This window comes from Lagopus muta, chromosome 20 (assembly GCF_023343835.1).
Source record: "Lagopus muta isolate bLagMut1 chromosome 20, bLagMut1 primary, whole genome shotgun sequence".
NCBI classification, from domain to species: Eukaryota; Metazoa; Chordata; class Aves; order Galliformes; family Phasianidae; genus Lagopus; species Lagopus muta.
In genome coordinates, this window is record NC_064452.1 from 4,239,724 (window position 1) to 4,511,144 (window position 271,421).

At 52.5% G+C, this 271,421-nt stretch overlaps 19 protein-coding genes and 2 non-coding genes across 32 annotated transcripts in view; 11 read left to right on the plus strand and 10 right to left on the minus strand.

The window, feature by feature from the left end:
• Positions 1–10,221: 10,221 nt before the first annotated feature.
• Positions 10,222–22,160, minus strand: SLC13A2 (solute carrier family 13 member 2). Its single transcript, XM_048967194.1, has 12 exons — positions 20,721–22,160; positions 18,183–18,311; positions 17,734–17,870; positions 16,860–17,086; positions 16,135–16,315; positions 15,802–15,924; positions 14,710–14,931; positions 14,269–14,354; positions 13,510–13,631; positions 12,869–13,030; positions 11,803–11,940; positions 10,222–11,045 (listed from the first exon to the last, which is right to left on the minus strand). Exons 1-12 carry the CDS (start codon positions 20,820–20,822, stop codon positions 10,920–10,922), a joined length of 1,755 nt encoding a protein of 584 aa, XP_048823151.1. The 5' UTR covers positions 20,823–22,160; the 3' UTR covers positions 10,222–10,919.
• Positions 22,161–22,402: 242 nt separating this feature from the next.
• On the plus strand, positions 22,403–27,274 carry SLC46A1 (solute carrier family 46 member 1). Its single transcript, XM_048967195.1, has 5 exons — positions 22,403–22,896; positions 22,979–23,831; positions 24,112–24,195; positions 25,038–25,194; positions 25,848–27,274. Exons 1-5 carry the CDS (start codon positions 22,645–22,647, stop codon positions 25,921–25,923), a joined length of 1,422 nt encoding a protein of 473 aa, XP_048823152.1. The 5' UTR covers positions 22,403–22,644; the 3' UTR covers positions 25,924–27,274.
• A 157-nt stretch (positions 27,275–27,431) lies between these two features.
• Positions 27,432–35,299, minus strand: SARM1 (sterile alpha and TIR motif containing 1). Of its 2 annotated transcripts, XM_048967192.1 has the most exons (9): positions 34,534–35,296; positions 31,927–32,545; positions 31,534–31,746; positions 31,355–31,446; positions 30,840–31,075; positions 30,662–30,755; positions 30,238–30,427; positions 30,023–30,144; positions 27,432–29,773 (listed from the first exon to the last, which is right to left on the minus strand). In XM_048967192.1, exons 1-9 carry the CDS (start codon positions 34,989–34,991, stop codon positions 29,644–29,646), a joined length of 2,154 nt encoding a protein of 717 aa, XP_048823149.1. In that variant the 5' UTR covers positions 34,992–35,296; the 3' UTR covers positions 27,432–29,643. The 2 variants fall into 2 exon arrangements, with proteins under 2 accessions (XP_048823149.1, XP_048823148.1); XM_048967191.1 differs by having other exon boundaries at positions 30,662–31,075; positions 34,534–35,299.
• Positions 35,300–35,484: 185 nt separating this feature from the next.
• On the plus strand, positions 35,485–39,780 carry VTN (vitronectin). Its single transcript, XM_048967197.1, has 9 exons — positions 35,485–35,646; positions 36,750–36,890; positions 37,089–37,208; positions 37,640–37,978; positions 38,073–38,212; positions 38,424–38,580; positions 38,691–38,840; positions 39,211–39,483; positions 39,581–39,780. Exons 2-9 carry the CDS (start codon positions 36,830–36,832, stop codon positions 39,697–39,699), a joined length of 1,359 nt encoding a protein of 452 aa, XP_048823154.1. The 5' UTR covers positions 35,485–35,646; positions 36,750–36,829; the 3' UTR covers positions 39,700–39,780.
• Positions 39,781–39,817: 37 nt separating this feature from the next.
• Positions 39,818–44,845, minus strand: KIF12 (kinesin family member 12). The gene is made up of 18 exons (XM_048967193.1): positions 44,740–44,845; positions 43,249–43,620; positions 42,964–43,017; positions 42,795–42,873; positions 42,600–42,721; positions 42,397–42,472; positions 42,206–42,322; positions 42,004–42,139; positions 41,839–41,930; positions 41,513–41,642; positions 41,315–41,433; positions 41,128–41,232; positions 40,796–41,049; positions 40,509–40,662; positions 40,378–40,434; positions 40,214–40,287; positions 40,008–40,135; positions 39,818–39,930 (listed from the first exon to the last, which is right to left on the minus strand). The coding sequence occupies exons 2-18, from the start codon at positions 43,326–43,328 to the stop codon at positions 39,866–39,868; spliced, it is 1,842 nt and encodes a 613-aa protein (XP_048823150.1). The 5' UTR covers positions 43,329–43,620; positions 44,740–44,845; the 3' UTR covers positions 39,818–39,865.
• Positions 43,632–44,854, plus strand: SEBOX (SEBOX homeobox). The gene is made up of 2 exons (XM_048967200.1): positions 43,632–44,212; positions 44,339–44,854. Exons 1-2 carry the CDS (start codon positions 43,775–43,777, stop codon positions 44,570–44,572), a joined length of 672 nt encoding a protein of 223 aa, XP_048823157.1. The 5' UTR covers positions 43,632–43,774; the 3' UTR covers positions 44,573–44,854.
• Positions 44,634–47,668, minus strand: TMEM199 (transmembrane protein 199). Its single transcript, XM_048967201.1, has 6 exons — positions 47,408–47,668; positions 47,255–47,328; positions 47,088–47,177; positions 46,224–46,263; positions 45,799–45,911; positions 44,634–45,662 (listed from the first exon to the last, which is right to left on the minus strand). Exons 1-6 carry the CDS (start codon positions 47,577–47,579, stop codon positions 45,567–45,569), a joined length of 585 nt encoding a protein of 194 aa, XP_048823158.1. The 5' UTR covers positions 47,580–47,668; the 3' UTR covers positions 44,634–45,566.
• A 13-nt stretch (positions 47,669–47,681) lies between these two features.
• POLDIP2 (DNA polymerase delta interacting protein 2) lies at positions 47,682–54,973 on the plus strand. Its single transcript, XM_048967198.1, has 11 exons — positions 47,682–47,911; positions 48,563–48,644; positions 49,255–49,352; positions 49,760–49,856; positions 50,267–50,342; positions 50,884–50,991; positions 51,162–51,298; positions 52,271–52,297; positions 52,485–52,610; positions 53,019–53,098; positions 54,497–54,973. The coding sequence occupies exons 1-11, from the start codon at positions 47,736–47,738 to the stop codon at positions 54,609–54,611; spliced, it is 1,122 nt and encodes a 373-aa protein (XP_048823155.1). The 5' UTR covers positions 47,682–47,735; the 3' UTR covers positions 54,612–54,973.
• A 1,987-nt stretch (positions 54,974–56,960) lies between these two features.
• Positions 56,961–63,549, plus strand: TSR1 (TSR1 ribosome maturation factor). Its single transcript, XM_048967190.1, has 15 exons — positions 56,961–57,114; positions 57,193–57,296; positions 57,504–57,720; positions 57,792–57,926; positions 58,446–58,873; positions 59,192–59,351; positions 59,697–59,863; positions 60,138–60,340; positions 60,645–60,807; positions 60,922–61,032; positions 61,365–61,497; positions 61,918–62,034; positions 62,326–62,466; positions 62,578–62,652; positions 62,748–63,549. The coding sequence occupies exons 1-15, from the start codon at positions 57,015–57,017 to the stop codon at positions 62,924–62,926; spliced, it is 2,433 nt and encodes an 810-aa protein (XP_048823147.1). The 5' UTR covers positions 56,961–57,014; the 3' UTR covers positions 62,927–63,549.
• On the plus strand, positions 60,410–60,502 carry LOC125703203 (small nucleolar RNA SNORD91 family). Its single transcript, XR_007380793.1, has one exon. It is a non-coding gene; the product is annotated as a small nucleolar RNA SNORD91 family (small nucleolar RNA).
• LOC125703202 (small nucleolar RNA SNORD91 family) lies at positions 61,561–61,653 on the plus strand. Its single transcript, XR_007380792.1, has one exon. It is a non-coding gene; the product is annotated as a small nucleolar RNA SNORD91 family (small nucleolar RNA).
• Positions 63,550–63,569: 20 nt separating the features above from the next.
• Positions 63,570–65,490, minus strand: SRR (serine racemase). Its single transcript, XM_048967199.1, has 7 exons — positions 65,308–65,490; positions 65,085–65,220; positions 64,777–64,880; positions 64,578–64,697; positions 64,437–64,511; positions 64,054–64,263; positions 63,570–63,774 (listed from the first exon to the last, which is right to left on the minus strand). Exons 1-7 carry the CDS (start codon positions 65,464–65,466, stop codon positions 63,577–63,579), a joined length of 1,002 nt encoding a protein of 333 aa, XP_048823156.1. The 5' UTR covers positions 65,467–65,490; the 3' UTR covers positions 63,570–63,576.
• Positions 65,491–65,538: 48 nt separating this feature from the next.
• SMG6 (SMG6 nonsense mediated mRNA decay factor) lies at positions 65,539–156,174 on the plus strand. 6 transcript variants are annotated; one of them, XM_048967185.1, is made up of 19 exons: positions 65,539–65,671; positions 66,618–68,382; positions 69,876–70,068; positions 70,764–70,874; positions 71,638–71,744; positions 72,832–72,910; positions 74,138–74,248; positions 74,910–75,122; positions 88,976–89,037; positions 92,002–92,147; positions 110,696–110,812; positions 111,285–111,453; positions 118,622–118,823; positions 140,508–140,684; positions 142,585–142,734; positions 149,011–149,164; positions 152,029–152,240; positions 152,465–152,546; positions 154,267–156,174. In XM_048967185.1, the coding sequence occupies exons 1-19, from the start codon at positions 65,578–65,580 to the stop codon at positions 154,395–154,397; spliced, it is 4,275 nt and encodes a 1,424-aa protein (XP_048823142.1). In that variant the 5' UTR covers positions 65,539–65,577; the 3' UTR covers positions 154,398–156,174. The 6 variants fall into 6 exon arrangements, 5 of the variants coding, with proteins under 5 accessions (XP_048823142.1, XP_048823143.1, XP_048823145.1 ...); XM_048967186.1 differs by having other exon boundaries at positions 142,588–142,734; XR_007380778.1 differs by lacking the exons at positions 140,508–140,684; positions 142,585–142,734; positions 149,011–149,164; ... (1 more) ...; positions 152,465–152,546; positions 154,267–156,174 and adding exons at positions 121,221–121,405; positions 121,935–122,450; positions 122,929–124,400.
• A 1,547-nt stretch (positions 156,175–157,721) lies between these two features.
• HIC1 (HIC ZBTB transcriptional repressor 1) lies at positions 157,722–161,190 on the minus strand. Of its 4 annotated transcripts, none has more exons than XM_048966776.1 (2): positions 161,146–161,190; positions 157,722–159,775 (listed from the first exon to the last, which is right to left on the minus strand). In XM_048966776.1, the coding sequence occupies exon 2, from the start codon at positions 159,753–159,755 to the stop codon at positions 157,830–157,832; it is 1,926 nt and encodes a 641-aa protein (XP_048822733.1). In that variant the 5' UTR covers positions 159,756–159,775; positions 161,146–161,190; the 3' UTR covers positions 157,722–157,829. The 4 variants fall into 4 exon arrangements, with proteins under 4 accessions (XP_048822733.1, XP_048822730.1, XP_048822732.1 ...); XM_048966773.1 differs by lacking the exon at positions 161,146–161,190 and adding an exon at positions 160,513–160,626; XM_048966775.1 differs by lacking the exon at positions 161,146–161,190 and adding an exon at positions 160,257–160,353.
• An 8,651-nt stretch (positions 161,191–169,841) lies between these two features.
• OVCA2 (OVCA2 serine hydrolase domain containing) lies at positions 169,842–172,770 on the minus strand. Its single transcript, XM_048966780.1, has one exon. It carries the CDS (start codon positions 172,768–172,770, stop codon positions 172,090–172,092), a length of 681 nt encoding a protein of 226 aa, XP_048822737.1. The 3' UTR covers positions 169,842–172,089.
• Positions 169,980–171,125, plus strand: LOC125702916 (uncharacterized). The gene is made up of 3 exons (XM_048966779.1): positions 169,980–170,057; positions 170,143–170,711; positions 170,828–171,125. Exons 1-3 carry the CDS (start codon positions 170,019–170,021, stop codon positions 171,123–171,125), a joined length of 906 nt encoding a protein of 301 aa, XP_048822736.1. The 5' UTR covers positions 169,980–170,018.
• On the minus strand, positions 172,467–186,417 carry DPH1 (diphthamide biosynthesis 1). Of its 3 annotated transcripts, XR_007380723.1 has the most exons (14): positions 186,305–186,417; positions 185,243–185,392; positions 184,325–184,388; positions 182,288–182,359; positions 179,344–179,465; positions 178,045–178,199; positions 177,471–177,592; positions 175,541–175,609; positions 174,811–174,967; positions 173,964–174,064; positions 173,635–173,713; positions 173,444–173,554; positions 173,124–173,272; positions 172,467–172,570 (listed from the first exon to the last, which is right to left on the minus strand). XR_007380723.1 is itself a non-coding variant. In XM_048966777.1 (12 exons), exons 1-12 carry the CDS (start codon positions 186,360–186,362, stop codon positions 173,186–173,188), a joined length of 1,275 nt encoding a protein of 424 aa, XP_048822734.1. In that variant the 5' UTR covers positions 186,363–186,417; the 3' UTR covers positions 173,161–173,185. The 3 variants fall into 3 exon arrangements, 2 of the variants coding, with proteins under 2 accessions (XP_048822734.1, XP_048822735.1); XM_048966777.1 differs by lacking the exons at positions 172,467–172,570; positions 182,288–182,359 and having other exon boundaries at positions 173,161–173,272; XM_048966778.1 differs by lacking the exons at positions 172,467–172,570; positions 184,325–184,388; positions 185,243–185,392; positions 186,305–186,417 and having other exon boundaries at positions 173,161–173,272; positions 179,344–181,478; positions 182,288–182,951.
• Positions 186,418–187,728: 1,311 nt separating this feature from the next.
• On the plus strand, positions 187,729–216,473 carry RTN4RL1 (reticulon 4 receptor like 1). The gene is made up of 2 exons (XM_048966762.1): positions 187,729–187,861; positions 212,839–216,473. The coding sequence occupies exons 1-2, from the start codon at positions 187,849–187,851 to the stop codon at positions 214,173–214,175; spliced, it is 1,350 nt and encodes a 449-aa protein (XP_048822719.1). The 5' UTR covers positions 187,729–187,848; the 3' UTR covers positions 214,176–216,473.
• A 23,231-nt stretch (positions 216,474–239,704) lies between these two features.
• RPA1 (replication protein A1) lies at positions 239,705–261,108 on the minus strand. The gene is made up of 17 exons (XM_048966702.1): positions 260,986–261,108; positions 260,719–260,766; positions 260,553–260,631; positions 259,482–259,590; positions 258,638–258,726; positions 254,724–254,810; positions 253,580–253,712; positions 252,645–252,747; positions 251,481–251,549; positions 251,144–251,336; positions 249,827–249,966; positions 248,050–248,198; positions 246,688–246,820; positions 245,473–245,649; positions 244,145–244,252; positions 241,031–241,117; positions 239,705–240,712 (listed from the first exon to the last, which is right to left on the minus strand). Exons 1-17 carry the CDS (start codon positions 261,016–261,018, stop codon positions 240,605–240,607), a joined length of 1,845 nt encoding a protein of 614 aa, XP_048822659.1. The 5' UTR covers positions 261,019–261,108; the 3' UTR covers positions 239,705–240,604.
• Positions 261,109–261,164: 56 nt separating this feature from the next.
• Positions 261,165–268,217, plus strand: SMYD4 (SET and MYND domain containing 4). Its single transcript, XM_048966700.1, has 10 exons — positions 261,165–261,376; positions 261,444–261,585; positions 261,737–261,826; positions 262,884–264,042; positions 264,305–264,487; positions 264,781–264,944; positions 265,641–265,773; positions 266,207–266,323; positions 266,685–266,808; positions 267,495–268,217. Exons 1-10 carry the CDS (start codon positions 261,246–261,248, stop codon positions 267,643–267,645), a joined length of 2,394 nt encoding a protein of 797 aa, XP_048822657.1. The 5' UTR covers positions 261,165–261,245; the 3' UTR covers positions 267,646–268,217.
• Positions 268,218–268,296: 79 nt separating this feature from the next.
• SERPINF1 (serpin family F member 1) overlaps positions 268,297–271,421 on the minus strand; it is a 6,859-nt gene continuing 3,734 nt past the window's right edge. Inside the window, exons 5-8 of the mRNA XM_048966703.1 lie at positions 270,599–270,802; positions 269,660–269,802; positions 269,066–269,276; positions 268,297–268,709 (exon numbers count right to left, since the gene is read on the minus strand). Coding sequence (XP_048822660.1) covers positions 268,450–268,709; positions 269,066–269,276; positions 269,660–269,802; positions 270,599–270,802 — 818 coding nt within the window. The 3' untranslated portion in view covers positions 268,297–268,449. The remainder of the gene's footprint in view (positions 268,710–269,065; positions 269,277–269,659; positions 269,803–270,598; positions 270,803–271,421) is intronic.

A 271,421-nucleotide genomic window follows, 5' to 3' on the forward strand; every position in this document is an offset into this window, starting at 1 on the left:
CGATTTTAGAGTTCAGTGTATTTAAGGGTGTATCATTCTCTTTCCCTTCTTGAGACCCCTGACAAAACGCATCTGTCTTTTGCCCCTGTCATTACTACACCGTAGGGGAACAGCAAGCAGAAATATTCAGTTGGAAGACTGAAGGATAAAATTCACTGAGGAGGTAGATCTGAATTACAGCCTCCAAATCCGGCGCTCCCGCACGACGGCCTTCTGTTGGCATCCGCAGAACTTTCTGTTAATTGTTTAATCTTAAATTAAAATACAAAGAAGTATTATTATACGTGAAACACCACTTCCGGATGGGTGATTGAGTGCTGCCTATATACATAGCATGAGTAGCAATGCGGCAGCACTACAAACTATCATTGTTTTGTTGTTCTAGAAATGAAGATGAGCTGAAGACGTGGTGTTAGACTTGACTCGGTGCCTTTCTGCTCCAGGTGAAATTCAGGTAGGTGATCCAGACGTGTGTTACAGTCATTGTGCCATCTGGCAATACGGCTTGTTTCGCTTTTTGGACAAGGATGCTGCAAGTATGCATCAGGAGAGAGATAATAGATTGACACAGATATATTGGGCTAATGTAGTGATAGTCCCTGATTCTCCTCCTTGTGCTTAGCTCTTTCCTCTTTGTAAACATCCTGTGCCATATGCCACACTCAGGGCATAGCTCCAGCTCCTTTCTCCTGTCCTCAGGGTGGAATGTTTGTTCCTCCTTGAGATGATCACTGTGAATGTGCAAAGTCTGAAGCCTCCAAATCAGTGTCCCAAGAGGTATTGTAAACCTCTCCTCTCCTCTCCTCTCCTCTCCTCTCCTCTCCTCTCCTCTCCTCTCCTCTCCTCTCCTCTCCTCTCCTCTCCTCTCCTCTCCTCTCCTCTCCTCTCCTCTCCTCTCCTCTCCTCTCCTCTCCTCTCCTCTCCTCTCTTTTGCAAAGAGTTGGCAGCATTCTGTCAACTTCCCCCTTTTTTTTGTTGTTGTTACACTTCAGAAAGCATCTTTTGTGATTTTCTTCCTGTTTTTGGTAAAAGATCAAGAGAAAGAGAGGAAGTTCTCTTGGCTGAGTGGTGGGTTGGCAGGCTGTTGTTGTTTAGTTGGTCTCATGGCTCTGTGTCTGGCTGTTTCTAACATGGCAGAGGCTAGTGGGAGAGTTTTGGTGACAATAACAAGGGGAAGGTCCACCTTACATCATTTTCTAGAGAACAGTAATTTAATGGATGGATTCTCAGTCAAAATCCAGAACGTAGAATCATGGAATTATTCAGATTGGAAAAGACCTGGTGCTGATATTGGAGAGGAAAGCACAGTGGGTCGGTCCATTTAGGCACCTCCAGCTCCTCTATCCAGGCCGAACTCCCAAAGCTCAGACTACATGAGACTCAAAGGAGCACGCTGTTGCATTCTGGTTTTAAGGCCCTGAGGGACTGTGGCAGCTCCAAGAACACACGGAGCTCCAAGTGAGGCCTTTGAACTGCATGAGTCTTCAACCCCAATCCTGTCACATTCATGATTCTGAATACGTTGTGCAGGTTTGGCCACTTAGTGCTGAGGCATAAGCAACGAAACGATCGCTCACACATTACTTCATATTATCTCTCCTAAGGCTTGCTGCCTGCTCTTTTCATTCTCCGTTTATTCTGAGCTGCAAGATGCTGAATAACCCACAGCTATCCCAAACAGAGCAAATCTTTTAGTTCTCGGGCTATTTTCCTGCCTGCTCTTTGTGCTGACATCCTACCTCGTGCATGCAGCATCCCTCCTGGAGCTGTGACAGAGCTCAGAAATGGCATTTGTTTGTGCAGGACACGGGATGCTGCCTCGTGGCACAGATGCTGCACGTTAGCAGTGCGCGGTGCTGACGTATTCTGCAACCCAAGATGAAACACGGTGTGTCCTTGCACTTCCACTGCTGCAGAGAATCTGTTTTGAGCTGTCTGAGGATCTCTCACGTTGCACTCAGAACACGCTGTACTTCTCAGCTTGCAGAGCTCCTGTCCAAAAACTAATGAATTTGCTCAAAATTGATATTGCTTTTGTCTTTGCCTTGCTCAAAGTACTTTCTATAGAAGTCCAGCAATATTGCAGTTAAAGACAAAGCAGCACACCTTTTCTCTACCACAACCTTTAACCAAGTTTCCAGCCAGTTAGCGACATGATTGGTGCTAAACAAGATGATTAATATTTAGCTACTGAGAAGACAGCTAACAGTGCTTTACTCCTGCCAGAGGCTTAGCCTAGCACATGATTATCTCCTTATAACTGGCTTGGCAGAAGTGCTTTTATTATTATTTTTTTTTTTCCATTTTTTATTTTTTTAAGCCCCTTAACCATGTCTAATAACCAGTACGACTGGTTTGTCTTCTTCCTTTCTCGGAGTGTGCTTGGAGGTTCCATACACAGTGCTCCATATGTGGTTGTGCCAACACATGCACGCCCTTGTAGCGCTTCCCCAGACTTTGGGACACCGGTCCCAACTTCCCCAGAATGAGCTTGAGAATGATGGAAGGTTTTTGGCCTTAAGTTCTCCCAGGAAAGGGTAAAGTTGGGTGTTAGGAAGTATTTCTTCTCCAAAGAGCAGTGCTGCAGTGGCACAGCCGCACAGGGAGGTGATGGAGCCCCCATCCCTGGAGGTGTTCCAGAGCTGTGGGGATGTGGCACTGAGGGCTGTGGTCAGGGATGGGTTGAGGGTCTGAGAAATCTTTTCCAACCTGAAATCATGATTCTGTATTGAGTTCTTGGAAACACTGTAGGGCATTGCTTGTGTTTGGGAAGAAAGAGGTTTCCACAGCCCCATCCGATACCTTTTCACATCTTTCTTGGGTAATCCCTCCTTCATCTTTATCTTCAAACACAATAATGAAAAACACAAAGCCCCGTGCTTCCGCAAACAGCCACTGGAATCATCCCAGAGGTATTATCTTAGAAACGAGAAAATGATTCAATGAGAGATGGGATGAATCATATAAATGCTCAAAGTGTTGTACCTCAGCGACGTCCCTCCCTTCTCAGTACAAAGCAGAGAACAAAAGCAGGCTGCTGCCTGGCATGGGCCCCTCCTAGATGACTTATGGGGCTGTGAAATCATCCGAAGCCTCAGAAAGAAGTGCTTATGCAGCATTTACGACTCGCTTTTCTTCTCTTCCTTACTCCGTGAGCATGGAACCAGCATCCTCCTTCTGCATGTTCTCCAGGAGGTGGATGGGGAAGGACCTGGGTTGAAGCAATGATCACAGGTTCCTAGTTGTCCTTTGTACTGGAAGGACCTGGGTTGAAGCAATGACCACAGGTTCCTAGTTGTTCTTTGTACTGGAAGGACCTGGGTTGAAGCAATGATCACAGGTTCCGAGTTGTTTTTTGTGCCGTGGGAGTTAAAGGTGTGTTTTCAGATGTGAGGCTCCCTGAGTGGAAGCAAGGGCAAAATTACAACAAGGTCATGAAAATAGGAAAGCCCATTTTCAGTGCTGGAGGTGGCTTTAAATTTTCTTTTAGAGAATGAGCGATGTGAATTTGGAGGTTGAGTTGAAATGGCAAATGGCAATGGAGGTAAAAATCCTAAGCAGGACAGTAATGCTGAGATTTCTTTACTAGTATAAGGAAATAGGTTGATTTCAGGTTGTCGGCCTCTAGATTAGATTTGGAAGTGAGATGTGTGGGGAGCAAGAGTTGGTAGCCCAGGATAAAGGCTGTTCTGTGCACAGTATGTTTTGGAATATTGCTGTACAAAAGATGGAAGGAATTAAAGTGCAGTGAGGAAGGAATCACAAGTGAAGTTTTCATTCAAAATTCAGTAAAATATCCCATTTTTGACGGTTTACTCCATAAAATGGGAACTCACTGCTGGTATTCATAATTACCTGAATATCACTTTAAGTATTTTTTTCCCTTTTTCCTCTCTTTTCTTTTTTTTCCTTTTTCTCCTTTTTTCCTCCTTTTTTCCTTTTTTTCCTCCTTTTTTTCCTCTTTTTTTCCTCCCTTTTTTCCCTCTCCCTTTATTTTTTCTCCCTTCCCTTCCCTTCCCCCCCCTTTTCCCCCTTTTCCCCCTTTTCCCTTTTTCCCCTTTTCCCCTCTTTTCCCCCCTTTCTCCCTTTTTCACCCTTTTTTCCCCTTTTTTCCCCCATGTGCTTTTCCTTCCATCTCTTGTGACATCAGTAGCCCATGTCTGTGAGGAATTGCCTTGGGCCAGTGTGACTTTCAAAGGATAAGACAATTTGTTCCTTTGCCAGTGAACAGTTTATTACATTTCTAATTACTGTTATTAACCTGGCAGGTGGTGCCATACATGATATTTTTACAACTGCAGATATTTCTTTCATGACAAAAAATAACCTGAGCAAGACTCAAAGCAAGCCAGGCGTTCTGCTGCAGCACATTGTTTTACTCTTTGCATGGTGCACGTGGCACTGGGCCACTGAGGAGTTTTAAGCTGAAAAGCAGTGGCTCTTCAGACCAATTGCAATTAGCATGTTAGTGCCCATACTTAGATACGGAGGGATGTCTCCCTTTATAACTTTACTGCTCAATTTGTTGTGTAAATTGACATCCTGTTTATAAACTGTCACTCAGAGTTCACCAGGTAGGAATCGGAGGATTGTCCAGGTTGGAACAGAGCTCTCAGATCCCCAAATCCAATCCCACCACACCATTCCCATTGACCACAGCCCTCAGTGCCACATCTCCATGGCTCCAAGACACCTCCAGGGATGGGGACTCCATCACTTCCCTGTGCAGCCGTGCCACTGCAGCACTGCTCTTTTGGAGAAGGAATTGTTCTCAGTATCCAACCTGAACCTCCCCTGGTGCAGCTTAAGGCTCTCATCCTATCGCTGTTCCCCAAAGGAGCTGTGCTGGGAGGGTTTCAGGACTTGGCTGCCTTCACCACGCACCCAGGGCTCCAGGCAGGAGCTGGTGCTGGAGCAGAGCATGGCCGTGTGCTGGAGCCGTGCCCTGCAGGGGCTGTCCCACAGGTACCAACAGTGGCACTGTTTCAAAACAGCAAGGAGAAATGTATTGCATACCTGAGTGCACCTGGTGCCGAGCAAATGATAGATGTCACTCCCCTCCCCTTTCCCATCCGTTGTCTCATATTTCTGAGATACAGCTGTTGTGGTCACAGCGTGAACAGAGCATAGATTTTTCTTCTAGGCTAATAAGTGAGATGTTTTCTTCCTACAGAATCCTTCCCAAAGCACAGAGGCGTATGGTGTGAACTCCACATGCTTCACATTCACTGAGGATAAAGGCTTTTGCTCCTACAGCTGGGATGGCATGTGGAACCCACCCCTCTGGCCACCCTTCATGGTCCTTTGCATTGAGTTTGTGGAATATATGCTGAATATATTGAACTTGAATGTAGGTCAGATATGAATTTTTCTGTTGTCTGTCCACCATGCTTTCCATTAATGTCAGTACATCTTAAATCAAGAGATAATGCTTGAGCACAAAATCAGAGGATTTTTTTCTGGGCTATCCAGTCATCTCTCCCTTGTGACTGCTATGTCACAAGGTGCCACTGGTGTCCCTTGTGTCATTGGTTTTCATCACTAATTATTAGAGAAAAAATCATTCTGCCTTCCTCCCTGTGCTTGGAAATTGGATGGAGCGGTTGGGTCCTAAAAGTCACCCAGGCAAAGGTTGATGTGTTACTATTTCCTATGCATAAAGATGTGACACTAAAGGAATAACAAGGCTTATTTTGGATTGAATGGGAGGTATCTTCCTCTGCTTCTTTAGTGCCAGCTTTGACTCTCCGTTCCACAACACTGTTTGCCTTGGTGTACGTAGAAAAGGAAAAGCACAGGTGTGAGGAAGCTTGCATTGTACAGCAGTGTTATCTACAATGCAGACAAGTGATTTATGATTGCATGTTTCATGTAGCAGGAATGATATTGCCAGAGGTAAGAATAAGGAGGAAAACTCAAGCTTGCTTCAGGTGACATCGTGCAAATAAAGAGGATCCTTTTGAGTTTTCTGGCAAGTCTCATCAGGATAGTCCTACAGCAAACAGGGAAATGCAGCTTTCCCTTTGCAGTTGCTTGAAACTGCTCCAGAGCAACCACTGAGTGCTCCCTGAGATCTTGATAGGCAGCCAGGCAAACTGGTGCCATAGAGCTAACGGTGCTGTGTTCCCTTCTGCACACAGCCTGCCCTACCAACGCCGTGCGATCCCACAGAGCCACAGAAACATTCAGGTTGGAAAAGACCTCCCGGATCCCAAATCCGACCCCAGTCTGCCCCCAGCAGACCACGTCCCTCAGTGCCACATCTCCATGTTGTGTTCATATGGACAGCTCTGACCGCTCTTCCTTTTGCTTCGTAGAAAGAAACGAGGAGTTCCATAATCAGTAGAATGAATGATGTTTGGAGTCCTTGGGCTCTCTGCTCCCTTCCAAGGACCAGGAGGTCTCACTCTGGAGGCAGCTGTTGTGGGTGAGAGCTGGTAGAAGGTAGTGGGGGTGTTTTGGAACACTGCTTCTCATCCTGAGCAGAGATCAAGAAGGAGGAAATCCCTGTAACGTTGCTGGGTTGGCAAGAGAACTTCGATATGAAGTTGGCTGACTGGTATAAAGTTGCAGCAGAACAAAGTTTTGACGTTGACCTTAATTAATGTTGGTACTCAACGTGCAGTCCCATCTAGAAGCAGTCACTAGCAATGCTTTATGAAGATAAATACCTTATGCAGCCATACAGTGTCTGAGCCTTGGAGCAGGGGCATCTGGTCTGATCCAAATCACACATGCATGGTTGGTTGTACTGGGTGATTTTGGTGGTCTTTTCCAACCTGAATGATTCTATGCTTCCATACATGTGTTCAGCACCCGACTTAACTTTCTCCTCTCTCTATTTCCAGGGTTTCTTTCTGATTAACGCACCTCTAATCTCACAGCCGTGCTGTGATGCAGTGCCTTTGCAAACTGTTCTACTTCTTCCATCACTTTCCCTTTAGCTGCTGCCTAAGGACGCTTTCTGATCGAGAACAACCCAAGGTTGGCCTCATTCCGGACCTCTGGGCATGCAGCCACTAGATGGCACATTGCAAAAGCCAATATCCTGAACAACACCTCGATGGTTTTGGTCTGTTAGTATGATCAAAGGATAAATAGTATTCAGTGTGCCCTTAATAGGGGAAAACACACAGCATCATCAGTAGTGATTAAGTTCCATAAAGCTGCTGTTATTTTGGACGTGGTGCCATTAGCACATCCAAACCACTTCATTTCCAGGCTTTGGCACCTCGCTCATTGCTAACTTAAATCACACAGCTCAGTGAATCACGTTGTGAACAGTTTTATTGGCTCCATATTGAAAACAAACCAACTTTGAGCTTTGTGACATTCCTTGATGGCTTCCATGTACGTATGTACCAAATCAGCCTGGTTAAGCTTTCTGTTCCTCGTTTGGTCTTACTCACATGCCAACATGCCATGGTTATCTGTGGGAGGAATTACCCCCAGGGGCGAGTGCTGAACAGCTCTCCCAGCTCTGGAGGAAGGTCCGTGTGTCCATCATGCTGCTGCCAATAGGATTAAACATTAAACCAGTCGGAGTCCCTTCATTTTTCAGTCTGCAGTGGTATTAGACTTTCAGTTTCCACCTCTTCCTTTGTTGCTTTTAATTCCCAATTCCACCCTCGTTGTAGCTCTCCATTACGTCTTTAGATGTTGACAAAGTCGCTGAGAATTTTGGTTTATATTTTAATAGAATTGTAGAGCATTGTAGAGCATATCATTTAGGTCTGCCTTCCTTGTATCCTCCAGCGAATTCTGTGCTCTTACACTGTTTTCTAGTCCTGTTGGCTTGTATGTTGTTTTTGAATATGTAATTTTTCACCTTCTTGAGGTCATTTAATGTTCATTATACAAGAAGTGATGCATTGGCAGAGGCTGCCCAGGGAGGTGGTGGGCTCACCATCCTGGAGGTCTTCCAGAGCCACGGGGATGTGGGGCTGAGGGATGTGGTCAGGGGGAACGGTGGGGTGGGGTTGGCCTGGGAGATCTGAGAGGTCTTTCCCAACCATACGATTCTATTATTTTATGACTGTCTACATACACATCAAGATTTCAGGTCCTCTGAGGTCCTTTTAATGTCTTTTAAGTGACTGGAAACATTTTTTTGGCCTCTCCAAGCCAACTTCTGGATAAAAAAGCATGCTGGCTTTAAAACTGTTGTCTCTGAAGTCTTTTTATGATTTCAGCACTTGATAAAGTGACCCTTGCATCACTTGCATCCCATTTTACAAATTTGTTGGTGATGAAGTGCCTCTCTCACCTGTAAGCTGTTTTCCTTGCTGTGTGAACCTGCCTAAAATTCACCTGTTGTAGAAGTTTATATGTTTACCGGGATAAGTCCTTCATATTCCCTCCCGTGTGCATTTGTGTGTCTGGGCAAGGCAAGGCAAGACAGCTCCATAACTGCAGGGAAAATGGAGGAGGTGACTGCGAGTCACTCACTTACTCACTGGCATTTGCTGTGGGAAACCTGTATTTTGTGGTTTCGTAGTGTGCTCGCTTTTTGGACAAGGCAGGCAAGAAGGCAGACGTCCCCTTCTCATCACAACTTTATCACTTACGACTCTTATGTAAAGCAAACGTGGTGTCGGCTCTGAAGCGAAGAGCTCCATTGGGATCTCATCTAAGTGCAGGTGCTGAGCTGGCAGTTTCACAGCAGATTGTGAAATTTGATCACACAATGGGAAATCGAGCCACTCCTTGAGGGCAGTATCTGGAAACATAATGGGGATCCACCCTTCAAAGGCGATCTGGGTAATAATGGGGCTTAGCAACACTTTCTACCTGCTTTGCTTAGAAAATTATGAACATTTTTAATAGTGTTACTGCTTTTTGCACAAGCACACTATATTTAGATGCACCTCGACTGGTCCTGAGCTCAGACACACCCATAGCAACAAACTGCCCAGCATGAAGATGGTGCTACCATCACTCCTAAGTGGATGCTATCAGTGACATTTTCCGTTCTCCCCATGTCCTGGTGTCATTGTTTGCTTCTCTCCTCTGTCCACAGGTTGCATCCCTTGGGATGTTTGTTGAATAACATTTGCTGCAGCTGCTTTCTGGTAAGTCCTGAGCCTTTATACACACACACTAATGAACACAGAACACCCACATGATGCCCTGGCCCCGTGACACCAGGTGCTACTTGATGTCTTGAGATTGCCATAAAGATTGCACCTGTGCTCCTGCATGTCGTTATGCACACCACAGCCTCTGAATAATGTAGACTCTTAGAAAAGACTTCAAAGAACCATAACACAGTTTTAAAGGGCTGGAAGGAGAGGCTGATGGGAGATGTTGTATGAATTCAGTGCTTCCTGCTTAGCTAAGCAGTAATTTAGGAGGACATGTAAGCCATGTGCAAGTATTTCAAAGAAAGCAAAAAGCCACTGAGAGCTGTGCAGACTACCCTGATGCTGTAGACAAAGAGTGAGGAAGGGAGAGTTTGGTGTTTTATTGGGCCCTCACACATCGTGATCAGCAGAATGAAAGTATTTACACAGGTTGGGTATTATTTGATAGTGATAAATGTGAAGGGGGAAAGAAAGTGAATGCATTAAGTGGGCTGAGAAAGTCTGTATGTGAATGAGATCAATTAGCCAGGAGCTCTTCAGTCAAAAAGAATAACACCCTTCCTTCCTGTGCTATGGACACTGATGCATTGATGGATATGGATGGTATGGAATGGATATTACGATGGGTTGGTGGTTGGACCAGATGATCTTAGAGGTCTATTTCAACCTGAATGATTCTGTGATTCTATGTTAGAACCCTATCGCGTAACGAAATCAAAACATTGATTCTATCTCTCAAAGTCTCTGAAGAGTTAACAGCAGATTATCCTTTCTGGGATCTTCCACAGCAATTGTTCCAAGAAAGCTATCAACAGAGAGGGAACCAGTGCCCAGCAGGTACCAGAACTGTCTTAACATCTGGAACTGGAAATACTGCAGGTTGGTGCATTGTAGGCATCAAAAAAATCCATTGTCTTTGTCAGTTTGGTCACTGGGAACCTGTGTGCTACTACTGAAAGTTGGTGTAGGAGAACAGGGATTGAACACTGAGTTATACTGGGGGTTTGGAAAGGAAGATCTTGGTGTCAGTAGTGCAAGAAAATTAACCTGTTAGTAGTAATTATGTCTTTAATGATAACAAATTCAACTGTGCTAACTTAGCGTAAGGAAGCTCAGACAAGCCATTGACACATGGAAGACAAGTATATTTACAGTGATATTTGTACATGAGCATAAAAAACAGCAGCCTTTAATTAATCATATACACTTTAGGACACAAGGTCCTTCTCAGGGGAATATTTCTATTCCTGCCATGACATTGCAGACTGTAATGCTGCTTAAATAACAACGGGATGGATGTTTCAGGATAAAAGCAGTCCTCTACGTTCAGAACAGAGTAGGCTGTAAATATATACATTTCAAAGTCATAGGATAGGCTGACAGCAAGTGATTTATCTCTTGCCCACAGAGTATACAACATTATGTACATATGGAACATATACACTGGTGCCTGTAGGTGAATATTCACATCAGTGCTGATACACAAACACAGGCATGAAGTCAGTGCACAGAGTCTCTCTCCACTCTTTTATATACACAGTTCTTTCTCATTCACTGCAGGTTTAAGACTTTACATGCAGAGCCTGAAAAACAGTGTAGTACTTGGAGAAAATGCTCCCCTGCAGAGGCAGAAAGTCTGAAGACACCTGGAACAGCTGAAAGGCAGGAGGTTGAAAGGCCTCACCTTATCAATGGGTTGATCTTCCCCATAGATAGCAAGTCCTTCTGCACAGAATAGAGCTGTCTCTTAGCCACTGCCTCAGCAAAGCTTGGGTCAGTGATGGGTTTGCTCATGTTATGGTCCTAATAGGTGCAGTTCTTGGTTCCCTTGTGTCACTAACAATACGTTGAGTTTGCCCAAGATGGGTAGGTATTCAGCTTGAACAAGGATGAAGCCCAGGTGTTGATGGCCAGATTTATTGTCAGAACACCCAAGATGTTGAGTACAAATCCAGCTTTGGCCTGGAATTACAAAGCAAAAATGTTATTAATTGAACTGAATGCTCTTCTTCCTTCCACGCTGATTAGGCTTGTCTTATGTTTAGTTTTTCTGGCTTCCCTCTTTGGCTCCTTCAGACCTCCATCTAATTACATTTAAACTGGTTTCATTCACAAGATACAGCCTGTAGAATGGAAATTGGGTTTCCATTGGATAGAGCTGTTAAGCTAGAAGTCCTGAAATCCTTTCCATCTGCCTGCGTAGAACCTTCTCCTCTGACCTGGTATTGGTATCTGGTGTTATATATTGGAGAAGTTACCCAGAGACAAGACATCCTAGTCCATCTTTCTTTGTCATACTGAGATCGGGCATCAGGGCAGCCTTGTGAGAGGTGCAGGCTTTGCCTTGGTCACTGCAGAAGGATCATACAGAGTGCACACCTCGACATCCCTGATCGTATCTACACGTGGGCTTTTGGAACAGATACACATTGCCACTTCTGGCTGCCACTGGAACATCTTCAAGAGGACTTGAATGTTTTCTTAAAGCTCAATAACTTCTTGATAAGGCTGTAAATGTACGCTTTATAAGTATATAAAGCTGGATCCCATATATATAGAGGGACCATTAATTAATTCAGACATTTATATTTGTCTTTCCATTTGACGTCAGAAGGGTGAGTTTTCTAACACTCTTTCAAGAACAACCAATATTGGGGTGGGAGGGGGAAAGAGGTCAAAACTAGTGATGAAAATGATGACAAGAATATGTTTTTCTCACCATGTCTATAACCTTGAGATGTCCATATGAGAAGACAATGGCGTTGGGGGGGGTGGCCACTGGGAGCATGAATGCCAACGATGCTGAAAGTGTACAGGGCAGCATGACGTAGAGTGGATTGAGGCAGATAGATTGAGCCTAGGCAAGAAGGGAAGCACGGGTGATGGTTTTGATACACAGAAATGCACAGAAACCTTTTGGCAGAATATTAATTGCGTTTGTCCATGCCAGAAATCATTTCTTTCACAAATGTTGTAACCACTCATACGTTGGGTCTGCTTTAGCAACTTCTACTCAACATCTTTGTGCAGCAGCAGCAGCAAGAATTGGTTCTGGGGTCAATGCTTTGTGTTCCTGATTGTGGATTTTGAATCACTGCTAAGGTATAAATTAATAATAACGACTGCATTAGACTCAAAAACCAGGAAAGAGTATAAAGGGCCTTCAAACAGATTGTGAGCAAAACTAAATTATTGGCGGAAACTCTGAAGGTGAATGGGTCATCTTAAGGATTATTGGAGTCTGTGTCCTATGCAAAAAAGGTTTTGGTGGTTCTTACTCCAATGTCAGTCTGGAGCCACCATTTCACACTGCAGAATGGCATCTATCATTGCAACAGGAGTTTCCTGGGGAAATTCTGAATTAGGTCACAGAGCTTGACTAATGCTATCGTCTTTGGACTTGTGGAAGGCCAGTGGTTGGAGTGAAATACGGTAATGGAATGTTACAGGGAAACAAATGCTGCTGCTGCTCTCTGTGCAGAACAAATAGGAAAAAACGAGTACAGCTGGCAGTGACCTCATGGGGTTATTTAGGCCAGAAGGCAAAGTCTACTATGCCCATGAGTTTAATCCTTTTACTTTTCCCATCAATGATTTTAGGAAGGTCGAACTGAGCGCACAGTATGTGTGAATTTATAAGCATTCACATACATATGTATTTATTTAAAGTCTTGCCTCCTGATCAGATTACATGAGCCAGTGCTTGGCGGTGTCAGCCAGCCACCTCTCACCACTGAGCATTTCCCTGCCTGAAAGCTGCCCTTACGAGGGCATTTTGAACTCACCATTGAAGCCAGGATAGGGAGAAAGAGGGTGGTGGTGGCCACGTTGCTGGCACACTCAGTGAAAGTAGCAATAAGGAGACACAACACAAACACAATGGCTGGATGAGGGATTTGCTCCAGAGGAGTCAGTTTGGTACCCAACCATCCGGACAGACCGGATTCCTGTAACAGAGGAAAAATGCCTGTCAGGATAGCAGGCTGAAGAAGAAGTACCCATATCACAGTCCAACCATGTTTCCCTCATCAGTTCTACCCTATGGAATTTCTCATACAAACTTCTTTCTGCAGAAATGTGTGTGGAGGCTGTAAGGACTGCGCGGGAGACACATCCTGGAAGTGCTATCTTGTGCTTGCCACACTGATTTAATTGCATTTAATAGAGTCCTTGGTGTAATGGGGTATTTCCTTAATCACCGGTCTTCTAGAAACACAGTTAATTGTGCTGCTGTGCTGCACCGTGTTGTTGGCATGGGCTACAAAACACATCTCTTCTCATCATAGGACTGCTCCTAAGGATGAAATCTGTCCGACCGCCACGTGTGTTTGGTGCTCCCAGCGTGCCCTCTTGTGTTCTGGGAGAGCATATGTGAAAAGCAGAGGAGAAAACACCCACAGAGAGCAGGTAAGCAGAGGGGTGTTACCTCACTGCCTTTGGCCAAGGCAAAGCCACCTCCCAGCAGGAGCACGATGTTCCATGGCATTTTCTCGTGAACTACTTTCCAGTTCAGGAGAGCTGGAGGTGCTCGGATCTTTGTCTTGCTGCCTACAATCCCAACAAGAATTGGTTGTATATTATGTTCTCCCAAGAAAGAGGTACTTGTCAGTGTGAAGTAGGCTTAGTTGGAATACGAGGGCATTTCTGTCAGCAAGATCAATGTGGCTTTGGGATAGTCACTGAAAGTGAGTGAGGAGATTTTAAAGCTTGATGTGCAAAGGTATTAATGAATAACCTGCAATTGCTTCAGAAAGCAAAGTAGAGTAGATGAAAAGTAAGAGTGGGTTAGAGGAATGGCAACGTATCCAGAGAACGGCCTCTTCTCCCAAGCAATTAGTGATAGGATGAGAGGTAATGGCCTCAGGTTGCACTGGGGATGGTTCAGGTTGGATATGAGGAAACGTTTCTCCAAAAGAGTGGTGCTGCAGTGGCACAGCTGCACTGGGAGATTGAAAGTCCCCATCCCTGGAGGTGTCAGAACCGTGGGGATGTGGCACTGAGGAACGTGGTCAGTGGGCATGGCGGGGTTGGACTTGGAGATCTGAGAGGGCTTTTCATGGAATGTATGCCTAAAGCATAAAACTATAGCTATACTGGAAGAGCAATTTGAAATTTCGTTAGTGAATCTAAAATATAAGGTTTCCAGCATAGTTATTCTGGCAGTTGATGCCTTCAGTAAGCTTACCTGTCTGCTTCTGGATAGAGAATTCGGAAGGGATGATGAACAGCAGCAGTGAAATGAAGATGGCAACTGTCGCATCAGTGACAAAGCTGCAATGGATCAGTCAGAAAATTGGTGGTGTTTTAGGTGCATAAGGAACTGAAGAAACTGAATAATGCAATAACAAGTGCAAATTTTACTTCTAAACTTGGTATGATCATGGAAGATCCCGAATGGGAAGGGACCCTTAAGGATCATCAAGTCCAAATCCTGATGCCACACAGGACTACCCAAAATAACACTACTGATAGATGTTACTGTGTTCATTCACAGCCTAGGCCAGGATACATAAGCAGGGAATCCTCATTAAAGATCATTTGGGAAGAGAAAAGCTAGGCTATGCTTTATAATTCAGTTGTTTCCTGATAGAATTTTGCTCAGAGCAAGGAGGAGAGGTGATGGTACCTCGTATCATTTTTGTTGAAGAGAACTGTTGCCCAGCCAGGTATGAAACCAGGGTCTCTTGTAAACCAGAGCAGTACCAGCAGGATGAAGAGGACCAGGACTGCAATCTCTGCAAATTTCATGGGCCCCAATTTCTTGTTCTCGTCCTTGATAATTTGATAGGCCTGTTTCTCCTTGGTCTTTGCAGAGGGATCTCTCACACAACCAAAATTCTTCTGAAAACTAGAAGAAAAAATGGGCAAGAAATATCAAAGAAATTTGCCAGATGTCTTAAGAGTTGAGAATCTGGACTTTGTAACTCAGACACGTTGTGTTATGTATATATATGTGTGTGTGTTAATATAAATTATATATATAATGTTGTGACATCAGCAGCCACAGATGTAGATGATAACTGCGTTGTATTCTGTGCTGCCAAGATTAAAAAAAAAACCCAAAACTTTCCTGCCCCTAAAACCTCATTGTCAGAGTGTGATACACAGAGGGTAATAATGACAAGAACAGTGTGACTGGCACTGGGTGTCACCAGGAAGCAGGTTTTTAAAATTACAGAAAAGGAGGACTTACAAATAGGACCTTGAGGAATGAGACAGCATTTCAGGTATTGAGAAAGCTCTTTCCAGTTGAAAGAGGTTAATGCCAAAGTGGTGGTCCAAGTGTCACATTGGCAATGAAAGCTGTTTGCATGGGGTGTTGACACAATGCTAATCCTGCAGCTCTGCACCACTTTCGTCAGGAGGGAATTTACCAGCTCTATGCAGAAATCAATTTCCTGGTTTGAAGCACAGCAATCTTCTAGGACATGAAAGCAATGCAGCAGAACAGGTTGTGTGCAGATGGAGCTCCTTGTTTCCAGCTATGGAGTGTACTTTGCTGGGATTTCATCAGGTTATTGGAAAAAAAAAATGCAGTATTTCAACAGATACTCAGTGTGCAGTGCTGCTGGTCTCTGTTGTATCTGAATGCTTCTCTACTTGGTGTGTAAACATCAAGCATAGGCTTATCAGTGGAAGAATCACTCGTGGTACGGTATGTAATGAGTACTTAATAACAGACCTGTGCTCTGTGCTCTAGTATGAGAAGGGTACTTACTTGAAGCCCAAGTACAGAATTTGCAGCCAAATCCAGGCCAAAACCAGCAACAGAACCATGGTGGGAAAAGCAAAAGAGAACCAAGAGGCAAAGTTGATGACGTTGTCATTGTTGGGAAAGATCCTGCAAAATGTAGAGGGCTGTCAGCATCCCAAACTCTGCAGTCTCTTCTGTATTCAAAAACAGGAGGTGTTTTGAGGCTCCCCAAGGAAGAGAAGCCAACTTCCCTGCAGTTAGCAAACTGATATTTTCCTTCTGTGTATGAACTAGAAGTCAGCTGGAGCAGAAAGATGCATCTTAATGGATGTGTATTCCAAATCCAACCAGACTTACTCATCAACTTGTCCCTTCAGCACCAGATTTGGTGTTGTCCCAGTCAGAGTTGCAATCCCTCCAATACTGGCTGCGTAACAAATTGAGAGAGACATTCCCTTGCAGAGTTTCTTGTGCTTCTCGTCTATAGGGTGTTCACTTTTCTCTTTGCCTTCCTCAACTGCCAGGACGTGGTTATTGCCTAGGTGCCAAGATAGGAATGAGGGGGGTTAGAGAAGCTACACTGGGTAGGAAAAGATCTTCTGTCTGTAAAATTCTGTAATTGAAGGCTAAAACACAACGGACTCAGAGCTGAAGTTGATGTGATGAAGTCTGAAGAGATATTGTTGTGTGATTATGTATCTTTGGATTAGAAAGATCATTTTAATCTCTAACCTTCAGGCAGGAAATAGGCCAGAATCTGTCCCTCAGATGGACTGCTGTCTGACGAGTTGCACAGCAGATTACAGTGGAGCTAACATAATATGTGAGGAAATATCAAACCTAATGTGAGGTCTTCAGCTAAAGCAGTGCTTATACGTGTTGTTTTATTGAGCTATTGACCTTCATCCAAGTCAGTAGAACTTACTGTGCCTTTGATTCATGGAAGAGCCTCACGACTGCTGCAAGAACAGTCAGGATGCTTTAGGTAAATTCCTTTTCAGAATTTAGGAGCAACGACTGTGCCAGTGAAAAGGCATCAGGACATCCCATCCCAAAGAGAAAAATGCCCAGAGCCCATTCACCTTTTTCCTCCGTTTCTTTGAAGCTGTTTGATTTTGTTGGCTCTTCCTGCAGTTCAAAGGCCTTGTTGTCCTTCTCAAGCACTTGGTTGGGTGCCTCAGATCCCATTCCTGACTGGTGCAACTGATCCAGAACCGCCTGTGCTATGGGCACCATCATGGCAGTGGTGGCTGTGTTGCTGATCCACATGGACAGGAATGCAGTCACGAGCATGAAGCCCATCAGAAGGCTGAAACAAACAGGTTTGAAGAAGCTGGGTCAGAACTCAGGGCTTCCATGCCCTTTTCTGTTACAAAGCTCTGTTTACAAATGCAAGGTTTGGAAAATGCCCAGCAATCAGTTTAAACAATAAGGAAAATGATCTTTTCTTATTTGTAGATTTATCCTACCTCTATCATTTAAGAGTCTCTTCTTACTCATATAAAATTCTAATCCTTGTTGCAGTATTACTCTGTTATTTGTCTCAAAATTATTCTTTAGATGAGATGTAGATTATACATCAGATGAAATGGGTTTTATCTTATATGCGTTTTCATTCTGTTGCTTTGTAATTTCCTTCTGTATTACCTCTTCTTATGATCTGGGACAAATTAAATAGGGTAACATGGCCTCTGCGTGGCTTAAAGCTCCAGTCTGGCAAACAGTTATTCTTTCCAAAACAAGCACCCCCCCATTTTCTCTTCTCCTTGCAATCAATATAGCATTTATAGAGTCGATATCTTCTATATTTCAGCCAAAGACTCCTGACTGTCAAAAGCTGTGCTCCTGCCCAAACCCAGTAGCACCCCTGACTTCAGAATTGATTTCAGGCAGCGCTGACAGGAGGTAATGCCACGAAATCTTCTATCCCACATCGTTTTTGTGGCTGTTACTCACAGGGCTGGTCTGACACCAGTGATGAGCAAGACCCACAGAGCAACGCGCTTGTGTAGGTTCCAGTTCTCAATAGCAATGGCCATCAGCAGTCCCCCAATAAAAAGCATATTGCTGTCCTTCAGATACTCCCTGCAGACCTACAACATGGAGCAAGGGGGAGAGAACAGTGATAAGAAACCATTAGATAGAAAGAAGGTGTTTTCTCGGGGGGGACCTTGTCCCAAAGTCATTAGTATGCTAACTATAGGTTGCATCTGATTAATGAATCTGCTTCAATTTCAGATTAGCTGCTCCGCTGTGGGCACGAGCAGGCTCTATCCCATAAACAGAGTACATTTTCTGCATAACATTGGTGCAGTGCTTTCCTCTTTGATCTGCACTCTGGAAATCCCACCCAAATAAGAGATGGCCATTAGAAACCAACATCAGACGAGACCCCAGTCTCTTACTGTTGTTGAATCCATGATGTTCATCATTGGGAAGAGCAGGACGGGAAGGAGTGCTGTGACAGCCAACGGCAAAGCTTCCGTGCACCACAGCAGTGCCATCAGGATGATAACATACCCACATTGAGCCTCCTGAAAGAAGGGAGTGCAGGCAGTCAGAATGGGCTCTACACCTCACTTACGCTCTGAGAAGGCAACAGCCCGTTGTTATACGCATTGCCTGATAAAGGGATTTGGGAAAAGGTTGTTTTCTGCCTTTTCCTCCCATCTGTCCCCTAACTGCAGATCTTAACCCAGTGACAAAGTACTCATCGACCTTGTCACAACTAGAGGGAGAGACTGGGGCCTTTGATGGGAGAAGACAAGAAATAGATGACTTTGAACCTTTTATGATAAGATAAGGGATTGGCAGTCCCTGCATAGATGTCTTGGTTTTGCTGATGCTGGTATTTTCTCTCTCTTTTTTGTTGTTTTTTATTTTATTTTATTTTATTTTATTTGTCTTTTGATTCACAGAAGTAATCTTCAATGTAGTCAAGGTTTCCCCACTTTTTCCTCTGCATAATTCAGGATGTGGCCCTGGTGAACCTCTGGTAGGTTCAGCAGCCTGTGTTCTTTGTACTGGAAATACTGTTATCTATTTTTTAAAATCAGATTTTTAGCTCAGTACAGACTTTGAAATGCTGACAAACTGGTCATGGGTCAGTTTCATCTTCCATTGACTCTGAGTTATTTCTTTGAAGAAAGTACAATCTCATGTTTCACATTATCTTTTTGGTTTTTTTTCCCCCGAGGAAACAGACATGGTTTTGCTGCAGACAACTACTCTAAATTTTATATAAGGCTATTTAACTCAGCCTTGGGCACCAGAAGGATTCAAAATGCCATATCACAACATGGTATACTGATAGGCTGCTGGAAAAAAAACCATGGGAAAGTGACAGTGCAGGATACAGGATCTTCCTTAATTTGGAGCTGGCAAAATAATAGGTGCCAGCAGCAGTCAGAGCAAAGGATTTGGGAGAAAAAAGTTGTTGCGTGGTCTTGGATTGAGAATGTCCATTCAAAATACACAGAATGGAGAGAATGAATGAAACCGTACCAATGTTTATTGACTAAAGAATTAGGAAAAGGAGATTGCAAAGGTGATGGCTTGAGTACAGAGGTTTAAACCAAGGAAGGTTGAATGGATGGAGGGAAGCATCTTGGTGGCATATTACCAGGGATGGAAGAGTAATACTGCCAGAGAATCCTGAAGAGATTTAAGGCCTTTTAAGCCTTATCTTGAATGAGAGTGGCAGTAACCTTAACTATTGGTTCTGTCAAGCTCTGAAGACAGTTTCCCACTTTGATGGTCCCTTTTCTCCCTTATTTTGTTGTTATGAAGGTGCACCCATGGATGGCACCAATTGGAAACACAAAACCAAGGGCTTATGGTCTGGTAACAGCAACCCCAGGAAGAGATGAAAAACAAGGCTCCCACTTCTGGATACTTCAGAAAGTTTATGATCCAAATCTCTTTTAACTTATTGTAACTTTGGCCTACAGAAAGTTAATTAGCAAAAAAAAAATATTTGTCTGTTATTTTCTGTTTGTCGTTTTAGTAAGCTTTTAAGTGACAGTTTAAGCTGTTTTATTTGCATAGCAAGGGAAGGGGAGGACATGCCTGATCAGTTACTGCATTTCTCCTCCCACCAGAGCCACTCCATTGTTCGTGCTTGCAAACCTCTGGCCCAAGCTTCAGAAACTCTCTGACTCATTGGTCTGATGAAAAAGAATGAGTTCAAAAGGGAAAAAAAATAAGAGCAGTGAGGAAGAAGGGGCTGCAAAAAAAAAGACAGAGTGAAGAATGGAGAAGAACAGGGAAGGAGACCAGAAGCTGAGGATCAGCGGGGATCAAAGGGAGGAGGTAGGACTTGGCATTCGAAGAGCAGCAGTGATGGGAGAAGGGATTAGGAGTGGAATGAGAGACCTGAAGAGCAGAGGTTAGCTCTGTCTGCATGAGGAGAGCAGGAGAAATGAGAGTGAAGATTAATCCAACTGCTGGCACTCTGCCTGCGCTCAGTGATCAATGGCTCAGAAATACCTGCCCTACTGCTACAGGCTTTCACAGCTTACTTCTTCAGAAGGAACGTTCAGCATTCTGTCATTTGAAACGTGACATTTTAAAATTTTAAATCTTTTTTTCTGTTTTTTTTTTGGAAGTTTATTATGGAAATAATGATAGGAAGAGTGAAACACGTTGCATTTTTTTCCCCGATGTAACAGAGTTCCTTATCTGAGTGTGAGAGGTGACTCTTTTACCTGGCAGCAATGATGAGAAAAAAAATACCCAACTCTGAAAGGGGACGTGAATGGGATAATGTTAGATCAGAAAGCAGTTTGCAATCGATCCTTAGAAGGTAAATTAGATTCATGGGTCCCTTCCAGCTCTGGATATGCTGTGATTTTATGAAGAGCCTGTAAGAATTTGCATGTTCTCTTCCAAGGATCGTCTCTAAGGACAGATTTGCTCTTAAATACAGCGTAAAAGGTCCTTACCTTGCTAGGAACAGCCAGAGGCAGTGGTAAGAAGAGAAGGGGCACCAGGATGATGACCAGGTATTTTCTGAAGGCAAGAAGCAGCCGCCAGCAGGGAGCCATGGTGGAGCTGCCCAGTGCTGAAAGGCCCAGCGCTGCTCCCGGGGACTATATAAACACAGAGCAGCATTAAACATTGACCTCTGGCAGCTGGGTGTTGTTTTTGGATGTAATCAGAGAAAGAAGGAAGAGAACAAAGAAGGGAGGGGACAGCAGAAGAGTGTCAGATCAAGAACTTTCTTACAACAGCCTTTCTGATAACCAGTAAATCCGGGAGAAGATTAACTCCTTGCGCCCAAGGCGTTCTTCAAAAGCATCCCGAGAGGTTCTTTGCTTTGTGCAAGTGTTGATCTTTCCTCATGCCTCCTCTCAGTAGGTATCTCCCATAAAAAAACCAAAAAGAGCAGAAACCTCACAACGATTTTCTTCTACTCTGTTTAAAGGGTGATGGTTCTGGCCACCCAGAACAGATCGGTATGTTATACGAAATGCCCTGGGTTAAAGAGGGAAAGTAATAACTCCTTCTGACTTGGCCTGTTGTGTGTGAAGGCACTGGGCAAGGCTTGGCTACAGTGCCAAAAACTGCAAGCATCAGGCGATGGGTTTTTCACCTTTCCTATCTATCAGGTTTTTTAGGCACAGCTGTGGTAGCTCATAGGGCAATTAATACTATTATTATTTAAAGTGAATTTGGAAAACCTGGGAAATCAGTGGCAATTTTGGTCTCAATTGCAAAAAAAACTTCCAACAGTGAATTATTTGATTCTGTAAGTAGACAGGAACTGAGTGGAAGCTGTTAGTTCCAAAGGGAGCATCCTGCTAATGACACCTGGGTGTCTTTATTGGGTAGGCCATGCCTGTGTAGCTTTCAGATAATGGTGATGTTTCCATTTCTTTGGTTTAAATGGCACAGCTCTGTTTATGGCTTGGTCAAGCAGAGAGAGAAGAGAAGCAAAGACCACGGGTCACCTGATGGTAGCTCCACCAAAAGCTTCTGGTGGGTATTAGGAAAAACTTCTTTTCCAAAGAGTGGTGATGCTTTGGCGCAGCTGCCTGGAGAGTGCTGGGATCCCCATCCCTGGAGGTGTTTGAGAGCTGTGGCACTGAGGGAGGTGGGCATGGTGGAGGTGGGCTGGGGTTGGACTTGGAGATCTGAGAGGTCTTTCCAACCTGAATGGTTCTGTGATGCTGTGGTTAACACTCCCTCAGTGGTGTTGGAGTGATGTCAGTTTACATTAATTTGGGATTACCCCAGTTTATGTAAACGGGTTAATCTCATATTCTGAATTGTGTTTTTAAAGTGTTGATTTAAAGCACTTGTTCTTTGTTGACAGATCTGGTCTTCGAGGCACCAAACCCTGATTCAGATTGGATAAAAGGAAAAGGTTGTTTAGGATAAGGGCGGTGAGGCATTGGCACATATTGCCCAGCGAGGTGGTGGTGCCCATCCTTGCAGTATCCGGGGTCAGGCAGAAAGGCTCTGAGCACTGATGGAGCTGTGGGTGTCCCTGTGCATTGCAGGCAGTGGGACCAGACGGCCTTTGGGGGTCCCTTCCAACTCCAACCACTGTGATCCTATAGAACTAATCAAGCTGACACGTTGCTAACTACCCAATTTCCCACGTTCTAACGTATTTTCCCAGGTTCTTCTGCATCTAAATGGCAGACTACAGCTCGAAGATCAGCACATCAAGCTGGGACTCGAAATATCTTTAATCACTGCTCAGAAACCCCAAAGCAGGGATCCCCAGCAACGCAAAAACACACACGAAAGACGAAAGCCGGCAAAAGCAGCGCTTCCCTCGGATCCTCCCCACTCCCATCTGTGGGGCGGAGCCGGAGGTGGGGCCGCTCTGTCGATCTCTCCGCCCGTTCCTCCGCAGCCATGGCCGCCCCGTCGGAGCCCCCCACCGCCGCTACCCCTCCCGCCCCGCCGCCCCCCGCCCGCCGCTGCCTCCCCGCTCTCTCCGTGGAGCCTCTGCTCTTCCTCGCCACGCTGGCTCTCGGTTTGCAGGGCCCGCTGGCCACCCAGTACCTATGGGATCGGCTGGGGGCCGAACGCGGCTACGTGGGCCCCAATGGCAGCAGCCCCGACGGCTGCGGGAACGGCAGCGGAGCCGTCGAGCCGCTGCGGGAGGTGGGGAGCGCTGGGGGAGGGCGGCGGGGAGCTGTTGGGATGGCCGTGCCCGCCCCCCTACCACCGTGCGTTTTTCTTTCAGGAGGTGGAAGCGGCGGTCGCCCATTGGAACCTCTACATCAATCTGGGGGGTTTCTTCGTCGGGCTGTTCTCGGTGACTCTCTTCGGGCCGTGGAGCGACAGCGCGGGCCGGCGGCCGGTGCTGGTACTGCCGGCGGTGGGCATGGCGATGCAAGCGGCCGTATACCTCCTCGTCATGTACCTACGGCTGCACGTCGCCTACCTGCTCCTAGGGCGCGTGGTCAGCGGTCTCCTGGGGGATTACAACCTGATCCTGGCCGGCTGCTTTGCCTCCGTAGCCGATAGCAGCGACCAACGCGCCCGCACCTTCCGCGTGGCCATCCTCGAGGCTTGCCTTGGCGTGGCGGGCATGGTGGCCAGCCTTGGTGGTGGCCAGTGGCGTAAAGCTGAGGGTTACATCAACCCCTTCTGGCTGGTGCTCGCCGCCAGCCTCGCTGCTGCCCTCTATGCCGCTCTGTGTCTGCAGGAAACAGTGAAGCAGCGGAGAGCGGCCAAGCTGTTGACTCTCCAACACTACAAGGCTGTCTACAAGCTGTACACGGCCCCAGAAAACCTGAGCTCCAGGAGGAATCTTGCCTTCTACTCCTTGGCTTTCTTTCTTCTTGTCACTGTCCATTTTGGAACCAAAGACCTCTATGTTTTGTATGAACTTGGCTCCCCGCTCTGCTGGGCCTCAGATCTCATTGGGTTCGGCTCAGCTGCCAGCTACCTGGCGTACCTGAGCAGCCTGGGGGGGCTGCGGCTGCTGCAGCTCTGCCTGGAGGACACCTGGGTGGCAGAGATAGGACTCATCTCCAATATTGCTGGGCTGGTGGTGATTTCTCTTGCTACTACAACACCACTGATGTTTACAGGTGACGCAGAGCTCTTAAGTCCTCGCATCTTGGGGGCATAGCTTGGAAATGCCAATTGATCATAGAATCACGGAGTCATGGGTTATCCCAAGCTGGAAGGGATCCGTATGGATCATTGAGTCCAACTGACCAACACAGCTTAGCATGCATGATAGGGATGGGTTGATGATTCAACTCTGTGGTCTTGGAGATCTTTTCCAACTTTAATCTATGATTCTATGATTTTAATTCAACACGTCTTCGGCTGAGCTTTCCCTAATGTACCATATCTTGCTTACAGGTTATGGGATTATGTTCCTGTCCATGGCAGCTACTCCAGTTATCAGAGCCAAGCTCTCCAAGCTGGTCAGTGAGACGGAGCAGGGTAAGGAGTTGGCCTTAAGTGCACTTAAGCCGTGTCCCAAAGCACTTGTCTTGGTGGGACATTGAAACCAAACTGCTTTGGTAGGTTGGTACTTCCCTAACTTCTTTGGACTCCTGTGCCCATGCATTCACCCTCAAAGCTAGGGTGATGCTCGAAGTTGTCAATATTTATCCATTTAGGCTCGCTGCATTTTCAAGATGAGGACAAAAAGTAGAAAGCAAGATGGAAAACATTGTGTTCACGCTCGGGAACAGGTCATCCACTCATCAGTTTGTTTCAGAGGGTCTGAGAAGCAAGAGTTAAACGGATTATATAACAAGCGGATATTAGTGATTTCCCTGGCTGTGACTTTTCTCTGTAGATCAGTAACAGTGGGAAGAAACTTAGCGTTGTTAGAGGGTTGTATCATTGACCATGGTGAAAGATCATGGATAATCCTGAGGAAGATGTGTTTGCCTTTCGTCCAGGAATTCATGAGAAAAGCTTACACTCGGTGTTACACACTGCATGGAAGTGCTTCTGCAGGCAGGGGGGGGGGAAGTGAGGTGGGATTGACCTGAGGGTGACTTGGCAAAATTGGATTTCTTGCATTATTGAAGGTGGTATACACATGATATTTATGATGCTAAGCCTATAAAATGCAGCCCTCTGCTGCACTTAATGTTTAACAAGCGATAAGATATGCCTGGCAGTAAACAGATTTATATAACCCTTTCTGAAGCATTGGTAATCCAGCTGATAGATAACATCCCTGGTCAGCTCCAGTGGTACCATGCCTGGAAATCTCAGTGTTGGTGTTGCTACATGGCTCTCTCACCATTCACATCTTGTCTCTTTTGCAGGTGCACTCTTTGCCTCTGTTGCCTGCGTGGAAGGGCTTTGCTCACTTGTGGCTACAGGGGTGTTCAACTCCCTCTACCCTTCCACCTTGCACTTCATGAGGGGATTCCCCTTTCTTTTTGGAGCCATCGTTCTCCTTATTCCAGCAGCTATCATGGGGTAACTTACCTCGGATTTCTAAACTGCCATAGAAATCGTGGAGTGTAATATAAGAATGATTATTTAGTCTTAGGATAAGGGCTCAGCAAGGCTTGTTTTGTGTTATGCTTATGGGAAAGGGTTCAGGGCCCCCATCAGCAGAGATGCAGGTTCATTTCACAGAATAATAGACCATATTGAGGTTGGGAAAGACCTCTAAGATCACCAGGTCCAGTCACCAATCCATCACCACCATGCCCACTAACCATGTCTCTAATTTCCACCCCCTTTTCTTCTGTCATAAGTCCTTGCGATAAACCTACAGCATGAGAACTGTGGTGGTCCATGCTCACAGACCTTCCAAGTCTCATTCCACTCTTAGAACAGAATCCAAAATGTGCAGTTGAGTTTGCACATCTTCCTTTATGGAGGAGATGGAGTTCTCATAGGAGTCTCTGTTCAATTGTTTCTCTGCTAATTAAAGTGAAAGTTTTGTCATGATAAGAATTGAATGCCCTGGAAGAGAAAACACATTGAGGTTTGTGGTAGAAGAGCAACAGCTCCTGGCAGGATCATTTTGTTCTGTTCCTTTGAAACTTTAAAGCTGACTTCATTCAGCAAAGTCTCAGTGTGCCTTCATAGCGCTGACTGTTCTTTATTTCTTTCTTTCTTAGGTGGATAGAAATCCAGGACTCCAACCTTCAGTACAGCCACTTCTCAGATGCTTCCTTGTCTCCTGCAGATGGCTGAGTAGCAGCTTAGCAATGAGGAATTGGCCATTCTGGCAGTGTCTGTCCATAGACTGCTGTTTGTTCTTCACTTGCAGAGCAGATCAGTGTCTGAGGGACACCTTGGTTGTCCTCACTGATTTTTAAATGCCCAAAAGTTGGAAGTCATGGCTCTGAGAGCCAGGGAAAAGTTGACGTGCAGATGTGAATGTCTGCTTGCTCATTACAGAGAACCCAAGGGACTACTCAAAAGCCAATCGAGAGTAAAAGCAGTGCAAGACCAGTAGTGGTTGGGTTGGGTTTGTCTGGGTTGAGTTTGGTTGGGTTGGCTGGGTTTGGTTGGTTGGGTTGGATTGGGTTGAGTTGGGTTTGTTTGGGTTGAAATTGGTTGGGTTTAATTGGTCTGCGTTGGGTTGGGTTGAGTTGAATTGGGTTGAGTTTGGTTTGTAAAGTGAGGGTGGGGATGGATAATGAGAGAGAGTTGAATTCTGGCTTAATTGGTATTCTGAGTAGCACAGTGTGCAGCAGCTGAGCTGTTGGTGTGGATGAGGCCCAGACCAGAGCTTGCAGGGTGAGACAGCCTGACCGTGTTCTGCTTTAAGAACATCTGTGCTCCAAATCAATGTGTTGTGATTAAAAGTCATAGGAATGTTGCAGGCCAGTAGTTTTCCATGGGAGTGCTATTGCTGTCCTTGTTCACTGAGACAGCTTTAGCTTCACAATGGAGGTCTAAGGAGAAAATGTGCTAGAAGTGCTTGTTGCTATGAGTGCCAACGGTCTGTCTGCAGCTCACAGCAGCTCAGGTTGGATATTAGGAAATATTTATTCTCTGCAAGAGTGGTGATGCAGTGGCACAGCTGCCCAGGGAGGTGGTTTGGGTGCCGTGGAGATGTGGCACTGAGGAATGGGTCAATGTGGAAGGATGGGTTGGGGATCTGAGAGCACTTTTCCAACCTGAATGGTCCTGTGATTCTGTGATTGTGAAATCAAATGGCAGAGCCAGAAGCAGTCCTTCCTCATCAGTCCGTGGTGTGTTGGGTTGAGCTGCTAAGGGAACAGTATAAATGCCTTTGGAAGTAAAAATTCTTTTGTGTAAGGGGCACCCATGATTTTTTGCCAGTGACTTCATGTCTGCTCTTCTCAGGACACGTTGATGGCAACAAGCAAACCTCCGCATTCGTGGTATTTGTAATTGTTCTTTTCAAAACATTAACTATATTGCTTCAATCCTATTTTCTTTACGCTGCCATAAACCATCGGTTCTGTGTACACTGCATTGAACACAGAGTTCTGATGTCTGCAATAATGTGCAATTGCTTAGTGGTCAGATTACTTTCAGAGTGAATAAAACCCCCATTTTCTTTTATGGCTCTTCAAAAGATTGCTCTCCTCTTGCAGCTGTTGATGAGATTCGCCCTTCCTTACTCCATCTTTAGCCGTGTGTGCGAAATGCTTATGCATCACTTTGTTCCCTGTTCATTAAGAGTGGGTGGTAAAGGTAGAATCAAGGAGTGAGGAAGGGGAGAAGTAGGGAACTTTGTGTTACACTGCTCGGTCCGTGTGGCTGTGCCAGTGGATGTAGGTTGGAGTGATGTGGCTTGATTCGTGGGCCAAGCCTTGGATTTAGCTGCCTGCAGGAGCAGGGCATGCTGTCAGGGTTGCACGTGGCTGAACCTGTGGAGTCCATGAGCCTGTAGGTCTACCGACAGATTCCACGGCATCCAACAGTAACAGCTAAATGTTGTGCAGTGAAGTGAAACTGGTGTGCTGGCTCAGCTCTGCTTTTGTGTCAGCGTGCCTGCAGCAGAGAAATTCAATAGGAACTGTTATGGTCTATTTAGAAAATTGAAGTTCTTCTAGGCTCCCCTCCAAGAACTGCAAGCAAAGACATGATCTACCTGCAACCAGCAGGTAGAGTCCCTGTGATGCAGTGAGCTCCATCAGCCCATGCAAAGACAGACCAAAATGTGTGTCCCTGCAGAGAATTGTGCTTGGAGAGCGTGCATCACACCCCAGCAGAGGATGAGAGACTGAGACAGTAAGAGAGGAAATGTTTTCTCTGCAGGGGGAAAAGCATGTGGCACAGAGGTTGAGATTTAGAATGTAAACCATATTTATTTGTAGAACAACTTTTTGATATGGCAAGGGAGAGGGATAACGAACAGAATGCGTTTATCTCCTTGGAGTGCCTGCCAAGACTGGGAGTGACTGAGGACAGGATGTTCTGTCAAAAGCAGAGTGAGTTCATGAGGGTGAAGATAATCACAGCAGGGAAATGGGAAGAGGTCGGGTGGGATCTCATGTGGCTGAGACACCCGTGTCCAGGGGGCAGGTAAAACTTGTGTGCACTGAGTGGTGCATGGGGAGGAGGAGTGCTAGAGAGCTCCTGGGAAACGATACAAAATCATGTTGTGTGTTATTATAGGAAGGAGAATGCAGTGTTTGAGGTCCTTTAATGGCTGTGGAGGCCTTGACCTTCAGTAAGTTAGTCAGGATTTTTCCCTGAAGCAGTTCACATGTTGCTTGTATGCTTTGGCAGATTCACCTTTGGGCTCACGCGTTGGTTTCCTCAGCACTGTGTCTGATGTGTGCTGGGCAGATACAGCTATTAACCTTTCACTGGGGAGCAAAGATGCCATTAACTGTGAGCTGATAAGAGCAATGTATAAAGCTCTGATTAAGCATCAGAATTTACTTTTCATGAAACCTTCATGGATCTAAGCCAGGAGGTAATGTGGGTTCCTGCTAGTTAGGGCATGTAGTGAGGCTTCAGGGAAAGCAGGGGGGAGGAGTGATGATGGAGTGACACAGCTGCACAGGGAGGTGGGGGAGTCCTCATCCCTGGAGGTGTTCCAGAACCATGGGGATGTGGCACTGAGGGAGGTGGTCAGTGGGTGAGGTGGGTTGGGTTTGGACTTGAGGATCTGAGAGCTCTTTTCCAACCTGAATGTTCTAGACATGTGCCACGGAGCACCAACCACAGAATAAAATACAGCCGGTGCATCGTATCTCCACGGTACAGCATTTAGCATCTTCCATATCTGCATGGATTTACTTCCAGAGTCCCAGTTCAGCCTCCCGTGCTGTGTGTATAAATGCACCTGATAGGGTGGTAATGCTGAGGTTTCAGACGGAGGGGAGGGTATGGTTTTAAAAGCACTTTTTGCAAAAGCCCTTTGGAAACTTCTCGTGATCTAAAGCCAAACTTCAGCCGGCAGAGCTAAGAGCACAAAGTGGTTTTGCAGCATCAGGAGGGAAAGGCCTCAAAGAGGGGAAGAGCTCTTGTAATAAAGGGATATCCCCAGGGAAGGGAAAGTTCCTGCCCAGTGGTTTAGAAGCCTTGCATGTGTTATCTTCCCCAAACACAGGGACTTGATGAGGGCTTAACTTTATTTGCCCATTCCTGCCTTTACCTTAGGAGCACAATGATGAGCTGTTTTCTCTGCACTGGTCTCTCCCTCCTGTGTCCTCTTGCATTGTACCCCACCAGTCCCCCTGCTTTGCATCCTCAGGAGGTGCCGCCACTCTGGATGAGGATTTGGGTGGCAGCCTGTCCTCCCCAGGGCTGCTACACCCCAGTTCTGCCCCCGGCCTCATCTCAAGCCAGGAGGTGGGTCAGGTCCTGCGGGAGGGAGGGCAAGGAGCGCTACTGGGATGGGGAAAACCTACGGGAGAAATTGGGCCCCATATCAAAAGGGGTCACCTGCGTGTCTCTGGAGGGGATGTGGCCTCTGTCCTGGCTCTAGGTCGGCATGATGGGAGGGGAACAGTCCAAGCCATTGTCTGACCCTGCTGAGGAGTCCCGGGAGGAGCGGCCCTGCAGGAAGCGGATGATTTTGTCGATGGTGGCTTCCTGGTACTCGTGGGACCACCTGTGTTGGGGAGAAAAACAGGAGCCGAGTTTTCCATTGAGATGCCACGAGGCGGCTCGGTGCAGCGCCTCTTTTCTCCATAGGAGATGCATGAGACTTTGGTCCCTCATGCTCTGAAATTCCTGGAGTGACTCAGTTCCCCTTTGGCCTCCGCTACCTCCCTCGTTGCTTTTCCCAGCTGTCTCATGCTCTTTATCACTGTTTATGCAAGTTAAGGAGCTAACAGCGTGGCAGATTCCCCTTACTTACTTGATGCCGTTAAATTTCAGGACAGCCCTCATGTCCTTGGGAAGTGTTTCTGGATCAGGCCACTCAAAATGATCTGTGACGGGGACAATGTTCTTTCCAGAATTCAGGGCTGTCACAATCTCCTGCAGGAACACCCAGGTGCTCAGGGCACGGCCACGTCAACCCATCACCTCCTGCTCCAGCACACACTGTGCTCCCTGTGTCGCATCCCTCACCTTGTGCACCCAGTCCTTGCACTCAGGGTCTGCCATGCACTTATCCAGCGCGTGGGGCGAGAGGACCAGCACGAAGTTGCGGGCGCTCAGGACGCTCTGGGTCAACTTGTCCTCAAACTTCCCTGCCTCTAACTTCTCCACGTCGATGAACACACTGAAGCCATGCAGCTGCAGGTGGACCTTCAGCAGGCTGAGGGTGAGAGGAGAGGACAGCAAGTGGCACAGTGCTGGAGATGCCTGCTGTCAGCCCAGGCTGCCCAGGCTTTGGGCTCCCTGCTATGACCTCCACCAGGACCACATGAAAAAAGGTAAATCAGTGCTAGAAAGGGGAAGATGGAGGCGATGGGACAGGGAATGAGCTCCTTCACCATGCACTGAGCTCAATTCCAGCACCACAGTGTTGTCCGTTGCACGCGGGACTCACCTGGCCAACTGCGACCCTGAGCTCCTGCGGTAGCTGATGAATACATCGGTCCCATCGGATGCCGTTTGCAACGTTACAGGAGAATGAAGCGTTTCTAAGCAGAGCCAACAGCAATGGAAACAATTAAAAAAGTGCCCAACCAACCGCTTGCCCCAACCAACCCTCGATGCTCCCGCACCCCTTGCAGCAGAGAGGATGCGGACGCGGTGGAAGCCGGTGCTGATGTGGCAGTCCTCCTGCAGCTGCTGCTCCGTCACGCGGTGCAGGAGGTTGCGGTTGACGCCGCAGGTCAGCAGGTTGTAGGTGTACTGGCGGAACGGGGGGTCAATGCTACCCAACCAGTCGGCCAAGTTGCTGCGGTCGCAGGTGGAGTAGTTGGCGAAAGTTTTCAGTTCTGTCAGCTCCCTGAAAAACCTGGCAGGGCAGTGAATGGAAGCATGGAGTGGGGATGGGGTGCTGCTGGTCCAGGCAGGGCCTGGAGGTGTTTGATTCCGTGTCTTTAGGAGAGAGCATACCGACACGTCATGGTGTAGAAGGAAAAATGTAAATGGAGGCAAACAGCCGTGTGGCTGCAGATCCTCAGGATGCAGAGGAGCTCAGCTAAGGGAGGAGGGCTCAGGTAAGTCTGTGTCCTTCTGGGTAACCTGCAGGACCCCTCTGTGGTTTCTATGCCATAAGTGGGAGCACTCCTACCTCTTTCGGGTGATGCTGGAGCCCATCCCCAGGTCCTCCTGCAGCTCCTCCTCTGTCAGCCTCAGGAGAATGTCCCCATCCACCTGGTGCTCCTGCCAAGTGAAATCCAGGCTGGAAAGATCCTACCAAGGAAATACAGCTCCTGCCCACAGGTGTCCCTGCCCGGCACACAGCCTTACCAAGAAGTTTGGACAGAACTTGGTGAATCCAATCTGCTGCAACCACGTCTGCACCTCGCAGGGCTTCCAGTTGGGAACAGTGGGCAGGATGCGTCGGGGCACCTCCTCCCCTATCAGACGCAGCACCTTTTTGGCCAGGGAGGAGGTGGTGCTGCTGGTGGAGTAACAAACCACTCTCTTGAGGCTCTGCGTGGCCCCAATCTCACTGAAAACCTGTGGGCACAGTGGGAAGAGGCATCACTTGGCTTCCCCTCCTCCTGCCCACAACCTGGGGCTGGGGCACTTAGTGAGCTCAAGGGGCACAGAGAACACGGTTGTGGCATCGCTGCCCTTTTGCACGTCCTTCCCTCCAGCCAACCTACCTTTTACCTCTCCTTCCAACCTACCCTTTACCTTTGTTTTCTTCTGTCTGGCCTTGATGGCAGCCTCGGTGCACAGGTAGAAGGCGGCGATGCACTGCGCCTCCAGCCGTGAGCTGTCTAGCAAGGGGACCAAGCGCTGCAGGTCCTCAGCTGTCCTGCCCTGGCTGTTGTCACTGCTCCCCAGCATATCACAGGCAAACTGCTCTGGATCCAGCGAGGCAATAAATGGCTCCACCAGAGCCAACGTCCCCGAGCGCTCCACCTCCTTCTCGATTTCCTTGTTGGTGGCCAGCACGGCGATGGCCAGGCAGGCGTGCAGGCGGATGAATTCATCATCTCTTGAGAACACCAATGGGAAAAGCCACTCGGCCGCCTTCTTCTTGATCATCAGGCGCTGGTTGCCCTGCCCACCATACATGGCACAGTTGGCCAAGGCCATGGCACAGTGCCGCAGCACCACGGGGTCTGTCCAGCGACACCAGTAGAGGATGGCATCCAGGCCCCCGTCAGAGATGAGCTGGGAGCAGGTCTCCTCAGTGTGCTTGAACATGTGCTCCAGGATGCCAGAGACGCTCTGAGCCAGCTGGGGAACGTCTCGCTCCTTGGCTAGGTTTAGGATCACACCGAGACCGATCCGGGCAATCCGGTCCCTGCAGGGAGAAGACCCCATAAGGACCCCTTGTACCACGGTGGTGTTTGTGCCATGACAGCCAAATGTTGATCCGTGGACCACAGCTGCCAGATGTGCTGCCAGCTGCAGAAATGAAAGAGTTCCAGGTGCAGGGTGAGGGGTGCACAGCCTCGTGTGCTGCGCTCATCTCCTGCTCCAGGTGAGACACACATAACAATCAGCAGCACAGGGTAGGCTAATGGCAGGTTAGGAATATCACAGAATCACAGAATGGCCCAGGTTGGAAGGGACCTCAAGGATCACAAATCTCCAACCCCCCCCCCCCCCCGCCACATGCAAGGCCACCATCATCCCCACTTAATATCAGACCAGGCTGCCCAGGGCCCCATCCAATCTGGCCCTGAACACCTCCAGGGATAGACAGGGCATCCACAGCCTCTCTGGGCAGCTGTTACAGCACCTCACCACTCTCATGGTAAAGAACTTCCTCCTGACATCCAACCTAAATCTTCCCTCCCTCAATTTAAAACCATTTCCCCTTGTCCTGATGCTATCTACCTTTTCAAAGAGTTGACTCCCCTCCTGTTTATAGGCTCCCTTCATCATGCTCCAGGTGAAAACTCATTTGCCTCTAAGCCAGAGCTGGCTGCTCCCTGTGTTGCTACCAAGCTGAGGACCTGGCTGAGCAACTGCTGCCAATGACAGCATGCAGCAATGGGAGCTCTGGCCCTGTGCCACCAGCAGCAGCAACTTTGCAGATCAGCACAGGCAGCAGATCCCATCCTAGCCCTGTCCACATTCAGCACAGTCCCCCACACACTGAGACACGGCCACTCTGCAGCCCTGTGCTCTCTTGGAAGGGGACAGCTGGATGGGGCCATGCCCAAAGGGTGAGGAAGGGGGCAATGTTGGGCACACTGCTGCTGGGTCATGGGCATGAGGTCTAAGCACGAGAAGTTCCAGGCTGGGGGCACAAGCACTTCTGGGAAGGCTGCAGCCATGTGACTGGTGCTGACCTTGGGTTGGATTTGGCAGCCGACGCCATGGAGAGCTCTGGAAACAAAGCCTGCGCCCTGGGCTGGCTGCCAGCCTGGCTGTGGGTGGGTTGGTGACATGGGCCCCACTTATCAATGGGGCCGGGGGCCTCCAACTGTTCCTGGAGCAGCTCTGGCACTCCCCTAGCAGGCAGCTGAGTGCTGCATTCTGACCGTGCCACGGAGGCTCCTGGGATTAATTCACTCTAATGGGCTTTCCCTATTTAGCTCTGCTTCTTTGTGCAGCACACAGCAAAGGCTGGGCTGCGAGTCCTCAATCTGGGAGTGAGATACACTGCACACAGAGCTGGAGAGAGACCCTCAGTTCTGGCTAGGATTTCTCAGCATGTTCCCTAAGCAACGGTTTGGGGCACCAACCCCAACAAGCAGAGCTGCAAGAGTCTGGCAGGGTTTTAGCTAAAGGGTTGAACAGTGATCACAGAATGGGGATCACCCTTTGGTGATGTGAGCGGTGCACTGGGTGGTGCTGGGTGCCACGTGTGCATGCTGATACACGTGCTGGTGCACACCCTCATGCTTCCACCCCATTGGTGATGCTGCTCCAGCACGACCTGACACCTCTCACCTGTCCCGTGGCTCAGCACATTCACCTCCAGCTTCCACAGAGCCATGAGTTGGGTGCTCCCATGGCCACCAACCTACGGCCTGCACTGGTCAGCAGCAGGAAGTCTCTGGGAAATAGCTTCATTCTCCTCCTCCTCCTGCTATGGCTATGGTCAGGGGGCAGCTGTGTCATTCCTCCTTGGAGTGAGATGCCCTGATGCAGACAAACCACCCAGATCTCCCAACGGGCTTCTTAGGGACACCTGGCTGGGATGGCTCATGGAACTTCCCAACTCCATGCCAGCATCCCCTGTGCTGGGCCAACAAGCTGTGAATCCTGCATGCAAGCAAGGGGGAGGAACTGGGAGCACTCAGAAAAAGGGGTATGAGGGGCTCCTGATGGACTCACCTGTTCTCTGCCACCAGGATCTGCTCCAGCAGCTGCCCTGCCTGGCACTTGGTCTCCAGCTCGGCCGTGTAGAGCAGGTTGAGCAGCAGGTCCAGACCTCCCTCCAGGCGGATGGCATCACACAATGCTTTGGCCACATCCCTGCCCAGCGTCGGCATCCCCCAGGCTTCCTCCACCAGCTGGAATATCTCAGCGATGGCTTTCCCCATCTCAGCAGGGCCCGCAGCCTGCTTGGCACAGGCGATGGAGCGCTGCAGGGCGGGCAGGATCCGCTCCAGAGCCGCCCGTATGTCTGAATTCACCCCGGGGGAAACCTCGCGGCGTTCCCTGGAGCCGCCCGCAGCCCAGCATCCCGCCTGGCTCACGCACTCGGGTACCGCCAACCTCTCCGCACCAGACATGGCGAAGAGCCGGCACAGCCGATGGACGGAGACGAGCAGGGTGAGCACCATCGACATCCCTTAGCGCAGCATCCTCAGGGCCCGCCTGCTGGCACCACCCAGGCAGGACTCTTTTTTGGGGACGCAGGGTGGGGACCCGATGGCAGCGCCACGCTCAGCATCCCGGCTCGCCCGCAGCTGATGTCACCCAATCCAAGCGCCGCCTCTGCGAGGAGGGGCTCACACCGCTGCAGCCCCCCCTTATGCCCAGGGCCCTCCTCTTGAACGCAGCCCCTGCCCAGCCCCGCTGTCTCCATGTCCCCCCTCCCCATACGCCCCGGAGGCTTCTATGGTCGTCCCTGCGGAAGGGAGCGCCGTGGTGGCCGTGGCACCGCATTTTGGACGCGGTGCGCATCGTGCGCGGCGCTGAGTAACCGCTGCATGGGAAATTCAGAGCAGCTCTTGGGTGGGCTCGGGATTTGCATGATAAAAGAAGGAGCAAGGCACCCTGGGCCCCTTTTATTTCCTTTTTCCAGGCCAGACATGCTCAGGGCAGAAATGCTTTGGGAGGAGCGGCTTAAATCCTCTGCTCCAAAAACAGCTCAGCCCCAGACTTAAATCCAAGCTGATGTTGTGATGCCACAGAGCCACTTCTAATCTTCCTAGGACCCAGAAGAGACACAGGGACGCAGACATCAGACAGCAGAGGAGGCAACAAGGAGGCACAGAACCAGTAAGCAGTTCCTTGATAAGTCGTTATCAGGGGTCGCGGTGCTGTGATGCAGGGTTTTTTGCTGTGGAGGGGGCAGAGTTCAAGGCCTTCCCTTTGCCTTGTCCTAGAGAGCTTTGTTTTGTTCTGCTTTGCTTCTTGGGAGGGTATCAAGAGATTGGTGGGAGCTGAGAGTGGGGAGGTGGCTGGGAGCCTGGAAGCAATGAGCAGCTCGGTCTGAGCCTATGGGTAATGGGGTTTTGGTGCTGCCCAGCCTCTGCTGCTGCTCTGGGGGTCCCCAGCCCCTCTGTCTACCCCCACTCTTGGCCATGTGGGTATGGGATGAAGGCAGTGCATCACTCGCTTGCACCCAGCGATGGTGCCAACCCCAAGTGGGGGCAGGAGTGGGGTGAGGGGGCTGCAGGAGAAGCCCTGCCCCATATCCTGTTGCTCAACCAGAGCTGGGAATACCTCACTGGGCACCAGACCAGAGGTCTTCCGAGCAAGGGAGGGAGCAGCCAATCCAGGAACTGGCTGTGCCCAGCCTGGCTTGGGGAAAGCCCACAGGGCTGTCTTCTCTCCCCAAATTTTGTCACTCGGAGTGGCACTGTGGCCACCCCAGGATGGGCATTCCCCAGTGGAGCTCTGCCCCAGCAGCACCCCAGCAGTATGAAACATCCAGAGTGGAAGCACCGTCACCTCGTGCACATTTGCTCCTTGCCCCCGATTAAATAACCATCCTGCAGTTATCAGGAGCCGCCAAAAGAGCTGAGTTGACATTAATTAGTAACCGAAAAGCTTGGTCAGAAAGGAAACGAGAGGAGCAAAATACACGGGCTTTTGTTTGCCTAGTGTAGCGAAAGTGCACAACGCTTCACTCTGCCTATGGCTGCTCACCCCAACCCCCTTGGGCAGCGGCCCCATATTCTGCCTGCATCCTTCAGGTCTCCCTTCTTGCTGCCAGGCTTCCTGCAAGGCAGCAATCCCCCAAGCCCTCCGATATGTAAGCACATGCACAGAGCTTTTCCCCAGACACAACGTGGACTAAGAAGGGAGGAGAGCAGGAGGGAGAGCGCTGCCCATCATCCCATGCACTGACCTTGCCCTGTTTGTTTTCTCTGGGGCAGGCTGAGCAAACAGTGGATGCTGGGGCCCCAGCTCCGCGTCCTGCTCAGTCACAGTAGGGCTGCGCTCCCGGCTGCCCACCATGAGGCTGCTGCTGCCTGTCCTGGTGCTGGCCCTGCTTGCCTCAACTCGTGCTGCTGAAGGTAAGCCCCAATCCTGCCCTGCTGACTGCCATGGGGATGGGGTGATGGTATGGATATCTTGGGTAAATCCTTGCTTCTGGGTCACGCAGCTTGTTGCATGGCACAGTGGGGAGAAGTGCCACCCGGGTGCCCACGGAGAGGTTGAGGATGTCATCATGTTTGCCTTCACCCTACTGTGCTCCCTCTGTGCTCTTGCAGACTCCTGTGAAGGTCGCTGTGATGAGGGTTTCAATGCCTTGAAGAAGTGCCAGTGTGACACCCTCTGCAACTACTACCAGAGCTGCTGCACTGACTACTCCACTGTCTGCAAAGCCAAAGGTACCAGCCCTGCTGCCATCCATGTCCCCGGCCACCGGCCTCGGTGGTTCAGGGTTCCCAGCAGTGTCCTGTGTCCATGGGGCAATGGCAGGACTGGGGTTTGGCACTAGAGTGCTGCAGAGCTCAGTACCTTGGGAAGATTCATGTCCAATGTGGGGACGCCTGGGGATCTGTGACCAAGCTGTCCCCTCTGCAGTGATCCAGGGAGATGTCTTTGCCATTACTTCAAAGCCCATAGACTCATTAAGGTTGGAAAGGACCTCTAGGATGGACAGGGCCAACCACCAACACTTCCCCACTATGCCTGCTCATAGACTAATGAAGGTTGGGCAAAATCCCGTGACACATCCCATCACACTCAGTGCCCTGGGAGGACCCATAGCTGGCATGGGGACACCTGGGGCTCTGCGACCAACCTGTCCCCTCCACAGTGACACGAGGAGATGTCTTCGCCTTGCCGGAAGATGAGTATCTCGACTACGACCTCCCCGTTGACACTGGCACAGTAGGGCCCACAGGGACACTAGCACCCACAGAACACCCCACAGAACCACACACGTCCCCATTACCGACACGGGAGATCAACACGGCCACTGAGGAGACACCGGTAGAGACAGAGGTGCCCACGCTCCACCCCACGACCACCACCACCACTACATCTTATGGGACCAGGAACCCGAGCTTGGAGGATGAGCCTGAGGAGCTGTGCAGCAGGAAACCTTTCAATGCCTTCACCGACCTGAAGAATGGCTCCCTTTATGCTTTCCGAGGTACCCACAGCCCTTTTTCTGGCAGCTCAATGTTTCCCTTGCCACCTGGTGCTGGTCACTCAGCTCCCACCCCCCTCTTCTTCTCTCTTCCCAGGGAAATACTTCTATGAGTTGGACAAGTCCAGCGTGCGGCCCGGCTACCCCAAACTCATCAGTGATGTCTGGGGCATTGAGGGCCCCATTGACGCAGCCTTCACACGCATCAACTGCCAGGGCAAGACGTATCTCTTCAAGGTGGGCAGAGCTCTCCTGGTCACAGCATCCACCTCCCCTTTCCCCACCCTGGGACTTTCCACATACACATGGTGGCTTCTGGGTGTCCCTACGTATGGTCATCCCCAGCACAGGTGTATCCACATACCTCTGGATGTCCCCATATCCCCATGGCCATGCCCAGCACACTCACACCCAGTGTCACCTTGCCAACTTGCCTGCTCCTCCCCAGGGCAGCCGGTACTGGCGCTTTGATGACGGAGCCCTGGACCCCGGATACCCACGCGACATCTCCGAGGGCTTTGAGGGTATCCCCAATGACATCGACGCTGCCTTTGCCCTCCCAGCACACAGCTTCCACGGCAATGAGCGAGTCTACTTCTTCAAGGGTAACACAGCCAGCCCTTCTGATCCCCACGGAGGCCATGGGCAGGATGCTGCTCCCCCAGCTGCTGCTCAGCCCCGAGTACCACAGTGATACCCCATATCCTTCCTCTAGGTGAGTACTATTGGTCCTACGACTTCGCCCATCAGCCCACGCAGGCCGAGTGCGACGAGTCCTCTCCCTCCACCGTGTTCAACCACTACGCCTTCATGAACCGTGACAGCTGGGAGGACATTTTCTTTTCCCTCTTTGGTAGTAGGATGGGTAAGTGCTGGGACATCGAGTCCAACCGCCCGTCCCTCCCGACTGTACCCATTCACAGAATCATAGGTAGAATCTTTAATTTCGGAATGGACCTCCAGGGCCATCGAGTCCAATGGTCAACCCCTCCCCGCCGTGCCCCCTCATACAACCATTAAGGTTGGAAAAGACCTCTAAGATCACTGGGTGCAAACACCAACCCATCCCCACCACATCCACTCATAGAGACATTACATTTGGGCAAGATCCCAATGCAGATCCCATCGCACCAGGGACCCTTTGGAGCATCCCTGTGCCTTGGGGCAGGCACTGCGGGATGTCTGTGGGCCAGGTGCCCACATGTTGCTGCTCTCTAACTCATGCTTTCTGGCAGTTGGGGCGAGCAGCCCACGGCTCATCAGCAGGGACTGGCGGGGGGTTCCCAATGGACTGGATGCTGCCATGGCCGGCAGGATCTACGTGTCATCCCGGCAGCCCCGCAGGAGGAATTCCCGTCGCCACCGCAAGAGGTACAGGAACCATCGCACTCTGAATTTGGGTTTCTGGGGCTGGCTGAACAACGATTCCGAATCTACCGACACCGAAAGAGACTGGCTGTCGGGATCGCAGTGTGAGACCCTACAGAGCGTCTACTTCTTTGTAGGCGGTGAGTCTGGAGGAGAGTTGCCCCCTGGCGCTGGGGATGCTTTGGGACAGCGCGGGGCTGGCAGTGAGGTCTGACAGCTCCTTCTGTCCCCCCCCAGACAAGTATTACCGTGTCAACCTGCGCACCAAGCGCGTGGATCTGGTGCAGCCCCGCTACCCGCGCTCCATCGCGCAGTACTGGCTGGACTGCCCGCAGCCCGATGAGGAGAGCACCTGAACAGGCCCCACCACGGCCACCAGCAGCACGGCACCTAGCTAGACCCAAATAAACCACCAGCGCCGTGTCCGTCTGTCTGTCCATCAGGGCGAGGTCTGTGTGTTGTGCAGTCGCTGTAGCACGCCATTGTCCCCCAAGTGTCCCTATCACGGTGTGAGTGCAGCGCTCAGATTAGCTCCTCCAGCCACTCCAAGGCCTCTTCCCACTGCAGCACAGGGATGGCTCCGGCAGCTGCAAGGCAGAATCACTGGGGTGAGGCCTGCAGTGTGCTGGGGTCGGGCTTGTAGCCCCACAGAGCCTGACCCCACCTCTGGGCTCTGGTGGTCCTGGCCACGGTGGGGCTGAAGGGACGACCCTTCCCTCAGTGCCCGCTGCCTCCTGGCTATCCCGTGGCACTGCGTGCTGCCGCAGTGAGCTCCAGCTCCTGCCCTGGCTCCTGTTGTGAGGATGCATGAGTGAAATCCCAACCTCCCCACAAGTCTGGGACTTTTTTTTCCTCGCTCTCAGCTCTCACCGCTTTCCCTTCTGCGGCCAACAGCTGGGCATGGTGCCATCATCCTGGGCAGGCAGCGGGAGGCTGGCGCTTCCCTTGTTGGGGACAGGCAGTATGTGGGAGCCAAGCAGAGCCATTGGGTTGCCCCCGCACCCTGCCACCCTCTGTAGTGGGATTGATCCTACCTGGGACACAGTGGCATTGGTGCAGCACTGGGGGCAGCTGGAGGCAGGAGGCAGCTTCTGCAAGAGGCAGAGGGCAGTGGGTGTTGGCACAGTGTCACCATGCGTCATGCATGGGGTCATCAGGGACTCACCGGCAGCCGATGTGCAGAGGTGGGCATCATGTTGGGGTGCCGGGGCCATGAGGGGTGGCTGAGTGGGATGTGGATGCTCTGGTGTGGGGCCTGGCTGTGGGATGGGATTGTTGGCATGTCACCACTGCTGGGGCCTGGGAGCAGCTGGGGCTGCCTGGGGAACAAAGGGAAGAGAGCAGGGCAGCAGAAGCCTCTCTGAACCCTGCAGCCCTGGGAGAGGCACTGACACACCGGCTGCTGGAGACCCTCTGCTCATGGGTCCTGTGTGTCCTGAAGGACCCCCATACCTGAGCTGCTCATTTTCCACCACAAAGTCCCGCAGCAGGCCATAGAGGCTGGGCCAGGCTGGAGCTCCCTCCGTTGGGAGCTGCCCTTCAAGGGGGGGGCAGTGCAGCTCCCCAAGGCTGTACCTGCCCACCCAACCAGGCCCTGGCACCTCCCTGCTCCTGGGCAGGCTGAGCTGCTGCCGCAGGGAGAGGTTCTCCAGCTGCAGTGCCCGAATCTCCTCCTCTAAGGTTTGCAGCAGCTTCTCCCGAGGCATCTGGGAGCACCAGGGGATGGATCAGGGTGGGGGTTCCACGGTGGGGGCTGAGCATCCCCCCCCTTCCCACATCCGTACCCTGTTGGCCGTGGGTCTGGTGGTGACCCTGCGGGCTCTGCTGGCGTAGTGCAGCGTGCTCAGCGTCTCTGAGAGGCAGCGCGAGGATGGGGAGATGCAGGCGACCTGCCAACGAGTTGAGCCACCCTGTCCCCATTCAGCCTTCCCCTCTGTGGGCCTCCCTGGCTCCATGTACCTCCTCTCATACCATCAGTGTGACCCCTGAGCCGCCCAGTGAGCGGGCCAGCAGCCGGGTGAGCTTGCTGTCCCGGTAGGGGATGTGCATCCGCTTTCCTCGGGGCTTGGCCAGCAGGGAGATGCAGTGTCCTACAGGAAGAATGAACTGCAGAGCATGCAGTGGGGTGGCAGTTGGGTTCTGCAGCCCACAGGGTCCCTCAGCTCTTACCCAGGGCCAGGAGGCTGCGGTTGATGTTGTTGGCCTCCACGGAGAGCTCCCCGCTGGAGCCGGTGTCCTTCACTCTCTCACTGCCGGCCAGATCCACAAAGCACAGCGTGCCCTGCTTGCTGGTGCCAGGCTGGGGAAGCACACTGTGGATGATGCTGCTGTCCTGCATTCCACCCATCCCTCCCTGGTTGTGTAAACCCCTGAGTTTGGGATGTGGTCTGTGCCGCTCTGCCCAGCACCATCAAAGCATCCTTGGGGCTGGAGGACCCCCCCAGGCCCCAATCCCCCATCCCTCCCCGTGTCCCCACAGCAGGGGAAGGGCTCACTGCTCGGCTGTGGATGTGGATGGTCAGGATGGCGTGGCTGCGGCTCGAGTGCCCATTGAGGGCGTGCGCAGAGGTCCGTCGCCTTTGGGAACCTGCTGGAACAGAAAGCTGCAGGGGGACCTGGCGAGTACCCCCCATGCATACCCCAGCCCCACAGCCCAGCACCTTGCAGGAGCAGCTCGATGACAGCCTCCAGGCTCTCAAACTCCACGCTGAGCTGGTTTTCTACGTAGAAACCACGAGTTTTGCTCCAGCGCAGGGGTAGGGAGCGTGGCGGCCCTGCACTCAGCAGATCCCTGACCTTGGGAGCGGCAGAGGAGTAAGGTGATGTCAGTGGGGCTGGCAGTGGGGCTGGGTGAGTGCTCACCTGCTCATTGTAGATCTCCAGGTAGGAGGCACTGAGCGCCAGGCCGGTGCCACGGCTCTGCTCCAGGAGGCAGGAGAAGGACCGCTGCATCAGCCCCAGCAGCCCTGGGGCATCACTCTGAGGAGATGCCACGAGGTCAACGGATCACACCACATCAGCACCTGTCCTATTACTGGGTGCCAGTGTGGTACCTGTCCCAGAGGGCCCATCAGGGTGTAGGTCTTCCCCGAGCCTGTCTGTCCGTAGGCGAAAACAGTGCAGGAGAAGCTGGGGGAGATGCTGAACCTCAGGCACGGCCCCAGGTCGTGGCAGAGGGATGCCACCTCTCGGCACTGTCCGGGCAATGCAGACATCCTGGTGCCGTCTTTAGGGTGGGGGTCATATGGGGGCTCACCCTTCCACTGCCAGCTCCACCAGCTGCTGCATGCCGCTGCCCTCAAAGACGGCCTCCTGTGAGGCACCCGCATCAAAAACGGCACTGAAGGTGAAGGTGGCATCGTGCCTGGCTGCACTCACCTGGGCACGGGGACGGCGGTGGCTCAGGAGGGGGTCACAACCCCTGGCCCCACCGCGGGAAGGTGGCACTTACATGGACGGTGCCGTTGCCCAGGCTGTGCACCGCGTGCCGGTCACCCCGACGCATCTCTGTGCAGGTTAGTGGTCGGACCCTGATTGGGGGGGACACACAGAGGTGGCACTACGTGGGGATCCTCGGGGGTCCCACTGTGATACTGGCCTGGGAAACAGGTGACACTGACCTCAGCACCACTCTCAGGCGTGTTTCTCTGCCCTCCTGATCCTCACCGGGGCTCCTGGGGGGAACAAGGGGCAGTGGGGTGGAGGAGGCACCCCTGGAAGAGGGACCTGAACATGCACGTTCCTCCTGCCCCACTGTGCCCCAGCAGATGGTAGGGAGTGATGTCCCACCATGTCCCCGTGCAGGGACCCCCCTGTCCTTTCTTCCCTGGCCTTTTTGCAGTGGCTTTATCAGTGGTGGCTGCTCAGGCCCCGGGCTCAGCCCCTTCCATTTCCCCCAGACTTACAGTTGCAGTTGGCTCCGTGGGAGCATTTTGGGCCGTGTTCCTGCTTGGGGCCCCCAGCCCCGCTCCTCCTCTGCCTCCATTCTCCCTCAGCACCCCTCGCTCAGGGCGGCAGCAGTGCCTGCTTGGCCCCGGTGGGATCCACCAGCAGCCAGCTCTGTCTGCCCCACACAACCGGTACCACGGCTCCTGTTAAACATTGACTGGTGCCAGCCCTGCAGGAGGGTGGCATGGGGGGGGGTGAGGCTGGGGGGCAGGCGACGGGTGCTGCATGGGGTCACTTCACCTCAGGAGGGATGTAGAAGGTCTCAGCATCAACTGCATTTCCCAGCTTAGTGACACTGGATCCCTGGGCCTCCTCCATGGCTGGGGTCCCTATGGATCCGATGGGGGAAAGGCTTTGGGAACCGTCGGGTTGCCCAGTACCTGGGTAAATTGGGGTTACTGGTGCTGGGAAAGCAGCTCCTGGAGCTGTCGGGTTGTCGGTACAGGGAACTGCTGGGATTATGTGACACTGAGGGCACTGACGATGCCCCCGGGATGCTGCCGTCGGAGGGCACCAACCGGGACCGGCCCCAGGGAACCGCCGGGGGGGAAAGGCAGGGAGGGGGGAATCGATGAGCACCGCCCGCTCGGGGCGGTCCCAGCCCACCGGGAGAGGATAAAAGCCAGGCTGGGAGCGGGGCCGGGGGAGCCGGGCAAGATGAGCGCTGCCCCAGGCACCTCCCGCGCCCCACAGCCGCTGCTCCGCTTCCCCGACGGGGCGGGCGGTCCTGCGGCGGGGACGGAGAACCGAGCTCCAGGGCCCTTCCCCTGCCCGGGGGGACCAAGGAAGAGGCGGCGGACCACGTTCAGCCGGGGGCAGCTGTCAGAACTGGAGAGGGCTTTCGCCGCTGTGCCCTACCCGGACATCGCCACCCGAGAACGCCTTGCTGAGCTCACGCAGCTGCCTGAGGCCAAGATCCAGGTGAGCAGAGCTGGGACCCCCAAGACCCCCCAACCTCCCTCCATCTTTCCCGAGGTCCCCATCCTGTATTCCCGCCCCGTTGAATTGTTCCCATAGTCTCATGGTTCCCCCCATTCCCTGACCCAGGTTTGGTTCCAGAACCGCCGTGCTCGCAGGATCCGCAGCGCCAAACCGGAGCCACCACTGTCACCACCACCAGGGGAACAGGATCCGCCCGTGGTCACCCCCGAAAGCACCATCCCGGTCCCCACGCTGCCACCATCGAGAGCCCACAGCCCTGCATGGGGCCTCCCCACCTCGCTGGGCTCTATCTCTGACCTTATCTACAGTGCAGCCATCACCAATCTGGGCGAGCCGTAAGCGGGGTGCGCTGGGGCTTAATGCCCTGAGTTCATTAGGGTGTGGAATTACTGCTGGGCCCAGCGGTCCCTACGATGCCATCCAATATCCTAAATGCTGGTGCAGCCGTGACGGGGCCAGCTCCCAATCAGCCCCCCTAATACCAACTAATCTTTTGGAAAAAATACCTTAATCTGAGGCAGGATCCGCGGATGATTGTGGCGTGGCCGCCCCTAATCCTCAGGCACGTTTGCAGGTGCCGGCAGATTTCCCCGTATCAGATATTAAAGCGTGTTCACTGAAGGGCTTAGCTGCCATCAGAGCATTAATCACCGTGTCCAGCTGTGGCACAGTGCCCACCCAGCAGGTGTCTGGATCCCCGAGGCCCAGCAGAGCCCCCTCCCCTCTGCACGGCCATGGGGGCACTCAGCGAGTTCCGCTCTCTGCTCCACGGCACCCCAGGCTCCTTTTGGAGCTGCCTTCCTTCCTCAGCCAGAGAAAATGGGTTTGGTATGAGCTGTGCTGGGAGTCAGGTGCCAACTCCAACGTGGTCACACCAGGCGTTGTCATGCTGGACAGATCTGTGTGGAAGGCAACCATCATCACGTACTGTCAAGGTGACAATGAGTGAGTACTGCTCTCCCTAAAACGGGCAGGGGACCAGGTGGGAGCAGGAAGGACAGGCTAAGAAAGAGCCCTGGTTTGCACAGGAGACAGCAGGATGTGATGCAGAGGGAGAGGGAAGATTTATGGCTGGCTGTGATGTCTTTTAGAGGCCAGGTTAGCGTGCTGCATGGCAGGATGGAGGTTGAAAACATACACTGTTACTTAATTCTATAATAAAATGACAGAAACTTTACAGAGTAACTGAGACAGCAACAGCTTGTAACCTCCTGTGTGCTGGGGTGGTAACATCCACTAGAGGACAGTCCAGAGATAAGATGCCCCAAACAAATGACTCATGTAGTGGGCAAAAGCCTCCAGCAGGAGCCTCAATTGCAGGGGATGTGTGTGGCTATAGTTTCCCAAGGTCTCCTTCAATCGTGCGCACCATCACATACAGTTCAGCCAAGCCAACCACCGAGGCCACAATCACTGCTGACAGGACACGCTGTGGGTACAAAAAGAAAGAAAAGTGACTGTGTGTGTGTGTGTGTGTGTGTGGTTGAGCTGCTGCCTGGTGCTGGGCAGCATCTGCTGCTCCTGCCAACAGGTTCTGAGCTGGTTCTGAGGCCATGGCCACTCACCGCCGCTGTCTCCACAAAGAGATACTGGCTGCCCAGGTATGTGCAGGCAAACGCAGCCACCACGGTGACAAAGAAGTTGAATATGGTGACGACTACAGCTTTAACAGAGCGAACTGGAGAGAAACAGGAGAGAGGAGGGATTGGTGAGGGGCAAGCTGTAATCCTGCTGGCTGAATCTGCCTGCGACTGCCTCAGCTGGGCTACAGGAATGCTTGAAAATTCACGTTTTACACCTCTAGAAATACTTTTCAGAACTACAGACTGGCCGCTCCTTTACTGGAGGAATACTTTGAGCATTTCAGGGAGGTGCTGTTGCTCAGAGAGGGAAGGGCTGGCTGAGGCCAACCACTAGTGATGTGATGGCTCCTGTGCCCAACTGCTCTGCTATGTACCATCAGGTGTCAGCAGGACAAACAGCCACTCACCTTGCCTCCCGAATTCAGCTAATGTCCCATGGTTCATATCCTAAAAGAAGGGATTAAAACAACTTGTGTTCCACTGTATTTTAACATTATTTGCAGAATAAAAGCAATAGCAAAACCCTGTCCAGTTTCTAAGACCTGCTGAGAGCTCTGGACAGCTTCTGCTGGGCCTTGGCAGCTGTTGGATGGGCTGCAGGGGAGCAGCAATTCCACAGGGCCCGCATTTTTCTGGATTTGTGCTTGCGGTCTGATTCATTGACAGTGAGAAGGGAAATTTCTAATCAAAGCACTTCTTGGGGTTTGAGCATGTTCTCAGATGGAGATTTGTATTTAACAGACCTTAGAGAGTCTTGCCTTGAATTGTGATGTGATAGCAGGGAATGCCCACATACACATGGGAGCATCCTGAACTTAGAAAGCCAGACTCAAACAAGAGATTGAGAGCATCAGCTTCTGCTCTTCATGTGAGCATCAGCTTGAAGATGAACTGATGTGTAACACCAACCCGGCAGCCTGGCTACTTTATTATTTTGCCCCTAAGATAGAGATGGATTTTCTTCCAACTTCCCCCCAGTTTTGCCTCAGGAGCACTGAAGGTACAGTGTTCACAGAATCACAGAACATCCTGAGTTGGGAAGGGATCCATAATGATCATCAAATCCAGCAGAGAAAGCTGTCCAGCTGCTTCTTGAATTCCAGCAGCTCAGTTCCATGTCTGCTGCCCTAGGGAACTTGTTCCAGCGCCCCAACACTCTTTGGTAAAGAACGTTTTCCTGATATTCATTCTGAACCTCCTCTGCAATTGGACATGCTAGCGGGGGTTGGATTCCCATCCCTAGGTGGGAATTCTCCCTCCAGGCCCCTCACCTGCCTGGTGACGTTGCGGGTCATCCGCCGGTACTCCTCATTGGCCAGCTTGGCTTTTATCTGCTCCAGCCTGGCCACCAGCTCGGGGTTCTGGGGGAAGGCCGCAATCACAGTGAGGGCCTCGGGAGGTGGCGGCAGCTCCCAGCCCTTCCCCGGCCCTCACCTACCCGCGGCTGCACCGGCACTTCGGGCAGGGCGATGTCGCTGTCTCTCAGGAGCTCGTAGAGGAACAGCGGGGATCCTGCGGAGGGCAGAAAGAGGCGGTTAACGGCGACGCGCGGTGCGGCGAGGTGCGGCCCAATAGGCCTCGCGCGGCCTACCTGCCTCCCGCAGCCCGCTGTGCAGCCTCCGCAGCAAGCTGAAGGACACCACGGAGCCTTTGGAAGCCACGGCCTCCCGCAGCTCGTCCCGCAGCGCGGCGGGAAGCCCGGACAGCTCCTCGCTTTCCACCGCCCGCCTGAGCCGCGCTCCGGCCCGAATCGCCGACGCCATCTTGCCCGGCTGGTCGCCTAGGCAACGCGAAACACCATAGAGCTCCGACTGTGCCGGCGGACTAGAGCGCCGCCGGGGGAGGAAGTGGGAGGGAGACACTTCCGGGAAGCGGAGGACCGGAAGTGGGCCCGCACTGTAGTGTGGGCCGGCGGCGGGATGTCGGGCGGCGCGGCACGGCGGTACTTGGCGGCGGCGCTGGGTCGGTGCCGTGCCCGCGGGCTGCCGCTGTGGGAACCGCTTTGGGAGCCGCTCCCGACCCGCGTGCCGCGGGCTCTGAGCGGGGGCAGCGTCGCGGCCGTCTCGCTGCTGCCGCGGAGGCACCTGTCGTCGCGGTGAGGCCTGTGAGGGGCGGGCCTGACGGCGGGGTTCGGGTGGGTCGGAGGTTATTGGGGCGGGTGAGGTGCTTTTGGTGTGCGTGGGGGGGGTCTGGGAGTGTTCAGGTGGGTCTGGGGGTGTTCGAGTGGTTGAGGAGTTGTTGGGGCGGGTGCAGGGGTGTCATTGTGGTTGAATCTTGGGGATTTTTGTGGTTGGATTTGTGAGGGGGTGTTGGTGGGTCAGGTTTTTTTGGTGCGTTTGAGGAGTGTCGGGGGTGAATGAGGGGGTATTGGGCTGGGTGATGGGGTATTGGAAGGGGTTTTGGGTTGCATCAGATGTTTTTGGGATGCGTGGGGTTGTTTGGGTTGTGCTTGGGTTTGAGGGAGGGGCATTCAGGTGAGTCAGGGACCACAGGGGCAGGTGGAGGATGTTGGAGTGCTTGGAGAGGGATTATTGGGAGACTGGGGGTGACTGGGTGTGACTGGAAAAGGGAGGGAGGTCTGAGGAGGGGGGGCACTGGGGCTGAGAGCAGTAGGTGCTCATGGGAATGTGTGAGGTACAGGGAGGGGGCTCTGGTGCTATGCATAGTGCTCCCAGCTCTGGGCACGTTGCCCAGCATGGCCCGTGTGCTGCCCTGCACAGCCAGCAAAACCTCTGTCTGCTCCTAGGAACCGTCTGGAGGGCAAAGTGCTGGAGACAGTGGGAGTGTTTGAGGCACCAAAGCAGCATGGCAAATACGAGACGGGTCAGGTGAGCTGTCCTGGGGAGCAGAGCATGGGAAAGAGCTTCTGCTCATCAGAAGGCTGTGGCATAGCAGTGGAAGGCCAGAAGTGTCACAGTTTGGTGTTTCTTGTGTCTGCTGTGTTGGCAGTTTGTCAGTCATCTGACAGTAGCAAGTTGATAAGAATCTGCAACATGCCACGTCTGTTCATACAGTGGTATTTGCTCTCCAGTTTTAATTTGTTTTCTCCCTTTAGCAGCAAAAGAGAGAATTGCTAAATCTGAGGAACAGCTAACCTCATTTCTGCATATACGACTCTCACATGTTTCTGTGTTTCTGAGCAGTCTTCCATCCCTCTCTCCTTTCTGCACTTCTTTTGATCCACTACTTTATTACTGGTTCAACCATTTGTTTTATGGGATAGAGGCAAGGCAAACTTGTACTCGTTTCACATTATGTTCCCTCTGTGTTTCTGCTGTAGTGATTGTCCTGTATTCTCATGTAACAAATTCTACTTTAGTTAACAGATATTTTTTTCTTCTGATACTTTCCAAAAGAGGCCTGGTGGGTTTGTGCTTTCTGTTGTATCTAAGAGTGAAGCTTGCTGTGTATTCAAATGCAACTGTTTGTTCCTTTCAGCTATTTCTTCACAGTGTGTTTGGCTATCGAGGAATAGTTCTGTTTCCCTGGCAAGCTAGGCTCTATGATCGGGATGTTGCTTCTCCTGTCACAGAAAAGTAAGGATTCTTTCTAGTTTATGCAGTTATATTGACACTTATTAGCAAGTTTCGTGCTTGAAGCAATGAAGTTTTTTAAGGAGAACATTAGTATGGTTCTGTTTTATGTGAGGGTAAACTGGAATAGATGTGCTCAAACAAGATACTGCAGTAATTTTCTGTTAATTAGAGGCAGGATGATGGAAGGACAAAGGAAGAGAGCGTGTGTGTGTGAGAGAGTGAGAAATTGGAAATGGAATTGAATGACTGTGAAATGTATTTTAAGAAGTTATTGTTATGAATGTGCTTGGTCCTGGTGACAGCAGTTTGCTGCCATCCTGAAGTGAGCTCCTTCCCCTTGTGAGCAGCAGATGAAGCAGGGGTTGGTGAGCACACACTGGAGCTCAGCGTTCTGCTTTTCTGTTTAGGAGCGAGAATGTAGCAGGCCATGGTTCCAAAGAGGTCAAGGGCAAAACTCATACTTACTATCAGGTGCTAATAGATGCTCGGGACTGTCCACACATTGTAAGTAACCAATATCATCCTGGTATTGAAATTAAGGTATCTTCTCCAGTGTGAATGCTTTTCTTCCAGTGGCTATAAATCTATGTAGTTACTGTTCATCGAGTCATAACTGCCCTGAAGAAAGTATCCTGGAATGTCGTGTGCCTGTTTTCTGGATTGTTTTTCCCCTTTCTAACCTTATTTCCTCATCCTTTTGGTGTTTCTATTTTGTTATGTGTAGGCAATTGTGAGATGCAGCACTGAGAATGTTTTTGAATTGAGGGAAGAATTAGTCTAGAAATATTAGGAGGTGAATCAGTCAAATAAAACAATTGTAAAGCACTTTAGAAAGAGCAACAGTAAACCGAAATGTCACTGGAAACTGGCCCCCAAAAATCTGCACTGAAAGACACAAACCTTCCTTTTCTCAGTCCCAGAGGTCGCAGACAGAAGCGGTGACGTTCCTGGCAAATCACGATGACAGCAGAGCCCTCTATGCCATACCAGGTTAGTGAAATGCACTTCTGACTGCTGTGGAGATGTGATTACTCATGGAGTGAGCTCAAAAAAAGCCACACAGAGCCAGCTGCTACCAGTGCAGCAGCACTGCATGTAGGACATTGCTGTAGTAGAGCTGCTTGTGGTGTGGGGCCCTGTTTGAAGTTTGTCAGACTGTGATAAAGGCATGGCTGCTCGGAGCTGCTGAGACATAGATGCCATATGCATGCTCTGTTGCATACAGGCCATTCTGCTTTGCTCCCAGGACCACTAGCTCTCTTTTTGTCCTATGTGTTTCCTGTCCAAACGCCTTTTGTGGCTGTACAGTCACTTTGCAGCCCCTATCTGGAATTCACCCTGTGGAGAAATCTCACAGCCAAGGTTATTGGTAGCCAATTTCCTCCCATCGTGCTTGCAATCATAGTTCTGGCATTGGTTTCTGCTGCCAAAATCCTTTTCTTCTTGCAAGTGAAATCTGTTTCACTGTCAGGGGACTTCTGAGCAGCTCTTTGCTGGAGAAGTTCCATGGCTTTGGGGGTTTCTTTTTCAGGTTTAGACTATGTAAGCCATGAAGATATCCTTCCCTACAGCTCCACTGATCAAGTGCCCATCCAGCATGAGCTCTTTGAGAGATTTCTCATGTATGACCAAACAAAAGGTAATCTTTGGCCTCATGGTGCTGTACCATATCTAAAATCCATCCATCATCTTGGACACAGTATAAAACTTAGAGTCTGCTGTGGATTTTTGTTACACTAAAGCTTCTTTTAAGTTATTTTTGTGACTGTGTTGTTACATTATACTTAAGTACTCCTTCCCTGCTTGCAGTTCCACCTTTTGTAGCACGGGATACACTTTGTGCATGGCAGGAAAAGAACCACCCCTGGTTAGAGCTCTCTGATGTGCACCGGGAAACCACAGAGAACATTCGAGTCACAGTCATCCCTTTCTATATGGGCATGAGGGTAGGTCTGTGTTACATCTTGCTGTTCTGTGATCTGTTTAACTTGTATGTTTGGGGTTTTTTTTTTGTTCTAAGGCCTGTTTACTGACTGAAAGTATTTTTTGCTTACTGGAGAAATCACTTTTTGGCCCCATTTGCAATTTCATTGTCCAGCTTATGTATGAGCACGAAACTGCTTTGTCATAACTCCTTGGGGAATAAGTCCTGTGCTTGGATTTCTCTTGTTATTTGTTGGGTAGGAAATACCCTGGACTTTCCTGCTAAACACTGACAGGAAGATATTTAGGAATGCTTATAAATTTGTCCTTTACTGTACCAGATATGTGTGTAATATTACTCCAGCAGACATCTTTGGGGCCACGAGCCTGTTATCCTGCCCAGCAGTGAGGTGCTGTAGGTGTTGACCTCTGTATCCTATCTCGAATGGAGGTTAGAACCCTCTGGATTTAATACACAACCATTCACTCTTCATAGTGTAGCATCTTGACATGGACCATTCGAGACAATAAGGCTGTAATGGGCTTCTAAGCCAGGAATTACAGCAGCAGTTTGGTTTCTGAGTCTGGAGGAGTACAGCTGTGCTGTGATGGGTGAATGTTCTGGTTTGAAATTGCAGCTTCCGTGGGCTCCAGCTGATTTTTGCCCTGAGCTGTCAGAAAAACAGGTGCCTGAAGGCAAGGAAATGGGTGTTTGTGGATCTGTGAAGTGTGTGTAATTAACAAGGAGATCCACTCTCCTCTGTAGTCATGAGATCTGCAAATCTCCCACCTCATGACTGTGTTTAGAGCAGAGCCAGTGCCAGGCAGCAACTGCTGGACTGCTTTGGAGAGCAGCTGTCTGTGCTCACGTGAGTTGTCTGCATCACGCTGGCATGGAGAGAGAGCTCCTGTGCTTGTGCTGTGCTGACAGCTGAAGAGGTTTTGGCACTGAGCATTGAAGGGCAGCTGCTAAAGTCTTTTGTTTCTCTTGACAGGAAGCCCAGAATTCCCATGTCTACTGGGTAAGTGCCTTTTGTTTTGCGGAGCAGCTAAAGGGAAGGAGTTTATTTGCTGTGGCATCATTGCTGTGTGATAAACTCTGAGGGAGAGAGTAGCCCTTGCCTGGCAGCTGTTTCCCAGTACTGGCTATGGGTTATCAATTATTTGCAGCTGATTCTGGTTCTTGATGACAGTTTTTCTTCTGTCCAGTGGCGTTACTGTATTCGCTTGGAGAACCTTGACAGTGAAGTGGTGCAGCTCCGAGAAAGGCACTGGAGGATATTCAGCTTATCTGGCACCCTGGAAACAGTCCGAGGCCGTGGTGTTGTTGGAAGGGTAGGTATTGTGCAGCTGGATTGATTTGCCAGTGAATTGCTTAGTGGGCAATAGAAGTAGAATAGAAAACAGGAATGGAAGGAAAAAAAAAACCCCAAAACAGAAGCTTTTTATGTGATGCTTGTATACATGAACTTCACACAGAATGTTTCTAAATTACTGACATTGGGAAAACTGGACTAATACATCAGACTGGTGTTACTCTCTGGGTGTTTTGTTTTCCATGGAGTTGGGAGAGATGCCGAGGCGTTAAGAAACAGAAAAGAGGAACTGGTGCCAAATAACATTTCTGAAGGTTGTGTATGCATCTCTGGTTTTCTTCTTTGTGTGTAAATTTCCTGTTGACACCTGGCTGTGGAGGAATCATAAGATCCTTTGCTGATGTAGAGTGGTCTCTTGTTTTCTCAGGAGCCGGTGTTATCCAAAGAACAGCCAGCATTTCAGTACAGCAGTCACGTCTCCCTGCAGGCATCCAGTGGTCACATGTGGTAAGAAACACTTATTACTGCAGTAGTGGTTTAGATACAGGATCCCACAGCGCTCGACTGGGACACAGTTTGCAGTCTGAAGTGGTGGCTTGAAGTGAACTGGATGGGATTTGGTAGTTAAAGTGGGTCTTTGTAAGCTTCTTCATATTAGTAATCCCAGTTAGGGGTAAGAAGATCTGCTGATTTCCTGCACTAAGAAGGCTCTAGGCTAATTATCCTCCTTCTCTGATCTTTGCTGAACTGGATTTGAAAAGACATGAAGCAGTACTGCTTTACTCAGTTTCCCTTTCAGTCCTTGGCATGAGGCTCCGTGCTGGCGTTCTCTGGGCAGCAGAGGTGCTGTGTGGTGGTGCTCCCTCTTTGGGGGGGCTGCTCTTTCACTGGGCTTGGATTCTGCTCCTGCAGTGCACTTTTGTGTTCACAAACAATTGGCACGTGGGGTTACTCCCAGTTTAGGCCAGCTAAGACCTTCAATTTAACTGGCATCCAGGTTCTCTCTTCTGTAAGGGCAGGTGGGGAAGCGCTCAGCCCGAGTTATTCTGCTCTATTGCATGGTTAAAGCAGTTTCCTTTTGTTTTGCATTTCAACTAGGTTAGCACATCTAGTGTTGTCTCTGGACAATAAATGTGCAGCCACCTCTTGCCTGCTGTGTGACAGGTCTCTGGCTTGTGCTTTTTGAGTAAATCTGTTTCAGATGTTAAGCTGTTTTGAAACTGCCTTTGTCTGAGTTGGGAAAAGCTCAAGAGCAGCTCTTTACCTATAGGCTATACCCTAGTTTGACATTATGCAATTTAATTGCCTGAATGTATGCCCTGAGGAATAAAAATAGTCGTAGTGTTGTTTATTTTCCCCTCTTTCATGCATCCTGAAAAGAAGGCAAAGGCTCTGAAGTTCAGGGCAGTGAGAATAACAGGGCCGTGGCAAATTCTTTTTGTGTTCAAGAACAGGTAGATTCAGTTCCTCCACACCCTTTCTGAAGGGCAAAGTAGACAAAATTGGCAATTGCTTCTGTAATGGGATTTCATATTAACACAGACAACTACTGGAGCTTCTGCCAAGAAATGCAAATCAGAGTTTACTTGCAATCATTTTGTAAAAATAGTTCGGATGGTTCCATCTCCTCTGGGGTGGGTGTGAGATAAACACTGCTGCAGATGCTTGGAGTGCATTTACCTCCAGGAGGCTCCAATCATGACATCTTTATTCAGGAAATGTGTATTAGAGATGTGATGTAAACTGCCCAGGAGTCTTCCAATAAGTGAGTCATCCTGGCAAACAGATGCTGAACCAGCCCCAGTCCCTCAGCAGGATATGGAAGAGATGTTTCTTAGCGCCTAGTGATGATTCCTAGCTGTGTCTCTCCCTGGCCTCAGCGAGATCTCTACCATTATTTTGCAGGGGTACTTTTCGATTTGAGAGGCCTGATGGCTCCCACTTTGATGTCCGAATCCCACCCTTTTCTCTGGAAAGCAACAAAGATGAGAAGACCCCCCCCTCCGGCCTGCACTGGTAGAGCAGATTGAGTGCTGAGACCCACAGAGAACTGTGTGTGTTGTAGATCTTTACCTTCCCTCCTCATGCTGCAGCCAGGAGAATGGAGCTTTTAAACATTTTAAACATTTCACTTTTAACCATTGTCTAACGAGGAGGCTCTTTTTTCAACTTTAGTACTGGCTCTCTCAGGCTGCTTGTAAACATAAGCTGTGCTACAATTAACCCTTCCCTTTGTGGCACCTGCTGGGGTTGGACCTGGGCAATGTAGATCTGTGTGGCTGCAGAAGACTGGCCCCCTCAGCAGGCCTGGCCCCTTTCCAATGTGTTGTGAATTCTCTGCAATGTGAGGTTTCTCTAATAAACTGGCCCTTCCAGTTGCAACCAGTCTTCCTTTATAAACTAAGGCCTAGAAGTTGCCTCCAGCTTGCCCTGGCTTCTTGCTCCTCTTCACCCTTGTGCAAAGCAGAGTCAGCCCAAACTTCTTGCTGCTTCAGAAGGCAGCGAGGAGGATGTCTTAGGGAGAAGAAATGAACTGCTGTACTTCTTGACAAGGCGCAGCCTTCTTGCAATGCTGCTGCTTTCGGGGCTTTAGCCAGTGTGTGGCAGAGCAGCCTTGTAAGCTATGCTCCTTGCTTTGCAGCTTGCCTGAGCTATGCGCTGGGGAGGTGATGCAAAGCCTGTTTTGTTGGAGAAGAGAGCATAGAGAGGGAAAGGTGTGTTGGCAGGTAGTGCTGAGCAGGCAGACACGGTGCCTTTTGAGCGTGCAGCACTGGGCTGCATGATGCAATAGTCCAGGGGAGCTGAAGGGCACATGAACAGCAGCCCCCCGTGTCCCGAGGGCTTACCTACCTCTAGCAATACATGATGTAGCTCTGTGTTTTCTTGGCAGTTTTTGCTCTGAGAGGAATACTTTTACCCAGAAAGCAGTCACCCACAATGAGGTAGTGCTTGGCTTTTGCTCCTGCTTGCTCATTTCAGTACGGTGTGATTGTTATTATTATTATTATTTTTATTTTTTTTTTTGGTAGTCTGCACAGGGGGCCTTGCCAAAGTGCAGGCACGGGTTGGTGAAATATTTGTAAGCTTACAGTGTGAGGGTTTGTGGGAATTTTGCTTTTACCTGTGAAGGGCCTGGTCTCAGTGCACATCAGGTGTTAATATTCTTCACCAGCCTGAACTGCTCTCACCAGCTCCAAGGATTGCAGAGATCAGACATCGGCCTCTTCTGCTGCCCCTGGATGTCCTAGGCCCGGCCCTGGGTGACTTGTAGGGGCAGAGGTTGCCTTGTGATGGGAAACCTAGGTGGAAAAAGTTTCAAACCATGTTCCTTCCCCTGGTTTTGCATAAATGGCAAGGGATAAATAACTTATGGCCTGTTTTTCCTGCTCCAGAAGTATCCCAGTTACCTCATGTCCTCTTCCCTCCACGTTTGGCTCTATATGGCAGTGCCACGTGGTCAGACAGTAGGAGAGACCGTGTGCTGCCCAGCAGCTAATGAACACCCATATAGGGAGAATTAATTACTAATGCTTAAACAGTGTTTATTTGTCACTGGTCTCTTAATTTTGTGACTTCTTTCCTGTCAGGTAGGACGTGATCTACATTGCTTTTAGTTAGAAGGTTTGGACCGCTTGTTTTAGGAGTAGGTAAGGATTGGTAAAGAGCTGCTCTCAGTTGACCCTCCGTCATGCACCACTGTTATGCTGTTTGCTTTGCAGGAGAAAAGAAGGGAATAACACAGTGCTGGGGGGAGGGGGGGATTCCTAGCTCTTATTTCTTTTTTCCTCCTTTGCCATCGTTCAGTGGAGAACAGAGAAGCAGCCGCCCTGCTTCTCTTGAGTTACTGACTTCATCTTTCCTGGCAATTGCAACACTATTGTAAATATTTAACCTTACCAGCTCACCTGCTTGCGTTCTGAGGGTGGTGTGGGCCTAATGCTTCCAATAGCAAGGGCAGTTGTGCTTCTGACAGATGGTGTGGGCCTGGGGGTACGACAGAACCTTGCTGTGCCAATCAGCGTGCAGTGCTGCCACAGCACACGGGGCTGGCATGGGGAGCACGGAACGCTGCTGCCCGATCTGTGTGTGGAGCAGGACAGGACCAGCCCCAGGCCTGGCTTTGGGGCTCTTCCTCAGTCCCCCTTCCCACACCCAGCGGCTCTCCTGAAAGGGGCTTTTCTCTCCTCTGTAAATACGTGTATAAAGAACTCCTCAATAAAGCGCTGAAGGAACGGCTGGGCGTCCTGCCTGTCATTTCCCCCGCGTGCAGCCCCATAAATGCTCCGCCATGCTGCACGGCCATCATCCCCGCCGCCGCCATCTTGAATGCGATCTGCACTTTGCCGCCTACTCCGCTCCCTCACGTCGCCGGAAGTGACGCAAAACGCATGACCGGAAGCGGCCGTGGCGGCGTGAAGGCAGCATGGTGGCGAGCGGCGCTCACCGGGCCGGGCCCCTGAAGCAGCAGAATAAGGCGCATAAGGGCGGGAAGCACCGCGGGACGGCACAGCGCCGAGCTGGGGGTGAGGCGGGGCGATCCGTGGGGCTCCCCACCGCGTTCCCGTTAGCCTTATCGCCGCCTGACCGCTCTCTCTCCGCAGGCCGAGTCTCCGTCAAGGCGCTGCCGCACCGTCGGCGCCGAGATCTGAACAGGGTAGATCGACGGCACCAGGCGCTGCAGCTCCGCAGACAGCGCAAGGAGGCGGTGAGGGCTCGGGGGTTTTGGGCCTGGCGTGGGGAACGGCTGGTAGGATGGGGTGTGGGGGTAGCTTTGTTGGACCGGGCTGCTTTGGGTCTAGGAGCTGGCTAAGCAAGCGTTATAGGACCGAGCTGTGGAGCTGCAGTATCGATCAGGGGTGTGAGATAGGAGCTGGATCTGGGATGGTTTTCACGCCATGATCTTTGCCCATAGGTGCTAGCAGAAAAGCGGAGCTTGGGCAGCAGGGATGGGCCCCCACATCTCGTGGTCGTGGTGCCGCTGCACGCCAGGGCTGCAGCACACGATGCCCTCCGCCTGCTGCAGAGCCAAGATTCGGTTGTTGTCCACTTGGATGAGGGAAAAGCCGGCAGCTTTGCCATCCTTTGTCCCCGGCTCAAGCAGCGCTGGCGGTTTGTGACAGCGCAGGCAGGTGAGGAAGTTCGTGTGGGTCTCAGTTCTGTACCCCCAGCAGCCCCAGTAATTGAGGTGTCTTGTATGCAGGGGATCTGCATGCCGTCATGGACCTAGCAAAAGTTGCCGACTCCCTGCTTTTTGTCTTGGATCCTGTGGATGGCTGGGACAGCACAGGGGAGCACTGCCTCTCTTGCCTTTTTGCCCAGGGGCTGCCCAGTTACGGTGAGATGAAAATTCAGAGCTTCTACTGGGGTACAGGGTGAGTGGGGTGACTGAGGGGGGGCTTACTGTTGCAATAAGTAGAAGCTCTGTATGTTAGTAAGTAATCACAGGCCTTCTGGCTGTTCTGTTTCTGAGGGCTGGTCAGGTAAATGCTGTCTTATTGTCTTACTCTCCTGGTAGGGCAATGCTGGAGCTCTAGGTTTAAGTCTCAGAAGTATGGTGGTTATTAGTATTGCAATGGCTGTCCAGTTGTGCAGAGCAAAAGGAGTGAGTTGGTTTCTTGCTGAGTTAAATTCCCAGACCCTTATTTCCATAGTCAATTTAGTCTTAAAATCTTTTATCTGAAGACAGAAAATCTGTCTTTTTTTTTAATGGGTGAAACCGCCTTTGTACCTTGTGTTGTCAGACTTTTTTTTGGTTATTTGAGCTGCAGGCATCAAAGTTAGCATTAATGCTTTGTGAAAGGGGTATAAGGAGGTTTGTGCTCTGATGGGGAACTCTGTTCTACGTCCTTTGTAGTTCTTGCTGTCCCAGGGGGCACCGATGTGCCACCAAAGAAGCGGATAGATGCCAAGAAGAAACTCACCAAAGCTATTGAGAAGTGGTTTCCAGAGGTCAAGCTCTTTCCCCTAAACACAGAGCAGGAGTCCTCAGTGCTGCTGAGGCACCTCGCTACCCAGAAGCAGCGGCATCTCGCTTTTCGGGACAGGCGGGCTCACCTGCTTGCCTATGCTGCTGAGTTTGTGCCCAGTCAGGAGTGTGACCAGATTGGGACCTTGAAGGTGTCTGGTTTTGTCCGAGGACGGACCCTCAATGTGAACAGCTTGGTGCATATTGTGGGGCATGGAGACTTCCAGATGAGCCAGGTGGATGCCCCCCCTGACCCTCTCTCTTTGAATCCCAGAGCGGTTAAAGGACAGAAGAAGAGTCAGGACATGGATATGCAGGTTTGTGGGACATCATGGCTTTGCTGTGCCCATTAAAACAGTGTTTCTAAGCTTTCATTCAGAAAGTATGTTTGGTTATGGGTGGTAAAGGGTGGGGGAAAAAGGGAGTTTTATCAGAAGAGGCAATAGGTTCATTTTCTGCCAGTGAGCTGTGGCTCCCTTACAGCATAACTGACGTTGACACTGGAGGGAGTTTGTGCTGTTTCTTGGATATTTTCTGGTAGCAAGGGCTGTGGGAGGAGTTGTCCTTGGCTTTAAACTTGTTATTAGTTTCAGATGGATAGCTTTACAGCTGGGGACTCTGCTTTTGCTCTTCAGGAAGACTCTGCAAATGGTCCTGATGAGATGGAAGAAGATGTTAAAATCCTGATGAAGGCAGATACAAGCAAACAGGAATCTTTACAGTCAGAAGTGGTTCCTGATCCTATGGAAGGGGAGCAGACCTGGCCAACTGAAGAAGAACTGCAAGATGCAGAGGGTGAATAGCAGCAGTATTTCTGTACCTTTTCCTTGTCCCTGTTAGAAAGGCTGTCAGAAGCCACCTGCTGGTGGGATAGCTGAAGGTGGCTGTGGAGAAACAAGCTACTGGGAACCAAGGGATTTCTTGTGACTTCTGTTCCTGGTTACCCTCACCTGATAGCAGGGCTGGCTGGTTTGCCTGACAACAGGGTTACATTTTAGCTGCCTTTTCTAGGCTTTGACAAATTCTGTTCTGGGAAACAGTGACTCTGGGCTCTAGAGGTTGGCTTGGTTCTTCTGGTGTAAATGCTGCTGAGCAAAAGGAGATTTGTACCTGTATTAACCATTGGTGGAATTCCCACAGCATCTCAGAAGGAGAACAAAAGGGTGGTGAAGGTCCCCAAAGGTACATCCAAGTACCAGGCTGCGTGGATTGTTGATGAGGGAGAAGAAGGCAGTGAGGAGGAAGAAGAAGATGATGATGAAGATGATGATTTTGGTGATGATATGATGGAAGAGGCAGTTTCCCAGGTAATTCCTAAGAGCTGATACTGCAATTGATCTTCTGGATACTGTTGTATAGCCTAGCTTGGTCCTGTCCTTGTAGCTTTCCCTATGCAGGAACACAACACTGAGATAAGACTTGTTTGGATTTCCATGTTAAGCCTCTCACATCTATCCTGCTACTTCTGCTCTGCTAGATACCAAAATGGGGGACTGTGTTGTAGCTATGAATCACACTGTGCAAATAGATACGGGATTTGCTGCAGAGACATAACTGAGTGCCTGTACTCCTGTGTGTCAGGAGGGAGAAAGCAGTGGGGAGGAAGAAGAGCTTGCAGAGGAGGAATGTGAGACCGTGACCATGTCTGAGTGCATGCGGGATGACCAGTATGATGAGAAGGCAGAGGAAGATGAACAGATGCTGGAGAAATACAAACAGGAGAGGATGGATGAGATGTTTCCAGATGAGGTGGACACACCACGTGATGTGCCTGCCAGAGTCCGGTAAGAAACTACATGCGGTGATGGGAGAGGAGCTGGAAGGGGTTCTCCTCTCTGGTTTGCTGAGGTAGGGCAGGAAGCCTGTGATGTCCTAGCCGTGATGTCTGAACCTGGCTGAAGGACTCTTCTGAAGATGAACCCTTAGGCTCTGAGGCTTCCAGGGGAGATGCTAGCTGAGGCATTGTGCCACTCCGTGGGGCAGAAAGAACATGTCCTGAGCTAGGAGAGAGAGGAGCGAGGCGGAGTCCTAGCGTTAGTCCTTGTGCATTTGTGAATCAGTTTGTCTTTCCTGTTGTCTGTCCTTAAGGTTCCAGAAGTACCGAGGGCTCAAGAGCTTCAGGACTTCTCCATGGGACCCTAAAGAGAATCTCCCAAGGGACTATGCAAGGATTTACCAGTTCCAGGACTTCTCCCGAACCAGAAAGCACCTCTTCCGGCAAATAGAGAAAGAGGAGACTGAAGGAGCTTCGGTAACTCCACTGGATGCTGTTCTTGGTTCCCTGTCTTAATCCTGGCCTTGTATCTGTCCTGACACTTTTTTTTCCTACTGCAAGAAGTATTCACAACTGATGCTCTGTTGGCAGGTTGGCTGGTATGTTACACTGCATGTCTGCAATGTCCCCGTGTCAGTAATGGAGAGCTTCAAAGAAGGGAAGCCACTAGTCCTGTTCTCACTGCTTCCCCATGAACAGAAGGTGACTAAGTTGGGCTCTGTTGATTCCTTGTGTGTGTGCAGCTCTTCATGTGATTCCCCTGATGGGTTGGAGAGGTTTTGGCTGCAGAAGGTTTGGGCTAAGATTTCCATGCACTGCTTGCACTTTGAAACCAGATCTTCCTGTGGTCAGAGCAGCCTGAAGCTTCCAGAGGTTTTCAGACTGGAGCATCTGGCTGGTTTGCACTGATGACCAGCAGTCATTTGGGAAACCACAGTGAAGGGAATTTGTCCCTGTTGCAATGTTTGCTTTCTGCTCTTGATGTTATTTGCCAGCCCTGCTGTCAGCTTCTCACAGCAGTGTCCATCCTGCAGATGTCTGTGTTGAATTTCCTGGTGCGGCGGCATCCAAGCAACAGTGATCCAGTGAGGGCAAAGGAGGAGCTGATCTTCCACTGCGGGTTCAGGCGCTTCCGAGCTTCCCCTTTGTTCTCCCAGCACACATCAGGTTTGTGAGGGGACTGGTGGGGAGAGAACAGGTACGGCAGGATGTGGGGCCAGGGTTTGTAGGGCAGGAAGCCTGTGATGTCTTAGCCACAATGTCTGAACCTGGCTGAAGGATTCTTCTGAAGACACGCACCAAGGCGCTGAGGCTTCCAGGAGAGGCACTAAACAGTGGGGAGCAGGAGGGCTGGGCAGCATGGTTTTCTGGTTCTGGCAAGGCAATGGCAAGTTCCATGCAGCAAGCTGGCAGCTCAGAGGATCACATTCATTCCTAGACACCCTATGCCAGCAGGGAAGTGCTGCGTGTAGCCTGCTATCTTTCAACACAGAGCCCCTTTGCTAGGAAAGAAGGAGTTCAGTGGGGTTTCTCAGAGCTCTGAGGACTTTTGTTGGACTGAACTTGGTCACTGCTGTTCTATCCTAGCTGATAAGCACAAGCTGGAGCGTTTCCTGCGCCCGGATTCTGCCCTGGTGGTGACTGTTTACGCTCCCATCACTTTCCCACCTGTCTCAGTGCTTGTTTTTAAGCAGAGAAGTAACGGTAAGTCGGATTAGTGCTGAGAGTGTGTTAAGAAATATATGTTAGCAGGCTTTTCTTATACTTTTACCAAGAGTGCATCTATTTGTAAAGTGTGACTTGAAAAAAAGAAAAATACATGCTGTCTGAGAAAATTAACTGCTTTCCTTCTCTGTTACCACTGGCACCTTTCTTCCTGCTGGGGGGCTGCTCTGGGCCTTGACCCATGTGGTGAAGGGGGTTGTGGTGAGGGAGGTGGTAATGGAGTTGCATTTGGTAACGCTACCCTGGTGTGGTAATTAATCTGTCTTGCAGGAATGCACGACCTCATTGCCACGGGTTCTCTGCTGGCTGTGGACCCGGACAGAATCATCATCAAGCGGCTCGTGCTCAGTGGTCATCCTTTCAAGATCTTCACCAAGGCGGCTGTGGTGCGGTACATGTTCTTTAACAGAGGTATGGCCTGTGTATGCAGTGGGAAGAGGGGATGTGGAAGCAGAAGAACTGTGCCTTGTGTTTCTGTGGCAAAGCCTGTTGCTTATGTGCCATTTGTGTTTTGCTCTCTAGAGGACGTGATGTGGTTTAAGCCAGTGGAGCTAAGAACAAAATGGGGTCGTAGAGGGCATATAAAAGAGCCATTAGGTAGGTTTGGTTCTGTGTTTGTCTCTTATGATGAACAGGACGTGGTTTTCCTGGGCAGGAGTGACAGCTAATGGCCTCTTCTGCTCTTTCCCTAGGGACACATGGTCACATGAAGTGCCACTTTGATGGACAGCTGAAGTCCCAGGACACCGTGCTGCTGAACCTCTACAAGCGTGTTTATCCTAAATGGACTTATGATCCCTATGTCCCAGAGCCTGTGCCGTGGGTGAGGAGTGAGAGTGCACTGCCAGGGCAAGAGGTGGAAATGGAATAAGCCTCCAGGCACAGTGCTAGTGCAGTTTGTGCCTCTCCGGCTGCTTTCTCAGCCTAAGCACACTGTGCACACTGATGTCCTGGACATATCAGTGCCCAGGGTTTGTACTGGGGCAGCTGTCTCAACAGTTGGTGCTTAGGATAGATTAGAGTTATTTATTTTAATGGAAATGTTTTTCAAAAAATATTTACGTCTCTAAGTCTTGGTGGTGGCGGCCAGCTGTAGAGGCCAAATGGGAATCTGTCAGCACCCTGCTGTTCTGTGAGCCCTATGGCTTGCTGGGACTTTTGTCTTCTTGCTCTGCCACAGCAGTGGGTGAGAGGATTTTGCAGTATCAGACAGGAGTTTGTTGGAGGTTGCTGATGACAGAGAAAGGTGAAACAGCAGCTGGGCAGTGGCTGGGTGCAGTCTGCTTCAAGGTCTATTCCAGAGCAGGATGGCTGGGAAGGGGAGAAGCAGCAGTGCTTTGCTTTCAGGCTCCCTGTAGTCACCCTTTGCTTTGGAACCAAGTGATTCTGGGCTGTAGAGACCAGCTCCATCTTTCCTTACCCCTTCACAGAAGCTTTCAAACCTCTGGCTTTGTTCATCTGGTTTTTAGTATCGTACAAATTCAAAGCCAGGTTCCTGCCACTGGATATGCTGCTCTGTTCTCAGTCTCCGTCCCCAGGGAGGTCTGTGAGCCAGGTCAGGGAGCTCAGGTCCACGTTTCCTCCACACAGCACGATGCAAACATTCTCCACCTCCCGGGGGACTGCCTGGAACTGCTCTGAGAGCACGGCTGCAACTCCCACACCCGCTGTTGGCTCAATCAGCAGCTTCATCTTTTCCCACACCAGCCGTGTGGCTCGCTGTTGGGACAGAAGAGCAGCTGTCATCCCAGCAGCAAGTACGTGCTCCTCTAGGGCTATGGGGGGCACTGCAAGTGCATCTGGCTCTGCAGCACTTTGGGGAGGGAGAGCAGTTTCCACCAACTCTTTCCAGCTGGAAAGAGTGTTGGTGTTTGCACAGCTGCTGTGGTGCGTAGGGTTTGCCCTGAGAGAGTGCAGGGATGAGAACAGAGGAGCAGAGCTTGGATGGAGCCAGCTGCCTGCTGGCAGCTGCTGGGAGGGGAGGCAGAGAGTGCTTACCTTGATTTCTTCCTCTGAGACGGTCAGAACATCGTCGACCAAATCCCTAATGATGGGCCACGTGTTTTCTCCAATACTGCTTTTAACTGCATCAGCAATGGTGACTGGGTTGTGGCGGTTGGGGGTCAGTTCCCCTCTCAGCTTGGACTGGTAGCAGTCATCTGCATTGTGGGGTTCAGCAGCAAACACTTTCACATCTGGTCTCAACGCCTGCAGAAAGCAGGAGAGTCACTGTGTTGCTCTGAGTACCTGTGCTGTGTTGCTGTGCTGGCAGGGGGCTGTGGTGCACACCCCCAGGCAACCCTGATTTCTGTTCTTAGAGACAAGCTACCCTGACAAAGGTGGAGATACAACCATCATCTCTAAGCTGTGCTGTTACTTACCTTGATGGCCACTGCTATTCCTGCAATCATTCCTCCGCCCCCAACAGGAACCACCAGTGCATTCACCTCTGGTGCCTGCATAGAAAAGAAACGTGAGCATTTCTATAGCAGCTCTTGTACCCTTGTGCTACATCCCCTCACCTGCTCCAGCACCTCCAGGGCAATAGTTCCCTGCCCTGCGATCACGGCTGGCTCCTGGTTGGGGTGCACCATGACTCCTCCTGTCTCTTGGACCACGCGTGCAGCTGTCTCTGCTCTGGACTAAAGGCAAAGCACAGCAGTTGGCACAGTAGGACGGGAAACCGTGTCCTCAGTTGCTTCCCCCTAACTCCTTCCTTACCTCATCACTGGGCTCGCACGGCACGAGCGTGGCCCCGTAGGCACGGATGGCAGCTTGCTTACAGCGTGGGGCTGTGCGGGGCACCACGATGTAGGCAGGAATGCCTGTTGGAACAGTTGCGGGAGGGAATTTGCATGCTGCAAAAGGGGAATGGAGCTGGGCCGTGTCCGGAGAAGGGAGAGCCCTCCTGCTGCTCCGCAGGGCTGGGGCTGTTAGTGGAGCGGAGCTGAGGTGTGCTGCTGTCTGCCGCACAGGGATACGCCTTATATCTCACGCTCTGCGCGCTGACCTTTTCCCCCACGCGTTACCTTCATCCCGGGCCGCACGGGCGAGCGCCTGCCCGTGGTTCCCGCTGCTGTGTGTCACTACGGCGCGGGGCCGCTCCCGCCCTGCCTTCTCCGCGTCCTCCACGAGGATCCTGACCGCGTTCAGCGCCCCGCGGATCTGCAACGAGACGCGCCGCTGGGATCCGCTCCCCTCCCCCGGCGCCCCGGCACGGCACCGTCCTGTCACACCACCGTCCCGTCACACCTTAAAGGAGCCGGTGCGCTGGAAGAGCTCGCACTTGAAGAGCAGCTTGCGGCCGGCCAGCCGCTGCAGGGACCCGCAAGTCAGCACGGGCGTGCGCCGCACGCGGTCCCGCAGCCGCTCCATCGCCGACTCCACGTCGGCCGCCCGTACCGAGCCCATGGCCGCGCCGCTCCCGACCGCGCCGTGCGCATGCGCGCGGTCAGTAGCCGGGCTCCGCGCGAGGAAGTTTGGCCCCGCGCGGCCGCCGTCCCCTCCCCGGCACGAAACAAGATGGCGGAGGGGCTGGAGCGCGTCCGCGTCTCGGCCGCAGAGCTGCGGGACATGGTAGCCGCGCAGGCCCGCGCCGGGGCGGCAGGAGGAGCAGGTGAGGCGGGCAGAGGGAGGAGGAAGCGTCGGGGAGCCGCCGTTCGGCCTTTTTGTCTCGCCTCGCCTCGGCCGTGCCTGCTCTGTGGGTGTGTGCTGGGCCCGGGGCCGCCGTTGTTGCTGCGGTGAGGGAAGGCGGGGGTTCAACAACGGCGGCGCGGGGGGAGCGGGCACGGAGTGGGCCCTGAGGGCGAAACGTATTGTGCCCGGGCTGTGCTGTGTCGGGGCTGTGCGCTGCGTTCTGTGTGGCGTTTTGTGACGATGTGGTTATGGGGAGAGGGAGGAAGATGCTGTGGGTTGTAAGCACGGAGGGGGGAATGCCGCCCTGAGAGCAGAGCGGTGGGGCTGTGCCTGGGGTTGGGGGGTCCTGCTGTGCTGAGCTTCTCCAGGAGCCCCTGGCTGTGCTCCGCTTTGTGGCACAGAGCAGATCGGGGCCCGGGCGCTGTGCTTTGTCCGTCTGTTAACTCGGTGGTTCTTCGGGGCAAAACCTGCTGTGGGATGTTTTGTAAGTGAGTCGGGTTCAGGATTTGGTCAGCTTTGTCAGGCTGCTTCATTTCCTGCTCTCGCTCATTGATTTCCTGTGAGCCTCAACGGAGCGTTTCACGTGCGTTCTCTTGAAGCAGCTTTCAGGGTGTTTTTAATACTTTGCCTTCAGATAATGTTTTTCCTTGAATATTTGTTGTGAGCTTTTCTCATCCTCGTGTGCTTTGTGATGGGAATAACTCTTTCACTTTGGATATGGGGAACAATTTCTTCTTAGAAAGAGCAGTGATGTATTGACACAGGTGGTGAAGTCACCACCCTGGAGGTGTTCCAGAGCCGTGGAGTTGTGGCTCTTGGGGATGTGGTTTCTTCAGTGGGTGTGGTGGGCCGATGGTTGGATTTGATGATGTCAGAGATCTTCTCCAGCCTTAACATTCCTATGTTTTTCTCTATTTTTTTCCTAGAAAACATGAAAGAGGTGAAGGAGCCACGGCATCGCAAGGACAACAGGCGCCCAGATCTGGAGATTTACAAGCCTGGCCTCTCCCGATTGAGGAGCAAACTTGTGCCACCAAAGCACGAGGCCTCTGAGGAGAGGAGCGGAGCTGAGGAAGGCAAGGGGGAGAATGGCCCTTCAGGAGGAGGGTCCTTCAGGAGAAGGGCCTCCAGTCATGGAGAACTTCAGCATGGTGACAGCCACAACCAGAATGGTCCTTCACTGGGAAACGACGAGGCAGAGGTTAAAGGTGATCTTCAGAGCCAGGAGAACACGTGCACGCCGCGTGCTGTGGATGAGTGTTGTGCCAAGACCACGAGGAGAATCAAGAAACCGGACCAGCAGATCTATCAGCCAGGGAAGCGCCTGCAATTAGTTGCTAAAGAAGTCGCCCTACGGTTGGCTACTGAGGAAATGACCTCTAAAGTGGAACAGCTGAGAGTTGAAGGTGGTGAAGAGGCCGAGAAAGGTTCTGCAGAAGATAACAACAAGAAAACCAAGTCAAACAAAGAGGACAGAGAGGGAAACCAGGCAGGGGACGGAGTGAAATCCTCTAGGACGGATAAAGGAAGACGACTAGAGCGAAGTGACAGGGTGAGGAGGGCACACGATGAAGTGATGCAGGGGAAGGTGGGCGCTACCAAGCGGTATTCCCGCTCTGACAAGCGGCGGAGCCGATACCGCACGTGCAGCACGAGCTCAGCTGGAAGCAACAACAGTGTAGATGGAGCCCCGCTGGTGGATGGGATGGAGAGACGGCAGGAGCGTGCTAGAATACGTCCTAGGAAGCAGCTCTCTGCATCCTCCACTGACTCCTTGGATGATGACAGAATCGATGAGGCAGAAGCGTATGTCTCTAACAGGATTTCAGACAGGAAAAAGCGTTCAGAGCAGAGTCGAGCTTCTAGGAGTGAGAGTGAGTGGAGCAGCAACGGCAGGGAAGTCAAGGGACACTTCCGAGTCACTTTTGACAGCAAGACTATGAACAGGGATGTCGTTCTAGCAGACACAGATAAAAAAAAGCCCCTGAAGGCTTTTTCTGGTTGCAATGACTCGGAGACTCTGGAGGCGAGGAGCCAGAGCAGAGAGCCCCAGGGGAGGGGCCGTGGGATTCTGTTCCTGCCTGCCAACACAGACCTGTCTGCCTGCTCTGTGGGCTCCCCTGAACCCAGTCACCCTGGGCCTCGGCTGCTGCTGGGCGGTGCTGGCAGTAAGGGCTCCCGAAGCCGGGGCCGAGGTGGCACCGCTCGCAGGTTGTGGGACCCCAACAACCCGGACCAAAAACCCGCCCTGAAAAGCCAAACCCCACAGCTTCACTTCCTAGACACGGATGATGAAGTGAGTCCCACCTCCTGGGGGGAAGCCCGCCAGGCCCAGACGTCCTATTATAAGTTCCAAAACTCTGACAACCCCTACTATTACCCTCGGGCTGCCGGCCAAGCTCCTCAGTATCCTTACGGCGGGTACTCCCTGCAGTATCCAATGGGTCCAAGCAATGGTGTGTACCCAGGAGCCTTTTACCCCGGGTACCCTGGCCAGACAGGGCAGTACATGTGCGGCCCGCTCACCCCAGCACCTCTGAGTCCTGAGATGGAGCAGCAGATGCGGAACATGCAGCAGCAGGAGCTCAGCAAACTCCTCCGTGAGGCTGGGAACCAGGAGCAGCAGCTCAGCAATCTGCTTTCCAGAGATCGCATCAGCCCAGAGGGGCTGGAGAAGATGGCCCAGCTGAGGTTTGTGGCTGAGTCATTTCAAGAGTAAATTCCTACCAGAGCTGTTGTCCATGATGTTTTCTCACTGGGGATCTGGGGGATGGGGGGCATTGATATCTGAGGGATTGGGGCTATAGTTCACTATCTTATGATGTGCTGGGGGGTGTTAATCATGTGCCAGGGGTGTCTGGATATCAGAAAGAAACTGTGAGCAATTATCTCTTTAGCTTAGGCTGAGGGTTAAATTGTGGCTCCTCATGGTTGTGCCTGTGCTGAAGGCACATAGGGGAACAGGACAAGCACCTGCTGCAGTTCTTGGGTTCTTCTTGCTGGAGCTGGGCTCCCTTGGCTCCAGGGCTCTCGTGTGCTTTTGGTATTTGCTGGTGTACTTTTGCTTTATTACCAGCCTTTGATTTCTGATTTGCATTGATGGCTTCAGCACAGCAGCTCTCAGCTTGTGCTTGCAAAGTGTTATGTGGATTCCTGGTGCTGTGTGGCAGTGACAGCACTTTCTAAGTGCCACTAGTTTTGTTGTTGACACTGTTCAGCCCTATGACATATGGCAGTCCACTGGGGATGGCCTGGTGAGGGCAGCCTAGCAAGAGGAAAGTGACTCTGGCACTCTGGAGGGCAGTTAACATGACTGGAGCAAGTTTCTACTTGGCATCTACCACATTTACGTGTGGTCTTTGGGGCTTCTCTGGAGGCTTATTTCAGAGCTGACTGGCAGTAAATCTGGCAGCTGAGCTCTTTTCAGGGCTTGTTCTGCATTTGAGGGACTCGCAGCACAGACCACAGAGAGGGGATATGTGTGCACTGGTAACAGCATTGGAGGTTTCAGGTTAGGATGAGAGAGGCTGTGCTGCCATGGCTGGTGAGGGCTGCCCTTCCCCAGAGCACAGGTTCAGTTGGTCCCTGCCCTGCAGCAGCGTGTATCCATTCCATCAAATTATGTGTGGGAGTTCTGTTCCAGTGTCTGGGCTGAGCTCTTGTTAGTTGGTGAGGGGAACGTGGTTTGTTATTCCAGCATGCATTTTGGCTGCACAAAGTGATACGCAGGTCACTGTAATGGCAAGATCTCTTGCTCTTGGGTGCTTTGTGTGCTTGTTCCTGGCCCTTAGTAGCTAGGCTTTGTGGTTGGAAGCAGAAGAAGCCTGGCTGTGTATGCTGTTTTCTGTATTACTTTCAGGAGATAATTAGGTCTTGCTCTTCCCAGAGGCAGAGCTTTAGCAGAGCCTCTTTGCTGTTTGGTGAGTCCTAATCCTTTTTTACGCGTGCAGAAAGAGAGATGGTCCTTTCAATTTGCTCTGCTGGAGCAGAAGGGGTGTTTGGTTACAAGAACTTCCATCTCTTTCTAGGGCATGTTTGGAAGCATCCATTTGCCATAGCGTGTGAGCCAAGCCAACTGCTGACATCTCATGCCTGCAGGATGAGAGGCAGCAGGTGGTTCAGCACGTGCTCCCTGCCTGCTCTGCCAGGCTGCTGTGTCGACCACTGATCGTGTCTCACTCTAGGGTGGAGATGCTGCAGCTGTACGAGCGGTGCATTTTGATGGATATCGAGTTCTCTGATACCCAGAATGTGGACCAGCTGCTGTGGAAGAACGCCTTCTACCAAGTGATTGAGAAATTCCGGCAGCTCCTCAAGGATCCTCTGGGGGAAAATGCCCAAGAAATTCGGAACAAACTTCTCCAACTTCTAGATGAGGTAGGAGGAGAGAAACACCCCCAGGCTTTGCTAAACTTTTGACTGGTTGGTGTTTAGAACAGGTTGGTATAGCTGGACAGCGAGCTAGCCTTTGTGGTCCTGCTTATTGCTACGTGTGCCTAAGGCCATGCTTAAGCAAAAAGAATGCACAGGCAGATTACAATTTAGTGCAGCAAGTGTTGGTCCAGGTGGATATTTGTTATAATTTAAACCAGGCTTGCTTTGGCGTGTTCTGTTTTGATGAGAGATTGATTTAAGCTAAAATGAGCTAAGCATCCTTAAATGGAAAGAAACAAGAACATTCACAGAGGTGTTTGTGCTATCTTTATCAAATTTGCTGAAAAGTCATGCTGTTAGGCACTCGGCTCAGTTTACTCATGGTAGAAGGGAGGCTGACAAATCCAGGAGATGTGTTTTACAGAACTGTGTTGGCAGGAAGGAACTACTGGAAGGCTTCTGTCCAACCTCTTGTTGGAGCAGGACTGTGGCTAACACAAAATCAGGTCAGCCTTGACTTTGGCTAGCTCAGCCCTAAAACAAACTGAAGCTGGAGATCCTCTTGCCTTATTGCTTTCTGAAGAGAACAGCACAAACCAGAGGGAGAAGGACCTTTCCTGCAGTAACTAAAGGAGAGCGTTAAGATTTTCTGCTTGTCTTTGGAAAAATGAGAACGACCAAATACATGTGTTCTGCAGGGCACTTCCTTTTTTGATGGCTTACTCCAGAAGCTGCAGGTGTCATACCAGTTCAAGCTGGAGGACTACATGGATGGGATGGCCATCCGCTGCAAGCCTCTGCGGAAAATGGTAGGTTGGCTTTCTCCTGGAGTCTTCTCCTCCTGTTAGTGGTGTGCTGTGTGCTGGACTCAGCACTCGGCGTGCTGCCCTTGCCAAGAGGTGGGCAGCTGTAGTCTGAACAGACAGCAGAGTGTTTGCAGGGAATCTCAGCTGTTAGAGAACATGTTGAGCTAACTCCAGTGTATTAACATTGCTCAGCTTCCTTTGCAAAGAAAGAACTTGTCTTTTTGTATCGTCTCTTTGACTAGGGCTAATCAGGAGGAGGAAGTGTCAGAGGTACCCCGGCTTGGCCTTAGATACTGAACAACTCATCCTTCTGTATATGGAATTCAGAATAATGAATGAGGAAGGCTAGCAGTTGGGCTCTCTCTGACGCATGACAGTGATTGCCCTGAGCTGTGAGTGCAGGTGTGAGAACAGTTGGAAGAGGATATTTTAGTCAAGCTCCATTCCCAGAGAGATGTGTTTGTTTTAACCAGTTTATCTTCCTCGCATTTCTCTTGGACTGAATGAACCACAGATTCTGAAACCTACTTCCTCTGAGCGAGAGCTAGGATGTTGTGTAAGGGAGTAGGTATCTGGGGGGTTGGGTTGCCTTTACTAATGCTGAACCAGTGCCACTGAGCCTTGTTTAACTCTGCAGCCTTTGTTTTTGACCTTCAGTTTGCCAGCGACCTCCTCTTAGCTCCTCACCATCCCCATGAACTCGCAGGGTGTTTAGGTGAGTTGGGATGTGCAGCTCCCAGCTGAACAACTGAATGCTTTCTTTCAGGTGAAGTATGCTCTGATCAGTGCCCAGAGGTGTATGATTTGTCAAGGGGACATTTGCAGATACAGAGAACAAGCAAACGATACGGCAAACTATGGAAAGGCACGCAGGTATTGTGTTCTTCACCCCAGGGCTGAGCAAAGCTCCTCTTCTATCTAGTTACAAGGGATGCATCTCATTTCATGCTTAAGCTTGCCTCTAACCAAAGGAGTCTTTTCATGCCTCCTTCTTGTACTGCAGTCCTGTGTAACTTAAAGGTATAATGTGAACTGCTTTTCTATCCAAAATCAACCCAGCAGATCCATCTTCCTCCAGCTGTGTGTTGTGGAAGTCGTCCTGTGCTGATCCTGCAGCAGGGAGTGTTCATGCCTCTGAGGCTGGCAAACTGATATATTTTCTGCTAGCTTCCCAGCTAGGAGAGATTCCCATATGTGCCCATATGTTCTGACTGCATCAGAAGTTATTGGCACCTGTTGCTTCCTATCACTCTTGTTTTGCCTGGCATACAGTCCTTCTTCCTGATCTTTTTTATTTTCCTGGAGCAAAGAGTGGTAGTGAGCAATTGAGCCCAGCATGGGGCCCTGAATCCCATGGAAGGTTGAAACAGGGTGGGGAAAGCTGCCTGTTTGTGAAGTGCACTGATATCTTACAGGGCTGGAAGGAGCACAGCGTGTTCATTCTGCATTTGAACAGTGTTGACAGATTTGTGTGGCATGAAATAAGCTGGATAATACAACTGAGGGGATATAGGAGGAAGGAATGGGCTGCATCTTAATGGATGCCACTTCTTCTGAGATAATTAAATAATGAGCTAAGCAGCCAGGAAGATTTGATCCCAGCTGCTAAAAAGGGGGAGGAGAAAAAAGTGTCTGCAAATAGCCTGTTTTCTGCCTGAGGCTGCACTGGAGACAACTCTTAGTGGAGCTGGCTAAATGCTCATCTTCAGGCTGAGCCAAGAACATTTCTTTCTCCAGCTGTGTCTGCCTCTCCCTCTTGTCCTGTGCCCTGGCTCTGCCTCTCTGTGCTGGGTACAGACTTACTAGCTGTGCACACTCATGCAGGCAGAGGGCACTTGAGCAAAGGGCCTGTTCAGTGCTGGGCTGCCAGTGCTGCAGAGGGAACTTTGTGCCCTCCACAGTGAGGAAGACAACCTGATGTCCTTTCAGTAACTTTTCCCCTGGTTCTTTCATTCTTCAGCTGGTACCTGAAGGCTCAACAAATTGCTCCCAAAAACGGCCGCCCATACAACCAGCTGGCACTGCTGGCCATCTACACGGTAAGACGTTCATCATACAGAGATGTAGCAAGCACAGGAAGAGCCTCTGGGAAGGCTGTGGGATTCCATCTGGTGGAGGAAGACATTGTTTAAGGCAGCACTTCCAGATGTTTTTTGTTGGTTTTTTTTTTTTAATTAAAAAAAAAAACAGAGTTGATGGCAGGGTGTGTTCGGTGGATTCCAGCTGTTGGTTCCTGGCTGCTTTGCTAGACACACATTACTGCCCCAGGCTATCTGCATTTTTGGGACTGCTCTGTGGGCTGATGAGAGAGCACTTGCATTGCAAGTGGGCTGCGTTTAAGGTTTTGCATGACATTTTTATACTTGACTGCTCGAAGTGACATCAACATGCAGCTTTAGTTTTGCTGGCTCCTCTAGCCATGCAGGAAAGCTTGTTTCAAAGACGATTTGCAGCAGATAATGGGGGCATCAGCCTGGGGCATGGGGGCTGGGAAGGATCTCATTTACAATACTGAAAAGACTTTTTTGGAATACTAGTTCAGAACTGCATGGGTTAGAAATGCAGTTTCCTTGTGGCTGGGAATGACTTTTCTGACTCCGCAAGTGGGACTGAAGGCTGCCAAGTATCCTGCCCTGCTGTGGCGTTCTGTAAGGCCCTAAATGGCTGTGGGTCTCCATGGTATAAAGACTCAAGGAGTGATGTCTTACAGTGTTCCCTGTGGCAGGGCTGTGGGAGAACAGATGCTGAGAGGTGGCTCGAGTGGCAGACTGAGATAAGGAGGGCATCTTTCACCACAGGCAGGAGTCTGGCAAAACTTCCTGTATTCCTGGACCTCTGTGGAGTAATTTCCATATTCATGACAACGTTGAAAGGAGGTGTTTGTTTTTTTTTTCCCAAACTGTCAGGAATTCAGAATTTATGCTGATGCCCTTTATTGCTGTGTCTGCTGAGAGATTTTTGTGTGAGCTTCTGGTTTGCTGGCTTCTGTAGGGTTAGAGGAAGCAGGTCTGCAAGCTGTCATGTCAGCTGCCCTCCCTAACCCAGGTGAAACACTTGTGCTGGATGTTGTAGATAGTCGTGAATGTGGATGGAGAAGGGTCCAGCTTGTTTGTAGGACTGCTCTTACTCTGCGAATATCTGTCTCCCAGGCACTGTTGAGGGAGAAGGAAAGTGTATTGAACGACATGGGAAGTGAATGGCGTGGGGGCTTTGCCCTGAGTTTCCCAGAATGAATGCCAGCTCTGAGTCTGGTTGTGTTTTTGCAGAGGAGAAAGCTGGATGCTGTCTACTACTACATGCGCAGTCTGGCAGCTAGTAACCCCATCCTCACAGCCAAGGAGAGCCTCATGAGTCTGTTTGAAGAGACAAAACGCAAGGTGAGTCTTGGAGCTGGGCTGTGGGATGCTGCAGCTCCCTGAGCTGACCCACAGCTGGAGAGCTGCAACCTGGGGAGAAGGGTGATGGTGGCTTTTGGTCTTGGAGTTTTACGAGTCTTACTTGTAAGCAATTCCATGTTGGAAGATAAGGAAAGCCTTCCAAATGATGGTATCTTTCTGCCTCTCCACAGTCTGATTTTGGGGTTGCTTAGGCAGCTGAATCTCTTAATTCTGTGTCACAAGCTAAAACAGCTGAGCTCAGTAAGGGCTGGAGGTCGCTGTGGTTTGCAGCGTGGCCTCAGCATGCAATTTGATCATTGCCTTATTCCATAGGTGTCCCACAGAGGTGGGAAGGAGAAGCTGCAATTTGTGCCTCAAATCAAAAATGCAGCGTGTTGACTGTTAAACACTGCTAGGAACTGGATGGAGCTTTACTTACCCCATTGAGCAATCAGTTTAAAAAAAAAAAAATATATATATATATATATAATAATAATCTCTCATCTGCCCTCTCCTGTAGTGTCAGAAACCAAATTCTGGACTGTCAGTGAGTTACTGTGGTTTTTAAGCTGGGACAAGAGCCAGTTTCTCCGTGTAAATAAAATGATATATTTCTTGAACTTTTATCCCTGGGTGATCTAACTGTGTCCTATCTGCACAGGCAGAGCAGATGGAGCAGAAGAAGCACCAGGTGCTGGAGCTGAGCCCCAGCCATCGAGGGAAGGGCAAGAAGTCCACGTTGCGACAAGTTGGAGACGATGGCACGCGGCTGGAGATCTGGATCCATCCTTCCCACCCCCGCTCCTCTCAGGGCCACGAATCCGGCAGAGATTCTGAGCAGGACAATGGTCTTGGGAACCTCAGCCCCAGCGACGTGAGTAGTGCAGGAGGCGGCTGCTGGCTTTGGTGTCATGTGTTTGGAATGCAGTGGAATGACACTGGATCTGTTTTGCTTTCCTGTTGCTAAATTTTCCAGTGTTTTGGCTTCCCCTATGGGAGCTGTGCCTGGGTCAGGCTGAGGAGTTGGTGACCTCGTGCCTCTCATGTTTAAAGCATGTTGTTACCATCCATTTCTTGGCAGCGTGCGCTGGTGTGGCTGATATGGAATAGGAGAGGCACAAACAGAAGAAGCAGAAAATGCCTCTTGTGGAGGCTCTAACTTGGGTGAGGTTGCCGGTGGGAAATGAGGTCAGATGCTGGAGACCAGGGTTAATGGTGACCAAGTAGCTCTACTGCATGTTATGGAAGCGGGTCATTTGTCCCATTGCCAGGCAGTTGGAAGTTTGCATTGGGGATGTGAAAACTGCGGTTTGAATTTCCAGGGTATGTGTTGTATTTGCATTGCTTGTTCTGCTGAGAGGCCAGACTCTCTCGTTCCTTCTGTGAGGATTAAAAATGTGACTGACAGCATCCCTCATCAATCTGTTTGAGCTGTGTACCTTGTAAAAGGAGCCCGAGTGAACTCTGTTTGTCAGGCACTGGAATGTAGGCAAAGACAATGATGGTTGGAAGCTCATTCTCTAGGAATCCTCACGCTGCTTTGGCACATGCGGCCTGCAAGAAGACTTGCCAGGGAGCTCTGGACTGCCTGTCCTAAAATGGCTGTTAAGGATGTGAGTTTAGCAGAACTGGGAAGGCCTTCTCTGCATACTGTGAGGCCCAGAGCTTCTCAAATATGATTGCACTTTTATAACGAGTTTGTGACTTCAGCTGGGTGGAACTGGGGCGAAGTCTCAGGGCTTTGGAAGATAAGCTCTGGCACAGTGCAGCAGCATTTTTTGGATGTTACTGCCCTCGGTTGTTTTCCCTCTCCTCAGCTTCTCTTCTGGAGACCTTTGCTGCCTCAGCATCATTGAAAGGAATGTGCCAAGCTTTAGGGTTTCCATAAATCACTGATGCAGAGCTTTTATATAAAATGCTGTGAGTGTTTTTGAGGCACTGGGAGTTTCTCTTCTGCAGTACTGCCATGTGGGGTAGTGTAGCCTCTAGCAAAGTGGGGGGCAGTGATGTTTGGTCGTTTACAGTGTGATGATGTTTGCTCGAGCTTGCTCTTGGTCTGTTCTGTGAGGGCTGTGCTGGCAATGCATGTTCAGATCTCGCAGCTGATTACTACCCTTACTCTTCATCTCTTCATCAGTTTGAAGTATTGGCTCATGGAAGGGTTCTCTGACTGGCTCTGAGAGGCTGCAAACCAGAAACACAAAGGCAAAAGGGCAGGGGGAGCAGAGGGTGCAGGTTTGGGCGCTGTGTTCTTTGCAGCCAAGATTTTTCTACTCGGGCTGCAGTGCACCGTTCCACTCATGTTGGTGGTGCAACTGTTTGTGGAGCTGAACTGTGAGTGTGTCACCAAACTGACCTGGATTAAAAATAACCAGGTGAGGAAGAAATCTTACATCTGCATCGCTCCCGAAGTTCACAGAATCACAGAATTGTAGGGGTTGGAAGGGACCTCCAGAGATCATCGAGTCCAACCGCCCTGCCAAAGCAGGTTCCCTACACCAGGTCGCTGAAGTTCCCGTGTGCTGAAGCTGGGAGCCGGATAAAAAGCTGCAGCAATTTAGGAGTCTTTTCTGTGCTTTCAGGGGGCTGGAGAGAAGCTGAGGAACCTGCTTGTTGCCACTGTGTGGCACTGTTTGGCCTCGGAAGGCCCTGCGTGGGCCAGAGGAGGCAGCAGCCTCAGACCTGGCAGCGCCTCTGCCTCCAGCAGATGTGTTCCCCATGCGGGCTGGGGCAGAAGGGAACTGCTCTTCTCCCAGGGGAAGTGTGCCAGTGCTTGCATGTCATCATAGGGAAATGAGTCTAAACTGTGTCCTTGCCTCCTGGTACCTTCCTTGGTGGTTTTAGCCCTTGAAAAGGCTGAAGCTGTGTTCTTTCATCTATTCTGACATTTGAGACCTGCAGGTGGCTCCTCAGGCATCAGCTGTTGCTGAGCCAAAGAATGGAATTGTATAGGATAAAGTGGGTAAGTGTTCAGCTTTCAGGACCAGGTACAACGTAATCATAGAACCCAACAGATCTGACTGCATTCAGGCAGAGGTGTGGGAAGAGGCTGGGCAGGGAGATGCTGAATGCATCCCTCCTGGAACCTGCACATCTGCACACTGTACCTGTCAGAGTCTGCTCCGTGTATACCTGTATGGTGCTGTGGTGCTTTTCTTTTTTGTTTTCCTCTGTAGCCCTGTGTAAAAACAGAAGCATCACAGCTTTATTTCAGGGTTAGAAGTGAACTGAAAGGAGTAAATAAGGTGTGACCGCAAGGCTGCAGAAGGGCGGTTCGTGCTGCAGCTATCACTGTGACGAAGGCTGGCGGTGTGCAGGGCTGGCAATTTGCCTTGGCACTCTCTGTTCAGGTAGAGGATTGGCGTAGCTGCTGCTTCCACTGTTTGCTATGTCGTGTAATTGTAGGTAGATGGAGAACTGGAAGCATGTGCTGCCTATCTACACCAAGGGCTGTGCATCTTCCCAGTAACCATTTGGCAGTGCTGGCATGGAGGACATGGGACAAAGCAAGCAGAAGTGTTTGGGTTGCAGCCTCCCTTTCTGTGGTTGGGGTTTGTCCGTTATGTCAGCAGCCTTTTGGAGTTTCATTCTGTTTTTCTTTTGGCTGTTTTCTGTGGTCTTTCATACGTTGTGTGCTTCTAGGTGTGCAGTGATTTGAGAGTTCAGACTGAACCGTTGCCCTGCTTACCTGACTTTGTGTAGGAATTCACTAAGAAGAGCAAAAAAAGGAGACTGAATCAGTGGGCAACTATATTGGGCAGCCATATAGCTGTAGAGCTGGAGACTGGAGAGCTGAGTCCTACTTGTTCTGTGCCACTAGTTTCGTTTGCCTTGGGCCTATATTGATCTTAAACGTGATAGTAGTGTCTGCAGCTTACTGCACGGGCTGTGAGTTGGTAAAGTAAACAGGGCATATGTGCTGTCAGTCTCTTGAGAAAGTGTTAATATTACACTAAGTTTGAGATTTTAATCACCCCTGTCAGGAAACGCTGAGTTACAGTTCCCACAGTTGCAGTTGCCTGCTGCCCGTGCTCTGCAGTAGATACTTCCTAATGTTATCACGTAGCATGAGTGCACTCATAAAGATTACTGCATAGTTGCAGCAGGGATTATGGAAGAGAGGTTTTCCCTTGGCATAACAGTAATTGAATAATAGTTCTCTCCAGATGTCTGAATGCTTTGGAATCACTAAAGAATGAAGCCTTCCGGGCTCTGTATGAGAGGTCAATCTTGCAAAGCCATCAGAAGGTTGGTAGAGCCACCAAAAATGCTCCTAGGGAAGTTAAGGCCAGAGTTGAGATCTGTTGTCCCAGCTCTGTGCACTGGTGCAGGAACCTTCCTGTTTCTGCTCAGCCTGCTGGTTAGGAACAGAGGTGTTGCTTGTGCCTGGTGCTGGGTGCTCTTGGAGCAACAACCCTTTTTCATAGGATCAAAGAATATCTCAAGCTGCAAGGGAGCCATAGCAATCATCATGTCCAACTCCACACAGGACCACCCAAAAATGTGTTGAGGCTGTAAGCAGCGTGTATCTTTGAGTGTTTGTGTTTTCTTTCAGGTGAATGGTGCTGTTTTTCTCGGCTGCTTCCATCTACTAAGTCCTATAATACGAGATGAGTGTTAAGCATGCAGGGAGATGGTCCACTACCTGAAACCTTCTGGGAGAAGGATGAGGTCACTGTCTTCATAAAGCAGGGGAGATTGTGAGACTTGTCCTTTTTTTTCCTCTAGGTCTGGATTTAGACAACTGAGAACTTATATGACAGTGCCTGCTTGGAGTTATCTTTATGATAGCTTTGGCTGTGGTTCTTTTCTTTCATCCTGAGATAAGACGTTTGCAAGGATTCTCACTTTCTTTCTTAGTTCTTCTCCTCTGCTTAGCTTTACGTGCCACCATTTGTCTGTACACCATGAATGCTACGTTCACTTACACCTCTGCAGCCTATTCATGGTCCAAGGCAGGAGAAAGGCAGTTAGGGAACAACTGTGCTCCTGGGGGCTGTCTAGGGCACTGTCTTGGTGGAAGGCACGTGTCATTAGCTGGGAAAAGAGCTGTCCCAGTCAGCTCCTGCACTTTTCACATCCGTTTTTCCGTGGCCGTGTTTGTTGTTTGTCCTCTGTGTCCTTGTTCCTCTTGGGCAGCAGTTGCTCTGCGCTGGCTCCTTCTCACAGCTGGTTTCAGGCAGTGCAGCTTTTCCTCTGGGGTTTTACATCTGGAGAGGAGTGCTGCTAGGGCAGCAGTGGGATCAGACCTTCTGTTTATCCGTTACAAGTTTTGGTGGGTGGATTCTGGCCATTGTGTTCCATCAGCGTGTCCTCTGCTGGGGCCAGTCACACTGAGAAACAGTAGTGACCTGTGCTCAGTGCTGGGGTGGCCCTACTGTCACTGCCTGCAGTCCCTAGGAGTGTCTGGTTTGTTAAGAGGCTGCTCTGATGTGAACTGAGCATCTGCGAGCATGGCCCAGCTTACCTTGTGCAGATACCCCACAGAAGCATCCCTGTTTGAGAGCAGCTCCTTTTGCTCTCAGCTTTTTCATTATACACAACTAGAAGTTAATGACAGACTGACGTGGAAATGATGTATTGCTGTCATGATGGCTGCTCTTCCATACAGGTGGACAAGAAGCCATTTGGGAGACTTGTTAATCTGAGGCATCTGCCCCCCATTCTGCTGCCTTGCTGATGGGTCCAGCATGGCTGGGCAGCACTTCTGGCAGTGTGAAAGCACAGGCATGCAATGCAGCAGGCTCTGCATTCACTGCTTGCCTTCCACTCACTGCTGGGATGCAAAGGGTAACCCTGCAGGCTTGCATGGCTCTCTTAAAGCTCACAGGCTAACTTCTGTATGTGTTATTTACACCCAGCATTGCACACATGTGCGGAGAGTGGAGGGAATAGAAACCACGGGACCAGCAGTGCTCTCTGCTGAAGCCTTTTCTCACGCCTGTTACATGTTGGAGCCGCACCAGGGCGGTGACATAGGTGTGTCCCCAAAGGGAGGGGACACAGGAGGTGGGTTTCTCTCACTGCAGGGTATACCCAAGGTCTCACATTGGGGTGGTGGGTCAGGCTGCCATCAGCACCTTTTTTTGCAGGAAGGCAGCTGCTCTTTGCTCAGGAAGTTCGTCTACGCTTAGCGATGCTGTCTATGGTCTGGTGCAGAATGGTCCTTGCTGTCAGGGGAGGGCAGTGCTTCCCCTCCAGCCTGCTGCTTGCTGCTCTGTTGCCTTGTATTTGACTAGAAGCTTGGCTGTGCTGCAGTGCTCCTCTGAGCCTCCCCTATGGCACAGAGAGAACCTGCGGGGTGGGAACGTTGAATGCTAGCAGTCAACAGAGAGCTGCCCCTCCTTATTCCTGTCCTTTACCCACCACCCACATGAAAAGGCAGCGGGAGATGCCGAATCCCTAATTTTTATGCCCAAAGCAGTACTTGAGAGGGAGAAACCTGGAGTTCCATCTGCCCTGCCCAGCAGCCTCCTTCTCTCACCCCCACAAGCTGGCAGGAAGCAGTTGGGTTTGGTTACTCATTCGTGGAGGTCAGGACTAGGTCTGGGTTTTTTTTTTTCCCCTTTGTGTTTAGGAAACGGTTTACAAACTGTTTTGAGCACGGGGGAGCTGGTAGCGTGCGAAAGAGACTTCTCAGCCTCTGTACTGCTGGACTCTTGTTAATTCTCTGCCTTGCCTCCTTTCCTGCAATCTCTTTCTTGGTTGGCAGCACGAGTATTTCTGAGTGCTTTCCCCAGCCTGCAACCCCTCCACCTCCTAATACGACCTCAGGTCACCAAACCACCTCGGGGCTTTATTTTTACTCGAGCCGTTTGGTGTCATGCGGTGAGATTGGTTTCTTCCCCCAGCAGTGAGGAGCCTTCAGTGCAGAGGAAGTAAAAGAGTGCCAGGCTGCAGTTGAAACTGGTTAAACACTAAAACCACACTCGTAGCCTCTCTGGGCTTGAGACGTGACATTCAGCCATGCAGCTAGCACTGACATTTTTGCCGACCAGTTGTGCACCCCTCTCTGCTTGCATTTATAGCTTCTTTAGAACTCTGATCTTTTTTAACTTCTAAAACCTCCTCAGCTGTGGTTTATGCGTTAGCAATCCAACCAAAAAAGCACGAGACAGAACAAGACCCTACAGATCTCCCATTGATGCTCGGCACCGCTCTGCTAGAGCTCCCAGAGCTCAGGACTGCTCATAGAGCCTGGTTACCCATAGAACATGTGTGTGCATGTCATGTAGAACCCATGTGTTGCTTTCCAGCACAACCTGACCTTTTGCCACTAAACAGATAGTGAAGGCTAAGCTATGGTAAGAGTTTCCAGAAGTTGGTGTTGATTCTTATTATATATATATATTTTTTACTTATTTTTAGACCACATTGGTGGTTTTATCTGACTGTGAAGAACAAGGCAGGGTCTGATGTTACTTGAAGGGGAGCAACATCGACGTGTTCTCCTTCCTATAACAAGCATCTGGTGCTAATGTGGAAGGAGGGCGGTGGATCAGAGGTGGGAGCCCTACGAAAAGACATCAGTGACTTACCCCTGGGTGAGGGGCTCTGCTGTATCCCAGTGCTCAGAGAGGCTGTGCGGAGCAGGGGGGCAAAGCTTCAAGTTCCAACAGGCTTCTCATACCCTAAAACCAAGCACAATCAGCCAGAAACCGCCGTTCCCTGTCAGTCACTCTTTCCTCATTTCCTCTCCTGCTGGTGCTGATCAGCCAGGGATTTGTGTGTAACCAAACCCCCTCCTGCTGCTGCACATGAGCCCTTTCTCGTACGGCGGGTTGGATGATCCAGGCACTGCAGAGCGGTGCTGGGAAGGGAGGGTTTGCACTTCAGACAAGAATGCTGCAGGAATTGGCAGCACTGGTAAAGGAAGTAAAATGTCTAATAGCAGGACTGGGAAATTTCCCAGAGCAGGGTGAGGGCTGTTAGGCAGTGATTGCTCTTGAGCCTTTCTTGTTAGTCTAACCTTGATCTCTGTCTGATGTTGGCCCAGTTCGACTTTTTCTGCTGTATACTGGCTGGGTTGGCATCTCATATTCCACAGCCAAACCCTTATTTCTGCCATGGGGAATATTTATTTCTTTCCAGTGTCGAATGAGGCACTTCCAGCCAGATTCCGTATCCACTGTGGAGGTGGATATTCGGAAAGAAACTTCCTTCCGGAGGATCAGGGAGTGGAACCTGCTGGAATCTGTGTCATTTCCTCTGTCCTTGGCTCTACTCTTCCTCCCCAGCAGATTTCATTGCTGTGCGATTCAGAGTGAAGAGGGAGATGCCTGAGTGCCCTGCACTGCACTGTCCAGGTAGGAGCAAAGGCTCCGGATGTATCCGAATGCAGCAGGACAGCTGCGTGATGCTCACATGTGGATCCAGCTCAGTCCTGTGGGAGCTGTGCTGAGCTCAGCCTGGCTGCCACCGCCCTGTCCCTCATTGCTGAGCACAGCTGGGAGAGCAGGAGTATGGCGAGCTGCTGATGATAACGCTGTCATCCTTCTGGAAGGCCGTGCCTCTGCTCAGCCCCTTGTCCGAATGTCTGCTCTGTTGGCCTAACTCCCGTTAGTCGTGTCTTTTCTGTCCTCACCATTCTTAATCTCTCTCATTGTCTTCCCACTTTGTGCTTGAACCCCACAAATAATCTGCTCTGGAGGTAGCGAAGAAGGTTGACAACATCCTCAGCTACGTGAACAGGAGATTTCTTATGGCCTGAACTCATCGCACGTTTCTCAGTGTCAGTTTTCTATCGCAGGAAGAGGATGCTGTTCACTCCTGGCACACAGTATGTATTTGAGTATGAGCTGCTTTTGCTGCTTGGAGCCGCTTCAGCGCACAGCATGCAGCCTGCCTTACCTGCTGGACAGAGAGCAGTGCTGCCTGGGTCATCTCTCAGTGCTTAACCAGATGCAGTCTGGAAGAGCTGAGCTTGTATCCTAAATGACCTGCAGCACCAGAGCCAACTCGTGAAAAGTTCTGTGCTGAAAGTTAACTTGATATCTCAGCTGAGGACCCTCTCTGGCATGTTTGCATAGATTCATGGAGTTTATGGCCAGCAGGGACCATTAGATCATCTGGTGTGATCTCCTGTATATCACGGGTCCTTAAATTTCACCCGGCTACTCCTGTGTGAAGCCAAGTAACTTGTATTTGGCTAAAGCAAAACTTCCAGAAAGACATCCAGCCTTGAGAGTCCACCCTCTTCCTGGGGAGTTTGTTCCAGTGATAACTGCACCGGTTCTGAAACATTTGTGCCTTATTTCCAGAGTGAACGTTTCTCATTTGTTCTCATGCTTTGCAGTTCTGCTAGTGTAAAGGGCCCTTAAATGCCACGGAGGTACTTTGCACGCTGCAACCAAATCACCTCCCAGGCTTTCCTGATACACTAAACAGATTGAGCTGTTTAAGTTTTTTCACTGCAAGACATTATTTCTAGTGTTTGAATTGCTTTTATGGCTATTGGACCTTTTCCAGTTTTTCAGCATCTCTTTGAAAACAAGGGCACCAGAACTGGATGTGGTATTTCAGTGTCAGTCTCATCAGTGCCGTATAAAGATGTAAACATGCTGTCCAGTGCCTGCCCTGTGTGAGGGACGCATTAACCCTTCTGCTGGATGTTGCTCTGGGAATCCCTGAAGCCTTTCTGCAGGAGCTGCCCTGACCGCAGCCTCCAGGAGGCTGATTTTCCACCAGCTGACATGTATGATGTGGCACTTAGTGTTGGAAAAACCTGGATTATGAAACAGTTATAATAACCTGATGTGAATGCACTGTAACCATCGGTGCTTATTGTTCCCTTTGTACCACAGGTAGGGGCAACTGGATTTACTTTCAGGTCATTGATAGCAACACCGGTAGAAAGCCTCTGCTGACCTATTCCCATCCACTTTAGTGAGGGTTACCTGAAGGCTGCTACTTTTGAAGATGTTCATTCAATCAGGTTTTAACTTATTTAATCACCATGAACTGTTTTCAGTCTGTGTTTTTATTTGAGAGTGTTGCACGTTGCTGATTTGAACGCTCTACGAGCAGCTTAGGTACAGGTCTGGTTGAAAATGAAATCACGTGCATACAAACACTCTAGCTGTTTTCTGTAAATGGAATGTGCTACTCATGTGCTACTGCTTCGTGATTAAATCGTATCAAACGTCCTTATAGACCAGGTATTTGTTTCAGAGACAGCAAAGTGGCCGCTGCTCAATTCTGCGTTGCTAACACGCTCCATTTTCTTGCTTATGTTTCTCATCTCACCTGCTTCCTGCAGTGATGAAGAGGAATAAATCAAAAGTTCATCGGCTGTGCTGAAGGGCTTCCTTGCTGCCTCTGTTTCTCTTGCTGGGATGCTGCCTTGTAACTCGTAAAGCCAAGAGATGCGTCTTGGAGCCACAGCTGCTGCAGCCCAAAAGATCAGGAAGCTGCAGGAGTGTATCAGATCTTCTTAACCTGCAAATGAGTTTTCTGTGCCTCAAGGCCACGATACATCAGGGTTCCCTCTTTTTTCCATGTCGTAGCAAATTGGATTTTCATTCATGCGGTCTCTCGTGTTTAAGTATTGGGACTCTCATTGGAGTTGCTTCTGTTGCTACAAAAATGAATCCAATTCAGGGCAGGACATTGTGCTGCTGAACAGATACCTGCACTTGAACGTGTGGCCAGGAGAAGCAAAGTGAGGCTCTGTATCCACATCCACTCGCAGGTGGTATATGAAGAGGAATTATGCAGCAGCCTTGGTTTCAAGAAGCAATCTGTGCTCAGTGCTGCTGCACTGAGATTCTGCCATGGGGAGCAGCATCCAGGGCTGGACCTTGCAGGGTAGGGACAGCGTGGGCTGAGAGCCGAGTTGGCATTTAGCTGAAGGATATGTAAGGGAGCAATAATAGTCAATGTGGGATATCCAGCCCTGGAGTTGGGAGGGAGGTACAGCATGCTTGAGGTGCCTGGATTCCCAGCAAAGCAGCTGTGCCTGGAAAATCCTGGCTGCCCAAGAAACCCTGCAAATATTTGGGATGAGTGTGGTACGTGTTTTGGAGCTGAACTGCGTGGCTCTGTGGTCTGTGTCCCAACCCCTCCTCACTGAGGATACCCCAGACTTCGGGGAGCATCCCGCAGTGCTGCAGCCCCTTCCACTCTGGTGGAGGCAGCGTGTTCGTTGCAGGCAGTTTTGCATCTGGTCTCTTGATTAATGGACTTGTCTCTTGCAGCCTATTTTGACTCTGACACTGCTTTCTGCTCCACAGATGCTTTGCTGATGTTGAAGAAAGTTTGCTTCGCTTGATAAAGACCAGATCCTGAAATTTACTTCCAAACCTGAAGTAACAATTTTTAACTTGAAACGCTTTTTTCCCCAGGAGTCGCTGCTCCAGAATCCTTCCCTTATTTGGTGCCTCCTTCACAGCTGGGGCTGATGCTCAGGTGCCAAACTCTGTGCACTCCCTGCAGCTAGCCAAATGGGTCCGTGGCTCTGCTTCTTGGCCCGCCTCGTGGCACTCCTTTTCCTGTGCACCCTGGTGGCATTTCCTGTGTTTCTGCACGAGGGTGGGAGGCATTTCCAACCCTTGATAATCATGGCACGGTCTCTTGAGGTTGGGTCTTGCTTTCTTCGTTTCTGGCTCAAACCATGCCAGACCTTCCTTTCAGCTGTCTGACCGCCTCTGTTCTGCGTGCTGTCAGGACATCCTTGTCATGGCTGCTGTGATTTGAGCTGGCTGTTCAGGGCCGTTGCTGTCTCTGCACTGAGGTGCTTGGAGTGGAGTTGTTAGTCACTGTTGATGTCTTCCATGGCAACAAATCCACTTTGGTTGGAGGTGCGGTGTGTGAATGCTCCCCGAGCAGCAGTGGATTGCTTCCTCTGGTGAGGTTGCTTCTTCCCAGGTGGATTTAGTCTGTCTGCACATGCTGACTCATGACAGCCGAAACAGCTGTTTTCAGCTTCAGGCACTACTGTGTGCAGGGACCCCTTCTTCTCCTTGACAGCTGGTTTGTTTTTATAACTAATGCCTTCACTATATGCTCGTAACTTCCATATCGGAGATGCCCGCTGTTCAGCTGGAAGGGACAAAGTCTCTTTTTTTTTTATGTAACTTTACTGATGCATCAACATTACTTGGTGGGCTCTTCCCGTGCGACCGACTGGGACCTGCTCTGAGGAGCAGAGCAGTGATGTGTGCAGGGAGCCCTGCATCCCAGCATGGGCACCAGGACCATTCTGAGGGATCCCTTGGAGGGGACCCGCTCTTGAATTGCACAGCGAGTCGGATGAAACCAATGGAATTGTTGCAGGTCTCCTGCTAACAGCTTCGGGGCAGCGAGTGGGGCTTTGGGGAAGTGTTCCTCGCCGCCGTGCAAATGCAGAACAGCGGGTGATGGGACTTCCTCCTCCTCCTGCCTGCTGCGGGCTGCTCGGTGGAAGTTGCTGTTTCCCTCCAGCCGTGAGAAGCAGCATTTGACAGGAGGAGCAGAGAGGGCTCCTGCAGACTGAGGGGCAGGTGAGTCACCAGGGAAAGAGTCATTCGGAGAAAAGCCCAGTCAAAGCAGCCCGTGGCCCTGGCGTGAACTCGGAGATGAAAGGTCCAAAGTTAAGTGATGAGCTCATCAAAACCTTGAGGCTGTGAGAGAAAAAGTGATGAAACAAGCACGAGAGGTGCATGCATGAGGTGCCACAGCACTGGGGCACACAGGTCTCAGCCTGGGCTTGCTGCTGCTTGCTGAAGTTGGCAAGAGGGATAAAATGCGCTTCTTTCCTAGAGGCGTGCATCCTACTTCCTTTAGAAAAAACTTGTATTTATGTATGCACATATGCGTGTCCCAATCCACCCCTGATTCCTGCGTTGTCCTTGGGATTGGTGATGAAAAGACTGAGCTGGAAGCGTCCAATGGATTCAGCACAGGTCCTCTGGTCCTGCTGCAGCTCTGTCCCTGGGTGAACGCTCTGTGCTGGGTGCAGGGCACTTCTCATTCAAGGTGGGGAGTTTGGATTCTCCTCCGCTGATGGTAAAGCACTGCAGACATTGCAGAGCAACTGTTCCCAAGGCTGTGGGCTGTATTGGGGCCTAGGGGAAGAACTGGTGTCCTTATTTCTTATTTTCCATACGTGTACCGCCTTTGAAGCTCCGAGCTGCCTTGGTGTCTTAAAGAGGATGGTAGAAATACAGCCCTCCTAACATTGCTGGCAAAGTGAATAAGGGCTTAGCTCAGCTGTCCCAGTATTCCCCACTCTTTGGGTTTCATCTGCAGAGTTAATAAAATGGTGGCAAATAAAGTCAGGTTCCAGTGGAAAAGGGCTCTTTAGGGCAGCAGTAAAATAGTGAGTAAGCAAGAACCCCTTGCTGCAGGGGCCAGTTTAATTGGTCTGGCTTGTTTTATGAGACAGGTTTTATGTTGAAACTTGCACATGGCCCAGGAGCGACTCTGCAGCAGGGCATCATTCTCCTGCATGGGTCCTCTGGGAGTGCAGCCTGGGTTAATTACACCTCACCGAGCCGTCGCACCTCGCCGAGCTGCTTGCATACAGAACGATGGGAGCTGGGGAGTTGAGCAGATGCAGGCAGAAGGCAGCTGCCTTGTGTTCTACCCGGTGCCACTTGGTTGGGCATTGCCCTGCCTGCCAGCTCTCTCTGTCTCTCTGACCCCCTTGGAAATGGAAAGGATGCTGCTGAGCTTTGCAGAGGGATTCAGGGGGTAAAATTGATGTGTGAATGGGAGCGGAGCGGCGGTGCTGGACCGGCGTCTCCCCATGCTGTGCTCAGGGTCTGGCTTTTCTCATCGTGGTGAGGCTGTGCAGGCGCTGGGATGAAAGCTGCCTGTTGGGGAGAAGGTATGAGAGAGGCCGGGCTGCTCCTGGGTGACACAGCCACCTCCAAGGTCACACAGAGTGACTCTCTGCCACCCACAGCCTTCTTCAGAGCTATTCAGATAAGGATGGGGAAAGCCCAGCTTGCTGCTGAGCTAGCAAAGGTGGCCTGGAGCAGCAGTAAGGAATGAATGGAGTTGGAGTTTGGAGTTGTTGGACCTCAGTGGGGCAGGAAGCTGCCATCATGCAGAGCTACAGACAGCTTGCTGTGCATCCACTCTGCTGCATGTTGTGCTAGGAGCTGCAAAGAAATGCCAAGCCCTGCCTAGCATCTCTGCTGCAGCCTCGCAGGGGCTTTCCTGAGAAACCCTCTTTGCAGTTGCTTAAGGCTGGGTTTAAATGAAAGGGTAACTCATCACCCCAAAACCCTTATGCTTATGAAAGCGGCACCAGCACGGCACAAGCGAGCTCCAAACTTTGCAGCTGAGCTCGTTGCAGCAAAGCGTTAAGGAGGATTTCCCTCCCCGCCTTGACCGAAGGCTGCTTCCAGCCTCTGCGGCAACCGCTGAGCGCTGAACCAAATCGCTTCTGTTTTTCCTTTTTCTTTTTCCCATCAGTGGGAAGCGCTGCGTTCCGCTGGGTCCCGCTCGGGGAGCTGAGCGGTGCCCGGGGCTGCAGCGATCAGCCCGACCCCAGCAGAGGGTGCTGTGCCTCCACCGCCCTCTCCCCGCTCGCATCCAGCTGTTTGGCACTTGCCCTCGTCTGTGTGCATGATGTTTGTAAGAGTTTGGGCATGTCCATTTGGTTCCCATCTCCAGTGCCACCCCCAGCATCCAGGCCAGGTTCTTCTGTCACTGGGGACATTCTTAATTCACAGGAAATCGGGGAGAGTTTAATTGTTTTCTCCTCTCTCTCTCTTTTTTTTTTTTTTTTTTCCCATGCAGCTGAACAAAAGGTTCATCCTCAGTTTTCTCCATGCCCATGGGAAGCTGTTTACCAGGATTGGGTAAGTGTGCAGGATGTTTATTTTATTTTCCTACATTACAAGTCTTTTTGGAATTTAATATTGTTAGCAACTAAGCTGTGTTTGGAGCTGAGGGCACAGGGTGTGAATTCTTGCAGGCCTAGCCTCCTGGTTCCTATTCTCCCTACCCACCCTGCAGTCCATGATGATTAGTGTTGGGGTTTTCTTCCTCCATCTCAAGGCCTCGTGCACCGGGACCCTCTGGCACAGGCTGGGCTCAGCCAGCTGATGTGCACCCAGGAGGGAGCAGAGGCTCTTTTCTCCCTTTCTTGCCTTCAAACCGTGCTCCCTCCACTTCAATTTCTGGTGTTGTCCCCTCCTCTCCCACCTCCCCAACTCCCAGCCAACACAGTGGTGGCTCTGGGAGCACTCAGTGGGGCACAAAGCCCAGGAGCAGCACAGCACGGTGGCAGGGAGCTGCTGTCAGGAAGCCTGTCACCTTCCCTTCCTTGGAAGCAAACGAATGCAGCACAGCAGCACTGATGCCGTGCTGCAGCCAGAAGCCACGGCTCTTGCTCCGTGCAGTGCGCTCTCTGGGGTGGCACGTGCTTGACCTTGCACCATTCATAAAGCAGTGGGAAGCAGAAGCAGAGTCCCCACGTGAGGTTTGGTGATGGCATCGTGTCTGTGCTGCAGGGCAGAATGTCCAGGGAGCTCTGGGCTGAGCACATGCCAGCAGGGGGATTAATGGGGATGTTGCACTGATTGCTTGCACATTTGGTTCCCGACGCTTTTGTGAAATTAAGATGTAGTGTTAGAGGCGGTTGCTTCCCAGGACAGTCATTTAGAAAACCCAAGTATGTTTAATGGCAGAAGATCCCCTGAAGTACTTAGAAGGGAACTAGAAAGTAATAACATGACACAGGAAGAGAAATGCGTCCAGCCCTGCTAAACAGCTTCCGTGCTTAAAATAGGTAAAAGGTGAGGAATGGCTGAGTTCTCTCTGGGCAGAATCTATAGTAATGTATCTGTGAAAAGTAAGGAAAAGATGGTGTAAAGCCAATTTTGAGCCATCTTGCTCCTAAAACCACAGGTAAGTATATTGTTAAAAATTTCTGCTCAGTTCTTGACTTGCTGGTTCTGAACTCCGTGGGGTTACTGCATGCCATTCCAGATGTGCTGCGGTATCCAGGCACAGCTGGCGGGGCTGAGGAAGCCCTCACTCTTCCTTGTTGTTATTCCATGGCAATAATCCCCATCTCCTCGCTAATGACCCATCCCACGAAGGGCTCCTCCATCCCCAGCGGCCCGTCTGCCCTAGGAGGATGTTGCTGGATATGTTGGATGTGGTCTGAGATTTCTCAAAATTAGGAAGTCTTTAGAAGCAATCATTTTGCTCTCAGTCCCTGGCTGTGCCCCAGCTCCAGGAAAGTTGCTTCTTTGAGAGGGAGCAATGCTTTTGTGCCTGCGGAGCTGCTCCGTTCTGCAGGGCTACCGAGTACAAGGGGCCTTGTTTGTTACAGCCCACATCTGTGGGAAGGTAACGGAGGCTTTGCATCGCTCCAGCAAACGGTGCCAAGGCAGAGGGTAGCCCTGCTGCTAGGTAGAACCAGTTGTTGAAAGGCATCTGTGAAATATGGTTAGGCAGAAAGCAATTCTGTCTTTAAAAATAGACCCTACTGCTGTCCTGAAAGTCTGTTGGGGAAGCCCAGCAGAATTGCCCATGTGGGTTACCAGAAGCGGCTTGCTAATCCAGTCTGTAGCATGCTGATATCACAAGATCTGAATCTCTCAGGGGGAAGATAGAGGAAATTGCTCTGGAGGCCCTTGAGGTTGCCTGCCCTGGCTCCCGGCGCTGTACCCACTGCACATTCTGGCTCCCTCCTGGCCATTGTGGGCACAAGAGTTACACTGTCACTGATACGGAGCTGGCACTTGCTGCAGATCATGGCTCATTCTTGCTGGGTCCGGCTGTGACTTTTTCTAGTGCAGGACCAAGAAGGGAACAGAGCAAACTCAGCAGAGGAGGCAGTGGGATAGGAGAACTATTTTTCATTTTCCCCACCGGTTTGCAAATTTTTTGGCAGCGTCTTGATATAAAGATGCCTTCAGGGGATACCAGGTGAGGGCTCCTGGGAGGGCTGCTGTGGGGAGCCACGTCACCGCTGTTTCTGTGAACTGACTGCGCTCTTTGCAATCAGTTCCATTGCTGACCATACTTCAGCTGGGGGATTGCTGAGGATCCATCAGCTCTATAAGTAACCTCGGCTAATTCCCCTAGTGACACCGGATGAAGAGCAGGATAAACGTGTCAGCTTTCCACGGGTGCTTGTGAGCGGTGTTGAAAGCACACCTCGTCCCCAGCGTGGCACTGCAGCTGTGTCTGATGAGCAATAGCAGCTAGCGGGACCAGAGGACTGCAGGTTCCTGTCCCCTGGGCGAGGCAGGGCTCCAAATAGTGAGAGCTGACAGCTTTCTCACTGTGCTGGGAGTGGGCAGCACCAACACAGGAGCTTGGGACAGAGACTGTTCTCTGGAGGCAGCGTGTTCTTGGCCAGTGTTCAACGCACTTGGAATTGCCACATCCGCAATGTGGCACCAGTGTGTGCCGTTTGCTGCAGCCCGTGTTTCTTGGGAGTCCCATGGGCTGCTCCTGGTCCAAGCGAGCTGCTGGCCTCTTGGCACCCCTCCCAGCTTGGTAGAAGTCAGTAGAAAAAAATGGTTGGTCAGAAATGACTCATAAAGGCCGTGTTTTCCTGCCAAAGGAATGCTGCCTGTTGGTTACAGAGCAATCCCTCGCTGAGGAAGGCTTCGGCTGTCTCCCTCGCACCGCCTGCACCTTCACTCCAGAGGCAGCGATTCCCTGTGGCTCTGGGATGGGCAGCAGCCCCTCAGCACCTTGTGGGGGGTCCCTGTTCCCTGGGCAAGGTGACACGGAGGGAGCTGTGCCACCCTTCCCAGGGCACAGTCTGCGTTCTGCTCTACAGCATCTCTCTCTGTCTGCAGGATGGAGACGTTCCCTGCGGTGGCCGAGGAGGTCCTGAGGGAGTTCCAGGTCCTGCTGCAGCACAGCCCCCCTCCCATCGGAAGCACCCGCATGCTCCAGCTCGTGGCAATCAACATGTTTGCAGTGTACAACTCCCAGCCCAAAGGTACCATGTGCTGCTTTAAGGGAAATGGGCTGGGGATCGCTCGTCTTTCTTTGAGCTGTGGATGGAGAAGGGTGGAGGGCACGTACCCAGCTGAAGTCCAGCGGGGTTGGATGCCTGGAGGTGTCGGTGTGTGTAAGGATGGCAGAAGTGCCGTGGCTTGTTCTGGAAGGCCTCAGCAAGGTGTTTTAATGATGTGGAGTGAGGAGGCATCACGTCCCCCTGGAGCCTGAGTCATCAGGCACGGACAGAAGGCTGTGTTCTACAGCTCTGCCCTCCCGGCGCTTCACTCGGGTCCTGCTCAGCGCCCACATTGGCACTGTGAGGGCTGGGAGGATCTGAGAGGGCCTGGCTGAGGGCAGAACGTTGTTGTCTGTGTCTGTGTGGGTGGCTGAGCTTTGCTATGGGAGATGCTGCTGGAGGCTACACCCTGTGCTAAGGGACCTGGAGGATCTCATGTCACTCATCCTTCTCCATCTGCCCAAGATGAGGGCACTGTCATTGTTGGGTTACTTAGCAGGGATGCTACCAAAGCAAAATCCTTGCCTCTGGGTTTGAAATTGTGCTTCCAAGGAGCCCCAGTGGGCACAGCAGCTGGGTCAGCCTGGGCTACGTTTTTGGGACCGGGAAAGGGGCCACACTCCCTACTTGGGGGAAGCAGCACGTGGCACACCAATGACTTGAAATTTAGCTTCCAAAAACAGATGGACCTCAATCAAAGTCACCATGTGAGCAGGAGGGCCAAGGCCCATTGTGCTGCTGCTGGGTGATTTCTCCCTTGTGAGTCAGTTGCGGTGCTTGGTGGCCAAGTGGGCTGGGCCACGTGGCTCCCCGTGCTGTGTGCTGCACAGGCACCATCCCTCCCCTTGGGGAAGCCCTGCGAGCCGTCAGCCCTGCTAGCGAGGACGTGCCCTCCTTCCTGCTAGGTGCCAACCAGCACCAGTGTGTTTACGTCTGAGCTGCAAAGTACTTTCTGATGATGAGCAATGCCTGTGTGCGGCCCCCCAGTAGGTATATTAATAGCTGTGTCTGTGCTCTCAGACAGGAGCGGGTGGTAAAGAGGAAGAAATTTGTCTGGGCTGTGTAGAAGCCCCCGTGGCAAGGCTGGAAGCAATCCCAGCTCTCAGACCACTGGACTGTGCTCCTCCATCGGCAGCCGAGCTGTGGATGTGAGTGAGTGAGTGACAGAAAGGGAGCACTTCTTATCTCCTGTGCAAAATATGTCTTCTTGGAGTTTCCTGTCTCCCATGCGAGTAGTTGCCAGCTGCTCCCAGCTCTCTTATCTCTGGAGAAAGCAAACCTGCTCCTGCTGGGGACCTGTGGACCGTACAGGGAGCAGGTGGCAGTGTTGGAGAAGTGCTGTGGGTTGAATGGCACTGTGGCTGCCATCTGATGCTTTGTGCCCCCGAGGGCTCCTTGCTCTGGTGACCCTAAAACGTTTGCAAAGAATATTGTTGGCAAAGCAAATTCTGTTGTCAGCACAAATGCTCCGGTGGTCTCTGAGCGCTCGTGTGCTGAGTGCTGGCAGAGCCCGTGTTGGGCTCAGTGCCGACGCGGTGATACTGAGAAGTGCTGGGAGTTGGGTGCAGAAGGGGAAGGGGGGAAAAAAAAGCAAGCAAAGAACCTGGAGCTTAAAAGGCAAGCAAGAAAGCTGGCTGAGTTATTACCAATTGCCCAGCATGGAGCAGTGAGGGTGTTGGCTCCTTCCCCGCTGTGTGGGATGCTGTGGGCAGAGGGCAGACTGGAGCATGTGGCAAAGGGCTGTTGGGAAGGTGCGGGTTTCCATTTCCCAGCACATGAGTCACCTCGCCGGGCTGCAGCTGCATAGGCAGCAGTTGGGTGCAGAGGGGATGCAGGGAGCAGTTCTGCCTTGCGTGCATCCCGACTGCCAGGAAGCCCTGCTGGGAGCAGCGCTTGCGGGAGGCAGGGCTTGGCAGGGTGAGCTGCATGGAGCTGCACCTAACCCTGCTGTTGGACGAGTGACCTCTAGAGTTCCCCTCCTATTGCAGTCCTCCTGCAAATCCGGGATCGGAGCTGCTGTGTCCTTGCCGTGGCACGGCTCTGTCCGACTGTCAGCAGGAGATGTGTGTGTCTGGGAGCAGTGAGGGAGGTCTGTCTGAGAGCCTCCTCTCCTCACTGTTCGGGGGCAGATACCCCTCGGGGCAGGTGCTCCCTCCCTCCCTCCCATGTATTTCCATTCTGTGGGGCCGCAGCTGCTCCTAAGAAACTTGAGGGCTTACTTGCTTGCCCCCGTTGCCTATGCTTGCCCCTGGTGCTAGGATTGGGGGGGGTTCTACTAGCAGTTGTGGGGTGGTGTTGCAGGCAGTCTTGACGTGGAGAATTTTGCATACTTTAATTCATTGCCAGTTAACACAAATTTCTAATCTCTGACTTGGGTATTGAGAAAATACGGAAGTATTACTAATCAACCTCACTTCAGTAAATACCTCTTCTCTTTCTTCCTCAGACTGATGCCAGACACTCACCCTGCCATTTCCTTACTCTTTCTTCCTCCAGTTTCACTGCAGGGTTGTGCTCAGTTTGTCCCAAGTCCTTCAACAGCATGGCAGGCTGGTGGCTCGTGCAGAGTGGTTTCTATCTGCTGCTCTTTGCTTTCCACTCATTTTCCTTTGCCCCTGCATTGCAGTGTTTGCAATAATGTTTCCTCCTGCAAATACTGCTTTCTGAAATCTGTCTTTGCAAAGATGGCCCTGTGCCCATCTGACCATTTTGGGGAGGTAGAGCTGAGTACAGCCCTATGCCTGGAGCAGGAGCCGGTTGCAGCTGCCCTTGCAACGCTGGGAAGACCCCAGGAAATGGATTGGGGCTGTTGTTTTCTCTGCCAGAGGAAGCCAAAGAATTCCCACATGAAGCATTCCCCTGCTATTCAGCATCAGACAGCATACTGCTCCCTGGGAGCCCAACCTCCCTGTTGGTGATGGGGATGTGCTGCTGCTGGTCCTCTGACCCCCTGGCTGCCTTATGGCAGGGCAAAGGTGGAACGAAGGTGCTGGTAGCCTGATGGAGATGCTGTGTAGCCATGGGGCGGAAGCAGAGAGATGGTGCTCTGTGTGGCTGGGATGTGCCATTGCTGGAGCAGCCCCACACTGTCACCAGTGCATCACAGGGTGTTGGTGGTTACCAAGGGTTTGGGCTCTCCTGGGCTCCAGCCTCTTCACGGGGTGGCCCTTTTAACAGTTTGGTAGCCATCTGCACCATCAGCTAACAGAGAAGTTTGGATCCCTTTATCCCAACCACAAACACTCCAAGCATTTTAATTTTTTTTTAATTCTGTAATTTGGGGAAATAAAACTCTGGTTTCTGCAAAGACTAATTGAAGCCGTGCTTGCGGCAGGGGCATCTCGGTGAGGGGAGAGAGAGAAACCCCCTCCCAGCCCATCTGTGCCCAATTTACTCCGATCTGGCCTCTCTGAGGCTTTTTTCTTTCTCTCTCTCTTTAATAATTTGTTTTATAATTCCTGGAATCAAACCCATCTCAGACACACTGTTTTATTTTACTGTATTATTGGATTATACTTCCTATAAATCACTGGATGTTATTCATAGGCCACCACCAGAATAACTTCCCCTCTCCCCCCGACAGGCCCGCATTCCAAACAAGCGCACACCAAAGTGGGGGTGCAGCACGGGGCACCCTAGAGACACTTCCCGGAAATCCCAGCAAATTTGCCTGGCTGTGGGTGTGAAGCATCAGGCTGCAGCACCTGGATGCCTTCTGGCACTCCCAGGCCTGTCGCATTGTGCTGTGTGGAGTTTGTTAGGAGGTCGGGCTTAGGTGGAAGGAGGGGGGGCTGCCATATGTGCATCCTCAGCACATGCCGTTGGGGGGGGAAGTTGCATCCCCTGGGGCTGAAGGAGCAGAGGCATGCAGGGAGGCTGTGGCTGAGCACTGTTGCCAGAGGGGGCTTTGGGCAGAGCAGGGTGGCCGTGCTGGTGAGCGGGGAGGGAAACCTGTCGCTTGGACAGCAGGTCACAGGGGGCATTTGTGAAAGCAGCTGGGGTCAGGCTTCCCTCTGGGAGCAGAGCGAGGTCTGGCTTTCGGTGCTAGAGAATGAGTTGAATGCTGGTGAAGCAAGGCAGGAGGATTCACAACCTGCTCCTGCTGCGAGGTCAGAGCAGCGTGTGTCCCTGTGCACTGCCGTGCTGCGAGATCGGTCAGTGCTGCACAGCCCATTGCTGCAGAAGCGCTCAGGTTCGTGCAGAACTATTCTTCTGCGCCTGAGTGCTCACTAATTATAGTTCTTGCAAAGGTTTTCAGATGTTGCACGGTCCTGCTTGATGCTTGAAGACCTACACCAGCTTCTTGCCCAAATCTCCCTGGTAGGGGGGATCCGCGCGTTGGTGGAGATCAGCTGCAGCTCCTTGCAGGCGCAGAACTGTCCTGCCTCCTCCTGCTGTGGATGCTCAGCCCCAGCCTGGCTGCAGAGAGGCACTGGACCCCCAGGATTCAGACCATGAGCAGCTGCTCTGCTGCCGTCCTGCCGTCGCACGGCCCTACTCTGCCTGCAGCGCGTTTCGCTTTGCTGACCGCAGCTGCTCAGCCTTATAAGCTAAAGCATGAACCCTTAAAATATCCCCGGAGATGCTGCAGAGGGTGGTGGTGGCAGAACTGGGCTCTGTCTCTCACCATCTCCGCAGCGCTGGTTTGGTTTCCGATGGTTGGACCCCAGCTTTGCTCAGAGCGGAGTGCAGCATCAGAACAAGTCTTGGAGGGAGCATGCAGCACTGTGCTGCTGCACTCACATCTCAATGGCTTCTCCTGAGATTCTGACCACCTCTCACGTGTTGGAGCGGACTGGGTTCTGATTGCAAGGCAGTCCAGTGCGTGTGAATAAGTTTAAAAATAAAGCAGTGCTGTGGATGGCTGCTTCGGTTTGGTGGTGTTTTAAAATTAGGCACAAAGCAAAGTTTAATAAACCTCAGGCTGTAGATAGCAGAAGCAGCAACTTGATCTTCCCCTGTCTGGGGAGCAGAGCAGAGTCATTTTCTCATCGTTTCCCTACTTGCATGGTTAAATATGTGTTTCCCCAGTGTCTGGGCAGCTCTGCCATCTGTGCCAGCTTATGACGTGGCAAATGGGAGATGAAGGCTTTCCTAGGGCTTCTCCCATTGCATGAGCTCTTGTCCCATTGGCAGCAGCGGCCCTGGAGCTTGAGGTCCCTCCACTTCCCCCTGGGACCTTGTATTTGTAATGCAAACCCTCTCTGCAGGGAGGATGGAGCTGAGTGGCAGTGGGACTTGGCTTGTCACACAGCAAGTGTGCACTGCACTGTCTGCACTGGGGGTCACCAGCATGCAGCTGGCAGTGACAGCATGCCATTGCTGCAGAGCTGCAGCGTTAGCGAGGTGTTGGCAGGCCTTAATGCTTCCCAAGGACTTCAATGGAAGGAAGCCATCCTTAAATTCATCCTTCTCCTCCTTTCACGTTGCTGCTCTTCTTTGCTTCAGGTTTGAGTTTGAAGCAGGAGACGATCCATCTCCCTCTGCATTGCGGTGCTCCTGTGGAGGCTCTCCAAAGCTGCTGGGTACATTAAGGTCGCCGGCTGCTGGTGGCCACGTCCAGGTTTGCAGGACAAGGCTGACATGGCACAGGCGTGCGTGACACCTACACTGCTCTTGTCAGCCTGCTGCTTCCTGTGCTCACACAGCACCGTGGGGACCATGCACGTGTCCGGAGGTGGCAGCTGCCCCTCCTGGGCTTCTCTAAGTGCTTGGAGAGGCTGGCACGGGAACTGCAGGCGCCTTTCCTTCGGGGGAAGGAAGCTGTCTCGGAGTTGAGACTTTGCATCAGCAAAGTTCAGGTAGCATGCATTTGGCTCAGACGTGTCTCAGAACCTCGCTCCTGGGCTCTTGAGGCTGGTGGCAGCAATGTTTAGACCAAAGTCTTCCTTTGCTTATTCCCCTCTGTTTCCTGTTTAAAAGGCAGATTGTCACATATTTGGGGATTTATTTACCGTAATTGGAGTTATTTTCCTGGCTGCTGGCTTCTGCCCTCTGATGCAAGACTCCTCAGTGAGATTTGTGTCCAGAAAGCCATGTGACTTTTTTTTCCCGTTGCCCCATGTGCCAGCAGGAGATGCAATAAGCACCGCGCTGCAGGGAATTTCCACTTGCAGTTCAGGTTTCTGAAATGTAGCTGTCAGCTTCAGTGGCAGGAGATGGAGCAGGGCTTTGTGGCAGGGAAGGGGAAGGTTTTCAGTGAGACAGAGCACTCACTGCTCTGTGTGTGTGTGTGTGTGTGTGTGTGTGTGTGTGTCAAACTCTCCAGCCCGAGTGCAGCAAAAGTCCCTGTTGAGCAGTGCTGGATGAGCTCAGCGGGGCTCCTGCCCGCTCTGCCTGTCACATGAGCACATCCTTACTGCTGCCCTTGAAGCCGTTCCACCAAACGATACCGAGATCTCATTTCAGGGTAACAACGAGAGGGAAATGATTTGTAATCCCCAAGCTCGAGTCTGCTTTGCAGCCAAGCTTCTGCCGCCCGAGCAGCAAGTCGGAGCAGGGCCGGGGACGCGCCAAGCTGTGTGCACGTGGCTGTGCCACCAGGCCATGGGCTGGAACACATGTGCTGCTGCTCACTGCGACGAGCAGCTCTGCTGAGTGCAAAGGGAGGGCAGGAAGCAGAGCGTTGGCACATGGTGTCCCCAGCTCTCCTGCTGCGTGGTGAGGAAGGAGGTGCCCGCTGCGGCCGTGCCTCGGCACAGAGGGGTGCTGGGGAGTGGGGTCTTGCCAGGTGCAGCGGTTGGGTGAGGCTTCAGATGTTTGTACTGTGACAGGAAATCCTCTCACTTTTAAAGAGATGTTTCTGACTCTTTAATGTGAGTTGCGCCTTTGATTTCCTCGCGCTTCTAAGCAACACCGAGTCAATTACTGCCTTTCTATTTAATTCTCCGAGAGAACATTGTATAATTAGGCTAATTATGGTGCTTTGTGAAGTTGTAAAACTCTTGATTGAGCTTGCGGGGTTGTTTTAAAGCGTGCCAGGTGCAGCAAGGCGGGCTGCCCGCCCCGTGCCCGCTCCCCGTGTGGGCTCAGCTGCACTGTGCCAACCTGCTGAGCTTTGGCTCCTGCCCCAGGGCTGCCCACTGCTGAGCTCCCTTCTTTCAGGGCCAGGGCTGGCCCTGCTTCCCTCTGCTCGTGGCACAATGCAAGTGTCCAGCACTGGACAAGCTTCTGCAGGGAGTGAGCAGCCCTTGGGGGCGTGAGGGAACTCGTCCTTTCCCAATGCTCAATCAATAACAGCAGCATGACTGGGGGTGTGTTTTTACTTATATGTGTGTCTGAGGGTAGGAGGTGTCCCCCGTGCAGGTTTATCTATGGAGACCTTTGGTTTTCCATGGTTAGTGTGTGCCCTTGGCTGTATGGACCCGCACATTAGGCTCTGCCCCTGTTATCCGATGGGCTTTGCAGTGGAAAAATGAGACCTGGTTCCATTTGACTTTCAGCACTCACCTTTCTGTGGAAGTGCCTGGTATTGCAGCCAGGACACAGTAGGGCCGTTGAACCCCAGCATGGAAGATTTGCGTTCCAGTGAGCTGAAGGCACTGGTTGCTGTGCCTTGCAGTGGCTGTGCTCAGCGTGATCATGGGCAGCATGCAGGGGGCACAGTGACCATCCCACAGATGGAACAGATTTGACACGCATCATTGCATCCCACGTGGGCAGCAGTCACAAGCCAGCCCACGTGCCCCATAGACCCATTTGGCAACGCCATTATCCCCTACCATACCAGGTACCTGAAGGGGCAGCCCTGCCCGCGGGTTCCCTTCTCCCATTCCCCTCCGCATCTCCAACCCCTGAGCTCCCGATGCTCAGAGAAGGGCAGCTTGCGCAAGCATCGCCTGCTCTCCAGATAGCATCCCAGAGAGGAGAGGCTCCAGCTGCCAAGCTCACTTTGGGAACAGCACAAACCCATCCTGACAGAGCCCGGGGAGCCAAGCTCTGACCCGGCCCTGCACAGTACAGCCAGCGGGGCCCCCAGCCCGCCTTGGGGAGCGGCTCGGCCACATGTGCTGTGCCTCGCGAGGCCAGCAGGCAGGCAGGCAGGCAGAAGAGGAGGAAGTGATGCTCTCAGGCCCATCTGCGCGGGGCTGAGACGCGCTGCAGCTGGTGCGAGGCCCTGGCAGCGCTTGGAGCTGCCGTCTGCTGGGGTTTGCTGCTGTCTACGTTGAAACGCGGCGTTGGGGAGGGGGGTCGGTGGCACAGTGCCAGGCCCCGTTGCTTGGCCTTCTCTCCTCCTCCTCCTCCTCCTCCCTCCATGCTTTAAAGTCACATTTCCAGGCCAGACATAGAATTAATCTCTGGGCACTTCACATTGCTGGCAGAGCGAAGCAGGATGTGGGATCTTTTTTTCTTTCTTTTTTTTTTTTCTCTTTCTTTTTGCTCGCTCTCTCTCTCTCTCTCTCTGCGTCTTGGCTGACTTTTTTACCTCTCGAAGAATTTGGAAGGGCCGTGAGATTCCCCCCGCCCCCCCGCCTCGGTGCCGTGCAGTTTTTCAGCACGCTGATCACCCTGCTGTGGCTTCACCCTAATAGATTTCATATGCTGACACAGTTGACATCAGTACCAAACTATTTTACATGTGATCTGGTGTATTTCCTGAGGAAATCTGCAAGATATTTATTAAGAACTAATAAAATAAACCTCTCCATGAGCTTTTAGGTAGTTTTCAATTTTTCATGTCTCTCTCGTTTCCTCTTATCAATGAGTTTCTATTTTCTCCCTCCTCTCTGACCATCGCGAAAGGAAACAAAAATAAATGTTTTAAACCGTTCCTGAATGGACACTGGGAATATTTCTGTAGTGATGTATTAGCAAAGTCGTATTTTTAGTGCCGTATTGTCAAGACTAAAAATATCCCGCCGCAGTGCATCCTTTTTATAGGTCTTTGTGTGTGTGTGCGCGTTGAGTTTGCACCAGCGTGGAAGGGTCCGTCTTTGTACCGCTGCAGCGTTCCCTCCCTGTCGCAGCTGGACTCCATTAGGCCTTGAAAATTAAAGTAATCCTGCTTAAGAAAGAGAAATTAATCACTGCGGCAGAGCCGCGTTCCCCCAGCTGAGCCGGGATACCTGCGTGGCAGCGCTGCTTTGAGGCTCTCCATCAGCCCGGCGCTGCGCAGACGGTCCAGCGTGATGTGCGAGGGCTGCAGGCACCTGTGGGGCTCCTGTTTGTGCTGTAGCACCAGGATGGAAGCGCTCAGGGCTGGGAGCTGGGATATTTTCGCAGGAATTTATACATTTTGGCTTGTGCACCCGTCTCTTTCAATTAAGTGTATGGGTGACGGAGAGGTGAGGTGGGAGCGGGGCTTGGGGGGCTGCCTTCCTTCTGTCCCCTGGGTGGGAGGACCCTGCTGTGAAGGCAAGCAACCGCACGGGGCTTTCAGATATCGTTTCTAAAGTGGAATGTATTCGCCGCTCTGATAGTGGTGGCCTTAGGGTTGGCTCGGCACTGCAGGCAGCAGGCATCCTGCTTTGGGGATACGTGTCAGTGAGCCTGGGGACACCTGGCACTGGGAACCTCTCGTGCCATCTGCTGGCACACAGGGCTGAGCATTCCCTCACCGCCCCGCACGTCTGCAGCGCGCCGCTTCCCGTCGAGCAGTTGAGCGAAAGCAGTAATTAGGGCCCGTAAAATTTTATTTTATTAGCGAGAAGTGTTGGTGGGTAATTGGCCATAATTTGAACCCAGCCAGATTGGAGATTAATAAAAAAATAGGAGCAATCTCTTTACCAGAAGCAGCAGGGCTGTTAGCCCCGATCCCTGCCAGGGCGGGTGGGACGGATGGCGGCTGCGCCTGTGCCGTACCCGTCCTGGAGGGTGTTTGACACTGGCATTGGAAGAAAGGAAACCTTATTTTCCAAGAACTCTGCTCTTTCTCAGCTTGATAAGTATTTAAAATAAAAGCTGCACAATTGGAATTGGCAGAGCATCCTCATTCTTTTGTCTGTCTGTTTATTTTTTTCCCCTCATCCCTCGACATGTGTGCTACAGCCCACGGTTGCTACACCCCGAAGAACCGCAGCCCCGCGGCTCGGCAGGCGCTGCCCACCCCGGCCTGGCTCTTTGAAGCCCAGCAGAGCAGCGGGGCCCTGGACCCTTCCCAAAGTCAGGGGGCACGGAGGTAACGCTACAAAAAGTGCTTTTCCAGCCCCTTCACTCGCAGGGCAGCAGAAGCAGGAGTCGAGCTGTGGCTGTGCTGCATGGCCCCGAGCATCTCGCTGTTTGCAGGCTTTGTTAGAGCGGTCGGAATGCAGCCAGCAGAGGAGCACCCGTGCGTCCACTGCAGCAGCAATGTGAGCGATCGGTGCCTTCTCCACTCAGTGCATGTGGCTGAGCTGAGCCCTGCACACACGGCTGTCACGCCGGGTTAACGCCGTGTGAATCACACCCGGGAGCTGCTTCAGGTTACTAGTCCTGGGTGTTGCTTCAGGTTAGTAGTGCTTGTTTGCGCTTGGCAGCCTGGGCTGGAACCCGGTGGAACCGTTTCCCAAAGAATATTTTTGGTTTGAAAACTGAAGGTCAGCAGTTCGCAGGCGCCGCGCTCGCAGCCAGCTCTGTGGTTCTCCTCGTGCCACCGGGCCAGCAGCACTTGAAATCCCGATCAATCGATCTGCAACAATATGAAACCACGAGCGGGGCTGCCAGATAAAACTCCCCGTCTCGCCCCTTTTTCCCCACCCAAAGTGTCTTGCTGCCCGTATCCCCTTTCTTGCTGCCTGTCTCCTTCCCTCCCTCTCGGCTGTGTATTGGACTTTTTGTCTATCTTTTTCCATCTCTCTGTCTCTTTTCATAACAGTTTTTAATAATGTTTTAGTTAGTTCCAGCCTTTTCCCTCAATGGATCCCATTGGAAAATGCATTTGAAAGGAAACAGTTATACACTTCCCTTCCTTTGAAACTCTGTTGGCACCTTTTCCAGTGCAGTAAACCATACAACATGGATTTTCAAAGTTTCCAAACACAGACATGCTGGCGTTAAATTTATGAAAAAATATTTTATTCGACTGTATAGTAACTGTGAGTCTCTGAGCTGCTGGTCACAGTGAAACCAAAGCCCGCTTTGGAACTGCAGCAGGTTTTTGAATCTGTGCAGGGAACGTCGCAGTGCTGGAGCTGGGATGCTGAAGGGCTGTCGTGAGCTGAGCACGGCGGGTCGGGGCTCTTCTCCCTGCACATGGGAGTGGTGTAACCACGGCATCCATGAGTCGTGCCAACCCTGGCTCAGATCGCAGGAGAAAAGAGGATTCTGGCCCGGAGGCAGTGCGTGCCTCGTGCTTGTTGGTGGTGAGGAGGTTAATGGTGGTGGTTAATCCAGGTGTTCGGGGGGCTGTGGTGTTTGGGACCCGAGGTCCGGCTCCGTGTGAGCCGTTGGAGCACTGAGATCATATTTTCTAATATCGGGGCTCGGATGTTAGACTTCCTGGAATCGGTTCCCTGTGTGCTGTGGGTTTGTGCCTGCGGTTTCAGCCCTGCCAGCAGGGAATTGCTCACCCGACACCTGAGAACCTTCCTATGCGTGGCACTGAGCTTGTTCCAAATTTCCACAGGAGGAGCACACAGCCCCCATTCACCGCCGCTGCTTGGATGGGTGAAGCTGGCCGTGTCCGTGTGCGTAGCACTGCAAACCTCAGAGTGCTCTGCAGCTCCTCACTCACCAGAGGTGTGCTGTGATGCAGACAGGGGCTCTCTGGCAGAGCAGATGATGACGTGGCCAGAAGACCCTGGGCTCTGTTTTGCTGTTGTGCCATCACTTGTGTAAAACTCCTCTCCCTTCCCGTGGCATTTCTGCAGAGAACTCGTTGGTTGCTTTCACCGTCCTCAGGTCCAAGCAACGGGATGGCAAAAACTTGCTTCTGTTTTGGTTCATGCCTTCTGCATGGTATCTCTAGTGTAGAGATGTATATATCGATAACGAATAATGAGTTTTCTAGATTTGGAGTGCTCACCTTGAAATACAGGAGATGGAGGTGTCCTGAATGCGTTGTCTTCCACAGGTTTCATTCGCCTTCAGTGCAGGGCTCTCATTAGCCGTGGTTGTAGCTGCAGTTGCCCAACATCTGCAAATCTGATCCCCTCTGTGTCACTTCTGAGCTGTTAGGGATGTGCAAATACTGATGTGATGTGACGGGAGTGTGGGCCAATGACTTCTGGGGGCACTGAGGAGTGTGTGACCAAGGCAGAGACAGAACCGTGTTCTCCTGTATAGCACTGAGCCATCTCCATCCCCCAAACACAGTGCTTTTCTGCAGTCCTCAGCCTCACCGTGTTCATGTTTCAGCACCTGAGAAGGGTTCTTCAGGAGGGTCTCTGGCAACCATTCATTTCTGTGTCGACTGGAAAAGCCAGCGCGAGGGTGGATAAGGTGATATGCCAGTAGGGCAACCATGCAGTGTCCAAGTGTGATGAGCTTGGCTTGAACTTGCATGTCTGCTCTAAGTCTGGTATTGCTGACCTCTGAATGCTCAACGTTGTGTCCGCTGGACATTAGTAGGGATGGGTTGGGGTGGCAGAAGCTCTCCCAGACCCCTCGGCCAGCCCCTGCCAAGCTGGTGGGTCCTGCTCCAAAGTGTGAAGGTGCTGGGGATTTCACTGCAATGGTCGAAGAATTTTGAACTTGAGAAGAACAATATATTTTCCCTAACCTCATTCTGGCAAATGGCTGAAGTTTTTTCGATGAAATTTTCCCAATAAATTTAGCTCGAAGAAAGCTTTTGGCATGAGGGATCGCAGCCTAAATGGTTAAAGTTTGGCAAAGTTGTTAGGAACTAAAACCAGGGGCTTATAATGGAAAGTGTTAGGTAAGCCTCAGTGTAGGCACTGTGTCTGGGCTGTGCCCTTGTCACAGGAGTGTCTGAGTGCTGGGAGGGTACAGCATGGGGCTGGCACCACCCAGAGGGATGCTGCAGGGGGCGAGGAGGCATTTTGGGTCTGGGCTTTGCTGTCTGGTAGAGGAAAGCAGGGGCCACAGACTTGGCTTTGCGTTCTGGCGTTTGCTTTGCAAACTGACCCAGCGGAGCTTGGGTCCCTCAGGAAGCTGTAAAAAGAAGAGCAGCAGCAAATGAGTGAATGTGTTGAAACGGAAGCTCCTCACTTTGCTGTTCCTGCCCCATCAAAGGCAGCTCTCTCCCAGTGCTCCTGTCTGCAGGCTCTTTCTCTCATTAACTTTCCCTCCAGGCACAGAACGCTGCACCAGCAGAGGCACGTTGCAGGCTGCCTGCTCCAGCACAGCGATTGTCCTGCTACAACTTCACTCCGGCCTGGAGTAAACCTCTCGGGAAGCCCTGTTCACACCTCCTCCCACTGTAAATAACATCTGACACAGTGACAGCCGGGCTGGGATGCGTGCAGTGCTTTGTGGTGCTGCCTGGCTGCCTGCTCTCTGAGCACGAAGATGCACGCTGCCCTTGCTGCCCATGCGGGTGAGGCTGTGGCTCTATCTGTGTTTGGTCAGGAAGGATGAAAGATTGTGCAGACTAAGGGGTTTTGCCTATCAGGCTGCATCGTCCTGTTGTATGTGTCTGTATCCTGCCTCACTGCAGTGCGCCTCGTTCCTTTTTATGCTTCTGATGTCCATGTTTGTTCTCCTTTTGGTGTAACCCTCATAGTGTGCCCTCATTCGTTCAGATGTACTCTGTGCACAGCCCTGCTCGTGTCTTGCACCCTGTTGCCCTTCGAACCACTTCAGCCCCATTGTGCTCATGCATCCTGCAGCACGATATGTGGCTGGTGCCAGGCTGGTCTGGAGCCGTACTGCCGTGCCAACCTGGATTAACACACTTTCTTGGGAGCTGTTTAGGAGCCGTGCACATTTGGGCTGTTTCTGACCCTGCACAGGATGGTGCATATCCAGAAGTGACTCTGCAGCCTCACCGGGCTGCAGGGTGCAACCCAAGGTCCTGGCCCCGCCGCTCGGGTCAGCACCCCAAGCACATTGAGCTCTGAAGTGCTGCTCAGTGCAAGTGGAAATGGCTTCAATCTGTGTTTTGACTGATGGGTCTTTTCAGGAAATTTCTGAGAATAACATTTCTAAAAATGGCTGCTTCTTTCCACTGATATTTCCTGGAAAAGGCTGCAGTTAATTTTAAACCACTATCCTTTTCCCTTTTCAAGTGGAAATGGCTCTGAGCTTGTCCCCGAGGCTAGTGTCATTCTTTGTGCCCTAGCCTGAGTCGTGCAGCTGTGGAACAATGTGCTGCTCCTTGGGCTCCTCTTGCAGGACAGGTCGGTTTGTAGGGCTGCAGAACTGGGGGACCTGGGGGGCACACTCAATGCATTCCTCAGCCATCCCTATAGATCGGAGCGGGCTGGCAGCAAGCAGCAGCCCCGGGGTGCTGGGAGAGCGTGGCTTCCTCTGTGGCTCTCGGGCAGGCTTGTTGCTTGGGGTGGGAATATGTCATTAATTTTTATACCTTCCCCTGTAAACCATCGACCCTTTTTATGATGTCATGAGGGATTCCTTAATTTTGCAGCTGCTTCCTGGTTACGTCAGAGAAGAGCCTCCCGTCCTCGAGCCCAGCGCTGCAGTCCAGAATGGCTGGAAACAAATGAAGTGTTGAATATCTAATGGCTTCCACAGGGAGAGCTGCTCCATCCTCCCCAGGCCCCCAGCATTCCTCACCTCCCTCCCTCGGACAAGATGGGGTTTCAGTGCAGAGCAGAAGGAGCTGTGGGCTCCTGGGCAGCTCTGGGAGTGTGTGCAGCAGGTCTGGGTCCTGTGGCTGAGACCCTTGTGTGGCTTTTTGCCTCTCCGTAGGACAGCTTGCTGCAGGGAGATGGGCTGATGTGAAGTGGTTCTGGGAGGGCTTCAGCCCTCTGCATGCAGGTGGTGGTGTCTGCTTGGCTGCGGGGCTGCGTGTCCTCACTGCCGCCTGTAAATGTGGGGTCAGGGAGCATCCTTCCAGGAAAGCTGCCCGGTGCTCTTTGCAGGGCATCAGCCATGGGTGTGTGAGTGGGTTCCCAGGCTCCTTTGAGGGCAGATGAGTGCGTGTGTGACTCGCTGTTCCCAGCCAGATCTGGGAGTGCCCATGACTCACTGCTCCTCTTTGAGGGGGTGGCAGGGAAATGCCCCGCAGCCCTGAGCATCCCCGCTCTGCTGCGTTGTGTCCCATTCCCGGCAGTGCTGCTGTCCTTGCCCACTTCCTGCAGCCGGCCCCATCCCGGTGGGCTGCCAGCAGTGTGTCTGGCAGAGTGACTCACGGGGAAAACACTCACACTCGTGGGGCCTGGGGCCGAGTGATAAGAGAGCAACCAGATCGCCTTCAGGTGGTGTCAGCACGGTGGTCACCAGGCTCTCTCCTTCCCCGCAGGGCAGCAGCTGGCTGGTGAGTCAGCTGTCTGTGCTGAGCTGCTGACACATCCACCAGCGAGCCTTAGGCAGGGCTCACCCACAGCCTGTATCATCTTCAGGGCTGTGCCTGGAGAGCTGTTTGCTCAATTGCCTTTGCTTACGGTCCTTTAGAGCATCACCATGGAAGATGGGTTCAGCTATTGCTCCCACGGAGCAAAGCCCCGTCCCTGTGCCGGCACCACTCCAGGCTTCCCAGCTCAGAGCAAAGCTCAGGGTAATAAGGATGGGGAGGCCAACATGGAAAGCATCTTGCTAGAGCCCTTCTGACCCTTGGCTGGAGCAGTCCAGTTCCTTGAATCAAAGTGACCTGCTCTCCTTTGAGCCTCTGCTAACGCCTGGTGGCAGCGTGTGTTTTAGCCATGCAGGGTTCACTACTCCTCATGCTGTGTGCTAGCTGGGATGGAGGCAGGAGCACAGACACGCTGTGTGCTGCCTGGGAGCTGCTGCAGCTCCTTGCCCCTCGCTTCCAGCAGCTGAGGCCACGTGGCTCTTGCAGGATTTCCTCCTGCACATGGCACTGGAGCGGCTGTGAGCAGCTTCCTCCAGCAGCTCCCCTTCCCCAGCCACGGCCATCCCCTACACGGCCGCTCTTTTCCCATTCCCATTTCCTGTGCCTGGTCTTGTTGCCCTAATAGAGCTTTGGCATTGCTGTTTTGCACACCCTAGTGGGAGAGGGGATGTGTTTATCACTTTTCCTGGAGATTATCTGTTTAAGCACTCTCTGACAGTTACAATAACAAGGGCAGCGCGTTGTGTTTCCCAGCAAAAGGACACTCGCTGCTGAAAGATGTATAGCACTAATTAGAAATACATAACATCCGGCCACATGGCAGCCTTCTCCCGGCCGCTCCATTTCCTGAGCTCAGACGACTTTGACGACAGTTGGTTTATGTTTTCCATGAATATAATGTTCTCAGAGAAACACAGATTTCTCCCCTTTACAAAAGTCCCCGCGCTCTCCGTCTCTCTCCTTGCTCTCCCCGCACCCTTCCCCTGCAGAGCAGGTAGATTTATGACTGCAGAAAGCCTGAGTCGGATCCTGAGTCAGAACAAAGCTGGCAGCTCATGCACGGGTTGCATCCGGGAGCCAGGTAGGTGCTTGCAGATGGAGCTGCAAAGGAAACTGCCCCTGCTCTTCGTGCTGGAGAAAGAAACCTCTGTCCTACATGCGGAGGAACAGGAGGGCTCTTCTGCAGCTCTGCGGCTCAGAGCGCTTTTGTGATCTTCAGAACCACCAGCCCGGCTGTGGTTCCTTGTTGCAGTCTGTGTTTGCAGTCTGATGCTCATCAGCTCCTATTTCTTCCCATCCCATCCTACCCCATCCCATCTCCCTCCTTGTGCTCTCGGGCTCTCAGCAGGGTCCGCCCTCACAACCAGCAGCAGTGGGCAGGACAAGGACGTGGCTTTGGAGGTCCCCATGCATTGGATCGAAACAGTTTGGTCTGCTGAGCATAATGCAGGTTAGGTGTCAGGGTGGAAGATGGAGCATGCTCAGGGAGCTGAAATCTTAGAAGGTTTTAGCTGCTGAAATGAATTCCTATTGAATATGGAAAAACTGCTGTATTTGAGATGTTTATAGCTTGGCCACGCATGGACAGATTTCTAGTAGGTCAGGAAAACTCTCTGCTAAAAAGGTTATTCTGCAGCAAAACCTCAGATCCCCTTTCCAGGATTTGCAGTTGCTAGATTAGCTCTAGGAAAAGGTTGTAAGGGTTTTTTTTTTTTCTAAAAAGGGTAAGCCACTGCCTTATTTCCTAGCCTCATTCTCACAAGTAGCCCAGCAGTTTTGGCTAAAATATTCCAGAAGAATTTGGGCTGAGAGAGGTATGGAAACTGCAGATCCAGTGGTTCAAGTCAAGTGGAAAATGGGGTCTGAGGGCTGCTGGTGCCCACAGTGCAGTGGTGAGGCTAGCAGCTTTAGGGGAGGATGCGGGGTGACACCTGCAGCTGATCAGGTGTCATCAGCAGCACCTGAAGGCACTTTGGCACTGGTCAGTATGGGCTGCAGGGTTTTGTTTTATTTGATAATGGGATGAGCTGGAGCCATAGGGAAAGCAGTTTGGGGTGCCTGCACAGTCCTGGGGTGCTACCAGTCAGCATACTGTGCCCTGGGGACACAGCAACGCTCAGGTGGCAGTGGGGTGGCCTCAGTCTGTGCCTGTGTAGGATGGGAAGCAAGGAGTCCAGCATTGAAACAGAGTGACGGGAGGAGGGAGCGTGGTGAAGACGACTGTAATTTCTTGAACTGGACTGTGGCCAGAGCTCTGGGACTAACACTCTTAATTGTGGGAAAGGCTTCATGAAAGAGATTTACTGTCCCGGAGTGGTCACATCTTTAGTTTTATGTTTCCTCCCAAAGCTGACAACCCTGCAGGCAGGCGCTTCCTACCATCGCTCGGCGGCACCAGCACGAGGAGCAGAGCACCCTCGTTGGGCAACCGGAGGCCAATGGAGGGGAACAGGGGCAGAGGGGATTTGGGGCCAGGGGCTGCCTGTGAGGCTCAGCATCTTCTTTTGCCCCAGCATGGGCAGCCCGCCATGCCCGTGGTGCCATGCCCACGGTGCCGCAGGCTGTGCTAAATGCAACCCACGCCCGGCTCCAGGCAGCTCCCTGCAGCCAGCGTCCCGCTGCTCACTGCAGCCTCAGAAGTGGTTTCTGGCTGGGTGTAGATGTGCCGAGGGGATTTGCTGTCACTCGGAGCCGGCTCTGTTTGGAAGAGCTGTGGTCGTGTGGCATCTACTTGAGTAACAGCTTCAATTAAGCTCTCTTGACAAGCTGTTGTGTGACGGCTGAACTAAATGGGAGGAGCCCCCTCCTCAGCTGCTGAGGTTAAAACTCCAGCAGGGACAGAGATCAAACATGCAGCTAATTACCCTTTTAGCACTTAAACATGCCCTCCTCCTTCAGGGGAAGGCATCAGCTCCAAGCAGCAGCTTCCGTGCTGAAAGCCCTGAGCACTGGCTCAGCACGAGGGGTATTTTTGGGTGTGATGAGGACAGCATGGCTGCAGCCTCACCCTGCTCCCATAGCCACCTGCTTCTCCCCATATGTGCAGCAAGTGGACACAAGGCAGGTGTGAGGAATCGCCCATTCCCTGCTACGTGGGATGCACAGAAGGAGGCTGTGTAGGTGAAGTAAAGAGGGATCATCTGGCTGCTCCCCACTAAAATCTCTTTCTTTCTCACAGAGTGCATCTCTGAGGACTGCCGCTCTGTCATCCAGGAACAGGCCACGGCCCTGGGGCTGTCCATGTTTGCACTCCTGGTGAGGAGATGCACCAATCTGCTGAGAGAATGCATGCAAGGTAAGGGCTCACCAGCAGGACTCCGTGCTCCCACCCCTGGGGCAGCATGGAGGGGGAGGCTGAGACCTCATTCTTTGCTTTTTTGTGCACCCCTTCCTCTCTGCTGGGGTCCTGGGTTTCTTCTCCAGCATCCCAGGCTCTGCATCACTTGGCATGAGGTGTACTATAAAACTGCTAAAAATATTTGGAAGAAATGGATGCAGAGCATGATTTCTGCCAGATATTGGGAAATCCCAAATCCCAGGGACCTCAGGACCCTGCCTCTGTGATGCTGGCAGTTGCTGTCCTCATAGATGGATCGGACCCATCCTGGCTTACTCCGTGAGCCACTCCATGTAGGAAAAAGAGCTCTGCCTTTGCTCTTGCACCTTCAAAGCTGGGATGTTGGGGTCTATGTTGTGCATTCCTTGTCCCTGCCTGAGACGGAGGGGCTGCATGAGCCTGGATCAATGAGCTCCTCTTGTCTTTGTAGTTCAGCCACAAGAGGAGGAGCAGGAGGATGAGGAGGATGACATCAAGGTCTCTGCCTTGCCCCAGGACCTGAAGGAGCTGCTCCCCAGTGTGAAGGTCTGGTCAGACTGGATGCTTGGCCACCCAGACACCTGGAATCCGCCACCAACTTCTCTCGAGCTCCCCAAACAGTACGTGCATCCTCTGCTCTGTCTTGTAGTTCCTCCTCCCTACTCGGGCTCCTCGTGCCACCTTTCCCCCTCACTCACACTTGTTCCTGGATGTGGCACTCTGCATGCAGGGGACACTCGGTGGGGACTCATCACCTTCAGTGTCACAGTGACAGGTGTCCAGCTTTGGACACTGGGGGTGTGAAGGGGCTCTGAAGGTTCTGGCATGTGCCTCTTTGCTTCTGGCTGTTAGGAGATGAGCCGTGAGCTGGATTTTTACCTTGTGCTTAGGGTTTGTGTCTGCTTTATTGGGATACATCTCCTTCAAGCCCAACCAGCTCAAAGACAGAGCCTTCTTCTCTGGAAGGAGGTAAGTCCATTTGCAGCATGAGCATTTTGCTGCCTGTTTTTATCTGAAACAGGCAAACCTTGGTCAGGCTGGGCTGGCCTGGAGCCGCTTGCCTGTTCCCGGAGCTCCAGAAGTCGCCTCCCTTCAGCTTCAAACACAGCTTGCCTCTACCCCCGCATCACAAAAAAGGGTTAATTTTCTAAACTGGCCGATTCCAGCCCATTAGTCCATAATGCGGACTAGGCAATTTGCATATTTTTGGACAGAAAATCAAGTAAAAGGGCCAAGTATGGAGTATGCGAAGCAGTGTCTGAGCATGCTCCGTAGCTGCTTTCCCGCAGGATTTTCCATCTGCCTCCGGTACTCCGGATCCAGAGCCTGAAATCACGTCTTATTGTTAATCCAAAGGAGCCAGAACCCAGGGTGATGGGAAGGCGCATTAAGAGTAATCCAGCAAAGTGGCTTAACCATTAATGGGTCCCCGCTCCGTGCGTCAGGTCCAGTCCTGCTCTCCTAGTTTATTGCCTCTACTCCAGTTCTTTTTCATTTGGCTGAGGAAATGGAAATCTCACACAGGAAGTTCTGGGCCTCATTTTGTGGAGATGGAGTCTGTTTTCTGTTTGTCGGCTGCTCGGTGTGGGACCGTTGCCTGCTCATGTGAACCGCTGCCCATCTTTGGGCAGGAACTCAAACTGGGATCTGTCACGTGCGCCTGTTTGCACCAATCCCCCCTTCCACTGCGCAGAGAGCCGCCGAGCCCTTGGCGACGGGCAGCCTCGAGATGGAATTTCTGATCGGGCTCGCGCAGCCGGCGCTTGGCGCCTTCCAGGGATGAGCTGCCTCCCCTGCTGTGGGTGAGGGCTGTGGTGTGGGCGCAGGTCTGCTGCGTCCCCCTGGGGTACTGGAGCAGGTGCAGGCTCCCGGTTGCCCAGCAAGGCGATGGGCTCTGCTCTGTCAGGTCTTGGGTTGCCCAACGGAGAGGGGGTCTTTGTCGTGCTGCTTGCCCATCTGGCATGGAGGTGGCTGAGCTACCCTCCTCGTCCCGTCTCTGAGTCTCCATTAGGGTATGGGCAGCCTTCCTGAGGGCTCCCTCCTCCTCTTTGGTCCCCCAGCCCTGCCCGTGGCAAGGGGATTAGCTGCTTTCTCAGCCCAGAGCTTTGCGTACCCAAGTGTTGGTGGTCCGGGAGAAGCTGAGCACCCCCGGAGCTGCAGGGAACCAGCTCTGCTCTTGGGCATGACCTGGGACTTGCAACGTTTTCCCCAGAGGTAGGAAAGGAAGAGGGAAGCACTCGTTTAGAGTTTCAGCTCTCTATTGACAGAAGCATGCTGCCTCGCCTGGGGCTGCTCAGTAACCAGGTAGAGTCACCAAGTCTGGGGGTTTGGATAGGAACAGCTTCAAAGGAGCTCAGAAGTAAAACATGGGTCAGAGCAGCAGGCGCGCTGGAGGAAGCCAAGGTTTGTGGGCAGGGTGAGCTCAGAAGCAGGGAGAGCATGAAAGGAGCACGCACAGATGCCAAGTTGCAGAACTCTGAACAGGGGCCTGCTGGGCTGTTGCATGTGTGCTCTGTGCCTTCCGGCAGAGGGACGTGCCACCAGGTCCCCTTAGCAGGCTCTGTCCTTCAGCAGTGCCAATGGAGAAGCTTTGGGGACGTACTGAGACCGCCTCCCAGCACCCTGATGCTATGACTCAGGAAGGGGACAACAAAAAACCCCCTAAAGCACAGCAGCACCCTGCAAGGATGCCACGAATGTGCAAACGTTTCTGGAAAAAAACAGGCCCCATACCCACCTGGCAGCCCACCAGGAGCAAAAGGCCTGGCTCAGAACTTGCATCAAAGTGCAGCTCATCCGGGGCCAGCACTGCTGCCAGAATGATGGCCTGGGCTCAGGGCCAGCAGGGCAGCTTGTCAAGCCTCCACCAGAGCCGAGGGCCCGGGCTGCTGGGGCTCTACATCCCAAGGCCTCCACTCGTGCTGTGTTCGCCATGTTCGTGATTGCTGGGTCTTAGTAAGTGAGAGAGCTGGGGGACTTTGAGAACGTCTAAACTCAGCCCAGCTGTGGCAGTTGGTTTATTGCTTTCAGCTGGTACTTGAACCCAGGTCCTGGTCTTGGAGTCTTTCCCAGGTTTAATCCCCGGAGCTTTCTCTGCAGCTGTATGACACTGCGCTGACCCCGAATGAGGATAGGAAAATAGAAACGGTGCCAAGCCAGAGTCTCTTTTTCATTTGGAGTCTGGCTGTCTGCCCATGACCAGGGTTACATAATGGGAAACATAGCTGGGGCTCTGGAGAGCCCGCGTTTCACCACGCTGCCCAGACCTTCGCATTCTGATGCTATATATCTTCCTAATTGTAGCTCGGATGCATTTATCACACTGCTGGATTTGAGTCCATACAATAAAAAAAAACACGAAATTCCTTTGCTCTCTGCTTTCCCTGTTGGACGGACGAAGGGAAAGGTGCGAGGGGTGAGCACTGCATGCAGCGCAGAGCCACGTGGGCTTCGCAGGGCAGGAAGGGAATTTTGGAAGGCTCCATCTGTGGGTCTGTGTCCTGGCAGGGATGTGGGGATGGAGCTGGCTCTTGGCAGGCATCTCCTCCCAAGCTGGGCACCGGCAGCCAAGAGGGAAAATCTTTCCCCAAAAGCTCTCCTTGCTCTGTCACGTGAACCCAAGTGATCACACCCAGGTGTGACTCAAAGGATGTGTTGAGAGTTGTTTTTAAAAGACCAAAATTGAGATCTTGAGTTTATTTGAGAGGCAGGGCTGTTCTTTCCCTCTACCTCTCTGGGAGACGAGGGACTCAGCAAGTTTTGCATGGCTCTTCTTTCCTTTGGGTTTTCCAGGATGGGAGCTGAACCCAACTGTGAACATCTCTGTCTCAGGGATTGTTGCTCCGGACCAGACTACATGACTGGAGATGTTTCCAAGTCTTCTAGATGCTCACAGCTCTCACTTCAGTGTCTTAAAACACATGTGACTCATGGCAAACATTGCGCTGAGGTTGGAACAGGAGGTGTTGGGGCAGTGTGTGCCATAGCCCTCGGCTGGTAGCATCTCTCAGACAGGCTGTCCTCAGGAGAGCCTTACAGAGATGGGGTGATGGCAAAGCCTAGGGGAGCAAGACATTTCCTAAGGCAGACGTGAGTGGAAGGTGAGCCTCCAGGGAGCTGCTGCTGTTGGGGTGAACGTGTCTCCTTTTGGGGTGTATGGCTGAAGAGCTGAGTTAGGCAAAGAAAACTTCTCTGCGCACTGTTTTATTGCTGCAGTGAATCCATTGCTTAAAGCAATGCAAGAATTGATAGGGAAGCCAATGGCTGCACAGACTTGTTTGCCACTGGGCTGACCCTGGAGAATCTGCTCTCCTTCCATGCTGCAGTGAAGGGCCTCTCAGTTTGCAGAGGCTGTCTGCAAGCATTTAAAAATGGTTAATTTAAACCAAGTATTAAATTGAATCCAAAAGCTCTGAGCACATTCTGGAGCTTACCTTCCCAGAGAGATCTGCCAGATCTCTCTCATCACGTTGGTCTTGCAGAGAAGCGTCACTGAGATGGCAGCCCCCACTGGGAGGGATGGACACTGTCTTGGGCAGGGGTGTCAAGAGTTTACTGGAGACTAAACGGAAAATCCCTTTTGCAGATTTCAGCCTTGATAGTAATGCTGTCCACCAGAATTTCCCTATCAAGACATCAAAGCGAGGATTCGGAGGAGTCTCGTTAGCGTAAAGCTGGCTGAGAGTGAAGGTAGAGCTGGGTGGAGCAGAAGCCAAAGAGATAGGCTGTGTGTCAGTGCAGGGGCTGGGAGCAGCCACGCACCTCAGGGAGGAGTATGGTGGCACTTGGGTGACCAGAGGGACCACGTGTAGGGCAGAGCAGGGAAAAAACAGTGATGCCAAGGGCAGAGCGATTGAAAGAGTGTCCCGCTCTGACCCCAGGGTTGTCTCCGCTGAGCAGGGCGAGCTTGGGGCAGAGCTCCCATCTCACCTCCCTTTTTGTTCCTTGCCTTGAGCCCGGCGAGGCAGGGTGGGAAGGAGGGAAGCTGGGAGCAGGACGTGGGCTGTGTGTGGTGCTGGGAGGCTCCTGGCAGCGGGCGCACGGCCCCTCATCCCCCAGCCCACACCGTTTGCCATCTGCACGGCAGCGCGGGCCTCGGGAACACAATGCAGGGCTTCTTTTGCTCCTCTCTTTCCGGGTTTGTTCTGCAGCTGTGGAGTTTGACTGTTAGTGTTTAAACAAGCTGGTATTACACAGGAAATGGCCACCTCCACAGGCCCCCGCAGGCTTGTAACATGGGGTCATTGTACTTGATATTAATCACCAGGCAACCCGCTCCCCCGGCCAAGATGGTGGTGGGTGTGAGGGCCCCACTTTGGGCTCTGGGCCTCGGTGTGCATCTCCACGTGCCCCCCACGGCCCTACGGGCATCATCCTAAGTGGGGGCTGTCCTCATTGGAGCCCTGGCCACGCATCTCAGCCTGCACTTGTGCATGGCCGGGCTGCGTCCCGTCGGCGTGCAGCTGGGCTGCGCTCGCACTGACAGCTACATTAAACCTGGAATCCTGAGGCAATAAAAAAGAAATTAACTCTTTTCTTTTTCTTTTTCTTTTTTTTTTTCCTTTTTCCTTTTTTTTCCCCCCCCTCATCCTGGTGGAATAAGCAAATGGAAACGCGTCTGTGGGGAAGTGAATGAACCCCCCGTTCTGAAGGAAGACCTCGCGCTCAACCCCTCCTCGCTTCCTCGCTTAAAAGCTTTGGGATCTGCAGGGCTGGGCTTGGAGTCAGAAAGCATTCAGCCGTGGCCTCAGCGTGTTGGGAAGGGGCAGCAGGAAAAGGGCTTTGGCCAACGAGAGCAGGGGAACTGCTGGGACCCCTCCTCAGGGGGTGGTGCTGCCCTGCGGAGGGGGAAGCGAACCAAAGGGAGAGGCAGCAAACGGTCAGAGGTGCAGAAATGTGGTGTGTGCTGGCTGCTGCAGGGCTGCTCGGGGTTGTGTTGTAGTGGGAGCTCACTGCCCGCCACAGCAGAACTGTGGTTGCATTGAAGGAAATCCAGGGTGGAAACCTAACACGTCCAGCACAAATGACAGATGTGGCCAGGCCCCGTGAAGCCGTAGGGAGCTGAAGATGAAGGGGATAAAGTGACGGGGAATGCTTGTATAGGGTCCAGGGGCTGGGGGACTGCAGGATGCTGACAGCGTCAGCTCACAGGACAAGCAGTGAACCTTGAGGAGGGAGATGGCCTCCGTGCGATGCATTCCTTTCTTCTCCATCCTTGCCCCACACACCTGGGAGCAGCCTGTGCATCGCTGCAGCCCCTGCTCTGTGCCCCAGCCCTGCGATGTGACTGGGTGCATGCAGCCCAGCCTGGCTGCCAGCAGGGCACTGGGGGAGGGCTGAGCCTCCCAAGCCCTGCGCATCTCCCATGGGCAGAGCTTGCCTTGGAGGTGGCCCAGAGCAGCCCTATCACATCCGGTGCTTGTCTCTGCAGCCCGGGCCGGAGGATAAACTATCAGGGCTGTGGGGCAGTGGATCATTCCTCTTATTATTTTCTTCTTTTGCAGATAGGGGTCGTGGAAAGTTCAGTTCCTTTTAACCCTCGCAGCTCTGTTTATTTTCCAGCTGGTAGCACAAACGCAACGTTTCCCATTACATCACAAAGGGCCTCGGACAGATCCCTCCGAAAAAACGTGTTGCAACTGTTTATTTTTTTCCATATTTAAACATTTCTGACAGCCAGACCTGGCCGAGCCAAGCGATGGAGCTTTGTGAATGAACCCAGCTCCTGGTGTCTGTGTGCAGAGGGCTTTGAAGGACCTCTTCTCCTCTGCAGCGTGCTGGCTGGGGCTGGCTCGGGGACGTGGGCGACTCTGCGTTACATGTGTGCTGATTACGTGCCGGGCTTTGATTAATGGCTGCTCATTCTGCCTGGCTCCCAGGACGCTCTTGAAAACAAGATGTTTCATTTCAGTGCGCTTTCCTGGTACATTGATTCCCGTAAATAACCGAGTGCAGACTCTGTCCACCTGGAGCAGTTCAAAGAGCAGGGGGGGGGGCCTCCCTCCAGCCCTTGGTCACTGCTGCACCCTGGGTGATGCTGGCTGCTCTGTGCTTCTCGGTGCTGCCCCACCTTCCTCTGTTCTTCCCAGCTCATAGGCTGAAAGAACCCTCCAGAAGCGCTTCTAGAACGCAGTGCTGTATGGCAGTGCAGTTGGCATGGCCCAAGCCGTGGGGGTGTGTGATGGGGATGCACTCCCATGGGCTGCCCATGGCCTCAGTGCTACCGAGGAAGGTGAGACAGCGCAGGGACGGCTCTGCAGGTCGCTCTCAGGCGTTGAAACCATGGCCAAAAGCAGAGCACGAGTTAACGCCACGAGGCTGAGGTTGAGCTGCAAACTTTCTCAGCTTTTAGAGCGTGGCTGCAGCGCGTGCTGGCAGCAAATACCAGCCCCCAGTGCTGCCTTTGCCCCCGCAGCAAGATGAGTTTGTCTTCCCAGCAGGCTTGGAAATAGAGCAGCGAGAGGCATTTCTCCCAGCTGGAACGGGCTGGGCTCCCTGGGGCTGCTGGGGAACCGCTTCCCGCGTGCAGCGTGGGGCAGAGCAGCGGGAAGGGCCGAGCCGTTCCCATGCAGGAGGCAGGAAGGGTCGGTTGGAGGGCTGAGAGCCCTCGTGGGGTCGGTGCCAGTGCAGCTGTGTGCAGAGCCCTCCCCGTGGGCACGGCTGCAGCAGCGCGGTGCGGGGCGGCGTGCGTTGCCTCGTCTCACCTCTCTGGTATTCGCCGCAGCGTCGCAAGGCAACTCCCAATGCATTCCAGCCCCGAATTGCTCACGTCTCTCCTCGTTCTCCCAGGGTCTCAGTAGATGTGTGGGCGACGCTGGCTGACTTCTGTAACATACTGACCGCAGTGAATCAGTCGGAGGTGCCCTTGTACAAGGACCCAGATGACGACCTTGCCCTGCTTAGCCTGGAAGAGGATCGGCTGCTCTCGGGCTTCGTTCCCCTGCTGGTCGCCCCCCAGGAGCCCTGCTACGTGGAGAGGACCTCGGACAAGGTCAGCAGTAGGCCAAACATCCCCCCTCGATTCCTCCAGACTTTTATTCTTGGGAAGTTTTCTGTGCAAACGGAACACGATTAAGTCATTGAGAAGGGTGTTAAGGGAAAATATCGACCTTTCAGCCGCTGACATCCAGCTCTGTGTCATGAAAACCCCTCTCGACTTCCTCTGGTGTGTGTGTGCTCGCTGGCATGTTGTATATACGATCATTTCCTCACTTGTTTAAATAGTGCAGCTTGTGTTGGCAGTGCTCTCAGTGCACTCCAAATGGTTTGCATCATGCTTAAAGCACCCTCCCCCTCCCCCCAGCCACAAAACTCTGCCTTAGGAAAGCAGCCAGGACTTTTTTCCTTCTCTAAAGAGGAGAGTGATAAATAGGTGACTAGAGAGAAGCAGACACCATGTGTTAACGTACAAAAGGCTTTTAGGGATATGAAGCATTCCCCACTGCCCGCTCTCTATTTTCCTTTCTTTGCTCTAGGAGCCCATTCTAGCCTGAACTTTCCTTCGGCTGTTTGTTTTTAGAATAATGAAATCAGTTCCCTTGTTGATGTGGGGTTTGGGGTCTGCTCTCTGCCACCACCTGGCCAGGAGGGACCTGGGGGCTGATACCGTGCCTGAACCTGGGAGGTGGGGGGACGAAGGAGGCACAATGGCATTTGTTTTGCACGCCCTCGGAGGCACGGCAGGATGAGAGTGGCTCTCAACAGTTTCCTGCTCGCAGGCAGAACTGCAGCAGTGTTGCTGTGCTGCTTCGCTGGGCAGTCGGTGCTGTAGGAGGAGAAGTGGGGTGCAGGGCTGGTGGGAGCCTGCTGGTAACAGTGGCAGTGCGTGCTCCCATGTGCCACGTCTTGACATCTTCCTGAAGTGACCGTGAGAAATTGAGGACCTTTGTCACAGTGGGGACCCAGGAGGTGCAAATTTCTCTTTCACTTCTCTGTCTGCCCTGCCCGTGCTCACAGCGCTGCCCGCAGCCCCACTAAAACTGAAAGCCTTCCAGTTTTGGGGAAGCATTTTAGTTTAGGAAGTCGCTGGCAAAAAGGATTTTCAAGTTTTGTGTTCGGGGAGGTCAAATAGCGAGCACATCTCTGCTCTAAGGTAGCACAGCTGCACTGTGTGTGGCGTTGTCCTGCTGGGGACAGTCCCATTACCCATCTCCTCATGGGCTCCTTCCTCCAGGCACTGGATCTGGGCTGTGCCCCATGACATGTGGGAGGGAGCTGTTATTCCCCAGGGTCTCAGTGCTGTAAGCACGCAGCAGTTCATTCAGAGTGCCATCTACCTGCCCTGCCAAGCACTTGCGCTCAGCGTGCGTGAAAAAGGAGAAGCATCTCTGTGCTCCTGCTGCACCTGAGCTGCAGAGCTGACATTTGTCACCGTCTTGAGTCCCTTTAACACCCCATCAAGAAACTGTGCAACCAGTGGAGCTGGTGTCCATCCCAGCACAGCAGCAGGCACCCAGCCATGCAGCGTGTGATGGGACTGAATCAGTTACCTGGGAAGATTGCACATCCTGGAGAGAAGGAGCCAGGCTTGGATGTCCTGGCCTGTCTACCACATTAGGGTTTTTTTTGGGGGGGGGGGGTTCTTTTTTTGCCTCCTCAGTGGGTTTGGTTCAGTTTGAAAGTAACTGATGTCAGAACAGTGATCCCACCCAGCAAGATGGGGTGTTGGCTGGAATTGGTGCAAGTCTCAGAGCCCCTGTGGAGTGCTCCTTGTGTTGTGCTGCCTGCTGGTCCCTCTGCCTAGCACCAGGCACATCACACCCAGGTGGGTTCCTTCCACCCAGCAGTGCTAACGCTGCCCACGCTGAGCAAAAGCATCAGGTGCTGCAGGGGCTCTTCTTGATCCAATGTGAAGCAGCAGGTGTGTGTATTCCCTTTGAATATGGGTGGGGGGACAGGTGAGGCGGAGCACAGAACCCATCAGCCTGACTTCCAGGAAGGAGCTGAAAGAACTGGGGCGTTTTAGTCTAGAGAAAATTGAGGGAAAATGCGGCTTTCAGCTGGAGAAAAGGCTGCTGTGGGAAGGAGGAGAACAGGCTGTCCTCCAGCTCCGTGCTGAACAGCGCAGGAAGGAATGGGCATAAATTGCAGCAAAATAGATGAAGATGAGGTTTGAGGAAAGGCTTCATTCCTTAGGGTTGTTAAGCACTTGAAAGTAGGCTCCTGTGCGATGGTGTAGAATCTTTTCAGCATTAAGAGACTTGTAAAAGCAGGGTGGGTGGCTCTTCTCGTACAGCTTGGGTGGAGGTGAGCTGCCTTGGAAGCAAAGTAACCTCTTTGAACCTTCCTACCCCATTGCACGTGGTTTGGTAATGCTGCAGAAAGGCACTGGAGTGGCGGCAGTTGTGTAATGGCAGCGCTGTGACGGCCGTGTTGCACTTTCCTGCAGTTCAGGACCCTGGTTCAACTTAACAAGAGGATCCATGAGTGCAGTCCTCAGTCTCCTGCTCTGCTCCCTGCCCTCTCAGTGTGCACAACCCAGGCAAATCTCGCTCTGCAGCAGTCCAGTCGTGTTGCAGGAAGTTTCCTGTTTGTGTGCTTTTGTCTGTTCCTGATTGACCAAGCTGCAAGCAGGTGAGAAATGGTATTTCTGTGCAGCAAGAACTCTCTTTTCAGTGCTGATTTTACACTGCTGGTTAGCAAGAGTTATTTTTCTGCACCTGGTTGCTTTCGTGTTCTCAGGCTTGGCCCAGTTTCCAAGCTATGTTCACAACAGGTCTTTGCCAGAGAAGCAGACAATGTTCTGCTCTTTGTGTTGCACCCTGTCAATGTGCTGGAAGCTGGGAGGAGGATTCTGGTGTACCAGAGAGGCTCTGGGAAGCTGATGTGCTACCTCTCCTATTGCCTGCATGGCTAGGAAGAGTCTGTTCCCTCTTTGCACCAGTCTCACCTTGCTTACTGATACTGACTTGCACTGCAGTTTCTCAATGAATTTGGGAAAACTCAGGGGAAGGGAATCTGTTCAAAAGCAAGAGTGGAGAGTATTGGGCTTAAAATGGTGTGAGGTTATTGGCTCCACCAAGAGGATGGCTGTTTTGTAAGCTGTAAAGGACAAAACACTGTGCTTCCCACTTCTTTTTGTTTTCCGTGACCCATTTAGCAGATGGAGTTCACGATTCAGCCAGAGTTTCTCAGCAAGTTTTTGAGCATTTGGCCTGGCTCTTATTTTGAGTGAAAATGTTCTGACTCCGTTCGTTGCCATGAAGCTGTGCGTTAGGATTCCTGCTGGAGCCAGCGTGATACTTAGAGCTTCCCGTCGTCTCCTGCACTGTCATTGAGGCTGTAACCAACAAAAGCTGTCTCCGGGGTGAACATAACTTGGTGATGTTTTCCTGGGCGTATGTTGGGCAGATATCCACTGCAGCTTGTGTGATGGAACACCACCGAATGTACCAGTCAACAGCAAACTATGCAGCCTGGTGCCTGGGCTGTCAGACTGCGTCTGCAGCGTTCGCAGCCGAAAGAAACGCTGCCAGTAATGGGAGCCCATGGTGAAGGGCCTCAAACTCACCCAGCGTCGTGGCCTGCAGGAGCATGGAGCAGCAGCGTGGCTGAGCTGGGCTGCAGCAAGAGAGGAAGTGATGGCTGTGGCTTTGCCAGGCAGTGGTGTGTGTGAGCTGTGAGTGGGTCTGCTCTGGGTACATTCCTGGGGATGTGGGGCACATCCTGGATTCCTCAGCTGTCATCCTGGTGTCTGGGGAGCATCCTGCTGTGCAGTGTCCCTGTAGTGCTGGTGGCAGGGCTGCAGGAAGGCTGTGCAGTAGGGAGGTCCTCGGTGGAATCGTTCATCGTTTGCATCCCTGCAAGTTCCTCCTGTGCTCAGCATCCCCCTCTGAAAGCTGCCCTGCCCAGAGGCAGCTCTGCCCCATTTCCCAAGCAGGGAGACATGGAGGAGAAAGCGTTAATGTCCCTTCCCACAATAAACCTCCCTGCATGGGGGGTCCTGAAATCCGAGCCTCTCCCTCCTCCCCCAGCCCTGACACACGTTAATAAAAGGTTTTTAAACGCCAATAAAAAGGCAGCAGCCCCAGCTCACCAGGTCCGGGGCCCAGGGTCCTTGGGAAGGCACTTCACAAATGTGTTTTTTGCATTTTCAGGCTTTTGGCTGGTGAATAAGATTGAGGAGAAATACTCCTTCCCCTGATAACAATACAGTGAGACGCAGGATCAGCAGTGTGTGGATTAAAACCAGACGGTGCATGATTAATACGTATGCTTATAGGGCTAGTCACTGTGGTTCCCTCCTCTGAAACAGCGAGGCACTTTTTTTTCCCCCTCATGTGCATGCTCATGTGTGCAGTGGACTGTCTCAGATACTCACCACTCAGCTCGTCTGAGCCCTGCCTCATCTCTCCAGGCAATCTAAAGCCCTGAACTGGGAGGCTCTGAGAAATTATGAGCAGCATTCCGTATTGTGCTGTGCCAGCCCTGGAAATCAGGTCCTGCACGGCTCCTCTGAGCTTTGCACGCTCGGTGTGGTTCTTGTTTCACAAGTTCTTGCTTCCTGCTGTTTGCACCACTCACCTGTCCGTGCAGAGCGCCTCTTCACAGCACACAAATCTCTTTGCTCTGCACTCTCCACCTAACGGATGGTTCACATTCTACCTTCTCTCTAGTTTCCCCATCAGGCTCTAGGTTTGGTGACCTGCTGTGTTGTGGGTGAGCTATTTTGGATCCTTTAATTGTAGGCTTGGGCTAAAATCAGTCCTTTCTTGTTACTCAACGTATTTACAGTATTTCGTCTTCTTAAGGCTTTTAAGATATCTCTTGTCAGTGTGTAGTAGTGTGTGTGATGCTTCTTGGATAGGGAGCCCCCAGTTTAAAGGTCCAGAAGGAACAGCAATCAGAGTGGCTGGGCTTTGCCATGCCAACATTCTGTCCTTTCCAAGGCTGGATGCCACATCAGAGTGGTGGCCTTACAGTGATTTGGGAAGGACTTCTTGCAAGGCAAGAGGAAAGCGAGTGAGACCAGGAGTCAGAGAGCACAGACTCTTCATAAGCACAGAGAAAACCCCGGTGAGGGAATGTAACTGTTTTCTCAGCATCCTTTCCATATTCCCATTCCATAACCTTCGAGCTTCTCCCCTCCAGCTGGCAGGAGAATGCTCTCAGCCCATGAGAGTGAGAGCTTCCAGCTCAGAGCTTGGTCCAGGGAGGAAAAGGGAAACTGTGAGCAGAGACCGGAGCCCCAAGCGGGAGAGTCCAAGGAGGAGTCATCCTTGAAAAACTCCTTCCATCCCTGTTTGCCTTTCCAAACAAGCATCCCTGCCACCAACAGTGGGCACTGGGCAGGAGCTGCTGGGGTTGGAGATGGGCTCCATCCCAACCTCCATCTTCCCTGCTGCCTGCTGTCCCAGGGACTGCTGCTGCTCTCCTGGGGCTGTGCAGGGCACACTGTGGTCACTCAGCCTACAGGCTTGGCTGGCAGTCACTATTAAGGCAGATAAAGGTTTGAGCATGTCTTTAAAACTGTTTTCTCCAGCTGAAGGTAAAGGGAACTCATTGCAAACAAGCACTCGTACAGCGCGAGGACACTGAATACAGCCCTGGAGAAATCTGCAATGTGGAATAATAGTTCAGTCTCTTAAAGGAGGGAGGGGGGGTGAGGTTTTTTTTTTAAAGAGAAAAAAAAAAAAAAGCTGCAATAAATCTAGTGAGTGGAATCTGAGGGAAATGATCCCATCTGGAAAACTCCAGCGCTGGTGCTGCTGAAGGCTTAAGGAGCGATGCAGATCGCAAAAAGCAAACCCTGCAGTCTGAGGATGACAGCCTTCTTAATTGATGTCCATTGCAACTGGTACTCTGCCAGTTTACGTTGGCCCCGTTCCAGCGTGCTGTAATTTTTGGGGCCAGGTGTGAAGCGTTTCTGTTCCATCTTGTTCCCAAGCACCTACAGAAGCCTCACACATCTCACTCGAGGCTGCAGCCCTGTAGGAAACAGCTGTACAGGTATAGGTGAAAGGAAATGTCACAGCTGGGCTCGCTGTACTCCCCCGTGCTGTGCCTGGGGCTGCGCTGGGGAGGGCGAGCAGGGAGGTGGCCGCTGTCACCCGCACACCTGCCTGTCTGTCAGCAAGCTGCTTTGAACACCCTGAGCTGCTGGGAGGGACGAGGGGGTCCGAAGCTCCTGCTTAAAGAGGAGCACGGGGTGTATGCGTCAGATCTGGCAGTGGGGGTGCAGGGGGGGAGCCCCCAGGGGGTGGCACGGAGGTGGCACATCCATCTCGTGTGACTGCTCCCGTGGGATGACGTGCTGACAGCGCCGAGCTTCTTTCCAGAGGCTGAGAGTGGCACAGTCTGAGCGCACGCTGTCTGAGCTTTCTGTCCGGTGGCAGATGGGGGAGAGCAGGAGCCAGTGTCTGAGCTGCGGGTTTGATCAGTGAAGGTTTCCTTTGTCCAGGTCACTGAGCCTATTGTTAAGCTTCCCCACCAGGACTGCCCTGCTGTTCCCCCTGTCATTTTAAGACCTCTGTTGACCAGATACGAACCCACGCCGTATCCCTGTGTGCTGTGATCTCAGGGGCTTCTCTCCTCCTCCTGTCCCATTCGTATGCAGTGCTGGGACCAGCGAGCAGCTTGCTGGACCCCGAGCTGTGATCCAGGGCCAAGGGCAAACGCTGCCAGCCCTGCTGCTTGAGGATGGGGCACTTTGGCCATCGTGTCACCTCAGAGGGAGTCATGCTGTTGGGTGTGAGCCGTGCACGCGTACCAGCATGTGTGCAGCGCTGCTCCCTTTGGCTGTGGTGTCAGCAGAAGGCTTTTTTCAAGTGTTTTCTGGAAGTGTGATGTGATCTTCAGCTCAAGGCGCAGACTGACAGAATAAATCAGCCTTGTCCCATGCCTGCCTTCAGTCCGTGCTGGAGCTTTCTGTGCGGATCAGATGACGCTCGTTGTTGAACATCCTTGGCTTTTGTCGTCCCCAGGCCAGGTTTGTGTAATGAGATGGAAAACTTGTGTTTGGCCCTTTGTCTTCAGAGCTGCCTCCGGAGGCTTGATGTGGGCTCCTGGGACACGGGAAACGTCCCGTTCATGAAACTGGCAGAGCATGTACTCCCAAAGCCAGCATGGATACAATGACCTCAGGGATGAGTGAGAATGGGAAGGGTTGTGTTTGCTTTGGGTCCTTTAGCAGGTAACAGCCTTGCTTCTGCCACACGGGCACCCACGTGGCACAAAGCCACGGCTGGAAAGGGCATCAGGCCCAGCAGTGCATGGCCCCAGCCATGAAAAAGGTATTCACCGTGGCTGCAGTGTATTCAGAATGACATATTAGAGTTCAAACCTCTTGGAATTTGCCGATTAGTCTGTGAGTGTATTGAAAGGCCTCATTAAAGCGCCATTAATGCTGGATCTCCTCCCAATGAGCCATCTCTTATTGCTGCCCAGAGAAAGCTGGAGGAAATGGAGAGGCTGCTCTGGCTGGCCAAGCCATTCTTTGGGCATGGAGCGTGGCTGCAGCTCAGGCACTCTTTTGTGGTGCTGCAAGACTTAACATTGTGCCTGGCTCTCCAGCTGCCTCTGCCTTGTGCTTTGCCTGGTGGATGGGCACTGGAAAAGTTGGGGGTGCCCCATCCCTGGAGGTGCCCTGAGCAGGCTGAGCTGTGTGGCCGTCATCCCACAGCAGGGCTTGGAACTGGGTCATCTCTAAGGTACCTTCCAACCCAACCCTTCTATGATTCCATGTGCTGCTGCTCAGCTCTCAGTCACCCAGTTCAGCCCTCAACCCATTGTAGCTTCGTGGCAGTGTCTCTGTTTTGTTTTTGTCCATGCAGAATGCTTAAAACTTCCCTGCTGTAGAAGGTAGTGGCTGTGGTATCCACCAACGCAGCTATTGGAGGGACCTCAGGAAACCTGAAAAAAGCCCCAATTACTAACTCCTCATTGTTATCCTGAATAAGAAAGATCTGCATCCTGGGAAGCTTGCCAGAGCAGTAGACTGAGTGGAATTCAGGGAGTGGTCAGCCCAAATAACAGATGGGGATCTACTCTGTCTCTAAGGGAGACGGAAGGTGACCTCTGTCATTGAGCTCAGGGGCTGCCTGCCACCATTGCGGTGCGTTGTTTGGGGCTGTGCCTGGGTGAGGATGGAGAACCCAGCGCCCTTGGTGGGCTGTGTCCATGTCCTGTCCTGCTGTCCCATCCCAAATCAGGACAAGGTACGACTGTAGTCTTATTTACTGTGTCGTTTCTTGCCGTCATTGAAGCCTAAGCACTTCCCAGGCATTAATGAACGTATCTCCACAACACGTTGCAGCATAAGGAAAAGCAATTTCCTCGTTCAGGATTGGCAGCAGAGGTACACGAGGCTGAGGGACCGGCCTGGGTCCCACAGGAAGCCTCAGCTTCAGGATGAGAACAGGCCCCTGATACCCAGCACTTGGGGCCAGTGCCTCAACCCCAGGCCACCCTTGTCCCTTAGGATGAGGGAGAACGAAGGGAAGGGTCACACAGAGCCTTTGGGTTTTTCCCACCCATAGGCAAGTAACCATAGGCAAGGAAAGTAAAAATGCTGGGTGTTTAATTCAGATCATTTCATTTCCCCCCCCGCCCCCTGTAATATATTTGCATGTATTTACTTAAAAATAGGTTAAGAGACATCGTTTTTCAGAATTAACAAAATTTACCCTAAGGTTTTGCACATGAGCGTTTTACGTGAAGCATTTCTCTTACTGTATAGCACTGAGGAGCATCTGTATCACAAAGAGAGACAATAATAACATCATTTCTGTCTGTTTGGTTGGCTTTCTGAAGAACATTCCCCAAACTGTGGTGGGGATAGATGGGTGCACATACAAACAGATGAAGGTGTGCACTGAGGTCTGACCACGTGGCCTGTTGTTCCTGGGCACCAGAATGGATTTACAGTTTGGATCTCTGTTTATCTCGAGTGTAAATGATGCAGTACATATGATAGAGCTCATTACTGTTGAAGGGATTGAGATTTGTGTGTGTGAATGGAAGAAGGTGGGTTTGCTGGTGGACATAGAGCTTATTCCATGCATGATTTTGCAGAAATGTGAGGGAGGACATTGAGATCCATTCACTGTTGTTCCTTTCGATGCCTTCAGCCCTTTTCTCCCTGGTAGAAGGTCATTATTCAGCTGTCAGGGTGGCACCTTTAGGCTGTGTAAAGATACAGAGTTTGGCTTGGTGGATCCTTGTGTCCCATGAGGTTTAGAGTTGGGATCTGAGCATCTTTACGGTGGGATCTGAGTACCTTCAGCGCTGCGTGCATGGAGATGGCGAAGCTGCTCTTTGCTCCACATCCTTCCCTTTTCCATTTCCAGGATAAAAGCCACCAGTTGGGAGGATGATTTATTTAAACGAGTTATTTTATGTGTTGGGTTTTTGTTGTTTTTTTTTTTTTTTTGCTAAAATGAAACATGTTGGGCTGGTGAAATGTGAGGAGAGAATTTGCTGGAACTTTGGCTGGACTTAGAACATATGTCCTGGCAATGCGTGGACACAGAGCCTGACTCTGATAGTGGAGGAATCCCCACTGCTGCTCTGGGTGACCACAGCAGGAGGGGACCCCTGGCACAGCGTCACCCCAGGGGATGCTCCGTGTGCTCCCACATCCCTGGGGCAGAGCCTCCCTCCCCACAGGCACCTCTCTCCCCTTCTGTAGCTCACTGGGCTCACGTTCCCTCAGGCAGGATTCCCGCTTTTCAGCTCTTCCCAGCTTTCACCTCGGTTTCCCCCTTTTTAATAGGAATGCTTGGCCTCTTGCACTCGGGCTCGGGGAGGAGCAGCGTGTTTCTGCAGCTGGCCTGCTGCCAGATGTCATCACTTCAGGCAGTGCCACGCTGCACATCTTCAGCAGTTTGAAATGGAGAGACAGAGAGAGACAGATAAGATCAGCAGCTTTAGGTGATGGCATTGTTTCAAATAAACCATGCATGACCCAAAGCTTCCACTTCAAATGGGGAATGAAATTGCTTCATCCTTTGACAGCTTGCTCCATGAAAGAAATTTATCTTCACTTAATTGCTTTAGATCCCAAGAGGCTGTGTACAGTAATTTCTAGGAGATAATTATATCAAATTAAAAAAATATGTGACGATCCGACTGCTGAGCCTGGATGTGGTGGCCAGAGAGCAGGAAGGGAAGAGGCAGCGTGTCCTGCTCACAGGTTGGTGCTCCCATTCCTTCTCGTGGAGCTGAGCTGGACACCAGGCACCCTGATCCACACCTGATGGGTTTTCCATGCTCCCACCTCGTTCTGGAGATGGGCAGCTTGCTGGGCTCAGCCTGGCACTGCTTTTGGGTGTTCCTTTCTGATAGTGGTACAGCAGTGCTGAGGAACAAGAAAGCTTGTTGATTTAAAAACATGTATATTTAGAAGCAGAGTGTAAACTTCCTGCCCAGGCAGGGGTTGGATTCTTCACTCTGTTTGAGTTTCCAGCTTTCATTTCCTTTGCCCTCATACTTAACATTGTGTATCTCCCAGAGTGTGCCCCAGACTAATCTCCTTAACCCGCCCTCGCCCCGCATCTTTCTCTCGTTATTTGCACATCAGTCCCACTCGGGGCAGGATGCAGTGCATCTCCTGCATGGCTGCTCCATGCAGGATGGGTCCCTCCATCCCTGTGGGGGTGACCACAACGGGCAGCAAACTCAAGCTGGTTGCTGCAGCGGGGACAGCAGTTGCCATGTGTCAGCAGAAGGCACTCTTCCACTGCTGGTTGGAACCCTCTTTGTGACTCCGGGGCATTGCTCAAGTAATCAGTTCCAGGAGGGGCAAAGTGCTCCATCAGCTGAACCTTCCTCCATCCTTCCCTCCAGGCTTCATGGGACAGCTCCTGCCCTCCTCTGCTTTCACCCCTACGGGGACTCAGCTCATTCCCCGCAGCTCTAAGACCACTTTGGTGTGAGATCCTGCGTGGGCTCACAAATGGCTGTCGACAACCCAGGGCCAGGAGCGAGCTCCTCCCCAGCCCTGTGATGTGCAGGCTGGTTTTTGAAGTGCAGTGCTGCTTCAGCTGTTCCCAGGAAGTCTGCAGGGGAACTGTGTTTGTACTGAGGAGGTGAAGTCCCTGTGTGTTTCTGGAGGGGATCTACTCAATGGGCTCTTTGATGTCACTGCAGTTTTTGGACTTACATCAAGTAAGTCTGAAAAAGAGAAAGAAATGCTTTGGCTTAGCCTGAAACATTTGCACCTGAGTGAGATGACCTGTGGCCGTCCTTCCTGGTGGCTGGGGGGGGGGAAGCGGTGGAGGGTTCTGCTCCTAGGAACTGCCCACGGATTGGGGTGGTGAGGCAGAGCTGGAATTGGAAAAGTGTCTCCTGAAGGCAGCCCAACCGCTGGTGGCTTCCATCACCCCACGGTGCAGCCTCTGGGGTGACTGTCCCCAGCTGTCCCTGCCTGCTGAGCCTTGTCCCCTAGTTCAGGCCCCAGGGTTCTGCCATAGGACTCTCATGTTATCTCCGCCTGCCCGGCGTCAGCGCTCCTGCAGGTCACACATCCTGATCCCGAGCTGCCCGCTGCTTGGACTGCATCTTTTTTTGGATGAGATGTCTGGAGCTTGGCACATGGCAGCGCTCAGAGGCATCCGCTGCTGTGACCTCTGCAGCCTGGATAGCCTTTGCCCTGCTGCATCCTCGCTCTGGGAACAACCCGGGGCTACTCTGAGGTTTGGCTCCCTTAGTCCCGAGCTCAGGGAGGGGTTTTAGGGCAGCGGTGTTTGGTGCAGGGAGCTCAGCCCCAGGGCGTGTTGCCCCTTGGGCTAAAACCTTTTCCACTGTGGGGTTTTTCTTTGATTTCCCATACAGTTGTTCTCAGCAGCAGCCTCTCCATCCCTCTGCTTTTCTCTGCTTTGTTCGCATACTTCTTCACTTAACTCCTTTTTGTTGCCTTTATTGAAGAACGCATCACCTAAAGCCATTTGAATTGCACTCCCTGCTGCTAATAGTTCCAAAGGCTGACTGCCCTGACTGCCAGAATGAGGGGCCTGAGGGGATGGGCTGCAAGGAGGTGGGCAGCCGTGTGCAGGAATTGGCATCAGAGCATTCAAGAAGCTGAGAATGAGAGCAGCCCCCATCTGGCTCCGCGCTGCCGCTCGGCGTGATCGGCATTTTGTTTCAGAGGCCGCGAGTGAATGAGTTAATGATGATCCCAGATGGCTTTGGAGTTTGCCTCTTGCCACCCTTTCCTGTTCCCTCAGGATCTCAGATGGTGGCGGAAGATGAAGTAAAATTCTACAGTTTGTTGTAAAGTTCATCTCTCTCCCCAAATCGTGCTGCAACTTGTGCGCGCTGCGTTGGCAGCTTCAAGGGGATGCTACCTGGTAATTAATTAGTTGTCAAAAGACAGCCCAGAGGTTCCAACTCTTTACATCCTTGCTAATAGAAATTGCTCTGATTACATTTTCCCCCTTGGCTGGAGGGCTGCAGCACAGGAGCGTTGCTTCATGGGCAGCTGGAGGAGCCTGAGCGTCCCACGCTGGGACTCGGAGCGTGCTGGCACACGCATGGGTGAGCATGACCCCGGGCTGAGCCCTGGCTTATCTGCTAACACTGCACTGCTCTCCCTCTGCCTTCCTCTGGCCAGCGTTCCCCACCAGCCCCAGTTGTGTCTGACACCTCCAACAGCTTTGTGCTTTCTTTGATTCAGCATCATTCACCATCCCTGGAGGTGCTGGGAATCGCAGAGATGTGGCACCGAGGGTGATGGTCAGTGGGCACTGTGACAGTGGGATGGAGTTGGACCTGGGGGATCTGAGAGGTCTTTTCCAACCTGAATGGTTCTATGAGTGGGCATGGATTGATGGTTAGGCTTGATCTTGGCAGACTTTTCCAAGCTTGATGATTCAATGGTTCTGTGATTTGATGAGTGGCCATGGTGGTGATGAGTTGATGATCTTGGTGGTCTTTTCCAACCGCAGTGTTTCTATAATTCTATGATCATTGCCGCCAAACCCCATCAGTTCAGCTGCGGGTAGCCTGGTGTGAAGGCATGGGGCTGCTGAGCAGCTCTGGGGGCCCCCAGGAGGTGCTGGTGGCAGTGCTCTGGTATGGTGGTAGGATCAGAGCTCTCCTGGTGCACTGCTGTGCCTCACTCCAATGGAGCTTGGGATGGAGCCGAGCTCCGTGCATCCGAGACACAGCCAGCTTACCCAGAGTGGATGGATGCAGGGAGTGCAGCAGGCAGCATAGGCACGTGATGTGTGGCACGGCACAGCTCTTCCCTTGGCAAACACGTGCTTGAGAGAAGATCCCGTGGGCAGGAGGGCTGTGTTTGCTGCTGCCCCGATCCCAGGAAGCCTCCCTCCGGGTGCCATAAATCCAGCAGTGTGCCGGATGCTCTCACGCCCATGGTGCTGTGCTGTCCTTCCCACCCCCGGGGAGCAGGCTCCAACCCACCTGGTGCTTGCAGCCATGTGGTCCCTTCTCTTTGTGTTTAGTTAAGTGTGGGAGGATGCGATGCTTGAACTCCCAGAGCCTTTTGGCTATTGTGTTTGCTGATACGGCCCGCAAGCAGACGTGGCATTGCACAAGTATGGCCCTGGCCCTAACAAAGGCAGCTAGGATTTCTAGTGTTGGAAAGAGCAGCCTGGAAAGGGCATCATCTCATGCCAAAGACGAAGACAAAGGCATTTGGGAGGCAGGAAGTGATGAAAGCAGAGGGCAGATTGCAGGGCACCCGGCACTGCGGATGGGTGGCAGAGCCCCAGGACAGCAGCAAAAATGGAGGTGACAAATGGGACAGGAAGGCACGGGGCTGCAGGGCCACCTCGGAGCTGGACGTGGTGCAGGAGGGCTCAGGGGACCCCGCTGCCATGGTGTCATGTACCAGCATGAGCCAGGAAGCTGTGTGCAGTCTCAGTGTACAGCACAGAGCTGCGTTCCGTGCTGCTGGCTCCCGCCCCACTTGGCTTTTCCAGCATCTGATCTGACTGTTTGTTTGCTTGCAATGATTTCAGTTGTTTTCTATTTTAGCCCGTGACTCCCAGAGCCTGGGCTGGGGCAGGCAGGCACCGTTTGAAAGCCGCCACTTGGCGGCAACAACTGCTCGAGCCACAGAGCAGCACCCATCTAACCCCTCTTTTCACACACTCGGAACTTCCCAAACATTAACCTTTGGATTAAAATTTTCCATGCTTGGTCTCTCCCCAGATGTGATGTCTGAGCTTTGGTTTGGGTTCATGTTTTTCGTGTTTGCTGGGTTTGTGTTATGGGAGAATGAAAGAAATACTTTTCCCATTTGAAAAAATAATAATCATAATTGTAGTTTCCTTTTTTTTTTTTTTTTTTTTTTTATTTTATTGGAGGATTCACCAAAAATGGCTGAGGTTTGGAGGCTGAATGGACAGTAATTCCTGGGCTGCATTAAGGCACGCGGTGAAGCGTCGCAGCCCCAGGTGCGCAGTGCCACCAGCAGAGCCCACTGGGACCAGGACAGCCCAGTGTGAGTCAGGCTGAGCAGCTCCGGATTTGACAGAAGGAGAGTGGCTGCTTTTTTGTTTTCTAGCAAAGAAAACCAAAAAAAAGTTGCTTTTTCAGGCTCCACGTGTAGGATCACAACACACCAGGTAGCGTGGGCCGCACAGTTGTCCACTCTGTGCCGTGCCATGGGCTGGTGGCCATGGTGTTTGGGGTGCCATCGGGCAATGCGGTGGCACAGACACTGCCCTGTGCCCAATGCTTCCAAATTCCCATTCCTGGTGGCTGCACCTCTCACTGTCCTGAAGCCAAACGCTGTGCTGCTGCTGTTGACACCTCCTCGTGGAGTTCAGGACACGCTCGAGCGCTCCGCGTTTCCCTGCATTCTTTTCTTCTGGCCGCTCCACTCCAAGTCTGTGCGCTGCTCATCGGGTGGGGACCTGCTCTGTTCACACCAGCGCTTGTAATGTCTGGCCTGCAGCTCTGCCAAAGGCCAGAATTGGCTCTCCGTGCATGGCTGGATCGCAAGGACAACGTTAGATGGAGGGTGGAGTGAGCGAATACCCCTCTCTTCCTACTGTGCTTTCAGGAAATGTCTCTAGCGCAGCTGTAAGTGTGAATGAAGTCAAAAGAATGGATCGGTGCCCCCGCTCCAGCCCACCCCACTCGTCGGGGCCCATCCAGAGTCCCCACCCTATTGTTCTGGTTCAGCTCCCCCGTTTCAGGGCTGGGGCCCTGCTCTGTGCTCAGCATCCCGCTCCTGGGAGGAGGAGCTTTGGAGAAAACAAAGACGCAGCGAAGAGCTGCATAGTTTTCCTCTCACTGCCAAGCTGCGGTTCTGATCCATCGCTCCTTTCCCGACGTGTGTGAGCAGCTCAGAGGTTTGAGCCACGTGCCAAAAGAGGAGAGCACTGGGTACGAGGAGCTGAGCCCTGCTGGAGCTTGGCTCAGTGCAAGGTGACTTGTCCGGAGCACGGCGTGCTCAGAGCAGCCCCGCGGTGAGGAGGACACTGAGGCACACGGCTCCTTCCAACATCACTGGGAGTCCCCCTCGGTGGCTGGGAAGCAACGTGCAGCTTCAGCCCTCCCTGCTGTGGCTGTGGTGTGAGCTGCTGCCCTCTGTGCCCCAGCACCGCAATACCTCCGAGCTGTGGTGGCATTCCTCTGGTGTCATTGCATTGCGTCCATGTCCCCACCCCTCTGTTTTCAAGGGAATTTCGTGGCAGCTGACACTCAGAGGGGCTGCTCCCTGCTCACGTGGCTTTTGCCTGCTTGTTATTTCAAAGCAGAGCTGCTTTTTCTTCCATTCCTGAAGTCGCTTCTCATGCAGGGCAGCTGGAGTGCTGCACCCTGTGATGTGAGCAGCACTGCTGGAGCTTCTGCCCTGGGTTCCTGAGGATGGCAATGGCGATGGAAGCAACGTTGCAGGAGCACATATCTCATGTTCAGAAGTTCTAAAATCAGTGGGCTGAGCATCCAAATTGTGTCCTAGACTTAAAAGGGCTGAAGGAGTGAAGCACACACAACCTGGCGGAGTAGAACAACGTGGAGCTTGGCTCCAGGAATGTTCATGTTAATGCAGATTTGAAGATGTGTGCTTAGGCATCCTCAGCTCCTCATCCAGCACAGCAAAAGGGCAGCTGCTCTGAGCTCTTTGGCTCGGGGTGCTTAGGAGGAACCTTTGTGGTGTTCCTTTTGTTGTGTTTCTCCTGTGTTCCTACCACTGAGACTGCCCACCCCGGCCAGTTTCCCTACAGTGGAATCCCAGTTCAGCAGCTCTGGACTGTGACCCTCTGAGAACCACTCGTGTTGGAGGAAGTGAAACCCCAGCAGCCAGGTGGGAGCGGGGCAGCCTGGGGGGGTTTTAGTGGTTCTCATTCAAACAATCCTCCTGCAGCCTCAGAAATCCCGAGTTTCCTAAAAGAAGAGGAGAAAATTCCAAAGGCTTTCATCCCAGTTCAAATATCAAGCAGGGTGAGGAGCTGGGGAAGCTGCAGTGGGATCTCAGATGACATTCTCTGAAATGCAAACTTAATGGAGTGCGAGTATGGGACGGCTCAGGCTGTGCCCTGTACAGCTCTGCTGAGCCTGGGGGCCGGGGGAGAACAGATCTGGGGGGCTGCCTGAGAGCCCCCTCCGCTTCTGCAGCCTTTGGCACCTCTGTGAGATATTTAAATGACAGACAGACATCCAGGGATCTGTAAATACTCTGTCAGTGCCAACTCAACCACAAAGAAGATACAGCATTTGTGGTCCAAGGAAGTTTAAATATTTGTGGTCAAACTTAAAATTCGACATAAAACTCTCATCTGCGATGGAAGGCGTCCAGGAACTGCATGGAGAATGTATAAGCTGTGCAAACTCCCAGAAAGGGCTTCGCCTTCGCTCTGCCAGGGTGAGGCAGAACCTTCCACCCTTCCCTCTCCTCTCTCCTTGCCGCTGAGGGCAGGTATTGGTTTTGCATGGTGAATGCTGGGTGCTGCCCAGGTGCTGGATGAGGGCTGCAGGGCAGCATCCTGGCAGCTTTGTGGAGCGGGGAGCTCTTGGCAGCTCCCTTCCTGCAGCCCATGCATGGGTATGGCCACCAGCAGCTCGGAGCAGTCCCCTTTCCCTTACTAAGCAATCCTCCCTTCCTCCACCGAAGCGCCTGCTAACCACTTTCTTATCTCTCTTAACTCTGCAAAACAATCCCTGGCAAGGCAGGCATCCTCCGAAATGGCAGAGGAAATAAATTCCCCCTGTCCCTGAAAAGGAAAAGACTGGAAGCTTGCAGCAGGGAGTTCAGTCCGTGGCCCAAGTTGGTGCCACATTGGCTTCAGTGTGATAGGGATCGTGCCTTCCTCCTCCCATAGTGTGGGATCGTGGTCTGGGGGCAGATGCACGGGGCTTGGTGTTCTCCCTACTTGGTGTTTTCAGCTGCCTGGTGGAAAGATGTGATTCTGCAATACTCCTGTGCTCAAAGACCCCAAAGAGCAGGAATGCCCCAGGTGCTCCCCCCGGCCGTGGGAGTTCCCAGCACCATGCGGAGCTGTGTGAGGCTTGTGGCACTGGAGCACTTGGCTATAGGAGGGGATGTGAGCGTTTTCCCCCATGGAAATCCCTGCAGGCTTTTCCCAGAGGCCTCATGCTAACAAGTGAGCACATCTGGGCATCTTCCAAACATCAGCAAAAGCCGTAAGCTTTGAACCCATCAGAAACTTTCTTCTCCACAGCTATGGAGCTCTGACTTTCCAGCAGGAATTGCTTTGGTCACAAGGGATTCTGCGGTACCCTTGGGTGCATTTTGGGATGCAAACCTTTCTCCAACCCCATCACAAGGTTTGACCTCGGAGGGCAAGGAGCTGGCTGTGTTTGGGGTCTGCAGGAGCCATGAGATGTTTTGTAGGGCACTTCCAGGCTGTGCCACGGCACAGAGGGTTTGAGGTTGCAGAAGACCTGCGGTGGTGTGGGTTCTGCATTTGGAGTTTTAATTTTCTCCCAGCCTAGATGAGGGAAAACTCCATCTGTATTCCTGCCCCACAGCCACTAGGTGCCAGCCAGGGAGAGAGAACTGGCCCTGGCAGCTCTGGATGCTCCTGGTGGGCATGCCCCGTGTTCCTGACCTTTGCAGAGGGGCTGTTGGGAGCACGTGTGTTCCCAGCCTGCCTGCAGGGTCAGCCGAAATCAGCCGAGAGCAGCTGTGGCTGAAAGCCCTCAGCTGCAGAAACCAGGGTGCAACCCAGCTGTGAGCGCTGCTCCCGGCTGCGAGGGTGCTTCAGTCCTACCCAGGTGGCCAAACCCCTGTGACTTGAGCGTGGGGCCACATCCTGGCAGCAGAGGCAGAGCTGGGGTACGGCGAGGTTACACCCAGCCCAGCTTTTGTGCAAACCCATAGGAGGTGGTGCAAAGCCACCATTTCTCTTTGCTTTCCTGCTGCTCGCTGTGCTGCCTGCATGCTCCAAGCTGGTCCTACGGGGTACCAGGAGGCATTCAGCCCTGTGATGCTCGGGGGGTTTGTGTGGATGTTTCACCTGGTTTGTTATACATTGCATGGTTTGGGTTGTTTGGGGCTCACTTGGTTTGGACACAGATCATCCACTTCACTCTAACTAAGCTGTGCTTAAGTCAGTGTGTCAAAATTCAGCATTATCCCCATGCTGGATCACAGGTTTGCCTCTGTCCTCTTGGTCCCATCCCTGTCTCTGAGTCTGGGACCTCTCTGTGCTATGACTCAGCCTTCTCCTGTCCTTTTCTCCTTCTGACTCCTGCTGCTGGGAACTACTGGTGTCTCCCCTTCTCCCCTTTGTACACAGGAATGCTGAATGGCAGCAGCAGCTCTGAGCAAACCTTTCTGCAGCACCACTGCTTCCTGTGCATGCCGAGTCCAGGCTTTCACCAAGCAAAGCTCTGCACCCCACAGTGAGCACACGGTGGGAGCAGCCCTCCACGGTCCGAATCCTTGCGGTCCCCAAGCAGCTGGCCCAGCTGCCACGGCTCCTCAGGCTAAATGCAGCTGAAGGAGCTGCATTCCTGCCTCACAGTTATTTGCTCTTTAGGACGCTGCGTAAAATTAACAAGTTGTAAAAGCCAATTGAAGGCAGCGATTCGCCTGGCTGCAGGGAGATGCTGAGCCTCTGACCCCCAGCGGGAGCAGGGCTGCTCTGTGGCACCCCAGGTGCACGCGTTCCCCGGACCCAGTCCTCCAGGAGACCCCGATCTCAGCTTCACCTGGAGGCACCACAGGGTCCTGATAGGACTCAAACACAGCAGCCTGGTGTGTCTGTACGGGCAGTTAGCGTGTTAATGTGCATCCTGCTGCGTCCTGCCCAGTGATCAGGGACGTCAATGGGTGAGCCAGGAGCTGGCAGCACTAACGAGCCGTCTCGGCGTGCCACCAGCCTGCGGTTAGCGTGTCTGATCTGGGGTCAGATTAGAAACCTCGCACCTCCGGGCACAGCCGGGTGACACAGCGCTGGCACCCAGCACCACCGCAGCCCCAGGTCCCACGCGGCCCCGAGAGGCACCGCAGAGGAACCGAGCCGGGTCACGTCGGAGGGCACCGGCCCACTTCAGCAGTTCTCGGTTTCGGTTTTCCTTTGAGAGCTGCTGTGTGCGTGTCAGCCCTATTTTAATACCCGGCGGCGACACGGAGCCAGGCTTTCGGTTCCTGCTGGCTGGCTGCACGCTCGCAGGGGGAAGGGTGCGTGGGGCCGGGGTGTCACAGCAGCATCACCAAATGCATCAGCGCCGTTCCATTTCAGATTCAGCTTTGGGAGAGCGCGCGCAGCTCCTGGTGGCTCTGCTGAGCTCTCCCTGAAGCTATAGCGTGGCGCTAACGCCGTGCACCCCATGACCATCCCCGTGGTTCTGGGAACGTGGCACTCACATTTCTACACCGAAACGGGAAGTTGGTGGCGTGTCATGCTCTGCCATTGGCTGCCACTGGTGGGTCACTCCTTTCCCAGCACCCCAGCCTGGCTCCAGGCAGGCAGCCCCAAGGCTCTGGCACGGTCCCGGCACACACGTGATGGGGATGTGTGGAGCGTTCGCTCGGTGCCTGTTTTTCGTTCATGTGGGCTGGAAAAATGTGTTCATGAGACAAGTTGCTGTGGCATTATGTCATGGGCCTTCGGTTGGGCTCTTTGCTCCCTTAGCAGATGATCTGAATTGGAGCATCGGGCTGCACCGGCTTGGCAGGACATCGGGAGCTTACGTGAAAACCTCGTGGGTCGTAAGCTAAATGCAATTACTTTTATTTCGGGAGCAATCAGTGTCTCCTGCATCCCTTTCCCTGCTGCTGCTGCTGTTGTACACCCCAGAGTGCACAAATGCTCACAGGTGGGTCCCTGTGGCCGTACCTATGTGGGCAGGGATGATCCCAGCACCTTTGGCATGAGGGAACTGCAGTCACCAGGGCTGGAAAACCCCAGGCTGGAGCTGCCCTGGCTGAGTCAGGCTGCTCCCTGCACGCAGTGCAGTTACCGTAGGGCTGAGGGTAAACCTGGCCCCGAGGTTTCCACCACTTCCCCTGGGGCCACTGCAGCCAGCAGCTTTCACAGGGGGTGTTTCCCGTGACAAACCATTCTTTTTTCTTCCCTCTGGATTTTCCCTGTGGCAAAACCATTCCTACAGGAGTGCCAGGAGGATGGAAAAGTTCCTTTTGTGACACTTGCTGGGCTCACTCCAGGCTGGACGCAGCACAGAGGGGACTGTCCCATTCCCACCTCACCTTGTCCTCTGCTCTGCCCTGTAGGGCACCCTTTTTAGGGGCAGGCATGGGGCAGCTCCAAGCACTCTGCTGCGTGCCCCAAAGGTGCCTTGTGTGGGCAGTAACCGGGGTGGGAGGTTGCAGGTCAGAGCAGGGTCAGGTCTTTGACACGCACGGCAGCAACACGGTGGTTAAAATTAGCTTGTGGAGAGGAAACTGGCAGCATTGTGGAAGAGCAGAAGTTTCCTCTCACGGCAGCATGGTGCTGCGCTGCAGGACACTGCCAGCCTCTGCCTGCCCCCATCCCTGTCCCCGTCCCACCCAGCATGGGGTGACCCGGCGTTGGCAGTGCTCTGCTACGTTACCCAAGGATGGGGTCTGCTCCACCTAGGAGTCAGTGGGGATGCTGGGGATGAGGTCTGGAGCCTGCTTTGCCCTGGGTGGGAACTGCAGCACAAAGTTCTCAGGCATGAATGTGAATTTTGCAGAGTGGGTGACACTTCCAGGCTCCGTTTGCTTCCCCATGGCTGACTGCAGGCAGCAGGAAGCACCGGAGGAGCAGACTGCAGGTGTGGAGCCCCACGGCGATGGGGGATGAGGAGGGTCATGGTGGAGGCACAGGCAAAGGCCACGGAGGCACCGTGCTCCCGTGCTCTGGAAACTCCATTTGAGAGCCTCATAAATGGATAATTACCTGAGCTATTGAGTTTCCTTCTGGCCAGATCCATCCCAGCCTCCCTGACAAGGGCTCGCCTAACGGCCTGTGGGGCCGGCCTGCAGGATGGGGTTGGGATGGAGCTGGTGTTCATGCCCCTGCCCGCCTGCCCCACACCTGCATCCCTCCCTCCTGCTTTCAGCTAGGGGGGTGCTGGCATTTGAGCAAAAACAGAAGGGTAAGGACTGACTGCATCATTCATCCCTCCCTGGGGACGCTGGGTAAATCCCTTTCATCCCCATCTACAAGGCAAAGGGGACCCCAAACCACGCAGTGCCCTCCATGTGCTGCAGGGCTCTCTGCCCCCATGCTCTTCTCTGCCCGTTGCCTCCCCTTTGCGCTGACTTTGTTTTCCTTTCCCTCTCCCCAACCCCCTCGCCCTCACCCCACAGGTTATTGCAGCCGACTGCAAGAGGGTCACAGTTCTGAAGTATTTCCTGGAAGCCCTTTGTGGACAAGAAGAGCCTTTGCTGGCATTCAAGGGTGGAAAATATGTGTCAGTGGCACCCGTCCCAGACGCCATGGGAAAGGAAATGGGAAGCCAAGAGGGAAAACAACTGGAAGATCAGGTACCGTGCGGGAAGAACGCGCCTCAGTGAAGGAAGAATCACCCCAGTGGGGCCCAGCCTCTGCCTGCCCCACAGCTCCCACTATTTATAGCTGCATGTGCATTTTATGGGGAGAACCGGGGGGGGGGGGGGGGGCAAATAGCACAGGGCCCTCGAGCGTGCTTTACTTGTGCCCTTTGCTGCCAGCCCGGGCCCTGAGCCTCTGTCTTCCGTGCTGCTATGAGTTCCAGATGCTGCTTGGTACTGCGTGCAGGGGGGGCCTGGCCTGAACGCCCCTCCCAGGAGGGGAGGTGGGCGAGGGAGCGTCAGGGTTCAGCCTCAGGATCGAGTTGAGAGCCGTGGAGCTGCTTGCAGCAGAGGCCCGGGCTCCAGCCTCCAGCACACGTACAGGAAGAGCTGACATTGGCGCCCCGTCCCTCCCCTGCCTCTCACATCCTGATGTGATTAAGGAATTCAGCTCTTGTTTTTCTGCCCTTGCTTGTTCCTGTAGGCCTTGCTTCGCTCCAGGCTCCATGTGTGTGTTTAAGGGCCCTGCCAGCCGCTCTGCAGGTTGACTCTTTTCTTGTGTTTCATCTTGCAATTTGAAAGGCTGAGGAAACAGTGGTGTGGGGCAGAGCCACCCAACTCCCAGTCTCCTCCCAGAGCAGAGGGAATCGCCCGGTGCCTCCCCTCTGCCAGCACTGGGTGGCCTGTGATGTGTGTCCCCTGTGCCCCAGCCATGGGGACCCTCCTGGTCACTCCCAGTGAATGGCTGGGGCTGAGCAGGGCATGAATTTTAGATGTTTTCTCTCAAGTAAAAGGGAACCTGAAGTCCCAGACCCCTGTCCTACTCTGGAGGCTGCTCAGGAGGTTTTCATGCTGATACTGCAGCCCATGTAATATCTGGGGTCTTTAGGTCCCACCAAGGTGACAGGGGCACTGCTCTCTGTTGTAGGGCCATGCGCTCCTGTTTCTGCTCCATAACCTCAGCCTCCACGTGGCTGTGGGAACCTCTCCACGCTTTCCTTGCACAACCCTGGAGCTTCCTCCTTGGGGTCTGAGCACAAGGCAGCTCCCAGCTTGCCAGTGTGACCAGCCCTGAGCCCGGGCAAGCAGAGCCCGACCCGAAAAACCACAGCGGATCTGCACCCGACGTGCCTCACAGCATCCCCCATCCTCTGTGGTCCAGGCTGTCCCAGAGAGGGAAGTGAGCCCGAGGGCTCCCTCTTCCTCCTTCCCAGGGCTCAGAAGTCACAAGCAGAGTGGAGCACTTGGTTCTGTGGCCAGCATGTGCATGGCTCTGGGTGGAAGGACTGAGCATGCAACTGAGCGGTGCTGGGATTGCTGAAACGAAGACTGCAGGTCCTTGCCCACACGTGGCAGCCTGCTCTGGGTAGCAGTGCTCTCTTGTTCTTTTTCGGGATCATCTCAAACAAGATCTGTTGAGGTGCTCCACGTGTGTCTGCCCTCAAGCAAGGCAGCAGCGTCATGGCTGCAGGGCAGGCAGGTGGGGACCAACAGCCTCCTCTCACAGGGATGTGCCAGGCAAAGTGCTATTTCCCTAAGTACCGTGCTTCCTACCTTGCAGAACTGAAGCCTGTGACTCACACAGGGCCGTGGGAAGAGTTTTCCAACACCATGCAGTTTGCTTATAGAACAGAGCTTTAACAGGGCTGCCCCTGCCCTGCCTTGTGTCTGGCATCTCTGCCCTATTCCATTGTGTCTCATTTTCCTGCATGTGTGCCATGTATTTGTGTTTGATTGCTTCTTTTAAAGGTTTAGGAATAGTCTCCCATCGATGTGGGACAGACTGTGCTGGGTGGGGATTTGTGTGCTGAGATGAGGAGAACCGCAGCCCCTGCCGCCAGCATCCCTTACAATCACTTCTGTCCTGTTTTTGTCTTTGTACATTTCCTGGAAGAAGGAAGATGATGTGAGGATTGAGGCATTTGAAGATGACTCAGAGGCTGAAGGCAGTGGAGGAGAGATGGACATCAAGGAACTCCGAGCCAAGAAGCAAGCATTGGCCAGGAAGGTGGCAGAGCAGCAGCGTCGGCAGGACAAGATTCAGGTAGGATGGGACCATGTCCAGCAGAGGAGCTGCTTTACTTTTGTACTCGGGCTGATCCTATCTCGCCGTGCCTATCTCGATGTGTACAGCTTTGTTTAAGGTTTCTTGGGACGTCCCTTAGTCCCACTGCAAAACCCAGCTGCACTTTCAGAGCACAGAGCCAAACCTGCATTGCTGAACCACCCCAGGGTAAGCTCTGCCCTCCCAACGCCCGGGCTGAGCATGCTGGGTCTCCAGGAGCCCTCAAGGAGCTGCACAGCGCTTCTCATGGAGTTGCTGGCGCTCCCTGCAGTGCTGACAGAGCTCCTGCTGGTGGCTGCAGTGCAGCGGGTGCCAGGCAGCTGGCTGTCCCGGGCTGGGACAGCGGCTCGGTGGCCCCAGGGCTCAGTGAGGAGGCGGCTTTCCCATGCAGCAGGGCACGGGCAGACTGGGGAGAGGGTGGGACGTGAACGGCAGAGTTCATGTGGGAGCCAACAGCAGGAAAAACAGCCTGCGGATGGCTGCCGCGGCCAGAGCACTGCTTGCGAAGCGTTGCCATCGTTATGGGGACAAACAGACGGGATACAGGTGATGCTGTGCTGGCCCTGGCCTAATCTTAGCACATCTCCCAGTGGGAGCCTGTGAAGCGAGCTGGGGAGCAGCTGCCCAGCAGTGCCTTCTGTTGCTTTAAGAGCGAGCTGACATGCACGCCGCTGGCCGCCTCGCCGCTCGCAGCCCCTCTTCCTTCAGCCTCGTGGCCCAGATGAGGATTTCTCAGCAGAGGAAAATTCTCCCTGGCTCCCCTCCCCCTCACCTCCGCCCTCTCTAATGCCCAGGGCCCTTCACTTCCATAATTCTTCATTTTCCAGCCTTGAACGTAAGCCAGACACATCTGTCTGGCCATATGCGTGAACTCTGCAGTGTGTGCCGAGGTGGTTGTAAAACAGGGCTGCTGAAGGCCCTACTGGGAGAGCGCACACATGTGTACCCTCCGGCTATTGGCGCCGGGCCCAGAACCACTGCGCTTCACTTTTCCAAACCCACCCCAACCTTTGCAGATTTTGCCTTTTTTTTCTTTTTTTTTTTTTTCCCCCCCTTTTTTTTTCATCTTCTTCTCCTTTTTTTTTTTTTCTTTTTATTTGCATTTGAATTTGGAGAAATTCGTATCAAGGCAAAGGTATAAATTGTGCCGCCCCCGCAAGCGAGTCCATTACTGTTGGCAGGTACCTGGGTCACATTAATACAATAAGGAAGAAAGCAGCAGCGAATGAGTGAGAGATTGGAGAGATGGGCTGTAAATTAAAGCGGCCTGAAGCCTTCCAGCCTCCCAGGGTTGTTAAGCGGGAGGTGTAAGTAAATTCCCCACTTCCCACCGCCTTGTACAGACACAGCAAACAGGAACTGCACATGTTCGGGGAGGGCAGTGCATGCAGATCCCGGCCCAGCTGCGCCGGGGCCCCCGGGATGGCCGCTGCCCGTTCTGCGGGGAACGTGGGGGCTGCCTGATGTGTCAGGGGCTTTTCTCCCCGGCCCACTCCTCCCTTCCTCCCGAGCCTCCTCTCGCAGGCAGAGAGAGGTCAACATGAGGGTGTGGGCAGCTTCGGGGGCTGCACAGCTGAGAGCTGAGGTGCAGTCGGAGCCTGGGTGGAGGAGAAAAGTCCTTGGGGGCTTTGCTAAAGTCAGCCAGGCCGCGGCTGGCTGGGAACAGCCCGCAGCAGAACATGTGTGCGGCCCAGAGCTGGGATGGGGAGGCCAGGCTGAAGCCAACCCTGCGCCGCACCCCTCGGATCTCCCTGCCTTGACCCACGGGTCTCTGGTTTTCTTGAGGGATTTGTGCTTCCTGGGACCTGCCGCCTTCTAGGTTTCATCCTGTAGCTCTTGCTCCTCTGTGGGATTCTCGCACTGGCTGCTCTCCAGTTCCCCCTTTCATTATCCTGGGGATGAGCTGCAGTCCCGTGTATTCACTGGAGTCCTGCAGATGCAGCTCCTGTGTTAGCACAGCCAGGACCCTCAGCTCTCCGTGCACATCTGTGTGCACTGATGGGGGCACGACCCAGAGAGCCCAGGCACCCCAGAGCCTCCTGCGGAGCCTGGCAGTGCAGGGTTCAGGGAGAAGCCTCCATCTTCTGGCTACTCGTTTTCTTTCTAAGTGTTTTGATATCTCTGAAGTTTCCCACTGACATCCCTGTGCCATCCCTTGGCAGGGTTTGGTGTGCCCATAAGGAGCATGGTGTGTTGGCCTCATCTGCACCCTGCAGAGCTGTGCTTCTTTCTGCCTTCTCTCTGATGGGTTTTTGGGCACTGCTTTCTTCCCTTCACTGTGCTCACCTCCTCTTGCTGCCCACCTGTGCCACCAGTGTGGGCCATCTACTCAGTGCTTGTCCCAGGCTCTGTGCTGGCCAGGCAGCCCAACTTGTCCTTCTTGTACCTTCCAAACACAGACATTACTGTGATCATTGCTGCGGATTGAGGCTTTATTGGGCTTCCCTCACTGCTCTGGCTTGACTGGCGGGGAAGTATGGGTCCAGGCAGAGTGAATAGTTAAATAGGGGTGGCCCCTGGGGCCAGCAGAGAGAGCTCAGCTCCGGAACATCACACTGAGCAGATGAGATGGGCTAGAATGGCTTTAGATCTCAGCCTTTTGCAGCCCTCTTTGCAACGGGCAGCCCTTTGCTGCCTGGCTGGGGCTTGCAGGGAGGCCGGGCAGGCAGGTGGAGCGAGGCCACGTCCTGCTCCTCCATCCACCCCCACGCTTGGCATGGCCCTCGGTCCGCGCCGCTCGGTGTCCCCTGTCCTTTGTGCCTCTGCTGTGCGCTGGGAGCGGTCGAGTTTCCTGAACGGTTGAAAACATCCCACCTGAAACATAACAGGCTCTTCCTCTGGATGCTGCTATTGTTTTGCTGAGCATTACAGAAGCAGCTTAACCGGGCGGCCAATTATGACATGTCTTCCCAAAATAGCCCCGCTCCTGTCCCTTCTGAGCCCACGGAACGGCCGCCCCCTTAAGATGCAGCCGCTCCTTTGTGGCGGTGCTGTGAGTAACCCGCTAAATATAGCCGCATCCCATTCACGCTCTGCTCCTGGCGCAGGAACAATGCTGCGGTGCACACGCGCTGACACGCACCTGCCTGGGATCGGGTGCCTGCCGGCTGCGGAAGACGCACACCCACCCACGGCGGCTCCGCCACGGCGGCGGCCCCGGCTTGCTACCAGGCACAGGGCACGTTCACTGCTGAGGAAGACGCTGCTGCGGACGAACCTTGGGAGGAGGAAACCTTTGGAGCGAGATGCGAAGGAGGCATTGTTTTCAGCTCCTGGAAAATTCACCTCTTGTCCCCCTCCGAGTGCACGGGGAGCCGGCGGGCAGCAGTGCCAGGTTGCCCCGCTGCGGGATTGAGGCTCGGGCAGCAGAGGCGGTGGCACAGTGGTGACAGCTGTGGCACAGTGGTGTCGGCCCGGGTGACCCATCCCGCACCCAGCCCTGCGGGGCTGCGGCTCCTGGTCTGTCTGGCAGCCAGTGCAAAGCTCGTGCTGTGTTCCCAGCGGACGTCGCTCCGCTGTGGCACCGCAGGAAATGCAGCTTCGCGGTTTGTGCGTGGTGAGGAGCGGTCCCCTTCTCGAACTTGAATCCCTCGGCCAGGCAGCCGGCTTCCGGGGAATCCCCCAGGTGATTCCAGCTGATGGATGAGTTGGGAATTTGGGACTGTGCGAGCGGGAGTGTGTGATCTCAGTGCTGCCACCAGCTGGGGCAGCCGGGGGAGCCACCTCCGGCTCCTGCCGAGCTCCTGGGAGAAGTCCCTGCCCAGGGAACCGCAGCCGGGCTGTGGGCTGTGGGTGGACGTGATTTGGTGCCTGCAATGGGAGGAGAAAGGAAAGCTGGGTAGTGCTGAGAAGAGCAGCGGGCTGCTGCTCCCGTGGGTGCCTTGCTGTGCCAGCCCCGCAGCGTCCCTTCGCCACAGAGACATGCAGCGAGCCAAACCCCAATAAGGACCAAATCTGTCTGTCCTACAGCACTTGAAATGGGGTGAGGCTGCACCAAGGGTCTCCCACACCCGCACAGCCCCATATCCTCTCCCAGCATGGAGGAAACTGAGGCACAGCAGGATGGGCGGCTCAATCACTGCCATAACACAACATCCTGCACCCTCAGCCCCATCCCCGTGCTGTGGGGCAGCAGCCGTGCCCACCAACCAGCAGAAGGGTTAACGCCGCGCTCGCTCCCTGTCCCATCCCGCACATGGGCTCCCTTTCATCTCTGGCCGGGGGCCAGCCGTAGTCTGCATGAATCACAGGCCACTCCCCTCCCCCCCAAGCCCCTTGGCCAGAGGCTTCTGCAGCCTTTTACTCACACAAACAAAAATAAATCTCGCTGCCGGCCTCTGAACTCTGCAAAGGCGAGTTTCCCTCTGGCTCCCCGAGCGGCCCGGAGCTGTGCGAGGGGACTTGGCACGCTCCCCGCCGACCTCGCTCTTTCACTCCCGGCGCATCCTGTGTCCTTCTCTCACCGGGCGGCCCGAGGAGCGGAATGGGACGTGACGGCCGGCACAGGCATCGCTCGCAGCTGCCAGGAATCAGCCGGGTACGGCCTGCGAACGCCGATGGGGACGGTGCCACACACGAGGGGCCCAGCGCCGGTGTCACCTGCGCGGTCAGCCCGGATGGGGAGTGTGAGGGACTGGCCTCCTTTGGTCTTTGGGATGGTCGTTGCCTGCTGCGGGGCGTGGTTTTGCTCTGCCTTTCTGTCACTTTGGGTCTCTGTGTTGGGTTCTTCTCCATCGCCTCGTGGCAGAGCCTCGTTCTGCACTGGGCGCTTCTCCATCCATGACAGGGCCTGGTGCGCCTCCCCACTGCTTCCTAAACATTGGGGAGGAGCCCCACCAAACCCCACTGAAGCTCCATGGTTGATGCCATCAATTTTGTCCCCTGGCTTAGCGTTGGGCAAAGGCATGAGCAGAGGCAGCACCCAGCGCGGGGCTGTGATGGTGGCCCTGTACCAGGATGCTGGTGCCACCATAGCTGCCCCTCAGTGGCCTTCTGAGCCCATGTGTGGGAGGCACGTGGGGAAGGCTTTGGTTGCTGCCTTGTGGGAGGTGGCGGCATCAAGGCAGCTTGATTTAAAGGCAGATGACAACACTCGCAAATGGATTTAAAACCACTTATTTCCACGGCCACTGCTGGCCCATGCAGCTCGTTGTTCCAGGGTGCCTCTGAGATTTTGGCATGACAAAAAGAGGGGTCAGATACACCCCCACAATGCTGGGCAGAACAGGGCTGGACTCAACAGAAAGGGCTGGGCAGGGCTGGGCACCCCTCCTGGCCCTGGGGTGTTCCGTGCGGGTGCAAGCCCTGTTTCACAAGAGTTCACGTGGTGGATGTGTTCCATACAGTGCTGCTGTGCTCCATGGGTGACCGGTTCCTATTAGAGGCAACAAACATCAGCGAGTCAAGGGAAGCTATTTTTAAGCAGAGGAAGCACTAGAATAGCATCCTGAGTTTTTTACGCCTGTGACTTACTGAAGAGTCCAAGTCCTTCGATAGCATCAAAAGTAACACATGAGCTTTTTGATCCCATTTTGGCAAATAGCGTTGTGCAAAGGTCCAGGTACAGCCAGGGGGGGTTTCTAGTAGGACCCAGCAGACCCTCCCCATGTGTGTGAGCACCTCTGGTCTCCAGTGGATGCGTGGGGCTCTGTCAAGGACAGCACCAGGACTTTGCAGGGCTGGAACCCACCTGGTTTCCCAGCTGGATGTTGTTGGAAAACACACGGCGTGTGCAGGACTCGGTGGGACAGAGAGCATGGTGCTCAGCCAAGCGTCCCCTCCCCACACACCTCTCCTGCTCGGGGTCCCATGGTTTGGATGTTGTTGGCATGGCTCGTGTCCCAGGCTGGCTCGTTTTCATTGCTGATCTTGTCATCTTGAGATGTTTTCATCCACCCCTTTCCTCCCTGCTGTTTTATATCAGGGTGGTGCAGATAGTCTTGGCAACTGCCAGTCCTATTAAATGGGACAATACCTGAAACAAATGCACTTTCAAGGCTGGTACAGCCAGTCCACTGCAGGGCTTGGGCAGGGCTGTGTTTTCCTATGAGGGTGCTACTGGAGTTTTTTACCATCCCTCTGTGCCCCCACAAGAGCTGGTGCTTGCAGTGTGCAGGTGGGATGGACACAGCCTCCTCTACACGCCGTCCTTGCTGCAGGAGGCATGTGTGCCAACTGGGCTTATCTTTTGCTCCCAATGTCCACGGGTCACAGGGTTGACGTCTTTCTTACTCATCACGTGTCCTTCTCTTCCAGGCTGTGCTGAAAGACCAGAGTCAAATGAGGCAGATGGAGCTGGAGATAAGACCTGTCTTCCTGGTCCCAGACACCAACGGCTTCATCGACCACCTCAGCAGCTTGATAACGCTGCTGGACTGCAGGAAGTTCATCCTTGTGGTGCCCCTGATCGGTGAGTAGCACAAGCACCAGGCATGGGCTTCCCTGTCCCTCGGTGCAGGCTCGACCCTCCAAGCCAGGTCCCATTCTCGTGCCCCACATGCCCTTTTGTGTGGTCCCAGTGTTTGCTGTGCGTGCTGGACACAACCCTGTTGCTTTTACCTGTTGGAGCCATGTCTCATCCCAGCTGCTCCTTCACCCCATGCCATGCTTTTCCCTTCCTGACAGCTTTCTGTCCAGCGTGAGCTCCTCTTCTCATGGTGCATTTAGGGGTGCCAGGGGCTGGGAGAGGCACACGGGTGTTAAATGGGATTTGAAGGGAATTTTGGAAGGAGCAAGGAGGAGGAATTGTTAAACAATCAGAGCAGATAGCTTATCCCAGCAGAGCTGGGGCTTAGGCAGCCTGAGCAAATGGCCGGCCTGTGTCCCAGCGTCTCAGAGCTGCTCAAGCCCAGCCCTTCTTTTTATCCTTATAAAGCTTGCAGTAAAACAGCAAGCTGGTTCCCGTTATTGGTAAACACTCACCCTGGCAGATAACGGCTGTGCTGCTGGGTGGTCTCCCAGGGTGGCGGGAGGATTTGGTGAGATGCCTTTGCTCTGATTGTTTGATCACTCGCTGGGCTCGCAGTAGCATTCCTCCGGCCGGTGCTGCACTGAGGCCGGCTGCACCCCAGTGCCAACCTGGCATGGAGTGGAGCTTGAGGGTAAAAGAGATCAGGGTAGCAGTGGGGCTGAGCCTCACAGATGCCTCAGGCTGCCCTCATCCCAGCTGCAGCCCCACAGGCACCTCCAGTCTGCAGGCAGCCAGGCGTACGCTGGTGCTGATCTCCTGCCCTGCAGCACACTTCATGCCTGCCCTCTGAGCAGGTGTGGGGCTTCCTCTTTGACTCCTAGCTCCACCGGCCCAAGAGCCAGCATCCAACAGGCCCTTCCTGCAGGGTCTGGCTCTGGAAGGACTCTTAGAGCTGGGGACGGGACCCCTGGAAAGGAGCTGTCAGGGAGCTCTGCAGCTTGGCACGGCAGTGGCAGGGCATTACGTGGAAGCAAAGGGAAGGAAGCTGGCAGAGCCCTGGGGTCTGTGGAGTGTGCTCACACCTGGGAATGCTGGCGCCTTCCCTAGAGCCATGGCCCTGCCTCCTCTGTGCTCTCACAAGCATGAGCTGCAGGAGAGCGGGAAGCCCTGTTTCCTTCCCTGGGCCAGGTGCTGCCGCGCTGAACCTGCATAATGAGGGCTGGGCTGGCCAGGATAAGCCAGGGGCCAGTGGCCATGGTGCCACATCCTATTGCCAGTTGCAGGTGTGAGCTGTGCTCTGTCCCCAGCACGGGGCACTCCTCACTGCTTATCCCAGGGATGCAGCAAGGGGTTAAGCGTGCAGCTTCGCGTTCCGTTTGTTTCTCTTGCTCTTTAACCTGCTCCGTGCTCCTTAAGGCTGACCCCACCATGGAGAAGCCAGGCCTGGTGCAGAAGCACAAACAAGCCTCCCCTTTGAAGCCTGTTTAGTTTGGAAGCAGGAAGGCGGATTTCGGGAGGGAATACCAGCTTTTCCTGTTTGATGTTCCGTTCTTGCAAGGCTCCCCCCACCCCTAACCCAGCCGTGCATTGTGTGGAAATGGCAGCATCAGGTCGCTGAAAGCAGTAGCAAGAGGAGCAGTCAGCGAGCGAAGAGCAAAGCAGCTCCATGCAGCTTTAATTTGAATACCCAGACAGTGAGTGCCAGTCTCACCATGGAACAGAGCGATCACGCAGGCTCCCTGGGCAGTGATTCACAGCACTGGGGAGAGGCCTCAGACCCCGAGCTCTCTCCTCGAACCCCCAAGGAATGCATAGTTCCCACTTGAACTCAGGACTTGGCTCCAAGCTCGGAAACAATCTTCAGAAATGAAGCCATGGCTAAAACACACACTGCGCGCACAGAGGCTCCCTCGCACACACGTGCACACCAGCCCAGCCTTGTGCACACGCATCCCTGTGCACGAACACATGTGAGGATGCTCGTGTGCACATCTGGACACAACTGTCATGCGCCCAGCCTCGCTGGGAGCTGCCTTGGCCGCGCTTGGCTCGCACACGCAGAGCAGCTCTGGGTGCACTGCAGGGTGCGTTCCTCCTGGCGTCCCTTGGGCACTGCTCAGCCTGGGGGGCTGCTGAGGCTGTGTGCCTGCTGCTTGGCAGCCGGACAGGAGGCTCCGAGCCCTGACAGTCTCCAGTGAAACCAAACGGGCTGGGAATCTGCCTGATCCCAGGCTCGAGCTCGGCTTCAGCAACATGTGTCAGGACAGATGTGCAAACTCTGTATCAGCCCCAGATGGGTGAGGTGTTGAAGAGAGTGTCTCCCCTGCAGGCAGCCTGGGGCAGCGACTTCAGGTGTGAAAACAGGGCCAGGACTTGGTGGAGTGGGAGCTGCCTGCTTCTGCATGTGACCCTACTTGCACACGCAGCTTTCTGCATCTGAAAGCAAGCCCAGGGGGCTGGGAGAAGGAGCAGAGCAGGGAGGCATGGCACGGATCAGGAGGCTTGATAGCCAGATCCCCAGACCCATCAGCTTTCTGACCCCCCCCCATTCGCATGTGAAGGTGCTCGGGTTGGGCTCACGGCTGCATTTCACAGGGCACAGTGCCCTCAGCAAGTGCTGCAGGGCAGAGGTCCCCATGCTCTCAGGGCTGAGCCAGGTGACACGCAGAGGTGGAAGGCAGCAAAGCTTTTCCAGACCTGTAGCCAAGTCCAGGAGCACAGGGACGCTGCGGCAGCTGAACCCAGATTTCCTGAGCCAGCTCCCAGTGTCCCAGCCCTGAGGCTTTGGCAACACGTGCGTTTCAGCAGCGGGTCACGAGAGCACCTTGTCCCTTAGTAACTGTACCTCCTCTTCCTGTTTGAAGTGATAAACGAGCTGGACGGCCTGGCCAAGGGCCCGGAGATGGAGCACCGGGCTGCAGGCTATGCCCGCCAAGTGCAGGAGAGAGCCAGGAAGTCCATCGAGTTCCTGGAGGAGAGGTTCGAGGGCCGTGACAACTGCCTGAGGGCTCTGACCAGCCGAGGCAACGAGCTGGAGTCCATCTCCTTCCGCAGTGAAGACACCACTGGCCAGCAGGTAGGGATCACAGCCCTGCGAGGATGGAGGCACTGAGGCAGCGCTGCCAGTGCACGCTATAGGGCTGGAAGCCTCCCCAGGGACCTGTCCCTTTGCAGGCTCAGAGCGGCCCTGATGTCCACTGAGCTGCAACACCATCTCCAGGGCAGTGCAGAAATGATGGTGATGGGGCTGCAGGGTTTGTGTTTTTTTCTGCTGACAGTAACGTCGCGCTTTTCTTCCAGGGAAATAATGACGACCTGATTCTGTCCTGCTGCCTCCACTATTGCAACGACAAGGCCAAGGATTTCATGCCCTCTAACAAAGGTAGAACATCCTCACATCCTCTTTGTCCCTTCTCTGTTGCAGCCCACAGACCCTGCTCATTTCTCTTTTTGTGGCTCTTGGAGCCCATACCTCTGCATTTGGCCTCTTTCAACACCAAGGTGTCACCTCCTGCCCCCACGCAGCCCCAGGATGTGGCCCATCCTGCTGTGTTTCCAAATGCTCACCTCTACGTGCACCTTCTGGGACTCCCCAGCCTGTGAGAAGACCCCTCCATACGCACACAGAGCCACTTTGTAGTGCTGGCAGCACAACTGTTAGTAGTTGCTGTCCCCCAGAGTATGCGCCGAGGCCATAAAACCACGTGTCAGGGCCTTTTGCTTTCCCTTCACCCTCCTAGAGTGGAAAGAGCAGATGCAGATCCAACTGTCTGCCCATACAGGGACATCTCCTGCCACTGCGTGCCACAGCCATGGCTGCAGCAGAAGGTCAAGGGCTCCTTCTGAAAGCCCCAGTGCCTCCTGGTTGGAGCCTTTTTCCTCCTGATGCCCTGCTGGCAATGGCAGCATGTGCTGGGACCAGACAGCCCCAGTGTGCTGCCAGGGCAGTGTGGATGGGAATTAGATCAGCAGCTGCCCAAGAAATCAACCCACATTTGTCAGCGCGAATTCTTAGCAGCTTAACTTGTCAGATTCACAGAGAAACCGTCACCAAATGTTTATGTGCAAATGATGCTGAATTTTGAAATCATGTGGATTATGGCGAATGGGGCCTGACAAGCTGACAGCCTCTGGTTTGTAACAAGGAGGCGCGTCACCAGCTCGGAGCAGAGGATGTTTATTGTTACACATTTCTTAAAGTGTCCGCACAAAACCTTCCAATCCCGCTTTCATCAGCCCTCGGCCCCAGGCCTGCCCTCCCACAGCTGCCCCACGGCTGCCCCACACTCCCCTTCCTCCCATCACCTCCTCACCATCCTCAGCCCCAACACCACCAGCTCGTTAGCTTGTCGCTAACCTCCCCTTCCCCTTGGCTTGCTGCTCCTGGCGCGGCCAATCTGGGCCCATGTTGGGCTCCCATAAACTCTGTTTTTTCCATTCCAATCCTGGCTCAGAGGCACTGTGTTTCCTGTGCTCATAGGAACAGTACTCTGGTCACAGGACCCAGCTGCTTACACATACCCCATATGCTTCCCCTGCTCCGCACACACGTAAGCGTGGCTCCCATATCCCCAGCCTGGCGTGTTGCGTGCGGGGCAGCTCATCCATCTGGGGGCAAGATCCCTTCAGTTATTTCTCAGCCTTCAGCTCTGTCTGAGCCTCAGCCAGAAACGCCTCGGTGGCAGTGGCTACTCCAAAAGCTGCTCGAACGAAAGGTTCGTTTTAGATCTTATAATGAGATCGCCAGAATAATAGCACCAGCTTCCTGCTGGAGCCAGGGTCGCGGGCTGTCTTCCTGGCCTGGGTCAGGCGAAGGCACCTCCTGTTCCCAGTGCTGAGCACCTCCCTGCTTTGGGCAGCGGGGTTTCGCCTGCAGGGGATGGGCAGAGCGCACAGATTGTCCCCAAACCAGAGCAAGGAGATAACAGAAGGCCTCCGAAATGAGGTGTTGTCTCCGAGCCACGGTGGGAAACCTCAGCAGGCAGCAGGGAGCCAGGAGCACCGGGAGGCTGCGGGGATTTGGGGCGCAGAGCACGCGTGGGGACAGCATGGTACGACACACAGCTCTGGGATTCACTCCGCTCTGTTGTTCTTCCACGCAGACGATCCCATCCGTTTGCTCCGCGAAGTGGTTCTGCTGACGGACGATCGCAACCTGCGAGTCAAAGCGCTGACCCGCAACGTGCCTGTGAGGGACATCCCCACCTTCCTCAAATGGGCCCAGGAGGGCTGAGGGAGCCGAGCAGGGAGCAGAGCCCCCTGAGTGAGTAACGCAGAGTGTTGCGGTGGGAGACCGGCTCCGCAGCAGCCCTCACCGCCACCGCCTTCCAGCCCACAATGAACAATAAACGCCACGTCTTCAACCCACCCCACATGGCCGTGCTGCGAAGGGCCCCCCCGAGGGGTGCAGGCGAGCTGGGAAGGTCATTGCCGTGGATGGTTCACGTGGAGGCTGGGACGTTGAGTGTCCCCGTGGCCTTCGGGCGGTGCTGGAGCAGAGCTGGAGAGCCCTGCTGTGTAGGGAAGCTTTGGTTGACCCCGTGCCGGATCGCCAGCCTTTCGCTTGGTTTGCTTGGTTGCAGAGAGCTCACGTCGTGAGTCGGTGTCTCTTCGGGTTTGTAGGCTGTACAGGGCAGAGATTGGGGACGCAACGGTGCAGACTTTGGGATTGCTTTGGTCTCGCTCAGCCCCAGGAGCTGAGCCTTTGGGAGATGCTGTGGACTTCAAGGGCAGGTCCTCAGCTGTGTGCCCCACGCTCTCCATCATCCCTGCCCAGCCTGTTCCTCCTGCATGTCCCAGGCTGCATTGGTTCCCCATCCCATCCCTGCTACCACCCCACAGAAGGGAACGCTGTCTGCTGCTTGCAGAGATGCTCGTCCTCTCCGCTGCAGGGTTTGCTTTTTCGGTTTCATTTCAGACTTCAGCATAGGATTGTTTTCAGGTGTGTGCCCTGCCTGCTTTGTGGGGGAGGAGGGCTTTGAACACCCCTGATCTCCCCACAACTGCTTTCTGTTCTGCTCCCTTCCCACAACAGACGTTACCTGTTCCCACCTCTCTTTCCCCTACCCCTGCTTCCCACACTGATACTTTTAGCCACATTTTCAGCCCAGGGCTCAGCGTGAGGTCAGCAAAGCCCTCCGAGTCCCCGAGGAGCCCGGGACAGGCTGTTTGGGGACAGGGCTGGTGAAGCCTGGGCAGTGCCTGGTGCCGAGCCCAGCAGTGAGGGTCCCCTTTTGTCACCTCAAGCCCTGCAGCACACCGCTGTCTCCCACACCACATCACATTGTTCCCACCACCAAACCCTCATCCCCCCGGCACTACAGATACAGAAGCCACGAGGGAGCGTTTGCCCATGAACTGGCATCCCTGAAGCTCCGTCACGCCTCAGTCCCATCAGCACGGAGCAGGACTGACCCCAGGGCCACCTCTGGTTCCCACCGGTGCGCTGCAGAGGATGCAGGAGGACCGAGCTCAGTGTTTTCCTTTCCTGCGTGGGTGGCTCAGACCTGGTGTTTGCAACAGAGCACGTTCAAGCAGGAAGCTCACTGTCACCCATGCCACGGTGAGGACCGAAGCAGGGCTCAGGGCCTGAGCGGAGCACATGGACAAGCAGCAATTGTGCTCACCTGTACCATACACGTGTCCTGGCAAAGGGCTCAGCGCAAGAGCAGAACTGCACGGTGCAGATTTGAGGTCCCCAAGCAGCGCAGCCACCTGCAGGAGGACACGCGGAGTGACCACGGTTTAACACGAGCACCCAGGACCCAATTCGTGCTGCACAGCGCTGGGCGTAAGCAGCGTGCAGAATCCTCAAAGCTGAGTGCATTGGAAATGTGTTCTCACCTGTGCCGGATGCCCAGCCCTCGCAGGGCTCTCTGGGCAGCACAGAGGGGGTCTCACTGGGCTGAGTGTGCCGGGGCCACCTGCGCCAGCCCTTTGTTGGGGAGGTGGCCGCGTTCGGGTGATTTTGTTAAGATGGTTTTAATCATTTTTAGTATTAAACACTTGTCTGTGCAGCCCGTTGTCTCGCTTGCCATCTGTGGGCGCATCGCTATCAGTTGGGGCGGTGGGGACGTACGGCAGCAGGACGTGTCCCTGCTGTCCAGCACCTTCCCTGTTAATGAACGGGACTGTGGGCAAACAGAAAAGCTCCTCTCCTCCCCTCCTCTCCCACAGCCCCACACCACCCACCCAGCACAGCCCCATAGGGTACATCCCCGCTCCCCATCCCAGCCCCACACATCAGGGCCACCAGAGAAGGACGCGAGGCTCTGTGTGTTAATGTCACTTTATTGCTTGTTCCGTTTCGACTATAGAAAAAAGGGCGAGGAGCCCGTGTACAAATCGGACGTGATACAGACCCCGCTGGGCGTTTCCAGCTGTGTTTTGGGTGCAGCTGCTGCCGGTGCTCGGCCCCCAAAATGGGCACAGATGCCCGGTGGCAGCTCTGGCCAGATGCTGGTGAGCCCCGGGGGGGACCTGGGTGACCCCTGCCCATCCCTGGCTGGAAGCAGGCACTTGGGGGCACGAGGCCTCGCCACAGAGCAGCCAGCACAAGGTAAGGCACAGTGGCTGCGAGGCTGGGGACAGTCACTGCCCCGGGGCCTCGTGTGCAAAGGAGAGGAAGGGGCACGGGGAGGGGGAGAAGCTTCACATTAGCCCCAGGCAGAGGGGTCATGGGCCTGGGTGGGGATCCAGACTTAGGGAGGGGTCACGAGAGGGGTGCTGCGGTGCCAGGGGTGCCCCTTGGGGGCTCGACCCGCTGTCATTGCAGCCCGGGCCGGGGGCTCAGCTCTCCCCAGGGCTGCTCCCGGCCCCTTCCCGCGGCCCCGTTCCTCCGCTGCCCACGTCCACATAGCTGACAAACCCAACCGCTTTGTCTTTGTCATAAACTCCCGGCCCGAGGTTCCCCCAAACCCGACCCGACCCAGCTGTGCTGGGGACGGGGATCTTTGGCAATAAAAGAGGTGGGCCCGAGGGCACAGCCACCCCACGGGACGGCGGCTCCCAGGGGTCCCTCTGCCCCACGGGGCCCCGGGCATCCCTGATGGTGAGCGCTGTGGGGCAGGGTGCAGGGGCTCAGTCTGTGACAAGGCCCTGCCCCACCTCCCGAAAACACTGGCGGCTGAGGGCTGAGGCCGGGAGCTCAGTGCTGCTCCACGTTGAGGAGCATCGTGTTTCCCCGGTCACCATCCCTGACCCCCAACAAAACCCCGTGTGAGCCCTCTCCATCAGTCTGTCCCCGAGCTCCCAGCACAGCCCCAGGGAGGAGGAGGCCCTTCGCTGCGGCCGCGATGGACGAACTACTCACGGCCCCGCGGCAGTGATGGCGGCACAGTCTGGGTTCCATCACAGCAGAGCTGAGATCCATTGGGTCCCACCGCAGGGCGGGCAGAGATGGGGACAGCCCCGAGGTAAGGAGCGGGCTCATGTCCTCCGAAGCCTCAGGGTTCGGGCTGGCGGCACAGCGGGGCGAGCCGGGAGGTCAGTCCCTGAATATCGGCTTCTCCCCACCGCTCACGGCAGGACGCGCCATCCAGCCGGCCCGGGGCAGCTCTCATGGGACCCCCTGCTCCGAGTGAGTTCTCCGGGGCCGAGCACCTTGCCACCTCCATCCCTGCCCTGGAGAGGCACGGGGAGCCCCAGGGCCACCCCCCGGCGGGTGCTACGGGGGCGAGTAGCGCTCTATGGTCCGCGCGGCGTCGGCGTGGAGGTGCGGAGCCTGCGCCAACACCTCGGCCGCTTTGTCCTGGCTCAGCCCCAGGTGCTCTGCCGTGAACTTGGCCAACGGGTAGAGGCTCTCCATGGCCTTGGGGTCGCTGAGGAAGTGCGAGGTGTGGGACAGCAGCTCGGCCGCCTTCTCCTGCTTGAGCCCCAGCTGGTCGGCGGTGAGCCGCGCCATTGCGTAGACGCTGTCGGGGAAGTCCAGCTTGGCTTTGCCATCGGGGCCAGCCGCGTGCATCTTCATGTGGCTGATGAGGTTGCGCTGTTGGGCGAACTTGCCGCCGCACACCTGGCACTCATAGGGCTTTTCCCCAGAGTGGATGCGCATGTGCTCGGTCAGGCGGTACTGCCGGGTGAAGCGCATCCCGCAGGCGTCGCAGGCGAAGGGCTTGAGGCCGAGGTGGCTGCGCATGTGGCGGGTCATGGTGCCGCGCTGCGTGAACTTCTTCCCGCAGATGGTGCAGGGGTAGGGCCGCGTCAGCCAGTGCGTCTTCTCGTGCTGCCGCAGCGTGGCCGGGTCCTTGTAGGACTTGTCGCAGGACGAGCAGCGGTACGGCCGCAGGATGTCCCCCAGCCCTGCACCTCCCTTATCCAAGAAGGGCACGGCCTGCTCGGCCGCCGCTTTGTGGTACAGCTCCTCTTCGTTGTGGGCCTCCACGTGCGCGTTGAGCTGCTCGGAGCTGGGGAAGCCCTTCCCGCAGGGGATGCAGACGTACAGGTTGTCGCCCAGGCTCTCGGGCTCGTAGCCCAGGTGGTTGCAGTAGCGGTCCAACGCATCGCCAGGCGACGGCCCCTCACTGCTGCCCGTCTCCTCACTCGTGCTGTTGTCGGGCTCCAGGTCGTTGCTTTCCACACTGGGATATCGCGGCTGTGGGGCGGCGGGCGGCGATTCGGCTTTTTCCTCCCTCTCCAGCTCCTTCTCCGCCTCCCCTTCGTCCAGGTAGGGCCCCAGCGGCTCGTGCTTCATCCAGCGGTACATCAGCTCGCGCCCATCGCCGCGGGGCAGGGGGGGCTCGGTGCAGGGCGGCGTGCCGCGGAACGGGTCGGTAGCGTGGGGGTGTCCCCCCGGCTCCCCGCCCGGTGGCGAGTCCTTGTAGGCAGCGGGGTGGCCGGCCAGGAGCCCCCCACTCACCGGGGGGCTGTCGTGCCGCGGGGGCAAGGAGGGCTCGCGGGGCTCTGCGGGCAGCAGGCGGTCGGTGGGCAGCAGCTGGGCGGAGGGGCCGGTGGGGCTCTTCTTGGAGAGGTCGAGGCCGCACGGTGGCGAGCAGTGCCGCTCGGGGGGGCACAGCCCGTGGGGGTGCAGCGGGGTGCCCTGCGAGGCCGAGGCGTAGAGCTCCCCACACTGCGTGTTGAGCGGCGCCGCTGGCTCCACGGGCTGCAGATCAACGGGTCGCGGCGTCCCCGAATAGCAAGCCTGGATGACCGGCGTGGCGGCACGCAGCCCCCGGCCCAGCTTGTAGGGCGCGTACCCCCCACGCAGGTGACAGTACTTCCCGCTGCGCTTCAGCTTCTTCTTGCACAGTGCCACCAAACCGGGGATCTGCAGGTAGCTGGCGGCTGCCAGCACAGCCCCCAAGCTCTGCTCGCCGCCCGGCTCACATTCACCCAAACGCCCGGTGTAGATGAAATCGAGGATGAGGCGGAAGATGCCGGGGCTCACCATCTCGTGGTCCAGGTTGAGCAGGTTGTCGTGCACCACCAGCGACTTGAGGTAGGCGCTGCTGGCCGCCAGGATGTTCTTGTGAGCGCGGAAGAGCGCGTTCTGCACCACGATGATCACGTCGCACAGGAAACCCTTCGTGCGCTGAGTGTTCAGCTGCAGCAGCAGCTGCCGCGAGTGGCTCGGCACCTCCATGGCCTCCAGCATCGCGCCGCGCGCCCGCCGCCCTGCAACACACGGCCCCCGTCAGCCCAACGCCTAGAGGGGATGTAGGGAGGGTCGGGCACTTCGGAGGCGGGGGAGGGCGAGGGGGGGGGGGGTTCAGCCCACTTCAACCCCAACCCCGGTTCTTTCTCCCCCTGCTGAGTTCTGGCTGCTCTGAGCGCAGCTTTCCGTGTGCCACGCTTATATCGGGGCTCGCTTCGCGCCGGCCGATGGGGCGGGGAGTGGGGTACAAACCCCCAGAGGCTCAAATTTAGGTTAAAATATTATTTTTATTTTTGGGGGGGAGAAAATGACATCATCCCCCTCCTCCCCCCCCCCCCCCCCCCCCTCTCCGCCCCCGCTCGCCTCCAGCACCCCCCGCTCCCACCTGCCGCTGCCCTCACCGGAGGAAACGAGGGGGAAGCAGAGAAAAAGCGGCCGTCCCGCAGCCCTGCGAAGCGCCGCGGTGCCGCCCGCCCCCCCGGGGCCGCCGCTCGCCGTTACCTGCGCCGCTCCCCGCTCCCCGCAGCGCTCCTCCCGGCTCTTATGGCCCCGCTCCCGGGAGGCGGCCGGCCGTGCCCCCGGCGCCCCCCGCCCCCGTTTCCTGCGAGGTGAGCGGGGGGGACGAGGGAGGGTAAGGAGGTGGGAGTGGGGTGGGGGGGGTGGGGGGGGAAACGGGACCTCCCCTCCCCGCCTCCCCTCCCGGTGCCGCCCCGGTGAGTGCCCCCCAAGCGTCGTCGGAGCCGCGGTGCCGCTTTACCTGCCCGTCCGCTGCCCTCCGCCAGCCAGCCGAGCTCTCGGTGGACTCTCATGGCTCAGCCCCGGGGGGGCCGTCGCCGGGCGCTGCCCTCCGCCCTCCGCCGCCGCTCCATTCCCGGCGCTGCCGACCGCCCGTACGCCCCTCGGAGCGGTCGGCGGCGGCGGTTCCTCGGGGCTCCCGACGCCGCCAGCTCGGAGGTGAAACCCGGGCTGCGAACTCCCCCTGACCCCGGCCTGAACTCCGAGCAGCGCCGCTGGCTGTTAAAGGGACGGCGGGAGGTTTCCTCCTCCCCTCCCCGGGCGGGGCACGCCGCAGCCGGGCCCCCCCCTTCTCCTCCTCCTCCTCCTCCTTCTCCTCCTCTTTTCTCCGAGCCCTAATTCCCCCCCGCCCCGGTGGGAGCGGGAGGAACGGGCGGCGCCGCCTCCCGCACGGCCCCACCGCCCCTTCGAGGGTCTCAATCCCGGCGGCGGCTTTGCCCACCCCTCCCCGTCTCTCCCGGGCTCCTCCGCCGCTCCCGACCCCTCTTATCTCCCCCATTTCGCCGTGTCCAGCCTCAGGCTTCCCCCCTCCCAATCCATCAGCCCGACCAGGTGAGCCCCGACGGCGCGTCCGCCGCGCCCCGACGGCACTTACCCGCAGCGCCCCGTCTCCTCCGCCGCCTCCGCGGCCGCTGCCCGGTACCGCTCGTCGGGCTCCATCTAGCGGCGCCCGCTGCGCTCCGCCCCCCGCCGTCGGGGTTTTGGGGTGGGAGGGGAGGGGAGGGGGGTGGGGGTGTCGAGCTCCTCCCCGTGCAGGTGCGCGGTTCCCCCGACGGGGCGTCCCGTGGAGGTGGTGGGAACGGGAGTAGAGGTCGATGGGTTTGGTTTGTGTTTTTTTTTTGCTTTTTTTTTCTTTAATTTTGGAGGAGGAGAGGAGAGCGGGTGGGAAGGAAGGGTGGCCCCCGGGGGGACACAGCGACGCGGCCCCCCACTCCTAGCGAGGCGGGGAGAGCTTCGTGCTTTCGCTTCTCCTTTCTCACGGCCGCGGCCATTTGTGTAAGCCCGGAGGGCGGCACGGAACCGGGCATCTCCGCCCGGGGTTCACCCCCGCAGCCGGGCACGGCACCCCAAAGGTCGCCGGTTCGCCCGTCCGACCCCGTGGGTCTGCACCCAAATCCCATCGAGCACGAGCTGGCGCAGTGCCGGCCCTCCCACTGTTCCCTATGGGCGATTTTGGCCACAACGAGGTGGCACCGCGCAGCCCCGAACCCAAACCCGGCGACATCGGGATCCTGGGAGCGGAACGAGCACTGACCCTCATTGCGGAGCAGTGATTTCATCCCCCCCCCCCTCTTCCCCTCTCCCCCCGGGCACTGATTTCCCCTCACCCTCCTCTCTTTTTATATATATATATCTACATACATAATTTTTTAGGGTTTTTTTTTTTCCTGTTCAATTAACGGCTGGAAGTGTTTCAGGTTCTGGCAGGGAGCTTTGGACGTCGCTGTGAGCGATGACTCCCGCGGGCTGCGTCCGCGTAATTTATGGGGCCGTGATGCATCAATCACAGCGGCTCCCCGACAGCTGCCCCCCCCCCTCGGGACCCCGGGCTGCCCCCGCTACCTGCTGAGTGACTGAGCCCGAGGGGGGGGGGGGGTGGAGAGGAGGGGGAGGAACCTCCGACTCCTCCACCTTTTTCTCGCAGCCCAAAGGCTGGGGCAGGTGGTGGAGGGGGGTGAGCTGAGCCCCGCGGCCCCGATGTCTCAGAGCGGAGCTTTGCCTTTGCCCTGTCATGCCGCAGGCAGAGCTGGTGAGCAGGAGTGCTCAGGAAGAGAAGGAAAAGGAGGAGAAAAAAAAGGGGGCATTTTCGCCTCAATGTGCAGCGCAGATTGGAAACAGCTCTGCTTAAGTCATTGGCTCTGTTGGGAGGTCTGAGCTGGAGCGTCTCCCGCCTGTGCCCCCTCCCCACGATCAATCACGGCGCAGCAAATTAGCCCAGATGCCGGGAGATTGGGTTCAAATCCAGCTGTGGTTTGGATCGCGCTCGCACGCCTGGCTTCATGTGGGACCTGGGCTGTTGGACAGGATGCAGCCCCCCGGTCTCCGCAGGGCCCCGTTTCCCAGCGCAGCCTCTCCCCGTAGCCCACACACATGTGTTCGATTACGGCGTTGGCCAGCCGGGCCGCATCCGGCACCGCCAGGAGCCTGGAGCCCCGCTGGCAGCTCACACTTCATTTTCCCGGCGGTGCCGGGGGCACGGCAGCCCCACAGCCCCTGTGTGGCCCCTTTATAGGGGCTGAGTCCCCTCCCAGCACGGTGGCATTCGGTCCCGTTTGTGCACCGGCTGAGGCCGTGAAACTCGTGACAGCTATGGGCTGCCCTCCAGTTGGGTGTTGGATGTGGGTTGTGGGGTTACTCCGTGTGCCTGTGCTGAGCTCTGCCAGGTGTCCCCCGGTACCACAGGCCCGTGTTTTGGGGCCAAGGGCTGCACTGTGCTGCATGTCCCCGTTGGGGCAGGGTGGGCGAGGGGAAACCTGAACTGTGGAGCAGTGCTGTGATGGGTGAAGGGCTCTTCTCTATGAGGTGATGCTTTGTGGGGCAGTGGGATCTCTTCCTTGTGGGGCAATGGCATGGAAAGCAATGGGGCCCTTTCCCTGTGGGGTGGGTTGGGGGACCCCTCCCTGGATGAGGGGTTCCTCCCCTGAGAGGCAGCGTGCTGAGAGACCCTCTCTCTGGGGTGATGCTCAGGTGAACGAGGGGCAGAATCCCACGATGGCTGAGGTTGGAGATCCCTCTGGTCCCTCTCCCACAATGCCCCCCAGAGCCAGTGCCCAGCATCACATCCAAATCCCCATGCAGGACACCCCTGGGTCTCCATGTGCTCCCACCAGGACACCATCACCTTTCATCACCCACCAGGACCCCACGGGCTGCCAGGCTGTATCCCACACCCCATTCCCAGCTCAGGGCTCTGCACGGCTCCCTGTTGACCTTCAGGAGGTTTCCATCACCTGGATGGGGAGATGGGACCTTTTTATTTGTGGGGTGACACGATGGGGCAGTGGGTTCCCCTTCAGTGTGGGATGATGCTCACCCATACAAGCAGAACCCTTCTCTGCCGAGTGATGTTTAATGCATCAGTGCGAGCCCTTCCTCACAGGATGATGATGCTCAGTGGGATGGCTTTAGGATGCCTTTAGGATGACTCTTAGGCAGAGGACCCCATTCCTTTGGCACAGTGTTTGGTGAGGTGATGGGACTCCATCCTTCCAGGACAATGGTGATGGGATCCCAGCCCTTTGGGACGATATATGACAGGATGATGGGACCACATCCCTTTGGGATGGTGCTTGGTGGGATGATGGGGCTCCATCCCTTTGGGACGCTGGTGATGGTACTGCATCCCTTTGAGTTGGTGCTTGGTGGGGTGATGGGACCGATTCCCTTGGGATGATGATGATGGGACCCCATCCCTTTGGGTCAGTGCTCCGTAAGACAATAGGACACATTTTAGGACGATGCTCGATTGGGTGAGGAACACTTCCAGCAGCTCGGTGGGGGCTGGGATCACCTTTCCATGTCAGGAAGCGCTTCGGACCCTACGGCCCCCTTCCACCACCAGCCCTTCCACTATGGGACGCTTATAGGATGGAGGGGCTGCGGATGGGCTGCCGCAAACCCCACTAGATGGCAGCAACGGGCTGCGCTCCGGGACACAACGCTTTCCCCCCCCAACCACCCCCCCCCAACCCACCGCCTCCCCCTCGGGGACCGGGGGCCGCTTTTCGTCCCAAAAGGTTCCCAACGGGGGACCGCGGGAGGGGTGGGTGAGGGGTGAAAAGCGGCCCCCGGTCTCAGAGGGGGCGGCAGCGGCGGCTCCGGGGGAGGCAGTGCGCAGCCGGTACCGGTGGGCCGTCCCCGGTGCTGACTAATCCCGGGGCTGAGTCACGGCTGCGGCGGGGAGCGCTGCGGCAGCGGAGCCTCCGAAAACCGGAGAGAGCCCCGACGGGGCGGGCGCTGAGAAAGGGCTAAAAGTGGTGGGGGGAGACGGAAGGGGGATACGAGGGGGGATGAGTGAGTGTGGGTGGCGGGGTATTTAACAGGCTTTTGGGGTGGAAGCGGGCTCCCGTCGGAACGGGGGTCCGGGGGGAAGAGGGCGGGGGGAGAGGGAGGAGGGATGGATGTGGGGTGTCAATGGGGAGTGGGGTTTGGGGTGGGTGTAAGGGGGGTCGCGGCCTTACGCAGCGGCGGGTGCTGGCGGCGCGGTGCTGCTGTCAATGACAACGCTGCTGTTGCCGTGGCGACCGCTATGATGCTTCGCCGGAGCCCAGTGAGGTCAGAAGACTCCGACAGGAACCGGGGGGGGGGGAGGGGGGGTTCTATGGGGGGTATGGGATGCGTACCACCGGGGAAACTGTCCCCCCACGTCCTCATGGCTGTGGGTTTAGTCTCACCCTGCTCCGGGTGCTGGCATTTGGGATGGCAGGAGTTAAATTTTGGAAATTCACCCAAGCCGGCTCATTGGGAACACAGCGTTTTTGGGGTTTCGGTGCCCCTCTGTGGGATCGAGCCCCCGGCATCCTGCTAGGCTGCATTAGGGCAGCACGGTGCTGCAGTGGGGCAGCTGCAATGTAGGGGGGGGGGGGAAAGCTCCAAACTCCCCCCCAATACACACACACACACGTTGTTGTGCCCCATCCTTCTGCAGGACACCCATGGGTGCTCACTGGGGGCACAAAGGGGGAAGTGACACCATGATATGAGGGCGGGTGGTCACAGTGCAGGTGTATAGGAGGCACCCCCAGGTTTGGACGCCCCCCCCCTCCCCCAACCCGCTCTCCCCCCTCCCGGGTCTCTGTGTGATCTTTTTCCCCCAGAGCTCAGCCCCACAGCACGAGCTTATGGGCACGGGGGGGAGGTGAGTGTCTGGGGGGTGACCCCGTCCAGGGGTGTCGGGTCGCTCTGTGGGGTGCATCCCCAACGGAAGGAGGGATGCGGGGATCGGGGCTGCCCCTCTGCGTATCCCCACCGGGGATGGGTGGCCGGGGGAGGTGGGGTGATGTCGGGGTCCCGGTGCAGCCCGGACCCCTCTCCCCACCCTCGGGCCGTTGCCCTCCCCCCGCCCCGATATAAATAGTAGCGTCTTCCCGTTCCCTAAATTTCCTCGCTGACGTAGCGCTCACGTCATTGTGTAGGTTGATGCTTTTCTATGAATGAGCCGAGATCCCCGTTACTACGAGCCCGATCCTATAAAAGCTCCGCGCTCTGCGGACAGCGCAGCATCGCCACACCGGCACCGTCCCCGAACCGGGGGGGAACCGCGGGGCTCCGGGTCCGGACCGGGAAGTGTCGGGGTCCGGGGGGGAGGTAAGGCTGAATCCGCCCCCCCCCTCCAGGTAAGCGGGGACGGGAGGGGGCAGCGCAGCTCCGCGGCATCGAGCGCTGCACCTGTATGTGGGGACGGGGGAGGAATGGGATCGAGACGGGGGGGGGACTCTGCGGCGGGAACAGGGGCGGATCGGGGCCGCCTGGCGCAGCCCCACGTGCGGAGGGGGCGGTGGGGTCGGGGCGCGGCGCCGGTGGGGGCGGGCGCGGAGGCGGAGCCGCCCCGGGGAAGGGGAAGGGGGGAGGGGGGGCGACCGCCCCCCCCCACACTTTGCGGTGTTTATGTGAGTGCGTGTGTTTGGACACCGTGTATCCCCCTCCTCTCCTCAGCCCCCCACCCCCCCCCCTCCCCGCGCTGTTTGCTGCGGGTGACATTGGCATCCCACTGTCTCCGCATCCAGCCCCGACGTGCTCTCCCTCCCCTCCCCCCTCGCAACGTCCATCCCCCCTTCCCCCCCTCCATACCCCGCACCGGGACACCGCACCCCCGCACCCCGCGCTCTGTGTCGCCTTCACCCCGACCGTCGGAAAAGCGTGGAGAGACCCCGTCGAGGAGAGCCCGAGTCAGCGCATCGGCACCTTGGCTCTAGACTGCTTACTGCTGCGTAGGGACAGGACAGTAACAGTCTACAGTCATGGCTACTGAAGCATGACCCACCGGCACCGGCACCGGCACCGCCGTGGGGCGGGGGGAGCGGTCCCGGGAAAGGGGGGGGGGGGGGTTCCGGAGCTGTCCCGCGTGCTGAGCCGTCGGGGCGGCCGGGAGCGTCCCGAGGGGTGGGGATGGGATGGGATGGGATGGGATGGGATGGGATGGGATGGGATGGGATGGGATGGGATGGGATGGGATGGGATGGGATGGGATGGGGGTCCGATGCCCGCCTGACCCCTCTCTCTCTTTTCCCCCTCCCCCTCCCGCAGACATTGAGACCCCACGGCGGACGCCCCCGCTGCAGCCCAGGTAGGGGGTTCCCCCCAACGGGGCGGACACGCGTGGGTCGGCGGGAGGGCCGGGTTGTGCTGGGGAGTGCGGGGGGGTGGAGAGAGGGCTTCCTCCGCACGCCGACAGTCCCCCCACGCTGCGGGGTGGAGGCGGGCGCGTTCGCTGCGGTTTTGGGGGCCGCCCCCTCGCTGTCTCCAGGCACCGGCTGCGTCCCCTTCTCCTCCACCCCCATCCCCCCCTCCTCGACGTCGCCCGGGCGACCGTGGCTTTAGATTGTTACTGTGCTGCTGGGGGGGTAACAGTCTACAGCCATGGTCGCCGGGCCCGGCGCACTAGCAGCGCGGGCAGCACCCCTCAGAGCCCCCCCACAAAACACGGGGCAGAGAGGGGGGGGCAGAGGGGCGCGCGCGGGGGTCCCGTCGGGTACAGCCCCGCCTCCCGCGGCAGTAGGAGCTCACATGCAGGCTGCGTTCGCCGCACATCAACTCTTACTGTTCGGGGGGGCGGGCGCGGAGCGGCTCTTCCTCGGCACGGGGAGCAGCGCGGACCCCCCTCCCTCTATTCCACATCCCCTCCTACCCCCCCAGCCCGCATTATCCCCCCGCCCCGCTGCCCCTCACCTGCCCTTTCGCCGCCCCGACGGGGAGCTCCCCCGCTTCCCTGTGCCGCGTCGCGATGCGCACCGACGGCTCCGACGAGCGCCGTGCCGCGGGGTTGGGGGAGGGGATGTGGGGGGAGCACCGGGAGCGGAGCGCGGCCCTACGCGAGCGCGGCGGCGGCGGGGACTGAGAGCGGCCCGACGGGGCGGATGGTGGTGGCCGGGGGCGGGCGCAGGTTGCACAATTCGCCCGTCGCGGCCAGGAGATTCCTGAGAGGCGAAGTCAGAGCGGCCCGACCCGCCCCGTTACCGGGCATCGGGCCCTCGGCAGCCGGCGGTGAGCGGTGGCGGTCGGGAGAGCCGGGGGGGGAGGGGTGGGTTGGCACGGGGGGGAGGGCATGGGGGGGAGAACCCGCAGGAAGCCCTGAGGGATGGGAGGTGCTGAACTCATGCAGGTGGGTGCTGGGGACAGAGGGGATGGGGGGTGACAGCAGCAAGAGGGCAGGATGGGGACAGGGCAGCTGCAGCCTGGTGGGCCCCTGCATGAGGGCTCTGCTCTGTTCCCCCACCTGAGGCCAGAGCATCCCATAGGGAACACCCGTGGGCACTTTGTGCCCCATCCCCAGCAGTTCTGTTCGTGCCTGGGTGGGATTTGGGGCAGCCCCATCAGTGGGGAGAACCTACAACTGTGGCAGCCACAGCTGGACTGCAGTGCAGGGAGGGACACCCTGAGGTGCTACTCATCTCCAAAAACACCCTTTGCCCCCCAGAAAAACCCGGGGTCCTGTGGCAGGGGGTCACTTATGGCCATGGGACAATGCCCAAAATGCATCCCCAGGTGATGGGAGCACCCCTGGGACAGGGACGGCCCCCAGCCTGCATCTCCTCAAAGACTCAAAGCGGCGCTGTTGTTGTTTTGAAGGCCAACTTTTGCTCACACATTGGAATTAGTTTTTCTTCCAAAAAACTTAAAAATATCTCAGATTTCTGACACTGGCTTCCAAGGAGCCTGGCTTCCAAGGAACTGAGCCCAGGGCCAGGGCTCTATCCCATCAAGGGACAGAAGCCTCCCTGCTCCCATACTCCTTGGTGACAAGGGGACAGAGCTTGTGGGTGAATGGGTGCTGCACAAACACTGCCCTAGGTTGGGTTGCTGGATGAGAAGCAACACGTGATCCCAGCCCTCCTGCTGCCAGGATGGGGTAAGGCTCATCCTGGGGAGCCCTACCCCTGCCAAGCCCTACAGTGGAGGATTTGGATGCCTCCATCCTACTCTCCCCAGGTGGGATTTCCCCACGTGGCCCCAAAGCCCAGCTTCTGCCCAAAGCCTCACAGCTGTGCCACAGGGACCTTGTGCCATGGAGCTGGTGTGGGCAGCATGTGCCCACAGGGCTGGGAGGGGGGCATGGGGGGGAGAAGGGGTGCTGCTGCCCCCCAAAAGGCAGCACGGCCCCTGGATGCCCCTCACTGTCTGCTATTGTTACCATCTGACAGCTTTTGGCGAAACCATCTTTGTGATTCAGCCGTGTTTATCCCAGCCTGTGGCCCGGCCCAGCGTGGGTTTCCATGGAAAACTTCCATCGAAAACAAGGAGAAAAGGAGTTACAGCAGGAGTGACTCAGCCACAACTGGAAGCTTCTGTGGATGAGGCAGAGAAGGGGGGGACTCTTCCCACCAGCTTGGTCCCAACTGGGCAGCAGGGCCCAGGGACACCCCTGGACGTGTCCAGCAGTTCTCTCGTGCTCAAATCCCAGCACACTGCAGGTAAGAGCCAGGCCCAAGGGAGATGCATTGTGTAAGCATCCATGAAACGCATCACCTTTCAGGAGCATCCCCTCCCCAGCAGTCTGCATCGGGCCCTGCACACTGCTGGCTGTAGGGGAGGAAGAGTGAGATGAGTAAGGCTGGAAGGACGGTGAGACCCGCTGTCAGCGCAACCCACGGGAGCCCCTGTTTGTGTCTGCCAGCCCTGCATGGGCACTGAGAGCAGGGAGGGAGCGGGGGAGGGCCTGAGTCAGCAGCAGCACTGGGGAAGGGATGCAGGGAGCAGGCGGTGGGTGTTTGCCAGTGGGAGGATGCTTGGGATGCTCACAGCATCTCCAGTGCTGCTGGTTGCCTCAGAGCTTGCGGCAGGAATGGCAGCAAGCAGGGGTGCGGCTGCTCTGGGGGCTGGCACTGCTGTGGACACACTGGGGGGGATGCAGAGAGCTTTGAAAGCTGTTTTGGGGGGCAGAAATAGGCAGCAGAAGGCTGAAGTGCATCCCTGTCACAGGCTCCCATCGCCACTGGGTAAAGGCAACACGGGGGGGAAGCAAAACCCCCACGAATAATGTTCTCAGATAGGAAAGACATTTGCCAGCCTCTTTCAGGCTCACATCCCTCCTGTTTTCTTCCCCATGCAGCTCACAAGAAGGTAGATCATAGGAACTAGACCTGGACCAGCAAAAGGTATGTGGCACGGGGCTGAGCTGCTGCCGAGGTGGCAGAAGGCAAGCAGAGGTGCGAGTGGTGCTGCGTGGCATGGGGCAGACACAGCCATGCTCAGAGGGGCTGTGGTGGGCAGGATTCCCAGGGCACGGCCCCCTCCTCCGACCAGCAGGTGATGTCTGCAGGAATCACTTCCCTCCTCCCATCACAGCAGGTGCAAAAACCACCTTCCTCCCGCCCTGCTGACACCTCATGCAGATGAAGGGTCGGCTCGATTTGTTTTTATTATTTGCTTTCAGCTCAGGGAGAAGACACCTGGCTTTTTTTCATTTTTTTTTATTGAACCCCCTGAGAATGAGATGCAGGTGCTGGAGTATCAAAAAGCCCCCAGAATTCAAGCCCACCCACTCATCAACCTCCCCTCCCCCCCCCTCCATTCTCCCCAGAAGAGCCGCATGGGAAGCAGCAGGGCCATTCTGCTCACTCACCACGCACACACAGGTCCATCCCTGTTTCCAACGCCAGCGAACGGCTGCGGTGCCTCCGGCCGGTGCTGCTGCGGGACACGGGGGCGGGGGAAGCGGCTGCGGGACCGCAGTGCAGGCTGGACCGCGGCGAGCAGACATCACTGCAGTGCCTCATCCGCGCCGTCCCGCGGTGATGGGCTGCGCCGGCGAAGCGCAAGCTCGGCAATAATGAAACGGCTAACGGCGGGCCGGCCGAGCTGCCTGCTGCTGTCTTTTCATAGCGCCTGGAAGCTCAGGTGGGAAAGCAGCGAGACAAAGGCCCTGCTGCTTTGTCATCACGAGGTTCAGCCTCGCTGTTTTGGCTGCGTTCACCCACCCCCTGCTGCTTGGCAGGGCAACAGGTGTGTAGATGCACAGCAGCAGCTCTGCGTCTCCCCGCGTGCTCCTTCCCCCACCTCCCTGCGGGCCAAAAGCTGCGTTTTTGCTCCCCAAACCGACCCCCGGGTCCTCAATGCAGAGACCAAGGGGTGACAGACAGACACCCCACAGCTCTGCATCAGCCCAGGAAGCGGCCAAGCAGCACTATGATGCCGGAGCCCCCAGAGCCTCCACACCCTTCAGTTACCCAAGAGCAACATCAGTGCAAATCTGACCTGCAGGGAAAAGCAGCCTCATGCTCTCACTGCTGCCTCCATCACGCTGCTGCCACAGAACCAGCAAGAAACCAGAGAGCAAAACTCACACGAATTAAAGCTGCTCGGTTAGTTTTGACCTGCGGCGGTTCCCAGGCGTGTTCATGGCTCAGTGAATGCTGAAAGTGCTTCCGTCTACTGATCCACTCCCCGTGGTTGCCTGAGGCTCAGAGCCTCAGCCTGGGGAAGCACGAGGAGCCCACAGACTCAGGTGACACCTTCCCACCCTGTACCACAGCACTGTTCTCTCCTCCTGGTGCTTGTGACCCACCAGAGGATTGCCAGCACCATCCTCTGCTCAGCCCCACCTGTGAGACCTCAGTGCAGCAATATAGGAGAATAGCCCCACCTGGCAACACGAGCAAACTACCACGTTTAGCATCTACAGTGCACTTCATCACTGAAGAAAAAGGGCATCGGAGACCATGCTGTGAGCTGAAGTCCCTCTGGGTACAGACCTGAGGCCGGTGTACCCCAGCACTGAAGCCACGTGGCAGCCAAGCAGGATGTCTACCATCACAGCAACAACACCAGCATCGCAGATTTCTGTGTGCATTTGGAAAATATCAGACAAAAACCCAGCAATGGTTGAGTTTTTCTCGTTTGTGAAGGCTCTTTGTACAGCAGAAGATACAACAGATCTCTCAATTCACACAAGCTGAACCAGCAGAGAAATTTAACGCATGAGGCAAACACCAACCCTGACACTGCCAGGAAATGTCTTCTCTAGGCCCAGGCCCATTGAAAGGCTGGCTTCATTTATTTAGTAGGGGATACTAAAAACACAAACCTTTTTGGATATAAGAGCTGCAAGTACTGTGTGCTCTGCAGCTGCTTCCTCTGAGTGAGATCGTACTTTTGAAGGGACTCTGGAAGTCCATCAGGCACAGCTGCATCACTCTCTTGTCTGCAATCCAATGTCACATACATAATAAAGTTGCAAAGAAGAGATACAGAAGAGTTTCACTGTGTTAATATAGCAAAAGAGCACAGAGATCGTGACAACCCCTCCAAAGAGCACAGAAACAGCAAGCTCTGCTCCAATATGCCCCACCAAGCAGCCCACCACAAATTACAGACACCGCTATCACACTGCTCCAGCCCCTGGCTGCTCAGCCCGGCCCTGCCCAGGGCAGAAACGTTCCAAGAAGCGCAGGTAGGCCTCCTTTTGTGCCGCAGCCACGGGGACGAAGTGCCCGCCGGGGTGCGTGACGACGACGGGCTCCACGAAGCACCGCGCCAGCTCAGTGCTGAGGTGCGCGGCGATGACAGCGTCGGCATCGCCCACGACGTGCAGCGAGGGCAGGGCGATGGGCTCCCGGTAGAAGTGCTCGTGGGCCGGCGCGCGGCTGGCGAAGGCGGCCACCAGGATGGCGAAGGCGACGGGAAAGCGCGGATCCCCGCGGGCCCGCAGGGCGCACACCATAGCGGCCAGCGCCGCACCCTGGCTGAAGCCCAGCAGCCCGTCGAAAGGCCCGCGCTCCTCCAGCGCTCTCGCCACGGCCTCCAGCGATTCCTCCAGCCCTACCGGCTGATCCGCTGCCTCCGAGGCCTCAAAAGCTCCCGGCCTGGAAAACCACCACCCACGTGGGGGGTCGTCGCTTATTTCATCCTCACTGCCGGGCACGAGGTGCGGAGCATCGAGGGCTACGAGCTCAGCACGGCCTCGCAGAGCCTTGCGCAGCGCGCCGGTGCGCTGTCGGAAGCGGCGCTCGCTCTGCCGGTAGCCGTGCAGCGCCAACAGCCGCAGCGGCCGCCCCTCCGACATGGTGCCCGCCACAACCGGAAGTGAGCGGCACTTCCGGCCGCCCCCTCTTCCCGCCGGAAAGCTACGCACTGATTGGCTATCACAGCACGCAAGGAAAGGCTCGGGGAGGACCGTCCGCCGGCGCGCCCCCTTGCGGCGGGAGGTCGCGGGGCGGGGACGTGGAGGGGGCGGCCCCGACGGGGTGCCAGTGGAACCGGCGCCGTGCAGTGAGGGGGGATGCGGAGCGGGAGGGGCTGCGCGACCCGCTTCCAGCAGCCAACGAGGCCATACGGGCCGTCCTCAGTTCCACCCCTTTCCATCCTGGTGCTGGTACCAGGGATGCCCCAAATCTGTGTGGCCCCGATGATGCTCACCCTGGGGCGGCTGAACCCACGCCAAGTCCCCACAGGTGGCAGCGGGGCCACCGGGACCCTGTTCAGGAGGTGGCCGTGTCCTCAGGCGGGTGAGCACTGCGGGAGCCCTCAGTGCCATTCTTCAGGCTGGGGGTTGTGAGTGGCTTCTCCTGTGGGGACAGACATGGGGTAAGCAGAGAAGGGGCCACCTGTGCCCCGACGGAAGGCGCCGCGTGGGCACCAGCCCTGCTCTCCAGGGAGCAAGCCACTGGGTGGCGCTTGTGACACACGGCACCGAGCACCAAGGGATACAGTAGGGACTCCCACCCCCCAGCGCCTACCTGGGCTGGCTGTGCTGAGCGATTGGCCGTCCACGGTCCCAGGGATTGACTGGCATAGAAGTCCATGGGGTACGGCTGTTGCCACTCGATGTCCCCAAGAGCCACCGCTGCCTGCGAGGAGGGGATAAGGGGCTGAGTGCCACTTGCAGTGCTGGGAGGGGTCCTCCTGAAATGCACCGGGGGCTGCTCACCTCATAGGGTGTCAGCAGTGGTTTGCCGAAGGCCTCCCCCCAGTCGATGGAGAGCCGTGGACAGGCGATCTGCACCCACCTGTGAGGAGAATGGCAGCAATAAAGACCCCACAGCCCCATGTGAGGAACCTCAGGATGGCTCTGGACACCGCCATGAGGAGCTGCTCCCCTTCACCGTGCTGCATCCCAGGACCAAGAAACATCACTTGGATTTAGGGGCACCATGGAGGAACTCTCCATGACAACAGCCCAGAACTACATCAGGCCCAGCACCACGTTCCCAGAACGACTCTGGGGCTCCCCACAGGGATGGGGTCGGGAGCACTCACGCATCCACGCTGTCGAAGAGCTGCAGTTTGCTGGGGAAGATCTCAGACAGCAGCACCCGCACGAAGGGCCGGCCCAGGGCACGCAGCCGTGACTCCAGGTGCTGTGGGGAGAAAAACAGCACCGTGGTTCAGGGGCTGGCCAGCCTCATGCTAACCCACACAGCACTTTCCATCCAGAAGGCCATACAGAACCCAAAGCTCAGCCCTCAGGCCTCTTGGGAACACAGCTCTGTGTCCCTGCCACATCCAGGGGGCACACACGGTGACAGGGCCGCAGCTCCAGCTCGCACGCCGCTTCCCCTAGCGCGTGCCTCAGCCTAATGAAGTAATTACTGCTCAATGACAACAATCTGTTCTCGTTAGCGGCTGCCAGCCTTGGGACGCCTGCCTGCTGCAGGGCTGAAGGCTGTGGGAGGACGTGAGCAGTGTGGCCGTGACCTCAGAGCCACCAACTGTTTCCCGTGCCCTCCTGCGCCCGTCACCTCCCTGAGCCGCCCCCCAAAATCACTCTCAGGATCTCTGCCCCACATCTCACTGCTGATCCCCCAAATCCCCCCCAACATCAACGGCAGCACCTTGGCTCTGCTCCCCTTGCCCGCAGAGACAGCGAACCCAAGCAGGAGTTCATCCAATTAAAACCAAACCAGCGAATTAATTGCTGAGCTGCTCATCCAGGGGGGTCTCCACGGCTGGCCAGTGTTTAATGAGCCCTTGGCCAACCTCCCTCATCTGCTGCTAATTGCCCTGCCCGCACGGCTCGGGGCGGATCGATGGCAGCAAGAGAGGGCAGGCGCTGTCCTTGCCCCTTTCCCAGCCATGTCCCCAAGGTGAGGGGACCCAGCAGTACCTGTAGGATGGCAGGGGACCCCTGTCGCCCCAGGGTGCCCAGCAGCAGCCCCCAGCACTGGGCGCGGGTGGCGGAGCGGATGGCAGCCTGCCGGGCTTCACGCATGCGGTCATGGGCATAATGCTCCTGCGAGAAGACCTTGCTGTAGGGATCATACCTGTGGAGCAGACCCAAACTCAGCCACAAGCAGCCCCCAGCCCCACAGGTGGCCCCCAAACTGCTCCGTGCCCTCCTTCATTAGCACTAATTAGCTCACAGGGCCCAGTTGGTTCATCAGGAGGGCAACGGGGCCAGGACTGCGCTCCCATCGCAGCCCCCCACACTCAGCCCCTCCCAGTCCTGGCTCATCAATTATAAAGGAATCTTTGATTTGTTGCTTTGTTTGACGAGGAGAATTTTAATCAAATCCCACTCGGGTTTCGGCAGCTTCCCCAGCGCCATAAAGCTGACGCGCGCCTCCCGTTTGTAACAAACGACCTACTAAGAAATTCAGATTTCACCAAATGGGCCCTGCCTTTCGCTCTTGATATTTCATCTGCTTTCAGCAGCCTCATCATCGCGCTTTATGGCCTCTGCCTGCAGCAGCCGGGGAGTTTAATGGCTGCACCTCAAAGAGCTTTCACAGGTACTTGTCAAAATGTTTATATTCAGCCGGAGTAAATGGCTGGTGTTCATCGCATGGAGCGTGGCTCCCTCTGCCCTGCTGGGATGGGGGAGGAGTTGGCCCTACCTGTAGGCGGGTATCCCTGGGTTGGAGATCATGATGGACTCCAGGTGGAAGCGGCCGTCCCCCAAATAGCTGCGGGAGAGAGGGAGAGGAATGGGAGGTGGTGGAGTCGTGTGCTCCTTCCTCAGCATGCAGGGTGTGGAGGGGTGGGTGGATGGACGGATGGACATACATGGATGGACAGATAGACAAATGGATGGATGGACAGATGAATGGACACATGAATGGACAGACGGATGGATGGATGGACAAATGGCTGGATTAACAGATGGATGGACGAATGGACAGATGGGCAAATGGATGGATGGACAGACAGATGGATGCATGGACGGGAGGATGGATGGATGGATGGACAGACACGTGGATGGAGAGATGGACAAATGGACAGACAGATGGATGCATGGACGGGAGGATGGATGGATGGATGGACAGACACGTGGATGGAGAGATGGACAAATGGGCAGACAGACTGATGGATGGACAAATGGCTGGCTGGCTGGATGGACTGACAGATGGATGGATACGTAGATGGACGGATGGACAAATGGATGGATGGATGGATGGAGAGATGGTAGATTGGACAGATGGATGGAGAGATGGACAGACGGACAGATGGAGAGATGGACAGTACGAAGAGAAGGACGGACAGACGGACGGATGGATGGATGGATGGAGGGATGGATGTACGGACAGACGGATGGACGGACAGCCACTTTCGGAGCAAAAATGGACATGAAGCAGCAGGGCCAGCACTCCGTCTCTACGGCTGGTTATAGACGTTGCTGCTTCCATTTCTAATCGGATTTCAAGTCAGCAATTACATTTCAAAGCCTTTCATTCAGCTGCCCTAATGGAGTGAGGGCTCGGAAAATGAATTCAGACGTAAAACTTGACTAGATTTTTGCCCTTAATTGGAGAATGACATTTTGGAAGATCAAAGCTAATTTGTCGGCAAAAGTTAGCCCCAGAGACGGGCTAAATAAGAAAATAACAACGCGGGGAGGATGCAGGTATGTTGGGTGTGGGCAGCTCGGAGGATTGCAGGTACCATGCTATGGTTCCAATGGCAGCAGGATGGGTGTGCTCATGTCAGCGTGGTGGCTTTGGGGACAGCAGAAACGCAGTGCCTTGCCCCCAGGTCCGGGTGCAGGGCAAAGTCACAGCCCTGTCCCACATGGCTGCCCCATGGCTGGGAACACGAGGGCGATGCTCTGCCTCACCCCGGGTGGCTGAGATGGGGTTTAACACCCCCAAGGGTGGGGTCCTCGTATTTATTTATTCTGCAGCGCACTGTATTCACAGTACATTAAGCATTTCCATTACCTAAAATAATTAGGTGATAGGAAGCGAAGTGCTCCCTCTAATTTGCTGTCCTTAAATAAAATTAATGTTGCTGTGATGTTGGGCCCCGGCCATTTGTCTTTTCCAATTATCCACCCGCCCTTCCATCTATTATCTATTCTGATATACGACTCAATTATTTCCTCTGTGCTACGAGCAGACGCCAATCAGAGCAGCTTTAGGAGCCGGAGGGACCCAGCCCAGCCCACATATACCCCAGGCAGGGCAGGGGAGGGATGGGCAATCCTGGCACCAGGAAAATGTACCCATGGATTTGGGGAGGGCATAGGGGTGGGGTTGAGGATGGGGTCAGGACTGGAAAGGATTTGGGATAGGGTAGGGATGGGGATGGCACTAGGGATGAGAATGGCATTGGGATGAGATGGGGTTGAGGACAAGATTGGGAATGGGGAGAGGGCTGCAGATGTAGTGGGGATGATAATGGAATTGAGAACGGAGACATGATTGCGGATGGGTTTGAGGATAGAGGCAGATTTGAGGATGGGGATGGGGTTGGATATGGAGCACGGCTCCAGCCCGGCTCTATGCCCTGCCTTGAACTGCAGGGTCCTTGGGGACAGCAGGTACTTACACAATGGCATCAGTGTCCCGTGCGAGCCGGGGCGATGTGCAGCCCAGTATCTCACCAGGGGACAGAGGCTTACACTGGGGCACACACACCTTGTACTGCGACTGCAGCTCCTTTGAGGCCGCCTGCAGAGACATGGGGTCAGCCAGACGGCCAAGATACAGAGCCCACACCTGGCCAAGGCTGGTGATAATCACAGTGCTGGGGACCCTCGGGGCACCTCAATCTGGAGAGCCACAGGGTGCCTCAGTTCACAAGGTAATGGCCCTGTGGAGCAGAGATGCTCTGCCACACTAGAACAACGTATCAATTAGAAGGGAAAATGCTTAACACTCCAACAGCCTCATGTTTGGATAGACGTGGCTCAAGAGGCTCATTCATCTCCGCTCAGGAGCAGACAGACAGACAGACGGAGCTGCTGGAGCTTCCCCCAGCACTGCACCGAAATACCACATGCTCCTCTGCCTGCCCTGACATTTACAGAGCAGCTCCCAGGGGAGCTGGGGAGTGGTGCTGCTGTAAAACATTGATCAGAGTTATCACAAAGCTCTCCATCAACGCGATCGTGGCTGCTCACCTGCACTGCAGCCACAAACTGGATGGTGCTGACCAGGGCCAGGGAAGAGCCTGCGGCGAAGTTGAAGCGGATGGTGTCCAGGAAATGGGATGTGTCAATCTTGATGTCCACGAAGACGTAGAGCATCTTCAGACCACGCGTGGCATCGATGGGGACTGCCAAGAGAAAGAGTGTGAGGATGATTCTGGGGGGCTCTCCTTATGTCCCATAGCCTGGTGTATGGCAGATGGGGGCCTGTTCACTCCAGGCAGGGGGTGCAGATGGAGCACCCATTCATTTCTCTCTGGATAACGGCAGCCCGGGGGGGATCAATGAACACAAATCTAATTACCCCCGGTGCTAAGAAGCCTGTGTCACCACGATTAAGTGAATAATTAAAGTACACAGAGTCCACATCGATCCGCAGCTCCGCATTCACTTCCCATTTTGGTGCGCTTCGCCTGAGCACAATTAAGTGCAAATTACTCCCTCCTGCAGGGCCAGAGGGATGGGGATGGTGGCTCTGGGGTGGCACCCCCTAAAATACCATGGGATCCCACAAGGATAGCTGCACTGAGCTGGTGTCAGGGTGGGCAGCCCAATAGATGCCCCTCGGGGTGCTAAATTCATAATGTGGTTTTGAGTTACAGATCTCAACCAGGAGGTCAGTATTTCATAGGGAGCCTGGAGCGATACTACAAACCCCATAAGCATCCTCAGAGCCCCTGCCCAGGCTCAGAGAAGCTGCAGGATGCTGGGAAGACCGAGGCTGCTGCCCAGAACAGCAATTCCACCGATCCACCTTAAAACCCAGAGTGTCTTATTGTTATTTTTGGGCTGATTCCATCCTGGGTGGACTTCAAAGTTAGCAGCATCTGGGACAGCAGCGCAGTTTCCATGGCAACCGGATCCAGAGTACCGTCCGCCTGGGGAGCACACAGCCTCCTCCTCCCTTCCCCTTCCAGCCAGCTCAAAGCCACGTCCCCATTGTCCCCACCGTCCCTATTGTCCCCATCCCCACCAGTAGCTCCCAGGCACAGAGGCTGTGTGCTCTGCTGATGTCAGGCTCAGGGCTGTGATTTGGGCGATGCCACGGCCAAGCAGGCACTGCAGCGCTGCGATAGGGACGCGCTCCGCATGCACTGCTGCTCCCCAAATCCTACCCAAAGGCAGCAACCCAATCAGCCCGGCCCTACCCAGCTCTGCCTTTGGAGAGGGCTTACAGCACTCGGTGCCACGGCCCCATGCTGGCACTGAGCACGGGCACAGTACTGGCAGCCCCCAGTGCCACAGCACACCCCAGAACCCAATGTCACCTACTCAGGCAGCTGTGTCCATAGTGCACCAAGAAGTCAGCACCCAGAGCCCGCGCCGTGTAGTCATCCACGCAGCACGCGCCGTACGTCACATCGCCCATCACCACCGCCTCAGCATCTGTAAACCTGCAGGAGGGACAGCAGTGCAGGCGGCATCGGGGTGGCATCAGGATGGCAGCGTCATGGCACACGTCCTCCCTGCCCTCTGCCGGTGTCCCCAGCCCCGCCGTGTCCCTGCCGGCACGTGACGCGGTGCGAACGGGGGACCCCTCGGCACGCAGCGGGGAGGACGAGCACTGGCCACTCTCCGAGATGTCAACATGATTAAAGTGGAGAGCGCTAATCCGCCTCTTCAATTGGGTAAAGCTGTTTGCAATTCAGCGGATTATCCGCTCATCAAATAATACGCTGCCAGCTTCCTAATGCAGCGGCACGGAGAGACCCAGCGCACGGCCACCGTGCCGGGGATCGGAGCCAACCCCAACCGTGCCAACCCCATAGCAGAGGCCGTGCCCCCACACACCCTGGGCACTGCTGCTGCCCTCCAGCCCACGCCTGGCTGGCACTTGGACAGGGACAGCACAAAGTGGCACTGTCCCCTGGAACCCATACCTGGTGCTGCCATTGGGAGATAAAGCCCTGTCGTGTGATTTAAGCGTGCCACCTTCACCGGTGGTTTATTGCACCATTTCGGGGGATTATTAGCTTGGCCACGTTCCCGTGGTGTTTTAATTAGGAAAGCGGGTATCGCAGTGACAAAGCCCCATGCCTGGAGGGCTGCTTCAGCCAGATGCTGACGCCTTATTTACACCAAGGTTGTGACACAGGCTGGGTTGGAAGACCCTTCTGACAGGACGGTGGCTGCGGTGCCATCGGGGTCTGCATGCCGGTGAGGTCCCAGTGACACCAAGGCAGGGTTTGGGGACAGCAGAGGCGTCACCCCCTGCTGGCGCTGGCTGAGGGCCAGGGTCCCCCTCCCTGAGTGCCGTGCAGGGAGCGTTACGTCGGCGGCAAGAATAGAAGTGGTGGGCAGATCTGGGCAGATGGCAGAAGGTGGAGGAATGGCGGAGCGTGCAGAATATTAACAGCTCCGACCCAGCGGCAGAGCTCGGAGAAGGGGACAGGGCACACAGTGTCCCCAGTGTGGGGACAAAGCCACCATCATCTTCGTGTCCTGCCCAAAGCAGACATCCCATGGGCAGGGGATGCGTTGGGGACAGCTGGAGGATGGGTGTCAGCACCCAGAGCTGCGGTCCCGATGGCATGGATGGGCACACGGCCACCCCACTGCCCATATGGCAGTGCCATAGGGCTGCTGAACGATCCAGAAGGCTCTTTCCCCACCCCCCGGTTCCCCTCAGCCCCCTTCTCTAATGAGAGGTGATGAGATGAACGTGAATCAGACTCCACACATCTCAGCAAAAGTGGAAAATTATTCAGCTCCTTAAGATTCAGGACGGGGAGGTCTGACTCAGAGCAGCAGCCAGCGCCGCTTAATTTTTTATAGATTAAAATGTATGCAAATTGGCCCAAACCCCAGAGAAAGTCCCTGGGGGTGAAGAGCAAGAAAGTGAAATAGCAACGGTGGAGGGAGGGGACGGCAGAGGGGCACTGTGCTCCCACCCATGGCACACAGCCATACGGGGACGGGGCTGAGCTGCCTGACCTCATAGCATACTCCTGGACTGGACAGGGGACATGGGACAGACCAAGGACACTGTAGGACGATGGCAGCAGGCTCCCTGTGGTGACGTGGGGACAGCACATGCCGGGGTCACCCACACCGGATGGGCTATGATGGAGCAGCCATAATCTCCTGAGACAAATCAAAGCAGAGCACGGGGGCCTCCCCTTGATGTTTTAATCAGTTCGGCGTCGCCGGAGCCTTTCATCAAACTACAGAGGAAGGAAATGTCAATTAGCATCCACCTGCCCGCGACACGGGACGCTGCACTGCAATGGGACACAGTCCTCGCCATGCTCCATGTCCCCCCTGCCTGGTGGTCCGGTGGCATGTCAGGCTGTGGTGACAGGGCTGTCCCCATGGGGCTGTGAGCCGTTCTTTCCCTCTGGGAGCTCATGAATATTGAAGACAAGGGGAGGTTATTCATCTTTTCCGTCCCGCAAACCCCGTTCATTCTGAAAAACAGCCCGGCCTTAGTGTTTTCCTCATCTCCCCTAATTCATTATCTCCTCCTTTAAACAGATGGCTCCCAAAATGCCATTTATAAAGTGCCACGCTCAGCACCGGCAGAGGGCTGGGACCCCCTGCACTGCTCTGCCACAGCACGGCGCAGAGGTGACACAACCCAGTGACAAACACAGGGACCCCATCCCTTTGCCAACACCCCCCCCCCCCAGTTTTGCTCCTGCTTGACTTCTGCAAGCAAAACTTCCCAGCCCCAATCCCCGAGAAGGTTTGGAGGGGAGCCCCTGATCCCAACAGCACCATGGGTGCCCAAGTCCCTTTGGGATGGGTACATGGAACTCTTTGCTCGACCCCAACCTTCCACCCCCCTAAAAGCACTGAGCACAGCCCCAGCGTAGAACAATGCGATTAATTAGCAGAGAAGCCCGTCGCCGAGCCCCATTACCAGGTTCCCAACTTCATTAGCACAGGAAAGCTGCACATAATTAAAATAATGAGTTTGCAATTTTACTGCAAGCGGCTCTGGAAGAGCACTGCTGCAGCTGGGCAATTATTGCCTGCCGTGCAGCACGGGGACCCGCAGAGCACCTGCAAGTGGGTCAGGATGGGGAGATGGCAACAGGGATGGGGTTCCCATCCAACGTGAGGATGCAGAGCGCTGTGACCCCATTGTTGGCCTTTGGTGCATCCCAGCTCTGTGCTTTGCTGTGCTTTGTGCCTTGAAGCTGGAAAACCCCCCAAAAGATGAAGCTATGGAGCAAAGAACAGCAGTGACCAAGCCACCATGGCTGTCCCATACCTATCTGGTGCCCATCCCTTTGGCAACAGCTTCCACCAAGGACTGGCCATAGGATTGCCAGCTCCCCAGTCTCTGTAGGGACACAAGGACATAGGATATGGACACAAGGACACAGACACAAGGACGCAGACGCCGCAGCAGGATGGCATTGGCACGTTCTGACCTCAAGAGGTAGCAGCCCTTTGCCCCATTCGCCCCACGCCATCACCGCCCAACCAAGCTGTTCACCATCTCCACTGAAGTGAGAACTTCATTCTCCCTAATGATGCTGTTGTGTGCTTAATGAGGGTGATTAAATCCCCCCTGTGCAGCACCACGCGCTCGAAGGACGAAGGGAACAGGGAGGGCAGCGGTGGTTGAATCCTGAACCCCAAGAAGGGTCCTTTAGGGTTGACACCACAGCAGCTTGGCTACAGGATGTGGTGTCCCCACAGTGCCATCCACCAGGAGGGGACAGCGCATGGCACTGGGGGGCTCTCCCCCTTTGCTACTGTGGCCACCAGCTGCAGGGCAGGGAAGGGGCAGAGCGGTGCCACCAGCACGTCCCCGACTCCATCACCTCCCCTATTAGCAGCAGACAGGGGGGATTAGCAGCTGCGCAGCCTGACAGCTGATTTTATTAACAAGGAATCAAGAGCCCAGCTGAGCCGCCTGCCATGCACGGGGAAGGAGGGGGGGGGGTGGGGGGGGTCTGCTCCCAACACCCCCCCCCCCCCAACACATGGAGCTGGTGGGCTGAGGGCTGCCCCCCGATCCCGAGCTGTTGTCCAGGCTTTCCCCCACGCTGCCACCCCCTCACCGGCACGAGCTCCCTTCCACCGAATTACATCAGCCACCAGAAACGGAGCCAATTTGGATGCTGCCTGGAGAGCGTCGTGATGCGGCTCCAGCAGCGCACGGCCCCGCCAGCTCAGCAGCCTGAGGGCGGTAGCGAGACCCCCACCCCAACGGGGGCTGCGGACCCCCCACCCCCCTCCACAACTCCACGATAACGACAAACCTATCAGTGCTAATTAACAGGACTTCACACCGGTCAATGCTGTCAGTGTCTCTATTTGAAAGGCTCTGTGTTAAGTGCCCGGCGCTTTTCCATGATGCTCCCATGACATCTTCATCCCTGCTCCCAGCCAACATGATGCACAGGGACCAGGAACCCAACCCTGCTCTTGTCCTCACCATCTGGGACTCCAACAAGCAGCCCCCTGCCCTTGGCCCCACTGTTTCCCTGCAGTGGGGCAGACAAGACCCTGGCCAGCACCATGTGCACATTCTCACTCTCATCCCAGCCCAGCAGACACAGCCCTGGCTACAGAACATGGGACACATCACCCTGGGGTTGATGGCAGCTTAACTCTATCCCCATTGGCGTTGCACAGATCACATCAATTCCCACCACACCACAGCACCTGTCCCCAGCTGGAACACAGATGTCACCCAGTGCCCCCAACCAAGGGACAGACCTTGGGGTGCCCCCGGTCAGGGTGCCACCACTGCTGGCAGTGAGGGCGAGGCTGGTGGGGCTGCTGCAGCTCGGGGAAGCGGGGCTTAAGGTTTCATTCAGATGAAAGAGCCCCTTAATCCGCTGCCTTTGAAGTCAGAGACATGAAAGCGGCTGGGTGCCAAAGCCGGGGAGAGGAGGCAGCGCTGCTTAAAGGGACAGACCCACGCAGAGCCACCTGCACTCTGCACCCCTCCCCTGCATCCTCCCACCCCTTATGCAGAGATGGGACAGGTGACAAAGCCGGGGTATGTGCCACGACCTCCCCCCAGGTGCTGCCACCTCCCTGTGAGCCTCCTCACAGAAGGTGACAGCGTGCTAACAGATGCTGTGACCCCACTGGTGGTGACGCTGAGGTCACAGCTCCAGGGGATGCATCACCAAGGGCACTGTCACCCCGACAGCAGGGATGTGTGACAGCACTGGGGACCGCAGGCGTTGGGGACGTGGTGTGACCATGCTGTCCCCATCCCCAAGGGGCAGACGGTGCTGCATTAGGTTGGGAGCCCCCCCAGCCCCAGTATCAGGTCAGATCTTACCGCTCAATGATATCTGCAATGGTGCAGGCGAACATGAGCAGCCCCTCCGGCATCTGCAGGGCCACTAGGAAGAGAAAGGCTGTGGTTAACGGGGGATGCTCCCAACTGGGGCCCACCCCACAGCACAGCAAACCACTTCATCCCTCCCCACAACTGAAATTGGGCACTGTGCCCTCAGAAAGCAGCAGCACAGCACGGATCTCCCAGGAACGGCTCACCCTCTGCCGCTCGCACCCACCCCGTGCGAATGCATTTAATCCCTTTCTGAACCCGCCGACACTCCTTGTCTCTCCCACTTCCCGCTGTAATGAGTTCTGGATTTTAATTAAGCGCTGCACAGGAAGAGGTACTTTCTTCTGTTTATTTTAAACCTGCTCCTAATAATGTAAACGTGTGCCCCTGGTTCTCCAGCTACAAGAAAGAGTGGATAATCATCGCCTTTTCAGCTCTGCACCATTCATAATTCCACAGCCCTCTGTCATATCCCCCCTTCGTTCGTCTCTTTCCCAACAAAAAGAACTAAATCTATTTAATCTCCCATTGTACAGAGCTGTTCCAAACCTTTGATCGTCCTTCGTTGCCCTTCCCCTTGCTGCTGCTCTCCCACTTTGGAGGTGCCAGCACAGCTCCACGTATGGCGTGCATTTATTCACAGTGAGATGATGCCTCTTAGTCCCACTGTCCCCACCTGGGGCTGCCTTTACCCACTGCCACCCAATGGCACTGGTGGCCAAGCACACAGCAGGAAGGTCCTGGCTGTCATCCTGAACACACCCCAGCACTGGCAGCCCCATAGAACCATTCAGGTTGGAAAAGACATCCCAGAACCCCAACTCCAACCCCAGCCCACCCCCACTGCGCCCACCGACCACATCCCTCAGTGCCACAGCCCTCCCACGTCCCCTCCCCACTGCTCACCCTTTTTGGCACCCGCCTGCCGGATCCTCCAGATGGTTTTGGGGATCTCAAAGTTGTAGTTGGAAGGCAGAGCCCCCACTGCCTCCCGCAGCTCTGCATTATTCAGCAGCTCCTCGGGGACCTGGCGGGCAGTGCGACGTGGGGCTCGATCTGGGGATACAGTGGGAGTCAAGGGGGGAAGCCTATAGGGCATCAGGTCCTTGGGGCCATAGGGACACTGTGTCCTAAGGCCATGGAGACATCACATAGGGCACTCTAACCCAGCAGCCATGGGGACTCTGTGTCCTAAGGGCATGGAGACATCACATCCTAGGGCTATGGGGACACTACAAGCGTAAGTTGTGTCCCCATAGAAGAGGCACAGCACCCTCGGGCTCCAGGGACACAGTGCCCCTAGGGCCATGGGGATCCTGTGACCTAAGGCCATGGGGACGAGGATCCTGTGACCTAAAGCCATGGGGACACCAAATCCCTGAAGCCACAGAAAGACCCTGTGCCACCTCCCCAAGGATGAACTGCAGCCTCCCTCACCCAACATGGGACAATAATGCTGTTTTTGGGGGGAAAAAGCACCTTTTCTGCCCATTATACCTCAGAGCACTGCATTTGTAAGGCCATAGGAACAGTGTCCATAGGGCCACAGGGATGTCATGTCTATAGGGCCACACGCAGACCTTATGCTACCCGTGGGGATGGGGCCGAGGCACTCTCAGCCCCCACCACCCCCAGGGGCGATGCCTTCTTTTTTTTGGGGGGGGAGAGGGGACATAAAAACCAACCCCAAACCCCGATGTTGACACCCATCCCACCAGAGGGCATTCAGCAGCGTCCTCCCCCATACCCGGGGGGGGGAGGACGGGGGAGAAGGGGGGCAGCGCTCCGTTATTCACCGCCGCCACGTCGATCATCGCCCCCCGACGCCGTCATCCAGCGAGCCCACGGCACAGCCGGGACGGGCGTAGCCGGGACGGGCACAGCCCCCGCCGCCTTCCCCCGCCCGGCGGCCCCCGGTACTCGCCCCGCTTCTCCCCCACGAGGCTCGGTTCTCCTGCCGGTGCCCACCTGCGCTGCTGGCGGAGGGCAGAAGGGCCGCGCCGCCGGAGCGCGGCGGCGCCGCCATGGCGCTGGGCCACGTGGAGGCGGGCAGGCAGAGCCAGCCGAGCCCCGAGCGGGCGGGGCGCTCAGACCAGAGCAATCGATGGCCGAGAGAAAGAGAGAGAGAGATGAAAAGCGGTGCGCACCGCCCCGACGGGACGGGCTGGATGGGGCGGGACGGGTGGCAGGACTGGGTGTGGAGGCTCCGGCACGATGAACGCGCCGGTGTTGGGCTGTACGCCGGGATGTGCATGGCGCTGAGCCGTCGGATTCGTTCCCAAGACGGACCGCGATGATTTTGGGCTACGCACCCCGTGCTGAGCTCCCTGTGCTGAGCGGGTGCCGCTCGCAGCTCTGTGGTGCGGTCGCCATGGTGACAGCCGCACCCGCCGTGGGGGTCCCCCTCCTCTAGTATGCAAGTGCCTGCGAGTCGGGGGACCCCTGGGGGCCGCGGGGGAGCGGAGTGGTGGTGGTGACCCTCAAAGGATAGCGGGGCCGGTAGCGGGATAACGTGGGATAACGGGATCTGCGGTGGGGATGGAGAGAGACCCAGTGGACAGAGGGGACCTCCGCGGACAGCAAAGCGCCGCGGGGAAATCGGGATCCCGGTGTGGGATTGGGAACCCGATGGGATGATGGAGGCAGCGGGAGGCGGAAGGTACAGAGGGGACTCGAGGGACAAAGAGCGGGGAAGGAGCGGGTGGAGCGAGGGCCCTGGGCGGAGGGGCAGCGGGGACAGCAGAAACGCGGGTGGGGCAATGGAAAAGCAGAGCTCTATGCTGGGACATCCGGTGTTCCGATAGGGGCGGAGGGGACGATGAAGAGGTGATTCGGAGCCAGCGGGGACGCGATGTGCCGCCCGGCGGGACGGAGGGGACAGCGATGCGGCGTGGTGCCAGCAGCTCCCCGAGGCCAATAGAGCCCCGATGGGGCGGGGGGGGGGCACCGGGAGGCGGCGCGGGGAAGCGGAGCAGCGGCACTTTCACGAAGTGTCCACGGGAGGCGGGAGAGGCGGCGGCAGAGGAGGAGGAGGAGGAGGAGGAGGAAGGGGGGGCCCGGCCGGGCTCGCCCAGCCCAGCCCAACCCAGCCCGCCCCGTCGCTGCCCCGCCCCGCCCTGCCCAGCCCTGCCCGCCGCTGCAGGCACCGCCGCACCGGCCCCGGGCTCCCCTTCTTTATAGGCTCTGCCCGAGGGGGTGGGGGGCGGCGGCGGCCCCAGCCCCGAGGGGGCGGCTCCCCCCTAAAAGCCGGCGGCGGGACGCGCGGCGGGCAGAGGCGCGGCCGGTGCTCCCGGTGGGGCTCCGCGGGGCGGGCGCTCCCGGTGCCGCTGCGGCTCTGCCCGCCATGCCCCCGCGGGGGCCGCTCGTTCGGGCTCCGCGCTCCCGGTGCAGCCGCCGCTGCCGCCGCCACCACCGCCGCCACCACCGTTCCCCGCCGCCGCCGCTCTGAGCGCCGCCGCCGCTCTTCGCCGTTACCGCCGCGCCGGGAGACCGCGCCCCGCACCGGCACCACGATGCTCCGCCAAGGTGAGCGCCGCAACGGGAGGGCAACGGGTACCGGGGACAGCGGGCAAAGCGGGGGATCCGGTACCGGCTCCGAAGTTTGCCTCCCGCCGAAGTTGGGGCCGCGACGCCGGGCGCTCCCCCCGCAACCAACAGCTACCCGAGCCGCCGCCGGGGTGCGGGCACCGGCGATCCCCGGGGAACGGAACCGGGGAGGGATCGGCGGACGCACGCACTGCGTGTCCCGAGACGACGGTGCTCGGCGCCCGATGGAAGGCAGACTCTGATTTCAGCTCCGCGCGGCCGCTCGGGGTTCGGTGGGGGAAGTTGGGGCGCGTTCTTCTTGTTCTCTTCCCCCCCCACCCCCCTCCACTCCCCTCCCGTCGACCCGAAGAGATTCGCTCCGCTGTGACATCACGCTATTTCCATGGCAACCGCCTGGGACATCATAGGGATGCTTTTTGACATCACAGCCGGGGAGATGCCGACCCTCCGGGGGGGGGGGCGGGATGGGTCCGCTTCTCCGGTACCGCCGTGCCCGGGTAGGTGCGAGCCGGGGACGGGGGGAGGCAGCACTGCCATACGGAGGGATCCCCCCGAACTCTCGAAAGGGTCACAGCACCGGCCCAGGCCACGGACCACCACATGCCCCCCTCTCCGGCGATGCTCCGGCACGGGAACGCGCGGTGCTGGAGGATGCGGGCGCTGTGCCCACTGCTCCACGCAGCCCTGTGCCGGGGCACCGAGCCCTGCTATCACTCCAGGGATGCCGTTCCCCGCGGGTTTAATGTCACCTTGCGGCTGCGGGGCCTCGCGCTTTGAGCCTCTTCTCTCCGTCTCCCGCGTCGGCTTTGTTCGGTGTATTAACTCAAGCGGGCTGGGCTCGATCCTAAATCCCCGTGCATCCCGCTCGGAGAAATCATCACTTCCCGACCCCATTTCCCAGCACCGAGGGGTGGAGGCAAAGCAGGAGCCGGGCTGGAAAAGTGGAGCTGGATGTGGTTGCGTCCCACCAGGGGTTGCAACCTGCTTAAGGTCAGGATCTACGGCTTTTTTTCCGTTTCTGAAGCTAGGAAAACAAAATGCAAATGAACAGCCTCTGGGCTCATACAAAACCTATCCTTAAAGTTTTTGTCTTGTTAAGCAAGGAAATAGAGTGCCAAATAGGCTTTGTTAAGTGGCAGTCTAATTAATAATTTAAAATCTTGTAGCTGTCTTTCATTAGAATTTATCTGTACATCAACCACAAAATCAGTCAAACACACTCATTTATAAGTTAATGCCGTTTCTGAATAATTCAACAGGCAGTTAGGGGAGGGCCTCCGTCCCGCCCGGATCCTCTCCCTTCCCTCCTCACCACGGCCCGAGGGCTTTGGGTGGGAGTCCCGGACCCTGCAGCGACCCCAAGGGAGGGGACGCCGTGGGGACAATGGGACAGCAGCCACCAGAGATGGGGATGCTTTGGGGCCACTCTGGGTTTCGATGTGTTGGAGGATTTGGTTGGTTTGAGCGGTGCAGGTGGTGATGTTGCTGCTGCTTCTGCTGTCCCATCCTGCTGCCAGGCAGGGGAATGTGGTTTGGGATCGTATGTGCCATCCCCATGTCCCTGGGGGAAGCAGATCTGTGTGTTTGGTGTCCCCCCTCCCCCCCCCCCCCCCGTGCCTCCTCCTGCCTTTTTGGGGGTTTCTCTGATGTCCCCTGACAGGACGCTGCATGGTGCAAGGCATCACGACCAGTGGGATTTGGGGTGTTTTGGGATGCCAGGACATTACTGGTGAGAGCATGGAGCATTGTGCCAAACCTGAGCAAGGGTGGCAGCAGGGACAGCATCCTGCCAGAGGTGGCAACCACCAGGAGTGCAACATCAGAGGTGCAAGAGGAGATTTCCAGGTCAAGGATGCTACCAAGGTCACGGCTGGCCGTATCTTGGCATGGTTGTGGGGCTCCCAGCTCCCAGTGCTGTGGGGCCAGAGGAAAAATAACCCCAGGGTTGGGAGAAAAGGGGCCGGGGGCAGCTTGGGGCAGGGCTGTGTGGTGTCATTCTGTAGTGCATCCCACCCCACGAGACCCCAGTGAGGAGGGGAATGAGAAAAACGCATCCCCCCCCCTCCCCCATCCCCTGCCCGGGAACAGGGAGGCTGTGCCCTGCAGGGCCAGGCACGGCGCAGGCTGGGCTGCGGTTGCTGCACCGAAGAGCTGAGAGCCCAGAAAACCTTTTTGCTCATCAAAGTTTAATTTCATAAAGAGCAGGGAGGAAGCCACAAGCTCTCTGCGCCCGGCGGAGCTGGGGGGAAGCGGGCAGGACGCGGCGCTGCCTGTCCCTGCGGTGGGGATGGGGGGTGAAGGAGGGCGATGCCGTGATGCTCGCGATGAGAACTGAGCTGGTGGTGGAGGAGTCATTGCTGCTCAGTCACCTGCAGTGATGGTGAGTCCAGAGGGGTCCTGGTGGTCCCGTCCACAGTGTCCCCGTGTTGCTCCCGGAGGCTGTGGGTGATGCTCCAGATGGCCTTGAAGCGCTGCCCTAGAAACAGCGGTGAACCTGGCAAGGAGGTGTAAAAATGGGTATTTTGGGGGTGTGACTTCACACCACCTCTCCCCGAGGCAGCTGGAGGCAGCGGTGTGGGTCGGAGCCTGTGGTGTGCTCAGGGCTGAGGGGTCTCCCCGAGCTTTGTGGGGTGGGGATGAGGCTGGGATGTGGTGACTCCAGCTCTGGGCAGTCTTGGGATGCTGATAAGGGGTTCTGGCAGCACAGAATTTGAAGACAATACTGGGCTGGGGAGCACAGGGCCCTGGAGACGCAGTGGCTGGGAGCACTGTGTGTCCTCCAGGAGAGCATCCCCAGCGTGAAGCAGACCCATGCTGTGAGATGAAGCAGTGCCAGCGTGTCACCATGCACAGTGTGCACACAGCACCCACGGGTGATGCCCCCCAGCCCAGAGGAGCTGCCACCAACCGGCCGACACCGAGAGCTTTGTTTGCAAAGTGCAATCCCGGGGCTTAGCAGCGTTCGGTATCAACGATGGTTATTAACTGCAGATTATGTCTTTAAAAGCGCTTTGGTGGAGCAGCAGGCAGCAGCAGGCTGGCGAGGCGCCGGCACTGATTGTCACGATCGTTTGACGTCCTCAGGGTGGGACATGGCAGGTGCCACCTCAACGTGTCCCCCAGCCCGGCCCCCGCTGGAGGGGGCTGAGCTCTAATTTAGGATCGATGCAACAAGTGGGGGGTGGTGGGGGCACCGAGCATCATCATCCCCTCCTGCACGGCCCTGGGTGGTCCTTCTTTGGGGGGCCCAAAGGTGAGGACAGGGGATGAGTCGTCCTATGTCCCTGTGCCAGAAGTGTGCTTGGTGCCATCACCGCTCCGGATGTCACCGCCGGGTCCGATCTCTCAAATCCATCCCCTATCCCCCGTACCATCCCCGCTCACGGCATCTCCATGGAAACCCGCAGCCCCGCGCCTGCAATCAGAGGGGGCCACTTTTAGGAATATTATTTTTACTGATGACAAATGATGGAGGTGCTGACGGAGGAACGCCCGCGCCCGGCATCACCTCCCCAGCGGCCGTCCTTTCCCTTCCGGAGCCATCGCATCCCACTAAGGGCTCGGCACGTGCTGGTCTGGTGGCAGATGCAGGACAAGGCAGATAGAATGGGGAATCTTCTTTGTGCAGATTAGGATTGTGGGGCTATTAAGCCGAAAATGCTCCATTTGGTGCAGAAAGCTCCTTTTCCCTTTAATAGCACACCGCCTGGCTGCTGCTCGCCTCCCTACTGGCAAGGCGAGGGCTTTGGCAAGCGGTGCTTTGCGATGTTCCTGTCGGGTTTGTAGGGCCACGACCTCCTGGCTCCGAGCACACACAGCTGTTTGTGCTGGAATGGATGGCAACGGGTCTTAGCCCCTCGGTGGGCTCCAGTTGATGGCATCCCCTTGGTATCGTGGTGTGGGCACGGAGGATGCTCCACATGCACCCAGGTCCCAGCGCCGAGGGGTACCTGATGGGCACCTGGATCCCGGTCCCTCAGCCGTTGTTTCCCAGCGAGGAGGAGAAGCAGCAGTGGGTTCGACTGCGAGCTGGCAGAGCTCCGTACAGAGGCAGCCCTGCAAACGGAGGGGAGGTGCCAGTGCGGCTCCGCCAGCCCCGTGCCGCACTTGGGAGCCGCGGATCTCTCCTGCTGCGTTCGTACGGGGGCTCTGCTCGTGCACGCTGCATCCCTGCAACCGGCACCAGCCAAGGGGTACAAACCCTTTCACATCCCTCAGTGCTTTTTGGGCTCTTCCGTGGCCCAGATGAGCTCTCACCCATGAAAGAATGCTCGGCGCTGCTTGGGGCTGTGCTGGCAGTGGGGGCAGAGCCCTTGACCACAGTATAGCCCCAAAGGGAAGACCCCCAAAGCCAGCCCTCTTCCAGATAAAGGGCAGCCCATAGTGCTGGGTCCATGATGCTGGACTAAATGCAGCACAGCCTCTGCCCATAGCCCCTCTGCAGGGGTCTGCGGGGTGGTTTTGCTAACAAGAGTGCCCTATTATAATTTCAATGGGATTATAAAAAAAAAAACAAAATAGTCCTCACACAAATGACTCCGCAGTGCCTCTGCCAGGGCCTAAGATCTGCTGCTATCTATTTTTTAATAATTGAGGGTAATAAATATGTATTTCTCTCTCCTTTTTCTCCGTGCTCTGCAGCTTGTCAGCTCCCTGCGTCTCTTCCTCTGATCAGACCGCATCTTTGCTGAGCGGGAAAAAAAAAGGGAAAAAGGAAAAAAAAAAAAAAAAAGGGAAAAAAAAAAAAGAAAGAAAGAAAGGGGAGGGAGGGGAAAAAAAAGAAAGAAAGAAAAAGATCCTTTAAGCAAAAAGGATTAAAGCCTTGAAAGTAGGTCTGCCTGAGCTGGCTGCGCTTTCCCTGCTCCCATCCACTGCGTCCAGGGAACGGGAGCGATGGGGCAAAGGGGCTCTGCCCTATGGGTAGGGATGGGGCGACTTGGGTAAAGCCTTCTGTAAGTGGCTCTGTTTCAGCAGTGCATCTTCCCTTGGGTTTGTTTTTTTCTTTCTTTGTGTTAGGGGATATTTGCTTGGGGATGGGGAGCGGGGGATGGGGGCTATGGGAACCCCCCCCCCCCCCCCGGTGCCATCCCGGAGCCGTGGCCCCGAGGCTGCAGCGGGCGCGGGGCGGAGGAGGCACAGAGCTGGTGTGAAGGAGGCAGCTATTTATAGCTTCCCCTCCGCTTTTGTTCCTTTTCCAGCAGAGCTCCTCTTGAAATAGAAACGCGACGGTCGGGCGGCCGCTGGGGCGGGGGGCTCAAACCCGGAGGGTCACCCCATAGGGTGATGCCATCAGGGTGAGCATCTGTGTCTCTTGGGATGGGGTGTGCTGGGGGGGGGGGGAGCAGCCCCTCTGCCGTGCTGCTGGTGGCCTCAAACTGAGGGTGATGGGATGGGGATGGGAGAATGGAACCCATGGGGTGCAGTGGGTGCAGACCCCACCTCGTCTCAGCCATTGCCTCTGCTTTTCTCGCAGCATCTGATTGCCCCCTCCTTCCCTCCTCTGATCAATAGAGCTGGGAAAAAAAACAAAACAAAACAAAACAAAGTAAATATTTAATACGATCCAGGGAGCCGCGCGGAACGCTTCCCCCCCCCCCCCCAACCCCCCTCCTCGTCTGTCTCCTCTGCCAGCCGCTCGCAGCAGCTCCCCAGCCCTAATGAGCCTGAGTGCAGCAGGGATCGATGGCCGAGGCAACCTCTGCACATGGACCAGGCCTCTGTGTCCTCCCTCCATACAGTGCCGGAGCCGGGGCTCAGCCCCCCTGTGCCCCCCACCCCAGCTCATCCTCTTCCTGCTCTTCTTTTCCTCCCTGGTTCATTCTCTTGGACTCACGGTGCTGATGAAAGCTCTGTTGCTCCACTGGAGCTATCCCTCACCCTGGTGTTTAGGGGCTTCTTCAGATGCAGGAGGAGGCTGGGGTTGCTGCTGCAAGCTCCTTGGATATGGGGACGTGGAGCCCATGGGGACTCTGGGCACCCTCAGAGAAGGCACCAAGCTTCCTGCGTGGCGCCAAAGTGCAGTGTTGAATATGGGGTGACTGGATTTGCTTCCTTCTCCTTCTCTCATCCCATCCTAGTGCATCCAATCACATCTCATTTCATCCCGTCCCATCCCGTCCCATCCCATCCCATCCCATCCCATCCCATCCCATCCCATCCCATCCCATCCCATCCCATCCCATCCCATTCCGGACACGTCCCACTCAGCCCCTAAAAAACACTTTATTTTTTTTGCCCCAGATGTGTGGCCACATGATGTAGTTCATCTCTGCTCCTGCCTAAAAGTGGGTCAGAGCCAAATGCTAACAGCAGTTGGGGTCTGGTGGCTTTGTGGACATTGGGAGCTGCCAAAGGGAATATAGCAGTGGGTGTGCAGGGCTGGGAGTCCCCACTGTACTCCTCCCCATCCTTTAACACATTTGGGGAGGGGAAGAACCACTCCAGGAGGGGCACAGGGGATAGAAAAGTCAAGTGGGCCTTGTGGTCAACAACAAGGAGATCACCTTGCTGTGCTCATCCTGTCTGGCATGGGGTTGGAATCACCTTGCCAGGCTCATTCTGGTTGGCAGGGGGTTGGGAGTGGTGAAAAACCCCAAGATGCATTACTTAGGGCTGATGATTGGATTTCAGAGTGGCCACAGGTGGAAAAAAACCCAGGAGCCTCCTGGGGACTGCGCTGGGTCTCCAAGGTGACACTCAGCATCTCATCACCCCTTAGGGCTCTGCAGATGGGGCAGGGGCCAGGGCCGGGGTGGTGCCATGGACACAGCATCACAGGTACACACTGGTGGCAAGGTGACGAGGAAGTTTTGCAGCAGCATTAGAAAATGTTGACATGTTTTTTGAAACAATTTCAGATCTGATATCTGCGCCAGATTGAGTTTGTAACCAGCTTTATTGTTTAAGCCTGCTGGGATTTCATCAAAGGCGTCTGCTGTTTACCCAGAACCATTTCATTGGAGAAAACAGCAAACAGACCTGCATTTCTATCTGATTTCACTTTTTCCTTTTCCTCCTGAATTTAAGTGCTTGTGAAAAGCATGGCTGATAAGGCAGAGCAATGTGGATAAATCCTGAGGATGGGCTTGGCAGAGGCTTTCCAGCTGCTCTGTGCTCATTACCAGCACACAGGCACAGGAGCAGCAGCTCTTGGGCACATGGGGATCCCGCCGTCCCCATCCAGTTTTGGGTCTCCTTCCTTGCTTCACAGGATGCGATGTGTTGGGATCCCTGCTGGCTTTGCTCCCACTTTCAGCATAACTTCAGATTTAAGCTACAAAGGAGAAAACATCCATCCCCACAGAAGGATTGGCAGTGGCCAGGGCTGGAGATGTGCTCAGTGATACCAACAAGGCTCACCAAAGCAAGGCAGCAGATAAAGATAAAGGAGAAACCAGACCAGAAAGGGGCCTGGAGCAAATCTCATTTATCCTCCCCACACTTGCATCCTGTGGGCTCTGTGTGATGGACAGGAGAGCAGCAGTTGGAAAAAGCCCAGAAATAGGATTTTGCAAGGTGCTGCAAGCCTCCCTATTGCCAAACCCAAGAGTTTTTGAGATGCTCTGCCCTGTGCACCTTTCCCAGTGCTGGTCACTGGATGCTCCTTGTGACCAGCCATCACCAGGGTTGCTTTTCCCCAGGTTCATTTGCTTCAGAATGGCCTTGACACCTTCCCCTGGCCTTTGAGACCAGGATGGGTAGCCAGCAGCTTAGTGCCAGGGATTGATCCCATGGCTGGTGCTTCGATTTTGGGCAATGATGTCATCCTGGCCAAGCTCCCCTGCCCCACTGGCATCTCGTGTCCATCCCGGGGCCAGCAGTTCTCTGCACCAAGGGCTTGTCCATATTATCCATCACACCTGCACAGTGACAGTGTAATTTTTATCTGCGGCTGTTTATTTCTCAGACAGAACTACTTGTAAATTCTGGGAAGAATATATATCCCCGTGCGTGACAGATCCAGCACACAGCGATTAATCTGCCCTCTTAAGACCAGAATGCAAAAGTGTCCCAGTGTCACTCCTCCGTGGGGCTGGTGGCCAAGTACCCACTGACCCTTGGCATAGGGTCCCAACCATGCGATGAGGTGTCCCTCTTCCTCCTTCAGCCCTGGATGCCACCTGTGAAATCCCCTCCTTGGGACAGGACTGGCTCCAGTATTTCCCGTAGGTTTATGCAAATTTTTCTTCTTTTGTTATCATTATTATTATTTTTAATTCCTCGCCGCTGCTGCTCTGTGGTGCCCCAGATACTGAAAGTGCTGAGGGTATGTGTTTGCTGCAGATCCTGCAGGTTTGCTGCCAGACGAGGATGGAGATGGAGAGGGGACACAGGGGGTGTCCAGGTGGGGACAGAGCATCCATCAGCACCGCCACGGACAGCAGTTGGCAAAGTCCCTCAGTGCCACCAGCACCGGACTGGTGGGCAGGGGAACCAATGGACGCAGGGCTGGGTGTAGGGCTGTCCTCAGAATCCTGCCCAGGATAGGGAGTGGGGTGTAAATCTTTACCCACAGTCCCGCCGGCAACACCCCGCGTGCCATAAAGCCGCTTATTTACAACCGCCTGCTCCAGAGCAGCTGGGAAGCGAAGCGCGTCATTTTCCAGAGAGAGCAAAAAATGCTGCATATTTCAGTGTCTTTTGAATTTTTTAGGTTTCCCTGAACTGTGCTAATGGGTTGGTGGTGGAGGGGGGAGGCGGCGGGGGGCCCAGCCCAGCTCCCGGCCTGCTTTGCTGCTCCGACGCGCGGCCATGACTGCATTGCTGCTCTTAAAATATTCAGTGCTGTTGGCCACGATTTCACAGCGGGTCAAAGCGCGCCGAGTTAGCAAGAGGAGGGAAGGTGTGACAACGAGATTAACCCTGGCCCCGCAGTCCCGCCGTGCTCGACAGGCTGAGCACGCCACGCTGCGGCCACCGCGTCCCAGGAGGCAGAGAGAGCCTGGGGGAACGGGCACCTGAAACGCTTTGAGTCATCCTGTGAATGTGGCATCGCCTCCAAAATGCCGCAGAGGAGCTATGGGAGCATCCTTGGGATGGTTGAGCATATCAAAGAGAGCTGAGCATCCTTGGGATGGTTGAGCATCCCAAAGAGGGCCGAGCATCGCGGAGAGGGCTGAGCATCCCCTGGGCTCCATCAGCCTCCCCAATTAGGAATTCTGCCCTCCTTGCTGGCACAGACACAGTGCCTCATTTCACTGGGCTCAGGGCTGTGGATGTCCCTTGGGCATCCCAGATGCCACGGGTGCTCCTGCACCCCAATGCATCGTGCTTACCAGGCACTGCACAAACATTAGTTAATGCTAATGATGGAGCAGCAGATTTATGATGCAAAAGAGCAGCAGTTGGAATCCAGAGAGGATTGCGGACAGGGATTTGATAATTCTGCGATTGGCCCTGAGTTTGTTCTGCTGTTGCTGACATGTCTGTGAGGGCTTCAGCGCTCTTTTGAAGGCAGCTTGGTCTGCAGCATGTGGTATGGAGCAGAGCAACGATGGAGTGGGGTTGGTAGAAGGGTGTCTGTGGTGTCCAGAGGGTGAACATGACTTGTTGAAGGAGCATGCTGTGTTGGCCTGCCATGAATATAAGCCAAGGAGGTTAGATTCAACATCTGAGCCAAAGTCAAGTGGATGCAATTTCATATTGCATTACACAATGCCAAAAAATGAAAGCATGGATTCTCTGCATGGAAATTCCAAAAATCCCTCCTGCAAGGGAAACATTTATCCCCTTGTCCCACTCAGGGGGACCAGAGGTTCCCCCTGAGTTGGTTCCCTGAGTGCCCTCTACACCCAACACCATCGCTGAGCAGAGCAACACCCAGCTTGGTGGGGCTGCGCCTTAATTCTGCCTGATCCCTGCTCATGTAGTGGCAGATGTTCTCATTATCCATTTAAACATATAATCCTGCCCCGAATCCTGCTAAGCTCCTGGCCTTGCTGATACCTCGTGGCAGTGCGTTCCACAGGTTAATTACGCATCGCTCATTAACTGAGCAGAGGGTGACCCACGAATGGGGGGTACCAACCCTAGCCTGGGTGGAGATAATTCCTGATCACAGCCACCTGGCCCCAAAATGAGCCTTAAAATGAGCCTTGTCCTTGTCTGGCATTACCCTAGAGCGTGGTCCATCGGCTCCAAGTGGAGAGCGACCACTTCCCAGGGCTCCCATCCTACCTGGACGAGAGTGAGCAAAGTGGGAGGAGGAGCGAGGCAGAGAGGGAAAAAATCACACGTTGTTTTTAAAAGGCGTTTTTGAGTGAATGCTGAATAGGGTTTGGGAAAATTGCCTTAAAGGCCTGTTCTCTGCAGGGACGGCGCTTTTCATGGAGCACAAGTATTTTGAAACTTAATTGCACATTTGCACGGGCTAGTGTTTTTATTTCTCTCAGGTCTCCGAGGTGGTCTTTGAAGATTGCTGTCTCTCTGTAATGGTTTTCTTTATCTCAAATAAATTCCACACACCTGCGAGGTGGAGCTGCTTGAAAGAAATGATGTCGAAATTGGCTCTCGATTTAATAAATCTGCAAATGAAGCTGGAATGCAGGGAGACGACACGGCCGGCTGTGTGCCTCCCCCCTTCTCCCCATTTATCCCTCTCCCTTCCTCCCGTGTGCTGCTGCACCGTCTCTCTTTGATCCTTTGAAGTGGACCATGGGGATGCTTCCAGCTCTCAGGGATGCTCTGGATGCTGCGTTTCCGCCATGTCCAATGGTCGCATCACCACGAGCTGCATGCCAACGATCCAACCTCTTCTTCGGTCCCCTGCCTCTACGATGCCCACTTGAGCCTCCTATATGATTTTTTTCCAGCCATGAGTTTGGGTGTTGTTGATGCTTTTCAGAGCACTAAGCCATGGCTCTCCAGCTCATAGGGTGGACGATGAGCTTGGTGTTGCATTGGAAGCACTGCATCAGGGAAACGTCTGTGGCACGGTTCAGCGTTTCTGTGCTGTGCTGCTGCAGCATGGAGAAACAAATCCCTTTATGGCCCGGGCAGAGCACGCTCCGGGCAGTCCTGGCTGTCAGCAGAGAGAAATGGACAGCCACAGAAGTACACAGACAGGTTAATGGCAGCCGCAGATGCACTACAGCACACAATTGGATTTTGCCTCCTCATTTCTCAAGGAATCAGCAGCTCTTTCTTGCTCAGAAACCCACAGTGGGACTTGGGCACTTTCAGGACTGGGACCATGGGAAGGACCAAAGCCCCTGGATGCTGCAATTCTAAAAGAGCAGAAAGCCCAGCTCCACACATACAAAGCACCCAGCAACTCTATTGCATCGCAGCCTTTCCTTTTGCTTTTCAGCACTGTTACATTTGCTGCCAGGAAGAAGCCAACACAGCTCTGTCGCCTCCAACCACTGCCAGATTCTGGGCTCAGGCCGTATCCCAAGCCATCTTCCATTCCCAAACCCAAACCTCACACGTTTAATTGTTGACCTTGTAGATGCTTTCACGTAAAGCAAACGCCTTCCCATTTCTCTTCTCTTCTTTCTCGATTGATTGTGTACCTCCGCACTTATCTCTCTGAGTGTCTGTCAAAGTTTTTATGTTGCACTCATCACCATGGTACCTGAACACCTTGGCAGAGCAGAAAAGTGCCTCCCCATTATGCAAACCCTCCCCAAGTTTTAGTCACGCTTGCCGGTTCATAATGTCAGTTGGGAAGCGGCACTTCAGCTCCTTCTTCCTTGCTTCTCGCACTTCTTGGGCTTACATAAAAACACCTTGGATTCTTCTCATACTGCAGCTTCTTGGCCTCTTTTGTCTGTGTGCCGAAGACAAGGGGCTGGGATATTGTGGGGCTCCTGCTCCCTTTCAAGCAGTGCAGGACTGGGAGCATCTTGCCCCTTCCCTTTCCCTTTCCCCACTCCCTTTGCCTTCTCCTTCCTCTTCCCCTCTCATTGAAAGGAGGTTGTAGCAAGGTTGAAGTAGGATGAGAGTACTGGCCTTACGTTGCACAAGAGGAGGTTAGGGTTGGATACTGGGAACAATTTCTACTCCAAAGAGTGGTGATGCAGTGGCACAGCTGCCCAGGGAAGGGAGGGGTCCCCATCCCTGGAGGTGTCCCAGAATTGTGGAGGTGTGGCACAGAGGGACGTGGTCAGTGGGCATGGTGGGGGTGGGTTGGGGTTGGACATGGTGATCTTAGAGGTGTTTTTTAACCTGAATGATTCTATGATTCTTCCTCCTTCTCCTTCTCCTTCTCCTTCTCCTTCTCCTTCTCCTTCTCCTTCTCCTCCTTCTCCTTCTCCTTCTCCTTCTCCTTCTCCTTCTCCTTCTCCATCTCCATCTCCTTCTCCTTGCTTTCCTTTCCTTTCCCTTCCCTTCCCTTTCCCCTTCTCCTTTCTCAGCCCCTTTCCACCAAAACCCACTCTCAAATCCCACTGCCTCCTAACGCCGTAACAGAGCCACACAACAACCATTTCCCAGGGCACTGGGACGCTCATTCCCAATCCCATGAAGCTGTCTCCATTTCTACCCAACAGCACAGGTGCCCGAGGGCTTCACCACTGATAGCGACAGCTCCTCTCGCCGCCCGCGACATCAGCTGCGCCCTTGATTGAATTATGGGGCTGCAATCCGCTTCCCTCCTGGCTGCGGTGTGCGTGGCGTGAGGCTTAGATGGTGAACCCGAGCGCCTTAATTCAATAAGGAGCAGGCAGGCAGTGTGCTCAGATAGCTACTGGGATTTCTTCCTCTCCCCAGCTCGCAATGCACTGATTTGTACTGAGGTGCCCAGACGATGCCCAGATCCTGCCTGGGGGTTTTGTTCCCATCAGAGTCTGCTCTTTCTCTAAAGCAGGAATTCAGTGTTTCCAGCCTAAATGTCGTGGGGGACGAGGAAGGATTTGGTGTTACAGTTGGTGCCATGGCTCATTGATTCGGGTGGGGATGCAATAATGGGAAGCAGAGGATCCCATCCTCCCAGTCATTGGGAATTCACAGTTTCTACCCCAAAGCTCTTGGGGCAGCCATAGGGGTGAAGAAGGATTTGGTGTTGTTTCAGCCTTGTGTCACTCCTTGTTGCTCTGCCCTTCGATTTTGGTGGGGATGAAGTGATGGGGTGCAGAGAACCCTCCTGGCTGCCGGGATGCAGGAGGTGGCAATGAGCTAAAAGTCGCAATTAGTAAAGGGCTCACAACGAGAAGGTTCTGTGGGAAGAGAGAGAGAGAGAGGTGCTAAATGAAACCTGAAAGGTTATTCCAATACGAGGCAGCAGCCTTTCCAGCCCTGATCACTTCCCTGGGAGCTGGGGGGATGAGTGCTGGGAAGGGAGGGGATGGAAGGAGAGGAGCAATGTGGGTGAGGGGGGAGGCTCAGACACCCGCACGGCACTGGGGGGGGATGCGGCTGCTCTGTGCCCTCTCTGGGAGCATGACAGCATGAGGAAATTTTGCAGCAATTTCTTTGTAACTGCACCAGAATGAGGCAAATGGGAGCTCAGCACTTACTGGAGTGAAAAATATCACTGGGGAATCAAAGCGGGGAGAGAGGGAGGGCCAGTGCTCCCTGAAACCAGACAGGGGGATGCGATTCCAGACAGGGGGATGCTCATCAATGCACCGGGCTGGGAGTGCCAATCTCTCCCCAGGGCCATGATGCCACTGTAAGGATGGGGTGAAGAGACCCCAGTGTGCTCATAGGGCAGCAAATGTGGGGTGTGGGTTCAGCCCAACCAATTCAAAGCAAAGGGAGTGGAGTGCAGCAGCGTGAGATGGAACAGCAGCAAGGAAAAGGGATTTGTTTCCTATTGAAAGGAGGGTTTGACTGATCAGGAAGGCATGGAGAAAGGGTAGGAGGGGAGAGCTTGGGCTGGTGGCACAAAGATGCTGCCCCATCCTACCCAGACACCATGGAAATGCAAGGGCTCTTTGCACATGGAAATCATTTAATTCTATAGGATTGCTCTGAAATATTGGGGCTGTGACACACAGGAATGTCCCAGCAGGGCTGGGTTGGGGGACTCCCATGCTCCCCCCACTGCCTTCCAAACAGGGTGGGGGGGTTAAACACCTTTTATGTTGCCCCTCAAATGATGAAAGGCTCCAAAATGGGACTAACAAAGATGAGTTGTGCTTCAGAACAAAAAAAACCGTGAAAGCAGCAGATGCTGTCATGGGAATAAATTGTATCAGCAGCAATCAGATGGGGAGTGAAAAGTCAGAATGGAGTTGCTCCCTCTTCCCCATTTCCAGCAGAAATGACTGGGCCCTGAATTTAGCTGGAATGGGGTAGGATGAAAGGCAGAGCCTGACAACACATTTCAAAGCCTCTGGGAGACGTGGCCACTTGGATGGGGATCCAGAGCCCCTCAGTTTTAATGAGCATCTCATCGCCTTCCTTTATCCTTGTGCCAAGATCTTCCCTTTTTCAAGAAGTGTGAGACTATTTCTGCTGCTCGCAATTTGTTTTAACTTTTGCAAAACGTGCATTTAAGCAACACGATGGGAGGAGGCTGAGGGTGAAGCATTCCTGTTATTTAATAGATGCCGACGTGCCTCTTGCCGCCTGCCTCTTTCCCTGCGCTGCTGGGGATGGCCAGGATGGGGTTGCTGCTGGTTTGGCATCGAATTCCCAGACACAACCACAGCACTGATGTGGCTGCAGCCCCAGAGCCATCCCCAGGGTCTCCTTTGGGACAGGGCTGTGTGTTTTAGGAAAAGAGCAGCGGAGCAGCAGTGAGCGGCGCTGATTTCCCAAAGGCTGACTCCCCCCAGACCGCTCTGCGCGGCGTCCCAGCAGGATGCTGGCAAGCTGGGAGGAAGGGATGTTTGCTCATCGCACGGAGATCGGGGTTGCATTCAAACCTTTCCAGCCTGCGAGCGGTCATGCCGCGCTCCACGCAACGCCACCCCGTATCTCTGCATCTGCTTCTTCTGCTGACTTAGCACCTCCAAAAAATGGGCATCGCTGCACTCCAGCAACCCCATCCACACCCAGCATCCCCATCCACCCCATCTGCTTCCCCATGCACACGTTCCCACCACGTGGCCTCATCCCCGTGTCCCCAGCCGGCGATATTCCTCCCCACCAGCATTGCTGCTGCGAGTTATAGCTGCCTGCTTCAGGAACAGCTGTTCCTGGAGAGGCTCCGGCATCACCGGCACAGTAATGCACGTGTGCCAGCACACACGTTCACCCCTCCCCACCGCTTCCTTCTTCGGATGCTGCTACAATTTCTTTCATTACATCCCTAATACAACCCCCTCCTCATGGAGGGAATGGATTGCGGGGGCTCTGATGCCCTATTGCTCACGGGGATGCACTGCCATGGATGGCTTTGTGCCAATCCCAAGTCTCCGTGCATCTCACAGTAACCATTATTAACTAGCAAGGAAGGGATCGTAACGGGATTTATAATGGCTTACAGAAGAGCAGGCTCTGATTAGCTTGAAGGGAAGGGACTGGAGTCACATGCGGGGTGTGCGTGGCCCCACATCCACAATGGGGTCCTGCTAGGCACTGATGGATGCTTCCAGGCATTGGGGAAGCTAAAACATCACCTTTAGCTTTTCAATGTGGTCCTAAGTCCGTGCGAAATCACTGGAGCCAGCGGTTCCCATTCACATTCAAGGGATTTTGGTGACTTTGAGGGAAGGACGAGGACAAGATCCAACCCTGGCAATGGGTAGGGGCACAGTGGGGCCATTTACACTCCTTTGCTTTTATCACCGAGCTTTTCACGAGCTTTCTGCCAGCAAAAAAAAAGCTGAGTGTGAAGCACAAGTCTCATAGAGCTCTGCTCATCCCGTGGGGATGGCTCGGTGTCACACACCCACCCCAAGTAGAGACCAGAGGCCTGGCAAATGGTGCTGTGCCCCCATTGGGACTGGGAGGGAGCGACCTGAGGCTGTCCAGCTCCGAATGACGCCATCGCTTTATTTTTATGGGAAGAAAATGTGACAGAGAGGAGCGCTTTGATGCCCGCCCGCCAGCCTCTTTCCCCCCTGCTGCCGGTGGAATGATGTGCTGCTGAAAGGGGAAGAAGGCGCAGCGCCGGCTCCAATTTGCCCTCCTCTCCACAAAACGCAAGGACATGCAGTAAGTGGGAAAGGCTGAGAAAGGGATGAAAGGCAGCGTCTGCAGCACGGCGCGTAATTGGCTCGCCGGAGCTCGGTGGCACAGGACGCGGCTGAAGTCGGGACGTCGGTGGGATCGTGCCTTTTGTCGAAGCGATGCTCTCCCTACGAGCTGCGTTGGCACCCCGCAGAAGGGCTGCTGGCTTCGTGCCGCCGTCCGGCTATTTGGATATCTGCCCCAAAGCTTCGCTCTGTGCACAGGGAGCGGGCGGCAGAGCGAGCACCCAGAGCCGGGGCAGCTGTCGCTTTCCTCCTGGGTCTCCCGTTTGCTTTCTTCTGGCTGCGTTTCCAGTCCTAAATAAACCCTTCGCAGGTCCGAGCCAGCTGCTGGCAAAGGGAAGGAGCGGGTGAATCTGCTTTCTCTGCGCATTAGCTTGTTCAGCATCTGATACTGATCTGGCTTGTGCTAATCTTGGGTGGTTTTTGTCATTTCATCTGCAGTTGTTTCGCTGTCGAGTGCCGCCGAAATCTTGGTAGCCGCTCTTTTACAAAGGATGCCGTCCTTATTACGCCTGTGAATGAGCTGTTTTGCATTTCTGTGAATGGGAAGGAAAACTTGTCACCTCGGGACAAAAAGGGAGTGGAAGTATCTGATGATCCCCTGAGAGCCTCAGACAATCCACTAAGCTTAAGTCCTCCTCTATTTCTCTCTCCCTGGGGACAATCGTAATTAGGCGTCCCTTCTCAAGGACCTAAGGAGCTCCCTGTCCTCTGCCAATTCACCTCCTTGCACTTGCCTGCTGGCATGGCCATGGGTTGAGCTGGCAAAGCCCCCACCATGCTGCCATGCCAAAAATCTCACAATAACCATGCACGGTTGACTGGATGAATCCCCTTGGTCATGCCATCCTGTTGAAAATCTCAGAATAACCATGCTTGATGGTTGGGGTGCACCCCTTTGGTCATGCAAGCACACCAAAAATCCCACAGTAACCACACTTGGTTGGCTGATTGGCCATGCCATGCCATGCCATGCCCTTGGTGATGCCATCCTACTGGAAATCCTGCAATAGCCACGCTCGGTGGACTGGGAGCATCTCTAGCTGTAGATGTCCCTGTTCATTGCAGGGGAGTTGGACTAGGTGACTTTTAAAGGTCCCTTCCAAGTCAACGATGCTGTGATCCCCTTGGATGTGCCGTTCTGGCCCAGAGAAGCAGAAGCATCATCAGCTTCTTCTATCAACATGGCAAGACCTGATGGCTCCATCACCCATCTGCAAGACAGCAGATGCTTCTTCTCTGCCACGCGTCGGCCTCAGGATGGTCTAAGTGACATGGTGGGACCTTTGTGTGTGATGGGACGAGGCACAGGACCGCAGCCCTGAGCCTTGTGCTTGGAGGGCACTGCTGCAGCGGGAGGAATACGGCAAAGTGGGGTTAAGTAGAGCAGATTACATGCGGAAACATGCTCTACATTCCCTCTGCTTCTGCATAGATCAGTCCTGAAATGAGCATTTAAATTAAACAAGTTTCTATATCCGACTTTCCAATCCCACAGCCGCTCTCACCGTTGGCTTCTTTTCTTCAGCTTGAGCAGAGCGGGGAGGAGATGCAGCCATGGAGAGGAGTGCTAATTAAACAGGGACTTCCACATTAGGGTACAAATCCTCTGGACCAGCAGAAACCCTGCCAGTTTCTGTATTTATTTATTATTTTTTCAGTACAATTGTAATTTCCAGCGGTGCCTCCAGCACAGGGAAAGAGTTCAGGGGCTGCTCTCGGAGAGGATTAGCGTGCTGGAAGCATTATTGCTTTCCTTCGCTGTGAATTCAGGAGCGATTCCCTGATGGCTGTACTCTATATAGAAGTGAATCGGTGCTAATTTGTTTTTGAGGATCACACATCCACCAACACGTGAAAGACAATCCTGCCTCTCGATGTATATTTCAAGTTGGTGCTACAGCAAACAACGGAAAATAAGGAAGAAAACGAAGCCAGACCTCCCTCGCCCAGAAAGCCAGAGCTGGAAATGAGCGGACGTTGAGATTTTTGAGCTTGAGCCGCCCCTTGCCGAGAGCTTTGGCTCAGCTCCGTGCCTGTGGCGGATGGGCAGAGGGAACAGAGCATCTCTGGCTGGTCCTGTCTTTCTGCAGGCATGGAAAGCCTAAGGGACACCACGTCGGACAGGATGTCAAAGAGACAAAGCATAAAAGGCTCTCTTCTTGGCAACACGTTGGTTGTTTTTTTGTTGTTGTTTTTTTTTTTTTTCCTTTTAAATCATCCTCGAGTTTAACTGTGAGAGTGGAATAAATGGCTAAATGGACTAATTGAATCTGCAGAGCCCAGGGGCCGCACACCTGGCGGGCCAGCAGCCGCCCCGCCACCCGTGTCCATCCCTCTGTCTGCGTGATTCAGAGGGACGCGGTCCGTGGGGAGGGATCAGCCCCGGCTGAAATGGAAGACAAAGCTATTGTTTCAAACAGAGTTATTGATTTTTACATTATTACACTATGAAATTTATGGTCTGGTTTCAAACTGCAATAGGAGTTAATGATCACCATCCAGAAACTTCCAGGTGACCTTGGCCTCGACTTTGGTGGTGGAAGGGAAATAGCTCCAGATATTGGGTCAGCAAAAGTGAAATAAACCTGCAGTGTCCTAAAGGACTTCATGTTGGGGTTCCACTGACCCCATCTCTGCACCAAGCTTTGGCTCACAGCGAGCTCCAGGCTGGTTGGCAGCAGCAGAGCAGGCAACGGTAACCGGACCTCACCAACTCCAGACAAAGGCCACTGCTGCTGCTAAGGGTAGATGTGGCACTGAGGGACATAGTGGGCATGGTGGGGATGGGTTGGGGTTGGACTTGGTGACCTTAGGGGTCTTTTCCAATTGTAATGATTCTTTGAGTTGATATGGTGGGGATGGGTTGAAGCTTGGACTTGATGATCCCGGTGGTCTTTTCCAACCTTGCTGATTCTATGATTCTGTGATTCAAACCATGAGATTCCAGGGTGCCCAAAAAGCACCAGGATGGGAAGAAACAGGGCAAGAGGAACCTCAGCAGAATGGAGAGCTGCTGCACGCAGAAGGCATGGCCACTTCTGCCACCAACATGGCTTAATGGGCATGGTGGGGATGGGTTGGGGCTGGGTTTGTTGGTCTTGGAAGTCTTTTCCAACCTTAATGATCCTATGATTCAACGAGGGGTCGGGGAGGCTAACAGAGGTCTATGCCATTAGCACAAGTGGCACTGATGCTGCAGAAGGTTTTTAGGGACAACAGCATCCCCAGACTAAAGCCTTATCCTGAGTTTTCTTTAAGAGATGCCTCTCAGCACATCTCCTGGCAGCAGCCCCTTTCTGAGGCCTTCCCTATCAATATTCCCTTTGAATTCCCTTGCGTACATCTCCACCTGGGAACACTTCCTGGCAGAGAGACGGGGCTCCCAGCTGCGGGGGAAGGATTTCTCCTTGCAGTGCCTTCTCCCTGGAACATCCCCAGTGCTGCACCTCAGCTACAGTTGTGTGATGCCAGTAGCCTCCGAGCTCAGCTTCTGCCTCGGAGGTCATAATTGCCATTAAATCACAGCTTGCCTAACCAAATTATGCAAAACCGAAATTATCTCCAATGATTTTTATGTTGCTGAAATGTTCCAGAACTGCTGGGGTGATGGCTGGGGGATTGGGAGCAGCTGTCACTCCATCAGAAACCATAACTCCAAACAGCTGGGATCTGTCAGTTATTTATGACACCGTTTGCAAAAAAAAATGATAATAATAATAGTGATAATAATAATAAAAAAAAATGAGGGAAGTGGATGGGTGGTTGTTGTTCTCTGGCTGAAAGGCAGTTCTACCGCATGCCGATGCTGGAGGGAGCAAAGGCAATGAGGATGCCAATGGAACGCTTTGCACAGAGGCTGGAAGGAAGCTGCTGCTCGCCAGGGGAATTTGATCTTTGTCACAGTCAGGGATGGTTTGTTTATTGCAAAAGAAAAAACAAAAAAAGAAGGAAAAAAATAGGCAGCTCCCAACCACAAGTCTGACACTGCTGTGTCGAACTGTCCCAGATCTGAAGTGCGCTCTCAGCTCGCGCCCCGTGGCGCTCTGTGCTCAGGCATTGCCTTTCGTCGTCCTTCAGCTGGTGTGTGGAATTACGAACATTTGAGGCTCCTTTTTCCCCCCAAACAAATTTGTCATGGTGAGAAAGTTCGTTTCTGAAGCAGGGGGGGGGAGGGCACAATACCAAGAGCACTGTTTGAGCCTGATTCGCCAAGAAAAGTTGGGTGGATGATGGCAATTCCTGCCATCACAAAAGGGAGTAAGAAGTGTGAGGCAAAGAACCGTGTGACGGTTGGGTTATCCAACGAGAATCCTCCACAGACCCATCCTGCTATGGTTTGTCCAATGCAGGGGGTGGCTGAGGTGAGCTGGTGATGGCAGTGGCTCCTCAGAATGATATTTGTCCTCATGGAAGGATGTAGCCCATGAAAGTGGGTGCTATTAGGAGGAGGATGGAAGTTTTGAAGTGTATTTTCCCCTCGGGTCACAGTTGTATTGTTGTGGCCCAGTGACAACTTAAAAAGCACCTTTGAAAGGTGTGGGTGCAGATGGGGCAGGAAGATCTCTGTCTACAGGTGGTGCTACACAAAGTGCGAATTTGGCTTCAGAGGAGTGAGTGATGAGCGAGCCTCTTTGATAACACAGAGTGCAAAACAGAAGGCAGATGCTTTGTCCCCACTTGTAGCTTGCTCTGGTTAAGTATTATTATTTATATTATGTAGTAGCTATACATAGTGTTTTATGGCAGTAAAGACCCATAAATCAGCAGACAGAAGATGAGGGCTTTGCTCTAAAGAGCTTATAAATCTAACAGCCTGGGCAGAACCGGTAATGGACGCAGAGAGCAGTTGGACAAGTTGCGTGGAGACAGGAGCTAAGATTGGGCTCCCCAGGCAGATGGTGGTTTAGGAGAGATTTGAGAGAACTCCATCCCAAAGAGCAGATCCTGCTGGGGGAGCGGCAGCCGTGACCCACATAGCAGAGAGGTGAAATGTTGGGGCTGGAGGTGACCCACCAGGGCCAGTCCTAGCTCCCAGCTCCAAGCTGGGGACTTCTGATGGAAATAAGTGGCACTGCTCCTTCAGCAAAGCGTTAAAATGCTGGAATGTCGGGTGCCAGCATCTCTGCTGCTGCACTGGAGCGTTGCTGTGTCTGGATGAACTCGCTGTCTCTGGGCGTCTGCATTCTTCTGGCCGCTTCGGCTCTTGCACAAATGAAGGCTTCATGCTAAATGCATTACGCTGTGTAACAATTAATCCCGCGCTGCATATAGAAAGTCCTTACTCATCAATAATGCATTCAGGAGGAGTGATTTTCACTCTCAGTAATAAGGCTAAGACAATGGAAACAAGCAGGTAATGGGGAACATTTATAACGATGTTAATCTAATAACGGGTATAATGCTGTTAAAAGTAAGACTGCAAACTGGACACATCCAAAGATAAATTATTTCAAGCATTCATTAACTAATGCCTAATTAATGCCCAATTAGAGAGATGCTGCATGGGAAATGACTTGGACAGCCCGATGAATTCATTCCCATCACTAAAACCTGAGCTGGGAGGCTGCAGAAGGACAGCGGAGCCGGGTGACACAGCACGGCAGTGGGAGAACGCTGGCAGACAAACACGGCCGTGTTGGTTTGATCCGTGTCGACAAAGCTTTGGTTCTGCTCACTTCACTGGCGGCTTTCCATCGGATTTTTACTTTTTGAAGCTCTCCCTCCCTGGTGAGCAGCGCCACGCACGCCCGTGACCCTCCATCTGCTGCACAGCCTTTACAAGATGCAGTCAAAAGGTTTGCACCGGGAAGAGCTTGACATGTTGGCTGCAATCAGACACTGGGGGAGCTCAGGGGTATCATCCCGGGAGGGACAGTCCCACTGATGGCAGCCAGGGACCCAGGTGGCCCCAGCTGCCTTAGCCATCACGCCGCTGGTCCAGCAGCATCAGGGCTGCTCTGTTCTTTCGTTCAAGGGATCTCATCCCCGTATCAAAATGGCAACCAAACCTGGACGTCCTGGAGCATCTCATAGCAGTGTGCAATTTGCAGGTCTGTGGGCTGCGGACTCATCCCTGATGGGACCACACACCCTGAGCACATCCGCTGAGGAGGATTCCTCTTTCCAAGTCCTGCTCACCACGTTATCGCTGCTTCTGAGCATCCTTCCTTTTTGTTTCCACATTCTCTTTGTCTCCAAACTGCAGCCTGTAGGTAGGACGAAATCCCTGGCCTTCCCTCCTACCATCTTTCCTGCTGGAAGAGGAGAACCACCGGCAACACCCATCCCAAAGGAATCAACTCCTCTTCCATTGGCACTTCGGCCATTAACTCACACCTCTAATTAGAGACAGGCTCAGATCTTCCTGCCCTTCACCTCCAGAGCCATCAGGGACCGTGAATCTCCATTCTCCCTTCCAACAGTGCAGCTCCATGCTCCCCATACATCCCATCCATCGCTGAGCATCGCTGGCAGCCGCCTGCCATCACCTCCTAGACGTGAAATTCGGGATGCTACGCAAGCCCTGCCCAGCTCCTCCTCCCACCAGTAATCCTGTTAGCCTGGCAACTATCGTGTCACGGAACAGCGCATAAAACCAGCATTGGGAAGCAATATGTAATCTTCCAACCTGCTGCTCATAGCTGGGAGATGGTTTATTGATTCAAACCCTTGTGATTTGGTATTTGCAATAACAGACTCCGCATGTGGGAGATTGCCACTGTGCTTGTGCTTGGCAGGATTTTACTAATAAATATAAGAGCTACACGACTCTTTGTGGCTCAGTGTGACTCGGGTGGAGCTGGGAACACAGAGCTGTCCCACCTCAGCAAAGTGCATCTGTGGGTTAAAAAGGAACAAGAAGAGCAGAAAGCAATTCTGCACCTATCTGCAACTGTAATCAGGATATCCCTGAGACTAGCACCAGAGAGGTGCTTGGCTGGAAATGCAGGGCAGCCCAGGAGCAGTCTTGCCTGAATCATGGCCCCTTGCCCCATGGCAAGTGCACGGTGGTGGCTTGGAGAACATTCCCTTTCCTACACAGCCGTAGGAGTTGTCGCGGATGAAGCACTCCTGACTACAGCCCTTTTCTGGCAGCAGTGCAGGAATGAGCCATCCCTCCCTGCAGCCTTCATTCCTGCAGGGTAGAGCCTGTAGAAAGCCCAAATCCCCATCCATATTTCTATCCCCATTGCTATCCCCATCCCAGCAGAGGCTCGGCCCAACAGTTTGGCTAGCATTGCTATTCTTTGAAAAAAGTAGAGCAGTACAGTCAGAGGTGGCTGCCTCTCCCCGCTAATTTATGAGAGCCTGAGTAACCAGTTTATCTAAAAACATGACAACTTTGCCTTGAAAGAGTGGGTCCAGATGGACAGGTCACCTGCTATTAGCTCCCCAGTAATAGATCTCCATCCCCGGCAGAAGGCGATGCGAACCACGGAGTTATATTTCAAACAACATTAATAAGAAACCAGTGAGGATTTTTTCTTTCTTTTTTTTTTTGCCTCCCACTCATATTCAGCTGCAGGCGCTCGAAAAGAAGGACTGTAAAAGCCCAAAGGGTCCAGCACCACAGCCTGTCTTGTGGTAACGACATGGAGTAATTAGAGGTGAACTCCACTTCCACTCTTGTTTTTCAGATTGTTACAAGCAAATCGCGGCATGAGGACTCTGGGGTAGGATGGCACTGGCAGCTGTACGCTGCTCTCATTTTACTCCTTTCTCCCGTGAAGTCCAGAGGCAGAATTCATTAGACATGAGCAAATTTTGTGTGTAAGAGGGAAAGCAGATCCAGGAGGAAATCTGAATGAGAAATGACAGCCTGGTGCAATGAGTCTGAAAAGCCGCTCCACGCAGAAGGAATCGCCTGAAAGCAGGCATGGTGTGAGGAGTGGGAGAGCAACGGGAGCTGGGCGGCGAGGCTGGCGCTGGGCGCTGAGCCGAGAAGGGATGATTGCTGCCTGCTCGCTTCCCTGCTCCGCAGCCAGAAAGCCCTGGCCACAGGCAGGCTGTAGCATTGCCATAGGACATCCATTTAAAATATGTCTGAGCACCAGCTTCCAAACTGGGCGTTCAGCTCGGTCCGTCCCACCAAGTGCTGAAAGCGTGTTTCTGTAAATCACTCGTTTGCAGGGGAATGTGCTGGTGCTAACAGGGCATGGGCGTAGGAACAGCGTGGAAAGCAGCCAGCTCCTCCGGAATTCATGGAATTGTAGAATGGTTGGGTTAGAAGGGATCTTAAAGCCCATCCAGTTCCACCCCCTGCTGTGGGTTGGCTGTACCCAGCAGAACAGGTTGCTCAGGGCTCCATCCAATGTGGCCTTGAGCACCTCCAGGGTGTCTTTGTAGGTGAGGAGCTGCAGCCTGCTGAGCATCCTCGTGGCTCTCATCTGGACCCGTTCCAACAGCTCCACATCCTTCTTGCGTTGGGGGGGGTCCAGACCTGGATGCAGTATTCCAGATGGGGCCTCACGAGGGCATAGCAGAGTGGGTCAATCCCCCTCCTTGCCCTGCTGCTGTCCCTCTGTTGGTGCACCCAAGATGCAGCTGACCTAGCACACACACACCGCTGGGTCATCAAGCTTCTCATCCATCAGAACCCCCAGATCCTTCTCCTTACTGCTCTCAGTGAGTTCTTTTCCCAGCCTGTACACCCACCTTGTATTGCCCCAACCCTTGGGCTGTGCTGAGGTGTGCTGTGTGGTTGCGTGGCACAGATGTAGTTTGGGGTGATTGACCAGGAGGTGAATTCAGCATGAGGAGGTGGACAACACCCCATAGATCATGTTCAGACTGTTGCACACAGATAATTCACATGGGCTCTGTGTCCCCAAAGCTGGCCTGACACCACTCTCCCCTCTCTCCAAACAGGGGCCCTTGCGGAATTGCTGCTGGTGCTGCTGGGGCTGAAGGTGCCTGGGGCTGCCAGCTGCCCCACCGACTGCGTCTGCTACCCTTCACCCATGACCGTCAGCTGCCAGGCCCACAACTTCGTCACCATCCCCGAGGGCATCCCTGAGGACAGCGAGCGGATCTTCCTGCAGAACAACCAGATCACCCTGCTGCTGCGGGGCCACTTCAGCCCCTCCATGGTCACCCTCTGGATCTACTCCAACAACATCACCTTCATTGACCCCAACACCTTCGAGGGGTTCGTCAACCTGGAAGAGCTGGACCTGGGGGACAACCGCTACCTGAGGGCTTTGGCAGCCAACACTTTCCAAGGGCTGGTGAAACTCCATGCCTTGTACCTGTACAAGTGTGGGCTCAGCTCCCTTCCCAGTGGGATTTTTGGTGGCCTCCACAACCTACAATACCTTTACCTGCAAGACAACCACATTGAGTTCCTCCAGGACGACATTTTTGTTGACTTGGTAAACCTCAGCCATCTTTTTCTCCATGGAAACAAGCTTTGGAGCCTCCACCAGAACACTTTCCGGGGGTTAATAAACCTGGACAGGCTCCTCATCCATCAGAATCAGCTGCAGTGGATTCACAGGCGGGCGTTCCACGACCTCCGGCGACTGACCACCCTGTTCCTGTTCAACAACAGCCTCTCGGAGCTGCAGGGGGACTGCCTGGCCCACCTGGGGGCCCTCGAGTTCCTCAGGCTGAACGGAAACCCCTGGAGCTGCGACTGCAAGGCCCGCTCGCTCTGGGAATGGCTGCACCGTTTCCGGGGCTCCAGCTCCAACGTCATCTGCGAATCCCCCGAGCGGATGCACGGCAAGGACCTCAAAGTGCTGAGGGCGGAAGATTTTAGGAACTGTTCGGGCTCGGAGTCGCTCCACCAGATCAAAACTTTCTCAGCTGCAGACAGAGGAGCCTCCAAAGCCCACCATCCCCACCACTCCTCCAAGGAGAAGGGTGGCGAGAAGGGTTTGCACAGCAGCCATCCTGCAGCCCGGCCGGGACCTCGCCGCCCTGCCAAGAACTGCACCAGCCACAAAAACCGCAACCGAACCCTTAAGCCGGGATCGCTGGGGCCGCGCAAAAGCGGGCACGAGTTTCCCGACTACGTGCCTGACTATCAGCACAAATTCAGCTTCGGCGTCATGCCCACCGGGCTCCCGAAACGCAAAGGGAAGTGCACCCGGCGGACGCCCATCCGTGCGCCCAGTGGGGTGCAGCAGGCAGCGGGTGGCTGTGCAGGACTCGTGGCCTCGCGCCTGGCCTTTGTGCTGGTCTTGGTGGCCATCATGCGCTGAGCTTGGCCACGGCGGAGCGGATCTGCACTGCGACCCGTCTACGAAGGACCAGAGTTTCTTTTCTTCTTCTTTTTTTGTACGTGGAGAAGTCTGCGGGTGCGGACTGCGGCGGGCGGGCGGATGGAAAGGTGTTAGCACGCATTGCGGCCAACAGCCGAGCCCTGCACCACGAGACAAAGCCAACCTTACCCAAACCGGATCGTGGGGACCGCCGGCGACGACGGCCGGACAAAATGGAAAATTGCAAATTCCCGTTGAGCGACCCCGCCGAGGACCGCAAGGAACATAATTGCTGTAAAAACGATCACCAATTAAGCCTACACTGTTTCTCTGAAAGTGAGTGTGTGGACACTTCTACTCATTGTATTAAGGACATTGGTTCTCCCACGTTTTAGCCCTTTTGGCTCCAACCCCACAGGCCAACGTTGGCTGGAAATCTCTTAGAAGACAATCTCAAAACCCTGAATATCTCAGGCACTACAGCAGAACAAGGCTTGCCTGCTGGGCTTGGAGTAGCCAACTACCAAAGGAAAGACTGGTTAGAGGTGGAATAATTAAAACAAAGCAAAGCAAAACAAAAACACACACACACACACAAAGAAAGAACCTAAAGGATGAAGTACCTGCGAGGAGGTGCGTTTTTTGTAACCGCGTTCACACATCCAACAAACAAATCCGACAAATGCACAGGCCCTCCCCTCTCCTCAATTATCCATATGTATGTCTTATAATGTTTATAAACTATATGGAAACTATATCTTCAGAACTAAGGATTGTATTGTCGAATTTATAGCAGAACAGTATATCCTTTTCTCAAGACCACAATCGGCAGCAGTGCCTACAAATGCTGAAAGCCATCCGGCAGCCTCGGTGCGCGCGGGGGACCAATGTTCTTAGCAGTTTAGAGCACTAAACTTTGGGAGGGGTGGGAGGGGGCTGTACGCAACGCAACAAAGACCATAGGCAGAGAGCCAGAGCTCACCCTTATGTCCTAATTTCTGAGCGAGGGGAGAGAGAGGCGGCTTAGCAGCGTCTGGTCCCGATGCCACGGGGATGTAGGGGCTGAAGGCTTCCAGCCACATTGGTTACGTGAGGACCTTTATAGCTGGACTAAGGTTTTCACTCAAGCAGCAGGTCTGTGGGATGCAGGTGGCCCTGACAATATCAGGAGCGGTTTGGTTTGTGTTTTTTCTTTTCTTAATAGGAACGGGTTTTGGCACGGGGAGTTGGAGAAGTGAGAAGTGCAGCATGCACGGGACCTGTCAGTAGCACTGTGCCCAGTGCTTCTGGTCCACGGTGGGAAAGAGAATAGCCCCAGACAGCTGCAGGAAGAGGTAATGGCCAGCTGAGGGATGAGGAGCAGACTGCACGTTCCCCTTGGCCCTAAATAAGCCTCACCAAGGACGCTGGGGTGGGATGTGCTCACTGGGCTTTATGCACTCACTGGTCCAGATGTGCTCACCGGTCCGCTCTGCGTCGGGGCCACAGCGCAGCTGGCAGCAGCACGCAGTGCAGCCCATGGTGCTGCCCCAGTTCTGCAGTCGGTGTCAGTTCCCTGTCAGCGTGGATATTGGAGATAAAACACACTGAGGTTAATGCAACAAGGGAAATAAAAGTGATCTTGGATGAGAAGTGGCTGCTCTTCATTTCGTGATGGTATCCCAGCTCAGGGGGCGCACTCCCAGCATGCAGACCCTGGGCATGAATACTGTTCTTTGGGGCAGGTGCTGTGTGGCTGAGCCCACACCACCCTCCCTGGGACCTCAAACTGGACGGGGAGGGGCCATTACACCTGGTCCCCTGGAGGGGTCTGGAGATGCCCGGGGAAGCTGCAAAACCAAAGGTTGAGATGTACCAAATTGTAAAAGAGGTCCTGGGAAACAGCAGGAGGGATTCAGGGAAGAGGAAGGGAGGGTTTGCTCCATTGATCCCTCTCAGTTCCAGCTCCTATCCAAACTTCTCCTTCTACAGGGCTCTAAACCTCCACTAAAGGGATGTCCAATGCAGCCAGAACAAATAATCCGTGATCCGAAATAGCTCCCTCACGCCCTACTCTCTATAACCAATAGCAACTGAATGAGTCTGGCACTGTCCCTTAGAAGTGGAGAATGTTGTTATGTCAGTTATTTTGCTTCGTACTCTGGAAATCAAAGCTCTCAGTGGGAGAATGAAGAGGAGAAGCACTTTATTAATTTTTATTTTTTTTTTAAGTCTGTGTGTAACTCCTACAATATAAGAGTGAGATGTCAGCATTGGAGATGCTAATGTTTTATAAATGATTTGGGTGCAGCAGGCAAAATGGAGCCTCTCTGAGATGAATTATATTAGAACCGCCTGGCTCCAAGTCGTAATTGTATTTTTAGTATCTTTAACATGTAGGAAAAATAAAGGCAACCCCAACGTGTATTGCGAGCCTTGTCAATCAGGTGCTCTAACTCCTAGCAATAAAGGCTACTGCTTAAAAACCAGAAGGGAGACATGATACACTGCTAAATAGGAAGTGTCACTTGACACAGACTTCAGGTTTCTGATGTTCCTCCTGCCTTCCCCTGGCCTCCATCCCCCCTGTGCCCATTCTTCCTCTACAACCACAGCTCTCTGAGGATAAACTAAATCTTTTTGGCACGCTCTGACACTTCTCCTCAATAACTACCTTCCCATCTGCATGGTGCAGCTCTGCTGCGGCCCCTGGTTGGCTCCCGTGTGGTTCTCACAATCTCTTCGTGCAGTGTTGTCTTCATGCATTGTGAAGGCTGATGTGAGGCTGGCAGAAATCCCATCTTCTCACAGGCAGCGCACCCACAACCCCAAATAACACACCTCAAGGCATCCATCCCAAAGAACGCATCCGAGGTGCCCACCCCAACATGCGTGTCCCAAAGCATGCCTCCCAAAGCGCTCATCCCAAAGTGCCCATCCCATAGTATGCATCCCAAAGCACCCATTTCAAAGCATGCACCCCAAAGTGCCCATTTCCAAATGCATGTCCAAAAATTCCCATCCCAAAGTGCTCATCCCCTCAATTCAGTGGAGGCAAGGATGACCAGAGCTGGGCTAGAGGTGACAAGAGGAGGTGGCACTCCAAAGAGATCAGAAAAGAGAAGGCTCTACCAGTGTGCCTGCTTTTATTTGTTTGCATCACTAAGCTGCAACACTCTCACTTTGGGCTGTTCATGCAAATCCTTCCCATAAAAAAAAATATATATATAAATGAAAGAGAACCCAGAAGAGACCCCACACTGTGCTTCTGGAAATGCGCTCACGGCTGCAGAATCCCTGAGTCGGAGCCAATTTTCTAACCATTGTAGCATTCTTCCACAGTTTCATCCTGTAATTGCTAATACACAGCTTTTCCTACATGCTTTGGAAACACAAAACACGCAACGCTGTGTCTCTCATCCTCCAGGCAGGACAAAAACCAAGACCTTCTCAGATATTGAGAATAAATGTTCAGTGCACCAGGCGAAAGCAGCATCACGTGGCACGTTCTCCATCGCTGCCTGGACAACGCTGTGCGCCCACGTTGTCTTTTCCAATTTACCTCCCTTGCCTCAGCAAGTTGCTGTGAGGTGCACTCCCCACTTCAGAAGGACTGCAGAACTAACACATTGTTTCACATTTCTCCTTAGCCAAAGTGATGGACCGATGGACCAATTTCTGATGTCCATCAAGTGCAGCCTCCCCCTAAATCCACCCTGCACCAATGCTTTCCATCACATTTTGCCTTAGTTTCCAGCACAACCCCACAAACTCAGCCCAAGATCACACTTTCCATTGCATGCTTGCAAACATCTCCTTTTTCTGCTGCTTCAATCTCCTTGAGATCTCGTGGGATGACATTATTCCTCTTTGCCATCCCTTGCATCTCACCCCAGTAAAACACGACTTGGCCAACACCAGCGTACAGATGGGAACAGCGATGGGAAACATGCTTGCATGGCTTGCCATGTTGAGGTCTGCAGGCTGGAAGAGAAACAACAGCAAATACAACAAAAGGACACATGGCCACAGCAGTGACAAAAGTTGTTTCTGGGAAGGTGGTGTGGTGGCATCGCTGAGAACCCAACCACCTCCATCCCCACGTAGAGGACGCACCATGAGCACCACGCTATGCACGTTCATCCATCTGTCCTTCTGCATGCTCCGTCCTCCTCCAAAGGCAGAAGGACTTTTTGTCTCTGGGTCCACCTCGACAGCTCTGGGGCTGGAGGGCCAAAGCCAGCTCTGTGCATCCAAACAACATAAATAAATGCATTTTCCCCCCATCCGGAGGATACGGGTGAAATTCTACCCACATCCATCTGCTCTACAACAAGTCTTTATTTCTCCGTGGTTCATTCCCTGTTTCATCTGCTCAGCCTGAGTCCTTTCCTGCAGTGCCCTCCATCCTCTTCCTCCTTTCTGCAAACAGAATCAAAATAACTGTTTAACAAATCAGCCATTACCTTCTCCCATGTCACCAATTCCCCGCTATCATGGCGTAATTGACCAATTTTCTCTTTTACCTTCTCTCTGCTCTGGATACGTCTCGGGAAGCTCTGATTGTGTGTTAAAATATCCTCTCTAATTCACTGCTCAATATCTCTTTCTGCTCTTCTAATTGCCCTTTTAACTCGCTTCTAATTTTTTATAAATCTCCTAATCCTCTTCCTGCGCAGGTTGTTTACATGCACCGTAGAATGTATATGTATTAGCAGATGTTCCCGGGTAAATAATGCACAAAAGGATATTACTGCTTCACACAGGCTGCAATTACTGCCTTCCTTCTGAATAAGCCCTGGTTAACCCTCCTGTTTAGGGTGCACAGCCCTGCTCGCAATGCTCATCTCCCAGCTATTCCATTTCTCCTCTCCATTTGCTCGCAGTGCTCACCACACCCCATCCAACACAGCATTACCTGCCAGAGGCTCTGATTTCTGTGTTTTCCACTTGAACAAACGGAGCTAAACGGCAGGTTTAGAGCCATGCATCCTGTTTGGATGAAAGGGTTTGATGCAGCAGGTCCTCACCGGTGGCCAGCAGTGCTGGGTGGAGGCATGGAGCCTGAAGTTGTGTTGGGTTGCTCTGGGGGCTCATTCCCACATGCCCAGAAGGCAAAAATCAGAAGCAAAAACCGATCAGAACACCGAGAGCTCACCTTCTCCTCCACTCGAAGCCTTAACTCCATGTTCTTTGTTCCCTTACAGACCCACAGGAACTTGTCTCAGGGCTGCTTTCTCAATAGTGCACGCAAATTGCTCTCGCTGGGACAAGTTTTCATGGCTGCTGCCTCTGTCATCCTACAGCTGAGCTATCCAGGAATCAGAACATTTGGATCCTCGCTGGTCTCCAGACTGGCTGTCGGGTGAACTGGCTTTTCTGAGCACCTCTCTTGTTTTTCATTCATTCTTAAAAAAGAAAAAAAAAAAAAAAGTCATAGTAATAAAAAAGGAAAAGCAGAGTGACACTTTCCACGTGTGGGCCGCCCTGGGATCCCGGGGATCAGGCCAACATCCCATCACCACGCATGGTGTCCTCGCAGGCTGCTCACTGCCTCCTGCATCTACTTAGCACGTCAGGAGTGAAGGAGATGGGAATGCACAGAGCCCCCACGAAACCAGTGCTAAATATACTGCAGGAGGCTGACAGCCTGACCTGTGAGCTGGTGCAGGGTGCCAGCACCGACAGGTTCTTGGTGGGGATTTTGCAGGGTGAATGTGGGAAGTGGGACTGCGAGCAGCCCAGGGTGCTCAGGGTGTGATGGTTGCTGAAATTTTGGTGTGAGCATCCTGATGGCAAACACAGGCAGCAGCTGTGCTGTGTAGCACTCTGTGTGTGTGTGTGAGCCCTGTGCTGTGGGATGCCAAAGTGGGACAGGAGGCAGCAGTGAAATCCCATAAAGGGGAAAAGGAAGGAAAGGAAAAAGGAAAGGGAAGGGGGAAGGAAAGAAAAGAGGAAAGGGAAGAGGAAAGGGGAGAGAAGAAAGAGGACAGGGAAAGGGAAAGAGGAAGGAGAAGGGGAAGGGCAGGGGGAGGGAAATGGAAGGGGAAGGAAGGGGAGAAGGAAAGGGAGAGGGAGATAGAAGGGAGGGGAAGGGAGGAGAGGAGAGGAGAGGAGAGGAGAGGAGAGGAGAGGAGAGGAGAGGAGAGGAGAGGAGAGGAGAGGAGAGGAGAGGAGAGGAGAGGAGAGGAGAGGAGAGGAGAGGAGAGGAGAGGAGAGGAGAGGAGAGGAGAGGAGAGGAGAGGAGAGGAGAGGAGAGGAGAGGAGAGGAGAGGAGAGGAGAGGAGAGGAGAGGAGAGGAGAGGAGAGGAGAGGAGAGGAGAGAAAAAAGGAAAGGGACAGATAAGGGAAAGGGAAAGGAGAAGGGAAGGAGAAGGGAAGAAAAGGGAAGGAAAAGGGACAGGATCTCAGAAATTATTGTGGCAATTATGTGAGTGCAGTACGTGAGAAGTAATCCCAGCTGCTGGGAGCTGGGAGGAAGAGAAATCATGGTGTGATCCAAAGGGGCCCCAGAGAGCTCACGCCAGCAGCGGTGACCTGGTTTGCAGATGGATCCAACGCTCCTCTGCTTCCAAGCCCAAAACACCGCCCTGCTCCTGGGTGTCAGCACTGCTATCGTGCACTAATCTGTTTATTTCTGTTTGCCTCCTTTCTTATTTTTCCTGTCTTTTGAATTAAAAGCTAATCCACCGTGCTGATTCTCATAATTTCGAGCCATGCACCGAACACAGGAATTCTTGAACAGGTTTTTGCTCCCCTGGCAGCATCACTTTCCCCAATGCACAGGAAACCAAAGGCAGACAGCAGAGCAAGAAAACATAACACAGCTCCTATCACGCCAGCTCCTCGGGCTTCCAGCACATCTCAACACAGAACTAGAGCAAAAGGGCAGATTATTTAAAGCCGTCACATGTAGGCCAATTTTCGCTGCAGTTCCTTTTGGCTCTGATTTTGCAGGCCCCAGCGGAGTGGTGAAGTCATGAATAAATGCAAGAAAACCGAGCTGATCCACTCTCATTTGAGCAGCGGAGTTTACTCGCCCCATGCTGCTTCAGCTGGAACACCAGAAGGTGAGTTCATAAGGATGGGGGATAATCCAGTGCTGCCCTTGCCCGGCCATCAGCATTTCCCCATTGAAACAGAGGCTCAGGACCAAATCCCGAATGCTGCAGCCATGAGGACCCTCCCCAGGGATGCTGCTCTGAGCGGAGCCCTACATGGATGGCATGTGAGAGCTGCAGAGATAATGTGATAATCATAATGGGTTTAAGGAAAAAAAATAAAAATAAAAGGGAGGAAAAACACCCTGCAATTTTATCTCCCTGTAGCATCCCTTCCGTTTGGCTTCGACCGGAGCTGAGTGACTGCCGCGCCTGTCATCGTGTGGTCAAAACAGTGGTGAGAGCCAGATCCTTCAAAGTTGGAAAAATCATAATAATGGAGTCCCCGCCATCCTGCTGTGTTTATAAAGAGATGTTTTCTTCCTGAGCTACACAGCATGGCGGGCTTAATCTGAAATTTCTTTTTAATCATAGCGGGAGTCCCAATTAACGTGTTGGGTAATCGCTCGAGTAGAACCGGAGCTTCATGGCTGTGGGGATGAGCAGGAATGGACCCTTGGGGCCGGGACCAAGAACACGGAGCATCCCCTGCCACATTTCAGATGCACCGAGCTCTGAGCATCCCCTGCAACATTTGGGGCACATGTTGTTCTGAGCATCCCCTGCCACAGTTTGTATGCACAGAACTGAGCGTTCCCTACAACATTTGGGGTGCACAGGGCTCTGAGCATCCCCTGCAACATTTCAGACACACATTGCTTTGAGCATTCCCTGCAACATTTGGGGTGTACAAAGCACCAAGCATCCCCTGCGACATTCGGAGCCCTGGGCTCACTCAGCTGCAGCAGGGCACAGGGCACAGCTCTGGGCACTGCAGGGCTCCGTGTTCCCTCTCCATGCCCCTTCCCAGAGGAGACACACGGTGCATTCCTGCTGCAGGATGCAGCCGTGCTCCAGCGCGTGCCTGCGGGACCGGCCCTGACCTACTTTCCTTTGTTGCGGGAGCTGCAGGCAGGATGCAGGATGCTGTGTGCAGGCAGCGTGCAGTCAGGATCTGGCTTTGCTTTGCTGCTGCATATCCCCTGACATTGCCATAACTGCCGTTTCCACCCCGACCTCAATTTATTTAGGCCAATCGCAATAGCAGGACTCTCCAACCCACCCTGTCCATCCGGCACAGAAAACTGCAGCACCCCACAATTTGCAGATGTTGGACCTACATGGACAGGTGCCCTCTCCAAGGATGCACCCACACTTCCACGGGCAGCCAAGCCTGGCATCCTTGAGCATAGAAAGCTCACGCTACGTTTCTATCCTCCATTCATGCATTGGGGTTGAACCCGGCGCTGCGCTGACCTGGAAAGTGAAGCTCTTTACAATTCAAACACGCGCACCCGTGGCGGATTTCAGCAGTGCTACGGAGAACGCAGCCCTCCTCCTGCACAGCTCCAGCAGCACTTTGGTCGGGATGCTGAGCTGCAGCCTCGAGGTTTGGGGCTCGGAGGCTCGCCGCAGCCACTGGGGTTCGTGCAAATTGGTCTTCAGAGGGAAAGAGCTCCTCCGCCGCATGCACAAACACTCCTCAGCAACCAACTGAAGAGCTCCACCGGCCACCTGGGTTAACACAGCGGCTGGATTTTGCAGATTTGGAGATAAAAGGCTGCGCTGCTTAACTCGCATCCTGTAGCCCTTACAAGGCAGCCATTCAGCACGAGGCTTCCCTCCTGCAATGCTTTAAGGATGGAGCATTTTAATTGATTAGCTCCATTACGGAGGAGCAGAATAGCAGCGGTGCAATTGAACTTTGGTCCTTGAAATGCAGGGAGACATAAGCTTGCAGTGTGCTGGAAGCCTTGGGGGCTCATTTCTGCTGCCCCGTGCTCTCAGCCTGGGATTTCCCTTAAGTACACGAGATGCATCTATACATGAGTTGGGGTAGGAAAGGGGAACTGCTTCACATTGGCATTCAGTCAACAGATTCTAATGATAAAACCGTTCCAGACCCGCACTTTGATTAAAATCAAAGCCATGGAAAACTCATGCTAAGGTTCATCTAATGAATTCTTCCTCCCAGGACTTCAGCAGCAGTGTGTCAGGGACTGAATCCAAGGGGGTGAGCTCAGTGTGATCATTGTGCTCCTCTTTTCCCTCGCTTTCACCCCGGTTCCTCAAGCAAGCTTAGCAGGATGAATAAATCTGGCATGGCCACCACAAAAATAATCCCTTGTATTGAGCAGCAAAACTCTGCTGGGGAGAGGAGAAGAGGCACTCAAAGACAAAAACAACAATCTCCAGCTGCATATATATGAAATTAACGGATGTATGTAATTAATTGTTTGATAAGATAATGTAATCTGCACTAAACTGGGGCTGCATGAGTCAGAGATGCAAGAGATAGAAAACATGTTCATCACTCAGTCCACCTCTTTACCAACACATGTTTTCTAGCATTTGTCCAGTGTAGGTTTTCTGTTGTTTTGAAGTCAGTGAATCAACTTTTCTGATATTCAGCCCGACGCCAAACAGGAGCTCTTGGCATTTGCTGCGGATGAATAACCGACGGGTAACGGTGCCATTGTGTGAGATCATCCAAGAAGAAACCAAGGAGAGGTTTCCCCAGGACACAGCTGGCACAACCACGCTGCCTTCCCCCGTGTAGAGGAGCTCAATCCCTACACATGGAGCTGAGACAACTGCCCGCCCCCCAGCGTTGCGCTTTTGCTGGTGGCTCCCATCTCCCCCAGCACCCATCGCCTTGTGTTCAGCGAGCTCCCTGCTCTCGCCACCCTTACCTCACTCTTAGCAACCCTGCTATTTAAAGTCGCAATCTGTTGCAGCGAAGCAGCCTGGCAGTCTATAAACAAGCTGTTATGACCCCACTGCAGGAAGAGGAGGAAATGGCCTATGCTTTAAAGGCAGCTGCCTCCAGTAATTAGAAGCGAGGAGACAAACATGAAAGCAATGACGTTTCAATGTGCTGTTATTTAAAGGGTACGCCGGTGCCCCGAGCCCCTTGTTAGCACCCAGGTATGCAGATCGTGTGCAATTAGCCAAGCATAGAGGGGCGGTGGCCGTGGCAGGGGGTCAACGCTCATTTTCATTGCCAACAAAACAGGAAGAAGGAGATGCTGGGGGCTTTATTCCGAACCAGCCTTTGTTTTCTTAGCGTGCAACATCAGCTGCTTCTGCTATCAGCCGCCCTGAAAGGTTTTTATTAGCCCTAATGCTCCGCACAAGAACGAAGAGGTAACAGCACATATGTTCTGCTCTGCCCAAAAGGGCGTGAAAGAGAGAAGCGGTGCTCTGCAGCAGCACTGCATTGCTGCCATTCCTGCCAGCTGCTGCCCAACCCAGCACAGCTGTGCGTGGCATTGCTGCAAGGAGCAGAGCCGGGGCAGGAGGGGCAGCAAAAGGGAAGATCCCATCCGAGGAATGAGAGCGTTTCCTTCGGTGCAGTGCAGAGGAGATGATCTCCTTGCAAAGGATTCTGTTCCTCTCCATCTCCCAGATGGGAAGGAGGGAAAAAGGCAAAATCAGCAGCAGCGTCGCACCTGGGAAGCTCACGGTGTAAAAGTGTGCAGGGCACGCATGTCCCATCAGGCTGCCTTGACATTAGGCTCACAAATAACCCTGGGTGTTTTTAGGGCAGAGCTCTGAAATGGATTTGCTGAGGGCTCCAATGACACCAACGCACGGAGCGGTTCCTCCGGGTGCCTTTGGGAACAGCAGCACCGAGGGGAGCAGGAGCTGAGCTGTTCCAGGAGAGATTAAAGATGAAAATTAGCAGAGTTACAGCTTATGCACATACCAATAAGAGCAGGCATTTACCACTGCTTGGATAATTAAAAAGATTTTTCACCGGTGACCGGGCTGACGGGGCTGCATCCCACTGGCTCCCCAAATACCCAACCCCAATGAGCAAGGAGAGCAAAGCTGCTGCTTCTCCCAGGGCCCTGTGACACGTCCCTATGGGATGGCACCGAGGTTGGGTTTGTGTGGAACCATTTTTAGCTGGATCCTGTATGGCCAACTACATAGAAATGCTGAGATTCTGAGTGCAATTATCCCAAAAAATAGCACGTTGGGCAGAGCAGTGCCAGTCACCAATTAGTCTGGCTGCATGTTAGGAGGCAGAATATAGGCAGTAGCAAACGAGCCAGAGAGTGAGGGATGCGTACTGCATTAAGTGTATTTACAACACATGAGCTAATAGTAAAAGCAATAATTAGCTACTATTAATACCAGTGGAAAAAAAAAACAAGGGAAGGGAAGCTGCACCGCTGAAGACAAGTTATTTATGCGAGGTGCCTAACACAAGCAAGCAGCAAAGTGGCACAGAAAGCAAGGACAGAGCAGCAAACAGGGTGGCCTTTTGTTGAATGGCACTGAGCCCATTGCATCCTCGTTTCCACACCTCATGTAGAATCATAGAATCATTCGGGTTGGAAAAGAGCTCTAAAATCATCCAGTCCAACCTGCCACCAGCGCTGCCCACAGAGCACAGCCCTCACTGACACATCTCCACGGTTCCTGAACACCTCCAGGGATGGGAGCATCCCAAACCCTGGGCAGCTGTGCCACTGCAGCACTGCTTTGTGAAGGAGTTCTTCCAAATCTCCAACCTGAACCTCCCCTGAGGCCACTCTTCTCATCCTATTACTGTAGCCACGGAGTAGAGGCCGACCCCAACCTCACCACAACCTCCTTTCAGATCCACTGCATGCAGAACCTCTCACAAGACTTCCAAGTTAGCCTAACTCCAGCAGCACAGACTGCCATCCCTGGGGGCGTTCATGGTTGGGTAATTTGGATGGGGACACGGCCAACCTGATCTGGTGCCTGACCCAGTGTTTGTCAACCTCCGGCTGCACCTGGATGACCTTTGAGATCCCTTCCAACCCAACCCCATTCTACAGAATTTCTCTATGAAATTATGCAGCTCACCGTGGCTGGGAAGGAAGGAGGGCTGTGATCCCATCACATCACCCCAAACCCTCCCACAGGCTGGACAACGCAATGGCACAGAGCAGGAGGAAGGAGCAAGGTTGGCTCTGGCGAGACGCAGAGCTTTCATAACGCAGCCCTTTGTTCTGCTGGAGGAATTCAACCGCTATAAATTCATTCCCCTGGTAAATGCAGCAGTTATCAGGCATTTTACCACAGGATTCCTGGTCTCCTAGTGAAGTTAAATGCAGTGCCATTACGGCAGCACTTTAACGTGTAAATATTACATTCCTGGTTCTTTAGGAGATGTTCATTTAGTGAAATAAAACCCTGCTAGTAAAACACCTGATCAAACCCTTCAGCCCAACTGGCCCAGTAATTGCTCCAGGACTGGAAGGAGTCCAATGACTGGTTGCAATTTATGGCCACTTTAGAAAAAAAATCTACCTTGAAGCATCCGCTAAGGACCGAGTTGTAGATGAGCTCATGGAGTACATTTACATCGCTGCCTGCTGCAACATTAAGTGGCCGCTAATTCGTGCTGAGCTCCTTTGTAATCCTGACGGAATCGCATTTGACAATCACATAAATAGCAAAAAAAATTCCTCGGGAATAATGTTACTACAACAAGGAGTAAAAGGCGAAAGAGTGATTCATCTTTCACGGTGAGATGTGGCCTTTTCTATCATCTCTGCTCACCCAAAAGAATTCGCCCGGCCCAAATTTCACAGCCGGGGTTGAAAGACGTGGAGTTGGATGAGGGTCACTCCGGAGCCACTGCTGTGGTTTGAGGGAAGTAGAGGAAAAATAGGAAGCTGTGAGAAAGCGTGAAGACAATTAAACAACAAGATAAGCTGCCAGGGGAGGGGGGAGGAAGACCTTGATGAAGATTGTGCTGCAGGCGGGGAGCTGTGCTAAATGGCCATCAGCACTGCTGCCCAAAATCCAAGGGTTGGCCATGGAGTTGTCAGGGGGAACAGATGCAAAGTGCCTCCGTTTTTAACCCTTTCCATCCAGTGTAAAGTACTGAGATGAGAAAAGAAGGGGGGAAAGCACCGTGCGGGAATAAGCAGGGAGTCATGAATGCTATGAGGAGACTGGGATCCAACTGGAGACCTTTATCTGTTAAAATGGTGTAAGTGCAGAATAATTTCAGAGTGATTGGTTCAGAAGGTGGGATCTACGCAGCCTGTAAGGCTTTGGTGCCTTTCTCCATTCGTGGGGTCAGTGTGAATCGTAGGGCCCATCCCTGGAGGCATTCAGGGCCAGGCTGGATGTGGCTCTGGGCAGCCTGGTCTGGTGGTTGGTGGCCCTGCACACAGCAGGGGGGTTGAAACTGAATGATCGTTGTGATCCTTTTCAACCCAGGCCATTCTATGATTCTATATAACATCCCTGGTTGGAAGGGCCCCATCAGGACCAGCTTCTGAAGTCCGACTCCTGTGGGCTCTCTGCATCTCCCCAGCATCCCATGTGAGCCAAAAACTCAACTCCAGTCAGAGCTGAAGACTGGCAGCTCTGGGGACAATGGATTCCCCTTCTGTCCCCAGGGAAAACACTGGGTAAGTGCCCAGATCTCCTTGAGCCTAAGGAGCCCAGGGATTGCACTGAAGGAACCATATTTTGGCTGCCTGAATTAAACAAACAGCTTCAAACTTTGTTATTTGCCTGGCGCTGGTAGAAACAGAGCCCATATGCTGAACTAGAAGGATTTGTTTGAGGAGCTGCTGCCTCAACTGCACCATGCCAGAAGGCAGATAGGGGATTCAGAACAGAGCGAGGACGGCTCCAGGGGCATCAGCACAGTGTGTTGCTGGAGAAAGCAGCACTGACAATATGGGGGAAAGGGTTAAAAGCAGGCAGAGCAGCTCTCTCTCATCATGCACTCCTCGCCTGCCACTAAATTAGCATCAGAATCAGAAATCAGACTACATTCCAGGCTGCCTGAAAATTGTTTTTACACTTCTGGTATGCCCGTGGCCAAAACCAGACAATACACATTTGGTGTGAGGTGATTATTTAATGAAGTCAAGGAGCAGAGCCATTAGAGGAGCAGAGCCATTAGAGGAGCAGATCCTCCCGGAGCAGCGGCCAGCAAATAGGAGCAGCGTTGCTGGAAAGCAAACTGTTGTGCATCCCCAGCCCAGACAGCACACGGGACAGCACTCACAGCCCTCATCCCTTGCAGAAGCTCTGCTGTGGAGATGCACGGTGTGAAGTTGCATTTTCCAGTCTCCCATCAGTGCAGTACAGATGGGTACGGAGCAGCAGCTGCACCTCTCCTTGGGGCCGTTCATAAAGTTCACCTTCACCAGTTGAGCCCATTCCTCTTTCCTAAAGGGGCTGGAAGAGGTTTGATAGCAGATTCATCACCTCCACTCTTTAATTCTATTTTTGGAGCCTATTGAACTTTTGCATATGTTGAAATGAAAAGAGCCTATATTAACACAGCCACTTTTTTGTTACTGTAATGAGAGCCTTGAAACCACCACAAAGAGAAACATGCCTTTTAGCAGCTGAAACAAATTATTACAGCAACTGAGTCTTAAAAGGAATTTCGAGTGAAAATATAGTATTGCATGAAGTTGTTATGGCAACTGATGTTGTGGAGTAACTGCACTGGGGGAAGTTTGCCTCCTTCATCCCGCTCAGCAAAGTCTGGGAAGAAACTTTGCGATAAAATTATGCCTTAATTAGTCAAATAAGTCATAAATATAGCTTATCCCCAAATCCTTACCATTCCAGCCCCATGCCGTCTGCGTGCAGTTAGTCTGTTAATGAGAAAATATATCTACTAAAGCTCCACTTACCATTAAAAATCCCATCCGATGTTTTCCTAATACAATTTATCAATTTAAACACACGGCGCAATGCAATATTCCGCGGCGTTCCATTAAAATGATAAATAGCTCTGGGAAAAAAAAAAGAAAAAAGGAAAGAAAAAACAAAAGGGAAAAAAAAAAGCGAGGGATTAAACAGTGTGTAACGTCACAGGGTGGTGTTTGAGAGTGAGTAAAAACTTCAGCACGGAACGGGGAGGGAACTGTATGGGGAGGGAGGGCGAGTTGGGCTCCGAGTGTTGGTGGAGCGTTGGTGGGACGGAGGGTGCGGAGCGATGAGGAACGACAGGAGATTTCAGGGGACAACAGACCTCCGCTTGGTGTCGTGATGAGGTTTTACATCATCGGTTGGCGTGCTTTAGTCTGGGGGGAAGAGGAAGCGGCTCCTCGGGGTCTGTGCCGCTGCGCGCCCGAGCAGAGCAAAGCGTTTGGGTTCCAGCGGCATCGCAGCGCCGTGAGCTCCCACTCCGTGGGGCTGCAAGGGATGCTATTCTTAAAGCTCCACCTGCTGGCTCCGGAGGATGCGCCAATGGCTCTCGGTCCGTTTTTGAGAGGAGGGACGGCAGGTTGGGATCCTTACAGCGCGCTGTTATCACCAGAACCCAAGCCCTGATTGCGCAGCGTTTCCCTTTCTGCCTTAAAAACAAAGCAAACTCCCTGAGCCCCTAAAAGCGGGGTCTTTTTTGAGCTGTCCCGATAATTGTAGCTCGCTTAGGAACAGCAGCAGCGCTCAGAGAGCAAAGGTGTGCGAGCTGCCTGTTTGAACCCACCTGATTAAGGAAGGACCGCAGGGAGTTCCCCCGTGCTCAGAGCGCGGCCCGAAGGGCAGCACAGCCGGGGAAATGGCTCCATTTAGCGTGTGCCTCCTGCACCGTAATTACTTATTTAAATTTTACTCCGCTGCTCGATCCATTACGGAGTGCACCATAAACAAAGGTGATTTGATGCAGACAATAGCTGAGCCAGTCATTTTTAAAGACGGGCACGGAATGACTTATCTCCCAGGATGAGCAGCACTTAGGAGCTAGCTGAAACGAGCTTTATAGCTTAAACTCCATTTCCAAAGGTTATTCCAGTGGCTGCAGAATAACCCCCAGCAGCACTGAGCTCTGTGCCCCTCTCACACACACAGTGGGGTCACTGACAGCTTTGGGGATGGGGCGAGCACAGACAACACGCAGCTGCACGACTCTCTGTGCTAAATCCTGCCACCACCATTCAAAGCGTTGGAAATCTGCACCCAAGTGAACAACCCTGGGTGTGCTTGCAGGGTTTCTGCCATGGCTCCGTGTTCTCCTCCAGCAGCACAGCTTGCTGCTCCTGGCTGCTACCAAACCCTCTGCCTTCCTCCCATCTCCAGAATAAAGACAGCTCCTCTGTAATCTGGGCTCTCTGTGCTCCCTCCATGCCTGTGACACCCTGAATGCAGAAGCACTGCCTTCCTGCTTTTGGCTCCTCTGCCTGGAAGCCTCAATCTAGATGGCTGCGTTTCACCACCAGACCTGTTTTTGCTCAAACCAGAAATATTCTTTTATCAATTTGTCTGACAGCAATCCAACAAGAAGGGCATCTTGGAGTGCAATGCTAATCCAGAGGGACTGTTCTTCAGTTCAAGCATTCATGAAGTCTAATGATCTATTGGCAGAAAGTCATTCCTGTAGCGCAATTAAAACTGAGACACAAAACGTTGCCACTGGAAGTCAGTTGTGCCAAGCAGGAGGGGTGGATCAGCTGAAGAATTGGTGAGGAGCCCCTACCCAAAGCCTTGTACATTAAGCAAAGGCAGGATGATGGATATACATTGCAAGGAGTGGGGATTTATGGGCACAGTGGCACGGCTGGCACATGGGGACCGGTGCCCTCAACTTGATGGAGAGAAATACGGGCAGAGCCTGAAGTTCTGTTGGTGGTTGGACTCGAGGATCTCAGTGGTCTTTTCCAACTTGAATGAATGCGATTCCAGAATGCAAAGCCTGCCCCATGCTGTGACAAAGCCTGGCACTGAGCACCTTCCTACAGACGTGGCAGGGTAGCAGAGAGTTTGCTGCTGGGGTCTGGCCCTGTCCTCACTGCCAGGTGACACCTCATTAGTGCTAGGGAGCAACACTGGCAGGCATCATTAAAACACTGTGATCTCTCACACTTAGCTGAGGGAAAAAAAAAAGCTAAAAAAAAAAAAGCTGAAAAGAAGTATGAAAGTTTCAAGAAGGAAATCTACAACCGTTGCTTTGTGATTTTGCTATTGTTTCCAACCACGGTGATTAAAAGGCAGAATTCTCATCAAAACACAGGTTACTCTTTTCTTTTGTCTTGCTTTGTAATGAGCATCTCTCTACACAATCTGATAGGAGACGAGAGCATAATGAGAGCAAGTCAAGCAAAGCTTTATGCAAGGTGAAGGCAGCTCCTGGAGCTTTGTCACCAGGAGAGCACTGGGACAGGCAGTGCCTTCTGCAGAGGCTGCTGTTAAAGGATGTGCCCAACGTGATGCATTCACACCATTCCTGCCTCCAAAGCCTGCAGGTCTGCAGTGCTGCTTGGGAGAAATTGGAAAAGTGAAGATACAGGGTTGGGGTTTTTTTTGGGTCTTATTAATCTCTTTACACTTGGAGGCAGCACGGAAAATAGGTTAAGGCTCACAATAAGCTGAATGAGTTAAATCAGAGGCAGGCAAGTATGCTGACAGCCAGTCATCGCCGCTCTTAAGCTTATAGGCCAAGGTAAGAATATGAAGGAAACTGCACTATCAAGTCAGATAAAATGAATGCATTGCTCCTGACTACACTATAAGGAAGGGTCAAGCACTGGCTGGCTGGTGGGACCCGGTGCCGACGTGAAATGATGGGCTGAAGCAAAGAAGGACTGACACTACTTCTCCAAATTATAAATTCGACTTCCCCATCCATCTGAATGGATTAACCTCAAAACATGAGATCCGGAATTTAAAGATTCAGAATTCAGAAGCTATTATGAGTCAAGAGCAGGAATTAGCATTTGAGTTATAAATATGCTCTAACAAACTGACAGGAGTCGGCTTGCTGTTCCTTCCCTTTTTGAAGATGGTGGCATCAGGCTGGCAATATTTAGAGATACAAACCTACGAGTGATTTTCACATCCCAGCTGGATGCTAACAACATTCCCAGTTGGAGGAATGCTGCTTCTTGTCTTCCACCAGCAGCAAGGCGGGTGTTTGTCCTCAGCTCCGGGGTTGGGCTTGGACCACAAACCAAGTCTGCTGGAGCCGTGCAGGGCAGGGAGAACCTGGCACATCACTGCCAGCCCCCCGGGCTCCAGGGGCAGGCAGGAGGGATACGGACAGCACCGCTATCCCAGCACATCCTGAACAAACAGGAGCCAGGAATACCAGATGAAGTCTCAAGGCAGTAAGTAATGAAGGCACTAAATAACAGCACCGGCTCCTCAGCTTTTCTGCCAAACATTAGCCAATTTAAAAGGCAGCAAGAGGCCTCTTACGCAGGGAGAATTTCTTTGAGTGCCGACTTAAAAGCTGAAGTTTGGCAGGGAACTGTCTGAGAAGGATGGGGGAGAGGGAAAAGCCAATTTTACCTGGTAATCTGCAACACTATTTGTGTCCTACCCAGACCACACTTCGTGCATTAGGAACGCGTTGCATCCGTGCCATGCGCTGCGGCGCGCGGGGAACGGCGGAGCTAATGGTTCTATTATGGGCACATGCAGAGGGTGGCTGTGGCACACACATCTGTCTGCAGAATGGATGGGAGCTTTGTGAACTGCCTGAACACCTCCGCTGCCGTGCAAAGCTGTGGGGCTGCTGAACGACAGGGCTCGGAGCTCACAGCCTGCACGTGCTCCCACTGCAAATAGCGGCGCTGGGAAGAGACGATTTCACAGCCTTAAAGTCGGTGACTGTAATGAGGATTCCCACACTGGAAAAGAGGGAAAAAAAAATGAAATAAAATAAAGTCATCTACACATTCCTCATGCGAAGTTGGGGGGGGAAGAAAAAAAAAAATCCCATCGAAATAAACAGCTGGTGAAGTGAAATACGAGGTTAGAGCCCTCTCTGATTCAAGTGAAGATTATTAAAACAGCTATAAAGATGGTGTTGGCATCTCTTGAAATGAGTTTGTTACATTCAGAAGAGGCAGTTACACATGACAAACCATTTTCTGTTTAATTAGAGGGTTCTGCGTGGAACACTTCCAGGCGGAGGAGGGGAGCAGATTGCCACCCAGCATCTCAATTACAGGGCAGCGCCTCGGCGATCCCACATGCAAATGTTTTTAAGTGACCGCATAGGAAAAAAAAAACCAGGGCTTTGTCTGTTCAACGGGGTTAAGGGACAGAGCTTCACAGCAGCAACCTTTAGCAGAGAGCTGGAGGTTTTTCGCAGCCCAGAGGAGGAAGCGGGGAGGCCTAATGGCAGCCTACAGCCCCTCTCCATGGCAGCCTATTGCCCCTTTTCCATGGCAGCCTGCAGCCATCTCTCCATGGTGACCTATTGTTCCTTCTCCATGGCAGCCTATTGCCCTTTCTTCGTGGCAGCCTACAGCTATCTCTCTATGGTGGCCTATTGCTCCTTTTCCACGGCGGCCTACAACCCCTCTCCATGGCATCCTACAGCCACCTCTCCACGGTGATCCATTGTCCCCTCTCTATTGCAACCTATTGCCCTTCCTTCATGGTAGCCTATAGACATCTCCCCATGCTAACCTACTGCCCCTCTCCATGGTGACCTATTGTCCCCTTTCCAGGTGACCTATTGCCCTTCCTTCATGGCAGCCTACAGCCATCTCTCCATCATGACCTACTGCCCCTCCTCCTCAGCAGCCTACAGCCATCTCTCCACAGCAGCACACAGCCCCTTCTTCAGGTGGCCCATTGCCCCTTCCTATGGTTACCTATTGCCCCTTCTCCACAGCGGGGCAGATCTCTGCTTTCTGATGACAGCAACAGGACCTGAGGGACCTTTATGGAAAACATGGGCATGGAACAGACCCTCCAGGGCACAGCCAAGGGTTGCACTCGGTGATCCCTGTGGGTCCTTTTCAATTCCATGGTTCTGTGGCTCAAGGTTGATTTCTTTCTGAAGCTTCTGGCTCAACTCTGGCTGTAAAAAAAACCCAAAACACAAAAAAAAGACTTCTACAGGAGAAGCCACAAGAGCTAGCAGGCTGCCCAGCCCTGGTTAAAAGCTTTCTGAGGTGGTGAAATCACACGTGGCTCGTGAAATAGAGGAGGACCTCGATATGCACACCAAAGCTCTGAGAGGAAGCAGCCATGGGAAGGAAATTCTAGCTAATACAAGTTAAATATAGGTTATGTTAGCTGCATTTTACAAGCACTAAGAATGTTATTGGAGAAAGCTGTCATTTTTAATGACAGCACAAGCGCCAATTACCAGATAGCTGATACACTTGGGAGTTGGGAGGTTTTTTTTTTTTTAAATCACTTGAAATCTAAAAAAACCTTCATTATCAGCTTCTGAGCTCGATGTAAATAACTTCACCTGGTGCTAAGAACTTTAACATTTCACAGGGCACACGAACAACTGAAAGCCATTTATAAGTGGAGCTCCAGCTGCCTGGCAGCATATTGCAGCTTATGGAGACGTAAGCAGTGAAGGAGGCACGACTGCAATACCAAAGTGAGGGATGATGCAGGACCACGTGCTGGCCACGCAGACCTTCCACCTTGCTCCTTCACCCCGTTCTTCAGGTTGTGTATTAGGAAATCTTCTCCCACAGAGCAGTGCTGCAGTGCCACCACTGCACAGGGAGGTGGAGGAGTCCCCATTCCTGGAGGTGTTCAGGGACTGTGGAGATGTGGCACTGAGGGCCAGTGGGCATCGCAGGGTGGGTTGGGGTTGGACATGGGAATCCGAGAGGTCTCTTCCAGCCTTAATGATACTGTGATTCAACTCAAGAACAAAGCTACGTGTCACCTTGACCCTAAGGCAGGACACAGTCCCTGTGCACAGCCGTCTCACACAAGGGATGCTTTAAATACACAAATACACAGCAATGCTGGCGCAAAATCCTCGGCAACAGCACCTTCCCAGGTCTATCAGGATGCCCCTTGGGTTCCCCATGCCTTTTCACCACCCAGCATTAGCGAGTCAGGAGCTCCTTCTGCAATTTCACTCACAAAAAAAAAAGAAGTAGGAAGCCGATTGGCAAAGCCTGGTTTCCCAGCTGTGAGAAATAGCACTGCGCACATTAACGCCGCAGCTTAGCGCTGAAATCTAATACAATAGGCAGAAAAGCTAAATGCTGAACATTTTAGTTCCCCACAGATAAATGAAAGCCTTACAGTCAGCAAGAAGAACAGCAGCCTTCTAGCTTGTGGCAAGCAGAAAGTGGGATTGAATCATTACTTGAAGAACGTGTTTCAATTTCTATAAATAAAAACCTGCAAGGCACTTTGCCAAAGAAGCGCAAGTCAATATAGCTTTTCTATATGCGCTGTCAAACTTTACTTTTAGACAGTATATTAATTACATAGTCAATAATTGCGGGTTTCATTAGTGTATTAAATACCTCAATCAATAATATTTATCCTTCTCGGAGACAGTCTTCACCAAAAGAAAAAAAAAAAAGGAGTATTTTTTGATCCTGCAGTTCAAAAAGTCAGTGCAGCACACCGGCAAGGCTCTAATGGAAAACATAAAACACTAGAAACGGACAAAAATCAGATTATTACTCTTATTTTTCAGCCTTTTCTACAATAAGCCACAAGGGAATACCAAGAGCTAAAGCGATGGCCAAAAAAATTAGATTTCTTTCTCTTAATTGCTCAGCAGTGATGTCAGAGTGGACATGACAAATGCTCCCATCCTTCATTTCTCTATCAGATAGCAGCCTACCCAAGGTCTGCTCGGCCAGCTTGCTGGGGGGCACAAATCGGGAGCAAAGAGCCCTTTGCAGGGGCAGCTCTGCCTGGTTGGCCATTGATGTGCAGGGCTCCAGGTGCCTTCTTCATAGGCAGGACCAACCCAGATACATGAGCACTCCCCATGGAGGCCATTCCCCATGGAGGCCCCTTCCCCATGGAGGCCCCTTCCCCATGGAGGCCCCTTCCCCATGGAGGCCCCTTCCCCATGGAGGCCCCTTCCCCATGGAGGCCCCTTCCCCATGGAGGCCCCTTCCCCATGGAGGCCCCTTCCCCATGGAGGCCCGTTCTCCAGGCTCATACAGGACCTTTGCTGGGCACAACCAGCTGCGTCACATCAAGAAAGAGGAGTTGGGAAGGATTTTGTTTTGAAGCTGTATTAAAACACTACCCCATAGCTGCCTCGAAAGGGCAAGAAGCTTGGAACAAATTAAAAAAAAAAAAAAGCCTTTGGAAGGATGCAGTCTATTTTAAATAACTTGCAAGAGCAGTAATATACAAGGATGGAAAAAAGAAAGCACTACAGCAGGCTAGGAACGCTCCCAAAGGCACGCTTTTGGCATGGTAGAGAGGCTGAATTTAACAACAAATCAATGCACTATAAACAGGAAAAGAAAAAAAAAAAGCCCTAAAAACAAACAACACCCCACCCCCCAAACACAGACACCTAACTATCCAAATACAGGAGAGAAATGCACAACAGTCCTCACAAAAGATCCATCTGGTGATTCAAACCACTTTTTTTTTTAATGTACATGAATGAAATGTAAAAATGTAAACATGAAAAACAGAGCAAGAAAGTGAGACAAGGTCTCTGGGCCTCTTTGCATCCTAGCAGATAATATATTAAAGAGAATTTCCGCTCCCCTGTAATGAGATTAGCAATATTTACTGCGCTTCTCTAATATTTATAAGGTGTAATATGGCACACAAAGCCCTTTCCCAAACAGGGTTTTGGAGCTGTAGGAGATGGGGAAGCTCTTGAACTGCTTCGCTGCACTTTTTGGGGTCTGCTTCACACAAGATGCACAATTCCTATTTCCCTCTGCCATCACAATCAGCACCAGGGTTCAGGGCAGAAGGGAAGCAATCCTAAAAAAAACGACCCCAAAAGTAAAGGGAAGATGACAAAACAGGGCATGGAAGGGCACCAAGCCTTCCTCCCCCCCTCAAGATGTTACGCTGTATCTCGGGCAGCAAATGCAAATATCACGGAGTATTAGGAATCAAAACATCAGACTCATCAACTTCCACTCTCACACCCGTTACACTAAAAGGACAATCCTGCCGTGCTGGAACATGAATCCCACACACACACACACACACACACACACACACTCATGCAAGCTGCCAGGCGTAGCATACACAGTGCAAAGCAGCGACCTACCAAAAACATGCAGAGCGTTCGCTTCAGATCAGTGCAAGAAGACCGTTTATTTTTTACAACAGCTCTTAGAATATATGACTGCTCAAGGCTTTATTTTGGGGGAAAGAAAAAAAAGACAAAGAACGGATGGATCTTAAAAATAAGACCTGACTCGAGTGCAACCTCTCCTCCAGAGCCTCGTAAGGGTCACTATGAATTAATTTCAACTTGATGTATGGTGAAAACTGTTAAACTGTAATGGTGGGAATCAACACAAACAGCCAGATAGCTGAGTGCAGCACGATGTCAAAGCATGCTCCACATCTTCCCTCAACCACACAGAACTCCATGTTCCCATCTAATTGCCTTCACACCTGCCTGCCCGAAACCAGCAGCCGCCCAGTTCCAGCTTTGCTTTGTATGACTATGTTAAAGTGAAGCATTAGCAGCCGTGGGACTCCTCACCCCATCGTGCAGAGGTACCCCAGCATCCTTTCACTCCAGCAAACACACGTTCACATCCTGCTTGGATAACAGCTGAAGCCACCCGGCACTAACACAGCCACTAGCAGGGGAGCTTGACGATGAAGGGAAAGAGGAGCAGGGTTTGTTTGCCAATAATCCCCATTAGCACCGGGAGCCCACAGACTTCTCCTTAATTGGCACAGGCACAAGAGCCCAGAGCGAAGAGCTCCGTTCTCCATGGTCCCATAGGTGTGGCTGTGGGGATGGAGGAGGCTCTGGGATCAGCACCAGGGCACGGCCATAGCTCTCCTGCTATCCTCCTCCACCCAAAGGCTGCTGTGGGACCCCTAATTGACAAACCCCTCGTTAACCAAACACCTTCAGCAGCTCCGACCTGTGATCAGGGGAAGGCAACAGCCAAGACCTTCAGCTTACACGCTCCTTCATCTGCGTTTGCCTTCATCTATGTTTTATGTAAGGAGGAAGCCATACCCCCTCCTCAGGGTTCATTCTGCTAAATTAGCTCTTCCAGTCCCCTCCTAAAAAAGATCCTTGTTCTCCTACTCAGCGCATAGTCCTCCTCTGTACTCGCCCCAGCTGAGATTCTTTTTTGCCTCTATATGCAGCAGACCAGAACCGTACATTGCATTCGAGATGAGATCTCACACCAGAGGCTTATATAATCCCATCGTACTTGTATAGCTACACTAGAAATACCTTGCTTTACATAGCTTGATGTTTTTTATCATATACTAGCTGATTAAAGCGTGATTAAAACCCTCCAACTCTTCACTCGCTAATGAGCACCCACTTTACAGCACGTTTCTTTTTTTTATTAGCCCTCAAATAAACGACTTTTCACACCAACTGTTAAAGTTGATTTTCTGTCGCAGCTCTCAAGGTCACCCAGCTCCTCCTATAAGACACCTCAACGCTCATAAGCACTGATACCTGCCACCTCAAACCCAACGAGAGGGATGTGCAGCCGTTCCCCAGGAGAATGAGCTGCCCCAGGTGTGCAACCTCGGCTCATAAAGCTGCAGAGCCAGCAGCTGCACGCCAACCCCACAAACCTTCCCCCTGTCTACGGGCCTGAGACTTGGAAACAGCCTCAGGGAATGTTTGTGCATTACCCACAAACAGCTCTCAAAGTGGAAAGGAGGAGCAGAAGTAAAAGACTGGTTAGCAGAGTGGAAAGATAGATGATCACGGCTAACCCACCATTTGTCAATCCGGGGCTGTGCTGAAGATGGTGATTTCCTCGTCAACGCTTTATAAGCAAGGTCAGAGGGAACAGATACTTGGAGACAAAAATTCAAGGCATCAGCAGAAGGACCCAGCCACGATCCTCGGATTCTGAAAAAGAAGAAGGGGTTGTTTGTGCAATTAATGGGCCCAGGATAATGTCCTCCATGCCCATCAGTGGAAGTGGCATTTTACAGCTCCTAAGCATAAAGACTCGAGAAGACAAATAGGAAATCAGGGCACTGCACGAACACACGAGGAAACAGTGCAAAATAAATAAATGCCAGTTTTGCTACCAGAGACCCACTGCAGTACTGCCTGGATGCTCAGAGCTGTGCAGCAAATGCCAAGCTGTGAGCTGCAGCCAGGGAACACATAATTAATGTGATTAGGAGCACACAGAGCTAGCATGCTCTGCTGACTGAAAAGCCCAGTAGCATAATTACTGTTTTCTGTACTAGCTCTATGTCTGAACAAATCTCAAAGCCTGGTTAGTTTTAGACTGCTGTGTAAACGTCAATAAAAATCCCAGAAGTGCCAGCTCATCAGCATTCTCAGGCACAGAAATGGTGAAAATATCACTGCATTTCCATGCCGTTAACATCAGGCAAAGAAGACTCCTTTCTTCAGTCTAACCTTAGAGTTAGTAATAAGGTAACGTCTCCCCCAAGTGAATGCTTATTATGAAAGCTAATTAATTGCTTTCCAGTAATGAGAAGCCTTTGGTGTTCAAAGAAAGCAAAATTCACTACGCAGGAATTAAACAGTGTTTATTCAAACAAAGCTCCCCCCCATTGAAAGACCAGGTTTGGATTAACATCGTTACAAATAAAACCTAACAAACTGAACATAGATACAGAACACACATAGGAAGGAAACGCGTGCTAAAATCAGCCAAAAACCTATAGTATTAATTGAAGTGAAAACTAAAGCAATGCTTTGTAGTTGCCTAGATTTCCCTGGGGGATGGAGAGTCAATGCTTATCTGCCTTCCTCAGAAGAGACAATTTTGATTAATATCAGACCCATCTGACTCAGTCTATTAAACCCTGAAGGAAGGATATTCTTCAGATATAAAAGATATGTCTTTGATTAATAATTCTACCATATTGCCATTCCAAGCATTAACTGCATGGCACCTGTGGAAAGAAAAAGCCTTTGAATTCTACAGAAAATAACTAACTCGTGCTAATAGACCTGCTCTCCTTCGGCCAGATCTGAAGGCTGCATGACACCCCCCCTCCCATCCTCTGCAGAACAAGTCCAAGTGCCAAGGTTGTCACTATTTTCTTGCAAAGACGACACAATGGTTATGTAATTCAGGTTTATGTATAGCAAGAAAGCAAAGTTACTTCAGATTGTCTGAATGCTTTGTCTAAAGATACTGACAATCTGTCTAGAGGATCCTCTATAGTGCTGTCACAGTTTAATAGACCACAGGAGTCTACAGCGTCATGGCCATCGGGTGCACTCTTAAGCTACCAGGGGCACATCTTCAGAGAAACGCATTAAATCACTCAGCCCACTGCACTGGGCCACCACTCGTGGTGTAACTAATGCCAAATTGTCATACACAGAGCAAGGAAAAAGCCAATGTAACATCCTCTGAGTTTTCCCTGGAAGTCTGTAGCTTTGATCAAGCAGCACGAGCCTTTTCATCCTAGCTGAGCATTTCTCCTGATGCTCGCGATCAACCTCTTGCTGTATTCTCTGTAGTTTACAGGTTTGACGTCCAGTGCCGTAGCCTTAATACGAGATTCATCCTGTGAAAGAGAAAAAAATGGCATGCAGGAAGAATACTCAGTGCCCGAGGCGTTTGGTTCTAACCTCTCTGCCCTGGTAACTCACTGTTCGTGGTACCAGGATTAGCTGGGAGAGCAGACAACTCCCAGAGCAGCTACACTGCTTTCATTTGGAACGAGTCACGCTGGAGGAACCAGAGAGGAAACGGCTTTGAAGGCAGCGGATCCTCCTCTGGTGCCCAGGATTGACAGTGGTTGCTGTAAGCCACTTGAAACTTCAGCCCACAAAGACGAGAGGTGGAAGCCATCTCCTATGGCAGCACTGTGGAGGATACTTACGTTGTACGTCTCCAGTTTCACTCTGATCTTGAACTCATACGTGTTGAAATTTGCATTTTGAAAGACTTCTTCAAACGCCTGCTCGTTCTGTGAGGAGGACAAAGAACAGGTACCAGCTGCACACACTCAAGCTTCTGCAGTGCCCTGACCCTTCACAACAGCTTACTTTTTGCTAGCATTCACAAAATATACAAACCAACTCATTCATGCACACAGACCCCCAAATTTTACACGCCAACACCACAGCTTAAAGCTTTTGAAATTATAGTTCAAGGTGAAAACAAACTTTTTAGAGATCTAAACAAAATAAGGCAGAATTGCAGCGAGCCTGCAGCCAAACAGAGCTAACTAATTCACTGTTAGTTGTTATCAGTCGTTCAATTTCTTATCCATTGAAGCTGTGCACATCCTTCATATCCTGACTGACCCATTTAAACAATGATCTATAAAAGAGTGGATGTTTTGAACATCTTTTATAGCCATCAGAAGGCCATGTCACATTTACAACATAAGCTACTTCTAATTGCCATATGAGCACTAAACATAATCATCATTTATTACAGACAATTTGTCAAAACAATAGAAAATCAGACAAGTTGAAGACTGGAAAGTTTGTCGTTGTAAAAACGTGCTTAAATCTTTGCTGATGTTCCACAGAAATGCTCCATCCACAGCATGATACATTAATACATTCATCTGCCAAACACACTCAATCAGTGCATCCAGGAAAGGTGGAGCATCCCCCTTCACTCTCATTCTGAGCGTTAAAGCTGCTGGTTTGAATGTGAGCAGTGCTATTTTACACCACATTGTGATTCTTCTAAGGTTTAGAAAGTGCAACAAATGAAAGCAAACAGAAGTAGCAAGCTGCAGACTGCCAAATTTTGGCATATCCTTCCTGAATATTGAAAACCCTTTCCTGAGACCATCACACAGATTAGAGGATAAGGAAGGTCACTTGATCAAGGATTTGGCTTCCATTTCCACTCCTGCCACAAGCTACACCAACCATTAGTGAGTGGAAAATGCTGCTAGCACACCAGTCACTGCCCCACAGTACTTTTCTGAGTAACAAGCGTGGTAGAAAAGGAGATGAAAGACTTGGCATGCCTATGCTTCACACAGTCCCTGGCTGTACGTGGACTCAATAGACACTGTAAGCAGCAGAAAGATTTCCACTGACTTCACAGGGCACTGGATGAGGTCTGCAGAGAAAAACCACTACGATGAGCTTACTGAAAACGCATCGAGCACCAAATTTAAAGCTCGTAAAAGTGTCAAATCAAAAACAATTTCTCCCGGAACACAAAGCATTCCTGCTCAAGGGCTCGTTCCATATTATGCTCCATTTTCTATCCCCGGCCATTTCCATTAGGCAGCTCTTCAAAAGACATTACATGTTTGTATCGTTGCATAGGATCTGCTGTCTCTCCTCCGCTCTCTTTGGCATTAAAAGTGACTAAGAAGTTTTGTTTGAACTCTAGCAGAGATTAAGCATGACTGAACTAAGACAATATTGACAAGATAATAATGTCTGAAAATGGAAATTCAGAAGTGCAGGCACACCTAATTAGAATGTCCTAGGAATACATCTTCCTACAGAACAGAGGTGTCCAGCCTGCAGGATGCTACAAAAACTTGTAGCATACAGACCACGAGCTTTACATCACTTACAATCCAGAGTAAAAGTGTGGGGTTATGGGGAAACTAGCCCAGCTTTACAGAAATGGCTCAGGACCACCAGGTTTACAGCCTCCTGGGATCCCAGAGCCAAGCAAAGGGCTGAGCAATGACTGGAACAACTGTGGAGCCCTTATATCAGCCATACCATAGCCTCCATGTGGGAGCACAGCAGCATTCATAGACAGTACAGTAACTTAATGCATTTTCCACAGTATGAAAACATATAAAACAAAGCCCCACAGATACTGTGTAGTAGTCAACTAAAAGCAAAAGGAGATTATTTTGGTGGGAAGAAAGGAAAACACAGGAGAGAAGCACAGAGACAGAGCAAAGAAAATACTGTCTGTTAGCATTTAATGGCTTACAGCCATGTTAAAAACCATTCTAATCTGCCAAAGAAAGATTACTTAAGCATCTCTGCAAATGACCTATTTTAAAAGTCATGGTTTTTGCACTGCCCTCAAAGTTTCTGGTAATATGTGATGAAAAAAGAGCCTTCAGAAATGGCCTGACACACAGGTCCAAAAAGCTTCCTGCCTACTTACAAAGATACATACAAAGTGTTCCGAAACTTTTTGGTTTTGTAAACAATTTTTTGGAACACATGAGGGATAGCACTGCTCGCATTCATGCCTAGAACAGTTTTGTGCAGATCTTTCCAATCTAGGTACAATAAAACAGTCTGTCCTTTCTGCTGCAGTCAGTGGGTTACAGCTGTCAGCCCTCTAAAGGCTACGGACAGGAAGACAGCTGTCCCTCAAGGTCCAGGTGACAGGGACAAGCTGATCTTCAATCTAACAGCCAAAAGAGCTCAGAGGTAGACAGACTGACTGTGGGAGCAAACCACGGGGGAAACCAGGCAAATCTCTGTTCTCCAGGCAGATGGCCTGTGGAAAATAATCCTGAGAAGAGTAAACAAGTCCCTGCTAAGAACTTCAGAACAGGGAGAAGCGATGATTTGTGAACCTGTAAAAGATTCTGAAGTCCAACATCTGGAGAAAGTCTTTGGCCACCAGACCTCTGAGCTGGCCTATCAGCTCAGCGCACGAGCAACATCAGCTTCTTCTCAGATAAATCCCTTTCCTCGTCAGAAAATCCCTTCCTTTCACATGAGCATTTTGTATTTGTTTTAATGATGCTATTGATTTCTACTACAGCAACATGAACACAACCCAGTGCCCTTGCACAGGGTTATGAGTACAGCAGGTACGCACACAGGGATGAGAGCATGCTCTCTGCTGCATCAGCACTGGTTCTCCACAAGCAAACTGCATCTTGCCCAAGTTGTGCTTTAAGTCAACATCACAGGAATATTTCCTTACTGGGAGGATCACAGAATGCAGGAAATCTGAGATCTGCTCAACAGCAAGGTGTAAAACACAGACTCACTTCTCGGCATTTACTACAAATGTAATAAGTTAACTGGCTGACCTTTTCCTTCAGCTCTCCCAGGAAAGTAGCATTTTGCCCAAGAATGAATTCTGCTGACTCTTGGAAGCAAGTCACCCACTGGTAATCTAGAGAGTCTGCAATGGTCACCTAAAAAACACAAACCAACAACAAACCAAAGTAATTCCATCCAGTCATACCGTCTTCTTTGAGCACCAGCTACAAGTGGTATTTATTTCACAGCTCAAGAACCCTGTGCACTTTCCATCACTGAGGGTGGAAGACAATTAACTTGTTATTTTACTTTTTAAAAGAGCTCAACAGAACATCAGAGTCGTTTAAAGCATATTAATGTTGTCAGCACGTTGTATCGCAAGAAGAGGCCAACAAGATCGCTGTGAATAAACACTGATGGATATTCAGTTCCTTTTCCTCTATCACTGATGAGCTGCAAGCATGAATAGGTAGCCCAGAACAGTAACAGCCAAGGGTGACACCAGCAAGATTGAGACCTGCATTTATTTAGAACGTGGTCTTAAATACCTGTGATGCTACGCTATGAGACAACTATCAAAACGTTCAAAAACAAGACAGCAATAAACAGATCAAGTACCAGCCTCACCCTTGAGGCTGCTTTGACAATTAGGAATGCAAAAATAGGAGACAAACTGTTTTTAAGGCTTTGATTTTAACCTCAGTATCCCCTTTACATTCTAGGAGAGCGACTCTGCTACATTAAGTAGTTCATGCATTCCTAGAAGTTATCTGCTAGAAATTATTCAAGCAGTTTGTGTTTCAGTGAGACTGCAGGGATAGTTCTCTCTGCATGCCCACCTGGCACAGCATTTCTAAGAAGCAGATACAACTCAAATGTACAGTGTAAAAACAGAAGAAGGTTCAATGCTTATGGGGTATATCACAATAATAATCCTCACTGCCTCCCGAAGCAGGCTCCATTAAAGCCTGAGACAGAACAATACCTACAAAAGAAAACGTACTAAATATAGGTAGCAGCTGTAAAAGTGCAATTACTGCTCTCCAGAAATGCCATTTTACTTCAGTTTATCTTCACTACTGAAGAGGCGTAGGCCATCTGTACTCTGCACTGCATAGTACACTTGGAAACCAGAATCAACTGAGCTAGCATCAACTTTTTGGCAAAGAGAAAAGCTTTTAATTGGAGCGCTAGGAAAACAAACTGCTTAGCAGCTCAATGAAACACCCCTCACCCAGGTACAGACACGAGTCGCTTCTAACCCACAGGGACCTCTGACAAACACAGCAGCCTAACGTTCTCCACAAAGCCTTCAGCCTGCAGTGTCCAGTGGAGAGCAGGGAGAAGCCCTGCCCGCCCCCACCGGCTCACTTACCAGCAGCATCATGCGGTACTTGAAGTTGGGGAACTCGCGGTCGCACTTCTCGCAGCGATAAAGTCCATTCTGCTGGTCTATCACTTTCTTGTTGCAATCCTGAGAGGGACAGGCCTGGTACATGCAGTTCTCTTTGCGCAGATGTACTATTGTGCCCACACAGCTAAAATAATCCGCCTAGGAGAGTGAGTGTGCAACGTTAGCCTCAAAATACTCAGTGTTTTCCAATTCTGAATTAACTACAAAGCAAGGCGTCCACGCTTGGATATTTAGGATTAGGAAGCTTAACAGCTATGGATTATTGGGAAACTGTAAATCAACCCCTGTCACAATCATTTCCAGGCTTCCATGATGTTAAATAAAGCCCCCAGAGCAAGATTATTCTGTGTTTCCATTGCGGGGAACTCCGATTGCTAGGCTTCCTTCAGATAAAGCACATTTGCTTCTCCATTGTGTCTGTTCAAATCTCTACTTTTTCACAGGATTAAGATTCTGCACTTTCCTATGCTTCTTTTAGGAGTCAGTACAAAAAAAACTAGAAAGCCTACTGTGTAGCATTACAGATAAGCGTTTGATTAAACTATAGCCCACAGAACAAAATACCCACTCACCACACTAAAATCATCACCCTAATGGTTTAAGACCACAGCCAAGTCTTTCAACAGATGAACAGGGGTTAAGAACCACATGCAAGAAAGGCACCAGTAATTCAGCTATTTCCTGTGGAAGTTCTTTATCTAGATCAAAGTTTTTCTCTACCCTGAATGGCTTAGTACTAAAATCTTGAAAAGAAAAAAAAAAAACAGTTATACATTTTTAAAAATAGGTTGGAACAAGTCAAGAAGCACTTTAAGCCTCAGAATGCTAGAAAACTAGACCTGGGTCTAGCTTTCCTATTGAGCAGGTCTGCCTTGAAAACCCTTCCTCCAAATGCACCTGTTTGCCCTACAACACTTTGTGCTACTCACATTAGCATCTTGGGCTGGTCTATTTGTCACTCTTTATCCAAGACTTAGAAATCTCTTGCACACATAGGATCATGTTGCAACATCAGCAAGGGACTTGGCTCCAGAGCTTCGGTTTGTTTGGCTTTTGTTGTACACAGAGCAAGCACACACGGCCCAACAACTGGACTCTCCCAATAAGCAGAACACCAAGGTTTTCTTCCCCCCCACCTCAAACACACAAGGCTTGCAGTCAGCTGCCATGCCTTACCTTATCTCCTTGTCCCAACCTCTCTGATTTGGCTTCATACAAAGTTTTCCAGTTGGTATTCACCCCTGATGCCGACCCACCCCTCACATCAGAGATGGAGGCACATTCCAGAAGCTGTCCCTCAGAGTCAAACCTGGAACCACAAAGATGCATTGCTATTTTTGGATGGCAGTCCAGCTTATCATAAACTTACGTTTAGTTTCATGTACTTAATACACAAAGGATTTTTTTTCCTTAAAAAAATCAATGATTGCAAAGGAAACAATTACAGTAATTTGTGCACACTGCAAACAAAAATAGCATTTCAGAATAAGTTAATACTCTGACTTAATTAGCATAGTATTTTATAAACCCACAAAAGGAGGGCAGCTTTGTTCTATATAACTGCAATTTGTTTGCCAGCTAGTGGTCAGACCACGCACTGCATGCTTCTTAAAGGCAGTCAGATAACAAGATTTAAGGGCATCAAGATATTTCCATAATTAAAATTAAATTACACGGTACCATTATCTTTGCAGCAGCTTCAAAAGGAAAAGCAAATAGCATTGAACAAATTATGCCTCCTGTGTTAAAATAAGAAAGCACTCCTTTTCTGAAAAAGGTTGTACTATCATCCCATTCAGCGTCTTTTGTGATTTGAGAAACGCCAATAGAACTCAAAACCAGAATGTAATTAAAATGTGACAGCAATAGCAAAGACCCACAATCAATTCCATCTTCAACAACCCTCTGAAGTATAGAAGCAGCTCGGCTCAATCTGAATAATGGAGAACGCCAACAAATATTTTATGCATGTTTAAAGGCTTGAGGCAGAACGTGAGCCCAGGATTCACAAGAAGCGATGCTGTAGGGACTTCACCCCATTAGCACACACACCAAATCTCACTGTGTTAGGAGCTGTAGCAGATAATTTAGCAACTACCTACGCTAGAATGAAGCACTGAGAAGTCACTTGGTTTTCCTGATAAAAATAAAAGTGTTATTTCACTAATTGAAAATATCTGTTAAGGAATAGACACTAAGAAGTCAACATAGTTGCTGCAGTTCATATTAACGGAGGACACAACAGAACTCTGCCCTCTCTGTTAATCAGAAAATAGAGTTGGTCAAAAGCCTCATTTCATGCAGTCTTCCAAGACTTTCGGTCAGCATGAGCTACACTCCTATTTTATTTTCTGACACGGAATTACAAGTTTTCAAACTGAACAGTGCTTTAAAGGAAGAGAAGTTTCTACAAGCCTGGAACCCACACCCTATGCTCCCTTTCTTCAGTACTCTATAGGCTGCTCAAATGTAGATAAATAGAATAAAACAAATACTCCACAGCAGGAGAAATGAGTCGACACAAGCACACAGTCATACCATCCTCGGAGCTTGAAAGCCTCTGGGCTATCAGGGTTGACAACCACTGTACTCGATGACATGACAGACAGGCTTCTACCACCAAAATCAGAGACCCGGGCTCCTTTGATGGCTATCACAGGTTGTCTGGAACCATCAAACTTCTCAGCCTGCACGTGTGGAAAAAACAAACAAAAAACAAACAACAGAAAGCATTCCTCAGCATGCTACAGTACAGCTGCAGTCATAATTCACAGATCATGACAAAAAACCAAACCCACGTCAGACCATCTTAGTGTAGTTGGAAGGTATGATTTCAGACAGCAGCACTGGGAGTTTAGGAAAGGCAGCTAACAGTTTTATAATCCTAACACCCCATTTCTTGGGAAACCAAAGAATCCTACCAGTGCAGCAGCTGTGCAGCACCAGTTTAAAGAAAAGGGACTGATCATTTCCTTTAAGAGCTTTAAACAAGGATTTTAGAAAGGGTAATGGGCTATGGGAACAAAGGTTTCTCCAACCAGGAGTTATTTGGTCACATTAGTCTGTATGGGACATCAAATAACTCACTTGGCGTGACTGAGCCAATCGTGTCTCTTCACCTACAGCTTAAGAAGCATAGGTATGCTGACCAAACACTTTCCTCAGCTTTCTATTTTCTGTTTTTAATCTCATAAAGCTGCTTTAATGCTGTTCAGTTGCTATCAGTTTGTTATCCAACTAAAGTCTGACACTAACAAAGAATCTCTCGGCACTAGAGAGGTTTTGAAAGGTATAGATTTCTTGGGCACCACACCACTTAACAAGCAAGGAAAGGATCATGTGCTTACGGACCACAAATGAGCTGGAGTTAGCCAAAGCACTTGCTGTATCCATGAGATACAAAAAGAACACACATCTTGACAGATAAGGCAACGAGTTATTGGGGAGATATGGATTCTGACGCTAGGTGTGCCAGCTGCAAGCAATAAGTCACTTCCCCTTAATGCTTATGTTACCTTTACAACAAAGCAAACATTTAACTTTCTAAAATACAGATCCCTGATCTGAGACTTACACAAGATGTTCATAACTGGTAACTCCTCCAGTAACAAGCTGGTTCAACCCCATAAAATTATGATACTGAACCTCAGTTTACTTTGTTTATATCAGCAGATGGTTGACAATGTTCAGCCACCTCCAGTCTCAGAGCACTTGATCATTTAGCCACGAGGCACCACTGCCAGGCTGGCAGGATGACTCCCATTTTATAGACCAGAACATAATACCCTAAGTATCTACACCTTGTTAAACAAAGCAGTTTGTTATCAAGATAAAGGAGCAGTTCACAGCAACTACACAAACTTTCCATTCCCAAAACTCTGACATTTTAAACTCTTAGTCTGAAATACAGCCTTTCAAACCCCTAGTTAAGCAGCAATGTATTCAGGGTAACAAGTACCCTACCCTAAAACTCACAAACAAGATATCTGTAGCCATCGGGCTTCTCCATGATCAAACCCCATCTTGTATCCTTTTCTAAACCAGAAATCTGTTATCTACAGTCTTTGTGCCTGAGACATCATGTCTGCAGTTGTTCAGAACACATTAGTCAGATCATGTCAGCAGTCTGTCAGAAAAAGGTTACGAACATCACACCTGAATGAAACCAGACAGTCTTTCACCTTCTTTCTACCCCAGATCCTCCAACACCCAGGACTCTGTCTCAGCACTGTGCCCATCTTAGATGACAACGGTGTGTATTTCTTTACCCTACACAAAGAAACCTTTGCTCAAGAACAGGTAAGAGAGCACATACCTCATTTCCCCATAGCGTAGCTGTCACCAGTTTCCCTGATGTATCCATCAGATGCACATTCCTCTTCGATACCTCCCTATTGCTAGCTTTCACTACAATTTTAGTGACATCTTCATAGCTCTTACAAATTCCAATTACATCTGAAAAAGAGTTACAATTTAGTTAGAGTTGCTCAAGGGTCACAGTTGGGGAATACAACACCACAAGAGAAGAATTCATTCCTAGTGTCAGATTTTTTTACCTTGTAATATCCCAGCTCCCTATTCAAATCAAATCTGATATGGAAATTAAGTGTATTATGGCAGGAGTGCTCCACTACAGAATTCTTCAGTGCTTTAATTTTGTTGACGAATTCATTAAGATATTCATGAATGCAAGCCTCACCACATTAAAGAGATCAAGGCATCACAATCTATTTCTCCATCAGATTCTGCCAAAGGACTTCAGCCCGGGTTCCTGCTGTGCTTAAACACACCCTTGCTGGTTAAGCAGAAGGCTCTTGGGCACGTGGCCTCAAAATGACTAACACAAAGAAGGAACTGGCTGCTGCCCTTGCTGCAGCCCCCAAGACCAGAAGCTGCAACTTGAACAAGTTTTGGAGGCTGAACTAAACGACCTGCAGAGGTCCCTTCCAATCCAAACCACGCTGCGATTCCTGTGAAGTCGGCACGTTTTGGCAGCAAGAGCTAAAGCAGAGCCCTTTGCACTCCCCAATAAAAACCTATTTTGAACATCATAGGTCTACCTTTAAAATTCCTAGCTGAATGCCTCTGAATCACATGCATCTTGTGCCTGTGAAACCTGAGCTCCCTCGCCCCCACCCAAGCCTCTGATTTTTCCGGAGTACTCTGCCCAACGAATTACAGAAAAACAAACCTCCAATACTTCACAAAGCAAGCCAAAACAGTCATGCAACTTGGACTCGGATGCAATGCAGTATGCCAAAATCACTACGAGATAATTAGATAGTGAAAGCAAGCAAGACCATGGAAGGTATGAAACGCACACGTGCTGAGCAAGGACACTTTTCTTTCAACCCTTTTCTGTGGAAAACAATGATTGTGAGACAATAAACAAGTAGCATTTACTGTCTTTTGCTTGAAATGCAGTTTTGCAGAGAAATCAGTATATATTGTTAGCAGAAGAGGATAAAGACACCTTAACCATCAAATTGCCTAAAGCATTTTTAACAGCAACCACCACAAGCTAAATCCACCCAAAAGTTCATCTCCTATTGCCCACTGCCTCCCCAGTATTCACAATACTAAGATAAAGTTCCAAAGTCTTATAGCATGTCATTTCACTGCTCAGACTGACCGACAATCGAGTCTTTGGGTGTGTTCTCCAAGTCAGAGATGGATACAAAATCAAACTGAACAGATGGAAGATGCTGGGCATCATCACAGGGCACAACTGAAGTCTCATTAGTGAATGTGATCTCATAATCATTCTTAACAGCTGTATATTGCTTGTTAGCAGTCTTCAAATTGCCTTTGGTAAAATAATATACCTAGAGGAGAAAGCAATGAAACAGAGGATATTATCAGAAGTCAGACAGAGAGAATAGATTGTGTTCACCTTTAAAAATCCTTGCTATGCTGAAGTGCCTCTTTTCTAGCTCATGTCAGACCATGAAAGCACAACACTACCGTACCTTGTTCAGTTCAATGAGAGGAAAGAACTTGTCTGCTTGATCATTGAAAGCTGTAGCTCTAATCTCACCCTGCAGGAAGACAAGAGAGGCGGTCAGAACTGGAATTCAGCATAAGTAAATAAATTACAGTAAGAAATCCCTCACAGTGTTTAGTGGCATCAGTTCTACAGACAGCGCGGGCTGCCAGGCTAGCCTGAACACCTGAGAAACAGACAACATTCTCCTTACATTTACAGTTATAGCTAGAGTGACATATTCCACACCTGACCACCAATTCTCAGATTCAAGTCTCATTAGCATCCCTAGAGCTCTGGAATTACCATCACACAGACAGCACTGAACTCTTGAAGCTAGCATTAGTTGACATTACAGGAAAGGAAAGTTTGAACAGATCACCTAGCTCCACAAGTTAGCACGCAGTATCTTGAGCTAAGTCCTGCTCATAAACAATGCCAAGTCCTTAAGTATTTATTAATAACAACTATAAATTCCCTAATTTTTTTTGTTTTTACATTTGTCTACTAAGAGCACGCAGAGAAAACAAATGGCTGATGACAACATGTTACATTATTAACCTCACATTTTATACTAAATATAATCTTGCAGAATCTTGTTTGTTTTCACGACAGAAGGCGGTAATTTGATAAGAGGTTTGACAAACTACCAGTTTAGTTGGATTAACCAGATACCATTCCCCAAACAAACCACAGATGAAATTTCCAAGCGTTACAATAATTTATAGCCTGATTTCCTCACGAAAATGAAAGCTTATAACTTGGAGGCGACGCTCCTTTCACTCCTTGTTTTGTACCGTGTATCTAAGTAAGGGTGAGAGCTCATTCTCAATCTAAAGGAAATGATGACAAGCAAAGCATTAGGTTGTCTGTTTCCCTAAACAACCATATTTTGAAGCTGCAAAAATTGAGTCACATACTACAGACTTTGATGAAAAAATAATCAGCAACGCCATACATTTAAGACTTCACGCTGGATAAGGACTGGATCACTGATGTTCGAGTTAATGAATATAGAATATGAACTTCAGTCATAATCATAAAAAAACCCACATTTTCTGTAACACACTTTATTTCTCCTATTCTGTCTTTATGAAGGGTTCATCAGCTTCTGGCATCCATTATCTTTTTCTCAATATAGAACACTTACGCTCTCATCAACCAGCTCTATAGAGAAGAGCTTCCCTTCACCACGGGAGTTGCTCCATGTGCGGATCTGCCCTTTTTGGGTAACACGAGCACAAATGGTCCACCTGAAATTGTGCAAGAAATAAGAGCTGTTCCATATCTTCTTTTATTTATATATGTTTTGGTTGTGGTGGTGTTTTTTTTTTTTTTTTTATTTTTAGGAGAGATTGAATTCACCAACCTTTGGAACTGGAATGACACTATTTAAAAAGCCACAATTTTTCCACTGCGCCTCAGCAATTCTACCTGCCTTTCTGCTGCTATTTTAATGTCCTTGACCATTAAAGGCAGAAAGTTATATAGAAAGCAACAACAAAGCCAATCATAAAGCATCCAGTAGGACACAGCAGCAAACCATCTTTCTGCAGAGCAGCACACCTCAAATCTTTCACTCTTCTAGGGTAGATTTCTCATACAACAGCTTGTCTGTTCTGAAAATCCATGCTAGAACTCAAGAGCCCAATTATACGATTTGCATTTAAACTTAGGTAATCAAATCACTCTGCATAATTTAAAAACTGTCATTCACAAAATAATTACCTCCTCAAGCTTTTTCAACAAAACAGTAGCCACACTGAATAGCTTACTGAGACATTCTGTCATTACCTTACCAAAAAGATGATCAGGAAAAAAGGTGAGTCAAACTCCTTCTCAACTGAAATATTAAAAAGCTACCAAGCTCAGCAGGGTAACTTCACCAAGTTTTGAGATTTTCAAAGTGCTGATGAAACAAAACCTGCACGGCTATTTCTGTAGGTTTTATGCTTTTGTTGCCCTGTACCTCTCCCCTATGTCAACAGATAAAGACTGAACTTAATAAAGAATGATTCAAGAGATTTCATACATCTCTGTAAATATGATAAAGCCAGAAATACCTGGCAAACCATCATAACTCACTTCGATTGGTATGGATTCAAGCTGGCAATGGGCACCACTTTGGACTGAGTTCCCCCTGGTGTCTTCACTGAGCTGGGAGCACTGGCTTTACTAAACTGGTTTGAGGGCGCGTGGTACTTTGGAGCAGCAGAACCTTTCAAAAAGAGAAAATAAAACAAACACAACAAAGCACACAGCATTTCAGCCATGCAGACAAAAAATGTAGGTGAAGATCAACACATTCAACGTGCTATAATATAAAAGTTTGTTGAATCACTCCTACTCTTGGTCACACCAGTTTTTTAGCCTGCATGTGAGACTCACTCAGACCCTAAGAGCACATACAGTGAAGATGGAGATGTGGTCAGTCAGTCTGGTGGCAAACAACCACCTGGCAGTACATATGGCACATTTTGGATCTACACTTGGACAAACAAGTAGGAATGGCACCCAACAATCAAAGCACCTCCTGATGTCAGGCAATACTACTACTTCTAAACAGAACCTCGTTAGCCTATGAACGTAGGACTTTTTTCCTTCCTGTCCTTAAAGCTGACAATAACTTGTTTTCTGCTGGAATAGCAAAAGTGTCCAAATTTTGCAATTTCAAAATACCAAAATCATTCCTAAACACCAGGGTGAAAGCAGCACCAAGGGTTGGACTTGGATAACCTCAGTGCTTTAAAAATAAGCCTACAGGTCACTCGCCTTTTTCAGCACCTTGCTATTTAAAATCTTGATCAGAACATGTCCTGCACCACATAAGCTGTTTGGCCTCAATAGCTCAGCACTGACAACACAACTTTCAGCCAGTTACAAATTGTAGCTGATTTGGGTGCCCACAGAGCACCTTTTCAAGAATGCAGAATTGCATCAGAGTAGATGTTCAGTTCATGCTGCTTTGGCAGAGCTGTTTCCTATTTGTTTTACCTGGGGAAGAGGGGGAGGAGGGGAAAATGAACCTTAAAAATAAAGAAATCTGCTTCAAATGACAGTAGCCTCTTGGGACAACTCATCTCTTCAAGCTACAGGTTCATCTGATGTGGTTTCTTCTGCAACATTGTTATGGAAAGGGCCTTTTTCTTTCTTTTTTTTTTTTATTTTAAATTTTAATTTTTGCTGTGCACAACTAGAAAGCAGAAATCCCACCCAGGATTATTCTTACCTGCTACTGACAAATTGCCATTCTGTTGCTGTGGTTTGTTGGGTGCTGTGTTGGCTGTTGGAGCTGAAGAACGTTGCTGTCCCTGCCCTGGTAATCAAATTGAAAGAGACCATTTAGGACAGCAGGGAGCAGAGTAATTAAAAACCACCCTTCAGCATTTTCAGGAAATTAGGTTTGCATGAAAACAAGATTTTAAACACAGAACACACGCTAAAACTCAGGTGTCACAGGGCACAGCAGCAGTAAGCTATCTGCTCAACAATATTAACATGGAGGAATTTCAGTCAGATCTCTTTCCTCAAGCAACTGCTTTCTACTTAAGAAGAATTCAGCGTTGACAGTTATTTAAAAGGACAGCACTGAAGTAACCCTGACAACTTCTCACTTCTTATAGGCTTCCATTGCTCTGACAGGTAGTTTCTGCTACTATCTAACAGACAGCATTTAAAAAAAAAAAAAACATAGGGAGAACTCCTTAAAATTCAGAGAGGCCAAAAAACCACTGGGTAAAGTTAAACCTGTAGTTATAGAAAACACTTGCTACATTTTATTTCCAAAACATGAAGAAGTGATGGGAGGTGATGGGGGTTCTTGGGATACAATGGCCCACTGCATAAGGAGCATGCCACACTGAGTACATCTTATGTATTTTTTTTTAGGCTACAGGGCTTTTACTTGAATTGTATCTCTAATAAACTACAAGAGAAAGTACAGAGTGACATATGTAGGAAAACATGACACTACAGAAACAACCCATAGGTCAAAAACTGGAGAAAATTTACACGAACAATCATTTTCCCAACATATTTTGCCTCTAAGTCAATCAACACCCAACGCCGTTGTCTCTTTGGGCACAGCTAACACTTCAGCCACCAGTTTGCAGGACATCCTTGGCCAAGGTAGGCAAAGTCTCTTTGTTATGTTTAACAAGAGTGTGGAAAGTGGAAAAGTGAGATTGAACCCATAAGCACTGCAAGGAACAAAGCAGAGAATCCCAGAACAGAATGGCAAGAAAGGATAGCGCAGAAGGACACTACTACCCTGGTAAAGCACAGCCTGATGCTGCTTACTCTGCACAGGTAGCCCTCTGGTTACTTTTAATCCAGACCAAGGTAACAGCACAAAACCACCCTGCTCCTCTCATCCCAGCAGAGACAGAAGTCTTCCTAGCAACAGCGTGACGTCAAACAGCAACGTGCACTTACTGCAGAATCCACTAGATGGAGGAACCAGAGTTCCCCCTCCTTCAGCTGCCTCACTCAGAGGACTGAGTCAGTGCTCAACCCCAAATTCCTTGCAAGTAAGAGAAGAGGAAAAGGACAACACTTCAGAGAAAATATGCTTGGCCAGGGAAAGAAGTGACAAGAACAGAAGTGTGCAAACGAAGGAAAGCCAACGCTTGAAATACCTCATCATGTTCCTGCTATATATATTGGCTTCACAGAACCCAAGACTTTGGCTACACAGCCCAGTCTAAGGTGGTAGCTGTAGTCCAAACAATCTGCCACTGAGAGGCCCTGCTGTGTCCCTGTCCCAGGGCTGAGCTGCAGCACAAATGGAGGAAGGAGGAGGAGATGCACTTTGAAAGAACACACACCAAAAAGCAATAGTGGAAAGAGCAGGAAGAAAAGCAAATGTATAAGTATACAAGCATTTCAGCACTGAAAGATTAATGACAGAAATTAAATATAAGTAGCAAGTAATTGTTACAGTAAGAATGAAGCCCAACATCAGAGCAATTTCAATGAGATTAATGACAGTAATAACATTACCATGTAGCTTTGTACAAAGAACTAAACTGCTCCATCTTAATTTTCAATACTATAATGAAAAGCTGCCTGAGAAGTTTTTATGGTATGTATCAAGAAGATTGCATCTCCAGCTTCCTTGTTAGGTAGATTAACCACCTACTGCTCAACTGCAAAGTGGCCAAAAGCAATCTCCTCACTGCCTGGGTCCTTCTGGGATAGGAAGGAATATCATTTAATCCTAGGTCTGGCAACTTGAGATCAGTATTTAGAGTAAGACTTGTTTTCTGTAACTGAAATATTGTTTAATGTTAAAAACAAACAAACAAACAAGCCCTAACACCATCACTGTGTGTATGTTGTGTTGGTGTTAAAACAAAGCATACCCTGCAGCAAATCTGGCATCTCTTAACCATCTATATTTGAGGCCTTCATTGCTGAGTACTCCTGTGTGTCAAAGCGAAGAACAGAACTTTCACCAAAATAACTTGAATTTTACCAGAATTTATACTCTTAAAGATGTATTTTTGGCTCAGTTCTGCAAGACAGAAGATTTCTCTGTTGTTTCTAAGCAACAATATGACAAGAACACCACAGTTCACAAGAAACGTGCTCCTGTATCATACAGGCAAGTGATACGAGGAAGACAATACAGTCTGCTCAAGAGGTGTTCCAAACATCTTGGTCTCTACAGCAACTGTGAGATTAAGCCATAAAATCCGAGATGTCAACACATTTTTTAAACAGCAATTAGCTAAGTAACTACCAGAGGAACAAAGGATTCTTCAGGCTCATTTAACAAATGCATCTCTAATTCCCCAGGAAAAAGAAAAGTTGATGAAGAAAGATGTCTTGGCAACAAAGTCTTATTTCTACTTCAGTTAGCAAAGCAGATCTTAAACCAGAATTGCAGTACGTACCACCATTTGTGCAAAATATCTTACAGAAATTGCTGTCACTACTCTGTGGTTCCTTAACAGTAAAAACAAATTGATTCATTTCCACCAGAAAGACAAACAGAAAAGTTCCCTGAAAAAAAAAAAAGCTATTTGCTGTAGAGTTTCAGCCATTATCCCTACGTGCGCCAACAACAGAGAAACTCAAATGTTTTCTTTAAGCATTTATTATCCTCTCTCTTGTCAGGAAAGAAAACTCCAAGAAGGGGGCACACATCTGAATGTCTCAGGGGAAAAAAAAATACATTATTTTGGGAAAAAAAAAAAAAGAAAAAAAGACATTTGCCCATGAATTCATTCAGCACATGAAAATGAAGAACGCGGTTATTGACACAACGTAAAACTAATAATTCACAGACCAAGGGCCATCCAGCACAGCATCATTTTTCAGATGGCAGGGAAGGAACAGGTACTCAGGACAGCCTGCAGGCTGGCCATGTTTTCATAACCGTAAGTCACCTCCCTGCTTTGGGCAATTTCAGTTTCAGTGCTTCCATTCATGCAGAGGATGCATTGTTATGTTTAACAGCCTTTAATGGATTATTATTTCATTATTTTTTTTTTTTGCATGCAATTGCTTTTTGAAGCTGTGCCAGTTTCTGGCACCTACCTCATGTAGCAACGTGTTCTGTGATTTAGCTACGTGCTGCCTGGGAGGTGCAGTACAGCCTTTGTTTTAGAACTGTTAGTTGATAATACGAGAACTAAAGAGTATCAAATGGATGTAGAAAAGAAAGAGATTCATCATTCTTTACTCATCCCCTCTGTGCCATCTTACAGTTTTATAGATCATTATTACGTCTTCTTCCAGACGTTTTCTTCCCAGATAGAAGAAATCCTACCTTCCTTGGTTACTCACTATAAAGAGATACAGAACAGCTTTCACATGCTCACTGCATCCCTACATAAAGCCCACTAACACATAATACAAACCTGTCAGTGCTAACACAAAGCACAGACACTTCTCAATACTCCTTAGAGATGGAAGCTTCAGCCAAGATGCAGAGCTTACAAAAACATGAACAAACCATACTTTGTGTCACACAGACAGCAAGGATTTTCAAGATGGGAACATTTCTGTTCCAAGCATACGGGAGTCGCACATGCTTGACTGCTTCTTTTTAAATGAGAAGAAAGGAACAGATAGCTGAAAGAGTGTGATAAGAGGCAGCCTGCTCACAAGAGGTTTTTGTTTATAGAGGAAACTCACCTTCGTTGTAAGGCACTGGGTTGCCAACAGTCCCACCAACCATATCAGCAGTTTTCAGGACATCTAAATCCATCAGTATAACCACTCTCCTACAAACACAAAATAGACAGTAATAAAGACTCACGCCCTCTGTAAGTCTATCAGGCTCTGAGTATCCTCCTCGAGCAGATATGAGAACCATCCACTAGGGGCTGATTCTTTGTACAAGGGAATATGGAAAACAAAAGCTCTCCACTATCAATTTAACCTGCTCATGTAGTACAAGACTTGAAAAAGTATCACATTTCACCAAGGACACTGACAGCAGGCTGAATGGGCACACACAAATGCCTTGAAACAACAGCATTTTAAAAGCATTAAAACCATGCCAAATTTCTTAAGAGAATCCACTCTGCCTCAAAAGTTGTTGCATTTCCTACACAAAAACATGGAATAAAAAAAAACAGATGCAGAAGTTCAGATCGTGTTCTCCCACACATACATCATTTTCAGACAATCACTTCTCTCAGATCACTTCTCGTTTTACAGTACCTACCTCAGTTCTCTCAAAGTCTCACAAAAGATCAAAGATTTCACACCACGTAACCTTCACTGCTTCTTTTCCACAGCAGGTAGTTTTAAGTGAATTGAAATGAAGCAGTACTATTTGGAGTATTCCACCTGGAAGCCTTCAATTACTGAGTTACTTTCTGCAAGTGCTTATGCCGTGTGCTTTCCTTCCTGCACTTATTATTTTCAGAAATGCCTAATCAAAAAGATTTGGCCTTCACTTAGTCCCACAGGACAGAGCATCCATTAGCACAGCTGCCTTTGTGTAGATCCACGCTTAAAGAAATGCACGTACCTTCCATCTTTCAAGCTGTTGACAATGAATCTGTTAACCTGGCAAATACAGTGTGCTGATAAACGCTCCTCTTCCACAAGGGGGTTCAGCTGTGTCGCCAGCATGAATGCTACAGGGACAGAAGAACATTAAATACATTAACACATGCAATTAGGGCTGCCCAGTCCCAGTCCACAAGCATTACATTAGATCTATGACAGGCTCAGTTAATAGAAGCACATAAAAAACAGAGTAACAGCTAATAAGTTGCAACCCTGAACATAAATTATGTTGTATTCGTTCCCCAAAATTCTAAGAGTGCAATGACTGATCTCATCAATGTTTATATATATTGAAAGAGTGCGAGCTAAAAGGATGGGACCAGGCTCTGTGTAGTGGTGTGAAGCAACAGGCAAAAACTGGAAAGGAGCACAGGAAGCTCCATACAAACCCACAAAAGAACTTCTTTACTGAAGGTGCCAGAGCAATGGAACAGGCTGCCCAGGGAGGTGGTGCAGTCTCCTCATCTGGAGATATTCAAGACCCACCTGGACATTTTCCTGTTCAACCTACTGTCAGGAAACTGCTTTAGGAGGTGGGCTGGACTTGAAGATCTCCAGAAATCCGTTCCAATTCCTGTGATTCATAGAATGGTTTGGATGGGACTTTTAAGATCATCTAGTTCCAACCTCTGTGCTATAGACAGAGACACGTCCCACTAGATCAGCTTGCTCAAAGCCCTGTCCAGCCTGGTCTCCAAGGAGGGAGCATCAGCAACCTCTCTGGGCAACCAGTGCCTCACCACCTTTGCAGTAAAGAATTTCTTTCTAATATCTAAACTAAACAATATGATTTCACGATCACGTACTAACGTCAGAAGAAGACCGAGATAAATTACATTAAAAATCAGTGTTACAAAACCACATCTAGAATTGCCTGAGCATTACAATGCAGCTGCATACTTCAGGCAGAGCCTGTGCTCCCCATACACCCTACTTTCTTCAGTAATGGGCTGATTGTTATGGAAACTGACATTACACTAAAGCTGTAGCACCGTTGGCACCACCACACTTACAAACACCTCATACTCACAGGAGAGCGTGTTCACCCCATCGCTCATCAGCACTCGGTACCGAGGAGGCCCATTTCCTGTGGCGATAGCCCGTGTGTTCTGTGGGAAAACACCAGCTCAGAATTTCTTAATTCCTCAAGCCCTTCAAAACCACACATTGATGCCTTTAACAACCCCAGTACTCACAATAACTTGCAGCACGGGCTTGCAGACGTTCTCTCCCTGCATTATGGCCTGGAAAAGAGAGGAAGAGCATGAGAACGGTGCCACGCTACGCTCTGAGACCGAACGCTGAGGGGAAACGGCCCACGGGGCAGCGCCGGGCCTCTCCCCGCACGCACACCCCCCCCCGGCCCTCCTCCACAAGCCAAGACATGACGCAGTCCTCACGTTCCCCCCTGAACCTTCACACGCCGGACCCATCCCGGCTCCCTCCGCCTCAGGGTCCCTTACCGCGATGGCGCCTTCACTCAGCCGCCCGCTCATGGCTGCGCTCCGCTCTGCTCTCCACACTCCCCCGCTGCTGCCGCCAAATCCTCCCGCCGCCCCGAGCCGCGCTCCTCCTTCCGGCGCCTCTCCGACGTCACGCCGCGCGCGCGCCCAGAGTCGCGCTCCTATTGGCTGCCCAGTCGCCGTACGGCGGAAGTACCTTAAGGGAAAGCAGTGCTTCCCCACTGGGCGCCGCCATTAGAAAGTAGAACGGGGAGCGGCCCATGGCGCTGCCGGTGGAGGAGTGGCGGCAGAACGTTGCCCGGCGCTGGGCCGCTCTGGAGCCAGCGCTGAGGGAACGGCTGGCGGCAGCATCGCTGGGCGAGGCGCTACGGGTGGGCTGCGGCCTCTTTGGGTGAGTGGGATGGGTGAGGCAGGGCTGAGGTGGGGTTGGCCGCGGTGCTGATCCCGGTGTCCCGCAGGCCCGAGGTGGCGGCCTTACGGCGGCTGTGTGGCCGGGTTCGCACGGACAAGGAGTCAGCAGCCGCTCGCTTCTACCGGGAGGAGGGAAACCGGCGGTTCGGCCGCTGCCGCTACAGCGAAGCCGCTAGGCTGTACTCGCAGGTAGGAGAGAACGCCGGTAAGAGGGGCTGGGGTGAGAGTTGCGGCCCCGCCGGGCGCTTCGTGCGCCAAACTGCTGAGGGGTTTCTGTGAGGAGAAGCGGTGGGGGCTGCCCTCCTCCCCCCCGAATTGTCAGCCCACTCTGCTCCTACAGGCCGCGGCCCACGAACCTCCCCGCAGTCCTGAGGTGGCCCTGTGCTTCGCCAACCGCTCCGCAGCCCTGTTCCATCTCGGGCACTTTGAGGTAAGTCGGGGCAGCGATGTGAGCATGTGGGGAACGGGGTAAAGAAGAGCACAAGCAGAATCTGAGGTGTTGCCTAGCAGTGTTTGCGTGTCAGATTTCAGGTCGCTGCTCCCGCAAACCCCACAGTGGTGTCTCTTTGAGAGGCTATAGATTAGCGGCCGGCTGTATCCTGGGTTGTGTCAGCAGAGGGGTGGCAGCAAGGAGAGGCATGGGATTGTCCCCCTCCGCTCTGCCCTCATGAGGCCCCATCTATTGTGCCGTGTCCAGGTCTGCGGCTCCTGGCTCACAAAAGATTTGGAGCTGTTGGAGCGGGTCCAGAAGGCCACAGGTATGATCAGAGGGCTGGAGAACCTCTGCTACAAAAATAGGTGAGGGAGCTGGCCTCGTTCAGCCTAAAGGAGAGGCTTAGGAGACACCCGATAGTGGCCGTCCACTTAAAGTGAACTTATAAGCAGGTAGAAAATAAGCTTTTTATGTGGGTAGATAGCAATAAGATAGGGGGGAATGATTTTAAACTAAAAGAGGGGAGATTTAGATTAGATATCAGGGAAATTTGTCACTGAGAGAGTGGTGTGGCCCTGGCACAAGCTGCTAAGAGAAGCTGAAGGTTTGCGACCTGGTGTAGGGAACCTGCTTTGGCAGGGGGGTTGGTCTCGATGATCTCTAGAGGTCCCTTCCAACCCCTACAGTTCTGTGATTCTGTGTTCTCAGCCAGGTTGAGTGTGGTTCTGGGCAACCTGATCTGGTGTCTGATTTAGTGTTTGGCAGCTCTTCCCACAGAAGGGTGGTTGGAGCTTGATGATCTTTGAGATCCCTTCTAACCCGAGCCATTTTATAATCAGGTGTGCTTCTGAAGCTGTGCTTAAAGCTTCCATCATTACCTAGACATTGCTGCTTTCTTTCTAGATCTATGTTAGAAGTTTTATCTGCTTAACAGATAGGCAAACTTTTTGTCCATAGCCAGTAAAGAGTCTTATTAAAATGTGCTGAATCTTAAATGGAATAAAAGAGTACATCATTTTCAAGTGGCCTTAGAAGTCCTTATCTTTGTTTCTAGGTTTGTTTGGAAGATATTGCCAGGGCTGAAAGTCATGGCTATCCAGATAGGCTGCTGCCCAAGGTCTTGCTGCGGAAGGCTGAATGCCTGCTGCGTTTGGGGAGGTTACAGGATGCAACAGACGCCCTCACTGCAGTGGAAAATAAAGTGACTGTAGATGGGATTATGACTAGTTCTACCCACCTTACGCTACTGAAAAAGTTAAACCAGCTGAAGACTGAAATACATCAGGGGAGCTGTTCAGAACCTTCACGAGGAGCACATGATGATATTCAAAGGGAGTCAGAGATCTGGGAAGAGAATGGCAGTATTTCAGGTGCATCTTCATCTTTGAGCTTGAATTTCAATACAGAGAGAGGACGTCACTTGGTGGCCTCCCAGGACATCCTGCCAGGACAGAGCCTGTTGAAAGAGAAGGCTTTTGTCTGTGTGCTCTGCCCAGTTGAAGGGGATAGCCTTCTTCTACAGAACAGCAGTGAAACGGTGTGGGATACTCAAGTCACTAACGCAGATCTTTATTGCCACCGTTGTCTGAAGCAGCTCTTAGCCTCTGTCCCATGCTGTGGATGCAGTTATGCAAAGTACTGCAGCCAAAACTGTGCAGATGTGGCATGGGAGCAGTACCACAGGACAGAGTGCCCCTTGGGAGCACTGCTGCTCGTGTTAGGGGTCTTCTGCCATGTTGCCTTAAGGACTGTTCTACTAGCAGGATTTTCAGAGGTTAGCAGGCTGGTGGAGTGGTCGCATGATGATAGCAACAAGGACCTTTGCAATGCTGAGGCAGGAGATAAACATCCCAGTGAGGCACTGGATACAAGAGCTGGAACAAAAGGTATCCCTGGTTGTAATGATGATGGCCAGTACCAGAGTTCTTACCGAGCTGTGTTCAACCTTTTGCCACATGTTGAGAAGCATAGTCCTGAACATAAGTTCCTTTGCATGCTGAGTATAATAGCTATATGCAAAAAATTGCAAGAAACTGGTCTAGAGGCTGCTGTTCTGAACAGGGAGTCATCTATAATGGGATCAGAACAGAAGATGTATGGAAAAACATCTGAGGAACTGTCTCCAGAACTGATGATTATAGCAGAAGCAATGCTGAGGCATGTGTTGCAGCTACAGTGTAACGCACAAGCGGTCACTGTAATGCAGGAGTTAGGTAAGATAAAAAATTTAAGCTCTTCCTTGTAATTCATCTCATTTGTGTGAAGCAGAGAGTTGTAAAAAGCTCCTATTGCAGAGGGGAAGTAATTGTTTAAAATTTCATGTCCTGTCTCATGTCAGCCTGTTCTTTGGTGCACACATAGATGGTATTCAGCTGTCCTTTACTGTACCAGCTATCTAATGGTATCTGTAATTGCATAATTGGCATGGGTTACAGAGCATTCATTCTCAACGCAGTGTTTTTTCTTTGTCTTTAGAGTCTGGAGATGGTGCTGTTGTAAATAAGAAGCCTGTGCGCCTGGCCACAGCCTTCTTTCCTGTCCTCAGCCTTCTGAACCATTCGTGCAGCCCCAATATCAGTGTGTCATTCAGTGGGACAGTTGCCACTGTCAGGGCATCTCAGTCAATCCCAAGCGGCCGGGAGATTTTCCATTGCTACGGTAAGTGTTAAATCTCTGTCTCAAGGCACAGATATCCTTTCTCCCCTCCTTGGCGTGCTTACTGATTGCTAATAATATCATAATTCCCAGTGTAATGCTGCTAGAGTCTTTGTTTATGTATGAGCCTTGACCAGAGGCATCACACTAAGTATTTATCTGCTGAACCCAATGTGCTTTCAGTCTCCAGTTCTGTGCTATCCAAAAGATGTTGCATTTTGTCTCAGTTTTAACAAAGATGGATCTTTAGGAACTGTACTTGTTAAGTGCTTTCTACCCTTGCTGTCCTTCTGCAGGGCCTCATCACTGTAGAATGAGGGTTGCTGAGAGACAACAGCTTCTCAGTCAGTATTTCTTTGAGTGCCGCTGTCAGGCATGCCTTGATGAGTTAGAGTCTGATGTCGAGAGTGTGTCCATGAGAAACTCATTCTGCTGCCCTAACTGCCAGGCTTCAATGCAGGTAGTTCTTCAATGGTTATGATTGTTTAACTTTATCAGGATGTGTAATGTTTGGGCCTCTGGGAAAGTCAAGATTTAAAGGCCTGAGTTTATCACCTCTGCTGCGCAAGTAAAAGCCCCTGCAGAGTAAAAGCAGTATTTCACTGTTCTTAACCGGCTTCCTTGCAGTGTTCTTGCTTTCAATCTTCCAGCATTATAGTGAAAATTCTGCCCTTAACAGGGAGTTAAAATCCCTTTGAACTTGCAGAAGGAATCAGATAATATCATGGCTGTGGTTTGTGGGGAGGACGATGTTTGGGAAAGAAAATGGGTCCTGGAGTCTAGAGCACAAGATGTTACCTGCAGGTTTTATGTGTGATCAGAATCACACTGTCTGCAGTTCACAGGATATAAATGGAAAACAAATGTAGCATAGATGATAAGCCAACAGGGTCTGTATTTTGTATGAACATTAGTTGTATACTTCTTGACCTTGCTTCAACCTAACCTACGGGGGGCTGAGACCGGCCTGCATAGCAGTCATAGCTATTCCTGGAAGCTTCACCTAAAACCCGAGTAAGTTAGCAGCAGTTTACAAGCAAGCCACCTGGTTTCTGAACTATATTTAGCATCTCTGTAGCATAATACAGAGGTATGGAGGTGGAAAGCAAGCTTGAGTTGAATGTGAGCAAGAATGATTACAGGGATGTTTTCACAGGGGGAAGAAATGCTTTGTTGTTCAAACGAAGCTTGTGCGTTCTCAGTCAGCAGAGGGAGATTGTCACGGCGCTTACTGGACCTTCAGCAGCAAATGGAGAAAGCATTAGAGCTGCTAAGAGACAGCAAGGCTGGTAAGGCTCAGCTTTCTGCTTTAAGGTCAGCAGCTCTTGGTACGCATCAGGAGGCTTGTTATAGCCATGAGATGGCACTGTTGCTTATGTAGTTGGGATCTGCTGGCATGAAGCCGGATGTCCCTGGGGACTTGAGCTTTATTTTTTTTTATACCCCTGATCCGGGTGTTAATCTAGGTCACACGTTGTTCCACAGTGACTAAAAGAACTCAGGATAACTTTGGAGTTATGCATTCTTGGGCCTCGCTTTCCTGAAGTGAGTCTGGCCAGCTCTGTGTTAAGAGTAAGCAGGGCTGCAGAGGAAGTAGATGTTGAATCCTAACCAAATCCAGATATAGTTGTGTAAGATGCAGAGATGACTGAGTCTATTACATGACTCATGGCAGGCTGGGGACTGGCCAGTAGGATGAATTTTTCATATTCTGTTTTATAGATGAAGCTATCAGAATGCTCCTGAAGTGTCAAATGGATGCTAGAAACTTCTTGTCACCAGAGCATTTGCTGATGGGAGAGCTGGAGGACCATCTGGCACAGATCTATGCTGCTCTTGGTACGGCATTGTCTTCTCACTCAAAATCGTCTTCAGTTTTCTGAACTGGGGATTTAATTTGGCTAGTGTTTTCCCTGACTAGCTTTTTTACTTTTCTACTACTCCATTTCTCTAGTTTTGACAGCAGAGCTCTCAGAAAGACTGCTTTTGCCAAAGTTACATTCTCAGCAGGCAATGACCAATAATGTGATCTCATGTTCTTGTCATGTTTCCTTGTCCTGGTTCAGAGAATAGCAGCCTCCCAAGCATACTGTAGACACAGTTCACCACGTTTTGCATAATGCTGTCAAACTCTTTGTATGACAGTAGCTGTAAAAAGTAATTATTTATAGTTCTGTTTGTTTGTTTATTTTTCCATTAGGAAAGTGGCAGGAAGCAGCCAGACACTTGGAGAGGAGTATTCAGCTTGTGGAAATGCATCATGGGCCATCTAGTGTAGAAATGGGTCATGAACTCTTCAAACTGGCACAAATTCTCTTCAATGGGTAAATTTGCTTTCATTCTCTCTCCCATCCCTGCGCCTCATGTGTGTCCAACACAGCACTGTGGCAGTTGGTCCTTGGCATGTTGCAGGGCCCTGGGCAGTTTGGTCCAGGTACAAAAGCTGTCCACTACTCAACTGCAAGTCGATAGAACCCAACAGGGTTCACTTACGCCTTATGACTCTCTTTGGACCCATTCCTCAGCCTTTTATCTGTCTACTCTTTCTATTTCCTGCCTCTGTTTATTCTCTGTCCTATTTTATTCTGAGAACTAGTCACCCCTGGTGTTTGCGTTTCAATTGAACAATGTTGTTGACATCTTTTCAAATAAGGAAATAAAATCTTGCTCTATTTTGGCCCTCCAGTTAATCTCCTGATTACTGCAAATCTTCTAACAACACATCCCTTCAACTGTCTGAATTTTAGCATGAGCTACAGTGCAGAAGAAGTGGGTATATATACTCAAAGATAATGTTTTAACTTTTTATCCATTTCCTTTCCTTATTCATTATTTTTGCCCATCCTCCCTTTGCAGCTGAAACACTTCCTACTTTTCCTGTTGCTGAAGGGTGGTGGAGGGTGGGATTGATAGCCATGAACAGGGTGAGGTTTCTTGGGGAGAAGGTTTGCAGCTTGTGCAACTTGAGGGAGCTGAATTCATTATTTTGTATACACTTTCCCTATTTCAGATTGGCAGTTTCTGAAGCTCTGAGCACAATTCAAAGAGCAGAGGAGATTTTATCAGTGCACTGTGGTCCGCAGAGTACTCAGATCCAGGAACTACAAGAGATGAAGACCTGTCTGTTAGAGCTTCCCAGAAGCATCCTTCAGAGGACTTAATTTCCCTATCAAAGGAAGATTCAATGTGATCTTTCATCAAAGCTAAGTTTCATGTGGTAAGGTTGTCATGTAGTACAAGCTGGAAAATTGTGTGTAACGATAACTCAAGTGAAATCCAAGATGCTCTTTAGAGATACAATTGTAAATAAAATGACCGGTTCTAACATGAGGGGTCTGCGTGTGGTGTAGTGGAAATAGATGCTGCTGTAGGATTTCTGCATGTGGGTGAAGCAAATGCTTGAGATGCTTATGTGTATGTGTGTTTCTAGAGATATGAACCTCCTGTGTTGGTATTTTGTTGGTCATGAACGTTCGGTCATCCAGACCAAAGTGCCTTTTTCTTCTAATGACGGACTTCCATTCCTTGTCAGCATGAAACATAAATGGTTGGGATGGATGAGGCAGCTGGCTGGGAAGTGCAAACTCAGAGCTGTAAGAGGACACTGCAGAACTTGGAGGGCTACCAGAGCTGATCCAGCAGTGATTAACAACTGGCTTCGGCTTGGTGGATGTGTTAGGGGAAGATGCAGTATACACTAGAGTAATGTCTGTATATAGGAGAGAACAGCACTGGGGATCCATCTAGGGAAAATGGGAGTGTGAAGGTATGTGACATAAACAGGACAGTCTTTCAAGGGAGAATACAGGGGCTTGTGGAGAGTAATAGCAAAAGCTCTTTTATTGCAGCATAAAGGCATAAGATTTGCAAGTTGTGTCTTTGTGCAGCAGAGCAGGGAGCCAATATCTCTCCCAGTACCATCCTTTCCACTCAAGCACTACCACTGCAGATTACTGTGAAGGGATCTAAACACTTCTGGGGTCCAGGATTTTGCCAATGAAGAGGAGGGTTCCAGTGGTATCATCTCGCAGCACAAGAAGAAATGGTCTGTCCACATGATACTCTATGGGGAAGGTCAGACGAGCAGCATTCACCCCAGGAGTTGGTGTGGATTTTTCCCCATCTTCATTAAGCTCCAAAACTGCCTTGTGTTGCACATGAGATAGCTTAATAGGTTTGGCAGAAATCTTAGTAAAGTCAGGTGATGTGAAAAGTGACTGGAGCCCTGGAGGAAAGAAAGAAAATTCCATTAACTAAAAGCAGGTGGGAAAGCAGCACTGCTAATGCTGTGATCCAGGAGGACATGGCTGTTCAGGCAGAGGTAACAGAGAGAAGCTTACATCTGTTTGTACTGTGCTTCTCCCTCTTAACCTCAGAAACACTGTATGAGCTTGGTGGAAATATCTGATAAAAAGCTGAGGAGTCCTGGACTGAAGTGGTTTAGTTGTTGCTGAAGTCTGTACAGACTGAGAGTGGTACCAAACTAATAACCCACCAGCATCATATTCCCTTGTGAGCAGGAAGCAACTTGCCTACTGCTTTCAGACCTGACAGTCTGTAGAGAGAATGTGATGTACATACTTGTCTCCTTTAAAGTGTTGCCAAGTGCCTCTTCGTAGTTCAGCTTCAGTTTGGGCAAGCTTAGCACAGCATGCACTGTCTTCAGCTCCCTGTCTACATCATGAACAAACTCAGAAGTGAGGCTTTCCTCAATCAGAGTCATATTCTGGGTCACCTTCGTAGGCAGGAAGAACATGGCGCTGACTCCTTCTGTCAGTGGCAGCTGGGCAATCTGGAAGACCAGTTGTAAATAAGAAAGGGACATAAAACCCATGGACCAGTGCACCTTCTTTGAACTCATACTACAGCAAAAGATTTGTTTGAAACAAGCACAGATTGAAAAGTTGTTTGTCCTGCTCCTCTTGCCCAGCTTTAAGCAAACCAAAACAGGCTAGTAGGATCTGTGCACTGTTTAAATTCTGCACTGGTTATCACCTAGCCAATGTAACAGCAGAAAGAATATTCTAAGAATCAACAAACTGCCTTTCAAAATAGGGACTGCAAAACTAGCCTGATGGGTGGAGCGATGCTGTCTTGTGGAATGGCTTAACAGCTAAGTGTAGCTGAGCCTGTTCCTCAGTAGGTTTAGATCTTGTGCAATATTTGCTGTCTGACCTTGCAGTTGAGCTCTGAGTCAAAACCGTATCGCAGTATGGCTTTGGGGTCTGACATCATGGACACTTTCACAGTTCTGTCCTCATCCAGATGGAAGTCGTTCAGGACAGTCCTCTTGGTGTCAAACTTGGTTTTCCAAGTCCCTGTTTTTTTGAAAAGATAAAATGAAAGATTTTCTGGAACGTTGAACTAGTCTTATATGCGGCTGAGAAATGCTGTGCTTTATGTATGATGTAGTATTTGTTCTTTAAAAGTTGAGGCACGAGTGAATGATAGAGATGGAAGTAGGCTGATTGAGCTTATTGATTTACTGCCGTTCTTAGGCCCCTCCTTTTCATCTGAGAATTGACTAAATGGGAAATAAAAAAAATCAAGCCAGTGTATGGGTGGAGTAGCTGTTGGGAAGTTGATGTCTACTTATGTAATGACAAAACTATTTTAAAGGATAACAATTGTGTCAATGCACAGAAAGCAATCCTCTCTCCACCTTTGTTTTGCTCCTTGTCTCTAAGCAATAATTCTCTGGGACACTGGATTGTGTAGGTGCTGGCTTGGAGTGTGTTCTAGAACATCCCTCCAGTATTTCCCTACATGCCTTCCACAGCAACAGTAAGGCTCAGCACAGCCTTTAACCTCTGCCTTCCCTAAATGTTAATGCTCTATCTTTTGCCATTGAGTTTTGCAAGCTTAAGCTTTCTTCTCTGGTCTGTTACTGCAAACAGGTCAAGATTCAGCTTCCCAAGAGTAATAATTCCTCCGCTGACGACTAGTTCTGCTCAGGTAGCATGAATATTTTTCTTGCTTATTAAACGTGCGCTCAATCACTTTCTTACATTCGGTACCTTGGCACTTTATTTTCACTGTTGGCAGTGAGGTCGTTCCTTCACATATCTTCTAATGTGTGCTTAACAGACCTCTGTAACAAAGTGCACACCTTACCCTTGAAGTAGGCAGCCCCAGCAAGGAGAATACTGACATCTGTGGGCATATCTTTCATGAACCGCAGAATCCTCCCCCTCGTCTGCTGCCGTACCCAGTTGTTGACTTCCTGGAGGTCTAACTGGGTGTTGCCACTTAGTGCCCTCAAACGCATTTTGTAGGACTTCTCTAGCTGGCCGTGGAAAGTAGATTTCACCCTCAGTCCTGGGAAACAAAAAGATGGATGTTGCAGTTAATTAGCGCCCTTGTGAAAACGATCTCAAGGCAGCAAATTGCAGTCTGAAGCTCAGCAGCAGTTCTCTCAAAAGAGATCTGTGGCTGTGAGTATGCTGAAACCTGCCATCAAAAGGAATGACTGACAGTGCAAGGAAGAAACTGAACCAAATCCTAAAACCATCCGTGCTGGAGTATGGAACAACTCTCTACTAAAAAGTAAAGGAGATATGAACAGAAGGCTTGGGTACAGCTATTCCTGCATCAATCTTCTTTCTCTAGCTTTCTGTATGAGCACAGCTTACTCAACCTATTAGATTTTGGTTTCACAAGATACCTGCTAGTTTTTTTTTCAGATGTTGACTGCATATCTCAAATATTTCTGCAAGGAACTAAACACAGAATACTGGCTGAATGCTGTCACCAAATAGGAAAATGTAATTTGTGATTCCTGATAGTTAGCAGCATCTGCTAGGAAACCAGAATCCTTATAGTGAGTTTCTTCTAGGTTTTCTGCATGCTAGCTGCTCTCACCAGTATCTTTTGGTGCATGTTTGGTCTTCTCATTTATTTGCATGTGCATAAACGTTCCAAGGCTTTATCTGAAGCA

What these genes read in the sequence shown, in the direction of transcription:
- SLC13A2 (XM_048967194.1), bottom strand. Translation starts at nt 20,822, where the DNA reads ATGGCTCCCTGCTGGCGGCTGCTTCTTGCCTTCAGAAAATACCTGGTC. An exon ending in ACTGGTGTCAGACCAGCCCT is followed by an intron (nt 17,087 to 17,733) that starts GTGAGTAACAGC and finishes TGTTTGTTTCAG; the next exon opens with CCTTCTGATGGGCTTCATGC. An exon ending in ATTCTGTACTTGGGCTTCAA is followed by an intron (nt 14,932 to 15,801) that starts GTAAGTACCCTT and finishes TTTTTCTTCTAG; the next exon opens with TTTTCAGAAGAATTTTGGTT.
- SLC46A1 (XM_048967195.1), top strand. Translation starts at nt 22,645, where the DNA reads ATGGCCGCCCCGTCGGAGCCCCCCACCGCCGCTACCCCTCCCGCCCCG. An exon ending in CCGTCGAGCCGCTGCGGGAG is followed by an intron (nt 22,897 to 22,978) that starts GTGGGGAGCGCT and finishes TTTTTCTTTCAG; the next exon opens with GAGGTGGAAGCGGCGGTCGC. An exon ending in GGTCAGTGAGACGGAGCAGG is followed by an intron (nt 24,196 to 25,037) that starts GTAAGGAGTTGG and finishes TCTCTTTTGCAG; the next exon opens with GTGCACTCTTTGCCTCTGTT.
- SARM1 (XM_048967191.1), bottom strand. Translation starts at nt 34,991, where the DNA reads ATGTCGATGGTGCTCACCCTGCTCGTCTCCGTCCATCGGCTGTGCCGG. An exon ending in GCAAGGACTGGGTGCACAAG is followed by an intron (nt 30,145 to 30,237) that starts GTGAGGGATGCG and finishes GTGTTCCTGCAG; the next exon opens with GAGATTGTGACAGCCCTGAA. An exon ending in CTGAAATTTAACGGCATCAA is followed by an intron (nt 29,774 to 30,022) that starts GTAAGTAAGGGG and finishes TCCCCAACACAG; the next exon opens with GTGGTCCCACGAGTACCAGG.
- VTN (XM_048967197.1), top strand. Translation starts at nt 36,830, where the DNA reads ATGAGGCTGCTGCTGCCTGTCCTGGTGCTGGCCCTGCTTGCCTCAACT. An exon ending in CTCCCTTTATGCTTTCCGAG is followed by an intron (nt 37,979 to 38,072) that starts GTACCCACAGCC and finishes CTCTCTTCCCAG; the next exon opens with GGAAATACTTCTATGAGTTG. An exon ending in GCAAGACGTATCTCTTCAAG is followed by an intron (nt 38,213 to 38,423) that starts GTGGGCAGAGCT and finishes GCTCCTCCCCAG; the next exon opens with GGCAGCCGGTACTGGCGCTT.
- KIF12 (XM_048967193.1), bottom strand. Translation starts at nt 43,328, where the DNA reads ATGGAGGCAGAGGAGGAGCGGGGCTGGGGGCCCCAAGCAGGAACACGG. An exon ending in GTGGAAAATGAGCAGCTCAG is followed by an intron (nt 40,663 to 40,795) that starts GTATGGGGGTCC and finishes TTTGTTCCCCAG; the next exon opens with GCAGCCCCAGCTGCTCCCAG. An exon ending in TGGCCGCAGAAGGGAAAGCG is followed by an intron (nt 40,136 to 40,213) that starts GTGAGAGCTGAG and finishes TCCTCACAACAG; the next exon opens with GAGCCAGGGCAGGAGCTGGA.
- SEBOX (XM_048967200.1), top strand. Translation starts at nt 43,775, where the DNA reads ATGCCCCCGGGATGCTGCCGTCGGAGGGCACCAACCGGGACCGGCCCC. An exon ending in TGCCTGAGGCCAAGATCCAG is followed by an intron (nt 44,213 to 44,338) that starts GTGAGCAGAGCT and finishes TCCCTGACCCAG; the next exon opens with GTTTGGTTCCAGAACCGCCG.
- TMEM199 (XM_048967201.1), bottom strand. Translation starts at nt 47,579, where the DNA reads ATGGCGTCGGCGATTCGGGCCGGAGCGCGGCTCAGGCGGGCGGTGGAA. An exon ending in CAGCGGGCTGCGGGAGGCAG is followed by an intron (nt 47,329 to 47,407) that starts GTAGGCCGCGCG and finishes TGCCCTCCGCAG; the next exon opens with GATCCCCGCTGTTCCTCTAC. An exon ending in AGCTGAATTCGGGAGGCAAG is followed by an intron (nt 45,912 to 46,223) that starts GTGAGTGGCTGT and finishes GTTTCTCTCCAG; the next exon opens with TTCGCTCTGTTAAAGCTGTA.
- POLDIP2 (XM_048967198.1), top strand. Translation starts at nt 47,736, where the DNA reads ATGTCGGGCGGCGCGGCACGGCGGTACTTGGCGGCGGCGCTGGGTCGG. An exon ending in GCAAATACGAGACGGGTCAG is followed by an intron (nt 48,645 to 49,254) that starts GTGAGCTGTCCT and finishes TGTTCCTTTCAG; the next exon opens with CTATTTCTTCACAGTGTGTT. An exon ending in AGCCCTCTATGCCATACCAG is followed by an intron (nt 50,343 to 50,883) that starts GTTAGTGAAATG and finishes TTTCTTTTTCAG; the next exon opens with GTTTAGACTATGTAAGCCAT.
- TSR1 (XM_048967190.1), top strand. Translation starts at nt 57,015, where the DNA reads ATGGTGGCGAGCGGCGCTCACCGGGCCGGGCCCCTGAAGCAGCAGAAT. An exon ending in GTCAGGACATGGATATGCAG is followed by an intron (nt 58,874 to 59,191) that starts GTTTGTGGGACA and finishes TTTGCTCTTCAG; the next exon opens with GAAGACTCTGCAAATGGTCC. An exon ending in GTACATGTTCTTTAACAGAG is followed by an intron (nt 62,467 to 62,577) that starts GTATGGCCTGTG and finishes TTTGCTCTCTAG; the next exon opens with AGGACGTGATGTGGTTTAAG.
- SRR (XM_048967199.1), bottom strand. Translation starts at nt 65,466, where the DNA reads ATGGGCTCGGTACGGGCGGCCGACGTGGAGTCGGCGATGGAGCGGCTG. An exon ending in AGCGCACCGGCTCCTTTAAG is followed by an intron (nt 65,221 to 65,307) that starts GTGTGACGGGAC and finishes GTCTCGTTGCAG; the next exon opens with ATCCGCGGGGCGCTGAACGC. An exon ending in CCGTGCGGCCCGGGATGAAG is followed by an intron (nt 64,881 to 65,084) that starts GTAACGCGTGGG and finishes CTGTTCCAACAG; the next exon opens with GCATTCCTGCCTACATCGTG.
- SMG6 (XM_048967185.1), top strand. Translation starts at nt 65,578, where the DNA reads ATGGCGGAGGGGCTGGAGCGCGTCCGCGTCTCGGCCGCAGAGCTGCGG. An exon ending in TCTCTCGAGCTCCCCAAACA is followed by an intron (nt 111,454 to 118,621) that starts GTACGTGCATCC and finishes TCGTTCTCCCAG; the next exon opens with GGTCTCAGTAGATGTGTGGG. An exon ending in GAAAACAACTGGAAGATCAG is followed by an intron (nt 140,685 to 142,584) that starts GTACCGTGCGGG and finishes ATTTCCTGGAAG; the next exon opens with AAGGAAGATGATGTGAGGAT.
- HIC1 (XM_048966773.1), bottom strand. Translation starts at nt 160,564, where the DNA reads ATGAGAGTCCACCGAGAGCTCGGCTGGCTGGCGGAGGGCAGCGGACGG. An exon ending in GGAGGGCAGCGGACGGGCAG is followed by an intron (nt 159,776 to 160,512) that starts GTAAAGCGGCAC and finishes CGTGTGTTGCAG; the next exon opens with GGCGGCGGGCGCGCGGCGCG.
- LOC125702916 (XM_048966779.1), top strand. Translation starts at nt 170,019, where the DNA reads ATGTCTGCAGGAATCACTTCCCTCCTCCCATCACAGCAG. An exon ending in CCCTCCTCCCATCACAGCAG is followed by an intron (nt 170,058 to 170,142) that starts GTGCAAAAACCA and finishes ATTTGCTTTCAG; the next exon opens with CTCAGGGAGAAGACACCTGG. An exon ending in GCTGCTTGGCAGGGCAACAG is followed by an intron (nt 170,712 to 170,827) that starts GTGTGTAGATGC and finishes TCCTCAATGCAG; the next exon opens with AGACCAAGGGGTGACAGACA.
- OVCA2 (XM_048966780.1), bottom strand. Translation starts at nt 172,770, where the DNA reads ATGTCGGAGGGGCGGCCGCTGCGGCTGTTGGCGCTGCACGGCTACCGG.
- DPH1 (XM_048966777.1), bottom strand. Translation starts at nt 186,362, where the DNA reads ATGGCGGCGCCGCCGCGCTCCGGCGGCGCGGCCCTTCTGCCCTCCGCC. An exon ending in CGGGACACTGATGCCATTGT is followed by an intron (nt 175,610 to 177,470) that starts GTAAGTACCTGC and finishes TCTCTCCCGCAG; the next exon opens with CTATTTGGGGGACGGCCGCT. An exon ending in GCTCAGCACAGCCAGCCCAG is followed by an intron (nt 173,273 to 173,443) that starts GTAGGCGCTGGG and finishes CTGTCCCCACAG; the next exon opens with GAGAAGCCACTCACAACCCC.
- RPA1 (XM_048966702.1), bottom strand. Translation starts at nt 261,018, where the DNA reads ATGAGCGGGCGGCTGAGTGAAGGCGCCATCGCG. An exon ending in GGTTGGGACAAGGAGATAAG is followed by an intron (nt 245,650 to 246,687) that starts GTAAGGCATGGC and finishes TCACTCTCCTAG; the next exon opens with GCGGATTATTTTAGCTGTGT. An exon ending in TGAAACTGGAGACGTACAAC is followed by an intron (nt 240,713 to 241,030) that starts GTAAGTATCCTC and finishes TCTCTTTCACAG; the next exon opens with GATGAATCTCGTATTAAGGC.
- SMYD4 (XM_048966700.1), top strand. Translation starts at nt 261,246, where the DNA reads ATGGCGCTGCCGGTGGAGGAGTGGCGGCAGAACGTTGCCCGGCGCTGG. An exon ending in TCCATCTCGGGCACTTTGAG is followed by an intron (nt 261,827 to 262,883) that starts GTAAGTCGGGGC and finishes CTTTGTTTCTAG; the next exon opens with GTTTGTTTGGAAGATATTGC. An exon ending in GCACAAATTCTCTTCAATGG is followed by an intron (nt 266,809 to 267,494) that starts GTAAATTTGCTT and finishes TCCCTATTTCAG; the next exon opens with ATTGGCAGTTTCTGAAGCTC.